At 37.9% G+C, this 288,358-nt stretch overlaps 2 protein-coding genes and 1 non-coding gene across 6 annotated transcripts; 1 reads left to right on the forward strand and 2 right to left on the reverse strand.

The window, feature by feature from the left end:
• Positions 1 to 244: 244 nt before the first annotated feature.
• On the reverse strand, positions 245 to 61,458 carry SH3BGRL2 (SH3 domain binding glutamate rich protein like 2). The gene is made up of 4 exons (XM_044246803.1): positions 61,222 to 61,458; positions 21,957 to 22,142; positions 7,884 to 7,964; positions 245 to 5,095 (listed from the first exon to the last, which is right to left on the reverse strand). The coding sequence occupies exons 1-4, from the start codon at positions 61,264 to 61,266 to the stop codon at positions 5,084 to 5,086; spliced, it is 324 nt and encodes a 107-aa protein (XP_044102738.1). The 5' UTR covers positions 61,267 to 61,458; the 3' UTR covers positions 245 to 5,083.
• Positions 61,459 to 89,610: 28,152 nt separating this feature from the next.
• Positions 89,611 to 217,555, forward strand: LCA5 (lebercilin LCA5). 4 transcript variants are annotated; one of them, XM_044246834.1, is made up of 8 exons: positions 89,611 to 89,632; positions 175,631 to 175,964; positions 180,676 to 181,205; positions 208,573 to 208,710; positions 209,836 to 209,932; positions 210,623 to 210,765; positions 213,048 to 213,180; positions 214,827 to 217,555. In XM_044246834.1, the coding sequence occupies exons 2-8, from the start codon at positions 175,772 to 175,774 to the stop codon at positions 215,687 to 215,689; spliced, it is 2,097 nt and encodes a 698-aa protein (XP_044102769.1). In that variant the 5' UTR covers positions 89,611 to 89,632; positions 175,631 to 175,771; the 3' UTR covers positions 215,690 to 217,555. The 4 variants fall into 4 exon arrangements, with proteins under 4 accessions (XP_044102769.1, XP_044102751.1, XP_044102760.1 ...); XM_044246816.1 differs by lacking the exon at positions 89,611 to 89,632 and adding an exon at positions 158,182 to 158,736; XM_044246825.1 differs by lacking the exon at positions 89,611 to 89,632 and adding an exon at positions 158,231 to 158,253.
• A 37,434-nt stretch (positions 217,556 to 254,989) lies between these two features.
• On the reverse strand, positions 254,990 to 255,100 carry LOC122897571. The gene has a single exon (XR_006382557.1). It is a non-coding gene; the product is annotated as a U6 spliceosomal RNA (small nuclear RNA).
• Between the last annotated feature and the right edge of the window lie 33,258 nt (positions 255,101 to 288,358).

The raw sequence follows: 288,358 nt of genomic DNA on the forward strand, positions 1-288,358 counted from the left end.
GTATCATTTTGGCCTAGTGTAATCTTACATTTTGGTAAACTAAGGAAATGTGCATATATAAAGATTTCCTTTCAATAAAATTTTGTAGCAGAAAACCAAATGATATTAATTTCCTGCCAAATAACTAGAATTGATGAACCTTACGATAAGCTTCAAAGAAAGAACCCGGCTAGAGCACAGAGGGGCTTCTCTGGGCGAATATGCGCACAAGCTGAAAATTAGCACACAATAAAAACACACAATATATGCACTTAACTTTATTTTCTCCAAATAGAAGAAAGCTTCACATGCTTGTCATACTTCTGGTAATTGCTTCAGAAGATTTTTCTACTCTAAATATAATTTCTCTTTAAATAGTTAAATAAGCATTAACTGATAAAAGGTAAGTTGTAAAGAACTTTTACAAATTGATAATTAAAAAACGGAATACCATAGGAAAAAAGGTAGAAGACGCAAAGAAGAATTTCCAAATTCCTACTTAGGAATTACCATAATAAAACACATTCAACCTATTAGTAATCAAATATGTGCAAAATGAAACCGCAATGTTGTATTTTTTGGCTTGGCAAAAACTTGATTCCAATGATCCCGAATGTGGGCAGGATCTAGAGTACTGAAAATTCTAGGATACCAGTGAAGTGTGAGCTGGTACCATGACTTTGGAGAACAATTTGGAGAACATATCTATTGATAATGTGCTTTACTGTACCACACAGCAATTCTATTCAAGGTATACATCCAGTCTTGGCTATGTGCACCAGAAGTCATATAAAAGAAAGTTCATAGCAACACTGCCTTTTTCTGTTTCAAAGGAAGATGCAGTTCAATATCCAGCATCAGAAGAAGGGAAAAACTGTGATACAGTCATACAATGAAGTAGTACCTAGCAGTGAAAAGAAACCAGGATACCTGTTCCAAAATGATAGCGCCCAATTGCAAAGAACGTAAAGTGACAGAAGAATACAGTTCAATGCCATTTATTATTACTTAAAGGTACAGAGGATAAAGGAGGTAAAACGGTAAAGGGGAGAAAGGCTATGATCTGCAGACTTCAGGAGAGGGGCTCCCACTCTCAAACGGGGATGGGAGAGGGCCCGAGAAGAGCACACAGCGCCTCAAAGGAAAGGCACTGAGCTGGTGGCAGGCACACAGGCGCTTGTTCTCTTTATATTTTAGTGTGTGTATGTACGTGTATATATTCCATTGCAAGAAATAATCTTAAAACCTGGAAGGGCTGTAACAAGCGAAGGAGATTACACAGAACATTTCATGACGAACGGAGTGCCAGGAGGTGACCTCGACCCTATTGTTCATCACTCGGCAGTAATGGCCGCCCTTGACTGAGTTCTCCTTCACGGTGGAGACTCCTGCCCTGCTCAGACAGTACCCACTCCAGTCCAGGGGCTCAACACATGCTGACTGAAAGGATGACCCGCACTTCTAGAAGAACTAGGAACACTGAAAATCTGGGGTATAAGTGGGCAGTAATGACCTGGCTTATTTGGCCTCACGATCTGGCACATTTCCTTCAAGCTTAGTCTGTTCTCTTTTCTCTCCTCCTTCACCCTCCTTCTGTCTCGGTGCTTAAGGTCTGAGATAGTTCGGTGATGAGATCAGCTTCAGACTCTGCCTTCAGAAATGTTTTCTCCCGCTTTCAGAGAGGGCTGCCTCAAGGGAGGCCTGGCTGTTTAAGGGTGGCAGCTACACTGTACTTGGTTTTTTGCACCCAATTAAGGGAACAAATCCACCAGCCTGTGGCTTCAGTGAACTCAGGAAAGCACTGTATCTACTGGAACAACCAAGGGAACAAGAGATCTAATGCGTCCTTGGTCCTGGTCACTGAGAGGATTCTGTGATCACTTCCCATCACACATACACATAGGACCACGTCATGTTGGTCTCCTCGAATGGTCAAATGCTCTGTCCACATTTTTACAACAAATCTGCAGCATTCAGGTATGAGATTCAGGAACAGGAGTACAAGTATAACATCCCAATTGAACAGGAAGGTTTCAAACAAACACAGAACTGACATTAGAAAAGGTATAAGAAATGGCAGGGGACAAACACTCCATTTTCAGAATATGTGTTTTCTGGAATTTATTTCTCTTTAATGCTGAATATAAAATCTGAGGTTTTACTAGGGCCCTTAAAGACAAATGCATATACACTGAAATCTAAAAATAATAATTATGCAGATCAAAGAGGGCCCTGACACTTAAGAAATGCTGTTAAATGAAAAGTATTTCTAGATAAAGCAAAACCCTATATAGCAAAATCAAATTAAAAAAAAAAAAAAAAAAACAGAAAGAGGCTTTGGTACCTTTCAATAACAGAAGACAAAAACAAGTTTAGTTCATTTTTAAATTCATGTAATACAAAAACAGCTAGGTATTTAAAGGAATCTATAAAACAGAAACACATCTAAAATATATCAGAATCTGACAGAGAAAAAAAAATTTTCCTTTTCTTCTCTTTGATTTTAACAGAACACTGGAATTTGGAAAAAATCAGTATTTCCCCAACTAAATTTTCTTTTGGTCTGCATATACCTAGCAGGATGGCACTCTGTATTTTATCTAATTTTAAACTGGCATAATTTTATTTTTAGCAGCACATTTCCTTTGTCCCAATGAGCCTACTCCAGGAAATAAAAATTCTGAAATGCCTTTGATATTACATCTACGTCTGCAACTCCCACCTAGTTCTTTCCTAGGGTTTTTAAGCGTGTGAATATTCAAATCTAAAGGCAGCTAGTTAAAGAAGGGAACAGGAAATCATTACATGTTTGGAATTCAGCTGGCAAAACAGTACAAGGAAAGAGACAAGCTTCTCTGAAAACAACCTGGTCCCAGAGGGCAGTGCCCGGCGGAGCCTGGGTATTGTGGCAAAGGCCACGCAGGGTGCTTCCACCTCCCTCAGAACAAGTACAGCACCAGCCAGGGCTGGGCTCTCTTATTTCTATGCTGATTTAAAAATAATCATTATTATTATTAAATAATGAGGTGAGGAGAAGACGATGTGCGACCGGTAGCAATTTAGCAATGCCATCCAACTAGTCTGTGTAGGAGACCCACTCGGGTCCTGCCAAAACCACAGTAAAGCAAAAGTTTTAAGATAAATAGATCTGAGGAGCTGTCTTTGTCTAGCAAGTCTCTTGTTGACCCCACAACCCCAGAATCTAACTTGCAAGGCCTGGATCTTACCAAGTTGGTTCTTGGTCTCATTGGCAAGAACAGACTAAATGAAGTTAGACCACTGTGGCATTAAACTTTTTAAAACTGTTGTTATCTGCAAACGAAATTCTAAGCCTTGTCAGAAGACACACGGACTCAAACACAATACCCAGTTCAAAATAAAAGATTTCTGGATAGTCCCTGGGATTTATCAGATGGAATGTGACCTTCTTTAATGCCACCTAAGCAGTAATACCCATGATTTCACAGCAGCTTTCCTTGGAGAGAAAATTGTAGATCATGTATTTATTCCAGTCAAGTCGGAATCTATGGTCATGCTCGCTCTTCTCCAGGTCGCGGTCCTGGGCTGCAGATCTCGGGCTGGCGTTTCCGCGTCAGCATTCAAGTCCTTTAGAGTGGTCCACATTTAGTTAGTTGGAGGGTGAGAGAACACAGGTGACGGGGCTTTCGTTCTTATGTACTTTGAATTTCTTACATCTTGCTCAGAATCTGAATGACAGGTCCAGCATCACGATGCTGAGGAAAGCAGAATATTTTAGGCAACCCTCTAAGAATTTATCCTATTCGAGACTGTTTATGTTTGGCAACCAATAACTCCAAAGACCATAAACAGGGACAAGGATGGAGAAAAGGAACCTTTGCCTGAAGGAAGCAGACATGTTCAGCATCCATTCCGAAGGCAGTAGAGAGATTCAACATGCCCAGTACAATTCAGAGCTATTCTCTGACAGTCCCTTTCTCTGAAAGCTCACTGGTATCCACACACGGAATGAGAATACGTAACTACATTACCCTGAAAAATCTGGGACTGTACATTGGCCAGAAATAGTAACAGGCAGTTAAAGGTCTGGTGAAAAGCAACCAAGGGAAAAAAAATGAAATTGTACCCCAATATTAGTATCTTTTAGTATGCCTCATTAAGGGCTCACAAAATATATCTAGCCAAGATCCTCCTTTCTCAAAAAAAATATAATCCATTCACAAAATAGAATAAGCAGCTGTTAGTTAGGGAAGCTGCATTTAAAAATATGTTACTTGTGCATAAAGAAGTTGCTAGAGCTGAAAATCCCTTCAGATAGGAGTCAGATCATTTCCCTATAAATTTACTATCTAATTAGGACACCTCCTAAAATACATCTTTTCTAAGCTCTCTTTTACATTTAAATAAAACTTTTCCCTTGCCGGAGATGAAGAAGCCTGTATTTTCCAAAATACCAACTATTTTTATCCCTGTAACTTGGTCCTGATCACACATTGTTGCGACAGTGATTTCTGGAAACATCTGTAGGAGTTTGGAGGACTTATGGAAATAAGAGTGTCCATTACCAAAGGAGGCTAGAACATCTTTATCTAAAGGTGCTATCACGAAGCCCAGGACTAGTGACAGTTGTGACTTTTGCAGCAAAAATCTGCAGCCCTTTGTCAGCCAGCATTGCTTTGTTCCTCTATGATCAAAAGATCTACTAGCTTGGCAAACTAAGTTCAAGGATATGATCCAGGCTGCTTAAAGAGAGGCGGGTCTGAGCAATACTGGCATCAACTACAACCTAGGGCAGATCCAACATCTTCTCTCCAATGGTGCCACCCACTTTATCTTTCAGTCATTAAGGAAGCACACCTCTAACAGGTTAGAGTACCTCCAGGTGAATGAGGCAACTGCAGGCAATTTTGAAAATAAGGGAAAAACCACCACAGTCCTGATTTGGTTCTAAGCACTCATGCAACCCCATTATACCCATGTCTTCTAAAAACACCTTTTCCGTGGCAAGCAAAGTTACTGATGATGCACGTGGCTTTAGTCACAGTGATGCATTAGGTAAGCAGGTGTGTGCTGAGTACCAAGGGGCGCTCCAAAATGCATCTCCGTTTTCTTCCACTTGTCTTCTCTAAGGTTCTGCCTATTTATTTAAAAAAAGAAAAAAAGGTCACTTGTTGCATTGGGTTGATAAGAAAATTCACCCCGGCAATGATTTTTAATGATGTCAGGCATGGAGATGTTGGAAATCATAAGAAATCACCCCCATGTGATTGATGAGAGCAAATCCTAGGTTTCAGGATCAGCATAGATTGCAATCATACCCACCTGACCTGCCAAGTATGAAAGGAGAAAGGAACCCACCTGTTTCCAATGACTGCACTGACTGACGATAATTTACTAGCTGTTACGTATTTTGAGTATCACCTCTGAATGGCAGGGATCCCAAAGCAGAAACTTCTACTCCTGACTCTGCTTTTGGTCTAATTAAACAACAAACCTGATGGTTTTCTACCTGAAAATTATTGGTGAAAAGGCCTCCTTTTCTCTTAGGTAGATACCCAGGATGGGTTGGCTTCTACTGGCTCCAACCAGCCAAAGGGGACGTGGGCTCTCCTAGGGTTTCTGTCCTTTCAATTTTTTGAAAGAAGAGAAGTGAGAAACCTGTATTTTCAATATGAGCAACACATTTAAATTCTTTTCAAAGTTCTGTGTAGGACAGATGCATCCAGACCCAGTGTGTCCTACAGGCCACCATTTTGTGACCTCTCACCTTTCTCTGCCCTGTCCATTTCTAAGAACTTCCCAGAGTCTACCTTACACCTGGGCCTGTTGGGCTTGTGAACGTTCTCTTCCTACCATCTCTCTATTCTCTCCTCATTGTGTAAGAGCAATTACAGATGCTAGTGGTGATTTATATGTTCCTCGACATATAGGTATATAGTACATAGATAGCCCTATTGTTTATGAACATATACTGCAGAGAGGGAGGGAGAGAAAGGAAAGGAGAAAAGGGGGCATCCGTCTTTTAGTACTTTATACCCATGAATGCTCTGTCTAGGCCTTTGAGTGTGGATTGTGGATTGAGTGTGTTTTACTACCACAGTAAAAAAAATATGTGAGTAGAAAGGGGTAAAAGCTGAATTGCTCTTAAACATATTTTCATCTCTCTCCTATGCCAAGTGTGAGTTGCCATTAACCCTTAAGGCCCTGAATGATTCACGAGAGAAGACTGCACAAACACTGCACCATGGACTTGCACTCTGGTTCCATGCGCTCCTGCTCATGTGACCGACTGAGGGGCTGGAATGTGGTGGGTTGAATGGGTGGGGTTGCCCAGGGCCTTTAATGCCTTTGGAATGGTCGACTGAAATCAAGCAGTTGTCAATGACATTGGAAGACCAACTTTAATACTGTGAACACAGGTCATGTGAAAATGCATACTTATAGATTATAGACTTCCTGGGAAATTTATGAAAATAACTATTTTTAAAGAGTAGAAAAGTCAGCCTTCAACGTCTCTAAGGAATCTGCCTCTTCAGGGAAAAATGAGAACAAAGATGGCAGGCACACAGTATTTTTTTTTTTAAGGTTTTTTTTTTGCAGAGATAATGATGTCCACTAGATTTATGCATCCTTTAGATTACTCCCACCCGTGTTTTTTCCAGGTCTTTGAAGATAAATCTGGATTGTTTAATATTTTTGGATGAAATATGTTGTAAAAACACTATAATTTTCCTAACAAGTATTCCAATGTTCCATCTTTATAAAAATAGTTTTAAGAACCTTTAAATATTATATGTGTGGGTTTTGCCACTGTTTAAAACATATGCATGGAAACCACCCACAACCATCTGGGGACTTAGTAATGTAAAAACAAAGCAAGATTTCACATCGGCTATGAACTGCGGGTGTTGGTATAAAATTTATATTATTGATAATTTCTGCTTTCCTCCCATAGGTGTTCCAGAAATGGTACAGATCCTGGGAAGCCTCAAGAGACCTATTGCTTACAGACATCAAAGTACCCAGTAATGCACTTTCATTTCAATTTAGTGTTAAAAATAGATACTTTAGAATTCAGTCTCAATTTGAAATAGAGTCAAAACCTCAACTGGTTTGTATAAAAAGACTGCAAGGAAATATACCCAAAAAAGTTAACATGCTTATCTCTGGGTGGTGGGATAATAGGTGATTTTTATTTTCTACTCTACTCTATACTTTTTTATTTTCTTAAATGAACCTTTCCTAAATGAGGATACTTTCATAATCAGAAGAAAATGGTATTTTTTAAAGGGGGAAATAAAATATTACCTTATTTAATAAAGAAACCCTATTTTTTACTTTGGAAGTGAATCTATATATTTCACAAACTTGTAATAATATATATAACTTCTGGTCTTAATACTAGAAAAACTTGAGCCTTTTATGTTCCTTCAAAGACATATGATGTAATAAAGTAGTTTCAAAAAGCTTTCTGATTTAGTTTAGGAATTTTAGTGTTTTTTTCAAAGTTGACCATTTATTATTACAGACTATCTCCCTTCCAAAGTACAGGAGTTAAATGTGCAAAAAACGTTAAAATATGGCTTTGATTCTGCTATTTCAAAAAAAAGTAAAATAATGTAAACTTGCACTTTAAAATAGAAAGCACTTACTACCTAAATTCTTCTGGGAAGAAGGGGATATAGATTATAAATAAAATAAATGATAGATAAAATTAAACTCTAATATACAACAATTGAAAATTGGAGAGAAAAAAGCTGGACTTCTTTGTGTGTTTTTACACCAGGTATTCCCTGACCGTGCACTTGAACAAGCAAAATTTAAAAATTTAGGAGACTACATATGCATTCCTTTAACACCTTCAATCTCAACCCCTAGAGACAATTCAAAAAAGATAATTTTAAAACAAGAAAGGATTTCCCTACCTTTGATGCCAACCGTGGTTTCAGGCCTAAAAATGAATAGACCGTGTTGCTTTCCTTTGCTTCAAAAAAACTGTCATAATCCTAGAGAAAAGAAAAACAAACAAACAAACAATTATCAGTATTTGGTGCTTCTAAAAAATTCTTTATGGAAACGAAAAAATGCACCATTGCTTCATGCAGGCCAGGGAAGGCCTATATAAATCTACTGGATTGGCTCTGCTTGAGCATAAAAATCTCTCTGAGTATGATGATGGGTGTACCATGTTTTTAATACAAGGCCTGTAACAGGATTAAAATGTAAAACACTGACAAGACAAGTGAAATGAGAACATGTTTCCTCTCCCTCTTGTGCCAAACTAACATTTATTTGTGTGAAATGACTCTGATAAAAGATTCTACTTCGGGTGCTTCCATATGAAAGGCTGACTCCCAATTCCATTCTTAAATTTTGTTATCTAGGGCTTTAAAAGAAAAAAATCGCTGGGTAAACAGAAAGCCATAAAGGTCTCCATGTGTCAGTGCAAGTGCTTCTATTCTGCTTTTGAAGTTTCCACATTCTTTCAGACTGTGTCTTCAGAGAGAATATAAAGATCAAATAAAACTAGAGGAAACTATATCCTCTGTAACATTTATCTTTGCCTCAAACACAGAATCATTTTTTTCTTCCTACTTTCACAGGAGAAACTAAGAAGGAATTTTGGTCAAGGTGTTCATCAATTGTTTCTTTTCAAACGTTTGCATAGATGTTAACTATATGGTTTGTAAGTTCAGGTAAAGCAGTCTCAAAATTCGGTAGTTCCTTGGATAACTTTTTCCGAAGGATCAATGTAAGCAGACAGTGATCAGAATCACTGGAGCCATTTGCTCTGTGCCAGGGACTTTATAATCAGTACTTCATTCAATCCCCACCACAGACCATCAGGTTGGAGACTGGCTCGGAGTCAAGAAATAGTCTGCCCAAGGTTGACAGGCAGTCCGTGAAAGAGCTGAGATTTGGGGCCAATTCTCACGGACATTAAAATCAATGCTTTTTGGACTCTGATGCTTCCTGGCCAAAAGGAAACCAGGTATGGGGCACCCTGTATTTCAGTCACTGAGTCCTAATGAATTCGCTGCTGAGCCGAGCCAATGGCATCACAAGTATTTCTGAAACCCGTCTAGGAATCTGGATGACAGTCCATCACTTGAAGAATGGAGATTTGCTTCCTGCCAAGGATGCCTCAATGATGAAAAAAATCTTTGAATTATTTCACTCTGTATAGAGACTCCCTTGTTCAAATGCTTTAGCAAGTTGAGTGTCATGGGGTTTTGAAGGCAGCTTGATCTGAATTCACGATCCTCTCAGCCTCAGGCCTTCCATTCGCTCTTCCTTCCATAGATCTTCAGGTGGTAGCTCCCCCTGCGAGTTAGGAACAGGCATAATACAGTGCACCGCCGAAGAGAGCCTTCCTTGACCTGACAAGGAGCAATATATCTAAAAAGCGAGGCTCCGCAAAAAACCCTACGTCAAAAGTGGCATTTTAAGGGGCGCCTGGGTGGCTCAGTGGGTTAAGCCTCTGCCTTCGGCTCAGGTCGTGATCCCAGGGTCCTGGGATCGAGCCCGATGTGCCCTCTCCTCGGTGTGGAGCCTGCTTTCCCCTCTCTCTCTCTCTGCCTGCCTCTCTGCCTATTTGCGATCTCTCTGTCAAATACATAAATAAATAAATAAATAAGTGGCATTTTAAGCTGAAATATGAAGGAGGAGAAGAGCTGACCCAGTGAAGGGCTGGGACAGGGAGGAGCATATGCCAGACTGTGCAACACCAAGAAAAAGATTTTGAATTTTATCTTAAGTACAAAAGGAAATCATGTCTGGGTTCTGGGCAAGGAGCAGAATGATTTACTTTCCTTTAAGAAAGTAGCTAAGTTAGGGACCCCTGGGTGGCTCAGTCCATTGAGCACCCGACTCTTGATGTCGGCTCAGGTCATGATCTCAGGGTCCTGGGATCAGCCCCACACTGCACCGTACCCAGTGGGAAGTCTGCTGGAGATTCTCTCTCTTGCCCTCCGGGCCTCTCCCTGCTCACGTGCATACTCTAAATAAATGGAGATGAAATCTTTAAGTCCACTGTGTGGAGAATAGCTCAGAGACAGGCCTACAAGAAGGAAAGCAGGGAGAAAAGTCAAGGGAGTACTGTGGTAATCAGGTAAGAAGGTGGCAGCCTGAACCCAACCCACGATAGTGGAGAGAGAGAAAAGTGAACAGAATGGAGATAGATTTTGGAGGAAGAACTGACCATACTCACCTGTAGAACTGCGGGGGAGGGGGTTAGAGAGAATTAAGACTTAAGGCAGCTCTGACCTTTGTGATTTGACAGAAAAGACCAGAGAAGAAGCAGATGTGAGAGTAAGGCTGAAGTGGTTTCAAAATGTTCAGTTTGAACAACTGTAAGGGACATCCAAGTGAAGAAGGTATCAGCGAGGCAGCTGGAGGTTTCTAGTGACTATCTAGGATATTACAGATTTCGTAGTTTATAAAATTTAGTAATTTTTTATAAGAAAAATGATGTCCCAAATAATACAGGTCTAACAGAACTTAGGCAAAATCCCATGAACTGAAAATACTGTTACAAATATTCTTTGTAACAAAGGTATTTCCAAATAGTTGAAGACCATTTTACTGATCTGGGTTCAGATCATATTCAATGCATACTTTATCTGGCTTTAACATCACTATGGCTAGGGGACTTCTTACCTGAATATTGAATTGGATCCTCCCAATAGCTTAGATATTGTCACTTTAGGTAATTAACTCCTTTCAAAGCGACAAATGTAAGATTTGGTAATTAACTTTAAAAGCAGAATAATTTAAGGGCAGTAATTTTTAAAAGCGTGTGTTAGAATAGTACCTGATACACACCAGGTTACCAATAATTTTTCTAATTAATGACTGATGGGTCATGTTTTAGGAAATCTTATGCTAGTAACATAATTGGACTGAATCCTATCCTACTATGGGTTCTTAAAAATTATGTAAAAAATTTATTTTCTGATATTTAAAAGTCTGATGAATCTCAAAGTGTAAAAGGTTTTCAGCTTTTTTTTTTGTCATATTTAGGCAGATAGGTTGTTGATAATTTAAAATCTAGAATTTCTTACTAGTTAATACCTCCTTTTAGAGATAATAAATTAAACAGTATGACTGAAATAATTTAAGAATAAAATAGTATTAGAAAATTTTAAATCACCTCCTATTAAGATCTAAGTTTTTATGGCCTTAGGCATTCCCCAATAAAAGAGAAAGTGCTGCTTTCTTATCAAATTCATCTCATTTATCAGGCTTCTATTTTTAAAAATGTATTAAGGTTTGTACTGCAAAAGTTAAAAGCACTGTATTTTAAAAACTCACTATAAAGCCTCGAAGTAGACTTGCTGAATTCTATATAGTCAAAGACACTTTCTGAAATGTCTATAAATACACATCTACAAGTTATCTATTTCAGCAAAACCAACCTTCTGGAACTGTACAATATAATGATCAGTTAATATTACCTTTGGAGAAGGGTACAAATATATGAAGCAAATTCAAGATAAAATTGCCCAGTTTCAGAAGCTAGTACATTTTCATTACACATAAGACAAAAGAAGAAAACTCACTTTGTTTCTAGTGCAAGAAAAGAGAAATTTCTGGACTATACAGGTATCCACGTAACTGAGCACTATTACTAATGGAACATTTATCTAAATGCTGCAATTTTAAGAAAAATAAAGAAGGCTAAACAGCTGTTAAGAAGGGCGGGGGAAGCTTCTGTCACCTAAACTTCTGTTTGCATTCAAGTGAACACCAATGTCAGAAGATTTATAAGCTCATGATAAAATCTACAACAGGTAGAGTGCACAAAGCCTCTTTCTTCCACAGAGCTCACTTAAGTACATTACCTGTACACCATGATGAGACTATTAAGGACTAGACAAGCATTTGAGACAAAGACCTTAAAGTTCTTTGCCCTTTTAGTGTTCCCTAGGAGAACAGTGAGGAAAACCCACAGCAGCCACACTGCTAGGCTGTATCGCTTCCCATGCTAACTCAGTGACTGTTAAGTGACAGACCCATATTATTTCCACATGCCAAGGGCATATCCAAACAGGAGGCTGTGCGGAATAAAAACTACATGACTTGTAAGGAAAGGGTGGCAGCAGTCGGTTCTAATTGAACCAAAGCAAATTTGGTTTACCCAAAATAAGAAAAAAAAAAAAATTTAAATGCTAAGACAACCAACGTTACTGCTGCTGCAGCTGAAAATGGGCAGAGGCTCCTTCTTAAAATTTTTCAAGCCTGAGGGTAGCCTCTGAGCAGAATATCTTATTTAGTGGTTAAGGACTATGAATGCTATGTTGTATTTTATAAAATCTTGATATAGAAGGAAAAAATAGTTGACAGTTCCAATCCTGGTAGGGTATGTAAGATGTATTTTGTTTGAAACAGCTTCATTCAGCAATTTCTATGCCAAACACCAAAAATATGGGTAAGCCCAAAGCTGAGGATTTTAAATTCCTAATTCATGTTTAACATGTCTGACCATGCTGGTACAAGATGGCAGAACGAGCAAATATAGCGACCCAAGCACCAATGGAAACTGAATGGAAAAAAAAAATTGTGTGTTAAACATAGGAAAAGGAACCAGCAATAACATTTTAAGAGATACCCAGAGGAGTTAAGTGAAGAGGCAAAAATTAATTAAGAGAATCTCTTGGATATTGACATTTATGTCATTCTCCTTTAAGCCACAGGGATTTCGTAAAACAGAATAATATACCCTCCTCTATGACTGTGGACACAACAGCTCTATAGAGATTAGCACTTATAGGTTCATACCAAAATAAATATTAAATGTTTACATATTCTATTTTAGAATAGTTATTACAGTCAGAGAGGAGAATGTGACGTATAAGCTTTAGCAATGCTGTGCGCGTGCGGGGGGGGGGATCAACGAGGGGGAGAAATGAGAGAAGCTATTTATTAAGAATGCAGATTTCTCTTCATCTTTCAAAGAAAAACGTGCCCTCTAAAGTTTTATATCAAGGAATACAGGCACAGAATGGTAATAACCAAGAAAACTGCAAAGCCGAACCTCACAGGAGAGGCGATCTCATGGGAGTTTGGGGTAGGGGGCACCTTAGAAGCAGGGCAGAGGAAAACTGACTTTTCACTTCTGACCCTCCTTTATTGTCTTCACGTTGATAGTATTAACACGGCCTTAGTGTCTTTAACAGTTTTGTTTTCTTTTCATTAACTCTTAACTGCATGAGGCTCAGAAAGAGAAACATTTTAACCAAAAGAAAACCTCCAACGTGATTCTATTTAAGATACACCGTTAAACATGCAGCTGGGGCAGCCAGAATCTGTCTGGATGAAGGTTTTCAATATTCACGGCATAAGCCATCGTTTTCATGAAAGACACGTCCCAGGGATTCATCACTGCAGAATACTGCAGCAAACATCTCACTGGGTTAAAGTGGGAGATTAAACATTTATACATAGAAGAATAAAAACTACGGTTATATAAGAGAGATAAAACCGCAAAGAATATCTAATTAAATTGTTATGCTTCTAGGCATACAGCTGATCAGCAAGAGATAGAGAGGAATTTCTATCACCCCTTGCCCACCGCCTGCCTTTTTCCTTTTCTAGTATCTGTGAGGATGTCAAATAAGATTATTTACAGTAAAACATCTGAAAATTGTTCTTGATTCAATAAGTCATCTTTAATTTGAATTTAATTCAAATTAAATTTCTTAAGAAAATTCTACCTGTAGGAGAGGCGAGTTTCCAACAGAGGTGATTTTCTAAACAGATTTCATTGTAAAATTTAGAAGATGCCTCAGTGAGCTTCCTCTTGAGACCTGACTGTTATTAATAAAATGGGAATGCGAATGCTCAGAACTTCGACAAGGTGGGACCCAACAGAATAGGTTAGCTACCTGCTCGGCTGAAAACATCTGTGGAGCTATTCACCCATTCACACAACCAATGTTTGGTTAAGTATGTTCTGGGTTCCTAGCATCATGCAGATACTAAGGTATATATGCCACAGAGCCTGCTGAAGTGAACACAAGGAACCTCACGGACTGGCTGAAGGGAACTACATTAAAAAACATTCTGAGATAAAGATCCTAACAGGAATGAGGCACAGGTTTGCTGGGCCTAGGGGAGGGGCAGTGAAAACCAGAGCCCTAGTGAGACAAAGCTCAGTAACAAGGCCAGTTTGAATTGAGTTCTGAGAGAGAAAGAGGGTGGAATTCCATAGGAGATAAAAATTACAGATTTTGGTAATGAAGGGGGATTGAGGTGAGGAACATGAGTCTGGGATAACTTTCAGGGCTTTGCCTTACATACCATGTAGATGATGTAGTCATTAAGCCTACGTAAATAGCATCCATATTTTAAAGACAGAGCACAATCTCCCGTGAATAACGAAAATTTTACTTCAGCTTTCCTTTTTTTACTTTTCCTTATTGACTCCAACAATCAGAGTTACAGTAACACAAAATTACTGTCAGTAATTCAGCCTGGGTCAAAATTCTATCACTACGTTCTACTCCATTCTGCCAGACGATATACTTCATTTTCAGAGGAGAATTGGAAACAGCTAATCTTGTGTTTCTCAAATGTGGCCTCTAAAGAACCCCAGGAGGCAGAAGAAACAACAGACCTTCTAGATGGCCCCTCCTCTGAGCTAAGCATGGTTTGACATTTTTAAATGACTAGAAAATAAGATGAAGAAAACCAAATGAAAAAGAAGATGTAGCAGAGAATTGGTGGTCTGAAAAGACTAATTTATCAGTTGGCCCAACCCTTGATCTAGAACATTGCAGGATATATTTTGAGGCAGCCCCTATAAAAGTGAAATTTCTTTTGAAGCCTTGTTCAATCTTAAAAATCCATGGAAATCAGGCATCCTGCCCCATAATGTATCTGTGTTTCTTTTGCCATTAAAAAATATGTTTTGCAACGTACTCAAAATCTTCAAGCAAAATGCTGTTTTGGGCAGACAGGCAGTCTTTATCCTATGACTTTGGGCACCTCTGAGCCCTGAGAGACTCAACTTGTTTTAACTTTTACTAGTTTTCATTTTGCCAAGTGATTTCTTCTTCACCTCGAACCCAGATTCTAGGGCCACCAATAATAACCTTTCATTTCTTAATAACATTACTTAATAAATCCCAAAATATTTTTGTTATTTGACAGAAGACTCTTGAAGAAAGAAGGAGAAATGACTCTAAGGAAAAGAAAAACAGTAGAATAGCTTGAATGAGAATGTACTTTACAAAATAACATTCAATTTAATGCATTCTTCAAAAGAGCTTGCCAGTTGCAAACTATTATTTCAAGTGACTGGAAACAAACTAAATAGCCCACAGGGAGGGAATGATTAAGTTAATTATAATAATCCACCCAAGGGAGTAAGATGCAACCTCTAAAAACCAAGCTTATAATGACATGAAAACTACTTCTGTTAGAGAACAAAGCAGGGCACAAAACGGTATATACAGTATGATAAAAAAATTTAAATCAACTGGTAAAAAAAGAGAACATGTATAGACCAAATGTTTGCAGTTGTATTTGAAAGGTAGTATTTATTGTTCCCCCTTTCTTATTCTCGCTTTTCAAATATTCTCTACTTCCATATTCATTTTAGTGCTGGGAGAAAAAAGTAACAACAATAATAATGTTGGATAACCAATTCAATACGAAAATCTCTTTAAATATCTCTTTCCAACAACTTCTTATAAGATTTCTGGCTGAAAATCATTTCTTACATTTATGTGTGGAGATATATATTTATATGTTCAAATTCAATATATTCAAATTAAAATATATGATTTTTAAAAAATAAAATCATATGCATGAATCAGGGATTTAAAAATTGATCATTAAGGGAGTTGGTTCTGCATGCTTCAAAAAGATGCCCAAACACACTTAAAATGTAGAAACAATACAACTACATACATTTAGGTGTTCTGTGGTGTGCTTCTAAGCCTCCACCAATAGTTAGAAGACACTAACATATCTCCTCGTCTCCCTTGATGGGAAAGAAAGAATAGGAGAGGAGAGGCCACGAGAAACCACTGCGGGTCATTCAGCCTTTCTGCACCTCCCTGAGATTATTCTAATCCATTTCTAGTCTACTTCTAGGCTCCAATTAAATGGACATAGTTGGAGGACTTGCATTTCCTGATTTCAAAACATATTACAAAGCTACAGTAATCAAAACAGTGTGGTACTGGCATAAAGACAGACACATGGACCACTGTTACTGAACAGAGTCCAAAAAATAAACCCACATTTATATGATCAAATCATCTTCAACAAAGGTGCCCCAAGACCACTCTCAATAGGACAGTTTCTTCAACACACAGTGCTAGGAAAACAAATGCACATGCAAATGAATGAAGTTGAACCCTTATCTTAAACCATATATAAAAATTAACTAAAAAAATGAATTGAAGACTAAATATAAAACCCAAAACTATGGCAAGTAATGATCTTAGGTATGACTCCAAAAGCACAGTCAATGAAAGCAAAAATAGACAAATGGGGACTACATCAAATTTTAAAACTTTGTTCATCAAAGAATACAATCAACAGTATAAAAGACAACCTAAGAATGGGAGAAGATATTTGCAAATCAGGTATGTGGTAAGGGGTTAATATCCAGAATACACCAAGAACTCTTAAGACTCAACAACAAAAAATCCAATAACCTGATTTAAAAATGGGCAATGGACTTGAATAGACATTGCTTCAAAAATGATATATAATTGTACCATTAAGTGTATGGAATGCTCAATGTCACTAATCATCAGAGAAATGCAAATCAAAATTACAATGCAATACCACCTCACATCTATTAGGATGGCTGCTCTCAAAACAAGATGAAACTGAAAAAAGAAAACAACAAGTATTCATGGGGATGTGGAGAAATTGGAATTCTTGGGTACTGCTGATGGGACTGTAAAATGGCACAACCATTATGGAAAACCGTATGATGGTTCTTCATAAAATTAAAAATAGAATTACCATGTGATGCAACAATCCCACTTCTATGTATGTATCTAAAACAACGGAAAGTGGAATCTCAAAGAGATATTTGCAAACCCATGTTCAAAGCAGTACCATTCACAACAGCAAGGAGGTGGAAGCAGCCCAATCTGTCAGTGAATGAATGGATTTAAAAAATGGATATATACACACAACAGAAGCCTTAAAAAGAATTGAAATCTTGTCACCTGCTTCAATGCTATAGGCTAAATGTTTTGTATCCCCTGAAATTCATGCTGAAATCCTGATGCTTAAATGCCTTTAGGAGGTGATCAGGCCATGAGGGTAGAGCCTTCAAGGATAGGATTAAAACCCTTATAAAAGAGGTCCTGTCCCCTTCCACCATGTAAGGACATTTCTAGAAGTTGGAAGTGTACAATCCAGAACAGCATCTTCATCAGAACCCAACTATGCTGTCACCCTGATCTTAGACTTCCAGCTTCCAGAACTGTAAGAAATAAATTTCTGTTGTTTGCAAGATACCCAGTCTGTGGCATTTTGTTACAGCAGTCTTGATGGACTAAGACATACAACAAAATGGATGATCCTTGAGGACATTACGCTAAGTGAAACTAGTCACAAAAGGACAAACATTGTATGATTTCACTTCAGTGAGGTATCTAACATAGTCAAATTCATAGGTGGAAAGCAGAACGACTATTATCAAGGTCTGGGGGGAGAGGACAAAGGGGAGTTGTTTAATGGGTAGAGAGTTTCAGTTCTGCAAGATGAAAAAGCTCCGGGTATCTGTATTATAGCAATGAATATACTTAACACTACTAAACTGTACACTTAAAAGTAAGATAGTAACTTTTACAATGTATGATTTTAATCAAATATTTTTAATATTTATTTAATTTAATTAAAATGTATTTTTAAGAATCCAAATCTTCCCCACCCTCCACCAAATAGGGAAGGAGAAAAAAAATGAAAAGGGAGAAGATACTTTCCTCCAGATGTGTGCATTTTCACTTCTGGTACACTCCACACGTGCCAGTTCCACAAAGAGAGGACAAAGCTTAAACTTTCAACATGAGGACCATGGGCTTTCCAAAATCCAAATCAGACACTGTAAAAGCCATCAGTAAAGTCTAGAAATGGTTTACCTTTAGGTCACCCATTTCCAGAGAAGAAGCTTGCTCATGGTAGGGATACTCCCAGGAAATAGCAAGAACAACCAGTATGTGCAATTTGGGTTCTTGACTACAAACAACTAAAATGGACATTAGCAACTTAACAGGACAGGAAGTTGTGGCAGTAGAGCGGGAAGTTGTGAATCCACATTAAAGCTGGAGAACCAATTTATAAGACGAACTTCTATGTCTGGGTGGCCAAGAACACACCCCGGCCACACCAGGGGTTTGCCCCATTAGGACACCTGCCATGGCTATTCCTGACCCCAAGACTCCCGTCCAACTGCTCCTGTGTTGCTGCCCTATCTCCTCAATGTTCAAAATCGGGGGTGAGAAGAAGTGACTGAACATGCCAATGAGCTCCCATTCAGTGGTGGAATTCTTCCCTACAGGCAGATTATTCAAATACTAAAGGGCAGAGAGAAGGAAATGGTCTACACCGATTACCAAGTAGCTTAGGAGCTGTTTATGTCTCCCATGGATAGCTCACCCAGTTTAAAATAAAGTAGTTAGTTTCCAGCCAATTCTGGGGAACAGAAGAATCTTCACGCTCACTGGATTCTGTCCCTTGCAACGCAGCAGGTTTCCACAAGCTACCCAACCAGGTAAGACTACTCCTAAACTGTCACTAGGTAAAGCAAGGCACACAGGAGCAGGCAGGATGAATGAGACCATGGCTAGTTGCCCTCTAATGCTTTTGCTTCTGTCAAAGTTGAATTGACTTGATGATGATAAGAGCAGACACTGTCTTCCAAACTCTGCCAGCACAAACTATAAAGACAGAGTGTGTACCAGTGCTGCTGTCACCAGCCTCACGGGACTAACACTGCTCCATCAGAGAGGATGCCATTTATCCAGCACAGTTTAATCAGTGGGTAAGCCTCTAGCCAGCTCCCAGACAGTCCATCTGAAAAGAATGTCCATAGACTCTGTAAGCCAAAGATACACAGAAATTTAGAAAGTCATAAAGAAGTGAAAGCAAAGGTAAGGAATTAACTTTCTTTCACATTACATTCTTTTATTCATTCAATACATTCCTGTATTAAAAGGGCTCTGAAAAATAGACTTCTATTTTCATGATGAAAGACCAAGATGTCTCTTCCTCCTTTATCTTGAAAAATCAACCAAACAAGAATTTTTTTTAAAAAAACCAGAAACACCATTTAAAAAAAATAAAACTAGGAGACTGCTATAGCTCTGAACCACCACCTATGCAGGCAGTGAGGAGAGAAATGGTGAGGGGCATGAGAGAGCAGAGGAGATTAAACCTCGGTGTCTGAACAAGCTGTGGGGGCAGCCCCCGAGACGTCAGAAATGGAGGCATTAGCTGTTGTGACGGTGTGGTGAGTGAGTCAAGGCAGAAAACAGGGAGACTGAAAATCTACCCACACAGCAGTTAGATTTCCAGGGTACCTCACTCTCTCCAAAGGAACTAGAAGGTATACTATTAATAAATATGGCTTCTGGGAAGCAATAAACTTACAAACAGCAGCATGGAAGGGTAGGGAGGTGAAAACAGCAATGTGAACGTGAATAGCAGTGAGCAAAACCCTCCAGCTCTCACAGCCTATAGGTGCAGAACTCCAGTAGCCTGGCTGATATCCCCAAAGCAAGAGACCGAAGAGCCATTCTCCAGAAAAATTAAATCATCATCTGAGAAGAGACTTGCAGATTTTATTATCCGTATCTACCACAAGAATATAACAGGCTACCCAGTCAAACTACAGAGAAGTCTGGTAGGAAACAAGCCCCCCCCACATATATATGAGCACATACACAGCTTCTAATTAGCTTTCTAGTGCCTCAACTCTTAAACAAAAGACAAGGATCACCAGATATCTGAGGAGAGAAAAGACCAAAATAAGCACGTGAAAAAAAGGGGAATTAGTAGAATAAGAATAATACTACTAAGAAAAGAAAACCTAAAGAAATCATATTTAACATCTACACTGAGCTAAGATCTTATACTCATCTTACAAAAGCACATTATTAAAAAGGAAAAAATCAAGATGTAAGAAAGGAAAAAAAAAGATGACATAAAAGTTCAATGAAAAAATTCAGAGATTAAGTTAAAGAAATCTTCCACAAAGTAGAACAAAAAGAGGACAGTACAAAAGAAAAGGATAAGAATATTAGAAAATCAGTGTAAGATGTTCACATGTAAATTAATACGTATTCTAGATAAAAAGAACAGGGGGAAAAAGCAGGGAGAAATTTTTCAAAGAAAATAATATAAAAACATATTTAATAATCATGTAATTCTTGGATAATAGGGACCTACTCAACACACAGCACAGTGAACTGTGTAACATAGTATACATATAACATAGATTACATTATGGTAATTCACAAAAAAATTTTAAGATACACTTATGAGTAAGAGACATTAAAAACCTGGAAAGAAGAAACTGGCAAAAACATACAAAAGATCAAGGAAAAGGGCATTAAACTTCTCCATTGCAGCACTAGGCAGCAGATGGTAATGAAGCAAAACCACCAACACTCTTCCCAACCTAGAATTCTATACCCAGCAGAATTATGACTCAACTACAAAACCAGAACAAAGGAATTCGCATACCTGAGAACTCTCAGGGACAGAAAACTGCTAGATTTTTAAGGCTTACAGCACTATTTGACTAAGAGTTTTGCTTTGTTTTGAACTGTACAGTTTATATACAGTTTCAGCTATACCTCATTTCAGTTTGCAGACATGAGAGTCCATTTTCTAGGGTTTGTAATCATGAATGGGCTATACCTTCAGTTATCACATACTTCCCTAATAAAATATGAGATCACAATGTAAAAAATTCCACAATTAAAACAATAAGCTTTATTCTCAAAAAGTACTTTATAGTCACAAAAAAAGTACTTTATAGTAAGACAGATATTATCATCCTTTGCTTAAAGATGAGAAAACTAATACTGTAAGGGAAATGACTTCCCAAAGGTGTCAACACAAACATAAAGTCATACGAGAACTATCTAAATCTAGCGCCATGTTCAGGATTTTAACCTGACATGAATTCAAGAAGTCTGTGCACAATCTTTATGGCTTTACGTTTCAACATCTCTTTCTCTTTTATGCAAGGAAAACTGTTTCCTTTCAAGGTATCTAAAGCATTGTTATACATTTTCTCCACTCCAATATAACCCAGCTACTTATTTCACCTTGAGCACCTCAGTACTAGAGCCCCTTCTCCTTCTCCAGGACACCCTTAAAGAACTGTAGTACAGGTCCTAAAATAAACACTTAATTATACACTAGAGTGTGACAAGGGCAAATCCTAACTACTCATTAGGAAGAAGTTTCTTGGTTTTTTTATTTTTCCTTAACCCAGGTAAAAGTAAAACAGATAATTAGACAAATGTGACTTCATCTTCTCATATGCTACATACAGAAAGAAGGCACCTAATGTATCTCAGGTGTTCATAATGATCCATCTGACTCACTACCATAAAAAAAAAATTTGTAAAAAACAATTCTGGTTTATAATTGGCTATTAGCATATTTTTATAACATAGAGGAGTAAAGATTCAAGAACAACTATCCCTTCCATTCTGCCCCCAAAACGTATTAATCAAAAAATCTGCTTTAAAATTTAGAACACATTAAACACAAACACTCCCCTTCCCTTCCCACCACTTTCCTCAAGCAGAGAGACAGGAGGACTGACAGACAAGTATGCACTCACATTCACACATCATCTGTGTCCCTGGACTCATATACCCTCTTTTACACTGTGAACCTGAATGGCACAGGGTGAAGAGGTCACAGTCCTCCCTGAAAAAATCCAACTTCACTCTAGGTAACTTTTTCAAATCACCCAAATAACAGTGTGGTAACAATCTGCTACTTACTCCACAGTATCGGTCACCATTAAATATCTGAGGTGGCAGAGGGTTGCCCTGAGCAGGCTTCTTTTCTGGGGGGATGTTTTTGTACATCCATTGTCTTTGTTCTTCTGACATCGTGATATCCACCTCCTCAAACTCTATCTTGTTGGCTTCCAGAAATCTAACCACATCCTGCTGCTTCTTCTTTATCTAAAGAGGGAAGACAAACAAATAAGGAGACAGGCTCATCTGAAACAATATGTAAAGATTTCCAATTTGAACTAGATTTGATTTCTTATTGTCAGAGATCACTGATGTAAAAAAAAAAAAAAAAAAGGCAATATCTGTAGGCACCAAGCACCATCCTCTCTCACTGGATATCCAGCAGAAGTCTAGGCAAATCCTGACATGATGATTTCTTCACCTAGACTCTCCAGAACTCTGGGGCACAACCTGGAAGGATCAGATTATGTATGAGGTGAGGGACCTCAGTTCTCAGTAGGCCATAACCATTCTCCCTCCCACTTACAGAAGTTGACATTTACAATCATGAAAGCTCCCTCTGCCAGAACCATTTGAAAACCATGTATAGCCCATCTGAGATGTCAACATTTCACCGATTCCCAGGAGCAGCAACATTTTTATTCCCCTCAGCAGTCTCTTTCAGATATTCCACAGCTGTAGCCACTGTCATAAAAGCATCTTTTCATCAGTTCACAAGAGAAAAATGTTCTCTGCTTCTAAGGTGAAAGTAAACAAGCATCATCTTACTTTGAACTTAACCCTTTTTGTTCCTCTCATCTTCAGTCACCAGGAGTCAGGTATGCTCTTGAAGAGCAGCAAACACATCTGTAGGTTTTCAAAATCTTATCAATCTTCTTATTTAAGGGCACATATGAAATAATTCAGACAGAGTGACAACAGTCAGTATCTTAAACACAGCATGTAGAACATGATTCAAGAGGCTTGCTTTTTCTAAAGTGAATCTGGGAAATGGACATGGAGAAAAAACTGAAATGGTGAAGTAATTTTATAATGGCCATAGAAAAAAATCTTTTTGAGAGATCAAGTCACCAGAAAGACCTCTCATCCAAAAAACAGAATATCTGAAGAACAAACATTCATATACAGATGGTCCCTACCAATTTCCTCCACCTTCCCCCCAAAAGCCTCAATGACATGTGCTTCTGAGATGGAAATCCGCTGTATGCCATGAGCACACAGTTTTTGATCATTGAGTTGAAGCCTATGAATGACTAACAAGATTGCACAGTTAGTATGGACAGAAATACAAAGCTAGCCAAATAGGAATCTTTACACTCGGTGATATCAGAAAACAAGGGAACTACTGTATGGTAGTTTGATGTATTATCTTAGTTTCTTGAATTAAGCTCTTGCTAATTTCTGAAAAAGTTAACTTTTTTCCCTCACTGGTACACAACTTCAGAAATGTAGTTTTATTATTCTGAAACTTTGGCTTGCAAAAGAAAGTATTTTTCATCCTGCTTAATTTCCCTATATAGCCCTAAAGGCTTAATAAGATAAACAAGGCTGATGCTGAGGTCAAAGTGGTCACTTGGGTTTTTTTTTAAGATTTTTATTTATTTATTTGACAGTGATCACAAGTAGGCAGAGAGGCAGACAGAGAGAGAGAGAAGCAGGCCCCCCACCGAGCATAGAGCCGGATGCGGAGCTCAATCCCAGGACTCTAGAATCATGACCTGAGCCGAAGGCAGAGGATTTAACCCACTTAGCCACCTAGGCGCCTCGTGGTCACCTATTTTGATCAAGGTCTTAGTATGTGTTCTTGTTAAGACAATTATGTCATTCTCCTGTTTATTTAGTGGGTCCCCATTGCCCTTGGAAGAACACACGCATTTCTTAGCATAGCACAATGTCCTTCATGATCCAGTTCCTTTGACTATGAAAGCAATGTATTTGCATTTTTATAAGTCTAGAAACTGTAAAACAACCTAACAAGAAGTTACTTGCAATCCACTCAAAATCTAATTGGAGGAAGGGGTTTGGATTTAACGTCCATATGTAGAGCTTTACATATGCAACACATTTCAAATGTTCATGAGAGTGATCAAAAACGTAACTGACACACAGTCACACTTGAGTTTTCCATGTAATGTATATACACATAATATCCATCCCACCTCTACATCTTCCCCAAAATGTGAGTGCCTAAAAACTCATATACTCTCAATACTAGGATATATCAAAGATACATACATAGCTTCTTTAATCCCCAGTTCCCTAGCTCCCCCCACCACATACACACATTTATTAGTGGACTATAATCCCCTATACTGCAACTGGCCATTCCTTTCACAGGATCACCCTCAATAAAAACAGCTGCATCTTGCCCCTTTAACTCAAAAATATACCCTGTGTACTGTCCTGTCATTAAAAATTTTTCAAAAGCATGAAATATGTGCTTAGCAATCCGTCATGTACATGTTTTTTGTTAACTTATATTCAATTATTGGTATTTAGAATACTTGTAACTTCCACCACTGAAAGTACCATATAGTGAACATGTTTATTTAGAAATCTTTGACTGTAACTCTCAACGCTATTTTAGTGACAAAGCCCGATGAATGAAACTCAAATCAAAGGGTAGAGACATTTTTTAGGCTCCTGATGAACACATGCTAAACTGCTTTTCAAAAAGTCCGTGTCAATATACATTCCCATTAGTAATGTGTAAAAGGGTTCACGGCTCAACACCCCTCCGTCCTTACAGCCGATATTTTAAAGATGTATCACACAATATTAAAGTTCAAATGATGTGAGTGATGGATGTGTTAACTATGGTAATCATTTCACAATATATACATATATCAAATCATTGTGTTGTATACCTAACGCTTATGCAATATTATATGTCAGTCGTATTGCAATAAAACTGAGGGAAAGGAACAAACTGGCTGCTGTTTAAAAAAGAAATTCAAACACATCATTACACACTAACAATGCTCATGAAGCAAAGGATAGTTACTAACAAAGGTGATAACTGACAGTAGTACAGGGAGTAAAATGTAAATAATTATATCTCTGGTTTAAAAGAGGAAAGCAGAGAAGGCAGGAGTAGGTTTGTGTTTCAAAGAGATCACTTAATACTGCACAACTGAAAAATAAAAAAGGAGAAGCTCTGTATGTACCATTAACACTGCCATGAAAGATCTCCAGGGTACATTAGTAAGTGTGGGGCGGGGGCTAGAAAAAACAAGGAAGAGAACTGTGCATAGAGTAGGAACACTTTTTAAAAATAGAAAAAATAAAGGAACACATTTGTATTTGCTTTTATTTATGTTAAAAATGAACTCTTGAGTTTATCTTTGTGTATGGTGAGGCAGGAAACCATCAGAATCCTAGAGGAGAACATAGGCAGTAACCTCTGCGATATCAGCCACAGCAACTTCTTTCAAGATATGTCTCCAAAGGCAGAGGAAACAAAAGAGAAAATGAATTTCTGGGACTTCATCAAGATCCAAAGCTTTTGCATAGCAAAGGAAACAGTCAACAAAACAAAGAGGCAACCCACTGAATGGGAGAAGATATTCACAAATGACAGTACAGACAAAAGGCTGATATCCAGATCTATAAAGAACTTCTCAAACTCAACACACACAAAACAGATAATCATGTCAAAAAAAATGGGTGGATGACATGAACAGACACTTCTCCAACAAAGACATACAAATGGCTAACAGACACATGAAAAAATGTTCATCATCACTAGCCATCAGGGAGACTCAAATCAAAACTACATCGAGATACCACCTTACACCAGTTAGAATGGCCACAATTAACAAAACAGGAAACAACATGTGATGGAGAGGATGTGGAGAAAGGGGAACCCTCTTATACTATTGGTGGGAATGCAAGTTGGTGCAGCCACTTTGGAAAACAGTGTGGAGATTCCTCAAGAAATTAAAAATAGAGCTTCCCTATGACCCTGCAATTCCACTACTGGGTATTTACCCCAAAGATACAGATGTAGTCAAAAGAAGGGCCATCTGTACCCCAATGTTCATAGCAGCAATGGCCACGGTCGCCAAACTGTGGAAAGAACCAAGATGCCTTTCAACGGACAAATGGATAAGGAAGATGTGATCCTTATACACTACTAAGTATTTATTCCTCCATCAGAAAGGATGAATACCCAACTTTTGTATCAACATGGACGGGACTGGAAGAGATTATGCTGAATGAAATAAGTCAAGCAGAGAGAGTCAATTATCATATGGTTTCACTTATTTGCGGAGCATAAGAAATAATACGGAGGACATGGGGAGAGGGAAAGTTGGGGGAAATTGGAGGGGGAGACGAACCATGAGAGACTATGAACTCTGAAAAACAATCTCAGGATTTTGAAAGGGCGGGGGGTGGGAGTCTGGGTGAGCCTGGTGGTGGGTATCATGGAGGGCACGTATTGCATGGAGCACCAGAAGTAGTGCATAAACAATGAATTCTGGTACACTGAAAAGAAATTTTAAAAAATAAAAATAAAAAATAAATTAAAAAATGAATTCTTGAGAGAATATAAAAAACTAACAGAAATTGATGTCTAGGGGCTAGGGGAGTGGGAACTGGGCGACAGAACAAAGTAGGAGTGAGAACTTGAAACGTTTTTGAACAGTGTGAATATGTCAATATCCAAAAGATAAAATAGAAGAAAGTTATGTTGAGAAAGAGAGCTTCATATAGAAGGGAACAGTAGTATATAGCCTTATAGATATGGTGTTGTTTTTTTTGTGGGGTTAGGGTTTGTTTTTTTTTTTTTTGAGGTTTTCTTTTTTAAAGATTTTATTTATTTATTTGAGAGAGAGAGAATGAGAGGGCATGGGATGGGAGAGGGTCAGAGGGAGAAACAGACTCCCCAGCAGAGCTGGGAGCCAATGCAGGACTATATCCAGGGCCTCCAGGATCATGACCTGAGCCGAAGGCAGTGGCTTAAACAACTGAGCCATCCAGGCGTCCCAAGATGCGGTGTTTTATATAAATCAGGTTTTCCAACCGGATGTGAAGCCCCAGGAGTCAGAGCATGTTGTTCTCACTGGCCTCCATGTTTACTCAAACTTGTAAGAAAAGCCAGATGATTAAAAAGAAATTTTTTTGGGGTGCACCTGGGTGACTCAGTCGTTAAGTGTCTGCCTTTGGCTGGGGTCATGATCCCAGGGTCCTGCTTCACCCACTGCCACTCCCACTACTTATGTTCCCTCTCTCACTGTGTCTGTCTCTGTCAAATAAATAAATAAAATCTTCAAAAAATAATAAAATAAAAATATTTTTTTCTTAAGAAAGAGCTAAGGCACAGAAAATTAATACTACAGCAAATCATTCAAATAAACAAAGGGCAGAAATTTAACCCAGAGCAGGAAGTTTTGGAGTGGATATCTGTGGCATTAGCATCAGGAAGGAAGATGAGTCACAAGCTGCCACTACTGGCTATTTTTAAGACTTGCTGGGGTGAATGGGGTCTGGAACTGCAGAAGCCCAGGCTTATGTGGCAAGGGGAGGGGACAGGCCAGCTTGGGCAGCGGGGACTTGGGAGAAGAGACGGCTTGCTGGGTGGGGCCCCAGGTAATAGAAAGGATTCCCACATGGCAACAGGAAGCTGCCCACGGCGCTGCACGTGCTGGCATAAACCCAGAATTCAAATAACACCAACATATACCCCCTTGGTACCTCCTTGACCCAAGGAGCTTTATCCTCCCATTTCAGCTATCCTGAAACAAAATGTGCAAAATGTAAATGATATTGATGTAACAATCAATATCAAAAGACACATGAAGTGAGAGTGGAAGAGAAGTAAACTGTGGGGCAACAGTGGGACTACCGTCTCTGTCACGCATGACAATTCAGCTGTGATCAAGGACCTACCTAAGTCAGGGTTTTGTTGTTGTTGTTGTTGTTTTTAAAGATTTTATTTATTTATTTAGCAGAGAAAGATCACAAGCAGGCAGAGAGAGAGAAGGAAGCAGGCTCCCGGCTGAGCAGAGAGCCCCATGCGGGGCTCCATTCCAGGACCCTGGGATCATGACCTGAGCCGAAGGCAGCGGCTTAACCCACTGAGCCACCCAGGCGCCCCGTTGTTTTGTTTTTAACACACTAAGAAGCCTCGGCAGATAATGCTAGTTTTTACCCAGTAGCCCATCTCCCTTCCTCTCTTAGAACCAGAAGCCTGGTTTTGTTTGGAAAAGCAATGCGCTCCACTACAAAATCCTGTTTTACCCAGACTCCTCCAGAACCAGAGGGGTCGTCACATGACACAGTTCTGGCCAATGAGAGAGAAGGCGGACGTTCTCCGGGGGGCTCCACTTTATGAATGAAAACACAAAGTCCATCATGTCCTTCTCCCTCCTCTCTTGAAGGAATACATACGTGGTGCCTGGAGGTGCAGAAACCATTCTGCAACTGTGGAAACAAACACCAGATGCTGAGAATGGCCAAGCAGAAAGACAGGAGCTTGGGTCCTTGATGCTGTGCAGCCAGCTCTAAACCTTTCTGTATCAGACAAATTAACCCTAAATTGCTTAAGCCACTCTGCCCAGTTTTTCTATAGATTTATCTGAAGGAAATTCTTAACTGCTACTTAAAATGTCTTCAGAAATACGAGTATGATGGATTGAAAATAAAAGCTATTACTGCATAGCAGAGCCTAGAAATAAAAGTCGTAAGACATAAATTTAAGTGAAATGAATATGTCACTGAATGAACAGATGAATTTTCATTATTATCACAAAATGACTGCCAAAAAAGAAAAAAAAGGTGAGGGACCCCAAACAGAAAAAGAAAGAAAGGAAAGCATGAGAGTTGGATTTTATTATTCAAATATACACCATTACATATCATCCACAGCAATTAAAAGGCATGGATAATCCAAGATCTCTTAGGCTAGATTATGGAAGGCAAACTATGGCCCACAGGCTAATTTAGCTCATTACAGTTTTTGGATAGCCCATGGTCAAAAATGGGATAATTTTTAATGGGGTCAAAAAAAAAAAATGGTACTTGATGACACATAAAAATCATATGAGATACAAATTCCAGTGTCCATAAATAAAGTTGTATTGAAGGATGACTCCAACCACTCATTTCCACACTGTCTGTGGCAAAGCTGAGGGCTGCAACAGAGGCACAGGGCTCCCAAAACCTGAAGAAAAAGTCTGTCCTTTATAAAGTTTGCCAGCCCTGATAGACCAAAGATCCCCACTTCTGGCTCAAAGTTCAATTTCTTAATGAGGCCTTCCCTGACAACCAGGTTTTACATTTTTCCAGCACCCCAACCCCCAACTCCCTACTTCCTTCAAGGCTCCATTTGTTACCACAGCACTTAGCATCTGACATACTGTACATTCTCCATATTTATTTCCCTATCTCGCCTAATAGAATATCAATTCCACCAGGCCAGGGATTTTAGTCTCCTGTTTTGTTCACTGCTGTATCCCCAGGGCCTCAAAGTGTGTCTGGCATGTGGCAAACACTCACTACATGGTTGTTAACGAACAGACAGGATTTTCACACATGGAAGGGCCAGGGTGACAGAAAGGCTTCATCCTGGCTCTCAGCAGTGTTGGTTCTCTCATCCTTTAGGATGCTCTACCACGGAGAGTCCTCTTTGCTCAAGTTCTATTGTCTAAATTTATTAAAATTTTATTTATTAGCCTCTGTACTTGACTTTAGGCTCACCTCTCTCCACAACGTCAGTTCTGTCAGCACAGACACTGCTGACAAAAAAAAAAAAGCAGGACGCCCTCAGTAAATATTAACTGAACGGATGATTAAAGAATTATCACTCCAGCCCTGAACATCAAAGATTTCCAGGTGATGTTCTAGAGATCAAACAGAGTTGGTAATTTAATTTAGGAACAAATGTAACTGAAGTTTAGCCAAAAAGGAATGTAGATCAAATGTCAATATTTCTCAATTAATGCTAAAGCTGTATGATTTTTAAAAGCAGTGTGTCTAGGACGCTACATGTAACTGTAATTTACCTAAATAATTCAGAATGATCTGTAGACCCTGAATGTGAAAAAGGCTTTGCTTTTAGTATATGTGTTGCCGAAGCGAGCACAAGGCTTTGCTTTTAACATTGACAATGATACTGAAGAAGAACGTTGTAGGTGACTGTATATTTGAATAAATGCTATTGTCAGTTAATTTTAAAAACTGCAAGTGTATAATGTCGTATTTTGTTTGGCCCAAATGTTTTAAATGTTGATATATCTACAGACTGATGGAAATTGAGAAAGAAGCAAATAAATATACCCATATTTCCCTGTCTCCGCTTCCAACAGCTACCATGGGGTTCTCTCACTCCCATCCACTTCCCCCAATATTTCCAAAGCTCTGAACCAAGCTTTTTAAGAGGCCCTGTATCAATAAATGATCTGTATTCCCCTCAAAATTCGTATGTTGAAACCTAACCCCCAAGGTGGTGATCTTAGAAGTTGGGGGCCTATGGAAGGTGATTATTTTATGAGGGCAGAACCCTCATGAACAGGATTAGTGTCCTTAGGAAAGAGACCTAAGAGCATCCCTGTCCCCTTCCACCATGTGAGGACATAGCCAAGAGTCTGCTGTCTGCAAGCAGCAAAGGGCTTTTCCCAGAACCCAACCACGCTGGCACCATGATCTTGAAACGTCCAGCCTTCAGAACTGTATGAAATAAATTTATACTGTTTCTAAGATACCCAGTCAATTTAGTTATCCCAGCCCAAACAAAGACAGAGAATGTTTACCCTTTCAACCCCATACCCTGGCAAGCAAGACCTACCCAAGCCCTGGTGACCCACCCCCACCGGCGCCGGGCGATAAACTGTCTGGGCGGGTGCTGCTGAATGGGCTGACCTGGCATGAACATTCGACGACCCGTGAAAATCACAGTGAAGATGTCTGTAGCTCTTTCACCGGGCAACCTCCTGGCTCCCGGAGTCCCTCGGGATTGGACGAGAGGACCGGCTAAATAAATTACACTGCACTTGAGTCAGATTAACCCCTACTCGGAGGCACTTTTAAGTAAACTTGCACTCCTCCACTCTCTCTTCTCCTCGGATTAGTTCTTTCCCAGAAGGCTGACGGTTACGTTAGGTAATTAAGGAGCCCCTGCTAGAATCCTTCCATAGGCTTCTAGACATGTCTAGTCATGTGCCAACTCCGGGATACACACAGCTGATGCCACTAGCAAATAAAGAGAAATAATCAATTTGAAGAAGATAGTTGTTGTTGTTTTTTTAATAGAGATTTAATGTGCATAACTGTAGCAGAGCAAGTTTAAAGAGAAATGAAGTACAGATGGAAGACAACAAGGAAAACTGCAGGGAGGACAGGGAGTGTGTATTTTTGAGTTAGACTCTCCCGAGTGTAATCCTGGACCTGTCACCTGGGTAGCCTTGGGGCAATTACAAAGCCTCTCTCTCAGCACTGGTTGCCACTTTTGTGTGAAATGGACCCTTTTTTTTTTTTTTTTTCCTCATAGATTCACTGAGAGGATTAAATACAAAAAGAGCTGAGCAATACCAGGGTCTTGCTCAACTGTCTCATTCCTTCAAACGCATGAGTTTTCCTTTCTTTGCCGTAGATGGGACCCTCTGCAAAAATATATACAAAGTGCCTTCTGGGTACTTTCAAAGACTTTAGGTATTTGACGTAACAGTTCTTTATTTCACTTATTTTCACATTTCAAATACATTTTTCATTTTTCTGACTTGAGGTAGATGTAGGACTGATTAAGACCTTTTATATACCTCCCATGGAAAAAGTGAAAGGCAGAGGAAAGAAAACAAAGTATGAATTTTCTAGTAACTTGACAAAACTTATCATGGAGGGGCTGGACTGAACTAAGGAGAAGGAGAGGGCCCTAAGACAACTCCTTTCCACCACAAAGGGAGGAAAGGACCCATGATCTTTCCCTTGTCAAAGGCCCTAGGAACTTTCCAGCAATTGAGCAAAGTATCTCGAAGAAACATAATTTCACAGCAAATTATTTTTTTCTGAAGATTTTGTTTATTTGACAGAGAGAGAACAAGCAAGCAAAAGCTTCTGGCCAAGGGAACTGGGGAAGCAGACTCCCCGCTGAGCAGAGAGCAACATGGGACTTGATCCCAGGACTGGAAAATCATGGCCTGAGCCGAAGTCAGATGCTTAACTGATGGAGCCACCCAGGCACCCCACATGGCAACGTCTTTAACTAATACCTCTCTGGTGGACTCACTAGGCACTATACTGTCAGAAAGAGGATGCAGATGGCAGGAAGTAGTGGCAGACACTAGACTAGTTGCCTCTCTTTCAGTCTGTGAAGACTGGAAAACCAAAGTTCCAGTTTGCCCAGGCACCCTGGCACCTGGGTAGCCCTGTGACCCAGCAGTGGCCCCTGAGGTGTGAGCCCACGTCTGCTGAGCTTCTGAACAAGGCTCTGCTGTCCCGATCAAGCAGAGGGATTCAGATGCCAGGCCCTTCATCCCCACCCTTCCTCCTCCCTCCTGCTTAGAACCTCTATGTGAGGGCGAGAGGTATGGAGGCAACTTGTCCACCCTAAGCCAGTAAACATCAGGAAAAGACCAAGAGAATCCTAGAAACACAGGCCCTGAACAAATCAGCCTGCAGACTTACGGAGAGACCTACACTTCCATTCTTTTAAGCTCGCGTTAGCCAGGTTCCCCCTTAGTGCCAGGAGAACACACTCCTTACTCGGACAATCACCACCAATAAGCTTCATTGCGTGGAAGTAGGGCAGGCTGGAGACTAAACCCCAAGAAGCCATCGGCTGTCAACGTTCTCACACTGTTTAACTAAACATGAGGTCACACACAAGTTCAATGTGTCTGGTGTCTGTTGCACATTATCTTACTAGAAAGCAAATACCAGGTTACCAAGTCAAAGATAACAATGAGAGAGGCTGTCTAGCAAGAGATTGAAACTTGAGTTTTAAGGAATCAGAGTGTCAGATAGAGATGGATTATGAAATACATGACGATTTCTGAGATAGCCAGTATTATATGGTATAAATTAAAGCAATAAAGTTTTAATAATGGAAAAAATTGTGCTTTTTCATCTGTGTTTTATTAGCACAGTCCCTGCTATTTAACAGGCACTCAATATGTTTATGTTAACTACATAAATATTACTCAGTTTGAATAAATACTTTTAATGTTTTCTTTTGAATCAGTCCACATTTTTGGTCCTGTTTTCTTAAACAATTTGCATTGGTTTCTTTTTTCCATTTTTGTAAGTCATCTTCACAATTTAATAATTTTTTATTTTAAATAACTCCCTTGATTTCAGCCTGAAACAAGTTTTTTTTATACTATCTTCCAAGGATACAAGATTTTATACTATCTTCCAAGGATACAAGATTTAGAAACATATTTAATACAGTTGTCATAACATATGCATTTGAGAAGGGATATTTTGGCTGTATCAAAAATGATTTTGTTTTTATAATCTTCAGAGTTATCTTACTGCGTGCATGAATTCTATTAAGTACTAATGTTTAGAACTTTATTCTATCATTAGAAACTTAAGTATGTTCTAAGGATTTTTTTTTTAATTAAAAAAGAAAACTCTTCCAAATGTGCTTTTTCATGATGACGAGTACATTAGCAGTAAGCTACCTAACATACTAACATATATCAGACCCTTTCTCGCACATACAGACACACACCCTCTTCTTTCTCGACTCATCCATTCAAGGTAAATATACTTTATCAAGTAACTATTTTACAGAATGGATTTGAGGAGATGTTTGATATTATTATTTTGATATTATTATTTTGTTACTGAAAACGATGCTTGTCATCTATAAAAACTGTCAGTATGAAAACCTCTGAGTATAACTTTCTAATTTCAAGTGTTTCAAATGGAAAATTTCACAAGAATTTTTAAATTTCTCAGTGTAAAAATATAAAATTCTTCAACTGGTTTTCAGAACTTACTGACATCATAGAAGACAGTATAATTTCAGCTATCAAAATTTAACAGCTTTTGCATGACTAATGAATGGGATCAGAAAAATGATTACCACTGTTCTTTAATTATAATGATGTTCATCCTCCATCTAAATCTACGGATTCTTGGGGAATTACCTTTTCAACAATGACAGCTGTTAAAGCCAACCTTCAAATTGTAGTATTGATTGTTAGCTCACACTATTCTTGCTAAGAAAAACTGTTTTTGATGAGAGAAAATTCTGATCATTAACAAATACAATCAACAATATTGTTTGAACTGCATCCCATGACTTTTACTGCTATTTTTACATCATTTTATGATGCATACCTTTTATTAGTAGGGTAGTATATAGACTGCACTTATTTAAAGCATACACATATTGGAGATATGTGCTCAAGGAATTTTTAAATTATTATTAGGATTAGGGTATGTGATCAAAAAACTCCAGAGATGACTGCACTAAAAATACCATGGGGACCAGAGAAAACACGTGTGTGCATGCACACAAGATTATAAAGTTTAAGTCTTTATAATGCTTGAGTCTAAATAACTTTCAAGTCAGAAGGCATATCTCTACTCTAAACATGAGAAACATTAAATTCTATTAATCGAATTTTTCAGTGCCTTTTTTCTTATACTAGGTTTTAAAAGTTAAGTTTGCAAATTCCTATCCTTCAAAACCAGCAAAAATGGAGGGAACAAAATCCACCATATTTTCTAAAACTATGGCTTAAATATTGACATCCTTTACCTAGAAACATTCTAGCATGCCTGGGAGTGGAAAAGTTACCACAAGACTGATAAAGAGATCCTAAAAATCTCATCTTGCTTCACTGTAAATATAGCAGCATGTTATACTGCTAATATATTTTCTATGGGTTAACATAAATGAGACATAGTACTAAAACTAGAGTCAGAAAAGACAGGAATATTAGCATACACTTACAGCACCTGAATCTGGCAAAATAGAGACATCTTAAGGTCTGGGCAACATTCTTTATAATCTGTTTTCTCTTCTTATTAGTACTTTAGCCCTTGAAGACATAACACCCTTCCACAGCTTCAACTATCACCTCTATGAAAAGATATCTAAAAATCTGCATTTCAAAACTGGCCTTTTACACAGGGTCAATCCCACGGTTCCAAAGCCTTTCTGGAAATTTATGCTTGAATGTCCCAACATCACTTCAAATTTGGCAGCTAAAACAAAACAACAAAAACAATGCTGTCACAAAGTCAATCCACCTGTTTTTATTAACAAAATACAACTTTGTTGATGACCCAGTATGACAAGAGAACCACCTACAAGTCCAAAACTTAACATTTCACAAAGATAACCTACGTAAATGAAAACCAAGCACTTGTGATTCAACTAGATGAAGGGCGGCTCTCGTACTCAGTTTGGTAGCACTAGAAACAGGGGCAGTATAAAGAATAAAGAAGGTAGGGAGGTAAACCTGACCACAGCAAGCCTGGCCTTGAGGTCTCTGCAGGGATCTGGTTCATGTGGCACTTTGCTCATGCTGGCTGGAACACTGTGATAATGAGGCCAAGGGCAATGGCCCGATCCTCATATGGGCCACCTAACTCTTGAGTCATGTTCTAGTCCTGGCCAGTCAGAAAGGGAAGGATCACCCTGGACAAGTTCCTTATTCCATCGAAGCCTCCGTGTCTCCATCTGTGAGAATCTATAGATCGTAATTCAGCTCAGAGGGCAGCGATGAAAATTAAATGACATAATGCTCCCAGAGTTGTACCTGGCCCAATGAAAGAACTCAATACACGTTTACTATTATTATAATTTTGATTTTGTTGTATTTTTTTAAAAGATTTTATTTATTTATTTGACAGAGAGAGAGAGAAAGAGAGCATAAGAGCACAGGGGGAGTGGCAGGCAAGGAAGAGGGAGAAGCAGGCTCCCCACTGAGCAGGGAGCCCAATGTGGGGCTCGATCCCAGGACCCCGGAAACATGACCTGAGCTGAAAGCAGATGCTTAACCGACTAAGCCACCCAGAAACCGCCTTATAATTTTTATTCTAAGGCCAGTAACCTCATGCTCTGTTCTTTTCTTTAGCAAGCGTGTTCTGCTGACCGCTGGGGATACCCGGACCCGGTACAATTCCAGTCACCCGGCTTCTCTTTCTCCATTCACTCCTTGATTCGCTCACTCGTTCATTCCGCCAGGACATTCTGAAGGTCTCGCAGGTGTCAGGCACCGGACCCAGCAGAGGGGTAAACGCTCACCTCTGCCTTACTTCAGCTCACTTCCCAAGTGAGCAGTGAGTTACGGGGAGCCGATATTCAAGCACCGACAGCGCCCAGACTTTACTACTTGACTTAAACGTAGGACCCACTCTTTTTGGGACTGTACATTGTAGTAAGACTGAGTTTCCCTTTAAATACTACCATAACCCTTTCTCACTAGCAGCACATGTTCCCTGAGGGGTTACTCTGCACCCAGGCTCGCGCTCCCACACACGCTCCCGTCCTCCCGGGGCATCGGGCTGAAGCAGCTGGAGAGCGAGCAGAGCTGACGCTGACCTCTGAACCGAGGCTTGTCCAGAGCAGAATGGGGTTGGGCAAACAGACACTAGTCCTTGCTGTGTGTTCACAAGAATAACCTTTCGACTCTCCATTCTCTGCCGCATACAGGAACTGAGAAAAGGAATGCAAAAGTTAAAACTAGAAAGTGGAACAGAGAGAACACGGGATTTCAGTCAAGGAAAAGAGGAAATAACAAATGTCCCCATGCTATGCCCTCGGACTTAAGTCACTACTGGTGTATTTATTTTAACACCCAGAGCCAATGTCGATGTAAACACCTTTGTTATTTGAGTCACAGCGGTCTCTCTTTCGGAAATACAGCTTAAGACCAAGATGGTTTATATGTAATTAGGTCCAGTCAGTTCATTTAGCTCCCTAACTGAAACTCAGGTAGGTGTCTGAGTTTATGGTCTACTGCTCTTGGGCTTAAAGAAATAATTCAGAACCAATCAGAGAGAGGGTGCTACTGCCCCACCACTGGCCTGACAATTCTTCCCATGAACTCAGATCTAACTACCATTAATGAAAATGCTACCTGTTTGTACTTCCTGACTGGGAACAAGTATTTTCAGAGCAGCTTAGTCAACTCCTTTTACATTCCAGATCATAGGTTAGTGAGACATTATTTGTTTCTAATTCTTGGCATAATTTTAAAAGATAACTAAGTGGGACAGTACCAGAACTGAATTAAAATTTAAAAGATGGAGGAATCTCTAAAATCTGCCCCCTCGAGCTTAGTAACTATATTTTTCAAAACCACACTTACATGTTTGATCCCACATGATTCCTTGTTCATGTGAAAACCTAAGGCCAGCATCTCTCCCAGCAGCCCCCTCTCTCCCAACTGCTCCATCAGGGGTTCCAACAGCCAGAGCTTCCTCCAGTTTCCTAGTAACCATGAGGTCATCTCCTCCTTTCTTTCCTTCAGCTGCCAAGTCCTAAAACTGCTACCCCTCCTCTCTTGTCCATTTCTCCCCATTTCTAAAGTCCCTATTGTGCTGCTGGCCATACCTCTCAGAATTTACTGTCCTACCCACTCCCTTCTAAAGGCAGACAAGAATGTTCTTCTCAAGCACACATCACTATCTTTTCAGAATTTTACAACTCCTCGTTGACTCTTCATAAACATCATAGAAAGACAGCTACGCGGTCTCAGGTTCTTAGATTTCCGGAATTGTGGAATCCTGATGTACACCGTCACACACATCGCCATCCAGCCGGAGCACCTCAGCTCACACCCTAGGCCTGTTGAGAACTGAATGAGGCTTAAAATCTCATCTCGCCTCTCAACAGAACACCCCATCATCTCTTTTCTCTAAATTATGCAAATTTACCTTGTTTGGCTAGACTTCTAGACACACCGGAGTTAAACACCTTGGTTACATCTTTATTTACTTATATTCTCTGACATTTTATATTTTTTGTAGAGCTTACACAGTATTAGTACATATTAATGTCACTTAGGGTTCTAGATGTATGTGGCACATATCCCAAGAGAATTTTCCAGATAGTATATACTCACATTGTTGTCTCTGGAGTTTGTCAGAGAAGTACAGATTCTAGGAAGAAGAATGAGTGCTTAAGATTTACTCACACAGGGGCGCCTGGGTGGCTCAGAGTTAGCCTCTGCCTTCGGCTCAGGTCATGATCTCAGGCTCTTGGGATCGAGCCCCACATCGGGCTCTCTGCTCAGCAGGAAGCCTGCTTCCTTCTCCTCTCTCTCTCTGCCTGCCTGTCTGCCTACTTGTGATCTCTGTCTATCAAATAAATAAATTAAAAAAAAAAAGATTTACTCACACATGAGGCCCTTGTGATGTGGGAAACAGAAGCAGAAAAAAATTACTGATTTCCTTGCCCACTGACAAGCCCTTCAAACAGGCAGAGTGACATTCCTCTAGGGACTCAATTACCTCCACCTGGAGGCTTTGCTAAGGGAAAGGGCAATCCTAGCCTGACTGACCCCCTACCCCCAACCAGGATCCTTAAGTCTATTTTAACAATTACTTTGGAAACTCTATCTCTAAACCGTCCAAGATACAGGTTGACAATCATTCCCAAACATATGGCCCACTGATATACATCTCAAGAAAAGGTCTTATTACTGGTAATGAATAATCTTTTTCCCAACAACACATAGCCCCTCAAGGTCCTGGAAACCTTGCTACCAAAATTCCTTAGAGACTTAAGCAATCCCTAACCCCCTCTGCAACCTGCAAGTATATAATGACCACACCTCACAGCCCCGGGCAGCAGCTCTTTCTGCCTACCAGTCCTGTCCCCGTGCTTTAATAAACCACCATTTTGCACCAAAGACGTCTCAAGAATTCTTTCTTGGTCATCGGCTCTGGACCTCACCCCACCGAACCTCACTTATATTCTAAGACTTCATCACTTGGGTGGCTTAGTAGGTTAAGTGTCTGCCCTGCTCAGGTAATGGTCCCAAGATCCTGAGATCCAGCCCCATATGGTATTCCCTGCTCAGCAGGGAGTCTGCTTCTCCCTCCCCCTACCCCTCACCCCCTTGTGCACGTGCACATGCAGTCTTTCTCCCTCTCTAATAAATAAAATCTTTTTTAAAAAATTTTAGTCACATATAAGAAAACGAGAAAATTCATAAGATCTTCGAAATGGTACTACCACCCATTTACTTGCCCAACCCAGAAACCTGGACTTCATCTTTTTGACTCTCCCAGATGGTACAATTAACCAAGTCATGGCCTTTCTGCTTTTCAAATTTTTCTTGAACCCATCCACGTTTCTCCATTTTCACTCCCATTAGCCTTTGCCAAGCCATCGTCTCTCGTCTACAGTTTTTCTGTGTCTTCTTCTAACCAGATACACCCAAACTGCTTTTCACTGAGCAGCTAAAATACTTTTATTAAAGCATAAACCTAATGGCTTCATATGTCTGTTTAAAAACCCCTCTTCCAAAAAAAAAACCAAAAAACAAAAAACCTCTCAGTAACTTCCCAATATTCTTGAGATGAAAGAAAAAAAATCCTTGCCCAGCCTCCTGCCCCTCCCCCACTCACCCTGAAGCAATGGCTCTCCACCCACAGTACAGCCAGATCACCTAGAGGGCTACTCAAAACAGACTTGTAGAAAGGAGGTCAACCTCAAAGTTTCTCACTCAGTAAGGCTTGGGTGGGGCTCAAGAATTTGCATTATATATCCATAGAATTGAGCATTTTCCGGCCATAAATATGAATGAAGTACTGATACAGGCCACAACATGGCCCAACCTTGAAAACACGCTCAGTGAAAGAAGCTAGCCATAAAGGAACATATACTACCTGATTCCCTTTATATAAAATGTCTAGAATGGGCCATTCTATAGACAGAAAGTACAAGTGGGTGCCTACTGGGGACTGAGGTGGGTGGGAGGCACGGGGAAAGGGCTAAGGTGTGTGGGATTGGCATCTGCAATCCCAACTTCCTCCTGCCATCTCCCACCTCTCCTTTGCCTACATTTACTTCCTCCCCACAGCTACTGAACCTGTTTCCCTCACCAGGAATGTGGTCTTGCCTTCTCAACATTTAAGTCCTAAACAAACAAACAAAAAACTCAACAACAACAAAAAACATGTAAGTCCTACTCTTCCTACAAGGCCCAACTTCGAGCCCACCACTCACAGTCCCATTCCACGTCTGGAGTATCTTCCACGTCCTCTGAACTTGCAAAGAACATGCTACTCGAAGTCCTTTTGAACTAGTGGATTTTGCCTAGTCAAGTAGACAAGAATTTTAGACATAATTTTAAATTCTGGGGGGCAGGGAACATATGCTACACCTCTTTGACGTTCAAGGACCTTGCATACTATGTCAGCAAATGATAAAGTTGCAGAAACAATGATGTGAAATTGCCGATGCCTGGACCATGATCCTGGAATCAGTCATTTGTCCTACAATCATTCAATGGCCTGTCAGTCTAGTCTTTTGCAAAACAGTAAAACTGGCCACAGAGAAGTCAGTTAAGTAACTAACCCAAAATGACTCACTATGTAAGTAGCAAAAGTCAGGGCTGGAACCCGGATTTCCCAACGAGCAGCTCACCACCCACTTCTCTATTCTGCTAAATGACTGACATTTAGGATTTGAGACACCAAGAACTCTTGTCTCATTATATCATCCTGAGTGAAATTACAAAACTTTAAGCTCCACATATTATTTCCAGCAATTAGTTTTAACGTATTAGCAAGGATACAGCTAAAATTCAAGAATTAAGCATACCCAAAAAACCACAATACAATCATGAACCCGATTTACAAAAACAAAAGGGAGGGGAAAAAAAAACCCCCACAAACACTTCAGATATTGAAATTATCGGATATAAATTATAAAATAAGTATATGTAGTAAGTCCAATAAAAGAAAAGTTAGTGGCAGATGGGAGTCTCAGCCAACTAACGCTTTCCAAAGCTTCTAGAGAGGACATGAGTCAGCCTACATAACCACACATCAATGCTGTCCAAAGTCCAAATAAGACTCCATATTATAAGGTCACCAACACCAGGACAAAACCACAAAGGGGACAGACCTTTTCCACTCACAGAAAATGCAAAGGGACCATATGTACTCTCCTTCCTTACCTTCAGGTACAGGTATAGGCACTGTTTGATTATCACAAAAGCTACTTTGGGCCAAAGACACCGAAGTGTTTACAAATCCCAAAAGGAAAGGACACCCACAATCTGACACACAAGGTTTAGAATGTACACATTAAATTAAAATTTCAAAGGGGCAATTAACCAATTCAAAATCATGGCTCAAGGGCAAGTAACTAGAAAATGTATCTAACTGGAGATAAACAGGCAACTGAAAGACAAAAAGTACAGAAACAAGCTAAATGACATTAAAACCTCCTTCTGAAGTCGCTCCCATCTCAAAAATATACACTGGACCACCTCTCCTGACTTCCCGGTCCATTCTGCTCTACCTGGAGACTTTCATTCATACAGTGTGAAAAGATTGAGAATGAGGTACAAGATGTGTCAGACTCCCTGAAAGATCTCACAAACCAGTGTGCCTTCATGTTCCATCTGAACCATGCCTAGTCCATCTACTTCCCCACCATGCACACTAAATTCAGTCTGATCACAGCCTTGGTGCTTCTTCAAGCATCAATGGTAAAGGATCACTTTGCTGTTGTTCTCATGTTAATGTTCCATTTCTGTCACAGACTGATACTTGCAGAAAATAAATTTCTAGAGAAACAAATTAACAAAGACATAAAAAGAGAAGGTTAGGGGTGCCTGGCTGCCTCACTCAGTAGAACGTGGGACTCTTGATCTACGGGTCATGAGTTCAAGGCCCAGACTGGGTGCAGAGTTTACTTTAAAAAAAGAAAAAAGAGAGAGAAGCCTAAAATTTTTATTACTATAACATAAAAAAAAACCCAAACTCATAAATTACTGTGTAAACTTACTATAAAAGTTCCTAAATGTTTACCTTCAATTCAGCGCTAATATCAGCAACAAAGTTTGGTCCATAAGTCATACTCTGAGTAGCTCTACTCCCAAGACTGGCATTTGTAGAAACTGACTGGGTCTTTAGGCAAATGCTTCCTCCATTCCCACACTATCCACACTTCCTATATAAGTTCTATTTATTCTTCACAGCCTAGCGCCAAATCCACACTGTACTCAACTATGCCTACCCAGTGGTTCTCAATGGGGAATAACTTTGTCTCCCATCAGGGACATTCATTAATGTCTATAGACATTTTTGGCTCTCACAACCAGGTGGTATTACTGGCATTTAATAGGCAGTGGCCAGAGATGCTGTGAAACATCCTACAATGCACAGAAAGCCATCCACAATAGTCAACAGTATCAAGTCTGAGCAAGCCTGACTTGCACCAACCACTGCCTTCCCAGAGCATCTCCTTCATCAGAGTCCCATCATACTCCTAGTCACTGCCAACCCAGCAAAGAATGACACACAGCCTGGCACGGTTTCGTAACAGCTGCACGTATCTGCGATGTTCCCCAACTCAACCATAATTCCTCTGAAGACTGAAGACCGTGAGAGAGCATCACATCTGCATCCCCAGTGGGATTCGGGAGGGTCTCTTCGGAGGAGCTGCTCATCACATACCTGTCAGCTAATCTGTCTCCTTCCCCACCTGCTTGATGCAATGTAAACAGCTCTAATTTCAGCACCCACACAAGTATTAAACTACTTTCGTCTGCATTTTAAAAAAACTTGTTTGCATTAAAAACAACAACAAAAAAAGAACAGGAGCACCCTATTGCTTCAGCCAATACACATGCCACTCTTAATCTCAGGGTCATGAGTTCAAGCCCCACATTGGGCATAGAGCTTACTTTAAAAATTAATTAACTAATTAATTAATTTAATTTAAAAAACAACAACAACTTGTATTACTTATCAATGTGAGGCCATAATAAAACATTAGCAAATGGAATGAAAGATGTGGTGATTTGATTTTATTGTTTTTACATTTTTTTGTCAGGACTACATGTTTACTTCCTTAAAGAAAAAAGTCAGTCAAGTATAAAATATGAATTTAGGGGCGCCTGGGTGGCTCAGTGGGTTAAGCCGCTGCCTTCGGCTCAGGTCATGATCTCAGGGTCCTGGGATCGAGGCCCGCATCAGGCAATCTGCTCGGCGGGGAGCCTGCTTCCTCCTCTCTCTGCCTGCCTCTTTGCCTGCTTGTGATCTCTCTCTGTCAAATAAATAAATAAAATCTTTAAAAATATATATATATATATATATGAATTTAGGATGCCATGATTTTACAAGACTAGAATTGAAAGTCTTACACAATGGCTTATACAGGTGCCGCCTGTTAATGAGATAATACTCTGCAGAAAAGCTGGTCTAGCAAAACTTGCTGTAATAGTCAAAATCCTCTGCAGGAAGGAGGAAATCCTGCTGAGGACAGTATTTTCCACAGGCAAGAATTACTGGCCTTCATCCAAAGGCCATGCCTTTATCAATGGCTGGAGATGCTACTCTGTACATAGAGTGTTTTTGAATATGTTGTTCCCATTTCTGCATCAGTTAATCCCCAATTGTGTGGAAAGTGATCTTAAGAGATGATCTAGAAACTACTTCTACTTATATTTGAAAAGTAATTTGAGGGACAGCAGATCATTTTCACAATTACATTTTATGAGGCATCATATAATTAGCTCACATTTCCTTTGTAGGCACAAACTGATACTTCTAAGAGAAAGTCTGGATGCTCTTTTATTTTTTTTTTTAGAGATTTCATTCATTCATTCATTCATTCATTCATTTCTGTCAGAGAGAAAGAGAGAGCGCACAAGCAGGGGGAGCGGCAGGCAGAGAGTAAGCAGACTACCTGCAAGGAGCCTGATGTGGGGGCTCAATCCCAGGGTCCGGGGGTCATGACCTGAGCCGAAGGCAAACACGTAACTGACTGAGCTACCCAGGCGCCCCTGAAAGTCTGGATGCCCTTACCAGCATTCTATGGACCCATTCTGCCTTGGACTGGCCACATCCTCAGCTTAATCTTCTGACCTTGGGCTTCTGAGCAAATCTATGTGCCTTGTCTGCTAAAAACTCTCATCCAGCTTCAGCTAGACACTCGGTTCTGTTTGGGTCTCACACAACTGCCAGATAAAATGAAGTCTTGAGGAATACCTCCAACTTCTGGTGCTTCCACCTCAACTCTCTCTGTATCTTTAGCCATATAATTCTCCATCCATCTTGACTCAAGAGAGTTAAGTGGAGAAATTAACAAAGGAGAGAGAGAGAGAGAGAGAGAATACGCTGAGAGCCAGCACAAAGAAAAATTAAAGTCTTCTTTAAAAGGTCAAGAAGTCATTGTTTACTCACAGGTTTTTATGAGACCTTGTGGAGACCTTGCAATGTGCTAGGCTGTCCTAGGAATTACAGAACACAGGTGACAAAACAAGGCCTCTAATTTGATGCCGAGCATAGTCTAACGGGGGGGGGGGGGGGGGGTGGAGACAGGACTTGCCAACCATGAACTTCCGTATGAAACTGGCAGTCACAGAGGGGTGCCTATAAGGCTAGGCAGGACTCTGTGGGGAAGTGTGGGAGGAAGGGGGGCTATGAAGCTCAGGAACGTGTAAGCAAAGAACAAAAGCACAGTGCCAGAAATATAAAAAGAAGGAATATAATAAATCAAACAGCTCTGAGGATAATGGGGGAAAGGCGCCTACAAGTAGGTATTATACCTAAAGGTAGGGAGAAAGAAGATGGAAGGCAAAAGAGGAGTTATAACAAGGGGGACAGAGGTAGGAGCAAGTAAGTTACCTTCTCCTGGAACTGGAGATTGTGGTTTTCTGTATAACTGAAGCACATCCCTTCAAACACAAATTTATTTTTACCTCATTTTAAACTAATTTTAGTTCAGAAATCTTTCTAAAATGCACTCCATGTGTTCCTGCATTGTTCAGCAGAGCACGTCAGAGCAAAACATGCCCAACCTGATTCAATCTGTTCTGGATGAAGAATCATCATTATAATCCATTTTTGTACTTTGATGTGGTGCACTGGCATTCTCAGAGTCACTTATGTGTAAAAATCTGCTGTTTTACCCTATACCAACTACAGCCTGAAACTGGCTTCTGGAAGTCTCTCGTTCTGCCTCCACGAGAAAGCTGGTACTTCTCAGAGCTTCCCTTTGCCCTCAGTGGAGCGAAAGACGGCTGTGGCCGGTTTCACTCAGCTGTCTGAGGTAAGGCTCTGAAGGCCAGCCCCCCGCCCAGCCCCCCAGTATATGGAAAAGCCAAATGCCCCTCAGAGGCCCCTCTGCTTCCTTCCAGGTCTCCAGCGTCATTCCACACAGGCGTTCTAGAATTCTTATATCTGAGCAAGAGAAGGAATAGTATAATACAATCACCTCTCATAATATGCATTCTTCATGCCACTTATTTAAGCAGGAAAATACAGGTATTGTTGCTTTTTCAAAGTTCACAGTATGCCACTTCACTTTTATATAAAAGGTCTACATTAGTACCTATTTTCACTAACTGAAAAAAATCCAAAGAGGATTTTCACCTTGATGTAAACGGAAAAAATAGCATTCTGCATTTGTTTGGCAGCAAGCCTTTATAGAAGTAGAGCGCTCCCCAGCAGCGGGAGTGGCGCCCCCAAGCTCCTTCCCCGGAACTACACTCAGCCGCTCAGCTTCAAGCCTCCGCAGCTTTGAACCGTGTCTCAGAGCATCTGTGCTTTATCTCTATTCATTGTACGCATCTGTTAGCAAGATGAGTCTTCAGGTATCAAAAAAGCCTAAGAGAGGTTATCTTCTTGGGTTTGGGAACACTCAACATTGTTTTCATATAAATGAACGATAATTGCTTCTTTGCTTGATGGCATTTTGGCTTATGAAAAGTTTCATAGGAATGTTCTACTTCTGGGTAGCAGGGGAAACCTATAAATCATGTCCCTCGCAGCCTTTTATGTTTTCCAGGGCAGACTTCCCTGTATGGGCTCCATGCCGGTCCCACTCTGGCAAGGCCCTGAACTCTTGATAAGCTCAATATTTGTGATGTGGAAGCTGTAGAAACAATATCTCTTTTTCATTCATTCAGCAAATGCTACATGCCAAGTTCTTTAAAGGAAATGTGGAGGTATAGAAAGATGAATGCAACAGCTGTGACCTCAAAGAACTTAGAACTTGCAGTTCAAACAACCTGGGTACAAAATAATTAAAACCAAGGGTGGAACGTGTGGAGGCCCCAGGATAGCAGTTCCATTGGCTGCACCATGTTGGCCTGGAGAAGCAGAGTCCTCCCAGTTTGGAGGGAGGAGGAGAAAGGGAGGGCCGTGGGGAAGACTTCACTGGGAAATGGTACAGGCTTCAAAGAAAGGAGGGGAATCTAGTCACAATGCAGGGTGAGCACAGGCAGAGGGGATGTTAGGAGAAAAGGCATAGAAGGCAGAAGGTAAAAAAAGCCTGGTGTATTTATATAGTAGTCAAAGGAACAGAAAGAGAAAACGCTGCAAAGGTAGGTCAGATTCAGATCACAGAGAGCCCCAAATGCCAGGCCAAAAAGTTAGGCCTTGAAGCTGTAAGCGTTGGGAGCCAATGAAATTCTTCTAAGCTCTCTGAACCGAACACACAGACTTAATCTTGTTAAAAGGATGAAGCCCTTTTTTCCCCTTTAATGGAAAAGGAATTCAAAAAGTCAATTATTAATCATCTCCTCCCTGTTAATTATCTCTTAAAAACCAAGCTCGCTATTAAAACGGCCCCATGGAACTAACTAGACAGCCTCCATTTGTCTAGCTCTCACACTATGGGAACTACTTATCCGTAGAAAAGGAGTCATCTAGTCTAAAACAAAGGGCAGCACAGACATACAAAGCAAATTCATTCTTTTGATGAAAAATAACAGGAAGGGGGACATCTATTCCAGGCCACAAGCTCATATAAAATATTTTGTGGAAAAAAATAAACTCTCTTCCACTGGCCACTTGTATTTCAGTGAAATTTTCTAGAACAGCCACCTTCCCAAGAGGATGCTATTTTTCCATCTAGCTCTGGTATGACTTTCTTTGTCCTCATCCAAATAAACACATCTGCCCGGGGCGCCTGGGTGGCTCAGTGGGTTAAGTCGCTGCCTTCGGCTCAGGTCATGATCTCAGGGTCCTGGGATCGAGTCCCGCATCGGGCTCTCTGCTCAGCAGGGAGCCTGCTTCCCTCTCTCTCTGCCTGCCTCTCCATCTACTTGTGATTTCTCTCTGTCAAATAAATACATAAAATCTTTAAAAAAAAAAAAAAACACACACATCTGACCCTGAGACTTACCTACGAGATAGATCATTTTCGCATTACATTCCATGGGACTCGGTATTACCCTCTGTTTTCCATGTTTACCTTTTCTCCTCAGAATAGGAGTTGTGTGGGAGGGGAAAGGATCATGCCATGTACCCAATCTGCATTCTGAATACGACTAAACACTGTGAAATAAAAAGTACTCATAAGCATAGGAAAACAGATTAACCCGATCAATTTCCAAAATAGATATCCCTAAAGACCCAATTCTGTGTTAATCATATTGGTTCACATGTAGACTAGAAGAAAAAACTTAAAAACTCAAAGCTAGAAGAGTTCTTCAAAGGATGGCTCTCAACTGGTTCTTAAAAAGCATCAACATTATTAGTCGTTAGAGAGATGCAAAGCAAAGCCACACGGAAATACCACCTCACACCTACTAAAATGCCTAGAAATGAGAAGACAGACAATAACAAGTGTTGGTGGGGATGTGGAGGAACTGGAACCCTCAAACCTTGCTAACCGGAATATAAAATGGAACAACCACTCAAGAAGACAGCTTGGCAATTCTTTACAAAGTTAGACAGAGAGTTACCATATGAACCACCAATTCTTCTCCTGGTCTATATCCCAGGGAATTGAAAATATGAGCACACTAATGTTCCCAGTAGCATTATTCATAATAGACCCAAAGTCAGCACAATCCAAAAGCCCATCAACTGATGAATGAATGAACAAAATGTGGTATATTGATGCAATGGAATATCATTCAACCATAAAAAGAAATGAAGTACTGATACATACAATAACATACACGAACTCTGAAAACATTATGCTAAATAAAAGAAGTCAGACACGAAAAGCTATATATTGTGGGATTCCGTTTATGTGAGAAGTCCAGAACAGGCAAATCCATAGAGAAAGGAGATCAGTGGTTGCCAGGGGCTCGGGGCAGGAGGGAATGGAGGTGACTGCTAATGGACATAAACTTTTTGAAGTGAGGTAAGGTTCTGGAATTAGATATGGTGATAACAGAGGAAGTATATTAAAACCCAATGAAAGGTACAACCAGAAAGGATGAATTTTATGGTATGTGAATTATATCTCAATTAAAAACAACAATAATAGCCTGAGGAGAAACCTGGAGCCCAGAAAAGCTTAGTTTCTTGTCTAAAAACAGAAAGCTGATTAAACGGCAGCAAAAAGGGTGGGGGGAGAGCACCTGGCTGGCTCAGTCGGTAAAGCATGTGACCCTTCATCTCTGGGTTATGAGTTCAAACCCCATGTCAGGCACAGAACTAACAAAAAAGAAAAAAAAATGCCATCACCAGAACCAGACTGTCTCCCAACTCCCAGTGCAATATTCTAGGTCCACAATGCACTGTTCTAGAAATACAAGGGCAGTCAGTGCAGACCTGAATTTAACAGCTTACACCTCATCAGAAGGGAAAGATGAATCAAATGATCTCTTTAGTTCCTTCCGGTTTTAAGGCAATCTTTGTGAGCATTTCCTCTCTGCTACTATAGATTAGAGCAGGGGTTCCCAACCAGGTGCGATTTTGGCTCCTAAGAGACATCTGGGAATATCTGGAGACATTTTTCATTGCCACAGCTGCGGGCAGGGCATACTACAAACACCCAGTGAGTAGAGACCAGGCACGGTGCTGAGTGTCTACAATGCACAGGACAAGCCCACAATAAAGATTTACCCACACCAAAATGACAACAGTGATGCTGCTGATGCAACCTCACTTAGGGTATGATCAAGTTCATTTTTAAAATTTTCCAGAAAGTTCTGTCCTGGAGTATAATGACTCCAAGCAGCAGGTCAGAGATCAGAGTGACTGAGAGGCCAGCACCAAGCACAGACAGGAAATAGACACTTTTTACTTTCCATAATTATTAGTTTCCACAGGAGTGGAAATGCCCATAGGAGTCAGATTCAAATGCCCGTAAGAGTCAGATAGTTAACATAAATTAATGAAGCCAAAAATCACTGAATAACTATTTAGGACTATTATTTCCACCTTTCCACAAAGAAACTTTCACTGGCTTCCATTCTTCATGAAACACATAGAACCCTCTTAATATAATCTTTTAGTTTCCCACTTTTGATAAACATACATGCGCCAAATACTTTGTACTATAGGAAAAAGAACGGCACAAGCTCAGTAACAAGAAGCTCAGACAGAGTTGGGAAGACAGCGGGAATGGTGGGAGGTATGGAGACCCCCAAGAGCGCATGCCCTGATGAAGGGACCACCACTAATCGACTCTGATGCAGCCAGGCCATGATGGAGTAAGGCACTGGGGTCAAAGAGATCTACAGATGTCTCAAGAAGGCAGGAATTCTAGATTATATGTGTGTGAGAAAAACATTCCCCAGGATTTAAAATCTTTGCTCAAAAACATTTTAAAACACTGTGTTAACTCAAAAGAGAAGGGGTTCTAGCCTCTGCAACTAGACTATGACCTCTAGCCTACACAGACCCTAATAAACACAGATGTGTTCCATTTAACTCGGGACCCATTCTCTGACTAGAAAATAATTTTTTTCCCTTAATTAAATCTGAATAGCTTATTTAGAGTTGAAAATTCACAAAGACCAGAGAACTAGTATAGACTTAAATATAAATGAAATTTATAATACTATTAATGGCTGCCTTGTCATTAAGTTCCAACAACTTTACAAATGGGGATACTAAGATCCAGAGAAGTTCAAAGACTTGCTATGCCATCTTGCCACTGACAACACCGGAGCCACAATTTGAACCCAGGTCATTATACTCCTAAAGTTCACCTTCTTTCCACTTACCATCTTATTTATATCACATAAATGTCTTCTACAAAGCATAGCTACAAGGCTCTCTCGGTAAATCACATGTAAAGAATGTGATCTTAGAGAGAGAGATGGCTGACAATATGGAAAGCACAAAAATTACAAAATTATTAAACGGGTCAGATGAGGTGAATGAATGTCCTCCTACTTCTATGGGTCCTTCCTGCCTTCCTGTGAACGTTGACTGCATCTTTCCCTCGACACACAGTGGAAGTCTGCACTCCTACAGGCCTTCCGTCCCTCCCCAACAACCACTAACAGCCCTGCCTCTGGTCTCCCACTTTCTACCCACTCTTGCACTGAACTCCCACGGTAGGCTGCAATATACTAATAAATTCTTTCCACCCAAAAGGACACATTCTTTACAGGGTAGAAAACAGGGAATGATGAGCCTGTGGAGAAAAATGTCTCCCAAGAACAGGGGATCCCGGATGAAAAGAATGAGAGAACACACTTCTACCACTACCACCACCGTTTGTCCCAGTAGATCTCATGGTGACCCAAAGATCTCAAAGGATTAATTGTCTCTGTCCTGGACCTCATCCCCACCAACCTTCTCCTCTCCTGTATTACCCCATGAGTTTCCCATCCCATCTTGCTCCCTCCAGCTCAACACATCTACTCAGCTCTCCTCTATCACACAAACCAAGACAACTGCATTTAAGGTAAATCATACATCTGGTTTCAGGACATCCAACAAAACATTCAACAGTGTCTTCAAAGACCGTCTCCATTTCTCTCTAACCTCTGACTCCTTCTTCTGGGACATGGCCACTGGGAAAATGGATGACACAGACGTAGTGTCTGTGCCTTCTGGATTCTATGACAAGGCAAGGTATTTGAAATTTCCGAGTTTCATTTTCCTATTTTGCTAGAGAGAGTAAAGGAGGGTGGGAATGAATATGAATGGCTACCAAGCCAAGTTCCTTTAAGGAACACAAAAAACAAACATAAAGCCTTGAGTATGTCCTGCACACGGTGTGAATGAGAGTTGTCGTTTCCATTTACTATCATAATCTTTATGAATTATTAGCTTTCCATTTCAACCCGTATTTCTTATATCTCTTACCAGTCTCTGCAGGAGCAAAGTCATTGCACAAAGTCATTTCACATGCCAAGGACACTGCAGCTACAGTCACCTGCTCCACAGCTGAGTGGGGACCCCTGGAACTGCTCCTCTCTCCTTCACTTGAGCTCACACCCTGTTATCCAAGCCTATTTCTGAGTCTGCAAGACCCAGCTTCTCGCTGGCCTCCAAGCAGGGGCTTTTCTTGTGAGTAACGTGAGATAAAAGTACTGGACACAAAATCTTAAGACAGGGAGGAGTTCAAATCTGGAGTCTTTGAATTGAATGATCCTAGGCATGGTACTTAATCACCCTGTACCTCAATATTCTCATCTGAAAAATGGATATAATAAACAATTTGTAGAGGCATTCTTATGATTAAATAACTTGTAGGAAAAACCCTATAACATTCTGGGCACAGCAAAACACTAACTGTTCATCTGACCTTCCAGGGCTCTAAGGCTCAGCAAGGCTGAGCAAGGCTCAAGGTAGACAGGCTCAGCGGCTCCTCGTTAGTATAGTGGTTAGTATCCCCGCCTGTCAAGGTAGACAGGCTCAAGGCTCAGCAAGGTAGACAGTCATACCTGACAGTCCGCCTATCCCAGTGTCCTTCTCCCCTTCTCTTTCTACCAACTTCTCCCACAAAGCCCCAACCTCTTTTACCACCATCCGCCTGCCCAGCTGCCACCTAGGAAAGCTTCCCACAAATGTTTAGCAAGCGTCTAAACAGTGTTCAGCTTCACAGTCACGATAATCACTTTCTTCACTCACCTTCATTAAACACAGAGATCCTAGCCCTTTTCTACCGCCTTCCCCCTAGATCTGGGATGAGATGTTTGCAGAGGATACTGTCTGCCCATCAATTCAACTTGGTGTCTCCCATTTCTTTCCCCTTTTGCTCCCAGACTCAAAATACCCTATGTTCAGTTAAGCAAATCTGAAAGAGTCTACGACAGGGCTGGCAAATACATGACATAAACCCTGGTCCTCCTTGCTCTGGAGCCAGGTCAGACATCAACAGTCAATCACACTGTTTGTTTCCCAGCTCATCCCAGCCAGAGCTCCAAAACCCCTCTCCCAGCTTCACCATCCATCAGTCAAAATTGTCATCTGGGATGAAATCTACTTGCTAAGCATAGGAAGCCTGAAATCAAACCAGGACTCTAAATTCATGTACTAGGACAGCAAATAGTGACCAATTAACTGCACAGTAGTAAGCATTCTGTACATATGAATAAATATAGCTTAGGGCCTCATGCATGACATGCTGTGTACCTATAAAAGGTTCATAAATTAATTATAATTAATTAATTAATTAGAGTTATAGAGCTCTAACTGATTTATTTGGGGGAATGACCTCAAATTGTAATGCTCTTATTATTTATTCAATTCAAACTTCAAACTTCAGTTAAAAAAAATTCTTTATCCTTAAATTTACTAAAAATTTTAAAATTTGGCTTAGGAAGTACTATATACTATACATAATTTTTTTTTTTACTGTTATTACTACTTGCTGCTATTGATAAGGATATATCAGAAACAACAGGTAATATGCACTGAGTTTTTACTACGTACCTGGCACTCTGCTTAATACCTCCTATGGAAGACCTATTCATTCAGTTCTCAAAGCAGTCACTTACAGAACGTACTGTTCATATCCCATTTTTACAAATGAAGAGTCTCAGGTTACTTGCCTAAGGCCATGTCCTTCAGCAGCGGCAGAGCTAGAATCTGGACAGCCCCGGCCTTAAATGTGAGATTATGCTGCCTTCCAATGAGAGATAATCCACAGATGAGGCCAAAGTAGGTGGGTGCTTGGCTTCAATATAAGCTAACTCCAGAATTAAATAAACCAGCAAATGTTCAACCCAAATACTTTGGCTTCTAAGTAGTTTATTTATCATAAAAGGTCAGCACAACCCAAAACTCCCATCAATAGGGGATCCAGGCTTGTGGAAGTGGCCAATTCCCATTCAAAGAACCATCCTAATGAATGTAATTACTAAAGCAGAGAACTAGTAAGCTTCAAATCAAATGGGAATGTCATGAATGAAGAAGACCATACTCCCACTCCTTTTGTAGCACCAAAAGAAAAGCAAAAGAACTCAAAAGCTTATGTTGGTTGTGTTGCTTTGGGTTTTCTGTTTTGTTTGGTTGTTTTCAACATAGGATTGGTATGCAGTCATAGTTGCTGACTTTAACTATACTTGCATTTACCAAATACCACCCACTGACCTGTCAAGCAAGTCACTTAATTGGGTCTCTCTTCTCAACCTTCTACTCCCAAATCCACTAGGCCCAAGCTGACAAAATGCCAATTCCAAATCCGAGCCATGGCTGGTAGGAAATAGAAAACACATCTTGACGTACCGAAAACCCTTTGCCCTCACTCACAGCCAGCATTTCATTTCCGGCTTCAGGAGCTCCGAAGCCATGTTGGCAGAGAGCCCACGAAGGTCCGGCAAAGAGGCAGACACACCCTGATGCACGCCACACCCTGCCCTTCCACTTTCGGGGGTCAGTTCCAGGAAACACCCTTTGGGGTGTTTCCAGGTACTGAACAGCCCAGAAGAGTTCAATCCCTTCAGGAATAAATAAACTGTCAGTGGTAACAGAGGGAACCAGACCCAGGGGACCAAACACATTGTTCTAGACTCCAGGGGCTGCCCCAGCCTGAAAGGACCTGTGCTTGTTGGTAGGGGGCCGCCTACCTGCCGCATCTAGTTCAGCCATCAGTCCTACTACAAAGCTGCGTCAAGAGCCCAGAAGGCACTTTCCTAGGTTGATTGCTTTTTAGAGTTCAGAAAAAAATAATCAAATGTAAAACAAATAACAACACTTTCAGTTACCAAAGTTCAGTTCCTCAGTAATAAGTCAGTGCTGGCAGATAAACTTAGATAAGCCTATTTTTAAAAGAGGACAGATAAAAGGGAGGCTGCAGGGCCTCAAACAACATTGCTGGGCTGCAGCTGCTTGTTGACTTCTGATCTCCAAACCTACCTCTCCCGGCCCCACAACCACCCCCCATTCCAAGCAATACTGATCACTGATCACTACTGGGCTCAACAATCACTCAACAGAAAGGCTCAATGACTTTCTTTCTTTCTTTCTTTTTTAAGATTTTATTTATTTGACAGAGAGTGAGAGAATCTCAAGTAGATCCTGCAGAACACTGAGAGGAAATCAGTCCCACACTTAACCAGCTGAGCCATTTACGTGCTCCTCAGAGACATGGTTTTAAACAACTAGAAAAAGGACCACCAAAAAAACAATTGTATATAATCCAAAGTGGATCTTGTCCATGAAATAGTAACAAGCATTTGCCATGTCCCTATTTCATAGGAAAAAAAGGCCTTTTCACTAAATTTCTAATTTGGAAAGCTAAGGTCCTTTTTCACATACTGAATTAGACAGTGTAACGAAAGCTAATCACAGAAAAAGAAAGTATATAAGAATGTAATTTGAATCAGAATAACCTGCTGCTAGCTAACTATGCAGCTACTGTAGCCCCCATTAAAGCAATTCCTACTGAAAATTTGCTGAAACCCGAAAGGATCTCCTTTTGAAGTTAGAGTTTAGAGGGTGACTTTTAAAAAAAACTGAATTAGCAATTAAAGTAATAACTTCTTGATCCCATTTTTAAAATCTGCATTTCAAAATAAAGTATTTTAAACTTTCATGTATAATGACCATAATTCACACTAATTTTTATTTTTAAAAGTGAAACATTTTAAAGTAAAACATTACAAATGAAACATTTTAAAAGTGAAACACTCACTAAGAAGCTAGACTTTTTCTCTTCTGTCATCTACTTCTAACTTCACTGAAGAAACAAACAACCAACACAATTCATTTCAGAATTTTTTATAAATTAAACACAAAAGGGCACCTAGGTGGCTCAGTAGGTTAGGGTTGGGGGCCTGCCTCTGGCTCTTGTCCTGGAATAGAGCCCCATGTGGCTCCCTGCTGAGCAAGGAATCTACTGCTCCCTCTCCTTTTTTCCCTCCCCCACTCCTGCGCAATCTCTCTCAAATAAATTAAAATCTTAAATAAATAAATAAATCATGAAAAAAATCTAAAGAAGTATTATTTAATTTGGTATCTCATACTGCTGCATATTAAACTTTTTTTTTCACTATAGTTCTTTTCCTTTTGTTTTGACAAAAAAAATTGAAAAAACACAAAAAAAGAGATTCAACTAGTCTTAAATTCCTGCAATGTGGAAACCACATTATATTCCATATTATAAATACTTATCAAAACTTCATTTTCTCAAATAAACAGAAATATTTACTAAAAGTATCCCAATACAAATGGATAAAAAGCCCCTAGTTTTTTAAGAGTCTATGCCCTTGATTAATATTTTTAAGTTTAAATTATGGTAGAATGAGAAAATATCAAATTTGGGAAATAATAAAATGAACTAGAAAAACTGAGGTCAGGTCTGCAGTTGGGTTAGTGCTAATCTCTCTTCCTAACAATAGAACTTATACATTAACTGCAATTCCATACAATTCTATAACCAAGAGCTAACTCTGAGATTCAGAAAATGTACCTGCAGTCTTCCCAATTAAAGGGGGAAATTCCATTAATTAGTGTTTCTATTTCAACCCTCATATTCCGTATTGTTATGAGTTGAATTGTGCGCCCCCCAAAATGTTGAAATCCTAATCCCCAGTACCTATGAACGTGATGTGACTTTATTTGAAAATAGGATCTTTGCAGATGATCAATCAAGATGAAGTCTTTAGGGCAGGCTCGTTTCAACAGGGCTCTGTCCTTATAAAAAAGGAGAAATCTGTGCACTGTGAGAGACACAGACCCAAGGAGAACACCATGTGAACATAAAGGTAGATGTCAAAAATGATGTATCTACATGGCAAGGAATGTCAAAAGCTTGTCACCAAACCATCAGAAGGTAGGAGGCACAGAACAGTCTCCCTCCCAGCCCTAAGGAGGAAGCAACCCTGCCAACACCCTGATCTAGCTTCCAGAACTATGAGACAAATTCCAGTTAACCCCCCAATTTTGGACCTTTGTTAATGGCAGCCTTAGGAAATTAATGCACTTGCCTTCCCTTACGATCACATCCTTGTTCCTACACCCCCCAACTTACTCTTGCTTCTCCTGGTGATTTCTTATATGCTCTCACCTCCCTAACCTCACTCCACACCCTCACTCGCCAATGCTCTTCAGCATCGTTTCTCATCAAGGGTACCTCCGCCATTCTCATGGGGGACTGTCCAGCACACTACAGGATGTCAAACATCCCTGGTACTCTCATTCCCCCAGGGTATCATGGTGCCCACAGAGGAGAACTGCTCTGGAACCTGCCAGCTGGAGTCTGACTCAGTCTCCCACCAACTACTGTGTCTGATCTCTTCAGGGCAGTTAACTTCAGCTTCTCCATCTGTAAAATGGGAACAAATAACCACCTTGCCCTGTGACTCTGAAGCTTCACTGAGTTAAAGAGGGCTAAGCAGGTGCGCCTAGGTGGCTCATTAAATGCTGGCTTAGGTCATGATCTTGGTGTCCTGGGATGGAGCCCAGGCTATGCTCAGTAGCAAGTCTGCTTGTCCGGCTCCCTTGCCCTCTGCCCCTCCCCTTGGCTCATGCTTGCTGACTCATGCGCATGCCTGTGCACGCTCTCAAACAAATAAAATCTTAATAAATAAATAAACAGGCTGATGACGCAGGCTTACCCTCACCAGCTTCTTCTGGCATTAGAATCACATAGGGAATTACTGCCTATTAGTCCATTCTACATGGTCATATCCTTTAGCTGCCGTGGAACTCCTTGCCAGGGCCTCCTCACACAGCAAAGCATCACTCCCATTCTGTGGAGCTGCAACAGCTTCACTGGTTATTACATGTTTAAAATAGGTACGTCATGCCAACTAGTAGGGTATGCCTTCTACAGCTGCAAAGATCCAGACAACTTTGGGCATAGTCTCTATGAGTTCCACCGGCTACTCTCATCCCCACTTGAAAACAGAGCAGCAGCCCTGGGCAAAGCTCTATGTTTTCCAACTTTGCTTCCAATTTCTTTGTATCTTTTCCTCCCAGTGATGGTCCCTCTCTAATAACCAAGGATATACCACTCATTTCACCGTGCTCCATGTGAACACTGCCCAAGCTCACATCAGCCCTTTATTCTCCTTTTTAAATGGTTTGTGTCCCAGGTCTTTGACCCATAGTTAGCACTGATGTGTTCCATAAGGCCGGCGTTTAAGTCTTTCCCCAGCCCTCACATACACCTACCACCTAATAGCACCTAACACAGAGCCTGGTACTTAGCAGGCTTTCAGTGATGGATGAGCACAAGAGTCAATTAGGGGATGAATGAATGCATTGCTGAATGAACACAGGAATGAATACATTCAGGAGTCAGGAGATCTGGTGTCCATTTAAGCCTTCCTTAGCTCTGCAGTGACTGACATAAATGACCCCAGGGTAGGCCACTTGATCTCTATGCCCAGATTTCCATCTCTGTGATTTTTAGGTGGTTGGATGTCGCGAGAAAACCACTTTAGGTTTTTTTCCAGCTCAACTGAGCCCAGAAACTTTAACAAAGAGTGAGAGATTGTATTTCTTTTTCTGAGACATTTTAGTCAAGGCAAGCACAGGGGTAAGGATTTTTCTAAAATCACATACCAGGGATCCCTCCCTGCCAGAGGAGTCCCTTGTTACTTGGGGACAAAAGGCTCCAGACAGCATACAAGCTACAGATACTCAAGACATCTCTGAGATGCTGAGCACTGCAGAGTTTGTTATCATGGGCTTCTTGCAGGAACTGAAAGTCTACCCTGTCTTCAAATGAGGTCCACAGGGACACTGGTGGCTTGCCCTCTTCTACCCAAAAATCCTCCCTTTCCAGCCTGAACAAGGTGGGCCCTGCACTCCCTTCTGGGCTCCAAATCTAACTCAAGTCCTTTCTCTGCCATCTGCCCAAGGCTCCCACATGCATATTTTATGATTTCTGGCACATTTCCTCCTTATCTAACATCCTGCAATGTATCCCTCTGCCCCTACATTATTGCTATTTCTGATAATGTGTTCTGAAAGAGGCTAGTGTCCTTGAGGTATACTTTATTAGTGGTGGTTTTGGCTTTCCTATCTTATCTCCCCACTCAGTCCTCACCTAAATTTCTTGAGGGCAGAGGCCACATCCTCTATTCTGCTCCAGTTCCCCACAAGAACAAGGACCAAGCTGGGCAAGCAGCAGATCCCTAGAAAATACTTGTTGTGTGAATAAAATAACGAATGAATGAAATAATTGACGGACTTCAATTTTTCAAATTTAAAGTCGTATTAATATACTTCCTGAATAAAGTTACCAGGACACCCCTTTCTGGGTATACAACCAGAATAAATAAAATTTTAAAATGGCACTTTAGAAATGCACTATTTTCTGAGGACTGAAATAAATGTCCTTCACTACAATATGAACGAGAGCAACATTATCAGCTGTGTAAGAAATCTGCTTTTTAGGTATCCATAGCATAATAATGTGGCATTTTACTTCCTAGTAAAAGCAGATTTTACCTGGAGCTGGGGCGGATAACCCCCTGGTGTTAATTATTCCAAATATCACTGTTATGTGCTGAAGCTGGAAAATTCAGGGAAGTCAGACAAGATAGGAGGATTTTTCTCTAAATACATTGTTTAAATCTCCCGCTGATTGGGGCAGAACACCTTTTTGGAAATACCATCGACTCACTTAGCAAAGTCAATTTCTAGTTATGTTCCTTCTTTGTGGTTTAATAAACTTCAGCTAGAACCAAACTGATTTGGAAATCAAATTATTTGTTCTCCCACACACTTTCTAGTCACAGTTGGTCACCAAATAAAACAGCACCAATGGTCAACACAACTCTGCTTAGAGGGAAAACATTACGGCTATGCCATCAAAGCTTAATGTAGCTTAATTCTATAAGCCCCATTCACGTCCCCAGGCCAACATTTAACCTAAACAACTTCATTATCTCTTAGAAAGCATTACTCTTGCATACCACCACATTCTTATCATCACTGAAAATATCAACATTACACTATTACAGAAAAACTATGTATTAAGGTAAGAGATACTTGTAATTGGAGGGACTTACTGACTGAGGATTGAGAACTAAAAAAGTGAGGTCCATTAAAATAGACAATTACTATTTATGGACAGAACAAATTATGTCTTCCAGCTCAAATCAAACCCTGTCAGAACACATACTACCAGGCAGGGCAGTGAGAGAAGCTGAGACATCACAGTAAAACACCAAAGGACAAGAATAAACTCATTTTGAGGCTAATATGAATACACTTAAAGTGGGGGGGGAAGCTGTTACAAGGATTTATCCACATTTACGCAATCAGAACAGGTTAAAGCTAGAATGTAATGCTGAGCTTTACATCATAACCCTTCATTCTACAGAAGAGAAACTCAGGCAGGGATGGAGCCCCTTCTCCAAACTTTGGTCTCTGAAGTCCAGATTCATGTGCAAAACATATAACGGTAAATTTAAAAATTAAAAAAGGTCATAGGCAGACAAGAAACACTTGTTAATGGATTTGAGGAAATAGAGATCCACAATTCCAGAACTATCTTGGTATATTACCTGCTCACAGGATAAGCCAAGTAATTACCTAAAGTTTTGACTTTGACTTGTCCATCATAACCTAGGTTTCTTAATACTACAGATCAGCCCTTCCATAATCAATAAAATGCTATTACAACAATTATTGAAGCATACAAGTTGGTGGTGAAACCAAAAGCTTTGGAGCATTCCTATGAAGAAGTGCATTTGAAAAAAATCTATCCACAAAATACTATGGGTTTCCTGACACATGAAGTGTAGTTCAATGATGGAGAAATCTGTAAAGGACAGGTATGACTAAGCAACCACAAATAACCAGAAATACCAAAACTATCAGGAGTATGGGGACACCACATGCCTGCATATAAAGATAAGGTGGAGTTTCCCATCTATTGTTCCTAATGAAAAAGAGGTCTTTTTTGTACTACAGTGTTGACTTCTTTTTAAATAAAAAGTCTCTTCTTTTTAAATAAAAAGTGGTTTTTAAGGATTTATAAATAATATTTTATTCCATCCTCCATCCCACCTGCTTCAGAAACAAATTTGGTGACAATCTGGTTGTTGCTGGGCAGGCAACTGACCAGATCAAATTTAAACAATCAATATGGCACTTTTGATGTAACTGATTATGTATCTCACCAAGGAACCCCTTAAATCTATAGTTTAACTCTTACTAAGGAAACCAAGTCTTAATAATCATGTAAAACATGTCTTCCTCTGTGGGCTATCAAGTATATTACTGATTTTTTCCTTACAGTCGGACACCTCGCTATTTAACTTCACTTCTTTAAAAAAAAAAAAAAAATCAACAATATCGACTAAGCAAAACAGCTTAAAATAATTAGAGAGACCACAATTTATACATCCTCAAGATGAAATTGACCATGGCACTATAAGGGTAAAGAAATCAAACACACACATTTACATAAAGATGTAAAAATATTCTTAGCATCCAAGGCAGGAGAAAAAAAAAAAAAAAAAGACAAAACAAAATCCTAGCACGACAGGACAAACCCAGTCCACAGTTCTATTTGCGCAGGTATAAAACTAAAGAAACGTACTGGGTGGCGAGGAAGGGAGAGGGGAGAGCAATTACTACTTAAACTTGTTTCATTCAGGAGCTAGGTAGCTAAGCAGCCTAGATAAAAGCTGTTTATACAAAATATAACCAGGCTGAATGTCCCAAATCGGGAAGAACTAACACTAAGGGAAACGGGACCCCCGGGGCTCTCAGACTCCCCCTTCCCCAAATTCCTGAGCCACACTCCAGGAGCTGGGGGCTGCCGGCGGACTCCATTTTCCCGCAACGCTGTCTCCCTCGCAGGGCCAGTGGGTGAGCTGGGGTCCCCCACCCACCTTTGCTCCCCGCCCTTTTCATTGTTGTGCAAGTGTGATGGATCACCTGCCCGGTGCGGGTTCCCGCGTCCGGACGCGCTGCGCACCGAGACGCGCAGGGGAGAGCGGGGCGCGCCTCCCGCAGGACCCGCGCCTGGTGCCCGCGACCCCCGGAGACCCGATCCCGCCCCGCTGCCAGCCCCCGCAGTGCTCACCGCCACGAAACCCGAGGAGGAGGCGATGAACACGCGGATCACCATCCTCTCGCACGCCGGGACAGGCAGTCTGCCCCCGCGGGCTCAGGGCTGGCGGGGACGCGGAGGCAAAACTCAGCTAAGAGCCGCCACCACCGCCGCCGCCGCCGGGCAGAGCGCTCGGGTGGGGGAAGATCGCAGGGACCTGACTCCCTCCCGCGGGTCAGCAGATAAAAGCCCAGAGCCTCCCGGCCGCTGGCCGAGGGAGGAGGGGGAGGGGAGGAGGAGGAGGAGGAGGAGGGAACAGGCTGCGGGGCGTGATGGGAGTTGTAGTTTCGTTCTCTGCCTGCAGTGCCTAGTGGACTGAGCTCTTTCCAGCCCCTCCTTACTGCGTGATAATCGCTTACCCGCGCAGGTGCTTGGAGGGGAGAGGCTAGGCAGACGCTGTGACTAGGGGTAGCGAGGATCCCGGCGAGACCGAGAAAAAGAAAACTAGGCAAGAGGGTTTGGTTCAGAGTCCAACCTTGGGTTGTATGTTGTGGTTTACTGATTTGGAGCATCTCCACCCAGAAACGCCACAGGAGGGATCAAGCCTCCGAGACGCGCGGTCTCGAGGCCGCTAGCGTGCGGGGCAAGCCCGAACCGGCGGCGGGCGGGTGGGGCGGGGTGGGCCTCTCAGCAGGGGGCGGTGGTAGGTACTGTGGGGCTGGGCGCTCCTGTGTGCTCCCAGCGGCTCTGGAGATTGCAGAAAGGTGATTCTTCTAGTTAAATGAGACGTCTCCTTCTTCTGGAAACACTGCAGATTAGAAGCCAGCTGAGAGCACAACCGATATTTTTCTTTGCAAAACTGTAATTGTAGTAGAAAAAATAAATACCAAGCGAAATTAGAATCCTCCTATCAACATTGGGCATCAGGACCCCACCCGCCCCACCCGCTGCTCTACACAATGGCTTCGCCTCTGTGCCCCTTATATTTACAACGGAGCCAGATCTGGGCTTTTTTCAGAACCGATGCACATTCCAAGCGCAATCTCCCAGGAGGATGCTGTTAAATAAAAAGCTTTTATGTAGTTGCTAATAGTTTAGGAATAGTTATTTAGCAAGAGTTTTATGTTTCACAAAAGCCCAAGCCTCTCACAGGTTGGTGGAAATGAACCAGTTTTCTCTGCAGTTACTGTATTTACTTTCTGCGTTTCAGCAGGGGAGTTTAACAGAGTTCTGGGAACAATGTTAATTAATAGTTCTAGAAATAAAGAAATTAGATAATGAAGCCTCTAGCTCTTTGGTTAATTTCTTGCACAGATACTAACCATCTTTGAGCATTTGCTTTTTAGAGCAATTTTTAATATTTCAAGTTTATAACCTGTCCTATTATCTTATGTCATTTCTGTAGTACTCTTTTTTAATTTAGCACGTTAACAGAAGATTCAATCTTCTTATCACTTTATTTCTTCTTATAAACAATAGCTAAATATAACCTTTGCTGTAATTAATATCTCTCTGCATAGGCACGTTAATTTGCCTACCATACATGTGGAAATGAATATAAATTTAAAATAATTTCTTAACAGTAGATACTACGTTTCCTATATAACTGCCACTGTTAAAAGTCAACATTTTCTTCAGTTTGGAATTATTGAGCTGTGAAGATATGGCTAAACTCAACCAATAGAAACTTAGAGCCTATTCTCTGAAAGGTACCAAAGTGGATGAAAAGTTGAATAAGTCATTTCCTCACTCAGCAGAGCACCTATTGTCTGCAAAACAAAAAGACAGGTACAGAAATAGCAACAGTACAAGACACACTGTACCAATAGATTGTTGTGTGGGTACAAAAGGAAAAGGTGGCTTTTTAGAAGAGGCTTTGAAGATGAGTAGAATATCTGCTGGCAGATGGGGGAGAATGCTGGGTGAGACTATGCAGAGTTTATGAGATCAACAAGCAGTTGGTGGTGCTTCAAGAAAGGGTTATGAGGGGACTAATAGGAACAATGTGGAAAATGTAGGTTTGAATGAATGCAGCAGGACACTCTCCCTGGTTGTCTGCCTAGCTCCTCGTTCTTTTGTGAAATCTGTTCCTCAGCTCTGATCTGAGAGGTTGTAGGGGTGGCATACCAAATCTCTGTTCGTACAGCAAGACCCAGAGCTCAGTTAGCCACAGCTAATTTGTCTAGGGGTGAACACCTGACCCAAGCTTGGCCAGGCAACACCCGTACCCTAAAGATTTGGAATTAGCACTGGGAAAGAAATAGAGAGCATAAGCTTTAACTTGTGACATGGAAGCTGGGAACTTTTCAGAAGCCATGTTTCAACATGAGAACCAGAGAAGCTGAAGAACCTAGTCAGTAGGAAGAGAAAAACGAAGCACACAAAAGGAAATTAATTTCAGAGAATCCAGATAATCCTGACATTATCAGGTCCTAAAGCTATGACCTGTGTAGCAAATTGTGTGTTTTATAAATAAAGTTTTATAGGAACACATTAATTTTCATATTGTCTACGGCAGAGTGACAGAAACCATATGGCTTGCAAAACCTAATACATTTATTATTTGGCCCTTTAGAGAAAGTTTGCCAGTCCTTGTTTATGGCTCAAAATGTTCCTACATCCCTACTTTTAAGGCCTACATAACATCCGTGTATCCATATCATAAATACCTCATTTTACTTAAGCAACCTGAAATAGGTTTCTGTTTCACGCAATCACTAAGAAGTTTACAGTGAATTTGTTAAGCTTTCCAAGGAAGAAAAGGTTATGATCGGAGCTATACATTAAGATCATTCTGGCATGGGGTAATTTTTACTCTCCGCTGGTGAAAAAGTTTAACTCTAGAACTTGTATGCAGGACGGAGTGTTAGAAGGCCAGGAACCCACAATAGCACGTGTGGAGTTGAGACCCAGAGTTAATAAACAACATGGAAGAGTGAATGAGAGTAGAAAGCAATCTGGAATATAAACTAGAGGTCCAAGATCAACACCACAGGGTATCATACCATACCCATCTGACAAGTAAAGTCTGCAGATAAGGCAGGCAGCCAAAACTGAAAGAACTCTGAAAATTGAGTAGGTCAATAGGCTTTAGGAAAGCTGCTCTTGTATTACCTAAGACTTAAGCCCCTTCGTAAGTCACGATAGACCATCTGGCTAGCATGGGTTTTTTCTTAACTTTATTGAGATATAATTGTATAAATTACCTATTTCACCCATTTCCCAACCCACCTCCTTTCTGGTAATCATTAATTAGTTCACAGTAGTTAAGGGACTGTTTCTTGGCTTAGCTCTCTCTTTTTTCTTCCCTTGCTCATTTGTTTTGTTTCTTAAATTCCACATATCAGTGGAATCATATGGTATTTGTCTTTCTCTGACTGACTTATTTCACTTGGCGTTATACTCTCTAGCTCCATCTATGCTGTTACAAATGACAAGATTTCACTCTTTTATGGCTGAATAATAATCCATTGTATGTATACACCACATCTTCTTTATCCATTCCTCTATCAGTGGACACGGGCTGCTTCCATAATTTGGGTTAATGTAAATAATACTGCTATAAACATAGGGGTATACACGTCTTTGAATTAGTGTTTTTATATTTTGGGGGTAAATATCCAATAACTCGATTACTAGATCATATGGTAGTTCTACTTTTAACATTCTGAGTAACCTCCAGACTGTTTTCCACAGTGGCTGCACCAGTTTTCATTCTCGCCAACAGAGCAAGATGGTTCCTTTTCCTCCACATCCTTGCCAACACTTGTTATTTCTTGTGTTTTGGATTTTAGCCATCCTGACAGGTGTGAGTGAGCCACTATGATTTTGAAGTATAAAAGGAAAAAAATAAAATTTTAAAATATTTGCAACTGTTGGAAAATATTAAAATACCTATGATTTCTATTGGTAACAAAGTCATAGATGTTTACTGCTATTACAGTGGCTTGTTGCCTGCATTCATAATTGAAGGAATTAGTAAATTTTTTGAAAAGATTTATCTGTTCATTTTAGAGAGAGAGAGAGAGAGAGAGACAAGGCACTTGGGCACGTGAGGGTAGAGGGGGCAGAGGGAGAGAGAGAAAGAATCTCAAGTAGACTCCCCATTGAGTCCAGAGCCCAACACTGGGCTGGATGTCACGACCCTGAGATCATGACCTGAGCCAAAATCAAGAGTCGGATGCCTAACTGACTGAGCCAGCTAGGTGCCTTGGGATTAGTAAATTTCTGTTACAGTTTAATGAAAGTATAAATATGTTAATTTTTTCTCAATTCAAGTTCATGAACTCGGTAACTTCTATCCACAAGTCCCTTGGTTAGAATGGGGGGGCAGTTGTGTCCAAGAACCCCCGTTTAAGAAACCATAGTCTGACAGTATCCAACTGTGTAAAAGCCTAGGAATTTACCTAAAAAGAAAGTACAGAAAGAAACAAGAAGGAGCCATGAAGAATCCCTTGGAGAACTCTTCCATTCAAAAGTTGGAAAGAGAACAAAGAATCAAAAGGAATGGAGGAACTATCAGAAAAAATACAAACAAAAAGACTACAGTGTCACAGAACCCACGAGAGGTGTTCTAAGCTTTAAGAAGTAAATAATAGCAAGAACATTGCTCAGCCTGGAAGTCAGGAAAGATAATAAAAAGGAGGCTTGAAGTCTGTTAGTTGGGTAGGCTGTGCTCACATTCCAGCTTTGCCAGTTAATTTCATGGACGAATTTTGCCACCTCTCTAAGCCTCCGTTTTCACATCGATAAAGTAAGTATAAATAATGACTCTCATTCACAATTGTTATGAGAGTTAATTATGCTTAGGATATTCTCCAAATTATGCCTGAGGGTATCTGTTTGCTCCACCTGGCTACAGATGTTTGGACCAAATCTGTGTATTTCCCTCAGTGGGACCCATTGCAGCTTGAAAGCAATTTATGACAATTATGACTAGGCTTGAAAATACATGCCAGTCCTCTCTCCGGAATTCACAGTTGGAAAATCGAAAGACTAAGGCAATTAGCAGTAGGAGCATAAAGGAGGATGCTGCAAGGGAGGGTAGAGTGGGGTTGAGACGCTTTGAGCCAGCGAAGGAATGAGGAAACAGAAGCAAAGACTAAGAGGAAGTCTGTCTGTGACAGGAGAATGGAGCCCCTGTGGCCTGAAAAGCAGAAACACTAATGAAGAGGCTGGCGGCTGTCCTACATCCAGACTCAGTTTCCACAAATCCAAGCGTGCCACAATTCCTACCTTGGGTTGCTGTTTAAACACCTCCATCTTTATAGGGCGCCTGGGTGGCTCAGTGGGTTAAAGCCTCTGCCTTAGGCTCAGGTCATGATCTCAGGGTTCTGGGATTGAGCCTCGCATTGGGCTCTCTGCTCAGCAGGGAGCTTGCTTCCTCCTCTCTCTCTGCCTACTTGTGATCTCTGTCTGTCAAATAAATAAATAAATCTTTTAAAAAACAAAAAAACACCTCCATCTTTTATCTTGGGCTTGTGTAAGTTGGGGTCTTTTCCTGACACCTCTAAAATCCTGACCAGAACCTCCCGTGACATGTGGGTAGTGAGTCACGTGCCCACAGCAGTCATGAGGAAGGTCCAGGGACACACAGGCTTCACCACGCAGACTATATAGGAAATGGGACCACCCTGCTCAAAAACTTTGGGTTTTTGTCTGAAATATTCTGATATTTCAATGTCGACTCAATTTTTTGAAAAACTAAGTCAACTAAGCCAAAACTTCTGCAAGTCCTGTGCAATTGTGTGGTTCTCCACGTTTCTCCCTCCAGTGTAAGTACAACTCTGAGGCCAGGCTTGGCGCCCACTAAACCCACAAGTAGCACCAGGTGTTAATATAATGATGGTCTGTTATCATTGCTGGCTTTGCGAGGGCACTGCCAGCAGAGGATGGAGGCATTCCCCTGACAGCAGTGGCTTGAGGACGGATGGGGCCCTAGAAACAACTGTTTTAGTCTTTTCTGATTGAAAGTTGGGGAACGATGACAGAAACTTAAAGGGGCATCAGGGAGCATAAACATTCTTCAGGAAGGTTTATCTAACGACTGAATAAAGAGCTCTTTTATTTTATTTTTCTTTAAGATTTTATTTACTTATTTGACAGAGAGAGAAAGATCACAGGTAGGTGGGGAGGGGAGCTGGGGAGAGCAGGCTCCCCGATGAGCAGAGAGCCTGATGCGGGGCTCCATCCTAGGACCTCGAGATCATGACCCGAGCCGAAGGCAGAGGCTTTAACCCACTGAGCCACCCAGGCGCCCCTAAAGAGCCCTTTTAAACAGTCAGGTGACTCAACTGTCCAGATTTTATTTTTAGAATGGAATTGAATCTGATTGATAATTCTTCACTGTCAGGGCTGCCTTCTTTTTAACAGCAGTTAATCCAACACTACCTAGCCCCCCAAGGAGTTCAGTCAAGGCACGTCAGTCACCACACCATGCCCATCACAAATCCCTGCCTGCTCCAGCCAGTTGCTCCTCTGAAAGCTGAGTTGGTACATTTGGCTGTTCGTGGGTGACAGATCTGTGGGAGAGGAGGTTAGAAGCCAGAGGGAAGGGGCAGATCAGAGTGGTAAAGGAACTGGTCTCGGGGCCAGACCTGTCAGAGCTGTATGCATCGTCTTTAGGCAATTTACTTAACTTGGGACACCTCACCTTCCTCGTTGTTGGGGGCTTAACGGAGAAGATGCATGTTAAGTGCTTTATTATATAACGCCTTGGATGTAGTTAGGACTCAGTAAGTATTAGCTATTACTAATCATGTAAAGTAAATCAGAGAATGGCCTTAATTTGCATAAAGAATATAAATTTCATAAATATTTCCTTTTCTTAAGATTTTATTTATCTTAGAGAAAGTGCCAGCGGGGCTGGAGGGTTTGGGTGTTGGCGGGCAGGACTCCAGGGAGAGGGACAAGCAGCCTCTGTGCTGAGCACGAACTTGATAAGGGACTTGATCTCACAACCCGAGATCATGATCTGAGCCAGTAAATCAAGAGTCTGATTCTCAACTGACTGAGCCACCCAGGTGCCCCTAGATTTCATAAATATTTCTGTTTTATGTCTGTGAGTTTAACTATCTAAATAACAAGTTATGGTTTGTATGAGCCTCTTTGTACAGCGCCATGTTCAGTTAAAGTACTTAACAAAATCTTTTTGATGTTAATGAAGTTTAGTGGAAGCTGTACTTAAGATAAAAGGGATATTGGTGAAATGAAGCAGTAATAAAGTCAAAGAACAGGAGCTTGAATTCCAGAAGAGAATTCACCCTCTGCTTTTATGTTGCTTCATCAGGCTCATTCTATTTTCAATAAAATAAATTCTTAGGAATACACTAACCAGTCCCTGAATTGGATGGAATTTTCCACGCTCATGTTTAAGGAATGAAGGAAAATCATAAAGTAAAGAATAAGCCTTGAAACCAACATATTCTTGAATCTGTACATATTCCTCAGAGGGTTCACTATCTTTCTTGTCTTACAGGAGAAAACACATTCATCTCTTCAATGCCTTGATTCCCCTAGAAATTGGAAAAGGTATGGGAAGAAAAGCAAATGGCATAAGTCACCATTTTTTGGAACCGTAACAAGGAGGATTTGAGATCTGCTGGTCACCACAGGAAGAACTAAAAACCTTGTGTGCAGTTGATTTCTTTCAGCTATATTCCTTCAGTCTGTGCCAGATGCTGTGCTAGGTGCTGGCCGGGTCCCTACCCTCATGGAGATTATAGCTAATCCAGAGGATGAAAGATGAACAAGAATGTATCTACTTGAAGGAAATGACAACACAACAATTGTGTTGCTTTTTGTTGTTGTTTCCTTCATCTTGAAGGCCTTTCCTAATCAACTATTTTTGGTGAGAGATATCTATAAAATTCTCTCCACCACCCCAAGATTACATTGCAAGTCAGAAGATGATATCACCATAACAAAATAAAGATTAAAAGTTGATATTAGATAGCTGTAGGCCACGCAAGGTAGGAGAACTTCCAATACTCTACAGTATTTTGGTTGTTAGTTCATTGCCTTTATAAATGATTACCATATTATAATAAACAAAAATTTACATTTCGGTTATTGTTGAATTCTGAAATTACTTTGATTCCTCATGAATATATTGCTAATGAGATTTCAGTTCATTATAATTTCTTATTATGCTAGGCATAAAGGCCGTTTAGAATAATTGCAATAGAGGAAGTATAAGAAAATGTTTATATATAGCTACAATTAAAGAAAATGGAAAAGTGAAGTTAAACAAACATAAAGTGTATTATTGTTGTAGCAATTATTTTTAGTATTTGTTTCCTGTGATTTTTGAAGGGCTTGCTGAATGGAAATTATGAACATTCGCTTTTAGTACATTTTAATACCTTGAGGCATAATGATTTCAAAAAGAACAATGAGGACTTTACCTTTAAATTTCTTGACTCTTTCCTTAAAAGTAAAACCGAAGGGTGAGTATAAAATATATAGAACACTTTAATGTCAGGTTGCCACTTTGTTTCCTCATTTTTTTGCAGCCATCCCTATCTCGGATAGGGATGGTGAAATGAAGCAGTAAAATGAAGTTGTTGTTGTTCCTAAAGGAACAACTTCCATTGTGGATATCACTCTACTTTGGTCTCAACTACTGTAAGAGCCTGTGGGTCTCAATACCATTTTTCCAGAGGGAAGGCATTTTTGCATTAAGCAGAATTCCTTTTAACACTGACGTCAGGGAGCGAGACTTCCCTATGAATTCAACTCATTGTAACTCAGAAGCCATGATCTGGCCAGATATTACTAAGTTTGTGACAAAACGAAGTACTTAATAACGGAATTCTCCTTCCTTGCTTCCTGATTGTAAACCAGACTTATTTGAAAAATTCATTAAATTTTTCTTGCTCTGAGAACAATGTAATGGAAAGTCTTATTTTACTTTAACCACAGTTTACATTTGCCCCAAGCATACAGCTTTTTAAAAGCCCAATCCATTCAGTTCAACTTACTTGTTGAATACCTGCTCTCTGAGTAACTTACTAAACTTCATCTCTTCAGCAATTTGCATTTCTTTAAAATTTAGTAATTATTGATAAATCATCTCTCAAAACCAGAAAATTATTAAAATGTCTCATAATTTCTGAGAAGCTTATAACTGGTAGCTTATAGCTTATAACAGGAGGGGAACTAAGCAATTCTAATTCTATCCATTCCATGACCATTTATCAAGGTCCTAGGCACTAGGCACTAGGCACGGGGCATTAGGCACTACTGGATGCTGAGAATATGAAGATTCATAAAACAGAGAGTGTGTGTTGGGGGTAGGGTGAAATGTTTTTGCCCAAACTGAAGTCCTGGGTAGAAGCACAAACAAAGGTCAGTGAGTGGTTGTGTGAGAACAATGCAGACACATGGAATATGGGTCCTTTGAATGGAATCTTTGTAGTGTGATCTGAAGTTTATTTGCCATGTGTATCACTATTGTTCCTGTTTTAGATAGCAGAGTAATATCTTAGGTAGTTAAAATCTCATCCATGTCTATTTTCCTGTGATTTGCTACATTTTATCTTTGTTCCTGGGGGAAGAGTAACAACTGTATACTGGGAATGCTGGAGAAAACAACTCTGCTGTCCTGAATAGAAGCCTGGGAGCCTAAAACAGAGATGGGCTTCCCATGTCCAAAATCTACTTCTGTTCCCATTTCAGTTGACATACATGCATCTGTATGCTTGGCTAAACCTGAAAAATTTTAGGGAACCGGAGTGACATTTAATTATTTCACTTAACAAGAAGAGTACTGGGAGGTGAACCTAGATTTCTTGTAACAATGTCCTCAAAATCCAGGAGCCTTTCCCCTTTCCATTTCGCCATCCTTAGCACAATGACATCCCTCCTTGGACTTGGGGCTTCGTGTTGCTAGTGGCTGCCACAGCTGCAAGTAGAGAATCTTCACACCATCATCAAGTAGTAAGAAAGAAGGCAACAGAAAATACGCTTTCCTCTTCTCACAGACGAAAAGCTTTCCCAGAAGTCCCCTAGTGGACTTCTCCTTCAGCTTCATTGGTCAGAACTCGGTCACAGAGTCACATGCAAAGGAAGCTAGGAAAATGTGTGTGAGTAAGGAGAAAGCGAGAGCCAAGATGGGCTTATGTCTGTTATCATTCATCCAGCGGGGTAAGATGCAGGGCGGGCATACTAAACGCCAAACTACTGAGATTCTGCTGGCAAGGAAGACAATGGGGGCTGAGCGCAACAGTGACTGCTACAGATATTTGCTTAGTGGGATCTTGAGGAAATTATTGAGCATCCGTGCCTCAGTTTCCACATCACTAAAATGGAGATAATAGTAAGACCTAATTCCTAGCCTTGGGGTGAGGGTTAAATGACATAATCCATGCCAAATGCTTAAATAAGTGCTAGAACATGGTAAGCACTTGCAAATATTGGTTACGAACAAAAAAAGGCACTGTATTTTACAACCAAATTCCTCAAATTTCCTGTAGAGCACCATGTGCAGAAGATATAGATCTGGAGAACATGAACATTTCAACCCTCTAGGGAGAGTTCTTCCCATAAGACCTATGTCTGTGGCATATAGTTTGGACCCTTTCTCTGCTTTCCCTATAATGTCCCTCATTCTTCTTTCTTTCCTTCCCTTCTTTCCCTTTCTGCTCTTTTTCTCACATCTACTCTTCCATCTCCTCTTCCCACACATGCTCCTTTTCTCTCTCATGAACCCCCCCCAACCCCCCGCCATCTTTCAGACCAGGAAATGATCGGGGCTTTACCCTGCTCCTGACTTCAAGGCTAAAAAAAATGCTGACCCTCATGCAGGGCTCTTCTGAGTCTGACACTGTTATCCTCTAACAGGTGATATATTCGGAGCTGGGTTAATTTATTCTGCATATGTAAAGCACAAGTAACTCACAGGCTGGGTGACAGTCATGCATCTGGTGTGGGGTACTCATGCAAACCACACTTTGCTGCATGAGTTTCTTTTTGCCGTATCACACTCCTAAAGGCCAGAAGAAAATCACCTTAGGAAGAGGCAAGACCTTTTTAACTTAACCAAATTGGTCTACTCACCTTTTTCTAAAAGAGTAGGGCAGAAATAGGACAAATAACTTAAGAAGTGAACTTTGAGAAAAAAAGAATTTGCAAAAAGAATTACCCAACAAGAAAAAAAAATGTTTCTCATTTCAAAAACAAAACAAAAACAAAAAACAGAACCCGATTCTATGAGATTGATGAGTGTGATACCGTAGGAATAAAAGAAAACTAAATAAATGTGGGTGTTGTGAGCTTTGGAGACGAGCAGGGGTTGGGGGGAAGCCAGCTTGAAGCTATCTATTTAAAACTACTCTGAAAGCAATTGTTGGGTCACAGGGTAGCTCTATATTTAACTTTTTAAGGAATCTCCACACTGTTTTCCAAAGCGGCTGCGCCAGCTTGCATTCCCACCAATGGTGTAAGAGGGTCCCCTTTTCTCCACATCCTCTCCAACACTTGTTGTTTCCTGTCTTGTTAATTTTGGCCATTCTAACTGGTGTAAGGTGGTATCTCAGTGTCGTTTTGATTTGAATTTCCCTGATGGCTAATAATGTTGAACACCATTTCATGGCTTTTTGCCCCAAAGATAAAGATATGGTCCATATATACTATGGAGTATTATGCCTCTATCCGAAAGAATGAATACCCAACTTTTGTATCAACATGATGGGACTGGAAGAGATTATTCTGAGTGAAGTAAGTCAAGCAGAGAGTCAATTATCATATGGTTTCACTTATTTGTGGAGCATAAGGAATAACATGGAGAACATTAGGAGAAAGAAAGGAAAAGTGAATTGGGGGAAATCGGAGGGGGAGAGGAACCATGAGAGACTGTGGACTCTGAGAAGCAAACAGGGTTTTGGAGGGGAGGGTGGGGAGTTAGGTGAGCCTGGTAGGGGGTATTAAAGGAGGACACTTATTGCATGGAGCACTGGGTGTGGGGTATAAACAATGAATCTTGGAACATTGAAAAAATAAAATTAAACTATTCTGAGAAATCCAAAACATTCATTTTTGAAAATGGAAGTTCCAGCTTCAGTGTGCAATACAATCTTTCTTCAACTGATTAATAGGACTTCTGAATCTTAGTAAAATCCTGTGTTTCTTTATTTTTTAAATTGCCTTTAAATTAGCACAAGAGGGTGATGGTTCCCATTTGTGCCTTCTAGAGAAAGGAGAGGGAATAGATGCAGAAGTTAAAACCAAACTGCTCTAAAGCCACTCCCTTTGCTCACTCATTGCTCCCTAGCTCTCCATCCAAACAGGAAGAAGCCTGTGGCAGGATATGTGGGAAAACCAGCGCTTTGGTTCCTATTTACCCTCCTCTCCAGCAAAGGCAAGTGGACTGAGGGGAGGAATCTTCGGGAGTCTGCTGTACCTGGTGTTCCCTGCCTCCACCCAGCCGGAAAACCATAGCAGAGGTCAAAACCTCAGATGCCAATGAGAACCAGAAGGGTATAAACAAAGGCAAAAAGAGCCACAATTAAGATAATATAAGCTGAACTGCTTGTTTTGGATTACATAGCAACAACAATAGTGTAGGGTTGTTGAATAAGGTATGCAGTAGTCTAAAAAGAATGAGGAAGATATGTATGTACTTCTATGGATTCTCCAGGATGTATGTTAATATCGTGAGGAAAGGAAAAAAACCAAAGTACAGAGCAGTGAATATCATTTACTTTGGGGCTCCTGTGTGGCCTAAAGTCATTGGGTGTCTGCCTTTGGCTCAGGTCATGGTCCCAGGCTCTGGGATTGAGCCCCTCATCTGGCTCCCTGCTCTTCGGGGAGTCAGCTTCTCCCTCTGCTAATCCCCAATCCCCCTGCTTGTGTTCCTTTCTCAGTCTCTCTCTCTATCAAATAAATAAATAATAAATAATCTTTTTTTAAAAAGATTTTAAAAAAAGAGAAGAGGAAATTACAGACACAGACATAAAATATCAAACCAACAAAAATAAAATAATTGGTTACTGAAAGAGGCCAAGAAGTGGGGAGGAAAGGAGGCAGGGTAGAGGGGATATTTGGATGAACATAGCTGATTTCTCTATACTTTTATATAATTTTTAATTTGAGCCACATAAATGCTCAAACATGTTTTTACCGATTCAAAAATAAAATTTAACAACAAAGAAAAATAAAAGCAAACCAAATTTGAAATCAAACTGAAACAAAGTAACTATATATCATATGGGTGACATACACAGAAAATTCATCCAAGTGACTTTGGAACACAACACTTGCTGTCCGTCTTTAACTGAATGTATTCTAAGGACAAATAAGAAATTCCCTCTAAGAAAAATCCAAAATTTGCCACGTAATTTTTTGGTATTTCTACTTTAAATCTACTTTATATATATTGTAGACTATGGCAAGTAAGTAAATAAGTTAGGGTATTAGGAACTGAGATTTTCTATGTAAAAGAAAAGAGGTACAGGTATAAAATCAAAGGAAAATAACAAAAAATATGTAATACTCCCTCTGCCCCTACCCCGACTCATGTTTGTCCTCTCTCTCAAATAAATGAATAAAATAAAAAAAATCAATGAGGGCGCCTGGGTGGCTCAGTGGGTTAAGCCGCTGCCTTCGGCTCAGGTCATGATCTCAGGGTCCTGGGATCGAGTCCCGCATCGGGCTCTCTGCTCAGCAGGGAGCCTGCTTCCTCCTCTCTCTCTCTGCCTGCCTCTCTGCCTACTTGTGATCTCTCTCTGTCAAATAAATAAATAAAATCTTAAAAAAAAAAAAATCAATGATGTTCATGCCTTAAGTACAAGGATGTTGTGGAACAGATTATCCATACCTTGTAAAACAGATTTTTAAGGAATTCCCACACCTTTGCAATTGTAGTGATATAGCAAAGATGTTAGGGTTTGAACCCCACGGCCAAGAGAGAATTCTTAAGAAGTCTTTGGTGCATAAAGGTGGTTTTATTGAAGCATGGGGTCAGGGTCTGTGGACAGAAAGAGCTGCACTGTGGTCATGAGGAATGGCTGATTATATACTTTCAAGCTGAGAGGGGATTATAGATAGCATAGGTCCCTAAGGAATTTTGGAAGCAAGGTTTCCAGGACCTTGAGGGAGCTACTATTGTTGGCAAAAGTCATTTATTACTGTGTAATAAAACCTCAGTCATGAGACCCTTCAGATGTATATCAGTAGGTCATATGCTTAAAGGATGAATTGCCAGCATGTATCCTGAGGGTTACAGATAAGGAAGTTTCCAAAGGAATTATTATATGTTAAAGCAGACTCACAGCATCCTGGGGATTCAGGCTAAGATCGCCTTTTGCCCTCAGCAAAGTATTAACACCGAGGCAGCTGAGTTCCTAGAAGAATGTCATTCTGCCTGTTTTAAGGACTTATGAATGAGCTGTAAGTAGTAGAAAATTTAATTTTTCTTTTGCCTTTGTTTCCCACACCAGAATGACATGTGGATTGTCACTTTAGCCAAGCGATAGTATATGGTATCACTGTTATTGGACAACCTGGTGTTCTGTCTCCTGATTGAATTGATATGAAGTACAAATCACCTATGAAGTACTCAGGCCAAAAATGCTTAACCTAATTCCAATCCAACCTTTAGACCATCTTCTAGTTTACAGGAAAAATGGGGGAGGGTGTTTACATGAATACCACAAGGAAAACAGACAGATCCAGAGTATGGGTTATTCTACCAAACTTTGGTCTGAGCTCCTCTTAAAGTCAATGTCATGAAACAAAACAAATATACCAAAGCTCAAGGGACTCTTTGTTTACCTTGCTTAACCAAATATAATGAGTAAAGCTTGATTGGCTCTTGGTTCCAAAACACCAGTTGCCCCAATGAGCAGCCATATCGCTTGGGCTTTCAGGACAAAGGCTGAGTGCAGGATCATAATGCAAAAAACAAAGAAAACTGTAACAGCTTTTGGAGGGAAGGAAATTTTTATCTGGATTGGCTGTTAAACTCTAGGATATAAATGGGGAACTATTATTAATTTGCTTAGATATGAACATGATTTGTGGTTATGCAAGAAAATGTCCTTATTCTTAGGAGATGCAGGACTAAATAGTTAGGGGTGAAATCTCAAGATGTCCATGACTTAATCTCAAAAATTCAAATAGATGGCATAAAACAGATAGATACAGAGAAAGACATGGAAGTATTAAATATGGTGAAGCTTTAACAGTTGTTGAATCACGGCTTTTGATGTTTTTCATAATCGAAAGTTGGCTGAGGGGTGCTCAGCTGGCACGGTTGGTAGAGAATGTGATTCTTGATCTTGGGATTAGAAGTTCGAGCCATACGTTGGGTATAGAGATTACTTAAAAATAACATCTTTTAAAAAAATGGCTGAGAATTCAAATATGAATTAAATAGAGTAAGACATAATATCTGGCACTTAGTAAATAGGTACTCTGTGCATTTGCAGTGAGCAGAGCTTCCCAACGTGACAGGAACAGCATGAGAGAGGTAGACAGGACCCTGGAGGTCATCTGTGCAACACCCCCCCCCCACTTATGTAATCATAGGAAGAGGAGGTCTGGTCTCTGAACACAGTGGCTGGTGCAGATTCAGGACTAGCCTCCTTGAGGCTATGTGGTTTTTTCCCGTAAGAGAATGTGCTCTGGAATCAGGAAGACATGCACTCAAAGTACCTGTGTGATCTCAGGTAAGTCACTTAACATAGCTGCAATGTATCTTCTCCCTATATCCTCCTAACAGGGTAGTCACTAAGAGGATGTAGCAGAAAAATAGGCAAGAAGAGCCTAGAACAAAAGTGCCACATAGCTCGGAATCCCAGTAAATGCTGGTATTTATTACTTCTGCCTACAGCTCCTCCCCACCCTCCAGTTTTCTGCTGCCCCCAGCTTTTCCTACAGTTGCCCCGTTGAGCAGCCATGTCACTTGGGCTTTCAGGGGAAGGCTGGCTGCAGGATCATAATTCAAAGGGGCTCCTGCTTCTCCTTGGGGGTGTTGCAGCCCAGCCATCTGATGTGAGCTGTGCTGTATCTTCATGCTGAGGGAAGTCCTTCAGAGCAGTTCAGGGCCTTCTGCCTCCCCAGCATGACAAAAGAAGGTGGCTTCAGCCCATGTTCTTTCAGAATGAAACCTGGAAGAAATCAGGGGTGGTTTAAAAAAAGAAGACTTTTTTTTTTTTTAAAGAAGAAATATAAAATATTAATAGAGTTTTAAATCCAGAAATCATTTGACATTGAGATTAGTACAGTTCACTGTATGCTACAAGTCACACACAGGAGGGGCTAGCAGCGCCTGAAAGATAAAGAAGTATGACCATGGAGTGTTCAGTACGATCAGGTGTTGCCTCAGGTACTCAACAGGTGCCGTCACTCTCAGTCCTCAGAGCAGCTCTTTGGAGGAGATATTCTTCCCCTTACAGATGAGGGAGCAAAGCCTCAGGGAGACTAAGCCACCTGTCTATGAAGCAGCAGAGTCACGTTTACAACTGGGTCCCGTTCTAAATTTTTATGACCCTATAAGGTATACCAGGCTGTAGAGTTACCTGCACAGATGTGGCCTCACAGAGGTCACTTGGGAATGTCCATTCAGCTGGACATCAACCAGAAATTAGAGTCAAGGTGTAAACTCATGATATCGCCTGCTGACTGACTGAAACCCAAGCTCTATTTGAACCCCTGGCTTTTATTCCAACAGCGTGTGGTCCCTGCCGTGGAGTTCCCAAACTTCAAGCAATCAGGGGATCTTATGGGCTCCCAAGTAGAAGGATGGTCCCTAACCAGTGCAAGAGGGTCTGAGTGCTGGAGCTTTAGGCCACTGTCCACTGCAGAGGTTAACAGGGAGTCCTCTGGGCTGTCTCTGGCAGTGTCTACCTTCATCAGTCCTTAATGGAAGTAGCCTCTGGGTTGAACCCTGGAGGGGAGCCAGAAGTGGCTTACTTGGAGAAGAATCTCCTACCAAGCTACCTTTGTTCACATCTATGGTTTTTTCTGTTTCTGCTCCCAGAAACCGGTATACCAAATCAGAAAGTGGTTTTCAGCCCTTTTCGTCTTCTGTGCTGTTGTCTGTCCTGGGTTACTGTCCCAGTCCTTCATAAAACTACCCTTTTCCATGGGTCACCTGGGTGGCTCAGTCAGTTAAACATCTGCTTTCTGGTCTGGTCATGACCCCAGCGTGGAGGGATCAGGCTCCTTGCTCAGTGGGGAGCCTGCTTCTCCCTCTGCCCCTCCCCCTGACTGTGCTCTCGTTCACTCTCTCATGCTTTCTCTCTCTCTCAAGTAAATAAATAAAATCTTGAAAAACAAACAAACAAAAAACTACCCTTTTCCTCTCCTGTGGCCACTGACCTCCATGACCCACAAAATGCATACTTTGTTTCCTCCAAAAGACCTGATTCAGGAATAGTCTGTTTGAACAAGAGCAGTTTCTACAATGTGCCAAATCCGTACTCATAAGCTCCCTTGAATACTTCCTGGAACTAGTTGGGTAAGCAAATAAATGTGTGTCTACTATGTGCAAAGCTTTGCTCTAGGGTGAGAGAGGGATGCCTAAATTCCAGCCGAGGGTAAGACAAAGGCAGAGGCGGTTGTGGTATGAGGTCCAAAGCAAATGATAAGAACAATAGCAAAAAAAAAAAAAAAGAAAGAAAGAAAAGAAAAGAAAGCAAGAAAAAAAAAAAAACCACCCAAAATGTTATTTGGGTTTTAAAAATAAGAAGAATAGGGCAACCCTCTTGGGTCCCCGTCCTCTTTGGGAACACTGTACTATCACTTTACTACCATTGCTCAATAAATGTTTTGTTGCCCACCAAAAAGAAAATTAAAAATAAAAAAAAAGAATAAAAGAAGAAGGATAAAGAGGAGGAGGAGAGGGTGAAGAAGAAAAGGAGAGAGGGAAACAAGCCACAAAAGACTATTAAGGATAGAGAACAAATTGAGGGTTGATGGAGGGGGAAAAGGTGGTGGGTGGGCTGGATGGGTGATGGGTATTAAAGAGGGCACTGGTTATGATGAGCACTGGGTAATGCATGTAAGTGATGAATCACTGAATTCTACTCCGGAAACCAATACTACACTGTATGCTAACTAGAATTTAAATTTTAAAAAATTAATTAAAAAATAATAAAATTTTAAAAAGAAGGAGAATCTCTGGTCATCAGGGATAAAGAAAGATTTCAAGGAGGCCATGGCATTTTACAACATTTTTGAGCCCTAAGTATTATATGTCAGGGGGAAAAGACAAATAAAATTCCTCTCCTGCCCATCTTAGCTCTTGCCATCCTACGTAAGCATTCTAGATTCCACCCAGGCTAAATAATTTGTTCTATCCGTAATGTTCTCTACCACTTTTTTACCTTCAACTTGGCTCTTTCTCCCTGAATCACTTCCTTTTAACCCACGGTCTCCAATTGGCTAAATCTAAATCACCTCCCCCAAGACTCATGGCACCGGTCACCTTCCCCAGAATGCTTTCTATGTGGAACACTAATGGACTTTCATAGCAACATGTGTCTCTCTGTCCTTGGTAGTATGGGGTGATTATTAGCAAGGCTTCTAGAGCCAGAATATCTGGCTGTGAATCGTGGCTCTGACATCTATCAGCTAAATTACCTTTACTTGTTAAGAGGACTGAATTCATCCCCACAAAGTACTTAGAATCGTGTCCAGTTATAGAAATCACCAAGAACATTCTACTACTCTTAGTGCCACCAGCAGCGGCATAGCATATGTCATTCTGGTTTGCAATTCTTTGTCTGTTTGATACTATGACAAGATCTTCTTGAGCACAAGGACTGTGTGTTATACAACTTGGTATCTTCTACGCTTCATACATTTCCCAGCACATAATAGCATTTAATACATACTTGCTGGAATTGGGGGTGGGTGGGTAGAAAAGTGAAATAAATGTGGGCAGGTCCACAGGATAAGACCAGAGAATAGCACTTGGCATGGTCTAAGGCATAACCTGGTGTCATGTGACGAAGGTAGAATGGAGGTCATCAGAGGCGAGGAAGCATGGACTGATGCATCCTGATGTCAGAGGGATTATTCAGATGGGTTTTTTGATCAACAAGGCTGATAAAGGAAGTACAGGGATATCCTGGGAAAACAGGAAATCCAGCGATGTGATGCTTGCGTCAGATGGGATGTGATGCTTGCAAGAGTTGGAAGATGTTGTTGCAATGGAGGAGAGGAAGCATGGCATTGAGAAGAGGAGAGATTGCCTCTCTCCTGTTCTCCATTCCCATTACAGTCTTTATATTGAAAACATAAACTTTGTTGGTTAATTGCTTATTCAATATCCTTCCCTGGCTTTCCTAGCTTGTAGTTTGTATGTGTGAGCATGAGTGTATGGGTATGTTAGCACACAGGGAGCTTCATGTTTTGGCCCTACTGATCTCACTTCCTTCTACTCCCTCATCTCTGCCCGTCTCCACTAGATCATACTTCCGTCCTCCTTGCTTTGGAATGCTGATCTGTATCAGTATTTGCTATGTGACCTTGGACAAGTCACCTTTATTTTCTGGGCTTTTGCATTTTCTGATATAACATAGAAAAGTAGAACTGTAATCTCTACAGCAGTATTTTTAAAACTTCAAGTCAAAACTCATTAATGGATCAAGAAACTGATTGAATGAGCCAAACATTAAAATAGGAAATAGAACAAAAAACATACAGTAAAATGAAATAAAATAGAATATGTATTAGATAGAATGTGTACATGTGTGTATGTATATGCTGGGCCCTATGTAAATACATTTCTTACTATGAATGATGGTAAAAAAAGATTGAAAACATTCCTCTTTAGATCCTTCTGGCTTTAAAATTCAAGATGTATAGAATAGTTCCAACTTTTCTTTGCAACTTTGAAGGTGGAAATGAGCGGGGAGAAATATGTGTTTTTAAGGAAAAATTACTCGTGCCAACAACCAACAACTTCAGGTTGTGCGGATGAGGCAGTTATCCTATGTTTCTTTAATTCGAGAAATTATTCATGATAGTGCAGTGACAGGGACCAGATTTCTGCGGTGACAGAGTATCTAGCTCAAATGTTTCTCACTGAGGGGTGGGAGTGGGAGGAAGCCCTCTGGGGCCTTCAGAATTAGGCTTTCCTTTGGCGGCAGTTACAGAATGAACACAATGTATCTGCCAAAAGATGAGAGGGAGAAGTAGGAAGAGCCAAAAGGAGGAGGAAGAGGAAGAGGAAGAGGAGAAGTTCAAGGTCTAGGTCAGCTTTCAACAAATGTTTTTTGAGCACCTATAGATTTAATCTTGTTAAGTCCCATTTTTTTCCCTTTTCTAATGCAAAGGCAATTAATTAGAACTTTTCTGAGTTTCCTTTCATATCCAGGACTCAAGTGAGTGGATCTCACTGTGATGCCTTTATAAACTTTTTACTTTTTTCTCCCAATAACCTTGCAACAGCTATTTTTATTCCCAGTTTTTGGATGTGGTGTGGAGGGTTAAGTGACAGGTCCCAGGTCATGTGACTAGAAGCCAACGATGGTCTCTGCCTCTGAAGCCTTTCATATACTAGTGGTTTTTAAACATTGGTCCTCTCACACCTGCTTGGGGGCAGTGGCCCTTGCCTTACCCAACTTACTGACTCATAGTAAGGTGGATCGCCTCTCAGATGATTCTGGTGAGCCCCAAAGCTTGAGGACCACAGCAATAAACAAAGGTGTAAAAGAGCTTAGGACTCCTCCACCTCCCCCACTGCTCCCCATGCTTGATTCAGGATGAGTTGATGAGATGACTTTCCTGAGTGACCACAGCAGCACCTCATATTCACAGCACACTTTCTAGCAGCCAAGCACTGGGTGAGCTTCCTTCTGTGAACTCGCATTGAATGACAGTCACATTACGAATCGAGTGCTATCCATGCTTAAAAGGGAGATGTCTGAGTTGAGGAGCTTGACCTGGTTATGAAGTTAGTGAGTGGCAGAGCCGTAGACGAGGCAACATGGCTCCACTCTCCCCACCTGGGACAAGGGCACCAACCTGTCTCTCAGGTCAATAAAAGAAACTGATGCAGCACAAGAGAAGAGGGAAGTGGGAAGACTGGACAGAGAGCAGGAAATGAACTGAGGAGGAAGCCTGGAGATGCTGAATACAAATATTCTGTATTTTAGTGTTTTCCATCATTAGCCTTAGTGAGAGAGTGGAGGAACCAGACACATTACATGGGGTCTATTATGAAGCAAAATGAGGAAAATGACACATCTTCCATTTCTTATTTAAAAGTGTGGCTTTGTCATGAAGGAAAGAGGCAGGACTTAAAGTATGAAGATAGGGGCTAGAGTCTGTGTCAACCTGGGAACAGCCCAGACTCTGATGGAGCTCCTGCCATCACAGATAATGAGCTGAACGCCTTCACCTTGACCTCTCTGGGTTTCTTTATCTGCAAAAGGGGTATAACAATACCTACTTGATGGAATTGCTAAAAGTAACAAATGATATTAAATATTTGGCCCTGCCTTCTGAACCACCAACAGTTGACCTATGTCCAGGGACATTATTATCCACATGCAGTTTCTTCATCATCATTAGTTTGCCAAGTACCCGCTGTTCACCCAGCATTGCTTAGACATGGGTAAAAACCCTAATTCGTGGGTAGCACAACCATGGAGATCAAAAGTGGACCAGTCAGAGACTATCAGTACCTTGTTTTGTGCATAGCTCTTGTCAACTCAGTGAGTGCCTTCTCCATATTGCAGATGAAAACTGCAGGTGAAGGAGGTCGAATAAACTCCCTGACCTCAAGAGGCAGAGCAGAAAGCAGGGAAGCAATCCCTTTCTTCCCAGGGTACTGGATCCAGATGAATGTGGCTTTTTATTTTTTTTAATAAAATACAAAAAATAGAGAAGAGTCCCATCTATTATCACTTCTGAACAGTGAATTATCGGAAGGTAGGAATTCCAATGTTCATCCACCGTTGGTAACATTTACACAGAGCCTTATCTCTAAGTACAAATGTCCTCAGGTGTCGAGGAAGACTGTAACTCCTTCTCTACATTATTTTCCCCCAAAGACCCCAGAAACTACAGATTGTAGTACAGTATACTATAAACTGAAATAAAATGTTCAAAAATTAGTCTATTTTACTGGAGTGAATGTTGCGCTTTCCTTCCCTAGGTTACTGATTGTTTTCATTTCTGATTCTGAAAAGGACAGGCTGGTGGATTGCTTTATTAGCCATGGTATAAATAGAGTGCTGTTTGCCTTTGAGGTTAACAGGGCCTCCCAGAGGTATCTCCACACCTGACCCACGGGTAATGAAAGTTCCAGTAGGACTCAGGTGATAATAGTTCCAGTAAGACTGGCCCTCCTCAGGGGGAGCCTGAGGTCCCCTGGACATAGCCACTGACAGCAGGATCAGTGGCGGAATGTCCTTGCTGGCCGTCCCCAGGCCCTTACATGGCCAGGAAGGACACAGATGGATGAGAGAGGGACTGGCCTGTGCCAGCTGAATTCATAGAATCAATGGACGTTTCCAACTTGATGAGTACACAAATTTGGTTCTATGGATTTTGTGGATTGCTAGAGGACTTCTGTCGCAAATATTTAACACTGAGCAAGTTGGGCTTCTCTGAAACCAGGTAGGCTTTGAGATGTCTCTTCCTGCTTTCAGTTGAGGAGAGCTCTGGAAATGGGAATTGATTTTATCCTAGGTAGAACGTAATGAGAGAGGACATTTTGTTTCTGCAACATCCCAAGCTTCATTTCAAAGTCAAATCAAAATTATTTTTGTATTATTCCGTGGTTCAGGTTACTTAGATATTCCAAGCATGTATTTCAGCAGCACTGTAACAGACAGCAGGTTGCAATTTGAAATCAGTTAAATTTTTTCACTCACTTAATAGCAAATCCTTGATAATTGGAGTGCCTGGGTGGCTCAGTGGGTTAAAGCCTCTGCCTTCAGCTCAGGTCATGATCCTGGACCCTGGGATGGAGCCGGGTATGGGCTCTCTGCTCAGCAGGGAGCCTGTGTCCCCACCTTCTCTCTCTCTACCTACTTGTGATCTCTGTCTGTCAAATAAATAAATAAAATCTTAAAAAAAAAATCCTTGGTAATCATCTGGAAATTCCTAGACAAGGTAGGGTTAGGGGAACAAAACAATCATGGGGAATGCTGCCAGAAATTATTATAGGCTGCAACTGGGCAGTGGAATTTGTAACAGACTGCATATACCTGTTCTCTTGCATGGATGGAGAAGTTAAAAAAAACCTGGGTGGCTCAGTGGGTTAAAGCCTCTGCCTTCAGCTCAGGTCATGATTTCAGGGTCCTGGGATCTAGCCCTGCATCAGGCTCTCTGCTTGGCAGGGAGCCTGCTTCCTCTTCTCTCTCTGCCTGCCTCTCTTCCTACTTATGATCTCTCTCTGTCAAATAAATAAATAAAATCTTTAAAAAAAAAACAACCCAGAGCCCAACCTTGTTTAACAACATAGACTTGCTTATAGCTGATATTTTGGGAACAATTCCCATGCCAGATTCTCTCTCTTTTTTTTTTTTTTTTTAAGATTTTATTTATTTATTTGAGAAAGAGAGCGAGTGAACGAGCATGAGCAGGGGGAGGGGTACAGGGAGAGAGATAAGCAGACTCTCCACTGAGTAGGGAGACCCTCTCAGGCTGGATCCCAGAACCCTGGGTTCATGACCTGAGCCAAAGACAGATGCTTAACCGATTGAGCCACCCAGGTGCCCCCCCATGCCAGATTCTTTACAGGCAATGAATCCTCCCAGAAAATCAGCAAAAGAAGCATAATGATTCATATTTTATAGATGAAGAGATTGAAGCTGTGAGTGGTTGAATCACTTGTCTGAGGTTACACAGCTATTAACTGGCTCAGCTATAATTAGAATCTGGATTTGTCCAACACTGGAGTCCATGACTGAATATTTTCAAACTAGAGACTTGAGTTATACACTGTAGTTAATTAAGGCCAATTGATTTAGCAAAGTTCTATTAGCTAAAAAAAGAAAAAGCTGTTATTTGATAATAAAAGCAGCTACCACTATCATTTGTTGGGCACCTTCTTATTTATTTATTTGATTTATTTTTTGTTAGTTTCAGAGGTAGAATTTAGTGTTTCATCAGTTGCATATAACAACCAGTGCTCATTACATTGAAGGCTCTCCTTAATGCCCATTACCCAATTATCCCTTCTCCCCACTTTCCTCCCCTCCACAACCTTCAGTTTGTTTCCTAGAGTTCAGCATCTCTTATGGTTTGCCTCTCTCTCAATTTTCATCTTATTTTATTTTTCCTTCCCTTCCCCTATGTTCATTTATTTTGTTTCTTAAATTCCTTATATGAGTGAAATCATATGATATTTGTCTTTCTCTGACTGACTTATTTCTCTTAGCATAATACCCTCTATTATTTCTGTCCATGTCTTTGTAAATGGAAAGATTTCATTCTTTTTGATGGCCAAGTCATATTCCATTTGTATATTTTATAATGCTTATAGATTATTATTATATATATATCATACATCTATCTTCCATATCTTCTTTATTTGTTCATCACAGAAAACTCAGAAATGGACCATCAACCCTATGGTCAGCTAATCTTTGACAAAGTAAGAAAGAATATTCAATGGAAAAAAGACAGTGTCTTTAACAATTGGCACTGGGAAAACTGGACAGCCACATCCAGAAGGATGAAACCAGACCACCTACTTACACCATACACAAAAATAAATGCAAAATCGATGTTGGTACCGTCTGTGTGTCGGGAATGTTTCCCTGCATCTCATATCCCTTATTTTATTTAAGCCACAAAATAGCCCTAGGATTGTTACCACCTTTGTAGGTGAAGATAATGATAGAGAGGCTACCTGGTTACCTAGCAACCTTTTAAGGATCAGTTCAGGGTCTCTCAGGCTCCATGCAGGAGGATTAGGCTATGGACCCAAGTTGTGAGTAAAGCTAGGATATAAAATTATAAAATCACAGAAACTTGGAGCTGAGAGGGATAGTCAAGGTGGCCTAGTCTAATTCCTTTATTTTGCATGTAAGAAAAGCTAAGTCTAGAAACTTACCAAAAAAAAAAAAATCCATATCATCTAGTTGTAAATCTAAGACTAGGATACAGATTCAATTTAATTAATTAATTTTTATTTGAGTGCCTCCTCTGTGCCTCACATGACCAGGTCTCCTATCTCGAGGATCAAGAGACTTTTTTCTTCAGACTTCATTTAGAAGGCAGAATAAGGCCTGAGATCATGCAGCTCATCCCTAGTTCTGTAGGGGATGAGCCTGGGTCCTGAAGAGTAAAGAAAACAGGTGTGACAGGGCTTGATGACGGAGCTGTATCCATTCCTTTGCTTACTGACCATTCATATGATATACCTCTAGCAAGGGTCTACTTGTGTTCCAGGCACTGCTGTGAAATATGACAGATACGCATGAAATTCCTGGATGCTGTTGGACCTCATGTAGAAGTCAGGATGTGTCAGACCTTGCGTAGAAGGTCATGTGTCTGGGACCTGAGATCTTAGTCATGGGACTGACAACAATTAGTGAGAAAAACTTTCAACCTTCCCTGAAGGCAGAGGGGAGGGATCAGAGCTAGAGCATCAGTCACAACGTGATCCTAAACGTGAATGTCAAAAAAATACTGCTCTGAGTTACTTTCGAAATAACTTGTCTAGCATGAAATAAAAGTCAAGGCTTTTGATTAGATCCTCATCGGATGATTTCTTTTAATACAGTTAATAAGAATTACGGAAAACATCTGTTTCGAAAAAAACAAAAAAAAATCTGTTTTGGTAACAAAGGCCATATTCATCAAGTTCACAACTTGTGAACTGTGAGGGCATTTATGAAGATAAGAGTGGCTCTACTGTGCACAAGGCAACATAGGGCGCAGCTTCCCCATTGGCTTTAAGGGCATGACTCTGTCTCTGTCTCTCTAAGCTGAAAACATGAACTCCTGAAGCACTTTGTTTATGAGACTCTTTTTACTCTAAATATTTACATATAATTTAAGAAATGTATGTTGAGGGGCGCCTGGGTGGCTCAGTGGTTAAGCTGCCGCCTTCGGCTCAGGTCATGATCTCAGGGTCCTGGGATCCAGCCCCGCATCAGGCTCTCTGCTCAGCAGGGAGCCTGCTTCCTCCTCTCTCTCTGCCTGCCTCTCTGCCTGCTTGTGCTCTCTCTGTCAAATAAATAAATAAAATCTTAAAAAAAAAAAAAAAAGAAATGTATGTTGAATAATAAAAATGTGTGACTGAAAAATAAAATAAACAAAATAAATAAATATTTATTTATAAATATAAAATAATAAATATATATTATATGTAATATATAAAAATTTATATAAATAATAAATAAATAAAATAAAATAAACATAAATAAAAAGTGAGCTCCATGAGTTAAGTGACAATCCAAGGTTATATAACTAATTAACATCAATCTTGGACTTGAAGCCTCCATCTAATTTGTATTTCACTCTTCCAATTTGCTTCTTTGGAATCTTTCAACACTATCAAAAAAAAAAAAGAAGAATGGTAATATTGTGCCTTCCTTTGCTCCAGAGTAAGAATGTCAGCAAAATGTCTTGCAATCTTTGAACAAGCAAGTGTAAAGTTAATGTATGGAAAGGCAGACATTATCTCAGGAAGCATATCTCTAAAACCTGTAACAAGTTACATAATGACATTTCTAAAATTCTCTAATTTGACACTGGAAATGTGCCTTCTCCGTGCATAAATGTAATAATAATTCCATTTGCTGGGTTACACAAGAAATGAGACTTGAATAACTTGCCTTCTTTGGTCAGATAAATGGATGAGAAGATTCTAGCCAGTCTCTCTTAATTTTGTGTCCACAGGCATATTTACTCCATTAGTGGATATTAAGACCGTCTTTATAATAAAGGCAGCCAGGCTGAAACATGGCTGATTCAGTGTTTTGGAATCTGTAAACTAATGGAAATATAGCTATGTGACTGACTGCTTGGATCAATGTGGCTATTAGATCAACTGTATAAGAATGAATTCTTAATACTTGCCATAGAAAAAAAGGATTGTGCCAACTCATTTGGCTCTGTTGACTTAATCACATGGTAGGCCTGGGAATGGATAAGCCTGGACGGAAACATGAGGATGAAAGAAAGAGAATTCTCCCGTTGGGAAAGCTGTCAGAGGGAGGAGAGCAGGGGCGGTGTAGGTGGAACCCTGAACCTGGAGGGGCAGGGCACATTCTTGAATCAAAGCCAGTATCAGGTATGGCCATTCCTTCTCAACTAGTCAAACTTGTCTGGATATGTCTAAGCAATGCCCTTGGTAGGCAAATAGATTTTTCAAACAGTACATGCTCTCTGCCCTCTATATACATTTTCCCCTTATAAAACAATGCTACCTCCTTACTATCAGCACACCGACCTCAAATTCATATCCCAAAGTCCAATGTCATGAATGAAAAGGAGCTTATCACACAAGGGGAAATCCTATTGCTTGCCAATGAGAAGGCACCTCTCCTACCAATCATGAATGTATGTTTTGGTGTAAATGATCAACTTGACTCTCCACTCCTCCCTGTTCTAACACTGATAAGAAGCAGATTGCTAGGTCCATGGAGTGCTACACCCTCAGTTTCCCCAGAAATTTTGCGGGGTATGGAAGATTAGTCTCTTAGCACAGGACTCTGCATTTCAACCTTCCCCGGGGGCAGGGCACCCCAACCTTGCTAGGCATCAGACAATCACCTAGGCAACTTAAAATAAATATATGTTTTTCAATTGTTCCCCATATCCAATGAATCAAAATTGAAGGTAAGGCAAGTGGGCGTGGGTTTCAGCAAGGACTCCAGGGAGCTCTGATCTACAGATCCCTGATCTGAGATAGGAAGCCAGTTTCTGAGATTGAATTTGGGGGAGATTTTGCAGGTCATGGACAGAATTTTCCCACTGTATATGCTCAGATATGCTGAGACACTCTTGGAATCTTTACAAAACCATTGTCATAGTGCCCCCGTGTTACTACATTAGTGTCCTCGGCTTGAATTGTAATCTTTTTAGAGGAGGTTCTGAATCCTCTTAAGTCAGAGCTTCTCAAGCAGTTACTATGTGCCAAGACCTTCGGGCAACAAAATAGGTTAAACATATTTCCTATCTACTGGAACCTAACACTGAGTCTAGACTAGGGAGAATAAGCCTGTCATACGTGAAAAATCAGATGAGAATCTGGAGACTAAAAGATTAGGAGGTACTGAAGGGATGAGTCTGATACACCTTGATCCAGGTGATGTTGGTGACTGTCCTCCTAGGAGGCCATGGGAGCCCTCATCCAGTCCCACGTTACTTCTCTTGTGATTGATGAAACACCCACGGTTGCTGTGCATCTGGGCTGAATCCGACTGGACCAGTAGGGGAGGACCAAGCAGTAGAGAAGCACCTCCCAGCCTCAAAGGGAAGAACTCAGGAAAGGCTGGAATATCCAGGAAGGCTGTAGATCTGTGGGGTAAGTACTCAACGGGACTGTGGATTTAAAGAAGGGAGGGAAATGATGATAATGAAGATAAGAAGAGATAAGAAGAGGCAGGAATTCTTCCTTCTGCCAGGTACACTGGGAGGCTAGCAGGTGCTTTTTTGTTTTTTTCCAGCTGTGCATTCTGAGCCTCATATTCCAGTGCTCTGCTCTCCATCTCTGGATTTGTCCGCCAGACTGTGGGCTTTCTCACTTATGCATGCTCTCTTGCAAGGCTAGAGTTCCCCTGTTGTGGTTTGGAAGCTACAGGGAACCAGCTGGGGTAGGAAGCTCCACACTGCAGAAAATTTTCAGACCAGCTAAACCAAACAACATCAACAGAGATCACACTGAGACTGGGAGCAATCAAGGCCTGTGTGTGTATGAGTATGTTGTGAAATGACGTTATTTACGTTCTAAAAAAAGAGTGCTAGGGGAAAAGATGGATGGTTCTGGTAGTAAAGCCAGCCATGAAGTCCCTTTTAAATGTCTCAAGTATTCTAAAAATGTACCGTAGAGGGGTATCTCCTCTACTCTGATAAAGAAGCCAAGTGTGTTTTCCTTTTAAACAACTAGAAAAAAAAAATACTTATGTCTATCTCAAAACTGGAGCCCGAAGTGGAGTTCTGAAAATAATGAACATCCAAAACCAAAATAGTTTTCTTTTAAAAAAAAAATTAAGAAAAAGAAAAATGTGGTTGTATGTAACAGTGGCGTTACTCATACGACGTGTACAACTGGCAGAACTTTCAGATTTAATTGCACAAATAAATGACAAAAATTGTTAATTTATATAAACTCATCTGAATAAGGAAATTATTCTAGTTCTAAACAACAACAACAACAAAAATACGGTATTTAGTAAAAAGAAGGAGGAAGGTGGGTTTCTGATTTCTAAAAAGCCAAATATCCAATTTCCTTGACAAGGTAACCTGTGACATTTTAAACAAAAAGCAAATGGCTTCTGAAGGGTCTGCCAGCCAGCCAGGTACTAAGGGTCAGAGGGTTTTTCTGTGACCTGCCAGTGTCGGTTTGTTGTAACTACGCTCTGTAGTTGTATGCATGTATAATGCGGTGTAACCAGAATCGTGAGAGCGGAAACTTCTGAACTCTTCCAGCAAGGGTAGCTAATGCCGGGCATGAACAAAAGTTTTCAGAGACCTATTAATACAAATATAGCTGTAGATGTGTATATGACTAGAAGGAGTTGGAAAAAACAAAATAGCAGCCCCACCACCTAACACTGAAACATTCTGTGTATAGATCGTCCTGAGACTTCAAGCTGACCCCGTGACATAAACAGACTCTTTTCCTTCAGGAGAAAGGACGCTTTGCAATCCCCACCTGGGATCACTAGGATGCCAGGTGGGTTTGTGAGCTTCCCGCAGCCAGCTGCTCTACCCAACCATCTCTCACCGCTGGAAAGGCCCTTTCTAGCCCTCAGCCTCAGTTTCCCAATTTGCAAAGTTAGGTTTGGAAGACTAATCTAATGGCACTCTAAAGTTTCATTACCTTACTGCTTCTTTTAAATGAGCAGCCTCTGGCTTGTTCCTTTGGGGATTAATATGATTAAGGCGGTAATCTAATATCCAGGAGAATTAACCATAGCAAAAATTTTCCACCACGATTCTATTTCCAGATGAAATTTACTTCCAAGTGACCAACTCTACTATAATGCTTTCAGACACTGTTTTCATTTCCTGATTTGCTCAGCAGGAATGATTTCTCTTTTTGAATGTGTTTAAACAAACTGACTGTAATAACCACACATCTTCCAAGTTTTCTTCACAAAACTTGCATTTTGGCTGCACCGGCAGTTGCTAGATAATAACAATGTTTGTTCAGCTGCTCGAATTCCTGTGCCACACGTTTCATATTCGTACTAACATTTGAACTGAGGTACTCATTGAACTAATTTCCCGCATCTTAAAATTGACTGAATATTGTAGCTTTATACCACAACATCGAACATTCAAGGTGGTTTGTGAAGAAAGTTACGATTGTCATACTTGTCTGAAGAATTCCTCATGCTACTTTAAGGGCAGAGAATGGGAAATTAAACTGTAATAGGAGATTGGAACAAGATTATGAAGGTATTCATTGTATGATTAGTATAGTTCAACAACTTATTTTTCTCTCAAAATTCTGTGGGTCACTTGCCTGACTGTTCGGCTGATCTCTCCTGGCATCTTTTCTGGGGCTGAACCCATGTGGCAGTTGGGCTCGGGGGTGGCGGTGGGGGGGACTCAGAGAGGGGCTGTTGGCCATGGCACATTGGTCTTACATCATGCAGGCTTCCCATAGAACCACCCTGAGCTTTCTTAACAGCACAGTGGTGTCACGGCAGAGTTCTCAGAGGGAGCATCCCCAGAGTGTGAGGAGAGAGTTAGAAAACCTTTTAAATAGAAGCTATAAGACTTGCGTCAACTCTGTCACATTTTATTGGTCAAAACCAGTCATAAAACCAGCCCCGATTCAAGTGGCAAAGCCACGTTACAACAAGCTTGTGGGATGGGACATATGGAGGCAAGCCATTTCTGCAAAACCCTTTACTATACTCCACCTGACTAAATCAATGAGCTAATCACCACCACCCCCATGGCTCAAACCATGATGGCTCCTGCTTCAAGTTTGGGATTTAGTCATCTCCATCAGGTTCAAATGCAGAAGGGTGAGCTCCCTCATGGGCAGCTGTCAGACGTGCTTCTCTCCAACTGAAAACTTGTGAACCAAAAGGCAAGTTTCTGCTCTCCACACACCCAACACCCAATGATGACACAAAGACAGGAAAACTGCCACAGACAAATGATTATATGTAGTGCACCATGGGGAACCTAAAGGAGGCAGAGGTGAGCATGGAAAAAGTGGGAAGTTGCTGACTGCCCTCGGAAAGATGGATGAGGAGCCCTCGCAGTCCTCTGGTGAGAGATAATCATGGAGTCACCATCATTTCCTGAATATTTACTATACCAGACACTGTTCTGAGCATTCTCCACACACTTTCTCATTTAACGATCATCACTAATTTGAGAAGAAAGGAATCCATCTGGCAGTTGAGGAAAACCCGGGCTCGGACACGGTTAGTGAACTAAGTCACCTAATCCCCATGGCTAATGTGGTTGGAGGTGGGAAGACTGAAGGTGGCTTTGAACTTTCTAGCTTGGATATTAACTGGGATAGGCAAGTGGAAAAGCTAAATTAATCTTTGGACATGTGGATTTTGAGGAGCCTGCAAGATACCCGCGGGGAAGAACTAAGGGCCGGAAATACACGCTTAGCAGTGACTGGCCTTCTTTAGAGATGTCTCCACCTCTTATTCAAACTTATTAAAACCTTCAATACAAGTCTGAGTTACGGTGCTTCCAGCATAAATCTGCATTTCTTACTTGTCTCTCCTTTACTTAAATGAGAGGTATGGAGGGGAAAGCAATTTGGGGATGTAGCGGGTGATGACAGCGGTAAAATCCAACACCTGCTCAATGCAAGCTTGTTAGGGCTAAAAGTAGCTTCTGTGTGGCTGGCATTTCTTATAAATCATGCTGTGGGCCATGGGTAGGTGGGATGGCTCAGGGCTGGTTTTTCTACCGGTTGTGATAGAATTCTCACCACAGTTCCCTTGAACTTGCACAAGAAAGCTCTATTTCTAGTGAGAGATGGATTTAGAATATTCATTTCTCTCTCTCCTGGGGAGAATATATTCTTCGCATGCCCCACATTTGAGGAAAATTCGAGCTTTGGTCAATGGAGAGTCTCATTTCCTTGTAGAGGATAGTTCTTGTGTTTTAGTCTACTTCCGGTCTAATTTTAAATCAATTGCAATTGAAAACATATGAATATATCAATTGCTGAGACATTGCCCAATTATAAATTTAATAAGGGGCGCCTGGGTGGCTCTGTTGGTTAAATGTCTGATTCCTGATCTCAGCTCAGGTCTTGATCTCAGGGTTGTGCGTTCAAGCTGGGCACTGGGCTCCACGCGGAGCCTACTTTAAACGAAAAAATTAATAGGAACAATGGTCTCTGAAGGGTTGAAAATCAGAGCCATTGCAATACTTCAGATATTTCTTGTTGCCCTCAAGGGGAATTTTACTAGCATTCTAGAGCGCTTCACATGGGAGTAGACATGAAGAGCAGTTGTGTAATGTTGCAGTTTGATTTAGAATCACCCTCTTAAAAAATGACAAAAATAACTCATGTCACTGTCAGGTCCATTTTAATATTTAGCTGGCTACAAGGTTATATAACCCTTTGGTGTATGGTAGGCAAGAACACAGATGGTCCAGTAACCATAGCAACAACACTTTGGCTTGTTTTCTGCCTGTCAGCCTTTTTCAACATCATATTCCTTTTAAAGCAGAGGCTCTCTCTTACATTTACGCTCACTTCCTCTACTCTTTCTCCTTTTCTCCCCCTCTCCACATTCCTTCCTCCTTTCCCCCTCTTTCCTTGCACTTTCCTCTGACCACTCACTTTTGGCAAACTGAAAAAGAACAAAACAGTTTCATAGACCTTCCTCCTGTTTATTCAATCACTAAATTATTGAACCTCAGATATGAGTTTGAATTACAATGTTTCTATCATAAACTACATTTCTTATTTGTCTCTTTTTTACTTGAATAGGAGATATGGAGGGGAATGCAGGGGCCCCTGGGTGGTTCAGTCTTTAAGTGACTGCCTTCATCAGCTCAGGTCCTGAGCCGGGTCCCATTCCACCTGGCTCCCTGCTTGGTAAGAAGCCTGCTTCTCCTTCTTCCTCTCTCCCTCCTTCTGTTTGCTCTCTCACTGTCTCTCTCTCTGTCAAATAAATAAATAAAATCTTTTTAAAAATCTGCTTAAAAAAAAAAGGAAGGGAATGCAATGATATGGCCACAAGTTAGCATAATAAGGGTGTTTTTAATCCTTGGAGTTTAGGCAAATACTACACCTCAAAAATCAAATCTGTAGGATTATTTCAGGGTTCTGAACTTCCCTGAAACATCTCTGGGCAGAAATTACATCTCCTCTCTTTTTGTTTTTTAAACACCCATCCCCCTCAGGAAGGCTTTCCTGAACTTTTGTTATTTTCCTAGTTCCTGTACACTTCGATTCTGATTTATATTTATTTTCTGGATTAGTTGTTTATTGTCCTTCACAATAGACTCTAAACTCTATAGATCAGAGACCATTTTTGAAATGTTTAACTTTGTATTCCCAGTATGTTATTTAGGATTTGGTTCCTTGGAAGTATTAAGTAAATCATTTTCAAATGAATGAAGGAATCAGTGCTTCCTTTTGGATATACCTTTTAGATCTGGTTGCAGAACAAATCCAAACCCGTTTGTCATATTTGAAGAGCTGGTATATTTTCTGTTTTCCCCTTTACTTTGGCTGCTAGAAAGCCCAGGTTAATGTTCAATCATATTTTTATTTGCTAATGAGCTAAGCATATTTTGTTTCTTTCTTTTGCATGGCATTTATTTTCTACTATTATAGATTTATTATTTTAAAGTTTTTTTTATTATGAGTCACCTCAAATGCTTCCTTCAAAAAAAAAAAATTATTTATTTGAGAGAGAGAGAGCACAAACCAGGAGGGAAATGCGGAGGGAGAAGCAGACTCCCTGCTCGGCAAGGAGCCCCATTGCAGGGCTCAATCCCAGGGCCCTGGGACCATGAGCCAAGCCAAAGGCAGACACTCAGCCAACTGAGACACCCAGGCATCCCCTCAAATACTTCTTGAAAGCAAGAATCATATAATAATAATAGATACAGTAAATGTAATATACTTCATAGTAAAAGGATTTTCCAAGAATCTCCTAGAGAGAATGATGTGTACTATGAATGGTTAACTCTGTTAAATAATGACATGGACAATAACCAACAAAACTTTATATATTTTTTAAAGATTTGTTTATTTTAGAGGGGAGAAGAGGCAGAGGGATAGGTAGAAAGAGAATTTCAAGCAGACTCTGCATAGCACAGAGCCCAACATAGGGCTCAATCTAATGACAGTTAGTCAAAATCAACAGTCGAGGGGCACCTGGGTGGCTCAGTGCGTTAAAGCCTCTGCCTTCAGCTCAGGTCATGATCCCAGAGTCCTAGGATTGAGCCCCGCATCGGGCTCTCTGCTCAGCGGGGAGTCTGCTTTCCCTTCTCTCTCTCTCTGCCTGCCTCTCTGACTACTTGTGATCCTATCTGTCAATTAAATAAATAAAATCTTAAAAAAAAAAAAATCAACAGTCGAAGGCTTAACCGACTGAGCCACCCAGGTGCTCCTAACTAAAGACATTTTAAATAAATAATTGAAAAGGCCTTTTTACTCTTTAGTTATGGTATTAGGTATTAGGTGAAAACAAGCAAACATTATATGTGAATCTTGTCATATTTATCAGCAAAATAGCTGAACTTTTAAAAGGTAAAATCCACTTGAATTGCTGAAACATTGCTGCATTATTTATATATATTGTATTTATATATATTGTATGTATAGACATAAAAAATGTGCTGATACGTATAAGTCCTTGCAGATCCACTTAAAACTCTCCCTCTGGGGCCTGTAAGATTCCCTGCTGCCTATTTCTACAGAAACAAAACCTGTCTAAAAATCATAATGCACAGGTTTTACCACCTTCAGTAAATGGAGTTGACAGATGACCCTGGTTTGCAGATTCCGGGCACGAAATCCTTCAGCTGACACTGAGATTAGCTTACCGATGGTGGAGGGGGAGGAGAGGGAACCTGAGGAGGGACTCCTGAGATGCTTTTAAGAATCTGTAGCCAGAAAAGGAAGCTGTGGTGAGGGAGCAAAGCAATGACATCAGTGTCACCTGGGATGATGGTACGACAAGTGAGGATTTATTAATAGAAAGGACAATGTGGGAAAATGTCATGCTTAGAAAATAGATGATTAGTGAGGATTTATTAACAGAAAGGACAAGTATGGGAAAATGTCACACTCAGAAAGGAAATGATTAGTGGCAAGAGAAGCGGAGAACCCACTTCAGATGAAAGAAAGAAGTACTTTTGCCCAGCAATAAGTATCTACCTTTGTGCGTGAGGGGGTAGGAAGGGAAACAAGGAGCATCAGTTTGATTTTCTCCCTGGCCCCCCGTGAGTGGGTGGAGAGTGGAGGAATGGTTAATGTGGGTAACGCAGCTTTTGAGTCAGCTCAGGAATGGAGGGTCACTGGATTCCTCTGTCCCTGTTCCTGATTCTCTAGGCCAGGGGACAAATGGAGAGTAATTTGCCTTCTGCCTGTTACTTTTCCTCTATTCAGAACTAGAGACAGGGTCTGTCACCCCAAAGTCCCATCTTGGACCTTGGAAAACATTTAGTTGCCCACCCCCCATTTTCTCGACCCTCATTTTGTTTCTTTCTAAGATTCCACACTCACACTGGGCTAACAATAAGGTGCATTGCTTTTCAGGAGTTTCAGGGAGTGTGGTAATCGCACCCATATCCCCTGTGGGTTCTGAACCAATTGTAAAAGGAAAACAAACAAACAAACAAATCCTGGTGTGTAAAGAGTATTTGCTTTGTGAGGGTGATTGTTGTTTTTGGCTATTCACCCTTTGTAATAGCACCCAAATGACATTTACAGAGTATCTTCTCCCCCATTCTTAGTGATTTCTGTGGGCCCACTGATCTAGAGCCTGCTGGGTCCCGGCCAACTGAATCCATCCCAGAGTTGTGTGTCTGGGTTGTACCAGTCTTTTGTTCTCACAACAGAAGCTGCTATGAACATTATTGCTCAGGTCTCCCAATGTTTGTGTGAAAAGAATGGATTTGCTATGTCATAGGGTGTGTACATGTTATTGCCAAAGCATTTTCCAAAGTGGTGCTTCTAGTTCACACCCTTGTAAGCAGCAAATGGCAGTCCTCACTGTTCTCTGGCCATGCTAACGCTTGACACGTTCCAAACTTGTTTTAAATAGAATAATGGATCACTGTGGTTTTAATTTGGATATATCTGATACTGAATGAGATCGAGCACTTTTTAATCTTCTTAACAACATCATTGACAGGTAATTCACATACCTTACAATTCACTCAAAGTGTACATTCAAAACTTTTTAGTTCATATACAGAGTTGTACAACCATCACTGCAAGCAGTTTTAGAACCTTTTCATCATGGCATAAAGAAATTCTGTGTCCACTAACAACCATTTCCTATTTCCCCCACCCAAACCCATCAATAGAGGCAGTGTTTTGCCTCTGTTGATTTACCTACTCTGGACATTTCCTATTAAGTGAAATTATATAGCATCTGATTCTTTGTGAGTAACTTCCTCCACTTAGCGTAAAGATTTTAACTTTCATCCACATCGTAGTGTGTACCATTATCAGTATTTCATTCCTTTTTATTGCCAAATATTATTAGTCCATTGTAGCCATATACATTTTATTTATCCATTCACCCATTGAATGTTGTATAGAAATACAACATATGAGTTGTTTCCATTTTTGAACATTGTTTACACATTTTATGTGGATATATATTTGCATTTCTCTTGGCACATACACCCAGGAGTGGAATTGATGGATCATATGGTTAACTTTATGTCTAACCCTTTGAGTAAATGCTAGTGGCTGCAGTTCCATACTCGCTGCACCATTTTGCATTCCCACCAGTAGTGTATGAGGGTTCCAATTACCCCATATCTTCACCAATATATTATCTATCTTTTGATTATAGTCATCCCAGTAGATGCCAAGTGGTATCTCAGTTTGGTGTTGATCAACATTTCCCTGACAACTAGTAATGTTGAACATCTATTTATTTGCTCTCAGACCATTTGTGTATGCATCTTCTTTGGAGAAATGTTTATTCAGACCATTTGCCTATTTTAAAAATTGGTTTAGCAGTCTTTTTGTTATCGAGTAGTAAGAGGTCATTACATGTTTCATAAATAAGTCCATTATCAGATAGAAAAATAGCAAAAATCTTCAACCAATTTTAGTTGTTGTCTTTTCAACAACGACTTTTGTCTTTTCACTTTCTTCATGGTGTCTCTTGAAACACAAAACTTTTCAATTTTAATGATGTCCATTTTATCATGTTTTTCTAGTTGTTTCTTTTGCTTTTGGTATCATATCTAAAACCATTTGATTGACTAGTTCAAGGTCATAAAGATTTCAATTTCTGTGTTTACTTTTAGAGTTTAGATCTCACATTTAGATTGATCCACTTTGAGTTAAATTTTGTAAATGGTGGAAGGTATGGGTCTAACTTCATAGTTTTGCATTTGACTATCCACTTGTCCTGGCACCATTTCTTGAAAAGACTTTTCTTTCCCCCACTTAATTGTCTTGTTGAAAATCAGATGACCCTAAATGTGAGGGTTAGAAATAAATTCGATTCTATTCTAATGATCTCTATGTCTTTTCTTATGCCAGTACCACATTTTCTTGATTACTGCAGTACCATAGTAAACTTGTATTTGAGAAATATAAACCTTTCAAGTCTGTTCTTTTTTAAGATTGTTTTGGCTATTCTGGATTCCTGGAGTTTCCAGGTGAATTTTAGGTTCATCTTGTTGATTTTTGCAAGGAAGCTAGCTTTGATTTTAATAGGGATTGCATTATTTGTGTAGATCAGTTTGGAAACTATTGCCATCTTTACAGTACTAAGTCATTCGATCTGTGAACACTGAATGTCTTTCCATTTATTTTAGGTCTTCTTTAATTTTCTTTCAACAATATGTTATAATTTTCAGAGTATAAGTTTTGTACTTCTCTTAAGTTAGTCTTTTTAAAAAAAATTTTATTGACATATAATGTATTATTTACCCCAGGGGTGCAGGTCTGTGAATCATCAGGCTTGTACATTTCATAGTACTCACCATAGCACATACCCTCCCCAGTGTCCAAACCCAACCACCCTATCCCTACCCCGCCATACTGCCAGCAATCCTGTTTGTTTTGTGAGAATGAGTCTCTTAAGGTTTGTCTCCCTCCTGATTCCATTTTGTTTCATTTTTCCCTTCCCTACCGCCCACAATCCCCCACCCTGCCTCTCAAATTCCTTATATCAGAGAGATCATGTGATAATTGTCTTTCTCTGCTTGACTTATTTTGCTCAGCATAATATCCTCTAGTTCCATCCACATTATTGCTAATGGCAAGATTTCTTTTCTTTTGATGGCTGCATAGTATTCCATTGTATATATATACAACATCTTCATTATCCATTCATCTGTTGATGGACATCTAGGTTCTTTTCATAGTTTGGCTATTGGGGACATTGCTGCTATAAACATTTGGGTGCATGTGCCCCTTCGGATCACTACATTTGTATCTTTAGGGTAAATACCCAGTAGTGCAATTGCTGGGTTGTAGGGTAGTTCTATTTTCAGCTTTCTGAGGAAACTCCATGCTGCTTTTCAGAGTGCAGCTTGCATTCCCACCAACAGTGTAGGAGTGTTCCCCTTTCTCCGCATCCTCTCCAACATCTATCATTTCCTGATTTGTTAATTTTAGCCATTCTGACCGGTGTGAGGTGGTATCTCATTGTGGTTTTGATTTGTATTTCCCTGATGCCAAGTGATGTGGAGCACTTTTTTTTTTAAATAAAAGTTTTTATTTAATTTCTAGGTGGTTGACATGTAGTGTAATATTGGTTTCAGGACATAATTCATCCCTTACATAGAACACTCAATGCTCATCACAACAGTCCCTCCTTAATATCCATCACCCATTTAGCCCATCCTCTGCCCACCTCCTCTCCAGAAATCTTCGGTGTGTTCTCTACAGTTGAGTCCCTCATGGTTTGCCTCCCTCTTTTTTTCCCTTCCCCTAGTTCATCTGCTTTGTTTCTTAATTCCACATATGAGTGAAATCATATGGTATTTTTCATTGACTGACTTATTTCAGTTAGCATAGTACTTTCTAATTCTATCTTGCAAACAGCAAGATTTCATTTATTCTTTTAGATGGCAGGATAATATTTCATTGTACTAGTATACCACATCTTCCTTATACATTCATTACCTGATGGATGTTGGGGCTCTTTCAATAGTTAGTCTTTCATACTTAATGTTGCTATAAACATTGGGTTCCATGTGCCCCACTGAATCACTATTTTTATATCCTTTGGGTAAATACCTAATAGTACAGTTGGAGCACTTTTTCATGTGTCTGTTGGCCATCTAGATGCCTTCTTTGCAGAAATGTCAGTTCATATCTTCTTCCCATTTCTTGATTGGATTATTTGTTTTTTGGGTATTGAGTTTGGTAAGTTCTTTATAGATTTTGGATACTAGCCATTTATCTGATATGTCGTTTGTGAATATCTTCTCCCATTCTGTCAGTTTTCTTCTGGTTTTGTTGACTGTTTCCTTTGCTGTGCAGAAGCTTTTATCTTCTCCCATTCTGTCAGTTTTCTTCTGGTTTTGTTGACTGTTTCCTTTGCTGTGCAGAAGCTTTTGATCTTGATGAAGTCCCAATAGTTCATTTTTGCCCTTGCTTCCCTTGCCTTTGGTGATGTTTCTAGGAAGAAGTTGCTGCGGCTGAGATTGAAGAAGTTGCTGCTTGTGTTTTCCTCAAGGATTTTGATGCATGCATTCTTTTCTCACATTGAGGTCTTTCATCCATTTTGAGTCCATTTTTGTGTGTGGTATAAGGAAATGGTCCAGTTTCATTCTTCTGCATGTGGCTATCCAATTTTCCCGACACCATTTGTTGAAGAGACAGTCTTTTTTCCATTGGGCATTCTTTCCCGCTTTGCCGAAGATTAGTTGACCATAGAGTTGAAGGTCTATTTCTGGGCTCTCTATTCTGTTCCATTGATCTATGTGTCTGTTTTTGTGCCATTACTGTACTGTCTTAATGATTACAGCTTTGTAATAGAGCTTGAAGTCTGGAATTGTGATATCACCAACTTTGGCTTTCTTTTTCAACATTCCTCTGACTTTTCAGGTCTTTTCTAGTACCATATAAATTTTAGGATTATTTGTTCCTATTTCTTTGAAAAAAATGGATGCAATTTTGATAGAGATTGCATTAAATGTGTAGATTGCTTTAGGTAGCATAGACATTTTCACAATATTTGTTCTTCCAATCCATGAGCATGGAACATTGTTCCATTTCTTTGTGTCTTCCTCAATTTCTTTCAAGAGTACTTTATTTGGACATTGGGGAGGGCATGTGGTATGGTGAGTGCTGTGAAGTGTGTAAACCTGGCGATTCACAGACCTCTGCCCCTGGGGCTAATAATATATTATATGTTTATAAAAAATAAAAAATATATATGTGAAGAAAAGAGTACTATAAAGTACTCTTTATAGAAAACTATAAAGTTTTCTGAGTACAGATTCTTTGCCTCTTTGGTTAGGTTTATTTCTAGGTATCTTATGGTTTTGGGAGCAATTGTAAATGGGATCAACTCCTTAATTTCTCTTTCTTCTATCTTGCTGTTAATGTATAGAAGTGCGACCGATTTCTGTGCATTGATTTTATATCCTGACACTTTACTGAATTCCTATATGAGTTCTAGAAGTTTTTGGAGTGGAGTCTTTTGGGTTTTCCACATAAAGTATCATATCATCTGCGAAGAGTGATAGTTTGACTTCTTTGCCGTTTTCGATGCTTTTTATTTCTTTTTGTTGTCTGATTGCTGAGGCTAGGACTTTTAGTACTATGTTGAATAGCAGTGGTGATAGTGGACATCCCTGCCATATTCCTGACCTTAAGGGAAAAGCACTCAGTTTTGCCCCCTTGAGAATGATATTCGCTGTGGGTTTTTCATAGATGGCTTTGATGGTATTGAGGTATATACCCTTGATCCCTATACTTTAAAGAGTTTTGATCAAGAAAGGATGCTGTATTTGTCAAATGCTTTTTCAGCATCTACTGAGAGACTCATATAGTGCTTGTTCTTTCTTTTATTAATGTATTGTATCACACGGATTGATTTGTGGATGTTGAGCCAACCTTGCAGCCCAGGAATAAATCCCACTTGGTCATGGTGAATAATCCTTTTAATGTACTATTGCTAGTATTTTGGTGAGAATTTTTGCATCCATGTTCATCAAGGATATTGGTTTGTAATTCTCCTTTTTGATAGGGTCTTTTTCTGGCTTTGGAATCAAAGTGATGCTGGCCTCTTAAAATGAGTTTGGAAGGGCACCTGGGTGGCTTAGTGGGTTAAGCCTCTGCCTTAAGCTCAGGTCATGATCTCAGAGTCCTGGGATTGAGTCCCGCATCAGGCTCTCTGCTCAGCAGGAAGCCTTCTTCCCCCCACCCCGCCCTGCCCCTCTGCCTCCTTGTGATCTCTGTCTGTCAAATAAATAAATAAAATCTTAAAAAAAAAAGAGTTTGTAAGTTTTCCTTCCATTTCTATTTTTGGGAACAGTTTCAGAAGAGTAGGTATTAATTCTTCTTTAAATGTTTGGTAGAATTCCTCTGGGAAGCCACCTGGCCTTGGGCTCTTGTTTTGAGAGATTTTTGATGACTGCATCAATTTCCTTACTGGTTATGGATCTGTTCAGGTTTTCTATTTCTTTCCAGTTCAGCTTTGGTAGTTTATATGTCTCTAGGAATGCATCCATTTTTTCCATATTTTCAAATTTGCTGGTGTACAGTTGCTCATAATATGTTCTTATAATTATTTGTATTTCTTTGGTGTTGGTTGTGATTTCTCCTCTTTCAGTCACAATTTTATTAATTTGGGTTCTGTCTCCTTTCTTTGGATAAGTCTGGCCAGGGACTTATCAATCTTATAAATTCTTTCAAAGAACCAGCTCCTAGTTTCATTGATTTGTTCTACTGTTCTTTTAGTTTCTATTTCATTGATTTCTGCTCTGATCTTTATTAATAATTTCTCTTCTTTGATCTTTATTAACAATTTCTCTTCTTCTGCTGGGTTTAGGCTTTCTTTGCTGTTCTTTCTCCAGCTCCTTTAGGTGTAGGGCTAGGTTGTATACTTGAGACCTTTCTTGTTCCTTGAGAAAATCCTGTATTGCTATATACTTTCTTCTCAGGACTGCCTTTGCTGTGTCCCACAAATTTTGAACAGTTGTGTTTTCATGAATTTTTTCAGTTCTTCTTTAATTTCCTGGTTGACCCATTCATTCTTTAGTAGGATGTTCTTTACCCTCCATGTATTTGAGTTCCTTCCAACATTCCTCTTGTGATTGAGTTCTAGCTTCAGAGAATTCTGGTCTGAAAATATGCAGGGAATGATCCCAGTTTTTTGGTACTGGCTGAGACCTGATTTGTGACCCAGGATGTGATCTATTCTGGAGAATGTTTCATGTGCACTGGAGAAGAATATGTATTCTGTTGCTTTGGGATGGGATGTTCTGAATATATCTGTGATGTCCATCTGGTACAGTGTGTCATTTAAAGCGTTTCTTTCCTTGTTGATCCTTTGCTTGGATGATCAGTCCATTTCAGTGAGGGGGGTTTTTAAGTCCCCTACTATTATTGTACTATTGTCAATGTGTTTCTTTGATTTTGTTATTAATTGGTTTATATAATTGGCTGTTCCCATGTTAGAAGCATAGATATTTAAGATTGTTGGATCCTCTTGTTGGACAGACCCTTTGAGTATGATATAGTGTCCTTCCTCATCTCTTATTATAGTCTTTGGCTTAAAATCTAATTTGTCTGATAAAAGGATTGCCACCCCAGCTTTCTTCTGATGTCCATTAGCATGGTAAATTGTTTTCCATCCCTTCACTTTAAATCTGGAGGTGTCTTTATAGACAGTATAACAATGGGTCTTGTTTTTTTTATCCATTTTGATACCTCATGTCTTTTGATTGGGAATTTAGCCCATTTACATTCAGGGTAACTATGGAAAGATATGAATTTAGTACCATTGTATTGCCTGTGAGGTGACTGTTACTGTATATTGTCTGTTCCTTTCTGGTCTATTACTTTTAGGTTCTCTCTTTGCTTAGAGGACCACTTTCAATATTTCCTGTAGGGCGGGTTTGGTGTTTGCAAATTCTTTTAATTTTTGTTTGTCCTAGAAGCTTTTTTTTTTTTTTAAAGATTTTATTTATTTATTTGACAGAGAGAGATCACAAGCAGGCAGAGAGGCAGCAGAGAGAGAGGAGGAAGCAGGCTCCCCGCCGAGCAGAGAGCCCGATGCGGGCCTCGATCCCAGGACCCTGAGATCATGACCTGAGCCGAAGGCAGCAGCTTAACCCACTGAGCCACTCAGGTGCCCTGTCCTAGAAGCTTTTTATCTCTCCTTCTATTTTCAATGACAGCCTAGCTGGATATAGTATTCTTGGCTGCATATTTTTCTCATTTAGTGCTCTGAATATATCATGCCAGTCCTTTCTGGCCTTCCAGGTCTCTGTGGATAAGTCTGCTGCAAATCTAATATTTCTATCATTGTATGTTACAGACTTCTTTTCCCGAGCTGCTTTCAGGATTTTCTCTTTGTCACTAAGACTTCTAAGTTTTACTATTAGATGATGAGGTGTGGGCCTATTTGTATTGATTTTGAAGGGGGCTCTCTGTGCCTCCTGGATTTTGATGCTTGTTCCCTTTGCCATATTAGGGAAATCCTCTACTGTAATTTGCTCCAGTATACCTTCTTCCCCCTTCTCTTTTTCTTTTTCTTCTGGGATCCTAGTTATTCTAATATTGTTTCATCTTCTGGTATCACTTATCTCTTGAATTTTCCCCCTCATTGTCTCTCTTTTGCTCAGCATCTTTATTCTCTGTCATTTACTCTTCTATGTCACTATTTCTCTCTTCTGCCTTATTTATCCTAGCAGTCAGATCCTCCACTCTTGATTGCACCTTATTAATATGTTTTTGATTTCAGCTTGGTTAGATTTTAGTTCTTTTATTTCTCCAGAAAGGGATTTTATTTCTCCATAAATTATTTTTCTAATATCTCCCATGCCTTTTTCAAGCCCAGCTAGCACCTTGATAATCATCATTCTAAATTCTAGTTCTGACCTATTACCAATGTCTATATTGATTAGGTCCATAGCCATCGGTACTGAATATATGTTATCCAAATCAGAAAAGAGCCAAAAACCAAGGGGAGAAGAAAGGGGAAAAGATTAAAACAATAAAAAATGAAAAAAAAATATATATATATTAGACTGGTGAATAAAAACAGAGCCACCCACTTGGTTTTGGGTGTATTCTGGTCTCTTAGAAGAAACTACCTCCCAAAAATTTAAAGGAAGAAAAAAATATATATATGTGTATATATATATATATATATGGGTAAACACAATGAAGGGATGGAATACAACTCTAAAGATGAAAATTTTAAAAGATTCAAAAAAGGAGTTGATAAAGGATGCCTAGGTGGCTCAGTTGGTTAAGTGTCTACATTCAGCTCAGGTCATGATCTCAGGGTCCTGGGATTGAGTCCCGCATCAGGCTCCTTGCTCACCAGGGAGCCTGCTTCTCCCTCTGCTTGCCGCTCTCCCTGCTTGTGCTCTCTCTCTGACAAATAAATAAAATATTTTAAAAAACAAGAGTTGATAAGATAAATTGGTTGGGAAAAGAAAAAAGAAGAGAAGAGAATGTAATCAGGCTGGAGACTATAACAAAGCCATGCACTAGATTTAGAGTATATTTTGATCTATTAGCAGAAATCATTTCCCAAAATTTTAAAGGAAACCAACGTATATGTATATAAAAAATAAGATTAAATAAATAAAGGGATAAAATATGAGATAACAATGAAAGTTTTAAAGGATTTTTTTAAAAAGGTATTGATAAGATAAAATAGTTAAAAATTAAAAGAGGAAAGAGGAAAAGTTAAAAAAACAAGAATAAGAAAAAAATAAATTAAAAAAATTTAACTTTGCGGGGCACCTGGGTGGCTCAGTGGGTTAAAGCCTCTGCCTTCGGCTCAGGTCATGGTCCCAGAGTCCTGGGATCCAGCCCCGAATCGGGCTCTCTGCTCAGCAGGGAGCCTGCTTCCCTTCCTCTCGCTCTGCCTGCCTCTCTGTCTACTTGTGATCTCCGTCTGTCAAATTAATAAATAAAATCTTAAAAAAAAAAATTAACTTTGCAAGACTAAAGGATCATGGAAAAAAAGTCACAAATTCTATGTATTTCTTTCCCCTAGCTCTGGAGTTCCATAGTTCTCATTGATTGGTGAATTGGTCTTGGCTGAAAGTTCTCCCTGATCTTCTGGAGGAGGGGCCTGTTGCAGTGATTCTCAAATGTCTTTGTCCAAGGCAGAATTGCACCATCCTTGCCAGGGGTCAAGCTAAGTAATCTGCTCAGGTTTGGTTTCAGGAGCTTTTGTTCCATGAATGCTTTCTGTAGAGCTTTGGAGAACAGGAATGAAAATGGTGGCCTCCCAATCTCAGGCCCAGAGGAGCAGAGAGCTCAGGGCCCTATTCCTCAGTGTGCCCCCAGAGAAAAGCAGTCAATCCCTCCTATCTCCCTGGTTTCTGGCCACACTCCATGCTCATGCAGCCTGTGACTGAGCATTTCTATCTCTGGTGCACAGCTCGATTTGGAGTCTCCAAACCCAGCTGATTCTTGCCACACACTCCCATGCTGCTCCTGCCAGAGGAGGAAGGGGGGGTTCTCTGGATTTGCCACTTGTGGGGTCCCTGCTTGAAGAGCAGTGGTCTGACAGTGCCTTGGATCACGGGTTAAGGTAACCCCAAGCTGAGAGCTCACTGTTTGGCTTCATCTCTGTAGCTGGCTTCCCTGCTCTAATACCTGGGAGCTTTACCACCCTCAGACACCCCTGGTCTTTCTGTGATCCCATGGGTCCTGAGACCTCACAGTACGCATGAGGGCTCCACCCCTGCTTAGCCTCTGGAGCAATGTCCCTCAGTGGAGCAGACTTCTAAAATTTCTGATTTTGTGCTCTGCTGCTCCACAGCTTCTGGGAACCAGCCCCTACCCCCACGGTCTATCGTCCTGTGGCTTTGGATTCACTTCTCCTCTCATCTTACCTTCCAGAAAGTGGTCAATTTTCTGTTCCTAGAATTGTTACTCTTCTTCTCTTCTATCTCCTATTGAGTTTGTAGGTGTTTAGAATGGTTTGATAACTCTCTAACTGAATTCCTGGAACCTAATGAAATTTCAGTCTCCTACTCCTCTACCTATCTTACGTTAAGTTATTCTTAAGTATTTTATGCTTTTTGATGCTATAGTAAATGAAATTGTTTTCTTAATTTCACTTATGGTTTGTTCACTGCTACTGTATGGAAACACAATTTATTTGCATATATAGGTATTGTGTCCTGCAACTTAGCTGAACTCATTTATTAGTTTGAATAGTTTTTTAATAGAATCCTCAGGATTTTCTATATACAAGAAAGACAATGTTATCTGCAAGTAGAGATAATTCTACTTCTTCTTTTCCAATCACAATGCCTTTTACTTATTTATTTTTCTTGCCCAAATGCCCTGGCTAAAACAGCCAGTGCAACATTGAGTAGAAATGGCAAGAGTGCCATCTTTATCTCATTCCTGATCTTAAGGGAAATGTAAGCAGTGTTTTGTCATTAAGTATGTTGGAAGTTGTGAGTTTTTCATATACACCGTTAATCAGATTGAGGAATTGCCCTTCCAGTTCTAGTTTACTGAGTGCTTTTATCATGAAGGTTGTTGAATCTTGTTAAATGCTTTTTCTTCATCTATTGAGATGATCATATGCTTTTTGTTCTTTATCCTACTGTTACCTACATTACCTTAATTGATTGTGGATGTTAAGTTTGATTATTTTAATGTATGTTTACAGGCCATTTGTATTCTTCTGTTAAACACCGTTCATATCATTTGGCCTTTTCTACTGGATTGCTCATCTTTTTCTCACTGATTTATAATAATTTTTATATAGCCTACATACCTTTATTAGTTATATACATAACAAATGTTTTCTCTATATTTGTGGGGTTTTTTTTCATAAAAATCTCTCATTATGAGGTCTTTTCATGAACACTAATCCTTAACCTCAATGTTATAAAAATTTTAAATCTTTATGGATTATACTTTTGGAGACCTAAGAAATCTTTCTCTTATAGAAAATATATTCTTCTTAATGTCTTGCTATTCACAGTTGGATCTCTATTCCACATGGAATTGACTTTTTTTAAGGTGTGAGGTAGGATCAGATATCTTATTTCCCCATATGAATATCCAATTGTTTTGGACACAATTAATGCAGCTCTTCAATTCACTCTGGTTCACCTTGCCCAGAGTCCTCAGCTCACTCTTGGTGAGCTCCTGACGGCTCTCTAGCTGCTGGAGCGGTTGCCCTGTCTACCACACTGACATTTTTCTCTACCTTCTCCATAGAGAGTGCCAGTGGCAGCACTGCCCCCATCATGTCTATTGCTGTGGGAGTACCAGGCGTTCTGGTACTGGGAGTACCAGGGGATCTGGTACCCAGGCCCAACCCAAATGGACTCATAGAGTCTCTGGCTTCTCCTGACACTGCCCCCCTTTAGATAAAATCCAATGTCACAAGACTTGAGATCTTGGCATGAGTATCCTAGAGGTGACCCTAAGGGACCAAGTGATACAGTCTGGAATTGTGGTGGGGTTAGTGTTTTCTAAGACAAACTTCAACCAGTGAGGAATAGAAGTGAAAACAAGCATATCAATTCTCCTCTTTCCTTCTTCTGAGAGACTGTTGTGCAGTGTGATGCTTCTGAACAGCCTGTCTTAAGATGTTCAGCATGACTGAGCATTGAGCAACCGGCTGTGTCTCTTTGTGAAGCTCAAAAATGTATTTGTTTTGTCTTTCTTCCCAGCCTCATTGTCCTTCATTTTTTCTGCCCTGCAATTATATCTCCCAGTAAAGAAATAGCCTTTAAGCTTTGTTCCAGATTCTAGTTTCTAAAAAAAAAAGACAGTAAGATAGTTATCTTAGTTTTTCCTTTACTCACTTATCTGCAATATATTAAAGATATATATCTGGAATATATTATAGCATAAATGAAGTTTCCTTTAATGTGTCTATTTCAAAATCGTGTATTTTGTTCCACTGATCTGTTTGTGTAGCTTTGCCACCCACTTTTAAAAATTATTATTATAGTTTATCATATATCCTCAAAACTTATTAATCTTCAGGTGATTTGGGATCATAATATTTTGTAAATTTAATACTTACCTGGATTCAGGTCATCATGAGCAGAAGAGTTTGTGTAAAGTTGGAATGACATTTTTTTCAGATGTTTGCTAGAATTTGCCTGAAAACTTTATGGGGCTTGGAATTTTTTTCTGGGAAAATTTTTGAATTACTGTTTCAATTTCTTTAATGGTTAGAGATTATTTCTAATATGCTTATACTTGAGCCATTTTTGGTAAGTTATATTTTTCAGGTTCAATAGCTGTATTTTTCAAGTTTATTGATAAAAATTTCACAACTTCCTTTTATTTTTCTCTTCAGTATCTACAGAATTTGGTATTGTTTTCTTTTTCACCCTTAATTGTGCTTACTTTGAATATTCTCTTTTTTCCTTGATTAAAATTGAAAAAAATTTGTCAATTTCATTACCATTTTCAAAGAACCAAATTTTGACATTCTCACTGCTATTTATTATTTATTTTAATAATATCTTATAATTATTTTCTTGATTCTTTTTTTAGTTGAGGTTTTTGAGTTTATTCTGCAATTTATATTTTAAGCCTCTTAAGTTTGAGTCTTAGCTCATTATTGAGAAATTTTATTCTTTCTCATTTGCAAGCTTATAATGCTATTGATTTCCATCTAAGAAATACCTTTGCTCCTTCTCACAATTTTGATTATATTCTTATTATTTAAATCCAAATTTTTCTAATTTCTATTAAAATATTCAGTTAAGCAGTAACTTTATATATGTATTTATATTTTTTATAAAATATAATTCAGTTGCATCAGAGATTGTTATTTTATGATATCAAGCCTTTGAAACTCATTAAGGCTAGTTTTATGGCTTAACACATAGTCTATTTCCATAAATATACCTCATGTGTTTAAAAAGACTGTACAGCCTTGGGCCAATGAACATATGGAGAACATTGCCACAAACAGTTGCATGTTTATTAGCTCAGGTGTGCAAATTTTGTTCAAATTTCCCATATTTTCATTCATTTTTGCTTGCTTTCTGTGTTATAAGTTTATAATATCATCTCATCCTGGTAAAGTAAGACTTTTATCTTCATGTAATGAATCTTACTTCCTCTAACAGTGATTTTTGCTTTAAAGCATATTTTGTGTGCTATTGCTATAGTTAGACCATTTTTATTTGGTTACTGTTTTCCTGCTGTATTCTTTTCCAATTTGACTTTCAACTTTTCTAGATCCTGATGTTCTAAATATGCATTTTATAAACAAAAACCTAGCTGAATTAAAATCCAGTCTGACAATCTTTGCCTTCTAACTAGAGATGTGAGAACTTTTAAAAATACTTTTGTTTGGAACACCTGGGTGACTCAGTGGTTTAAGTTTCTGCCTTTGGCTCAGGTCGTCGTGATCCCAAGTCCTGGGATTGAGTCCCACAATGGGCTTCTTGCTCAGCAGGGAACCTGTTCCTCCCTGTCTGCTACTCCCCCTACTTGTGCTCTGTCTCTCTCTCTGACAAATAAATAAATAAAATCTTGAAAAAATACTTTTGTTTGATTATTCATTTTTTTACTATTTTATTTCATGTTTACTATTTTTGTTTTTATCTTTTGTTTCCTCTTTCTCTTCTTTTTTCTTCCTTTTGCTTATTCTAATTCCTTCCTAAATATCTATATTTTAAATTATTACTCTTGCCATTTAATGTGCATATTTAAAGTCTAAAATAATCTGTATGTTTATTATTCTTCCTAATAATTTAAGGATATTAGAATGATCTGCCCTCACCCACTTATCATATGCTATATGTTTATTATTTTGGCTTTATTCTGGTTACCTTTCACAAATTAGACATTATTATTATTAACCTACATTTACACTAATGTCTTTGTTTACCATTCCTTCTTTTTTAAAAATTTGTTTATTTATTTTTAATAAACATATAATGTATTTTTAAATTTTTATTAAATTTATTTATTTTTTTAAATAAACATATAATGTATTTTTATCCCCAGGGGTACAGGTCTGTGAATCGCCAGGTTTACACACTTCACTTACCATTCCTTCTTATCTCTGATACAATCCATTTAGGATCACTTTCTGTCTGGATTGATCTTTTAGCATTTCTTATAATGCGAAACTATTGGTGCTCTCAGGTTCACAAGTGCATAACTAATGTCTTTATTTCACTCTCATTCTTGAAGGAAAATTATTAACCTATATTGATATACTCTAAAAGAAACATACTAATACACCATGTGTGTGGATACAAAGAATTAGATCATAAAGATATCAGTTTTCTCCAAATTCAACACAATTCCCAATTCTACCAAGTTTTATGTTGTTTTGTTTTATGGACCTTAACCAGATTATCCTAAAATGAAGGTTTAATTAGAATGCTTCCAATGAAATGGAAGAGTAAAAGGCAAAGAATAGCCAAGTCATTTATGAAGAAAACCTATGAATGGATCCCCTTCCGTGTACAAAGACTTAAGAAGATATAATTTAGATGGGATGGCATTAGCAAAACAACAGAGAAAAAAGAGAACAATGGAAAGAACTGAGTCCAGAAACAGAGCCATGCACGTAAAGTAACCTGATATTTAACATTGGTGGCATTGCAGCTCAATGGGGAAAGTTAAGCCATTCAGTAAAGGCTGATGTGATAATGGATATCTATCTGTGGAAAATGAAACTGGATTCCTACCTCACACCATACCCAAGAATCTGCATCAAGTAAAGACCAAATGTACAAAGCAAAACTTTCAAACTTTTAGAAGAATATATAGGTGAATGCTTTTGTGCTTTCCGGGTTGGGGAAGATTGTGTTATCAAGAAAAAGAAATTCAAGCCTTTAGGGAAAAGATTATGAAACAATTAGACTACATTAACATTTTAAATGTCCACACACCTGAAGACAGTGTTTTAAAAAGTGAGAGAAGATAAGCCTCTATATAGAGGAGATATTTGCAATATATATCATCAACCAAGATTTAATAGAGTATGTGTACTATTTATACGTAAATGTCTACAAATCAATACAAAAAAATAAGAAAAGCAATGGATATGAACAAGCACTTTACAAAATAAAAACACATGACAAATGCTCAATTTTGTTAGTAATAAAGGAATGTAAATTAAATTAGTTAAATGTAAATAAATTGGTAAAATAGTTTGACAATAGAAAAAAAAACTGCGAAGAACTTGAAGCAATGGGAACTTTCATTTATTTGTGAAATTGTATGTGGGTATAACATACATTTACATATGTGTGCATAAGGATATCATATGTATGTACAATCATCAGGTGTACTGATGAAAACTGAAAACAACCTAAACATCTGTCAATATAAGGATGGAGAAATAAATTTTAGTATAATCATACAGTAGGAAAAAAGTGAACAAATACTAAATGCAATGTGGTATCTCAGATTAGACTCTGGAATAGAAAAAAAAAAGGATACTAATGGAAAAACCAGTGATACCCAAATAAAGTCTGAATTTAGTTATTTGCAATGCATCAATGTTAATTTCTTAGTTTGGACAAAAGTACCATTGCTGTGTGGGATATTAAGACCAGGAAAAGTTGGGAGAATGGTATGCAGGAGCTCTCTGTACTATGCAACTTCTCTGTAAGTTTAGAACTGTTTTAAAATGAAAAGTTTGTTTAAAAAAATAGAGCTACTAATACCATTACCGATAAATCTCTCAAGCACAATGTTGAGAAAATAGCAAGTGGCAGAAGACACATGAAGTATATAACCAACTATATAAATTTAGAAGCATTCAATATAATATTGTTTTATTTAGTGATACAAATATATGTAGTATCATTTTAAACATACATATGTGAATGATAAACACCAATTCTGAATATTAATTACTTCTTGGGGGTGAAGGACTGGCAAGTAATCAGGAAGGCTGACAGGATTTAAATTTTATTTGTAGTGTTTGATTTCTTAAGTTGGGTGATGTGTACATATGCAGATTTGGTTATAAAATTCTCCCTTTAAATTATCTAAAATATTTGATTAAAAGAAAAAGAAGCCAATTTCTGTGTTTTTCTAAAAGGAAGAAAGGAAGGGAAAGAAAGAAGGTAGAAAGAAGGGAAGGCAGGAGGGAAGAAAAAAGATGGAAGGGGAAGGCTGTATTAAATATAAGGTTTTAAAAATACTGCTTTCTAAATGATTTGAAAGTCTTACTGTGAACAGGTTTTAACAACCTCTTGTAGTAATCTTCAAGGGTTGGAGTTTGAAGCACATTTAAAACAACAGCCATCTGAATCAGAATCTCAAGGTATCTGGCATAAAAGTTTAATTCCTAGGCCCAAGATCCCAAGAGATTTGAGTTCAAGTAGGACTAGGAACTTGAAATTTCATCAAACTCTGTTTTTTACACCGTTTAAAGTATATCTGTATGGGTAAACTGATTTAGTTTATTTCAGCCACGCATTGATTTTAAACATTTCCTATTTGTGTGTGTGTGTGTGCGTGTATTTTATGTGAGTATGAATATATGTATATATGATTTATATGTTGCCTAAATTAATGAATGGTCTCAGCTCAGAGATAATTTGACCAAGAGATTAGCTGGCTTGGTAGATAACCCATAAACATTTTTAACCATTTTTGTGCTATGACAGTCTGTTTAAGTTGTGGGTCCCTTCCAGAATAGTGCATTGGAATGAATAAAATAAATTGTGTACGATTATATAAGAGGGGGGCCTGGGTGGCTCAGTGGGTTAAAGCCTCTGCCTTCTGCTCGGGTCATGATCCCAGGTCCTGGGATGGAGCCCTGCATCGGGCTCTCTGCTCAGCGGGGAGCCTGCTTCCTCCCTCCCTCTCTGCCTGCCTCTCTGCCTATTTGTAATCTCTGCCTGTCAAATAAATAAATAAAGTCTTTTAAAAAAATTATAAAAGAAACCCCATTATATTGAAATGTAGTTACAAATTTTTTTAAAGATTTTATTTATTTATTTGACAGACAGAGATTACAAGTAGACAGAGAGGCAGGCAGAGAGAGGAAGGGAAGCAGGCTCTTCGCTGAGCAGAGAGCCCGATGTGGGGCTCCATCCCAGGACTCTGGGATCGTGACCTGAGCCAAAGGCAGAGGCTTTAACCCACTGAGCCCCCCAGGCGCCCCTGTAGTTACAAATTATTAAAGTAAATGAATTTGTGGCACATTAGTACCTGTGTCTTTATTAAAGCATTGAATAATAAGATATATGTACCACAGATAAAATAACTCATAATTTGCAAATGGCATCAAAGTCACAAATAATGCTTATACTATTATGGTTTGCTGTCCAAGTTCACAGTTAAAGGAAATGCTAAATTTCAGTTAGATGTTAGTCTACAGATCAAGGTCAAGACTATGATGAGGTGAGTGAACCAATCACATTTAGTGGAGAACTTAACAAGCACCAAATCCCTCAGCTATCAAGATATTTTAAAGCAATATTTTAAAAATTCAAATTAAGGCAAAAAAAATCATGATGAACAAAAATACCAAGCTTGTTAAATAAAGAGAGGTCAGTTAGAGATGCTCTGAATTATATCCACAGACCCAAAAGATTCTACCCAAGAAATCCCTCTGCTCTTTTTCCACTTTTCTACCACTTTTTGATATTTTTGGGTAGACCTATCAAAATCTTCCAAATTTCACTTTAGCATCAATAATCTTTACATGTGATAATAGATACCAATTGGTTTTTTCTGTTTATGTGCTGCTTAAATTCCTTATAATAAAATTAAGTTTCAAAATCTAAAGTCTCTCTTGATTTTTTGGCAATGGTGGCAAAGATAAAAAAAAAACAGGAAAAGTAATTTTGACATCTTATGGTTCCTGTTTTTAATCTAATAAAGGCAAATCATTTAAGAAATAATTCTGATTATTTCGTATAATGTGAGATTTTCTACAATAAAAATCAATAAGTCAGTGGTAGTGCCTTTATAAGGAGGGCAATGAGAAATGGTCAGGAGGGTGTGCTAACAGGTTAAGGACATGTCTCCCTGATCACAACCCCAACAGAGAGAGAACACTGGCTGATGTGCTTTCAGTCTTTATTAGGGAACACGCTCTTTGGAGAGTTATTCTTAAACAGAACACACGTTTCTATATTCAGCTGTTTCTTACGCTAGAAGAACAACAACAGCAACATACACTATAAAATGCTATAATCCTCCCTGGTATTTCTGGAGGGCTTTGGTTTATTAGATTTCCCATTTGCTCATCCATTTGCCGCCACCAGTACTGAGGCTCCACCTAGGGCCCTTTTCTATAATTACATTCACAGTCATTAAAACTAATCTCTCTTATGACGGCAATATGGAAAACAGTTATGCAAATAAGAAAGTGCGGTTGAGTCTTTGTTTTATTCTGGGCATGTGTCTGTACGTACAGATTATATTCGGTCACTCCTAGGAACCGCTCGCTGAGGCAGCGAACCTGCGCGGGCTACTGGCCTGGCAAGGACGTGGTTAACATCTCCTCTCTGGCCTCGGACCGCTGCCCTCCAGGAATGCAGCCGGCTAACCTTTGTAACGGGTGATCCCAGGCCAAGCGGGGACCTTGAAGCCGAGAAACAATAAACTCCTTGTGCGTCACAGGGCAGGCCAGCTAGGAAAGGTGGGAAAGGCTTAAGTCAGAGAAGGCAGAGAAAGATCAATGAATCTGGTTTTTGAAGTTACAAAACAACACCTAAACCCGTCTCCCCCATCTTTTACATTTCCATTAGTTGGGTTTTCAGCATTTTCCTCCTAGTCCAATGGGCGATTTGGTTTTTGATTCCGTCTCTCTCCAGCAGTGAGTAATAGAGAGTGATTTGAGCTAACACCCCAGAGTGTTTCGACTCACACCTGCCATCTGTCTGCTTAGTCACTGTGCAACCATCCCTCCCCCAAGTGATGATTTCTATTTGATATAAGAACTGGCAGGCAACAGTGGTTGTGTTAGGAGATCGCTGGATTCCCAGTTTTCTTTATTCTTGTGATGATAGCAGCATAGCGCATTAATGTTTCAGATATTCATTTGGCTTTTTCTGGGAACTACCATATGTTCCTAAGTTGTAAAAATGGAGGGGGACAGGGAATTATTTTTGAAAATGTTATTTTAAAATTGTAGACATATAGACCATTACCCCCCAAGACAGGACAAAGTAGAAATCTCCCAATTTATTCATATGCAGAGCTAATATAAATACCGCCCTCAATTTCAGCCAAATTACCCCTATTTTCTGCATGTTCCCACTGATAGTATCACTCTGTAGAGTTTGGGTGTAAATTCTCTATGAAGGAATATAGAGCTGTAAAGAAGGAGTTCTGTCTATATACAGTCATTAGAACCATGCATAGGAAGCAGAAATTATGCTTAAAATGACCATTGTAGGTATACATCCAGACTACTTAAACAAATCCACATTAGAATCATAACACAACCAGGAGTCCAGTTATTTAGATGAACACCTGTTACGTGGTAACCAAAGATTCATTTTGAATTATTTTCATATATGCAAAGAATATATGATATACATACATAGGGTATGACTAAGAGAAATTTAATAAATCTGCCCACCACTCAGCGTAACAATGAAAACTGTAACCCTCTCTCTCCCCATATGCACATTTTTTCTCCAATAGTGTATTGATTATTCTTCTTCCTACTTGGCTATTCTTGCTCTTTTGTATAAATTTTGCTATTAGCTTATCAGATTTCACAAAAACAATTCAATAAACTTATTGCAGGTTTACTTTCTTTCCTTATAATGTCTCTATAACATGGGCTGAGTCTGCACAAATTAGTGTTATACCATTTCAAAGGAATGCTGAGAGACTAAGGAATGCGTTAACTCAGTAGCATCAATCCCGAAACATTTAATTAGCGAGATTTCATTTTGTTTAAAAGACATGGAACATCATAGCCTATAGGAAACCAGCCAAGATCAATGAATAGAGATATATACTCTATTTCAGCTAATTCATTTTTGAATCAGGTCTATCTTGGGAGAATCTAAGCTTTTAATAAAATCAGTGAACAAGTATTTATTTATAAGCAATTATAATGTACCCAGCCCTGTTCTAGATACTATAGAAAACATATAAATAGAGTAAAATGTGAGTTAGGTCTTCTAAGGACTTAAAATTTATTGTGGAAACAATAGATAAAAAATAAAATTCCAAACTTTGGTTCTGACTATGAGCTTTAACGGAGTAAGTTCAGAGAAAAGAGTGAACAGTGTGGATTGAAGTAATTGGGATAAATTTCATACTAAATAAGTAGGATTTTTTAAAAATAGGAAAGGAAGGGGCGCCTGGGTGGCTCAGTGGGTTTAAGCCTCTGCCTTCTGCTCAGGTTGTGATCCCAGGGTCCCGGGATCAAGCCCCACATTGAGCCCTGCATCGGGCTCTCTGCTTGGCGGGGAACCTGCTTCCCCCTCTCTCTCTCTGCCTGCCTCTCTGCCTACTTTTGATCTCTGGCTGTCAGATAAATAAATAAATAAATCATAAAAAAAAAAATAGGAAAAAGAGCAGTTTGGGCACAGAATAGACATCCAGTAAATATTTCTCAAATGAGTGACATCACGGATTATTTGGCCAAATTGGTACAGAAGGTATATATGGCACTCCAGGGGAAAGTCCATTTGATAGATTAGAGGGCAGAGTGAACAGAGAAGAAACTGAACTACAAGGTAGTGAATTCATCCAGTTTTAAGGCAATGAAGTTCTGCAAAACACATCCTGGCAAAGTGAGTAGAACATAACTTGACAAATAAAGAAAAATCTATCAAATAATCAATGAAATTAGTGACATATTAGGTCACTAAAAAGGAATTATTATATTAATTAGTATCTAATAAGAAAGGGAAGAGTCAAAGATTACCTCAAATTTTCTCACCTAGGATCCATAAATATGATTAAACTGCTGATTTCCTCTCCCTTCCCTCACAAATTAAGAAGTTAGAAAGACTTTCTAGCAGGTTTGCGAGGGTTGTTAATATTTTTGTTCTGGGTATATTGAGTTTGGAACAATAGAAAAATATAAGCAATTGGAAGCATGAGATGAGAATATAGTTGAGATGTCAGCTAAGGTTTTCAAAACTAAAATTATAGTGGGATCTCTCAACCCAAGACTTTGAATAGGGCTCTGTTTGGATGGGGCACTTCTGAATTACCTAGAGATTGGTAGAGGCTGTGGCTCAATTCCAGAGGTTTGTTGGATGAATTCAATATGATTCCAAGCCCCAAATATTTGGGACCAGCAAGCAGCTTGATATTATTCCCCAGAAGTCCTTCCTGTCATGGAATCCAAAATCTGGTAGGCACTGAGATGCTTTTGGGAAGTAACTCATATAGAGGGAGGAGAGTGTTGAACACAAATTCTGGGATGAAAGGAGAAAGCCCTCAGATTCACTGCTCTTCTATTTTTCTCCTTACCCCAAAACTCACCATGGCCATACCACTCATCTCACTTAATACTTATAGGAATGTCGAGGAAATATGCAATTTTCGAGAAGCAAGTTGTACCAGGATCTATCTGGAAAGAGCTATAGCAGGAAAAATCACCAGCAATGATGAACAGGATGTCATTGCAGAAAATTAAAGCAGGAAGAAGGCAAATAGGTGCTGGCATGTGGGAGTGCAGAAGACTATTTCATGAGAGCAAGAGGACCCCTACAGGTTCCATAATTAGTTGGTAGAAATTTAGAAGGGAGAAGGAGAGAGTTTTGGCTTTATCAAATTTGCCTATACCAATGAATCTCACACAGTTAGGGACAATATCATACCCCCAGAGTATCTGTACATGGGTGTAGGCATTTTTGCTTATCATGATGATTCTGGGCCCCCACAGGCATTTAGTGTGTTGGCACCAGGGTTGGCAAGCCAATGCAATGCTCAGAACAATCTCACACAAGGAATTATTTTTCTGCCCCAAATGCAAATAAATACTGTCTCTATTGAGAAATCATACATTGTAACGATGCCGAATATGATAAGCTATGAGGTTGTATTCTAAATATCTTTGTTCCACAATATTTAAGATACTTTGGTAAATGATGAAACATCAAGTACATTTAATGACCTTTTTTTTTTCTAAAGAGTTGCCAATTTCATTTTGCATTTCAGTGTATTTTATTTTTTTAATTTAATTTAATTTTTTTTCAGCGTTCCAAAATTCATTGTTTATGCACCACACCCAGTGCTCCATGCAATACGTGCCTCCTTAATACCCATCACTGGGCTCACCCAAACCCCAACCCCTCTCTCCTCCAAAACCCTCAGTTTGTTTCTCAGAGTCCGCAGTCTTTCATGGTTTGTCTCCCCCTCTGATTTCCCCCAACTCACTTCTCCTCTCCATTTTCCATTCACTTTTTTAAAATAAAACAACATGGCACAAGTGGTAAAAGATGTAATTTGTGAAATCAAGGAAAATACAAACAAATGTTGAACTTAAAAAAATGTAATATGGAATAAAATACAGTGCAGTTTCATATTCTTAAAGTTTCTTTTGCCACCCATAATGGTCATTGTAGGAGGCCTGATTATTATTGTATTCATGTTTTAAATAGAGAATTTTCTTTTTTCCAAATCCCAAGAGAATGAAGATTATGAGGAAATTGAGCCAATGAGGGCTTAAAGAAATTTATCATCTGTGTTCTCTAATTCCAGGGAAAATAACGTATAAATTGTTCCAAGAATAGAGTTTTCTTCCCTTTGTGGAAGGGAAAAAGAAAGAGCAATTATCTTAACTGAATGTATCCCTCCCTTCCTAAGTAAGTTTCATGTTATATCCTCCTGTTGTTGAAAATCCATTTCTTCCTTGTTCTCCTGCCAAGGAAAATTTCATTTCATTAATCTAAATGGGAATGTTCCAAATAAAAAGGGAGAGAAAGCTTATCCAGAAAAAGAGGACGACGCTAAGCCAGAAGCAGCAGGAGATCCACCAGGAGAGCTTCACGGGTCACATATCAAAGAGAGTCCACCTTCAGCCGGGCACACTGCTGGGGCACCATCATTTCCTCTCTATTATAATTACAAAAGTGGAGAGCATAGTCTAGCCCTTCATACATAATGTATCATTCTATCGCCCATCTTGAATATTAAAAGGATTCACTTCTCTGAAACTTGGGTATTTTTTGAAAATTCTTATAAATGAAAACAGAGTAGACATTTTATTTTAAGTTAAATAACGTACATTGGAACGTTCTCCTTTTGGAAAAAAATTGGAAAATAAGGAGGAAGAAAAGGTGTTCTGAAGAAAGTACGAATTTGGGATCCAGAGAGCTCGAGATCAGATTCCAGCCTTACTACTTGCTGTGCAACTGAGCAAATTTCTCAGCTTGGAGTATCTCATCAGAAGCCTCAGAGATTCACATTTTCTAATAAAACGTCATGGCAAAATTAGTAAAAAATAACCAGAATTTAAAAACTCAAGAAAAGCACAATTAATACTGGATTTAAAAATCTAAAAAACTGAGGGGTACCTGGCTGGTTCAGTCGGAGGGGTGTGTGACTTGGCTTAGGGGTTGTGAGTTCGACCCGAACTTGGGTGTAGAGATTACCTAAAAAAACAATCTTCAAAAAAAAAAAAAAATCTAAAAATTGAATAAAATATAGTACAGTTTTACATTCAAGGTTTCTCCTGCTCAACATTTACTTACCATTGTTCCAACCTTTACTCTGCTCAACGTTTTTCCAGCCTCTGCTAACACTTTTCTTGCTACTATTCCTGTCTTTGCTAACAGCCTTGGTCCACAGCTTTCCCAGCTTCCACTTGCTGCTACTGTCGTACATTTTAGAAATTTGCTCCGGCAACACCCCACTTATAGATACAAATTTTTAGATCAGTTAGTTTTTGCTTATAACAACCCACTCACAAAACAGTCCTTCAATAGCATAATTACTTATTAGCTCACAAGTCGTAGATTAGTAATTTTGGCTGGCTATATCCAGATGTTCATGTCTGGATGGTCTCTCCCAGATTCACTCACGAATCTACATTCACCCAGTGTATCACTGGGATCTGGTTGTTTATGAACGTCCTCACTCACATATATGGTAGGTGAATGGTAGGTCTCCCACATGGTGTGAGACATGCATCGGGCTCTGCTCAGCGGGGAACTTGCTTCTCCCCCTCTCTCTGTCTGCCTACCTCTCTGCTTCCTTGTGAGTTCTCTCTCTGTCAAATAAATAAATAAAATAAAATCTTTAAAAAAAAAAAAGAAGGAAAATTTTATTGAAAGCCACGGAGGAACAAACATCATAACCTTTTCTGAAAATATGTGTTTCTACCCTTTCTTCATTTTGCTACCATTCAACCTTGCATATTTCAAGCTTCAAAAAAAGAACCTAGACAATTTTAATGTAAAACTTGAATTCCCACCCCAAATTTGTTCACCCCCAATAGAAAAAATCTTAAAACTCATGAAGAGAACAGTAAAAAAATGTAATTTGTATTGTTGAGCCAATTTGCCTATCAAACTTCAAACTGTCATTGTTTTCTAAGTATGTTAATATTTCAAGTCAGCTCACTAACAACAATTAATGAGTCATTAATATTTCTTCCATTCAAAGTCAAGTCAGATTGGGAGTGGTGGTGGGCAGGATATGAAAACAATAAGCACACCTGTGGAATTCCTTGAAAAAACCATGCTGTTGGCTGTGATCGATTTTACAACTATAACTAGGTGGAAGGGATGAGTGAGTAAATTTAGTTTATGACTAAGTAAAGTTTATTAGTGATGGTCATTTTTATGCAGAAAATGATTTAACCAGTTTTAATAGTTTACCTTTTGTGTTACATACCCTACTATGTGCTTAAGTGACATTATACAATTCTCCCTATTCTGATGTTCTGATTTGAAAGAAGCATCTGCATGGAGATACATTTCACCTTTAGCTGCAGGAGCCAGAATGTTTTGCTACCAAATCTCTTTTATGCCACTGCCAAAGTGTCTGTTTTTTAACATTTTACCTTTGTGATCTAGATGTTGGAAATTCTTGCTCAGAGCACTTGTAACCCAAATTTATGTCTTGACTCCCTCATGACCTATCTGATATAGTGAGAGATTTCAGATGAATGCCATACATTTGGGAGTCAGTGAATTACTAAGCTTTTACATCTGGAGTCTTGCAAAATTACTAATTTTTTTTGCAAAGGTGTGGGGAAATTAATCTTAAAGCGAAACTGAAGATTGGAAATATGGTTCAACCTTTCATTTTGGCACTGCCCAGAGAACTGAAGGACATTATCCACAGCGCCACAGCCCGTTAATTGCAGAATTGAGAACTTAACCTAGACTACCTTGGTCTTGGTCTAGGGCTCTTGGTCTCTACATCATGCTACCTCTGATCAAAATTAAATTTGTGGTACAAATAAATTATGTTGTATAACTATTTCAAAAAAGTGCTTAACCACTGATGAGACCAACTGACATGTGCTTAAGGTAGAACAGTGAACAAAACAGTACCTGCCATTGTATAGCCTGGTTAAAATAATCACAGAGCTGATGATTATGACATCGTGTAATTGTTTGCTCCTGTATTCATTCATTCAACAAATATTTCATAAGCACCTAATATTATGTCATCATTTTCCCAAGCACTGGGAAAGTGTCAGTGGATGGAAAAAAAAAATTCCTGTTCCTGTGGAACTTACAAGTATTCATTTAAAAATGTATTTCTTTTTATAAATAAATATAAAATATTTTAAGCTAAAATATTAAAATAAATTAAATATAAAATGGAGGGGCACCTGGGTGGTTCAGTGGGTTAAGCCTCTGCCTTCAGCTCAGGTCATGATCTCAGGGTCCTGGGATCAAGCCCTGCATCAGGCTCTCTACTTGGTGGAAGGCTGCTTCCCCTTCTCTCTCTGCCTGCCTCTCTGCCTACTTGTGATCTCTCTCTGTGTCAAATAAATAAATAAAATCTTCAAAAAAAATATAAAATGGAATATGAAATAAACAAAATAAATATTATATAACTAAAATGTATATATAAGTAATATGGCATAGAGCAAAGGAAATTTTCTAGTAATCAGGAGATATGAAATATATATATCTATCTGTATATATATGTGTGTATGTGTATATATATACATATATATATATATATTTTTTTTTTTAATTAGAAAGAGAGAGCATGAGTATGTGGGGTAGGGGCAGAAGGAGAGGGGGAGAGAATCCCACACTGAGCATGGAGCCCAATGCAGGGCTCGATCTCACCATCTGAGATCATGACCTGAGCCGAAATGAAGAGTCCAACACTTAACTGACTGAGCCACCCAGACATCCCAGAAGATGTGAATTTTAATTTTGATTTTTGCTTGTAAATAGTGTGACTTTTAGCAAATTTGAATTACTTTGCTGGGTCCCTGGAAACAAGGGGAATAGATTAATCCCACACTATCTACTATGGTAGCCACATGCCAGACCCTGGAATCTACTAATCCTTTGGGAAGCCCTGGTTCCTTTCAGCAGAGTATGACATTAAAGACCAAGATCTGGGCACTGGGTGTACTTGTGGTTACTGGAAAGTACTGTTTCCAGGCTTTTTCACAGGACAGATCTGCTCCTGTTTCTTTTCCTCCCGTCTTCCTCTGTTTACCTCAGTTATCCTTAACTCTTTTTGCATCTTTCAGCCTAGTTGCCTTACTTTTGCACCTGCAATACACTGTTATTCTACCAATCAACCCTCATTCCTGATTTGCCTTTCTTTTACAGATCCAAATAGATACATGTTGACATTTCTTTTTTTTTTTTTTCTTTCATTCTGTGCCTTGGAAATAGAATCAATCTACCTTTTTGTATGGGTGTAAGAGTATAGTTGGATTGTGATTTTTATTTTACACTTCTTTTTAAAAAGATTTTATTTATTTGAGAAAAAGAGCACAAGCGAAGGGGGGCGGGTTTGGAGCAGGGAAACAGCAGAGGAAGAGGGGGAAGCAGGCCGTCTGCTGAGCAGGGGAGCCTGAAACAGGGCTGGATCCTGGAACCCTGGGATCATGACCTGAGCCTAAGGCAGCTGCTTAACTGACTGAGCTAGCCAGGCATCCCTCGTTTTACACTTCCATTTTAATAGTTCTTCTATCATTGTAAGTACTCACTGTACTCTCAGAGTACAATATTCTTCCAGCATCTTCCTTAGTCCTTTCTCCTGTTACAACTTTCCGGACTAAATCCTTTTATTTCTTTTAATTTGAACTTTGTTCATTAAATTGTTCATTTGTATGTGAGTCGAGACTATGCTTGGTATTCCAGATAATGAGATGAAAGAGTCAGACATCCCCTGCAGTAGTAATTCTCATCAAAGTCTATGCCACCAAAATATTGTTTTTACTCGGTGATAGCTATATGGAGATTCATTATATTAATCTATTTTTTGTAAGATTTTACTTATTTATCTGACAGACAGAGATCACATGTAGGCAGAGAAGCAGGCAGAGAGAGAGGAAGAAGCAGGCTCCCTGCTGAGCAGAGAGCCCGATGCGGGGCTCTATCTCAGGACCCTGTGATCATGACCTGAGCCGAAGGCAGAGGCTTTAACCCACTGAGCCACCCAGGCGCCCCTATATTAATCTATTTTTGCATATGCTTAAACATTTTTACAATAACGAGTTAAATTAAAATACACCCCAAGTGCCAAGAGTGCATGTTACAGGTTCAACTCAGTTTATTATCAGAATCTTTTGCTGAGCAACAACCATCTCACCATCAGTCAGAAGGTCAATTAGGGATATTTCTTATATCATGGAAAACTCATGTGGAGTTTTCATTTTTTAAAGTAAATGTATCACTGTATTTAGTTCATAGATTCTGTGGTTTAAATACCTTCACATAGGGGTGCCTGGGTGGCTCAGTGGGTTAAAGCCTCTGCCTTCCACTCAGGTCATGATCCCAGGGTTCTGGGATCAAGCCCCTCATTGGGCTCTCCGCTCAGCAGGGAGCCTGCTTCCCACTCTCTCTGCCTGCCTTTCTGCCTACTTGTGATCTCTGTCAAATAAATTAAAAAAACCAAAAAAATAAATACCTTCACATAAATTGCTTTCCCCTTTCCAAAGGGACTCTATAAATCAGGTTTATTCTATATATTTATGCAATTATGGAAAGATCTGTCCTGATACCAGGATGTAATCCTATCTTTATGGGAGCAAAATCCTAAACCATTGCCCATTTTACTGCGGTCGACACTTTTGTGTATAGATAACCTGGGCCCAAACTGCCAATTTAGACACTATCCATCTGTGGAGCCAAGCTGCCTGCAGGACCAGCAGCAGCAGGCTCTACGCACACCCTCTCTCCTGTTGTTTGCCTCCCTTGCATGTGTCACTCATTCACGTGAAACTCGTTTGACGCTCATAGCAAGACAACATGTTGATGTCTTTAAATTAGTTTCCTCTCTTAGGAGAGTCTCATTTAAGATATTAATTTGCATCATCAGTGTTTTCTTTCTTGATGATTTCAAGAAATACAAGACCCCAGTTAGATCTGAAAGATCACAAGTCCTAAATCACGGGGGTTCAAAACAATAAACTGTAATATACATAATAGTCTTTCCATTCCAACCTGGTTAATTCCAAATTCCCCACAATCAGGGTAACTTTTCTGGATGCACTTTGGGAAAAGTTTTGCATGCCAAATGAAACACATAGCTGAATAATTATCTCATAAAATATTAAAATTTACTTAGAAAAAAGACATGCTCTGGACATCTAATGTTTGCTGGCTGAAGCAAGGTTGTGTCCTAGCAAGCTTATCTGCTACTAATTATGATGCTCTTTCCTCCAGTGCGTATTTAGTCCAAATGTAAATATTCCAAACATAATTACTCTTGGAAGGCTATTGCATGGTAATGGTTGTGACAATCTGGGAACATTCCCAGTGGAATAGCTCCAGTTTTCTCATTTATCTATTAATAGTTCTACACATTTTTTTAATGTACAGATGTTCTTTGAAAACCTTGCTGGATGTTTTCTGTTGCCAATAATGATTTAAATCTTTAATATTTTGATAACTTGGATAATTCAGTATCTTCTCCTTAGTCACAAATTTTAATTTTTCTTCTCCTGAACCACTAAAATAATCATGACATTAATAGGCAAAAAAAATTACAGGTAGATATTCATTTTAATAAAAATTAAAACATAACCCACAGTTGTAATCTTTATTTCTTCTTCTTTCCCCAATTATCTTATTTATCACCAGTTAGTTTTGAAATGCTCTATAAGGTATTATAAAAAATATTAAGTGCAGATATTCTATATCTGTTGATTAAAACTAAAGAAACTTTCTTTTTTTAAATCAAAGTTTGATAGAATGTATATATCCTTCTACTTAGACACCCAGGAATCTATAATTATGCATGTGGTTAGGGAAGAAAAAAACTGGCAATCATTATTTTGTATATTTCTCACATAGGCAGAAATGTATGAATTATTATATAGTAAACATGCTATTTTCAGTTTTCAAAAGTATCTCTTTCTAATCATAAAAGTTAAACATGTTCATGATAGACATATCAGAACATACATTTAAAAAATAAGTGAAAAAGTTATTGTAGTTCCACTACCCAAAGACAAAGGTATATTTTTGCACATTTATTATACTTCCGTATGGAAGTGTATTTCTTTAGAAAAAATTATTATATTTCTTCTCATCTTTATAAATTTTATAAACATTTTAAATGTTTTCCAAAGTTTAATCGTATACTGTAATATATGTAATCACATTACTATCTATGGTATGTTCAATTTTCTTTTATAAATGAATTTGTGATAATTATATATACATTACAATTGTATTTAGGAATTTCTTTAAGGGAAGTAATTTTAAAAGTAAAATTATTGGGTTAGAAAATACAGTCATTTTAAGACTTTTATATATTACTAACAGAAAGGTTTAAACCAGTTTATACTCTTACCCAGTATGAGTGTGCCTTTTTAAATTATTATTATTCAAGTATAATCAGTGTACAGAGTTCTATTAGTTTCAGGTGTACAATATGATGATTCAACAAGTCTATATATTTCTCAGCGCTCATCAAGATAAGTGTATTCTTAATTCCTTTAGTCTATTTCACTCATTCCCTACCCCCTCCCCTTTAGCAACCACCAGCTTGTTCTATTTAAGAGTCCGTTTTTTAAATTTGTCCCTTTTTTACTTTGTTCATCTGTTTTATTTCTTAAATTCCGCATTTGAGTGAAATCATATGGCATTTGTCTTTCTCTGACTTTTTTCACTTAGTATCATATCCTCTAAGTCCATCTATGTTGTTGCAAATGGCAAGAGTTCATTCTTTTTTTTATAGATTCTATGATGTGAAAAACAACATCTTTACCCATTCATCTATGGATAGACACAGGTTGTTTCCGTATCTTAGCTATTGTAAATAAAGTTGCAATAAACATAAGGGTGCATTTGTCTTTCTGAATTACTATTTTCATTTTCTTTGGGTAAAAACCCTGTAATAGGATTACTGAATCATATGGTAATTCTGTTTTAATTTTTTGAGGAAACTCCATAGTGCCTACAAGACTTTGCATCCCACCGACAGAGCACAAGGGAACATCTAATGTTTGCTGGCTCCAGATCTTTGCCAACATTTCTTGTTTCTTGTGTTTTTGATTTTAGCCATTATGACATGTATAAAGTGATATCTCATTGTGTTTTTAATTTGCATTTCCTTGATGACTAGTGATATTGAGCATCTTTCTATGTATCTGTTGGCCATCTGTATATATTCTTTGGAAGAACGTCTCCTTAAATCCTTTGCCCATTTTTTAATTGGATTTTGTGTGTGTGTGTGTGTGTTGACTTGTACAAGTTCTTGATATACCTTGGATATTAACCTTTTATCAGATACATCATTTGCTCATTTCTTTTCCCATTCAATAGGTTGCCTTGTTGGTTTATTTGTTATTTCCTTCACTGTGCAAAAGCTTTTTATTCTGGTGCAGCCCCAATAGTTTAACTTTGCTTTTGTTTCCCTTGCCAGAGGTGATATATCTAGAAAAATGTTTCTGTGGCCAATGTCAAAAAAAATCGTTGCTTATGTTTTCTTTTGGAATTTCATGGTTTCAGGTTTAACATTTAGGTCTTTAATCAATTTTGAGTTTATTTTTATGGGTGGTATAGATAGTGGTTTAATTTTTTTGTATGCATGCAGCTGTCCAATTCTCCCAACACCGTTTATTGAAAAGACTGTCTTTTTCCCATTGTATATTTTTGCCTCCTTTGTCATCTATTAATTGATCATAGAAGCATGGGTTTATTTCCGGACTCTCTATTCTGTTTCATTGATCTATGTTTCTATTTTTGTGCCAGTACCATACTATTTTAATATAGTAGTGTATCTTGAAATCTGGGATTGTGTATCTTGAAATCTGGGATTGTGATATCTCCAGCTTGCTCTGAGCATGGCTTTTTTGTCATCTTCTTACAAGCATTCAGTATTTTTATTTTTGAAATGTGAAATAAGTGGTGAAATGAAAATGGAATCTACCTGGATCTAATTTTAAAGGCCTCTAATAATGTTAGACTTTTCCACATTTGTTAACATGTATTAATTTCTCTTTAGGCAATTATCTATTCATATCCTTTGTTTTTTTGTGCTTAGTGGAGACTTTCTTTCCCTATTTTTAATCTTAAGAAGTTTCCTCTTTGGAGAAATATGATAAGCATTTACTTTAGTTTTATGCTTGCTTTTTATATTTTGAATTTTAAATTTAATTCTTAAATTCATTGGTATGTGTTTAATGAAATGGTATAAAATTCTGATTAGAAATAAAGATCTCTAAGCCTACAACTTTTCCCAGAATCATTTAATGAATAATTCTTTGTTTTTTTTCTTTGACTTGGGACATTTAGTTTATCATATATTTTAATTTTGTGTTAGTACCATCTTAATATCTGGACATTTTATATCTCTCCTCATAATTATTATTTTTCATTTTTAAAAACTCATTTTGTGTGTTTTTTCATCTAAAAAAATTTAAGGTTATTTTGAATAACTTAAATTGTTTTGAAATGTCAGTGAGTCTATAATTCAGTTTGGGATGATTCAACACCTTTAAATTATTCAGTTTCCTTTTCTAGGGGCATGGTGTATTTTTAGTTTTTTTCCTTATGTAGGTCACAGAATGTGACTACTGTGAATGAAATATCTTGTCTTTTACATTATCTAGCCAGATATTGGCAGATATATAATGACAATATCTGTATTAGTTATATTTGTCTATATAATAATATCTATCTCTTTCATTATCTACCTTGTTATTACCAGGTATATAATAATAATATAATAATACTTACATTCATTAGTCTTGGGCTTTACTAAGCAATTGTCTTATTTAACTTCCAAAACAATCTGAGGAAGCGGGCATCATGTTTTCCATTTTATAGGCAAGGAAAATAAAACAGCGAGTTGAGTAACCTGCCTCCATTTGCATCTTCTGGATGACAAAGTCAAGTCTCTCTGACCTCTGACTTGATCGTCTGTGCTCTTAACTACACCACTTTATAATATGAAAGCTATTAAATTTTATATTTTTCACTTATATTCTGACTGACTGAATTTCAGGATTTAGAGAAAAGTGTATTTGAATAACAAATTTCGAGTCAGCATTCTTTATTCCCTATTGCAGACTCCTCAATAAATCCTCTGTTGAATTTCAAAGAATACTCCAGAAACAAGAACTCTCAAATGACTGTCAGTAGAATGTCAAAAGAAGATTAGAAAGGCTCTATTAATATTTTTGCATATATTATGTCCTAAGCACAAACTTTGCAATTTAAAAATTATGTCTCCCTCCCACCCTGGAATTAAAAGCTTTCTGGACACTTCTAGAAAATCTTACTTAGTTTTTGCATACATTTGAAAACCATTATAATGATATAGTATTAATATAACTACTGTAGGTACAACAGGAAAAATAGAGAGAGAGATAGGTCATTTCCTCTCCAAAGTCCATTGAGGAATTGTAGTTATGAGCTGGAGGTTCTCAGCACAGCTCAAGTGACCACCTAACTAAAATGACCATTAAAAAATGGATGATAACATATCAAATAATAGCTTGTGAACAACAACTATAGTATTTCCTCAGAATGGAAAAAGACAAGACCATATCATTTTCTCAGAAAACTAGGTATTATCAAAGATACTTAGTGGAAGAAGAAAGAAAATGACTCTGTTTTATAAGATTAAGTCACTGGGTGATTTAATCTGGGTTTGAGGTTTTTTTTCTTTTCTTTTCGTTTTTTTTTTTTTAGACATAACAAGGCCTTATCCCTTTTATTAAGGACGTGTTGGAGGCATTCATATGTAAGAAAATACGTATGAATGTTACATTCCTCCTATCTTGAGTCCTTATCAATTGGCTGCAGGTTTCAAAGAAATTCAATTTTGCTTACATTTCCTTCTGCCTCAGCCTCCCTCAATCTAATGGAGGGGAGGGTGATGGTAGGGCTTCAGGAAACTGAGTTATAGGTCTCTGGAAGTTAGGCTATTGACCAGAAAGTTTCTTCCTTATAAATCACTAGGAAATTTGTAAACTGAGGGAGACTCAGGTCTTGCAGGATTGTGATTCCCATTAATTAACTATTTGTTTTTCCTTTAGGGCATCCAGGAGTCCCTGAGGAATGTCGCTTATATCCCATGGTGGGGGTGGTATCAGCTTCTGCTTTGTCCTCAGGTAGCCTCAGTTCCCTCATCTGTTTCTATCCATCATGGCTGCAAACATCACCCTTGTTTTGATACATCATGTTTGCATGCCCATCCAAATGGTAAAACAAAACAAAACAAAACAAAACCACACACACACACACACCAAAACCAAAACACATATGAATTTTTAGGTTCCTTCTATACACTGGAGTCACAGCATGGATTATTTTCATTTAGATGATGAAATTCTTCATGAAATTCATTTGAACATGTGAGTATCTTATCCAAAACTGAGTTTTTGTTGTGATTTTGAAGGGGTTCATCAGAATTCAGACTTGCAAAGTATTTCCATGTGTAAGAAAACATACAAACACCATTTTCTTTCTTTTATATTTTTGCTCAGAGTAGTATCAGGACTGGCTGGTATAAACTCAGAGACAATGCAGATAAGAGGCTGAAATAAGAAATTTGTTCCTTAACTTGCTTCAGCTGTGAACTCTGTCCTTTCTTTCTTCATTTGGTTGTGTAGAACATGTAAATGTTCCTCAAAGGAAAATTCCAACCAATAACTGGAAAGCAGCTTCCATATGAAAAACTCTTTGGGAGTTGGAATCCTCTCTGAGTTAGGCAATCCCAATTAAAGTGGTGTGAATCACCAAGACAATGAAGGGGTTGATTCCATACCACAGGGCATAGCATCCTATGCTTAGAGTAACTGCTATTTGAAATAAATACTGCTGTCATTATGAGAAGCATCCAATCTATCTTAAATATCAAATAATCAGTATAGCATGTTCAGAAGTTAATTGTGAAATTTGTAAGATATAAAGTCTCTGTGTTGACAGCTGTGAATATTCCTAAAACAACCATGAATTTTCCTAACCAGTACCTTTCGAACTTTATTGTGCAGACAAATCACCTGTGATAAAGATTCTTATTCTGTAGGTCTGGTTTGGGACCTGAGATCCTGACTGATTCTCAGCAACGCTGACACTGTTTGTTCAGGGACCCCACTTTGAGATGCAAGATGGAGGCCAAAAAGAGATCCCAGCGAACTTTTGGACATCCTACTGGGAAGACAGCCAGGGCTTCCTTAATAGTTCAATAGCCTCTAACTGCTCCATTATATAGTAAAGAATTAGGGATGAGGCTTTGTAATTCCAAAGAACTTGTACATAGTTTAATCATTACAGCCTGCAATGGAAAAAGCCCACCAGGAGAATCAGTAGAAAAGGTGCTTCAAAAAGTAAAAATCTGGGGTGCCTGGGTGGCTCAGTCTGTTAAGCGGCTGCCTTCACCTCAAGTCATGATCCCAGGGTCCTGTGATAGAGCCCGGCATCCGGCTCCCTGCTCAGTGGAGAGCCTGCTTCTCCCTCTCCCTCTGCCTGCCGCTCTGCCTACTTGTGCTTTCTCTCTCTGATCTCTGTCAGTTAATTAACTAATTAATTCTTTTTAAAAAAGTGAAAATCCTTCAAATTTTGGAAACATTGCACAAAACTCTCAAATGGCCTTTATCAGTGGTCCTTGAAATGTGGCTCACTTGCTTGCTTGCTTGCTTTCTTCCTTCCTTCCTTTCTTTCTTTCTTTTAAGATTGTATTTATATGACAGAGAGCAACCGAGCACAACCAGGGGGAGCAGCAGGCAGAGGAAGAAGCAGGCTTCTCACTGAGGAGGGAGCCCGATGTGGGGTTCCATCCCAGGACCGTGGGATCATGATCTGAACCGAAGGCAGACGCTTAACCAACTAAACCATCCAGGTGTCCTGGAATGTGGATATTTCTGAAGGAACTCTTTTCATGTAGTAGGCTGGCATGCTACCCTTTTGACGTTCCATTAACACTGCATTCTTGACCACTGACTTTTGTAGCAAATCATTGCTGGATGTTGCATAAAAGAATATGCTCTTTGGACGCCTGGGTGGCTCAGTTGGTTAAGCAGCTGCCTTCGGCTCAGGTCATGATCCCAGGGTTCTGGGATCGAGTCCCACATCGGGCTCCTTGCTCGGCAGGGAGCCTGCTTCTCCCTCTGCCTCTGCCTGCCTCTCTGTCTGCCTGTGCTCACTTGCTCTCTCTCCCTCTGTCTCTGACAAATAAATAAATAAAATCTTAAAAAAAAAAAAAAAGAATATGCTCTTTTGAGACATTGGCAGAAAAATTATAAGAAGAAAGGCATAGAGAGGCATGCCATGGTCATGACACTGAAGTACAAGTACCAGAGGTTTGCTGAAGGCACAAGTGTTGTGGCTGCATAAAGACTGCTATGCAGATGTACCTTCCACAGTAACCAGTTTCTCTCTGGTCACACTCTATATTAACCACACCGTATGTGACAAGCTCTTCTTGTGGAAAAACTCAGCAGCATGCATGGCCCTGACTCCTTGACCAAGTAAGAACAGTGTAAGGTCATGTCTGATTTGTAGGGACATGATCAGCAAGTATATGATCAGGAAGCAACAGCTTCAGGTGGAGTATGTCCTAATGGGAAAGGTCTCATTTGTGATCTCTGCAATAGTCGGATTTGTATCTGGTTGTAATAAATAGGAGAGGGAAAATGGATACACATGCTCCTCATCATACAGAAAAATCTAGATAAACAGGATCACAGTGGACAAAAATCCAGGAGTGGCTCCGTAAGCTCCATGGCTGGTCAAACTTTCCATTCTAGTGTACATTCAGAATTTATTCCTTTCTGAAAGTGGTGCCAGCTTCCTCTCTTCAATCCCAACTTTTGCTTCTTCCAATTACCAGTGAATGGAAAGTCAAGCCTTTCTTCTTGGCCTTCTTGATTCTCTTTTATTTAGTAAATATAGTAAATATTGTTTTAAATTCTTTATTTGTATGTATAATACTTTACAGCAAACCCATGGCCATGACATTTAATGATTTTTTTCTACTGTAGAAATAATGAAGTTAGAAAACTTGGAAAATGTACAATTGTAGAATCCACCTGCCACCATTGTCCATAATTCTTATCATTCAAAAATAACCACTATTGGGGCGCCTGGGTGGCTCAGTGGGTTGAGCCACTGCCTTCGGCTCAGGTCATGATCTCAGGGTCCTGGGATCGAGTCCCGCATCGGGCTCTCTGCTCAGCAGGGAGCCTGCTTCCCTCTCTCTCTCTCTCTCTGCCTGCCTCTCCATCTACTTGTGATTTCTCTCTGTCAAATAAATAAATAAAATCTTTAAAAAAAAAATAACCACTATTAACATTTTAAAGTAACACTTTACATTTTCTAATTACTACCATTTAAAAATTAGTTTGTTTTTAATTAAAGCAATATCAAAACTTAGAAGCCTTTTAAAATTATACAAATGTGTCTGATACTCATAGCCCCTCTTCCCACATCTTATGCAAGTCTCATACCCCAGACAAAATTATTTTCATCAACTAATCATGCCCATTGAATATTTTTAAGGGATTTTTGTTTTTTCCTTTGTTTGAGGCAGCTATTCTTTAAAAGAATATATTTTACTTCCATTTCTTGACTTACTGATTTTAGAAGTGTTCATCAACTTGTTATGAAAGATGAGGAAATTAGGATACTTCCACCTCTGTTCTCCCCAACTTTGGTTATACTTCTTAAATTGTTGATGTTTACATTTATATTGTCTTATTGTTTTCATTTTTAAAAATAGCTCTTCTCTGCTATGCTTATAGATTGAGTTCGAAAATGTAAACCTGGGGGAAAGATAGAGAAAGAGAGGGAAAGGGGATCAGGGAGGACCCAATAGTCTCAGCACTTCTTTATTGATTGTTCTGATGAGACCCCCTAACTGAACTGACTTTTGCAAATGATGCCGCTGAACTTGGAATTCCTCTGGACCTCCTTCAGAAAAGAGTTTTGGGGGCTATAGTGTTTCACTCCTCGATGTGTTCCTTTAGTCAGAACCTGTTTATGTTTTTGTTTGTTTATTTGTTTTTTTCCCCATTAAAGCATTTTGAATTCAATTAATTAACATATAATACATTATTCATGTCAGTGACACGTCAATATTATATAATACCCAGTGCTCATTACATCACGAGCCCTCCTTAATATCCATCACCCAGTTACTCCATCACCCCACCCCTCTCCCCTCCAGCAACCCTCAGTTTGTTTCCTATGATTAGGAGTCTCTTATGATTTGTCTCCCTCTCTGGTTTCATCTTGTTTTATTGTTTCCTCTTTTCCCCTATGATCTTCTGTGTTGTTTCTTAAATTCCACAAATCAGTGAGAGCATATGATATTGCCTTTCTCTGACTGACTTATTTTGCTTAACATAATGCCCTCTAGTTCCACCCACGTTGTTGCAAATGGCAAGATTTCATTTTTTTTATGGCTGAGTAACACACACACACACACACACACACAGAAGAATAGGTAAAGATTCCATATATATATGTATATATATATATAGGTAAAGATTCCATATATATATATACATATATAGGTAAAGATTTCATATATATATAAGATTCCATATATATGGAATCTTTACCTATTATTCTATTGATAGATATCTGGGCTCTTTTCATAATTTGGCTATTGTGGACATTGCTACTATAAACATTGGGGTGCAGGTGCCCCTTCTGATCAGTATATTTATATCTTTGGGGTAAATACCCTGTAGTGAAGTTACTGAGCTGAAGGGTAGCTCAATTTTCAACTATTTGAGGAACCTCCATATTGTTTTCCAGAGCGGCTGCACCACACTGGAAAACAGTGTAAGAAAGTTCCCCTTTCTCTGCACCCTCACCAACATTTGTTGTTTCCTAACTTACTAATTTTAGGCATTCAGACAGATGTGAGGTATTATCTCATTGTAGTTTTGATTTGTATTTCCCTGAAGAGAAGTGATATGGAGCATTTTTTCATGTGTCTTTTGGCCATTTGTATGTCTTCTTTATAGAAATATCTGTTCATGTCTTCTGCCCATTTCTTGATTGAATTATTTGTTCTTTGGGTGTTGAGATTGGTAAGTTCTTTATAGATTTTTGGATACTACCCTTTATCTCATAAGACATTTGCAACTATCTTCTCCCATTTTACCAGTTGTCTTTTGGTTTTGTCAACGGTTTCTTTTGCTGTGCAAAAGCTTTTTATCTTGATGAAGTTCCAATAGTTCATTTTTGCCTTTGTTTCCCTTGCCTTTGGAGACATGTCTAGCCAGAAGTTGTTGTGACTGAGGTCTAAGAGGTTACTGCCTGTGTTCTCTTCAAGGATTTTGATGCATGCATTCTTTTTTCACATTTAGGTCTTTCACCTATTTGAGTCTATTTTTGTGTATGGTGTAAGGAAATGGTCCAGTTTCATTCTTCTGGATGTAGCTGTCCAATTTTCCCAACGCCATTTTTGAAGAGAATGTCTTTTTTCCATTAGATATTCTTTCCTGCTTTGTTAAACATTAGTTGGCCATAGCATTGAAGGTCCATTTCTAGGTTCTCTATTCTGTTCCACTGCTCTATGTGTCTGCTTTTGTGCCATTACTATACTGTCTTGATGGTTATAGCCCTGTAATAGAGCTTGAAGTCTGGAATTATGATGCCACCAGCTTTGGTTTTCTTTTTCAACATTCCTTTGGATACTCGGGGTCTTTTCTGATTCCATACAAATTTTAGGATTATTTGGTCAGCTCTGTGAAAAAAGTCGATGGTATTTTGATAGGGATTGGACTGAATGTATAGATTGCTCTAGGTAGCATAGACATTTTCACAATATTTGTTCTTTCAATCCATGAGCAGGAACATTTTTCCATTTCTTTGTGTCTTCCTCAATTCCTTTCCTGGGTGTTCTATGGTTTTCAGAGTACAGACCCTTTTCCTCTTTGGTTAGGTTTATTTAGGTATGTTATGGTTTTTGGTGAAACTGTAAATGGGATTGACTCCATAATTTCTCTTTCTTCTGTTTCATTGTCTGTGTGTAGAAATGTAACTGATTTCGGTATATTCATTTTAGATCCTGTCACTTTACTGAATTCCTGTATGAGTTCTAGCTATTTTAGGGTGGAATCTTTTGGGTTTTCCACATTGAGTATCCTGTAATCTGCAAATAGTGAGAGTTCAACTTCTTTGCTGATTCAGATGTCTTTTATTTCTTTATGTCTGAGTGCTGAAGTTAGGACTTCTAGTACTATGTTCAATAGCAGTGCTGATAGTGGACATCCCTGCCATGTTCCTGACCTTAGGGGAGAAGCTCTCAGTTTTTCCTCACTGAGAATGAGATTCACTGTGGGCTTTTTCATATATGGCTGTTATGATATTGAGGTATATTCCCTCTATTCCTACACGGGGAAGAAAGGATGTTATACTTTGTCAAATGCTTTTTCTGCATCTATTCAGAGGATCAGATGGTTCTTGTATTTTCTTTTATTAATGTAGTGTATCACATTGATTGATTCAAGTATGTTAAATCACGCTTGTAACCCAGGAATAAATACCACTTGGTTGTGGTGAATAATTCTTTTAATGTACTGTCAGATCCTATTGGCTAGTGTTTTAATGGGAAATTTTGCATCCATATTCATCAGTGATGAATATGGTTTGTAATTCTCATTTTTGGTGGGGGTATTTGGTTTTAGGATCAAGGTAATGTTGGCCTCATAGAAAGAGTTTGGAAAATATCCTTCCATTTTTATTTTTTGAAACAGCTTCAGAAGAACAGGTATTAACTCATCTTTAAATGTCTGGTAGAATTCACTGGTGAATCCATTTGGCCCTGGCCTTTTGTTTGTTGTGAGTTTTTTGATTATTGCTTCAATTTCTTGGCTGGTTATGGATCTGTTCATGTTTTCTCTTTCTTCTTATTTCAGTTTGATAGATTTTTTGTCTCCAGGAATGCATCCATTTCTTCCAGATTGCCCAATTTGTTGGTATATATATATAGTTGCTCATAATATGTTTTTATAATTGTATTTCTTCAGTGTTGGTTGTGATCTCTCCTCTTTCATTCATAATTTTATCTATTTGGGACCTTTCTCTTTTCTTTTTGGTAAATCTGGCCAGGGGTTTATCAATCTTATTAATTCTTTCAAAGAGCCAGCTCTTAGTTTCATTGATCTGTTCTACTGTTCTTTTGGTTTCCAGTTCATTGGTTTCTGCTCTAATCTTTATTACTTCTTTTTTCCTGCTGGGTTTAGGCTTTATTTGTTGTTCTTTCTCCAGCTCTTTTAGGTGTAGAGTTAGGTTGTGTATTTGAGAACTTTCTTCCTTTCTTGATCCTTGAGAAAGGTTTGTATTGCTATATACGTCCCTCTTAAATACCACCTTTGCTGCATCCCAAAGGTTTTGAACATTTGTGTTTTCATTTCCATTTATTTCCATGAATTTTTAAAATTCTTCTTTAATTTCCTTGTTGACCCATTCACTCCTTAATAGAATGCTCTTTCGCCTCCTATGTATTTGAATTCTTTCCAAATTTCCTCTTGTGATTGAGTTCTAGGTTCAAAGCATTGTGGTCTAAAAATATGCAGGGAATGATCCCAATCTTTTGGTACCAGATGAGACCCGATTTGTAATCCAAAATATGATCTATTCTAGAGAAGGTTCCATGTGCACTTGAGAAGAATGTGTATTCTGTTGCTATATGATGGAATGTTCTGAATATTTCTGTGAAGTCCATCTGGTCCAATGTGTCATTCAAAGTCCTTGTTTCCTTGTTGATGTTCTGCTTAGATGAACTGTCCATTGCAGCAAGTGGGGTGTTAAAGTCCCCTACTATTATTGTATTATTATCAATGTGTTTTTAATTTTAGTATTAATTGGCTTATATAACTGGCTGTTCCCAGGTTAGGGTCATCAATATTTACAACTGTTAGATCTTCTTGTTGGATAGATCCTTTAATCATGAAATAGTGTCCTCCCTCATCTCTTAATACAGACTTTGGTTTAGAATCTAATTTGCCTGATAAGAGGATTGCCACCCCAGCTTTCTTTTGATGTCCATTACCTTGATAAATGGTTTTCCACCTCCTCGCCTTAAATCTTGAAGTGTCTTTGGGTATAAAGAATCTCTGGTAGAGAGCATATTGATGTGTCCTGTTATTCTATTCAAATCTGATAACTTACATCTTTTGATTGGGGCATTTAGCCCTTTTACATTCAGAATATCTACTGAAAGATATGAATTTAGTGCTGTTGTATTACCTGTAAAGTGACAGTTTCAGTATATATAGTCTCTGTTCCTTTCTGGTCTATGTTACTTTTGGGGTCTCTCTTTGCTAAGAGGATCCCTTTTTAAATTTCTTATAGGGCTGGTTTGGTGATCACAACTTTAAGTTCTATTCATCCTAGAAGCTTTTTATCACTCCTTCTATTCTGAATGACATCCTAGCTGAATAAAGTATTCTTGGCTGCGTATTTTTCTCATTTAGCACCCTGAGTATATCATGCCAGTCTTTTCTGGCCTGCCAGATCTCTTTGGATAGGTCTGCTGCCAATCTAATGTTTCTACTTTTGTTGGTTACAGACCTCTTGTCCCCAGCTGCTTTCAGGATTTCCTCTTTGTCTCTGAGATTTATAAGTTTCACTATTATACGTAGAGATGTTGACCTATTTTTATTGATTTTTGAGAGGGGTTCTCTGTACCTCCTGGACTTGGATGCCTGTTTCTTTCCCCAGATTAAGGAAGCTCTCTGCTATAATTTGCTGCAATATACTTTCTCCCCCTCTTTCTCTTTCCTCTTTTTCTGGGATCCCAATTATTCTAATTTGTTTCACTTTATGGTATCACTTATCTTTTAAATTCTCCCCTCATGATCCAGTAGTTGTTTCTCTCTTTTTCTCAGCTTTTTTATTCTCCATTATTTAGTCTTCTATATCACTAATTCTCTCTTTGCTCATTTATTCTAGCAGTTAGAGCCTCCATTATTTTACTGCATCTCATTAATAACCTTTTTGATTTTGACTTTAGTCAAATTCATTTTAGATGAATTTTAGTTCTTTCATTTCTTTAGAAAGGTTAGATTTTAGTTCTTTCATTTCTTTGGAAAGGGATTCTTTAGTGTCTTCTATGCTTTTTTCAAGCCTGGCTAGTATCTTTATAATTGTTATTCTGCACTCTAATGCTGACATCTTATTATGTCCATAATTATTAGGTCCCTGGAAGTCAGTCTGTCCTCTTGTTCTCTTTTTTGAGGTGAGTTTTTCTGTCTTGTCATTCTGCCCGGAAAAGAAAAGATACAGAAGAGAACAAAATACTAAAATGGCAACAATGATTCCAGAGAAATGTGCATTAAGCCAATCAGAAGAGACTGGAAAGCAAAAATAAATAAATAAATAATAAAAATTGTTAAAAAAAGAAAGAAACAAAAAAGGGAGTATTCAGACAGGTGAACTGAATAGAGCAATACACTAGATCCTGCATGTATTTTGGTCCCTTTGTTAGAAAACTAGATCCCAAAATTGTAAAGTAAGAAAAACATATATGTACAAAAATAAAATTAAATACGGTGAAGGGATAGAATGTAACTGTAAAAGTGAAAATTAAAAGACAAGAAAAAACAGGAGAGAAAAACAACAACAACAACAACAACAAAGAAAGGGATAAAACAGACAGGTGAACAGAACAGAATAATACACTGTATCCTGTGTGTATTTTGGTTGACTTGTTAGAAGAAAGTACATCGCAAATTTGTAAAGAAAGAAAAACTTATATATACAAAAATAAAATACATTGCAATGATAGAATGTAATTGTAGAGGTGAAAATTAAAAAAGACTTTAACAAAACAAAACCAAAAAAAAAGGAAGAAAGAAGAAAAAGCAAATATGATGAAACAGATGAATTGAACAGAACCATATACTAGATTTTGGGTATATTTTCAACTGTTAGAAGAAACTGCATCCCAAAATTATAGAGAAAGAAAATATATATGAGTGTATATTTACACACACACACACACACACACACACACATATATATATATAATTTAGTTTAGTTTTTTATTTAGTTTAGTTTATTTAGTTTATTTAATTTATATACATATAAATTAAATACAATGAAGAGATCGAAAGTTACTGCAAAAATAAAAATTGAAAAACATTTTAAAAATAGTTATAAAATAAGAAATTGGTTGAAAGTAAAGAAAAACACATTAAAAAATTAAAATTGAAAGATTAAAGAATCTTGGTCAAAAAGTCATGGATTCTGTATGTGCTGTGTTACCCACCACTGGACTTATGCAGCTCTCATTGATCAGTAAACTTGGTCTTGGCTTGATGTCCTTGCTGATCTTCTGGGGGAGGGGCTTGTTGCTTTGATTCTCAAGTGTATTTCCCAATGGAATTGTCAGGGAGCCAGGCTACGTAATCTGCTTAGGTTTTCCCTTTGTGATCTTTTTTCCATGAAGGCTTTCCACACAGCTTTAGAGGATGAGAATAAATACAGTGGCCTCTCAATCTCTAGCCCCAGAGTCAAAACCTCAGGGTCCCACTCCTCAGTGTGCCCTCAGAGAAAAGCAGTCTGTCGCTTCTGTCTCCTTGGTCTCTGTCCACACTCAATGCTCACCTGACCTGTGAATTAGAGTTTCTATCACCTGTTTAGACCCTGTTTAGAGTCTCCAAACCCTGCAGACTCCTGTGGTGCACTCGTACACTGCTCCTCCAGGGGGAGATAGGAGAGTCTTGTCGTTCTGCTGCTTGTTGGGTCCTTGCTCAGAGAGCAGTTGCCTGACTGTGCCAAGGTTTGCAGTTTATGGCAACCTCAAGCTAAGGGTCCTCTCCTGGGCTTGCTGATTGGAGCTGGCTTCCCCACTCTGATGAGCTCTGCCACACTCAGGCACCCTTGTCTTCCTGTGATCCCAAGGATCTTGAGACCACATTGTTCAAGCAAGTGTTCTGATCTCACTTAGTCACCTGAGCAATTTCCTCACCAGAGCAGACTTCTAAAAGTTCAGATTGTACTCCCTGCTGCTATATAACTTTCTGGTAGCTGGCTTACAGAGGGTCCCTCCCCCCTGTAGTTTATCTTCCTGTATATCACCTAGGATTCACTTCTTAGATCTCTGGTTGAGTTCACAGTTGTTTGGAATGATTTGATAGCTATCTAGCTGAATGCCTGTGACCAGATGTGACTAAGGTCTCCTACTCTTCCACCATCTTGGACTCCTTCTCCTGTTTAGGTTTTATCTTCCGGGATTTCCTCAAATTTGTGGTCTGTGGCTATGTCTATTCTGTGCCTCCTCCCTTAATGGTATGTTCTTAATCTTTAAAAAAATCTTTTAAAAATGTATTTAATGGCTCTTCCATTATTTTACTGAGACTGAGAGTCCAGGGGTTAGAGAGGTATGTGCAATCCACCACTTAGCAATAGTAGGAATAATTTCTCCCATATATCCATTGCTTGATTTCAACCATCTTATTATGAGCCTGATGTCTTACAGATTGTATTAATCAATTTAAATCTTAATGAAAACAAAGACATAGGATTGCATCAATGTTTACTTAGATGCCAGGGACCCAGAGCTCCCTTTTTCTCTTTGTCCCTATCTTCTGCTATATGCCTTGCATCCTTAATTATTTGTTTTGTATCCATTCTTGCCCTAATCACCTACTTATGTGATTTCCATAAACCCACTCTGCAGAAACCAAAGGGAAATTGAGGAGTAATTATGTCCCACTCCTACTCAAAATTGCTTTCATTTTTTTCTTAAGTTTTTTTTTAGTGCCTACTCTGTTCTGGTCCCTATTCTAGGTGTTAGGCATACAGCAGAGATTGAAACAGAGCTGAACTCCCACCCTTGTGGTGAGTCCATTCTAGAAGGCAGGGATATGTTACATGCTGTAGAATTATAGTCTTGGGCTCCGCACAAACTGGCAAACACTAGCAGGATAAAATGTGTAATGCTGCCAAGTTAAACATATCATCAAAACTCCTGGCTGTCTTCTAACAAATTACTCGTTAATTAGAATTACTTTGGTCTACAGATCAGTGGCTATTTAGTAATGATAATAATAATCACATAAAGGAACAAATAAATATTAAAATTCAATTCTTAGCATTTGAAAACAACATCACTGTCTTAGAGTAATGGTTAAATAAATTATGACATATCTGTAAAGTGGAAATATGAGACTATCATAAGTGATACTAATGAAGACTTTTTAAGATAGATGAAAAAATTGTTACAATTAAGCAAAAAATCATGTTATGAAATTATGTATATAGTTTGACTCTATGTTAATGGGGCAGCCTCAACTCAGTGGGTTATTAATAAAAAATAGTATCACTCCTCCCCATCACTGTTTTCAACTATGTTCTACTGAAGTCCAGATTAACATTTTTGATGAGTTGGACTCCAAGCACATGAAGTGTGCCTCCCTTGGGATAATGCTCAGTTTATCTAGCTCCCTTTAGTTGTGAGGAAGAGAGGGCAAAGTAGACTTCCCTCAGTTTGCCTAGGAGTTCATCCTCTCAGCTTCCTCTCTGGGTTGTACATCTACCACCCAGCATCCTCCTAGGCAGCCCTGTGCTCTTCTGCCTCTCCTCTCACTTGTCAATCCTTTATATGGAATCATGAAACTCGGACATCTTTGCCATGGCCTTTAAGGTCATGAAGAACCAGACTGGGGCCAGGAGCCCTCATTTTCTCAGCTATACTTCATCTTTAAACGTTATTTGCGGTAGTTTTTTTTTGACTCCTATCTTTGGACATTTCTAGAGTAAGAATGGACATTAGCGTCTTAGAGATGCCACCATGAACAATGGAAAACTCTCTTAAGAACTGTTTCAAATGCTTTACTCCAGTGGCAGCACAAAGTTACAAAGAAGCTGCAACAAAGGAGCAGATACAAGTCAGGAATCTGGATGCTAGTCTCTCCTTCTTCATGGCACCTTATGATTCTCTATGAATTCTTCCTTTGGACTTCCTCCCCTCACCCCCACCCACTAGGCCATGCTGTTGGTGAGGTGAAGGTGAAGAGAAGAGTTTTCTAGGGGTGTGTTTGACAATAGGAAGGTTAGTTCTATACTTTTTAGTAAGATTTGGTAGATTTTGAGTCCTAATTACTTATGGCTTTTAAGAGAATCACCTAAGCTTCAGACAGTTTTAGGGCAACAAGAAAAACTCCAAGCAAGATTCCATTTGGCAGGAAGTGGGGTGGGAGAGACTAAAGACACTTTCAAATTTAGCAATTTTTTACTTCATTATTTTTATAATTTAATTTGTATTAACTGAATATCTTAATTCACTCAACTGTTATGATTTTCCTAAATATCTTGGATTGTATCATGTTGTTAGAGTCTACTTGGCTTCTGTTCCCATTTAATTTTGGTGTCATAAACCAGATCAAAACACACAAAATTGCTACCCTGTTCTCCCTACCTTGCACTGATTCCAGAAACCATGACCTTGACCTCACCTCTTTTCCATCATTAAGAGCAGGGAATTGATCACTATGCCCTTGAAGAGAAGAAACAGAGTTTGGTGATATCAAACAGGCCAAGTGGGATCATGCTTCCCATGGTCTGATTTCTTACCCTAGTCTACACAGCCAGGTCCCTTGCTCTTGTGTCAGGATCCAATATAGTGAATCACTAGGTTATTGATACTCAACCACAGCCTAGACTTGTCAAAGATCCCTTGTTGCATCTGAGTTTTCAAAGAGAACATCCTGTGCATCAGCTTCATTAAACTCTAATGGCAGAGTGTGACCTGTTACCCGTCACTAGTTTCTGCCTAGGTCAATTCACTAAGATTTCTTTCAGTAAGAATAACGACAGCTATAAATTGCAATAGTTTAAGCTTGTGGTAAAACACACATAAAAATGCAGAAAAGCTACTGTTTTAACCATTCTTAAGCATGCATTTCAGTGGCATTAAGTATATTCCAAGTATGTATAACCAGCACTACTCTCCATTTCTAGAATTTTTTTTAACATCCCAAACAAAATTTCTGTAACCATTAGATGGTAATTTCCATTCCCTCCTCTCCCCAGCTCCTGGTTACCTCAACTTTCTGTCTCTAGGAGACTGGATATCCTAGATATTTTATATAATATTAATGTTTTTCCCAAGGCTAATCACCTCTGGTTACACTGAACGTTGCGTGTGCAGACTTCTGAAGCAGGAAGATGAGAGGTTATAGCTAACTTAAGAAAAGTGTCTGAATGCACGTTTCCCTTCATCCCTCAGAAAGAGAGGCAGGATCTTGGCTGTTAATACAGCACAACTGTAGACAACTGAATTTCCTTGCTATTTGTTTGTATTGATTGATCATTTTTTAGTAGAAAGGAACTTTATATCACTAGAAAGTCAGTGTTATTTATAAATGGAAGACACTATAAAAATTGTTAGAGTTTAAACATAGTTCTTACATTTCAGCTAGAAACTACTGCATGCAGTTTGCATGCAAAAAGCAGTTCTCATTTTTCATAAAAAAGTGATTAACAAGTATTAGCAAGGTGCTAAAGACTACCAACAGATTGAGATGTTTTCTGAACTTAAAAGAATTCAAAACCTGTTACTTAATAGTGTATCAATAGATCACTAAAGTGATTTCAAGTACCGCTAGTGTTAAGTGATCAACATTTTGGACAACACCACTTAGTAAATGTTTATAGCCTTTTATCTTTCCCTTGTGTTATGTAAGCCTTCTACACTTTACTCAGCCTAATAAAAATTCCTTATAAGTGTGTAGGGAGAAGGAACTTCAAATTATATCTTTTATAATTTCTTTTCCTTTGGAATCATATTTCTAAAATTGTTTTCCTATTGGCTTAATTATCAAGAAAAAATTTTCAGGTGCTGAGATCAAAGAAGATTATTTAAATTTACCAAGGCATAAAAGGTTAAAAAAAAAAAAAAAAGCAAAGAAAGAGAAGGCATGTTAATTCCTCTTTAATAATTCAAGATTTCAGTGATCTGAAAGTATTGGGGGAAAAAAATCACCTGAGTAATAAAGCATGCATCATTTGAATGGATTAAAGTTCAAATCACTGCAAAGCAGCTTATTTTTCATCCATCACCATGGATACGAAAGGACAGCTGAAGTGCAGGCATCTGACATCACAAGCATGCCCAAACAGGCCCAGGAGGAGAGCTGTTGCTTGCAATGCCCGCGCCACAAAGGACAGAAGAAAAGCAGTGAAGGGCAGGGAGAGAAAGACAGAGGGAGAGGGTCATTGTTAAGGCGATGAATCAGAAGTTTAGTTGGGAGGATTAAATGCGGGGAGGTTCAAGGCCATCTGAGAAGCTTGGAGACTGGCAGTTGTTTACACCGACCTTTTAATACCTTCTTAGCCAGAAATAGAACCAGAGGGGACTGAGAGAGAAGGTATATCAGATAATTCGCTACTCAAACGGCAGTTTCGATAATTTCTTTTAGGTTTTTTTTCTGTTATGGATTAATTTAACTAATGTTCTTTGAGCTGCCTGGCTCACTTAATACTAAAAACCAATCCCCAAAGTGACGGAAGACTCCAAATAACAGCTTGAAAGACAATGGAACCCATACCCACAGGACAATAGAAAGTGGTAAATATGGAGAAAAATGGCTATTTTTGGTATTAAGTCCTTTTTTCATAAACAGACACTTTTTTTTAAACTTTATTTTAAATTTTTTATTAACTTAAAATTGTGTTTCCTATCAAAAGACAGTGCATCTATTCCCAGGTTGCTGTTTAGGGTGTAAAGACTTGGGCCCAGGAACCCTGGATACCAGTGTACTGGGAAAAGGCTTTCACAGCAAGTTCTCTGGGGAAAACCCTGATTTGTAGCATTTACTGATGTCTGTGGTGTCAGTATTCTCCCCATGGCTGATTTCCAGCCACCAATATGATGTCAGCTGGCTTACAAAATTTCTGAAGATCTAATAATGGGCCCTTATGAGCCAGTTGCCAGTTAGCTCTAGCATATCAATGACTTGGGTTCTGGGTCAGTTCTGCCAGGAGGTTGGGGTGAGATTTTGAACACTTCCCTGGTGTTTCCCCATCAGATGAAAGGGTTGGAGCTAGGGTTAAACTCTAGCTGTTCAAAGTCTCCATGAGTTTGCCCTGGTGGTTGGAAGGAGGATTCTTGGGGCTTCTTTTGGGAAACGGTATTTGAGCGATGCTCCTCCATTAGGGTCGTACCTCCTCACATCCTCTTCAACTTTGCGGACCCATGCTGACTCTCTTGGAGAGGATTTAAGATTTCTATGTCAGGTACTGTTTGAAGAGAAGCTTCAAAAGCCATTTGAATAATTGATCTCAAAGTGTAGCTTCCATTTATGAAAATCAATACTATGAAACTTAAATCGTGAGTCAAACACCAACATAAGGATGTCTGTGGATAGTACTGGACTGACTTTCTCAGTTAAGTGTTAAACAAAACACTGGTTTAAAGAGTGGAATTCCTGAGTGGAATTATATGCATGGAATCATAGACTTTTTACAATAAGTATCTTAGAGAAGACTTCTTCCAAGCGTTTTCAAATGTGCGCAAAGTGTTCACCAGAACCCCCTCAGAAAAACGCCTCTGTGTGTACACGTGTGTGTGTGTACAAACAGGGATGTGCACTAACATGGTAATCCACTTCCCTCCCCACTACCATGTCCCTTTAGATGGAGAAGCAGCCCTTCCTATACATCCTATGAAATCATGCTTTTTGTTTTTTAAAATACTGGGTTTCCATACAAAGTTTCTTTAGAAGAATCAGTTCTGCTGTAGGGTGAAAGGGGAAATAAAGGCATCGGATTAATGCTGTTTGCTTTGTTTAACAAACCAGAAACCAAGCTTTAAAGAAAACAAATATCTTGTCACTATCCCACAACCAGTAACAGGCAGAGGCATGTCTGGAATTCAGGTCTGTGAATTCAGGTTTCTAGACTGGTCATTCCCTTTTCAGAAGCTGGCTACCTAGGAACGCTACTTCTCATTATATGTCTCTGGGTAAATAATCTAATCGTGTGTTGTCCCAGTAGGGTAGTCACAACCCAAATGTGACTGCTGAGGTACATGAAATGTGGCTCGTCTGCATTGAGATGTGTTGTAACTGCAAAATACATACCAAGTGTCAAATTCTTGGCACAAAACAACAGTGTGAAATAGCTCATTGATAATTTTAAAATATTGATTACATGTTGAAATAATACTTTGGATATATTGTGTTATATATAACATATATGGTAAATTTAATTTCATTTTTTACAACTTATATTAATGTGACTGGCTACTAGACAATTTAAAATGAAATATGTGGTTCACATATTGTGTTTCTAGTAGGCAAATCTGATCTAACCAAAAGGTCAGTTTGCACACTATGTACAGTGGGAAATATCTGCCCTTCCTATTTTTCAGGGTTTTAAAAAAAATTTTATTAAAAAACTTCTATTTTAGTCATCTCTATACCCAGCATAGGGCTCAAACTCACTCCCCTAAGATTAAGAGTCACACACACTTCTGACTGAGCCAGCTAGGCATCCCTCTCAGGGTTGTTTTAAAATCAAATGAAATAATCATTGTGAGTGCTATGCAAAACGCTACTCAAATATGATCACATTCTGAAGCATTTTGAGCATTTAAGTTTGCTTGGTTACCTACTGTGTTAATTGCTCCCTGGCAAGCAAGAAAAGTTTTGTGGAGTTTTTCCTTTGTTGTTTATATGTTTTTGGGGGAAGGAGGTAGATCATAGTGTAGGCTGCAAACATTATAAAGAATCCATTCATTCAGACTTATTTATATGCTGTGTATGTACTGAGCCCATCTACTCATTAGCCTCAGTGCAGAGCCATATAGATTGTAGATGCTACTTACATGCAGTGAGAATCTCAGTTTGAGTGATAGGCCTTAGAATCCTCCCCAAAAAAAGAACTTTTCTAAGAGGAAGAGTCAAGCATGGTTATCTTGATCAAGAGTTATCAAAGAAGGTAGTGTCCGACTATATAGCACAGTGACTTATTCAAAGATATACCAGATCACCTTCCTACTGGTTTGTGTCATAATGCATGCGAAATGAAAGCACTGTTTCACTAACTTACATGAAATGTCTGGGCATAACAAATGTCTTAGTTCAGGCTGCTCTAACAAAGTATGATACTGAAGCCTCGGTGGATTGAACAACAGAAATTTATTCCTCACAGTTCTAGAGGCTGGGAAGTCCAAGATCATGATGCTAGCAGATCTTTTGTGTGGTGAGAACCCAGCTCCTGGGTTGCAGATGGCTGCTGCACCCTTACATGACAGAGAGCAGAGAGCAGAGAGCTAGCTTTCTGGTGTCTTCTTTAAGGGTACTAATCCCATTCATGAGGGCTTCATCCTCATGGTGTCATTACCTCTCAAAGGCCCCATCTCTTAATACTATCTCACTGGGGATCTGATTTCAACATATAAGTTTTTTTGAGGGGGAAAGCACAAACATTTAGTCTGTAATAACAAGTAACACTTTACTGGGATCCATTTAATAGAGAATAATACATAGGAAAGGGGCATTTCACATTCACCTCCAAAACTTGGTTCTAGAACACAGGATCAGTCAGGGTACAGTCAGGAAAAGAGAAACCACACTAGGCTTGAACAGAGGGTATTTAATATAGGGAATTAGAACACAGGTGGTGAAAGGCTAAAAGATCACAAAGGGAACACTGAGATAACCTGGATATCTGTACTTCAGAAAGCAGTTAACTTGTTAAGGGAACAAAATAATTGGGGTTGGGGGTCACTGGAGCCTAGGTACTCAGAGGAGAGGCCCTACAGAGCTGATGTCTACACCCCTAGGGGACAGTTCCAGGTATGTAGACCTAGGAACAGCAAAAGACATGTTAGAATAGAGCCAGCTGCTGGTGTCGTAGTCACACTGATAGAAGCAGGGACATGAAAAAGGAACTTTGCTCTCACCAACTCCCACCTTGCCACCTTTTCCTAATGTGTTCTATCAGCAGAACCTAACATTGAACCAACCAGCAAAGAGTCTACGGGAAATGTAGTTTGTTGAGTCCTCAGCACTGCATAACAGAATATAGAAAGGTAGGTTTGGATCTGAGAAAAATAGGTATACTTCTGGTGTAATTCCGATTCAACTGTGGCCCTGACATGGTGGTGGCAACTCAGAGAGCTAGTGACAGCCACCAGCGGAAACTGCTGGCTTCTGGAAAGAAATGGGATAGACTGTTGCATGATATAGCAGTGGTCCTGATGCCCTTCCTAGGAAGGACTACCAATGAAGGTTGGTGTGTTTGTAGGTGTGAGACACTCTCTGGGAGGTCCCAGAAATTACTGTGGGAAAGTCTTTTGACAATATAAGTATTATAAATCAGAAGGGGTCAAAAGACAACCATATATGGTTGCTATTATCTATATTTACAGCCTACATAATTACATAATTTTTTTTTTAAGATTTATTTATTTGACAGAGAGATCACAAGTAGGCAGAGAGGCAGGCAGAGAGAAGGGGGGAAGCAGGCTCCCCACCAAGCAGAGAGCCCGACACGGGGGTTGATCCCAGGACCCTGAGACCATGACCCGAGCTGAAGGCAGAGGCTCCAACCCACTGAGCCACCCAGGCGCCCCTACATACGTTTTTCTTAAATGAACTTTAAATTAAGTATGCCAGACTGGTTTACAAACCTATTTGAGTAAAATTGTCATTGTCACTTTTGGGGACTTTTTTAAAGTTTTGTCTGGTATTCTTTTTTCTAGTAACAACATTCCAGTTTTCCTTTGGGGAAACATTTCTCTCAGCTCTTGTGGAAGAACATGAAAATTCAGGAGACTTGATCATACCCTTTCTACTTCCCTTACTGCAAGCAACCCCTTGGCTGCAGTAATTAGTTCATGTCCTGGTATGAGGTCAGAGTGAACCAGGATTTCTGTTGGGCCAATCAGAAAAGAGGTGTTCTTTTCTCCATGGGGTTGTTAGGTGAATAGAGTGTAAGTCTGGAGCTTAGGTGTTAATACCTAGCATTTCCTACAGCCCACCTGGTATAAAACAAACACATAGGGAAGTATGTGCAAGATAAAGAGATCATTTTTTAAAAGAGAAAACAATTTTAATGACATTGAATGTATGGATTTAACCATATTTGGAAATTGGTCACCTTCTAGATTTTTCTATTTATATAAGTCAATGTAATTTTTTAATGAAGTCATTGAAAAAGTTGAAATAACACATACAGTGAAAAACACCTATTGTAAGTTTACATTTTGATGAATTTTGATAGAGGAAACAACTCTTTTAACTCCACCTCAGTCAAGATACAACCTGTTTACAACACTCTAAAAAATCTCTCTCATTTTTTTCTAGTCAATTGCTACCCTGTTCCCGTAGTCAAATGTTCTGATTTTCACCGGTGTAAATGAACTCTGCCTGCTTTTGAGCTGATTATTGGTGGTAATATATAGAATATATTCTTTTGTGGTTGACTTCTGCTTAACATACCTTGGAAATTTATCATGTTGATCAGTTAATTTTCTTGATACCGAGCATTACATTGTAAGGATATACATTTTTGTTTTTTTAAAGTTTTTATTTAAATTCCAGTTAGTTAACATACAGTGTAATATTAGTTTCAGGAGTAAAATTTAGTGATTCAACAGTTCCATATAACACCTAAGTGCTCATCACCTATTTCACCCATCCCCCATCCACCTCCCCTCTGGTAATCATCATTTTGTTCTCTATAGCTGAGTCTGTTTCTTGGTTTGCCTCTTTTCCCCTATGATCATTTGTTTTGTTTCTTAAATTCCACATGAGTGAAAAAAATAAACACATTCCTTAACATGACCTAAAGATATAATCACTTATTGTGTATTAAAAAAAAAAGAAAAACCCCAAAGTTAAAATCATGTGTAGTAATCACTGTTCAATATTCAGCCTTACAAATGTTTTAGGTATCAAAAGATTATTCATTAATTAACTTGATGTACTATCAATCCAAGTTCTTAAGTTTCCTAAGGATTTTGAAAATTATATTTAAACTGAACTACTATAAAACATAATTACTGTTATGATTCAATTAGTTGAAATTATGATTCAATTTAGTTGAACACAAAGGGATATACATTTTAAACATTTAATCTCATGTTGATGGATAATTAGGTTTTTTCCTATTTCATAATATTAATAAATCAACACTGTTGATTAAGTATTTTTGGATATCTGATTTTGTTTCTCCTGTTTTACCTTGGAGTAAAATTACTAGGATATGCTTGTCTACGTAAGAAACACCATTGGCATTCTTACTTGGATGTCCTGTAGATATCTCAAACAAATTACTCCTTACTGTCCTTTACCTCTCACTTGCATTCTGTACTCACTGTCTTGGTGAAGGGTGCCACGTGTCTTACTCAGGAATCTGGGCTCAACCTAGCTTCCTTCTTCCCTCTACACCCTCATACATGCAATCAGTCTGGTAACACAGGTAGTACATATCCATTTTCTTTCTCTCTTCATTATGATTGCAATATGGTGATTTTTTTCAAACTTTTTTTTACCTTTGAGATATAGTAAAAAAATACGTATTACATGTATATAAAAGTAACTGAAACAAAAACTTCACGGTACTTATCCTTTCTGTACAAAAAATACTCTATTTTTCTGTTCCACTCTAAATCCATTTAAAAAATGTGATCATAAAGCATAAATTGATTTGATGATTCATAAATAAGTTGCAAACACAGTTTGGAAAAAAAGATGGATGAAAGCTCAGGTCCCAGAGTCAGACAAGGGTTTAAATCCCTACTCCTCTATTTAACTGTAACCTTGGGCCAAGTTCTTAACTGCCACCCCCGCCCCCCAACCATGGCTTCACTTGCAACAACAACAACAAAATAATAAAAATAATATGGTATCATAGAATTGTAACAAGGGTTAAAATGGGTTGTAGCAAGGATAAAGGGAGGTTATAAAACTTTAACCTCAGGTCCAGGAATAGAAGGTGCTCAATTGATACTAGCTGAAGCAGGCCTCCTCATTTCTTGCCTTTATTACTCACCCCTTTCTGAAGTTTTAAAGCCCTTAGCTGACCTTCTGCTTCTGGACTCACCCCGCATGAGGCCACTGAGACAATCTTTCTCCAATGCAGATCAAATCGTATCAGTCCTCTGTTCAAAAGCTCATTAGTCACTACTGGGCTTTTGGTATTAAACATATGCTTCTTAAAAAGGCATTTAAACATTTAGTCTTTGCTCCCTCTCAGGTCATATCTTGGGCCGTTCCCTTTCTAAGTGCTCCTCATCATGTCTTCCTCAGTGATTTGTCCTGCCCCCTAATGCTGTATACTGGTTTGTTTCTATCTTATCAATCTTCCCACCTCCAGTTAGCTTTTATGTAACATAAGCTACAATTCGAGAGTTAGTTTTTCTGGGAAGCATATCTGGGCCACCAATTGAGCTAAGAGTCACTCTTCCAAGTCCCCTTAACACCCTAAACATACCTTTCTAATAGCCCTTATTACACAGTTACTGCAATTCGAGAAACTTATTTTTCTTGTTCATTAGACAGTAAGCAGCTAGAAGACAAGGACTTTATTTTTCTTATCTGTATTCTCTAACAGTGTGTAGTAAGTACTCAATATGTATTTAGTGAATGGATGAAAGTGTTTAACTTAGTTTTCCACTGTGATTCTGCCATTTTCCTGTCTTTACTGGAGAAATAACTGGCTGTTTTACGCTAGAATCCTGAAGTAGTAAAAACACTTTTTCAATAAAAATATTGATTCACCTAACATATCTGTCAATTAAAATTAAAAATCACCTAGCACATTATTACTTAGCAATAATTTAATATTAATTAAAATTATCTAGCATACTTATTGTAAATTAAAAATATAGTCACTGATATTAACAGAATTTCCTATGGATTATTTTCAGTTAAGAACAGGCAATTGCCTACTAAGAAAATTGTACTGACATTCTCCCTTTCAAATCTAACAATGTGAATACAAATAGAATTATGTTTTCCTTCAGTGCTATTTCTACTGCTTTGGAGATAGCACTTAGTCTGTAGGTCAATTTACTTAAAGATGTAGTTGTGGAGTAATGAAACCCAAAAACATGTATTAAAAACTAACTTAACCCAATTTTTGGCTTAACTCTTTTTATGCTAAACAAAAATAAAACATCCTCACGTTCAAATAAATTCCATGAAATTGAGAAACTATCAATGATTTATTCACCAGTTATGAAAGAAGAAAAATACTAGTAAACATCTCAATGGTTTTCTTTCTTTCTCCACTAATAAAATGATAAACTTGTAAATTTCATATAGCAATCAAAAAAGATTTATCCTTTGTTTAAAGCAATTTATCCTATTGTTTAAAGCAACAATCAAAGGGTATCAGCCTTCTGTACTGTAAGGGCAAATAATAATAATCAATTAGACTAAATTTATTTCTGGAAGATCAAATCACCTATGTGTCTCCAATTTCACTATTATTTACACCTGGCTCAAGTTTTCCTAAGCCATTCAATTTCTTTTGAACACCTAGCATATTAGATGCTGTTTAAAAGTTAGTATTATATGCTGACAATCTATTTACCTGTAATTTCTTTTTTTAAGAAGATTTTACTTATTAGAGAGAGAGAGAGCACATGCACATACACCCATGAGCATAACTAGGGTGGGGGGAGGGTGGGCAGAGGGAGAGGGAGAAGCAGACTCCCTGCTAAGCAGGGAGTCCACTAGGCCCTGGATCCTAGGACCCTGAAATGGTGACCTGAGCTGAAGATAGACGCTTAAACCAACTGAACCACACCCAGGAGCCCCAACCTGTAATTTCTTAATAAGTTTAAAATTTTCTAGCAATATGGACACTGGAAGTTTGATTTAAAAGTTTTAAATTTTTTATTTTTTAAGAACATCTTTTATTATTTTTTAAAGATTTCATTTATTTATTCGAGATCGAGAGATAGTGAGAGAGTGCAAGATAGAGCACAAGTGGGAGGGAGGAGCCCCATGTGGGGCTCAATGCCAGGACCCTGGGATCCTGACCTGAGCCAAAGGCAGACACTTAATCGACAGAGTCTCCCGGCCCTCAATTTTTTTATTATCACCTATCTAGGTAAGATATGTAAAATTGTGATAATGCTTCCCCCCCACCCCCGGGGCAAGAATGGTGCTAAATGGACAACTAAACTTTATTTTTTAATTTAATTTTTAAAAACGATTTTATTTATTTATTTGAGAGAAAGAGAGTATGAGAGTGGGGAGGGTCAGAGGGAGAAGAGATTCCCCACTGAACGGGGAACCCTATGTAGGACTTGATCCTGGAACTCCAGGATCATGACATAAGCTAAAGGCAGTTGCCCATCCAACTGAGCCACCCAGGCACAACCAACCTTTAGCTAAGGATGATTATACTGGTGTGCTTTCTGGGATATGATTTTTTTATAGTATGCTCCTTTTAAAATGCAGTCATTGTAATTTCTGGATTGTCTACAGAAGGAAGTCTACCTATTAATTTTATGAAACTTCTGATTTATTGCTCAAACTTCTTAGTTTCTTCACATAGAAAATGGGAATAATTTCATTGGTAAGCACTTCTAGGAAGAGTTTAATTAATGATATCTATCATCACATGGTATTAATCAAGGCAATCAAAATCTTGCAGAAAGAGAACATTCAGTTAGCAAAATGATTAATCTGGAGATATTGCAATACTGTGTAAGGCCAAAATACTAAAAATAAAATTACAATGTTATATGAAAATATATTAAAAATATTTAAAAATATATTTTATATTAAAAATAAAACTCTAATTATACTGATTATAATATATATAGTATAATTCCTTTCATAAATATAATCTTTAAAAATAATAAGAAGGCTTATTCCTATTAAATACAATTTCAAGTGTCATAATATAAAAATATACTTTTGTTGGCTTTCTATTTTTCTGAAAAGCACAATAGAAATTATCTCATGTTTTGGGATACATTTTAAAGAATTAGTTCAATAAGCTGGTTTTTAGTCCTGAAGATTTAGAAATCCTTTGGGTCTTTATTCAAGGTCAAATAAATTGATAGTCACTATTACTCCAAATATGATAGAATGAATAAAAGTGCACATTGTAAACATCTGGAAAATGTGTTATATACAATTAGATAATTTTTTGGAGACGACTAATCTTTTAAGTACCTTCTGGCTTTCTAGCAACTCTATTAACCTGTAGGTGAAACACATTAAAGGCCTTCAATTTGAAGCCTGGAATTTAGCTGACCTAGGCTTGATTCTTGCCCCTACCACTTACTACTTTAGTATTTCCTAGTGGATTCTTTCATTTCTCTGAATCTGTTTCTTCAGGTATAACAATGAATCAGCAATGAAGATGGAATGAGATTACATTGCCTAGCACATTGCTAGTGCAGAATGAATGTTAGTTTCATTCTCAGCTGTCCTTGAGTGCTAGCAACCTTCATTTGACTCCTTGGAGACGTTTGTTCTTTCACCTAAACACAGCATGTTTCTTCACGCTTTATAGCTATTTCCTTTAAAAGTACTCCACCAATGCGCTTATTAAACTACGTAATATTAACTCTAATGGAGTCAGTAATAACCAGTGAGCTACTTTAACGAAGAGTATTAGCAGATTTAAACTGATGAAATGTTACTTAAGTGCACTTAGGTATTACTCATCTATTTCTCACTAACAGACGAATCCTATCTTCTATTTTCTATACAGAAAATTGCATTTAATTACAGTATTGTTTAGGTGGGTTAGTCTGTAACTTGAAGTGAAAGATATTGACAGGATAAAATGAAAGCTTTGAAATAGGGCAAAATTGGGAAAACGAGGTCAGGCCAGAAACAGAATTACCATAATTCATGGTGAGAGGATTGATTACAATGCATTTGCCTTCAAGATTTAGATACTCTGCAGAATGGAGGTAAAGCCCAGTTTTCAAGAAATTACCAATGGCGAAAAAAGCGGGGTGCGGTGTTAAGCCATCTGGGTAATCAGAACCTTTAGAATTGCTTAAAATAACCTTCACCGAAGAGAGCATTTTCTTTTTACTTTCCCTGCCTCCCGCAATTAATGCCGTTTAACGCAGTCAGTTTTTTAAAAGGGAAATGCCATACTGCAATTCTCAATAGGTTACTGACATGCACCACGACATTTACTTTTTTTTTTTTTTAATGTGCAAATCTCTCAAATGTCATTCCGCCTCGAACCCTTTCTAAAACCTTAAAAAACCCACTTTCAAGCCAAACTTGCTGCGCGTTTGTGAATTACAAAGGTCAGGACCTCAAGGAAGGACCTACTTAGTACACTAACTCCACCAACTCCTGAAAACAAGCAATCTCGGTGCTAAGACCGAGAAGTAACTAGCTATTTGTTTATAATTAATTTCTTCCTAATTTAAAATCAATTGATTTCCAAGAAGGATTCAAAACAGTTTTCAACGTTTTCCATCACGCATCTGCCAATTTCTACAACTTATTACACCAACCCTCTTTCCCCTCCGCCCACATGCTCCCCGAACCATCCAAGGCCCTTGAAGCGGTGCGGTAGCGTATCGCCCTGCAACTGCCCACGGAGGCCCGGCGCCCCCGCAGAGCTTGGGCGGGAACCACTTCCCCACTCTGGGCTGCCGCTACAACTGAAGCGGTCAACCAATGGCTGCCTTCTCCCGTACTCATTGTCCCGCCTTCCAGTTCCACTGACCCCAATAGGAATGGTCGTCTCGTGCCGGAGGCCAATGGGAGATTGGGGGCGGGAATCATTGGCTGCAGTCTTGCCGCAGTGCAGTATGGTCCTCCGTCTCCGTTACCCTGGTGCCGAAGTCGGCGCGTCGCCGCCGCCAGGGAACTACGGTCCCCGCCCCTAGCCTGGCCCTGTGTTCAAACTTCCCGCACCCCGGCAACCTTGGCTCCCGCCCCTCAATCTTCGCAGCAACCCGGCACCCACTCTTGGGCGGCTAGACGGGGAGTTTGTTCCGCGGAGAGAAGGCAAGGAGGCGGGACGCCGCGTCGAATCTGAGGAGGGGGGGGGCGGGTTGGGGGTGGGCTTTTGGCGTGGGCGTGGAGACTGGGGAGTTCGGGGTGCGAAGTGAGATTGGGACTGGAGCGTGGGGGGGCTGGCTATTCGTGGATGGAGGTACGAGAGTGGAGCTGTTAAAGCGGGGAGGTTGAGCGGATTAAGGATAGGGAGGGTTTGGGAACGCGGGGAGAGCAGAGTCCTAAGCAAATAAGTGAGGAGCCCGGCAGCCGGGAAAGGACAAGGAGGAGGGGAGGTTGGCTACAGGTGGGGGATTGGGAAGTTAGGAGGAGACGAAGTTATAGAAGTTTAGATTATTTGTTGGAATCGAGAAAAGGAGGAAGGGAGCTCGTTGCAGGAGGATCTAGAGATAGGGTTAGGAATTATTAGGAAACCCTAGAGGACTGTGGAGACTGAAGATGGCAAAGGAGGGACAGAGCCAAGAAGGGGAAGGAGACTGTGAAACTTTCGGTATCTCTGGGTAACTGGAGATTAAAGACAGTTTGGTTAAAGCGGAAAGGCCCATTTTTCCTGGCTGTGAAATTTTTACATGTCCATCAAGGCTGGGATGAGAGGAAAGATGTTTGGCAAAAAATGCGCCAGGTGAGTCGTAGTGCTCTGGTTGGTGTTCTGTGCGGGCAGGACCAAAAGGATACAGTGTTTCGCGGTGGTGAAGACCATGGGCCAGGTTCACCTGAGTTTAAACCCCCTCTCATTCACTTTGTGACTTTGGACAAATTACTAATATCAATTAGTAACAAATTGTTGGCTAGTAACAAGGGACATATATATATTTTTCCATTTGGGGAATGGGAATAGTAGATACTGTTGTGAGGATTAATTTCTTGTGGTGTTCCTACCTATAATGAGATAACTGAAGAAAAAATTGGATGGTTCTGTTAAAGTGGATTTGTTCTTGAAATTTTGTTTGTGTGAGCAGTTCGATGGGCTGCAATTACTGGAGATTTTCTTAATCCTTTTGCTTGTTGGATCCTCCTCCGAAAGTCTGAAGAACGTTTTGGCTCCTCTCCATAGGAAAGTACACTTGGGCACAAACATTTTTATGCTGGTCCTTTACCATCAACTTGGATTAAAAATATCTTTGAGATTAAAAGTCACCATTTAAATGATTTTTATGTATTTATCTTTTTTGGCAGGAGGGGTCTACATGCAGTTTTGAAAAAAGGGTACAGTTCTGGACATTACTATGTTATTTTAATTCATATGTTTTCAAGTTACAGTTCCACATTTGAATTTTATATTACAAATATATACAAATAGAGAATCATTTTAAATATCAAAAAGTAGTTGGTGATTTTTGGAAAAGATTTTTCTTTTTTTTGTCAGCATCACATCTTTCCTATTAAGCATTCATGGAATAGCAGACACAGAAGTCCATTAGAAGATGCTACTTTTGGGATGCCTGGGTGGCTCAGTTGGTTAAGCTTCTGATTTCAGCTCAGGTCATGATCTCCAGGTGGGGAGATCAAGCCCTGCATCATGCTCTGGCCTGGGCATGGAGCCTGCTTGATTCTGTCTCTCCCTCTGCCCACCTCTCCCCCCCCACCCCACCACTCCCCCCCACCCCCCCACCCCCACCCCCCACCCCCAAAGAAGATTCTGCTCTTTCACCTGGTTCTTCTGCCTGTAGTTACTGATCTTCTTTGCTTCTTTGTGGATGCTCCTCCTTCTCTGCTCACCAGTATTGCGTTTCCTCATAATTTAGTCTTCTGCCTTCTCTTCACTCTGTTCTTTTTTTGGCTGAGTTCATCTTCAGGCTTCAGGTCATCTTGGCTTCCACCATCTATATTTTATTAATGCACAATCAGTTTTTGTCTCTGTCCTGGAACTCTTGAATTAGTTCTGAATTTATATAGCTAATTTTTCACGTTTCCACATAGATTTCTTACAGGCATCCTAAACTCGATGTATCTAATATGAAACCATCACCTTTCTCCACCAGACATGTCCTATTGAATGGTACCATATTTACCCAATTTTTTAAGACCAAAACTTTGAAATTCATTTTCTGAATTTGGAAGAATTTTGAATTCTCTGTTCTCATAGTCCACATATAATCTGTCATCAAGTTCAGTTTGTTTTATTTGATAAACATTTCTTAATTCTGTACTCTACATCTCTAGTTACCCTCTGTTAGTTCAAAGCTCTATCACTTGGCACCTGATTTCAAGACCAGCTGTTTTTCTGCCTTCAGCCTTATTGGGCCTCCAGTTCTTGGGCTGGAGAAGGATCTTTGTAAATGTGGATCTGATCATTTTAATCCTACTGAAGATCCTTTTTTTCTAACCAACTTCTTTGTATGATATAAGGATCCTTCTTGTAACAGTCTCTTCCACTTGATCCAGTCTCCTTTATTACTTTAATCACTGCCCTCCAGCCAGTGCAGTCATTCTAAACCAGCATTGTCTAAAAGAAATATAATGTGAATCATATACATAATTTAAAACATTTTTTCAGTAGGCACAGGAAAATACAAACAGGTGAAATTAATTTTAATAGTATATCTTATTTAAACCAGTACATCCAAAATAATATTTTAACGTAATGAATATTTATTTTTATTATTATTTTTTAAAGATTTTATTTATTCACTTGACAGAGATCACAAGTAGGCAGAGAGGCAGGCAGAGAGAGAGGGGGAAGCAGGCTCCCCGCCGAGCAGAGAGCCCAATGCGGGGCTCGATCCCACGACCCCAAGATCATGATCCAAGCTGAAGGCAGAGGCCCAGCCTACTGAGCCACCCAGGCACCCCTAACGTGATGAATATTTAAAAATATATTCAAGTAGATAGTTTATTATTATTATTTTTTTTTATGTACTGAGTTTTCAAAATCCCATGTGTATTTTACACTTAACAGCATATCTCATTTCTCACTAGGTACATTTCACGTTTTCAGTAGCCACTGTTTGAATAGCACAATTGCATACTTTTTGCGGTTTGATTATATGCCTCACCTATCTCATGCCTTTTACTTTTGCACATGCTGCTTTCTTTTCCTGAAATAGACTCTTCTGTCATGAACTGTGTTCTTTTAGTAACCTCATCTTCCATTATCCACCCCCTGCACCAAAAAAAAAAAAAAAAAAAAAAATCAACCCCCAAACACCCATACTTGTGTTAGCCTCAGGTAATACCTAAAGACTTACTTTAGGCATTATTTCCTCTGAAATTCTTTCCGATTTCCCTCTGTCCTCTCAATCTTAGTTTTAAGTGTACTTAGCCTACTTTACTTCTTTTGTCATTAGTACTCATACTCTTGCATTATCTTTTTCTTCCCGCGTTGGAGTTTCTAAATGGTAAGGTGTCAGTTGTGTCTTATTTTTTGTATCTCCATTCATAGTTTAGTGCCTGACATAGTAGGTGTTCAGTAAAGGCCTTATACATGTATGAATGAATATTTTGTGATGTGTTCATTTGACTGACTACACTTTGGGAATGCATATTGTAGTTAAGAGGCTTTAATTTGAACCACTGTTCCAAAATGCCGTTTAAATGAAGCTGATTATGCCTTAAATTTTAAGTCTAGCATATGCTGTGCTCTGCCCTAGAGTTCAGAAAACTATATTTAAAATCTAAACATAGTTTGATTTTAAAGCAGGAGTAGGTGTTGTGTAAATAAAGGTAGAATAAAAAAATGCTTAGGAATATAGTGGAACATATCAGTAGAAGGGTAGAAAAATGACTTGGCTTTATCTGTTTCTAATAATTTTTTCTCCTTTGTAAGAGAGAATAAGTTGCAGTTTTATGCAACAAGATTGTTTTTAATTTTGTCTCATCTTCAGTTATTTATATTCCTTTTTGAGGAGAGAAATCTTATTTATACCTTTCTCTCTTAGTTTATTTTTATTTTACTTATCTCGTTGCTTGTTTTGAGTACTTTTGCTGGCAGCAGAGGTGGCCAGGCAGCAATGTTTTATACAAAGAAGATGAACACAAGATATGAACAGTTCTTTGGTTTCATATAGTTTTTTCCTTAAAACTAAGAACCTTTATTCAAGTTTTGTAAATCAGATAATTATTATGCTATTCCATATATAGTAAGCTTTTTAGCTTAGATCTAGTTTTGATTCATTTGAAACAATATAAAAAGGACATTCTGGTACTGAAGTGGCTTATGGTCATCTTTTTTCTGACCTGTTACATGCGAACTATACTGTTTGGGACTTTTTAGAAGTTTATTTTTGGATGAAAAATGACATGTTAGATTTGCTAGTTTTCTAGCATTGCCATGGTAGCACTCCTGGCTATTTTTAGAAAATAAACAATTCTTGGGACGCCTGGGTGGCTCAGTTGGTTAAGCAGCTGCCTTCGGCTCAGGTCATGATCCCAGTGTCCTGGGATCAAGTCCCATATCGGGCTCCTTGCTCTGCAGGGAGGCTGCTTCTCCCTCTGTCTCTGCCTGCCATTCTGTCTGCCTCTGTCGCTCTTGCTCCCTCTCTCTCTATGACAAATAAATAAAATCTTAAAAAAAAAAAAAAAAAGAAAAGGAAAGAAAATAAACAATTCTTAGGAATTGAAATTGGGCAAGAATTGTAGTTTTTCTTTTTTGCTTTTATATAGTTACCCTCTTACAGATAGGGGTGACAGATGAACCAACTGTTAGTTGATTTACTCCCCATCACAAAGAATTAGCTTAAATTAGCTGGAAAACTGTACATGGAATATAAATCTTCAGTGTTCTGTTAATCTAGATAACTTTTTTCTTTTAAGAGAAAATAATATTTATTCATTTAGTAATATTGTGGCCATATTAGTCAAATGGAAAATATTATTCTAAGTACAGGTGAAATTTATTTTGTCTGAAGCCATATTAGTTCATCTCAGTTATTTAAAATTAACTGAGTTAGAATATTCCAACTTTACTGTGGTAATGGCTCTGAGCAGACCTTTTTGATTTGCTAACTTTTCTCCCTTCTAAGGAATTTTAGAGATTTAAGTAAGTCTTACTTACTTAAAAGTTATTTAAAAGAGGGAAAATTTAACACTTCGTTTGAAACAGGAAGACAAACTTTATAGAATGAAATTATTAATGTTCTATTTGGAATAGCTTTATAGAATAATCATTCAGCCCATAAAAAATTAGTGAGTGGTGTTGTTACCATGGTGAACTAGGCAGACAAGATTTCTGGTCTTACAGGTTTTCTATTTAGTAGGAAGAGAAAGATGAATGTAAGATTATTTCTAATAGTAACAAGGTCTATGAAGAAAATAAAACTAATTAAGATAGAGTGACTGGGCTTACTTTAATAGAAATGTTAGGAGAGCCATCTTTGAGAAGTTGACATTTGTGCTGAGAGCAGGAAGAAAAGAAGGAGCAAAGTTCTAAGAAGGACCTCTTAGGGTTCAAGGGTGAAGCAAGTCCAAAGTCTGTGAGTTGGCAAAAGGTTGGCATGTTGGAGGCAACAAAGAAGGCCACTTTAGCTGAAAAAATATATAAGTGGCATGAGATAAGGATGGAGAAGTAGGCTGAGGGGTTAGATCTTGTATGAGTTTGCAGGTCTGGTTGTGGAATTTGATGGCTGTAAAAAGCCATTGAAGAGTATTAAGCAGGAGGGCAATGCTATCTGCTTCTGTGTCATAGCTTACTCTGTGGAAGCAAGGATAAAAGCAGGTATCACTGGGAGACAATTGCAGAAGTTCAAGTGAAAAAAGATGGTGGCTTGGTCTAGGGCAGTAGCAGTGGGAATGATAAAAAATAATGTGGAATGTATTTTGGGAGATAAAACCATTTGGTTTCACAGATGGCTTGGATGTGGGATGTGAGGTTAAGAAGGAATCCAGGATGATCCTTAGATTTGCGACAGGAGTAATTTAGTAGATGGAAGTGCCATATAGTGAAATTAGAAAAATAGGAAAGAGTGGGGATAGAAGGAGGACAAATTATGATTTTGGCTTTGGACATACAAGTTTGAAATGATTTTTGGATACCCAGATAGAGTTGTCACATATGAAGGTGAATATGTGAATCTGGAAGTCAGAGTAAATGAAGCCTAGATGAGACTGTCTAAGGAGAGAGTGTAGATGAAGAAAAGAGAGCCAATATGTGGTGCCTTGGGTTTTCCAACATTTAGATAAGGAAGAGGAGGCAGATTCAACAAAGTAGAGATAACATTCTAGATTCTAGATTACTCTTCAAAAGAGATTTATTGGAAAATTAGAATAGAGCAACTGGGTCATAGATGTATTAGGACATGGAGTCAAGCAACAGCTTTATTAGAGCCTCTTTGTTGGTAGGAATGATCCTGTGCAGAGTACAGTAGCAGGGGCACAGTCCTGAGATGGAGAGAAGATATGGGAAGGGAGACAGGTGAAAGGTGAAAGGTTTAGCTCTGAAAAGGAACAGAAATGCTTCTTCAGTTTTAGTGGCAGGAAGGCAACAATATTGATAGATGCAAATGGAGATGATTTCAAAGATGAGGTAGTTTTCATCTGATTGTTGATACTGAAATACCTAATGGGATACTCAACCAAGAGAAAACTTGTACAGGGATACCTTGTTTAATTGGACTTTGATTTATTGTGCTTCGCAGAAATTGCATTTTTTTTTTTTTTAACAATTTGAGTGGTGGCAAAGCTGCATTGGGCAAGTCTATTGGCGCCATTTTCGTCCAATAGCATTTGTTCACTTTCTGTGTCACATTTTCTAAATTCTCATAATATTTCAGACTTTTTTGATATGGTATTTCTTATGGTAATCTCTGATTAGTTGGTTATCTTTGATGTTACTGTTGTAATTGTTTTGGGGTGCCATGAACTGCATCCATATAAGACAGTGGACTTAATTGATAAATGTGTGCATTCTGACTCATCCACCAACCAGCCGTTCTCCCTCTCTCTCCTTGTCCTTGAGCCTTTCTATTCCCTAAGAAACAGGATGGAAATTAGGCCAATTAATAACCCTGTGATGGCCTGTAAGTGTTCAAGTGAAAGTCAGACATTTCTCACTTTAAATTAAAAGCTAGAAATGATGTAAGCTTAATAAGGAAAGCATGTTGAAAGCCAAGAAAAGCCAAAAGTAGACCTATGCATCAAACAGCCAAGTTGCAAGTGCAAAGAAAAGTTCTTTAAGGAAATTAAAAGTGCTACTGAAGTGAACACATACAGTAAGATAAGAAAATGAAAACAGCCTTATTGCTGATGTGGATAAAGTTTTGGTGGTCTGGGTAGAAGATCAAACCAGCCCCAACAGTCTCATAAGCCAAAGCCTATTCCAGAATACAGCCCAAGCTCCCTTCAGTTGTATGAAGGCTGAGAGAAGTGAGGAAGCTGCAAAAGAAAACTTTTGCAGCCTTGGAAGCTGCAAGAACTTGGTTTATGAGGTTCAAGGACAGAAACCATCCCAGTGATGTCAAAGTACAAAGTGAAGCAGTAAGTGCTGTTGTAGAAGCTACATCAAGTTATCCAGAAGATCTATCTCAGATAATAAAGATGGTTTCTTCTCCAAACAACAGATTTTCAATGTAGACACAGCAGCCTTCTAGGAAGGCTTCTGTGGAAGCCTTCTATGGAAGAAGACGTCATCTAGGACTTTGATAGCTACAAAGGAGAAGTCAGTGTTTGTCATCAAAGCTTCAAAGGACAGACTGACTCTAGTGTGGGCTAATGTAGCTGGTGACTTTAAGTTGGTGTTCATTTACCATTTCAAAAATTCTAGAGCCATTTGAAGCATTATGCTGAATCTGTTCTGCCTGTACTCTATAAATACAACAACAAAGCCTGGATGACAGCACATGTGTTTACAACATGGTTTACTGAATTTAAATTTTAAGCCCACTGTTGAGGCCTAATGTTCAGGAAGGAGAAAAAAAATCCTTTCAAAATATTACTGCTCATTGACAATGCAACAGATCACCCAAAAGCTGATGGAGATATACAGTGAGATTTATGTTGTTGTCATGCCTGCTTACACAGCATCTATTCTGCAGCTTGTAGATCAAGGAGTGATTTTGACTTTCAAGTTCTCTTATTTAAGAAATACGTAGCTGCCATAGGTAATGATTCCTCTGATGGATCTGGGCAAAGTAAATTGAAAACCTTCTGGAAAAGATTCACCATTCTAGATGCCATTAAGAACATTTGTGATTTGTGGGAAGAGGTGAATATATTCATATTAATGGCAGTTTAGAAGAAGTTGATTCCAACACTCATGGGATGACTTGGAGGGTTTCAAGACTTCAGTGGGAGAGGTAACCATAAATGTGGTGGCAATAGCAAGAGAACTAGAAGTAGAGCCTGAAGATATGACTGCATTACTGTAATCTCATGATCAAACTTGAACAAAAGAGTTGTTGTTTCTTATGGATGCACAGAGAAAGTGGTTTCTTGGGATGGATTCTCCTGGTAAAGATGCTGTGAAGATTGTTGAAGTGACAAGAAAGGATTTAGAATATTATAGAAACTTAGTTGACAAAGCAGTGGCAGGATTTTAGAGGACTGACCCCAATTCTGAAAGTTCTTCTGTGAGTAAGTGCTTTCAAACAGCTTTGCATGCTACACAAAAATTGTTCGTGGAAGGAAAAGTCAATCAATGAGACAAACTTTATTGTCTTATTTTAAGAAATAACCATAGCCACCCAGCTTTCAGCAATCATCACCCTGATCAGTCAGCAGCCATCAACACTGTGGCAAGGCTCCACCAGCAAAAAGAGTACAACTCACTGAGAGCTCAGATGATGATTAACATTTCTTAATTCTTAGCAATGAAGCATTTTTAAATTAAGGTATGTACATTTTTTAAAAACAATGCTCTTGCACAGTTAGTAGACTATCATATGGTATGGTTCAAATATTCATATGCTTTGGGAAACCAAAAAATTCATTTGACTATTTTAATTGTAGTCTGCTTTATTGCAATATTAACTTTATTTTGGTGGTCTGGAACTAAACCTGCAATATCTCTGAGGTGTGCCTGGATCCATTTCAAGGCTTATTAACTTAATTCTGTCACCTTAGGTAAATTGTACTCTTGGGTAAGTCAGTTTGTTTTTCTGGGTATTAGTTTCCTTATTCTATTCAGAGAAAAAAGTGATTCCTCAGGGTTCCTTCCATTGCAAAGTTGGTATGTTAAGCTACAGTACTTATTTTTATTTGCATACACACACACACACATGCACACATATTTTTTAATTGAGGTTCAAATGACACACGTTACATTAGTTTTAAGCATACAGCATAGGGATTTAACTCTATAGGTTATGCTATGCTTATTGTAAGTGAAGCTACTGTTACTACCAATGCACCAGTTTACATTCCTGCCACCAGTGTGTGGTGGTCTGTGCCTCACCCTTGTGAGGCATTCCTTCACATCCTCTCCAGCATTTGTAATTTATTCTTTTTTTTTTTTTTTCTTAAAGATTTTATTTATTTATTTGATAGAGATCACAAATAGTCAGAGAGGCAGGCAGAGAGAGGGGAAGGGAAGCAGGCTCCCCGCCGAGCAGAGAGCCAGATGCAGGACTCAATCCCACGACCCCGGAATCATGACCTGAGCTGAATGCAGAGGCTTTAACCCACTGAGCCACCCAGGTGCCCCAATTTATTCTTTTTTTTTGATACTAACTGTTCTAAATGGTGTGAGTTGATACGTTATCATGGTTTTGATTTGCATTTCCTTGATGATTAGTGATGTTGAGCATCTTTTCTTTTGTCAGTTGGCTATCTGTATATCTTCTTTGGAAAAACGTCTATTAAGGTTTTCTGCTTACTTTTTAATTGGATTGGGGTTTTTTTTTTTTTTGGTGTTGAGTTGGATAAGTTCTTTATATATTTTGGATAGTAACCCTTTAACAAATGTATTAGGTTGCCTTTTTGCTTATGGTTTCTTTTGCTGGGCAAAAATTTTAATTTTGGTGGAATCCCAATAGTTTAGTTTTGCTTTTTTGTTTTCCTAGCCGAGGAGAAATATCTAAAAAACATTCCTAAGGTCTATATCAAAGAGATTACTGCCTATATTCTTTTAGGAGTTTCATGGTTTCAGGTTTCACATTTAGGTCTTTAATTATTATGAGTTTATTTTTTTTGTGTAGTTTAAGAAAGTGGTATAGTTTCATTCTTTTGCATGTTGCTGTTCAGTTTTCCCAGCACCATTTAATGAGAAGGATCTCTTTCCCATTGTATATTCTTATCTTCTTTGTCATAGATTAGTTGACCACGCAAGGGTGGGTTTATTTCTGGGCTCTCTGTACTGTTCCATTGATTTATGTGTCTATTTTTGTACCAGTACTCTCTGGGATTGTGATACGCCCATCTTTTTTCTTCTTAAAATTGCTTTGGCTGTTCTTTGTACTTGTATCTTCTGTCTTTGTACTGCTATACAAATTTTGGGATTACTTGTACTAGTTATGTAAGAAATATTACTGGTATTTTGATAGGGTTTGCATTGAATCTGTAGATTGCTCTGAGTAGTATGGACATTTAAACAATATTGGGGCACTACCCCAACTGGGTAGTTCAGTGGATTAAGACTCTGCTTTTGGCTCAGGTCATGATCCCTGGGTCCTGGGATTGAGCCCCACATTGGGCTCTCTGCTCACCAGGGAGCTTGCTTCCCCCTCTCTGTCTGCCTGCCTCTCTGCCTACCTGTGATCTCTCTCTTTCTCTATCAAATAAATAAATAAAATCTTAAAAAAAAACCCAATATTAATTCTTCTAACCCATGAGCATGGTATATCTTTCCATTTGTTTGTGTCATCTTCAATTTTTTTCCTCAGAGTTTAATAGTTTTGAGAGTAGAGTTCTTTCACGTTCTTGGTTAAGTTTATTCCTAAGCATTTTGTTATTTGTGGAACAATTGTAAATGGAATTTAAAAAAATTTCTCTTTCTGCTGCGCTGTTATTAATGTATAGAAATGCAACAGATTTCTGTGTATTAATTTTGTATCCTGCACCTTTATTGATTTAATGTATTCTAATAGTGTTTTGGTGGAGTCTCTAGGGTTTTCTATATATAGTATCATTATCTACAGTTATTGACTGTTTTACTTTTTCTTTTACCAGTTTGGATGCCTTTTCTTTAATGTTTTTGTCTGATTGAGGTGGCTAGGACTTCCAGTGGCATTTTGAGTAAGAATGGCAAGAGTGGACATCCTTGTCATGTTCCTGATCTTGGAGGAAAAGTTTTCAATTTTTCATCATTGAATATACTGTTAGCTGTGGGTTTGACATATATTGCCTTAATTATGTTGCAGTATGTTTTCTGTCAGCCCACTTTGTTGACAGTTTTGCTCAGTAGATGGATTGAATGGATTCTGAATTTTGTCAGATGTTTTTTCTGCATCTAATGAGACGATCATATGATTTTTATCCCTCTGTTACGTGGTGTGTCATGTTGATGGTTTGTAGTTGTTGAACTGTTCTGGTGTTCCTGCAGTAAATCCCACTTAATGGTACTGAATTATTCTTTTAGTGTATTATTGAATGTAGTTTGCTAATATTTTGTTGACATTTTGCATCTATGTTCATTAGGTATATCGGCTTATAGTTTTCTTTTTTTGGTATTATCTTTGCTTTTAGTATCAACATAAGGCTGACCTTGTAGAATGTATTTGGAAGCTTTCCCTCCTCTTCTATTTTTGAAATAGTTTGAAGAAAACAACTATTCTTTACTTTTGTTTTGTTTTTATTTAAATTCCAGTTAGTTAACATACAGTGTAATATTAGTTTAGTTGTATAGTATAGTGATTCAGCACTTCCATACAACACCTAGTGCTTAATCACAACGGGTACACTTCTTAGTCCCCATCACCTGTTTAACCCATTCCCCCACCCATCTCTCCTCTGGTAACCATTAGTTTGTTCTCTATAGTTAAGAGTTTATTTCCTGGTTTGCCTCTCTTTTTTCCCCCTAAGCTCGTTTGTTTTGTTTCTGAAATTCCACATTTGAGTGAAATCATATGGTATTTGTCTTTATCTGACTTATTTTGTTTAGTATAATACTCTCTTGTTCCAGTCACACCATGGCAAACGCCAAGACTTCTCTTTTATAGCTGAGTAATGTTACATTATACACCCCCTCCCCCCACACATACATCTTTTACCATTCATCAGTCAATGAATATTTGGGCTGTTTCCATAGTTTGGCTATAGTAGATAATGCAGCTATAAATAATCAGGGTAAAAAATAATTAGTTTTTTTTTTTTTTTTTTGTTATTCTTTGGTAAATACCTAGTAGTACAATGGCTGGATCATAAGGTAGATTTTTTTTGTTTTTCATTTTTTGTTTTGAGAGAGAGTGGGGATAGGGAGGAGCAAAGGGAGAGGGGGAGAGAGAATTTTAAGCAGGCTCCAGTGTCTTAACATAGAGCCCAACATAGGGCTCAGCCTCATGACCCTGAGATCATGACCTGTGCCAAAATCAAGAGTTAGACACTTAACTGACTGAGTCATCCAGGTGCCCCAGGTAGTTCTATTTTTAACTTTTTGAGGAATGTCCATAGTGTTTTCCACAGTGGCTGTACCAGTTTGCAGTCCCACTAGTAGAGCAAGAGTGTTCCCTTTTTTCTACAACCTCACCAACACCTGTTGTTTCTTGTGCTTTTGATTTTAGCCATTCTGACAGGTGTGAGGTGACATCTCATTGTAGTTTTGATTTATATTTCTCCTAATGATCAGTGATATTGAGCATCTTTTCACATGTCTGTTGGCCATCTATATGTCTTTGGAAAAATGTTGAGAATAGGTGTTCTTTAAATGTTTGGTAGAATTCACCTGTGAATTTATCTGATCCCAGATTTTTGTTCTTGGGAGTTTCGTGAGTACCAATTCAATTTCTTACTAATAATCAGGTGTTTAGGGTTCTGTCTGTAGATGAGACATCACAGCACATTTCTGAAAGAGGAAAAGAGTAATGATAGATGAAACACATTCAAACAGAGAAAGCTGTGTCTGAAAACATTCAGGAGGAAACTACAGCAATCTCAGAACATCTCAGAATTTGAAAAGTCAGGGAGAAAGGATAATTGAAAATGGGAAGGAAGAATAGTTGAAAAACTGTGTAATAGTTATGCTTCCTTTCCTACCCAGTCCCATATACAGTGACTCAGTGTAATAGTCCCTGCCCTTCACCATTCCCTTTCTTTGCCATCAAAAAATACAGAAGCAATTTCTTAAGAAAATCAAAATAAAGACAACCCTAAAAGAGAAATAGAGTTGCCATGGTGGATATTTGTATCTGAAGATTATCCCTGTAATTCTAGCTTTTTAGGATCCCCCTGGAAAATGGCTGATTCTCTGCTATTCATCCTAAAGCAAAGTGTGCATGTCAGGAAGCCTTATTTATAAATACCTGTTTTCCATTTATTCTTTTTCCTTTTTAAAATATCAATGGACAACCAAAAATTACCTTCAAAAAAATAAAACCATATATAAATAAGAAAAACTATCACCATGTGAGACGGAGGTCCTGGGTCAGGAGATAGTGTTCTCAGAGAAATGAAAATATATTGCATCAGTAAATCAGGAACAGAATAGTTATTTAAAAAACCAGAACGAGAAAGAATTCTTGGGAGTTAAGGTGTTTGCACAAAGTAAATAAAAACACAACAATCCTGGATAGTTAAAAGATAAGTTGAGTGAAAATAGAAATACAGAGAGAACAGTTTGTTATTTAGCCAGTAGAAATCTCAAAAAGAATAAATAGGAAAGCCAGTTATCAGAAAAATAACATAAACATTTCTAGTGCTTAAAGGTACTTGTTTCAATATTAAAAGGAAGAGGGAGGTAAAGGGGCAACACAATCAGTGAAAAAAGACTCGGACCTATGCATGTTGTGGGATTGCAGTATAAGAGGAGGGAAAATCCTAAAAACTCCTAGGAAGGAAAAGAAAAGATAACCTATAAGGGAATGAGAATCAGATGAGCATAACTAGAGTGTAAACTCCGTAATGGCAGGGATTTTTGAGGTTGTTCTTTTCATTACGGTTGCATTGTGAGAGCTTAGAAGAAGTACATGTTGGATAAAAGAGAGAGTATAACATCTTCCAAGAACCTCTGAGGGTTTAGAAGGCAGTGGAGTAGTGTCTTTAAAGTTCTGAGAGAAAATAACTTAGATGGCAGAACTTACAAAAACTACCAGATTGGAGGGCAAAATAAAGACCTTCTCAGGCATACAAAGACTCAGAACATTTTTCTCAACCTATTTACCCTTTTTTGTAATTTAATTTTATTTTTTCAGTGTTCCAAGATTTTTTGTTTATACACCACACCCAGTGCTCCATGCAATACTTGTCCTCCTTAATACCAACCACCAGGCTCACCATCCCGCCACCCCCTCCTCTCCAAAACGCTCAGTTTGTTTCTCAGAGTCCACAGTCTCGCATGTCAGCCTACTTACCCTTTCTGTAGAAGTTACTTGAGAATATAGACAAGAAAAGTGATGATCAAAACTAGTAAAGATGATGTCATGAGCTGTTAGAAATGGTGGATTATCCCAGAAGTACTACAAAAATGATTCCAGAATGACAGTGGTACCACAGGGCTACAGAATAATTGGTTTAAATTAGAATTGGAAATAATTGATCTCCAAGAAAAATGTTTTTAAGAGGAGGAAAGAAGTGGAATTCAGGCTACAGATAGAATGACTACCAAGCTAGGTAAATATTAGTGATATAGGAAGGTTGTTTTTTCTTTTCAATAAGAAAAAAGGACTATTAGGAATCTGAAGGGAAAAAACTTCCAAACAAGTCATTACATGTTGCAGCCATTTAAAAATGAGTCACAAGTTAAATCCTCATCTTACGTAGTCTTAAGTTGCTAATTCAAGAAATAGCATAAGCATAAAAGTATAAGCCACTAAAATAGCTATCCCAGGGAGAGGGACCTGAATAATGGGGCAGTGGATGGTTCCTTTTTTTTTTTTTTTTTAAATAAACTTTATGCATATATTTGAGGCATGGATGGGGAAGGGTGAATGCTGGTGCATAGAAGATGAATGGCAGGTAATGTTTTGTGGGGTATATCTTTTGCAGTGAAAGGTTAGGTGGCACCACTGATTAAGATGGGACAGGTCATAGGGAGCTCCTTCTGCTATAGGCATATAAACAGATAATCCTCATTTATACCATATGATCAGCTTTTAATTATATTGTAATTAAAACTGAGTCTTTGACAAGGAATATCAATCAATTTACTGAGCATCTTGTATGTTTGAATTGTAAATGTAATTGATTTTTAGTGAGTGCTTATGGTGTCATAGTTCTTGAATTAACCTAGTTAACTGTCCCAGCAATTCTCCAAGGGAATTACTATTACTATTCCCTTTAAAAATGAGATCATTGAGATTCAGAGAGCCAAACACCATTATGTATAGCTTTTAAAACTTAAGTTAATAAAATTCAACAAAATTAAAAATTAGTCACATTTGCCACATTTCAGGTGCTCAGGTGCTCATATGTGGCCAATTACCATACCAGATAGCACAGATTATAAACATTTGCTTTTTTTTTTTTTTTACCATGATGCAGTCGAAGTTTATATAAATAAGGACACTATGTGAAGGAAAATACAGAAACCTTGAAATCAGTGCTTATTCTTCTACTTGGGGACAGAGTTTCAGAACACTGGGCTGTAGATCTCGTCATAAGCTGCTTTCATAAAAGTTCTCCTTTGAGTGCAGCAGGCGCTGACGCCCCATGACGCCCCATGACAAAACATTTCCATTCTTGCGAAAGTTTTATTGGGCAGCCTTGCCCTACAGAACCCCTCCCCTTTTTTTTACATTAAGTGTTTAGTTTATCCTTTTACTTTTTAAAAACATGAAACATTGTGTATACAAGTTTGTAATTTTTTTTTTTATAAATGGTAATATACTATACATGCTTTGTCCATATTTTTCCCTTAATATTTTGTGGAGATCGCTCCAGACTGCAGAAAGTAAACAGAGGTAGTGCTCATTCCTTTAGTAGCTTCATAGTACAGTACATCATTATGTGGTTATATTATGTCGCCAGTACCTTATTTATGGTCCTTCTAATTGTTTTAGTCCTCTACCACTATAAGACTGCAGTGAACATTAGTACCTCTGCCTTGTCTGCATATCTTTTTACATATAGTACTAGAACCACTATACTTGAAATATTAATTTTGTCAATGGGACTTTTTCCCCTGAATATTAAATACAATTATTCCAATTAAAAAGGTAATCCAGTTTTATTTTATTATAAAATTAAAATTTATAAAGAGAGGAAAAAATCATCTAAAATTCTTGTGGGCCAGACACTATTTTGGTGTATATGTATCTTGTACTTCACAAATTTTTTTCAGTTTCTGAGGAACGAATACTTAGTATTTTCAGTATTTTCTTTCAATGAATATGTATAGTTGAGACCATATTGTATTCACCAGTTTGGATTTTGTCTTTACTATAAACATTTCCTCAGTAACAAACTTTTTGTGTCTCTAATAATAGCATGATATTATGCTGTATTGATTTTTACAATATTCTTAATTATTCGCAGTTGTTAGACATTTATGTTGCTTCCCTTTTTAAAAAAAATTGTACTGTAGGGGCACCTGGGTAGCACAGTTGGTTGCAAGCTCTCTCTTTCTCAAATAAATAAATCTTTAAAAAAGTTGTACTCTATAACCATTTGTACTAATTTTTCCTCTACTTTCAGGATACTTTTCTTGTTATTTTAGGCATAGAATTATGGGATCAAAGATTAAAAGTGCAATTAAAGTTTTAATATATCTTGCCAACTTTTTTTCCAGAAATCTCGTGGATCTTTTCTTGATAGGCATTCTAGCAGCATTGAGTGTTATATTGAAAAAACTTAGGTAATTGGTAAGTTTAAAAATGGTATCTGAAGTTGAATATTTTTATGTGTCTATCATTTGTATTGCTCACTGTGGGTCTAATATGTAATTACCCATTTAACTTTTGGCCTCTTATTTTTTCATATGGGATGGTATGAATTATTTACATATGTAAAGGATGGTAACCATTTTTTTGACATGTTGCAAATGTTTTTCATTAGGTGTTTTAATTTGATTAATTTTTTTCCCCATACTTTAGTTTTACACTTTTATGTAGGTTGGTTTTTGTTGTTGCTGTTCCTGTTAGGCTTGCCTTAACCACCACTGTCCCCCCAGAAAAAAAAAAAATGGTGATTTGGTCATTATACATCTGTAAAAAATAAGCATTTGTTTTTATTATAAATCTTAAGATTCAGGGGAGTCAAATTCAGTTAACTTTTATTCAAAAAGAGTTATATATTAGGTATTTTACATGGTCTCTGTCTGAGCTCCAACATTCTGTCTGTTCCCCAAATACTATAAATAACGATGTGAAAAATATAGGTAAATCGAATTATAGCTTCTTTGAGAAATTATAAATAGTATACTATTTGCTTTTAGTATCTTTCATTGTAATTAACTATAAAACCTATTTCATGAAATATAATGAGTTTCCTTTCCTCTTCCTTAATTGTAGGGGCAAAAGTGTATCTTCTGTTTGCTAATGTTCTAATCTTTACTACAGATACCTGGAGAAAACAAAGTGCAGACATGAATAGTATCACCAGGATCTGAAGACTCTAAAACTGCTATTCAGGCTGGTCATGGAGTTTTTTGGAGAAAGGAATCTGTGAAATTATGTGAATAGAGACTATTTTACAAAACGATGGGGGAAAGAGAAAGAAGTCCAGATAATGATCGAGAAAGTAAGGCAGGAAAACACCATTACTCTTCATCTGATTTTGAAACTACCCCACAATCTTCTGGCCGGTCTTCGCTGGTCAATTCTTCTTCACCCACAAGTATTAAGGGAAAAAATCCTAAAAGACAAATTTCAGATAGCCAAGTGCATCATCAAGGTAAGCATTCTTTAAGAGTCCGGTGGACCTTGAAGACTCATTTTAAGTGTTTAGGAAAGTTGTATGAATGAAATTTCCATTGCTATATATATTGATATACACATGGAAATGGGCTGATCGTCATTTTGAATAAGATGTATTTTTGTATATAGTTGTTATATATATAGTTGTTGTATATATAGTGTTATATATAGTTGTTGCCTGTGGTGCTGTGTATTATCCTTTGTCATAATTAAAATCATACTATATACAGAAGAAGGAACTATTAATAAACCTTATTTTGTTTTCTTCTTTCTAAATGAATGTCTTGCTGTTTCTGAGGTACTGTAAAGGCAAAAAAAAAAGTCAGCAAATGTTTATTCCTTTTTAAATCTTCACCTCTAAAAAGCAGCAAAAGACATTGCTACAAGGTAGTTAAGGGACATTTTTATAAAACTACTTCCTCTAGGATACACAGTGCTTACTGCAAAAGCTCAAATTAAATCTAGAAATGGAATTTGGGACTTGGGACTACCACTTGGTTTTCTGTAAAATTATGTTATAATGGAAACAAGATTAATTATTCAAAATGATTTGTTTTATTAAAATTTTCCTAGTTTGGATCTACATATTAATACATATTTGACAAGGCAGTGTTCTAGAAATCTCCTCTTCATCTTAATGAATTTTTGGTCAAAAAGCCCCAGATGTACTTAGTAGCAAAATATCTAAGGACCACTGTAGAAAAATACACCATAGAAAATTAAGCTAAGGTAAATGAGGTAATTACAGTATACATTAATGAATGCAGCACTAGGTTAGAATGCTTATATAGAGGTTTTTTAAAAAAGATTTTATTTATTTGACACAGAGAGAGAGAGAGAGAGAGAGAGAAAGAGAGAACACAAGCAGGGGGAGTGAGAGAGGGAGAAGCAGGCTTCCCGCTGAGCAGGGAGCCTGATGTGGGGCTTGATTCCAAGACCCAGGGATCAGGGCCTGAGCCAAAGGCTGACTCTTAATAACTGAGCCACCCAGGCATCCTGCTTATATAGAGTTTAGATTGCAAGGCAGGGAGGGGTAAAATCGGAAGCCGAAAAGGAAAACAGGGGACCTTGAAACCTATAATAATATATTGACTCTCTTTTTCAGGAAATAATTGGCTATTGAACAGATTTAAGCAGAGGTATAACTAAATTTGCCTTTATAAATTTTTACTTTGTAAAGTAATATTTGCTTTAAAAAAATCTGCAAAGAATGTGTTACTTTTGAAAGCAGCCCTCTCGTGGACCCCTCATCTAACTTTCCAGAGATGTCCTCTGTTCTTATAACAGTTGGGTGCTTTTTCTTTTTCTTTCTTTTGCCTATACAGTGCTCAGGGTTTTTGGTCTTTTGCTCCAAATCTGGCTCAGTGAGAGCCTCTTGTTTTGATTTTGTGGTTGAATGCATGATCTGATACTAAACTTTTGCTATCTAATTAAGAAAAAACAGACCATAGGGTTGAACCTTAGAAAATGCTTTCTTGTTCCTAAGAAATAATGTACATATTTGAGGAATTATCAGTATTATTGGTAGGAATACTTTAATTTTTCACCACTTCCCCAGAAGCAGTTTAGGAGGCCACCTAATTAAGGAGTCAGAAATTCTTAAACTTTACATTATTAAGGAAAATAATTGAGAAAAAGCTTTGAAAAACATTTCCAACATCACCCAGAAAATTTCAGTTATTAATCTTCAATCTGACTTGTTTGTTTTGTCTTCTGAATTAAAATCTGTGGTAATTTGTCTACCTTTAGATCTATCAACAGGACCATACCAGCTATAGTTAAACACTTTAGTGTTTTCTTAAACACTGAATTAGTTTCTTGTTAGGCTGGCAACCACCAGTGTACAGTAAACTAAGGACAGAACAAATGTGATTAAAGTAGCATCTTAAACACTTAAGTTTGTGTATTTACATGTTTGATACCATATTCTTCCTTTTTAATTTTTAGCATATTAAATATTTTAAAAATAAAATTGTTGCTTTATCAAAAATTATATGCACAATAAAATTTAAGTTTCATTTATACATGTTTATGTATTACATGTTATGTATTTATTATATTTCATGTTTTGTAGTAGTATAAGCATCTTAAGTCTTTTATAGATGCATAATTCATCTTTACTATGTGTTTTTTAAAGGAGTCATATTTTATTTTTATCACCCGAAGGTAGAAACAAAGCAGTATTTTTTCACCCTCTTTTTCATAGTGACTTAACAAGAAGTAGATGGAGAGTGATACATATGATAGTCAGTCATCTTTTCTCACTCTTACTAGTACTATATTTCATCTTGATAGTTTTAAAAATGAAAATAAAAAAGTAAATGGCAGCTAGGAAATCTTTTTGAGTTCAGGTTAAGTGTACTTTTTATGATCAGTTTGTAGTCACGCTAATAGAATATGCTAAAAATAAGTGTTCAGATTTTTAGGATGTGAAAAATTTGGTTTTGGAAGCCCTTCCTGTCTGACTGAACAATCGAAGTAAGGTATTAGTGGGAAATTCTATCCTGATTCTTATATAGGCTTTAACTTTTCAAATAAAATAAGTTTCTATTTGTATTTTGTAATTTTGTAATTTGTAATTTTGTTTGCTGAGAAATACAATTTTATACATAAAAATCAGAGATTTGGAATAATTAACATTTGTCTTTATGTATAATCATTTGTATGTGTAAAGTTTCTGTCATTCCAAGAATAGAATACATATTCTCTAAAAGTATATGGATACCAAAACTGTTAACTCAGTATGTTGGGAAGGAAAGAAAATTGAAATGATGGATGCCCCAATTTAAAATTGGAGCAGTGCTGTCCAGGGGAAATATAATGCAAGTCACAAACACAAGCCACACATGTAATTTTATATTGTCTGATAACCACGTTAAAAAAAGCAAAATAGGGGCGCCTGGGTGGCTCAGTGGGTTAAGGCCTCTGCCTTCGGCTCAGGTCATGGTCCCAGGGTCCTGGGATCGGGGCTCGCATCAGGCTCTCTGCTCTATAGGGAGCCTGCTTCCCTCTCTCTCTGCCTGCCTCTCTGCCTACTTGTGATCTCTCTCTCTGTCGAATAAATAAATAAAATCTTTAAAAAAAAAAAGAAAAATAGGTATAATTAATTTTAATAGTATATTTTATTTGATCCAAAATATTCAAAATATTATCTTCTTAAAATGTAGTTAATATAAAACACTGTGTTTAAAACATTATGCATTTTTTTGAACAAGTGTTTGAAATTCAGTATGTGTTTCAGTTATGGCATATCTCAGTTTGGATTGTCCACATTTCGAATCTCTCAAGCCACATGTGGCTAGTGACTACTACTATATTGGAAAGTGTAGTTCAAAGTTGTAGGCTTTTCCCCATTTCTTAGTATTACCGCTTCCTTTTGTGTATTCAAACAATTATAGAACTGAAATCCCAAATCAGTACACAGTCAAAACATTCTTTAGAGTTGTCCATTTTTTAAATGAACTTTTGTAATGTAAACTGTAAATATTACATGTTACTCTTTACTTGTTTACATAATGGAATCAAGGTATCCACAGCTGGAGGGAGGATAAGGAAGGGTTGAATTTTCTAGTTTTTCTTTTTTTCCCCCCCTCTGGAATGCATTTCCTTCTTGGAAAAAAAAAGCAGTCACCTTGGAGATTAAAGTTCATTATTCTCAACTGTGGCAGACTTCCAGATGTCTCTCTTTAAAGGGCAGGTGCTTTGTGTATTGGGGCCTAAATTTAATGAACTTTTAGTAAAAATAATGGCATTCCACAGTCTTGTGAAATGTTGTTATTTAATATGTACAATTTAAAGATTTCATATGCCTATATTTTTTAGGGTGTAGGTTTTTGTTTTTATCTTGTTCTCAAATTTCTTCAAATGTTTTTGATTTGAACCTCCCACAAAAAGCCCCTGAGCAAGCATTTGAAATAATACAGTAACATCTGTACTGCTAAAAGCGTTTTTCATTTTCAGTCACTGATAAATGGGATTAGTTCTTATTACTGACAGAGAATATGTGTGGAGAACTTCCTGTTTTACATGCATTCTTTGTTTAATCCTCACACAACCTAGTTACATAGGTGGTGGTATGCTCATTATATGGGTGGGGAAAATAGACCTGGAAAGGTTTAGGTGAATTGCCCAAGGAGTTATTAAGTGGTAAATCAAAGTCCCAAACCCAGATCTTATCGCTGTAGAATGTGGTATTGTCTTGTTTCCTCAAATAAAGAAAAAGAGTTCTAATTAATTTAGAGAAAACATATGTTTCACATTCCAAATTATAATCCCAAATATCTTGACATAAATTACTTGAATATCACAGTATTTTTCCAGTGTTTATTATTACACCCCATGCTAATGTTTGTGCTTGAATTCTGGCTTGCCATCTTATCTATAAGGTTAAAAATGGTAAAGCCTGATGCTGTTATTTTTTAAAGCAATGTAAAAACAATTTCCTATAAACCATTAGGGTATCATTTTGATAAGTCAGAATGTTCCTAACCTTTCTTAAGAAAAAGATTCTGGACCTGTCTTAATAAAAGCATACTGAGACCTCTAAATAAAACCTGATACTTAAATATTGTAGGATCATTTTTTAAGGAAGAAACTAAAGAATGTTATAGATTCATTTATATTAGAATGAATAAGTAATATTACATTAGTACAGCTTTCACTTTACATCATTACTGTTTCTTTTTTAGCCCCTAGGAAGCCAAGCCCTAAGGGTCCACCAAACAGAAAGGGAGTCCGAGTGGGATTTCGCTCCCAGAGCCTCAATAGGGAGCCACTCCAGAAAGATACTGATCTTGTTACAAAACGGGTTCTTTCTGCAAGACTGCTAAAAATCAATGAATTGCAGAATGAAGTAACTGAACTCCAGGTCAAGTTAGCTGAGCTGCTAAAAGAAAATAAGACTTTGAAAAGGCTTCAGTACAGACAGGAGAAAGCCCTGAATAAGTTTGAAGATACAGAAAATGAAATCTCACAACTTATTGCTCGTCATAACAATGAGATTACAGCACTCAAAGAACGCTTAAGAAAATCTCAAGAGAAAGAACGGGCAACTGAAAAAAGGGTGAAAGATACAGAAGGTGAACTATTTAGGACAAAATTTTCCTTACAGAAACTGAAAAAGATCTCTGAAGCTAGACACCTACCTGAGCGAGATGATTTGGCAAAGAAACTAGTTTCAGCAGAGTTAAAATTAGATGACACCGAGAGAAGAATTAAGGTAAAACTAATACAGCCTCTAATTGTACTGTTTTGTGTTGGTTTTTCATTGGGTATTTAATGTGCTCTGTTAAGATTGCTTATTGTAGTTCAGTGTATGCTTGGAAATGAAAACTATTTCTTTTAATATTTGTAAAATTATCTTTGAGTAAGAGATTAGGAAAAAATTAAAATTGTGTACTTAAGAGCAGGATACAAAAAATTTTACACGTTAATGGGCCACCTGTTAATGAATGAGTGTTTAATTCCATGAATCTTAGTCATTTTGGGGAAATACATTATTTGATTATCTGATTGTTTCTCTAAAATTGAAAATGATACACTAATAGCTATAGTTTATAAAACTGACATTTGGGGGCATTGTATAAGAAATGTCACATAAAAAATTCTTTGTTTTTATTTCTTTGAACATTTGTAAAAGACTTTTTGGGGGCAGGGCTTACCCTTATTCCCCCAGATAGAAACTAAGATGAGAGATAGGTATAAGAAGAGTCACTAGTCTGAGAATATAGCAGAGTTTTTAAAAAGATATTTTTCTTGGAACAGGTTGAAAAAAAGAGTACTACCCCATGATATTTGCACAAAGAATTTGTATTAGATGCTACCTTATACTTGTGTGTGTGTGAGTATGTATGTGTATATATATATATATCACATACACGTGGTAAAATTGCATAAAACTAAATACATATACAGTGTATCTATATAAATATATGTGTGTATATATGTATATCAAACAGAAACCCTGAGTCAGTGCTTATGAAAATCAATGAGTAGTTTGGAAAGCAAAGCTGAGGAAAAGTATAGGAATAATGCCTGCTGTGAGAGCTCTCCGAACAAGTGCAAGTCAGAACTACAAATAAATTAACTTTCTGCAATGTATTAATTAGGTGTTTTTAATATATGGTATGTTATAGTGCTTCTTTGTATAGGATACCATGTTTAGTACACCAGTGCTAAGCCCAGGGGTAGTGGCTTACTAATACTGTGTACATCAATGGTTAGAGAAAGTAGCTAACTTACTCTATACGATTAACAATCATTTTTCTGTTTCAGTGCATAGAAGGTACCCTATTGTGTAGGCTTTACCAGTAATCAACCCAAACTGCAGAGCAAGCATATGGAAACTTTTTTTTTTAAAGGGCTACTTACCTTGAGGTGGAGTTGAGGGTAGGATCTGAAAGCAATTATTGTCACAAAAAACAAAACATTTTAATTAATTTTTATTTTTTATTTTTATTTTATTTCTATTTGTTGTTGTTGTTTTTTAAGGATTTCATTTATTTATGACAGAGATAGCGAGAGAGGGAACACAAGCAGAGGGAACAGCAGGCAAAGGGAGAAGCAGGCTTCCTACTGAGCAGGGAGCCTGAGGGATCCTGGGATCATCACCTGAGCCGAAGGCAGATGCTTAATGACTGAGCCACCCAAGCACCCCATTTCAATTATTTTTAAAGGGGAAATAGAAAATGTTCCATACCATGGATTTTTAAAATTGGGAACCACGAGCACAGAATGCTAATAATGATTTTAAAGAAGAAAATACCTCTGTGTATGTATAAAACTAGAGAGAACATGGTGTCGCAATCTACACACACACACATATACTGTGGTTCTCTCTTACAGCCAATTATGAAGGAGGTTTATGAGTGTTGAGGGGAAGAGGAGAAAAGAGAAAGAGAGGAAAAACAGAAGTCTTTGGATTCTGAGTAATAGATGAAGTTGATTATTTAGCTGCTCACTTAGCAAGAAAATCATCTGTAGTAAAGTCTTTGAAGTAGTTGGTAACTGAATAGTGTCCTCAGTTCTTTTTTTTTTTTTTCCTTATTGGGTGTAAAAAAAAAGTGTTTTTAACTTTTTATTTTGAGTTAATTATAGATTCATATGCTGTTGTATGAAAATTATATGTAGAGATCCCCTATATGCTTCATTCAGTTTCTGCAGTGGTAACATCCTGCATAACTGCAATATAATACTGCAACCAGGAAATTGTTTTTGATATAATGATTCAATCCATGAATCTTACTCAGGTTTCACTGGTTTTACAAGCCTTCATTTGTGTTTGCATGTGTGTATGTATTTAGTTCTATGCAGTTTTATCACATGTGTAGAAAAATTTATGTGACCACCACCAGAATCAAGATGCAGAACAGTTCCATCACAAGGATCCCGAGTTACCAGCTTTTATAGGCACAACTACCTTATTGCCTTCTCTCTCACCTGTGACATCCACTAATCTGTTCACTATTTGTATAATTTTGTCATTTTAAGAACGTTATATAAGTGGAATCATGTAGTATTTAACCTTTTGAGATGAATAGATTTAATTTTTTTCCCTTGAGCTCCATCCAAGTTGTATATATCAATAGTGTGTTCCTTTTTAATTCCTGAGTAGTATGCTATGGTATGGATATATCATGGAGTGTTACGGTACATCCCATTGAAGGACATCAGGGTTGTTATCCAGTTTTTAACTATTAACTAATAATGCTGCTATGATCATTCATACACAGTTTTTTGTCTGAACATATATATTCATTTTTTCTGGGATATATGTCTAAAAGTGCTTGATGGGTTGGATGATACATTTTTGTTTTTTTAAGAAACACCATTCTTTTTCTTTCTTTCGTTCTTTTTTAAAGATCTTATTTATTTATTTGACAGAGAGAGAGATCGCAAGTAGGGAGAGAGAGGGGGAAGCAGGCTCCCTGCTGAGCAGAGAACTCCATGTGGGGCTTGATCCCAGGATCCTGAGACTGACCTGAGCTGGAGGCAGAGGCTTAACCCGCTGAACCACCCAGGCGCCCCAGCCGTTCTCTTTCTAGAGTGGCAGTGCTATTTTACATTTCTACTAGCAATGTATAAATTGATACAGTATCTCCACATCCTTGCCAGCTTTTGATGTTACTACTCTTTTATATTGTAGCCATTCTGATAGGTGTTTAGTGCTAGCTCATGGTTTTAATTTGTATCATTCCTAATGGCTAATGATGTATATATCTTTTTGTGTGCTTATTTGCCATCTGTAGATTCTACTCATGTTGTTCCTTTAAAAAAAATTTTTTTTTGGCCCATTTCCTAATTGGCTTGTTGGTGTATTTACTAATTTTTTAAGTTCTTTATGTATTCTAATTACAAATCCTTTGTGAGATATGTGGTTTGCAGATATTTTCTCCCAGTCTGTAGTTGTCTTTTCATCTTCATCACAGGGGCTTTCAGAGGGAAAGTTTTAAATTTTGATGTAATCTAGTTTATCAGATTTTTCTTTTATGGATTGTGCTTTGGATAAAGTCTCAGAATTCTTTGTCTATTTCTATCACCCTTTGCCTATAGCCCCCGAGATTTTCTACTGTACTTTTATCCAAATGTCTTATGGTTTTGTGTTTTACTTTCATGTCCATTTTGAGTTAATTTTGTATCAGATGTGAGATTCAGGTTGAGGTGTTTTTGTTTGGTTGGGTTTTTTTTTGTTTGTTTGTTTGTTCTTGTTTTGTTTTGTTTTCGCCTGTGGTGCCCAGTTACTCCAGTAACCATTTGTTGAAAAGGTATCTTTCTTTTGAATTTGGAACCTTTTTCAAAAATCAGTTGGGCATATTTTTATTGGTCTATTTCTGGATTCTTTAGTCTGTTCTGTTGATCTGTGTGTCTGTCCCTCTGACAATACCACACCTTCATTATAGTCAAAATAATAAGTTTTACATTAGGTAGATTGATTTGTCTCATTATGCTTTATTTTTAAAAGTTTGGCTATTTTAACTAATCTGGGTCCTCTGCCTTTCCATATAAACTTTAGGATAAGCTTGTCTTTGTCTACAAACACTTTCCTGGTATTTTAGTGGGTAATGCATTAAAAATGGATCATTTGTGGGGGCGCCTGGGTGGCTCAGTGGGTTAAGCCGCTGCTTTTGGCTCGGGTCATGATCTCAGGTCCTGGGATCAAGCCCTGCATCGGACTCTCTCTCAGCAGAGAGTCTGCTTTCCCTTCTCTCTCTGCCTACTTGTGATCTCTCGCTCTCTGTAAAATAATAAATAAAATCTTTAAAAAAAAAAAAGGATCATTTGTGGAGAATTGATGTGTTGAACCTTCCTATTCTCGAACACAGTATATTCTTCCATTTATTTAGGTCGTCTTTCATTTCTTCCATCATCAATTTGTCATTCTTAGGATATAGATCCATACAGGTTTTGTTAGATTATACATAAATATTTTATTTTCTTTAGAACAGTTGTAAATAATCTCAGTTCTTTCTGGATGAGAAAATTATGTTTGAACTTGTATTTTCAAATTTCAAAGCTTATTTTTTTGGTAATAATTATTTTCACAAGGGGTTATAAATGTTTTATGTACATGAAGGAGTAACTTTTTTTTAGACGTTTACTCTCAGATTTTAGGAGTGTTGAGTTAAGTAGCTATAAGCCTCAGAGTTTGGTTGGGAGATCTAAACTACTTCATTTCTGTTGTGTTTGAAGTTTTATTAGAATTGACATTTAATATGTTATTACGAACCTCCTTTTCTCAAATCAATCTCATTTCAGCTGTCACACCATATACTAGCTCTCTTCTGAATGGAGGAGCCTTGGCAACCCACCTGAGGGTAATTCTCTACTTTCTAGCTTACCTTTTCATACTTCCTAAAGCCTTTGGCCCATTATGTCTTATTTTATCTTTCATAATCTCAGTAATCAACCCAGAATTTGAAATATTTACCATTGAGTTTCTTAATTCAGTGTGAAATTCAGCTTTTGTTTTTGTGCCTCATTCATTTACTCAATTTTCTTACTTTATCCAACATTAAGTTGATCTTTTTTCTTCAAACTCAGTAGGTTATAGTCACTACCATTTATTAGGCAAAGGAGAAATAAAAAATCTAGAAGCATAATTGCAGTGTTTCATTTTGCACATTAACTAAAAACCAGGACAGTCCCGAGTATCCCTTAAAATTGCAGTGAAATATTAGTAGTGCTTTCTTTTAGTTCTGTGCCACTCTTTCCTAAGAATCGTGTTTTTTCTTTGTTTCATTTGGTGTAGCTTTTTCTTTTGAGTCTGTCCTTAAGCTGAAACCTGGAGCAGCTTTGTTAGTTTACAGATTGCCTCATTCCAGGAAGGATTTCAGGCTACTCTCTACTCCCTTTTTGAATTACCTTTTCTTCTTAGGGGAGGGACAGAAAGCAGTTTTCAAGGTTACCTGTAAATAATTTAGCTGTGAAAAAACTTCCCTCTGAATATTATCCTCTTAAGTTGGGTGCAGGCTTAGTTGGTAGGTTGATGGAACTGAGTGAATGCAGTGTCTCTGTGATTTAAGAGCAGGTAGTTCAGAAATAGATACATGATTACTGAAACAAGCAGCCCAAGTTATGAATGGAGAAGAGCACCCATGACTGCTGTTTTTCTCTTGTGTGATGTGGTCTGCCCATCCTGGACTGGACACCAGGGATGAAGAACTGCTTGATGAGGTTATATTTGTTGAATTCTATACTAGGGGTAGGCAGCTAAATCAGAATACATATTTCTTTACTTATAGTTGTTTTTGTACTGTTATTTTGATTACATCAATATATTTGTTGAATAGAGTTTTGTCATAGTAGCAGCCTCATTTTAATATGTTTATTTAATATTAATAGTTACATGCATTTTAATATTTAAATAAAACTATGACAAAGTATAAAGCTGCAAAAAAATGTAGAGGTGTGCTAACTTTTACAGCAAAAAACATTTTTAGTTCTGTAATTCAGTGATTCCCAAAGTTTGTGGTCTTAAGACCTGTTAAATGTTTAAAAATTATTGCAGCCCCCTCCACCCTGCCTAGGAGCTTTTGTTTATGTGGCTAGGTCTGTTGATATTTACCATTTCAGAAATAAAAACAGAACTTTGAAAAATATTTCTTAATTTACCTAAAAATAATAACTCCTATATGTTATCATGAAATTTTTTCAGGAAAAATATTTTCTAAACCAGAAATAAATTGGGAGAAGAGTGGCATCATTCTATATATTTGCAAATTTCTTTAATATCAGGCTTAATAGAGGACAGATGGGTACTTAGAGGTGTTTCTGCATTCAATCTGTTGCAATATGTTACGACAGTTAATAAATATTTAAAAAATGCAGCCTTACACAGATGTCTATAGGAGTCAGAAATGGAAGAATATTTTAATAGACTTTCCAGATAACTAGATATGCCTCTTTAATACTACATCAAAACTTAGTAAGTGGTATTTCTTTCTTTTTTTTTTTTAAGATTTTATTTATTATTTATTTGACAGAGATCACAAGTAGGCAGAGAGGCAGGCAGTGAGGCAGGCAGGGAGAGAGGGGGAAGCAGGCTCCCCGCGGAGCAGAGAGCCCAATGCAGGGCTCGATCCCAGGACCCTGGGATCATGACCCAAGCCGAAAGCAGAGACTTTAACCCACTGAGCCACCCAGGTGCCCCAGTGGTATTTATTTCTTATTAGGTTTTTTGCAGTGTGCTATCTGAAGCCGTAATCAAGGAACTTTTTGTACTGTGTACGTCACTTTTGTACTTGTTCATTGTGTTAGGCAGATTTTCTGGATGTTGACACTTTTCTTTATATAATATAGTCTTTGGAAAATTCCACTTTATATTCATGACAATGACTGAAAATAGAAATAATACTGCATTGTAAAATGTTCTGAACTTTTAGACTCCTGAAGGTGTGTAAGGGACCTTTAGGTGACCCTTGTACCACCCTTTGAGAATCGCTGATTTAGCCTAAGCAGTTCTGGAGTGCCAGGGTGGCTCAGTCGATTAAGCATCCAGCTCTTGTTTTTGGCTTAGGTCATGATCTCAGGGTTGTGAGATGGAGCCCTACACACTCTGCACTTAGCAGGGAGTCTGCTTGAGATTCTCTCTCTCCCTCTACCTCTATGCCCCCCTGCCTGCTCACGCTTTCTCTCTCAAATAAATAAATACTAAAAAAAAAAAAAAAAAAAAAAAAAAAAAAGCAGTTCTTTATTAGTGGCTTCATTGGTGACTCCCCCAAAATGCAGTTTCTTTCTTTCTTTCTTTTTTTTAAAAGATTTTATTTATTATTTGGGGGAGAGAGAGAGCATAAGTGGGGGGAGCAGCAGAGGGAGAGGGAGAGGGAAAAGTAGGTTCCCCACTGAGCGAGAAGCCTGGATATGGGGCTCCATCCCAGGACCCCAGGATCATGACCTGAGCTGAAGGCAGAAGTTTAACCAACTGAGCCATCCAGGTGCCCCTAAAAATGCAGTTTCTTTTAATGACTGCCAAACTGCACCATTGCTACTAGGCCTGTGACTGGCCTCCAGTAGGGGCTGAAGGCAAAGGCACCAATTCTGTCCAACCCCTCATAAGAAAGACTTAGAGTTAGGGGTTGTATTCCTGATCTAAGGATGCAGTAGCATATTAGTCATAGATAAGACCAATGAAACAAATACCATGAATTGTAACTATCATAAGAATCCTTAATCATTAAATGAGAAATTATCTACTAAGTTTTGGAAAAGATCATATATGTAATACCATATACATATTATTAAAAGGACCAAGGGTACATACTTAATATATTAAAAAATTCCAACTCTATTTTATTTTTTTTTTAAAGATTTTTATTTATTTATGTGACAGATTACAAGCAGGCAGAGAGGCAGGCAGAGAGAGGGGAGGAAGCAGGCTCCCCGCTGAGCAGAGAGCCCGATGCGGGGCTCGATCCCAGGACTCTGAGATCATGACCTGAGCTGAAGGCAGCGGCTTAACCCACTGAGCCACCCAGGCGCCCCAATCCAATTCTATTTTAACGTTGAATTGCCACAGACTGAATTACCATGTTAGAAAAACATAAACTATTAACAAGTCTTTCTCTCTCTTTTTAGAAATTTGTAAAGATTTTGGGGAATTATTTGAATAGCCTGAGTACCATACAGTTGTGAAATAAAGTTTCAAGCCTTTTCTTTTGATAGATTTTCCTGTAAGAGAGTGGCATTCAAATTTCCTTGACCCTAGAGCTGTCCTCAAGTAGCTGTTTCTTGGTAATAAAAACAGTATTGTCCTCCACTGTAAGCCATTTTCAGAAGTAAGAATTGATTCATCATTATCTTCTTTTACCCTTCCTAATTTAATCAGAACTAGAATTGAACTATCTAATATTAGGCCCTTTTCCTACATCTTTCCCTACCATTTTGTACTCTACAGCCAGGTATCTGCTCTAAGTATTTTTCTGCCCTTGAACTCTTCAGAAACTCAAATCCGGAAGGCCTGCCTTTGCCTCACTTACCTGTTCTGTATTATTTCTAAAAAATAAAGCTAATTAGGAGAGATGGAAGTCAAACCAAGAGTTCAGTTTTGTTCTTGTCCTATTCTGACTTTGAGCAGCTCTCTTAACCAACAGGTTTCAGTTGCTTCATTGAGGAATGAAATGGAATGATTCTGAGGCTCCTTCGGTTTCTGAAACCTGATGAGTATAAATCATATTTTATATCTTTTATGTGCCAAAAGTGTTTTTAGCATGGTAAACCATATTCATTCCCCCCCAAATTAAGTCCTTATCATACCTATTATTGAATATTGGGAGAATGGAAGATTTCTAATGTTGAAAAAAAGGAACTACTTATAAAATAAAATAGCACTTGTTGAGGTCCTAATAATTTTTCATCGTATAATAATTCAAGGAATTGGCTAGATTTTATTGTTTATAAATTTTTTTTTTTTTTTACCAGTTTTGGTGGGGGAAGATTTACAATGAAATTATGAGATCTGTGATTGAAGGGTAAAATTTAAAAACATTCCAGAGAATACATTTTATGAAATCCTTTGAAACTACTCATTGAGAAGAATTGTTACAACAATTTTATATTAATATTTAAAATAATTTATCTGTTGGAAAGTAATACAAGCATTACAAAAGGCCTAAAAATTCAAATAATAGAAATATACAGTGAAACATTAGTATCCCTTTTATGCTATCCTTGTAGACTGCTTCCCATGAAATAAGCACTGTTAAAAATCATCTCAACATGTACAAATTCATATATGTATATGCTTTTTTTAATTCTCTAACTTCAAGTGGGAGTGTACCATGCACACTGGTTAGTATGTTTTTTTGTTTTTTTACTGAAACATATTTTGGTACTCTTTATGTATTCTTATATATGTATATGTACTATGTTTATGTATAAACTCACATGTATATAAAATCTGCCTCATTCTTTTTTTAATTTTCCAGATACATTGAGATATAGCTGATGGTAAAGGGTGTACAATCTAACAGTTTGCATTTATCGTGAAATAATTACCACAATAAGTTTTGTAAGCATCTTATATAGACTCAGTAAAAAGAGAAAGAAACTTTATTACCTGTGATTCTCTCAGGATTCAATCTTTTAACAACCTTCATGTATATTATACAGCATGTTAACTGTAGTCACCATGTTATATATTACATATCTAGTACTTATTTACCTTATAACTCTTATGTTTATACTTTTTGACTGTCTTTCTCCAATTCCCTGTTCTCCCCTCCCCATTTCTCTCCTGCTAACCCCAAGTGTGATCTCTTTTTCTGGGATTTTTAAAAAATTATATATTCCACGTGTAAGTGAGAACATACTGAAATTGTCTCTTTGTGACTTATTTTACCTAGCATAATGCCTTCAGGGTCCATTCATACTGTCCCAAATGGAAGGATTTCCTCATTCTTTATAGCTGAATAATATTCCATTGTGTAGGTATGTATACATCACAATAGCTTTATCCAGTCATCCATTGATGGACACTGGGATGTTTTCATGTCTTGGCTATTAGAAATAATGCTGCTATGAACATAGGGGTGCAGATATTCTTTAGAGCTAGTGTATTTGTTTCCTTTGGATATATTCTCAAAAGTGGAATTGCTAGATCCAGGAGTCCATGTAATTTTAGTTTTTTGAGGATCCTCCATACTGTTTTCCATAGCGGCTATCCCAGCATACAGTCTCAGCAATCATGTATAAGGGTTCCCTTTTACATTCACATCCTTACCAATATTTGTAATCTCTTGTCTTTAATGATGGCCATTTAAGGCATGAAGATAATATCTCATTGTGGTTTTGATTTGCATTTCCTTAATGACTGGTGATGTTGAGCATCTTCTTGTTGGCCTTTCATATACCTTTGGAAAATGTCTATTCAGGTCTTTTGACCATTTTAAATTGGATTTTTAATTTATATTTATTTATTTTTTGTTGTTGAGTTGTAGGATTTCCTTATATATTTTGGATATGACACCTTATCTGATACATGACCTGCAAATATTTTTTCCCATTCAGTAGGGTGTCTTCATAATTTGCTGATGGTTTCTTTTGCTGTGCAGAAGCTTTTTAATTTGATGTTGTCCCACTTGTTTATATTTATATTTTATATTTTTGCTTATGCTTTTGTGTCCTATCAAAAAAAATCATCACCAAGACCCATGTCAAGGAGCTTTTTTCCTATGTTCTGGGAGTTTCATCATTTTGCTTCTTACGTGTAAGTCTTTTTTTTTTTTTTTTTAAAGATTTTATTTATTTATTTGACAGAGAGAGATCACAAGTAGGCAGAGAGGCAGGTAGAGAGAGAGAGAGGAGGAAGCAGGCTCCCCGCTGAGCAGAGAGCCCGATGCGGGACTCGATCCCAGGACCCTGAGATCATGACCTGAGCCGAAGGCAGCGGCTTAACCCACTGAGCCACCCAGTGTAAGTCTTTAATCCATTTTGTTAATTTTTGAGAGTGGTGTAAGATAGGGGTCCAGTTTCACTCATTTACATGTGAATCTACAGTTTCTATCGAAAAGACTGCTTTTCTCCATTAAGTATTTTTGGCTCCCTTGACAAATATTAACTGACCGTATATACTTGGATTTATTTCTGGGCTTTCATTAGTGCTCCATTGATCTCTTTGTTTTTATGCCAATACCATACTATTTTGATTACTATAGCTTTTTATAGTACACCTTGAAATAAGGAAGTGTGATGCTTCCTGCATTGTTCTCTTTCTCAGGAGTGCTTTGGCTTATGGCTTTTGGCTATTGTTTTTGTGGTTCCATGTAAATTTTAGGATTTTTTTCTACTCCTTTAAGAAATGCCATTGGAATTTGATAGTGATTCTATTGAATCTATAGATAGTTTTGGGTGATATGGACATTTGAACAAATATTATTAATTCTCCCCCTGTATGAATACAGGTTACTTCTTCCCATTTATTTGTGCCCTCTTTGATTTCTTTTGACAATGTCTTATATTGAGATCTTTCACCTCCTTGGTTAAGCTTATTCCTAAGTAATACCGAGAACAAACTGACAGTTGCCAGAGAAGAGGTGATCAGGGAATGGGTGAAAGAGCAAAGGGAATCAAACGTATTTTTTTTTTTTAAAGATTATTTATTTATTTATTTGATAAATAAATCAGAGAAAGATCACAAGTAGGCAGAGACACGGGCAGAGAGAGGAAGGTAAGCAGGCTTCCTGCTGAGCAGAGAGCCCAATGCAGGGCTTGATCCCAGGACCCTGGGATCATGACCTGAGTGGAAGGCAGAGGCTTTAACCCACTGAGCCACCCAGGTGCCCCGGAATCAAGAGTATTCTTACCTTGATGAGCACTTACCTTGATGAGTAATGTATAGAATTGCTGAATCATTAGATATACCTAAAACTAATATAATCCTGTATGTTAATCATCCTTGAATAAAAATTATTTTTTAAATTAAAAAAAAGATTATTTCAAAATATTTTATTGTGTTGCTGTTATTGTAAATGGGATTATTTCTTAGATAATTCATTGTTAGTGTAGATAATTTTTTTGTATCCTACAACTTTCTTAAATTTGTTTATTCATTCTAAGAGCTTTTTGGTTGAGTCTTTAGGATTTTTTATATAAAATCATGTCATCTCAAATAGAGACAGTTTTGCTTTTTGCTCTCCAATTTTGATGCCTTTTATTTCCTTTTTTTTTTTTTTTTTAACCTGATTGCTCTAGATAGGACTTCTATTAAATAGGAGCGGTGAGAGTGGTCACCCTTGTCTTGTTCCAGATCTTAGAGGAAAAGCTAAAGCTTTCATCCTTTCACTATTGAGTATGGTATTAGCTATGGGATTATATGTGGCCTTTATTATGTTGAGGTACGTTTCTTCTGTATCTAATTTGTTAAGAGTTTTTATTATGAACATATGTTGAATTTTGACAGATGCTTTTTCTGTATCTATTGAGATGATTATATGATTTTTTTCTTTCATTTTATTAATGTGATGTATCACATTGTTGATTTCTGAATGTTGAACTATCCTTGCTTGTATCCCAGGTATAAGTCCCACTTGGTCATGGTAACTGATTCCTTAATGTGCTGCTAAATTTGGTGTGTGAATATTTTATTGAGAATTTTACATCCATTTTCACTGAGATAGTCTCTGTATTTTTTTTTCCCCTGGTAGTATCCTTTTCTGGCTTTGATTTACTGGTTATTCTAAAGTGTTAATGTCCTTGTATCTGTGAATTATCCAGTTTTCCTCTTGTTAATGATTTCGAGTTTCATACCATTGTGCCTAGAGAAAATACCTGGTATGATTTTAATCTCAGATTTGCTAAGGTTTGTTTCGTGGCCTCAAATACAGCTTATCTTAAAAAAATGTTCTATTTTCACTTGAGAAGAAAGTGTATTCTGCTGTTATTGGATATGCGTGTGTTAGGCCTGTTTGGTCTATAGTGTTGTTCAAATCTCTTTCTGTATTTTCTGTCTAGACGATCTGTTCATTGTTGAGAGTTGGGTGTTAAAGTCCCCACTGGGGGTGCCTGGGTGGCTCAGTGGGTTTAAATATACTGATAACAGCATGAAGTGACTGATTAGTACATGTAAGCCCATTAAAGAAACCACTTTCCAACTCACTCTGACTTTGGTAATACTTCAAGGCTTCTCCTGTAAACCCAGACAGACTCTTAGGTCACTGGAGAGAGAGAGGCTCTCCTGGCTGAAGACAGATAACCCTGCTAGCTAACCACAAGTTAGAGAGCTTTATCTACCCTTCACTCCAGAAAAAGTGGTTCTTGCCATCATTTCACAACTACTCCAGCAAGACAAACCAGATATATTTACAAATATTCATAAGCTTACAGCATAATAAATGAATAAAACCTCCAGTGTTTTAAGTGGGTGTTAAAGTCCCCAGCTGGGGAGCCTGGGTGGCTCAGTCAGTTAAGTGCTGCCTTTGGCTCAGGTCATGATCTCAGGGACCTGGGATCGAGTCCTTTATGGGGCTCCTTCCTCAGTGGGGAGCCTGCTTCTCTGTCTCTGCCTGCCTCTGCCTGTTTGTGCTCTCTCTCTCTCTCTCTGACAAATAAATAAATAAAATCTTAGAAAAAAAACCCTCCCCAACTATTATTATTATTATTATTGTATTACTCGTTATTTCTTCTTTTAGTTCTTTTAGTTTTTACTTTACATATTTAGGTAATCTGATCCTGGGTGCATAAATACTTATAATTGTATTTTTTTTTTAAAGATTTTATTTATTTATTTGACAGAGAGAGATCATGAGTAGGCAGAAAGGCAGGCAGAGAGAGAGAGAAGGGGAAGCAGGCTCCCCACTGAGCAGCGAGCCCGATGTGGGGCTCGATCCCAGGACCCTGGGATCACGACCTGAGCCAAAGGCAGAGGCTTTAACCCACTGAGCCACCCAGGCGCCCCAATTGTCTCTTTTTATAATTTTTAATTTAAGGTCTACTTTGTCTGTAGTTACCACTGCTTTTTTTTTGGTTGTCATTTTCTTGAAATGACTTTTTCCATCCCTTCTCTCAATCTGTATGTGTCTTTAAGGCTGTAGTTGGGTCTCTTGTAAGCTGCATATCAGTGGATTTTTTTTTTTTTTAAATGTATTCCACCATCATTTCCATATCTTTTGATTGGTGAACTTGATCCATATACATTTAAAGTAATATTGATAAAAACTTGTGCCATTTTGTTAATTGTTTTCTGGATCTCTTTTTCCTTGTCTCCTATCCTGTTGTCTTTTTGTGTGTTTTGATGTCTTGTGATATCAGTATGCTTTGACTTTTTATCATATCCTTTTGTGTAATTAATACAGATTTTTCCCTTATGGTTATTCATCATGATATTTTATTTATACATAAAAATATCTTTAAACTGGGTTGCCTGGGGTGGCTGAGTCACTTAAGCACCTGCCTTTAGCTCAGGTCATGATCCCAGAGTCCTGGGATTGAGCCCGGCATTGGGCTCCCTGCTCAGCTGAGAGCCTGCTTCTCCCTCTCCCTCTGCCTGCTGTTCTACCTACTTGTGCTTTCTCTTTATTTCTCTGTCAAATAAATAAATAGAATCTTTAAAAAAAAAAAAAACTTTAAACTATAACGCTGTATTTTAAACTAATAACAAGTTAAAAAGTTAACTTCAGTAGAATTCTTAAGCTTTACACTTTCACTTCTCCTTGCCCTCACATTTTAGGTTGATGTTACAACTTAATATTTTTGAATATTGTGTAACTAATAATATTATTGTAGTTATGGTTATTTTTACTGTTTTCTTTTTTAAGATTTTATTTATTTATTTGACAGAGAGCTAGAGAGCACAAGTAGGCAGAGCAGCAGGCAGAGGGAGAAGGGGAAGCAGGCTCTATGCTGAGCAGAGAGCCCAACACAGGGCTCGATTCCAGGACCCTGGGATCATGACCTGAGCCAAAGACAGCCGTGTAACCGACTGAGCCATCCAGGCACCCTTTACTGTGTTTTTATAAACTTCTAATCTAGAGCTGCAATTGAATTATGCATCAAAATCGCCATATTATAGGATTGAACTTTGACTTACTCTACCTTCTTATGTTTTTAGAATATTAATTAGTGTTCTTTTATTTGCAATCAAAGATCCTGCTTCAGTATTTCTTATAAGGCAGGTTTAGTGATGATGAATTCCCTCAGATTTTGTTTGTTGGGCAGAGTCCTTATCCCTCCATTTTTGAAGGACAGCTTTGCCAGGTAGCATTCTTGGTTGACAGTTTTTTCTTTCAGTATTTTGAATATGTCCAGACATCTGAGTGGCATAGTCAGTTAAGCGTCCAACTTGGTTCTCAGGGTCATGAGATCAAGCCCCTTGTGGGGTTCCACACTTAGCATGGAGTCTGCTTGGGATTTTCTCTCCCTCTCCCTCTGCCCCCTGGTCATGCACTTGCACTCTCTCTCCTCTCTCAAATTAATAAATAAATCTTTAAAAAATATTTTGAACATGTCATCCTATTCTTTTCTGTCCTGAAAAGTTTCTGTTGAGAAATCTGCTGATTGTCTTATGGGAGTTCCCTGATGTGTAACTTCTCTTTTCTCTTTATGTTTTTAAAATTCTGTCTTTGACTTTTTACAATTTCATTATAACATCTCTTGATGTAGCCTTATTTGGGTTCAACCTATTTGCAGTCCTTTGGGCTTCTTTTGGGTCTATGTCTGTCCCTAGGGTTGGGAAGTTTTCAGCCAGTATCTCCTTAAATATACTTTGTCTTTTTCTCTTTCTCTTCTTGGAATCCCCATTATGTGTGTATTATTTCTTTTTATTGTGTCCCATAACTCCCATAGGCTTTTTCTTCACCCTTTTCCATTCTTTTTTCTTATGCTTTTCTGACTGGATATTTTTGAAATATCCTACATTCCAGCCTGTTTAGTTCACTAAACTTTAATTAAATTATTCTTTTTTTAGATTTTTTCTATTTAAATTCAGGGGCACCTGGGTGGCTCAGTTGGTTAAGCAAGGTGCCTTTGGCTCAGGTCATGATCTCAGGGACCTGGGGTTGAGCCCCACATCAGACTTCATGCTCAGCAGGGAGCCTGTTTTTCCCTCTCCCTCTGCCTTTCCTCCCTGCTTGTTCTTTCTCTCTCTTTCAGATAAAATAAATTAAATCTTTAAAAAAAATTTTAAATTTAAATTCAATTTAGTTAACATATAGTATATTATTAGTTTCAGGGGTAGAATTTAGTGATTCATCAGTTGCATATAACACCCAGTGCTCATTACATCAAGTGCCCTCCTTAATGCCCATCACGCAGTTATTCCATCCCCCAACACAGTTCCTCTCCAGCAACCCTCAGTTTATTTCTCATAGTTAAGAGTCTTTTATGGTTTGCCTCCCTCTCTTTTTATCTTATTTTTCCTTCCTTTCCCCTGTGTTCACCTCTCTTGTTTTTAAATTACACATATGAGTAAAAACATATGGTATTTGTCTTCCTTTATCTGATTTGTTTCACTTAGCATAATATCCTCCAGTTCTATCCACATTGTTGCAAATGGCAAGACTTCATTCCTTTTGATGGCTGAGAAAAATACTCCATTGTGTGTGTGTGTGTGTGTGTGTGTGTGTACACCACATCCTCTTTATCCGTTCATATGTCAGTGGACATCTGGGCTTTTCCCATATTTTGGCTTTTGTGGATATTGCTGCTATAAACATTGAGGTCCAGGTGCCCCTTTGAATCAATATTTTTGTATCCTTTGGATAAATACCTGGTACTGTAGTTGCTGTGATATAGAGTAGTTCTATTTTTAACTTTTTGAGGAACCTCCACGCTGTTTTCTAGAGTGGTTGTACCAGTTTCCATTCTCACCAACAGTGTAAGAGGGTTCCCCTTTGTCAAGAGGAGTATTCTGAGTCACAGTTTAGAGATCTCCATTTCTTTATGATAAATTATTAGAGCTTTATTCGTTTCCTTCAGTGGTGTCATATTTGATTTCTTGTAATCTTTGATTCTTACATTGGTATTCCACATTTGAGTAAGTAGTCTCTTCTAGACTTTGCTGGTTCACGTTGTCAGAGACAGTTCTTCACCAGTTAGCTTGGCTTGAGTTTCTGCTGGGAATGTCCTTGGGCAGATGGGGCCTGCTAAGAGGGTCTAATTTGGGGAAAGGCAACTGTTTGCTCTCTGAGTCAGGGCTGGTGGGACTGGTGGGACATGCCACTGGCTGAGAACAGCTGCTAGGACTGCTGGCTTGATTCCCTGCCCAAGTGAGGTTGTAGGATGGGCTCTGCTATTGCCTAGACTCTCTGATCAGGCTTCTTAGATAGTGGGGCTTGAGTATTATAGTCCGTATCAGGTGGGGCATCAGGACAGGACCCAGGGCCTGCGCAGCTCATTTTTTGGAGACCCAAATAAAGCAAGAGTATGTATCAGATATCGTGTTCTGGTGAAGCCACTGGGTTTGCTCTGCAGGCAAGGAATGTCCCAGGCTGTTTAGGTACTACTGTAAGCACGGCTGTGGGATGTGTTACACAGCTTCGCATGTGGTCTGGGAAGTTTCCCTGGTCAGGAGGGCTGAAGGCTATATTCAGCAGTAGGGGCAGCTATGAATTATTTCCCTGTCTAGGCACAGCAGGAGAAGCAGCTCCAACGCCACTAATGCTCTTAGTTTAGGGTCATGAGTCAACCTGACCTCCGCCGAAGTCTCCTGGCTGAACAGGGCCATTAGCTTTGTCTACAGGTCATCAGCTCTGCTTACCCACCTCTCACCTTGAGAATTACTTAGTTACTATGCATCCTCCAGCTGTTTTTGCCAACTCTTACTGGCGGATGGGACTATGGACTATGTTCCGCAAGAAGAGGGGTGTGACTAAGGCTTCTACTTGGGCAGGATTAGGAGGGCCCTTTCTAGACAACTGCTAAATTTTCCGATGCAGGCTTTCTGGTCTCAAGAGGCTGGGAGCCACAATCTGCAATAGGGTAGGACTGTGACCAGCTCTGCTGGTCTTGGGAAGACCAAACCCCAGGGCTGGCAAAATTCTTCATTTGGGAATCCAAAGTGGGCAGACCTGCACCCCACTGAGTTTCCTAGTCAGACTCCACCCTAGACTTGATCTACAGATCAAGTACAGATCAAGCTGCTTGGGGTTACTACTTGGGCTGTGCAGATAGGAATTTGGTCTGCCAAGATCTTAGTGCTGGTTGTTAGAAATCTTTCTCCATTTCTCTCACAGTTAGAGTCCCAGTGCTTGAGTCCTGCAGTTTCCTGTGGTCCTTGTGAAGTAAAACCAGAGTAAGGGCTCCCACAAAGCAGCCCACAATTCTGTAGGGCTCTCCCTCTGGGCTCTCTTTTCCCACTGGAGGAACTAGAGGCATAGGGGAAGGGCAGTGGTATCAAAGTGTAGTTGTTCCTCTCACCCTTCTTTTTTTTTTTTTAAAAGATTTTATTTATTTATTTGACAGACAGAGATCACAAGAAGGCAGAGAGAGGGGCAGAGAGAGAGGAGGAAGCAGGATCCCCGCTGAGCAGAGAGCCCGACGTGGGGCTCGATCCCAGGACCCTGGGATCATGACCCGAGCCGAAGGCAGAGGCTTTAACCCACTGAGCCACCCAGGCGCCCCAGTTCCTCTCACCCTTCTAATGCAATCTGTCTTGGTCTCTGGTGTAGGGGTTGCTTCAGCCTCACTCCTGTTCTAGAATTGTCTTAATGGGGTCTTGTCCTTGAGTAGTTGTTAGTTGTTCTTATAAGAGGGAGTGATGTCAGGAATGATGTATGTCATTATTTTGGTAACATCACTTTCTCCTGCCTTATTCTTTTTTTCCCCCCATTTTATTTTATTTCTTTTCTGTGTTCCAAAATTCATTGTTTATGCACCATACCCAGTGCTCCATACAATACATGCCCTCCATAATACCCACCACCAGGCTTACCCATTCCCCCACTTTCATCCCCTCCAGAACTCTCAGTTTGTTTCTTAGAGTCCTCAGTCTCTCATGGTTTGTCTCCCCCTCCACTTTCCCCCATCTCACTTCTCCTCTCCACCTCCCAATGTCCTCCGTATTATTGCTTATGCTCCACAAGTAAGTGAAACCATGTTATACTTCTCTCTCTCTGCTTGACTTATTTCACTCAGCATCATCTCTTCCAGTCCTGTCCATGCTGATATAAAAGTTGGGTATTCGTCCTTTCTGATGGAGGCATAATACTCCATTGTATATATGGACCATATCTTTTTTATCCATTCGTCTGTTGAAGGGCATCTTGGTTCTTCCACAGTTTGGTGGTAACTGTGGCCATTGCTGCTATGAACATTGGGGTACAGATGGCCCTTTTGACTACATCTGTATCTTTGGGGTAAATACCCAGTAGTGCAATTGCAGGGTCATAAGGTAGCTCTATTTTTAATTTTTTGAGGAATTTCCACACTCTTTTCCAAAGTCTGCCTTATTCTTTTTGAAGGTGTTTACTATTCCATTGTGTAGATATATGATAATATGTTGAATCTCTTCCCTTACTAACACATATATTAGGAACTTGTTTTGTTGTAGAATAAATATACATGATGGCAGTGAAGTTACGTCTTTGCATGCATATGTAAATATACTAACGGAAAATTCCTGGAAGTGGAAATCAAAAAGCATTTTCAGATCATTTTTGGTTATTTGGGGATGTAAGGAATCTAAAGAATGCTACTGAATTATAGTTTTTCTTACAGTAATAAAGTTAAAATCTTTTATTTTAAATATTATAATGTTAAATATTATAATATAAAATGTTCTTAAATTCTTTTATCTTAAAGATATTATTCCTTAAACTAAAAGAATTTAACTTTATTACTACAAGAAAAACTGATTAAATTTACTTTCCTTGTGATTAATATCACTCAAGAAGACTTTAAAATACATGCATTTTTGGAATGGCTGGGTGGCTTAGTCGGTTAAGCCGCTGCCTTCGGCTCAGGTCATGATCCCAGGGTTCTGGGACCGAGTCCTGCATCAGGCTCCTTGCTTAGCGGGGAGTCTGCTTCTCTCTCTGCCACTGCCTGCTGCTCTGCCTGTGTTGGCTCTCGCTCTCTCTGACAAGTAAATTAAAATCTTAAAAAAAAAAAAAAACATGCATTTTCATGAATGCATCTTTAATATGGAAGCAGTGATGACTTTTGCTAACTTGTCACAAACTATTGGCTCACAGTTTAAGACCAAATAAAAAAATTACCTAGTTTCTATTTAATTATGCTGTCAACTAATACTGCTTCCCAAGGTGTTGAGTTCCTAATGAAACGGAATTGTATATATGCATACAGATACTCAACCTAGGTTCAATTTCTGGGCTAGCTTTGTGATTTTCAATACCACTTAGATTATCTGAACTCGAGTTTTCAGTCTGTAAAAGCTTGCAGGTGGTGATAAACAGTGTTAGAGAAAAGTTCAGGATGGTTCTAGCTCAGTGCCTGATACTTTTTAGGCACCTGTTATATAACTGAAAAATAAAGTGCACTCAAAGTACATTATTTAAAAGTAAATACATCACAGAATAGAAGTATTTGAGACTTCGAAAGGACCATAAATATTGCTTTTGCATTGGTTTTCACAAAAGCTCAATGTACTTCAAGGATTTTATTGTTTTACAAAAATATTTAAAAACTACCAATTTCATCCATTGGTTTTTTTTTCAAATTTTAGCATTTGTTCACAGGCAGCCAGATAAAGGCTGAACTAGACTGTGTGGTGACTGGTGAGTTAGGTGGCAGAAACTCGGTTGCCCAGCAATCTGATGCAGCCCTGAAACTTCTTGGGAAACTTTCCAGTTCAACTCAAGCATTTAACAGTTGAGGAGGCTAGGACAGAAAGATGTTATCTTTCTTCTCTCAGGCCACATAGAATCACACAGGACACTAGAACCATATGTCTGGAACTAGAACTGCAGTCTGCTGTCTCTCATTCTGTTGCTCTTTTTTTTCTATTACCATTTAGTAAAATCCTTGTAATTTTATCACATTTCTAAAAGCTGAGTAGAATGATATTCTTTCTTGTAATAATATATTTGAGGTTTTTCATAGTTTTATGGTGGCATGAATTAAAATATTAAAATTAACTTTGGCTATTTTATCAGTATCTTCTGATAAGATGGATAAGATGCCCACAATGGAGAAGAAAGAAATTTTTTTTTTCAAAATCTGTCATATCATGCTGATTCTTTATATGCAGTTTATTGAGCAGGAATCACTTCTGAAATGTGTTTTATTTTTGGTACTAGCTGTGCTAAATACTGTGGGGTAAAATCTAGTTACATGTTTGAAGACAAAAACTTGAGAGTGAGCAAAGGCTTGTTGTAAACACTTTAAAACAAAACAGCAGAGTTTTCATTAGAGTAATAAGACCAAAGCCCACTGTTTTTAATGCACAGAGAAAGTATAACTATTAGATTCCAAGTGTGTTATTATCTTGTCCTGCTCAAAGCAGATGAAGAAATAATAAGAGATAGATAACTTATTTAAATGAGCTCAGTCTCTACATTCTAATGAATTATCCCCTAGAGGACTTATGAATGTGATTTCACAGCCTTTGTCAGTGTACACTGGGGAGTTGGGAAAACTAGGGCCGGATAAGAAAAGTGAGAAAAAGGAAGTACCAATGTTTTCAAAAGTAGGCAGAGGTAAATATTAGATACTATTAATCAGTAAACTTAATGCCAATCTCTACCAAATTTTTAAATGTTTTGGAACATATTTCTCAGAACTATGTTTACTCTTTTCCTCATAAGATTACAAGTACAACAAAGTATACTATACCTATTAATTTTTCCTCTGTACAAAGTACAGTTAAAGTATATGCTAGTAGATATATTTTCATGTATAGTAGATATAGTGTATATAGTAGATACGGGAAATCTTTCTTGTTTGTGTGTGTGTGTTTTCTTTTTTTTTTTAGATTTTATTTATTTATTTGACAGACAGAGATCACAAGTGGGCAGAGAGGCAGGTAGAGAGAGAGAGGAGGAAGCAGGCTCCCCGCGGAGCAGAGAACCCGACATGGGGCTCAATCCCAGGACCCTGGGAGCGTTACCTGCGCCAAAGGCAGAGACTTTTTAAGCCACTGAGCCACCCAGGCGCCCCCTTTTTTGTGTTTTTTTTTTTTTTTTAAAGATTTTATTTATTTATTTGATAGGCAGAGATCTCAAGTAGACAGAGAGAGAGAGGAGGAAGCAGGCTCCCTGCTGAGCAGAGAGCCCGACGTGGGGCTCAATTCCAGGTCCCCGAGATCACAACCCGAGCCGAATGCAGAGGCTTTAACCCACTGAGCCTCCCAGGCGCCCCCCTTGTTTGTGTTTTAATGGAGAAATGACTGGTTGAAAATATTAGAAACCTTTACAATTAGATCAGCAACTGAACCCAGAGCGTTCAAATACATAGCTATCAGTTTTGAGAGAACATTTCTAGGTAGGTGCTTTGGGGTGCCATCTTAGGCCCTGGCCCTTTGTCAGCATATTTATCAGTGAATTTGACTGGGCTCCTTTTAGAACAAGTATTGTTTCATTTTGTATTTGTAACATTTGACTATCTGGCTAGAATTAATGTTTTTTTAAAGGAATGAGTGGATAGATGGATCAGTGAAAGAAAGTGGCTTCATGACAGGGTTAGAAATAGGAGGGGCAGCTAATTTCATCGTAACAAGATTAAGATCTCCCCGGGCTCAAAATCTGGCCCAAAACAAGCAAGATAAAATTTAATCTGGTTAACTGTTGAGTCCTCAGTTTTTTCCTATTTTATGGGTACCACACAGGGATACCTGATTTGAAAGTAATTCAATTTTTTAAAAAAGCATAGCGTTTTAGTTGTTGAACCTATGGTCGTATAGCTGCTTAAAAAGTTAACAGAAGGAAAAAAACAGTTAACCAGTTATGCTGCTGCCCAGGCCCTAGGCATTAATAACAACTAATTTTACCAGCCAGATCGCATCTGAAAACAGGCACCATATTTTACATAACAAACTGACATGTAGAGATCAAGCACAGAACCAGGGGGTGAAAAAATAGGAATATAAGAAACAGTGGAAGAACCATGGAGCCATGAATAAGATTCAAATTAAGGGAAAATGTAATATATTTCAGTATTTAAAGAGCTGTTTTGGGGCACCTGGGTGGCTCAGTGGGTTAAGCCTCTACCTTCAGCTCAGGTCATGATCCCACAGTCCTGGGATCGGACCCTCTGCTCGGCAGGGAGCCTGCTTCCCCCTTTCTCTCTGCCTGCCTCTCTGCCTACTTGTGATCTCTGTCTGTCAAATAAATAAATAAAATCTTTGAAAAAAATAAAAGCTATTTTGTTGGAAAAGGAGAAATAGATATGCTCTTGGATGTTCCTGAAGGCAGTACAAAGATAACAGATATTTCTGGGAGCAGGTTTCTGCTTATTCATAAGGAAGACCTTTGAAATAATAGGAATTGTCTATTGACAGTGAAATCAAACCCTTTGAATTACTGAACTTTCTGCCACCAGAACTATTTGTATAGAGGCTATATGATCACCTGCTAGCACTGTTGTAAAAAAAAAAAAAAAAAACAAAAAACCATTACTAGGGACGCCTGGGTGGCTCAGTTGGTTGGACGACTGCCTTCGGCTCAGGGCGTGATCCTGGAGTCCCGGGATCGAGTCCCACATCGGGCTCCCAGCTCCATGGGGAGTCTGCTTCGCTCTCTGACCTTCTCCTTGCTCATGCTCTCTCTCACTGTCTCTCTCTCTCAAATAAATAAATAAAATCTTTAAAAAAAAAAAAAAACTATTACTATAAGTTGGGCTATGGATCTTGTTTACCCAAGTGTCTAAATCTCAAGGATTGAGTTACAATAACTCAGCAGAGATGAAATCAGCTGACATTTATAGACTTTTCTAAACAAATGCAATATTGTTATGTAAATGTATATTGCTTTATTAATTAATAAGCAGTAAGTGGAGGTAAGATTAGTTATCATTTGGGTTTGCTCGCAAAAGTTGCTAAATTATATAAACCTTTATTTCTTTTAGAGTTACAGTTCTGTGATACTTCCTTTTGGTGAAATATCAGTTAAGTATTTAAATTTTTGTTTAAAGACATTTTGAAATTGACAGTAAAGTAGGGAAAGAAATACCTGTAGTCCTTCCAGCAAAAGATAAGCACTATTTATATTTTTTAAGTTCTGTATCTTTAATTTCTTTTTTTAAAAATATTTTATTTGTATCTTTAATTTCTAAAAGCACTTTTAATTTTTTTTCTTATGAAATATATTGAACATACAGAAAAGGGAATATTAAAAAGTCATTAATCTACTTACTATTTTGCTACTTTTCCTATAGATCATGTACTTCAGATGTTACTTTAAGGCTTCCTTGTACACTTTTTTCCAAAATATCTCCTTTTCTGCTTTTCTCTCCTCAGAAGTATTTTTTTTTCTGAAGTTGATAGATATATCTCCTTCCTATTTTATTTTCATCGAGTCATATTTTTAGAAATTGTCTTATTTTTAAATAAGTAGCACATGTGCATTACAAAAAAATGAGGAAAATAACAAAAAAATTTTTTACACTGAGATATCACCAATTTTAGCATTTTGTTATATGCCCTGTATGTTTTCTGTGTGTACATATTATGTATATTATATGTGAAGAAATTTGCTTTCTATTATTAGCTTTTAGGAATGTCATTTTAATTGAATAATAATTTTATTAAATATTCAGATGCTTTTCTTCTATTAAAATGATTTTTTTCTCATTTAACACAGAAAATTACACTTTTACATTATTATTAAACTACTCTTATCCTTTGCTTCCTTGGTATAAATAGTATAGTTGTGATATATTTTTTATACAGTGCTCTATTTCTTTGGCTAATATTTGGGATTTTTACAACATTCACATATAGGAATGGCTTGGGGCGCCTGGGTGGGTCAATGGGTTAAAGCCTCGGGTGGCTCAGAGGGTTAAAGCCTCTGCCTTCGGCCCGGGTCATGGTCTCGGGGTCCTGGGATCGAGTCCCGCGTCGGGCTCTCTGCTCAGCGGGGAGCCTGCTTCCTCCTCTCTCTCTGCCTGCCTCTCTGCCTACTTGTGATTTCTCTCTCTCTCTGTCAAATAAATTAAAAAAAAAAAAAAAATCTTAAAGCCTCTGCCTTCGGCTCAGGTCATGATCCCAGGATCCTGGGCTCGAGCCCCACATCGGGCTCTTTGCTCAGCAGGGAGTCTGCTTCCTCCTCTCTCTCTGCCTGCCTCTCTGCCTACTTGTGATTTCTGTCAAATAAATAAATAAAATCTTGAAAAAAAAATCAGTCAACATGATACACAGCATAAATAAAGTGATAGATAAAAATCATACAATCTGCTCAATAGCTGAGAAAAAGCTTTTGACAAAATTCAACATCCATTCATGATAAAACCTCTCAGCAAAGTAGGTGTAGAGGAAACATAACTCACCATAATAAAGGCCATATGTGACAAACTTAGAGCTAACTCTAATCATACTCAGGGAGGGGGAAAGAGCTTTAAGATTAGTAACAAGACAAGGATGTCTTGTTCTTACCACTTTTATATAACATAGTACTTGAAGACCTAGGCATAACAATCGTACAGGAAATAAATGTCATCCAAATTGGTAAGCAAAAGTTAAATTTGTCACTGTTTGCAGATAACATGTTATCATATGTAGGAAACACTAAAGACTCCACTAGAAATTATTAGAAGTATTAAATGAATTCAGTAAAGTTGCAGAGTACAAAATTAATAGCAGAAGTTAGTTTGTTTCTCTACAGTAATAACAAAGTAGCAGAAAGTGAAATTAAGAAAACAGTTCCATTTACAAATGAACATGGAAAAAAAGAGGGGGCAAACCGTAAAACAGACTCTTAACTATAGAAAACAAATTGAGGGTTGCTTAGGGGGCTGGTTTGGGGGTGGGAGGGGATGGGTTAAATAGGTGATGAGGCCTAGGGAGGGCAGAAAAGATCCATAAGACAGATCAGACTGATGGTTCCCAGAGGGGAGAGTGGTGGTGAGAGTGGAATAAGAGATACAGGCTTCCAGTTATGGAATGGATAAGTCACAGGAGTAAAAGGAACAGCACAGGGAATATAGTCAATGGTATTGTAATAGCGTTGTATGGTGAGATGTTAGTTAGAGTTGTGTTGAGCACAGCGTAAGGTATGGAATTGTGGAATTGCGATGTACACTGGAAACTAACATAACATTATGTGTCAACTATAGTAAAAAATTAAAACTTAAAAAAATGCCACCTTATAGAAAATATTTCTTCATATATACTCTCCTTCACCTCTCTGTATTATTTCAAAGTAGATCTTGAATATCCTATTGTATTATTCATAAATATTTCACTTTTATCTCTCTAAAATAGAAAGACTTTAAAAACAAAATGCCATTAACTGATACCAAGAATAACATCTAATAAATAACAACTTTTTAGTATTTTCAAATATCTAGTTAGCGCTCAAGTTTCCAGTTGTTGTTTGAACTATTTAAAGACCTTAAGGCATCCCTCGGGTCAGAAGGGTCTACATATCTAACAGTCCTGAGACAATCAGGGGGTTCTAAATGAAATGCATATGAGAAAAAAAATTATACAATTAAAAAAAAGCTCTTGGGCTGGATAGAAGAAGTGTGGTGACAGAGTGGAGGGAGGTGTGTGCTTACCACTTAATGCTTTGGCTGTGCCCATTACCCAGTAGGGAATCCTTGGGCTGGGGGATATTTCCTAGAGATTCATCGATGATCTCTTGTCAGACTCCTGGGCATACAGTGGGAAATGGTATTCCTTCAGTTCTCTTTATCTCCTTCTCTTTCCTTTTCCTCCCCTTAGTCACCGTGGTCTCTCCTCAAAGAGAGTGAGGCCCTCCAAGTGCCGCACATGTGGCCGGGCAGGTCCCTGCTTAACATCTTTACCCTCCACCTCTTCTGCCAGAAAGGTCGGATGGGCCTGCCACTACCTCTGCCACCTATACCACCCCTGGCTCCACAGCCTCTGCTGATGTCCAGTCCATCCACTTTCAGGTGCAGAGATGGTTGGTTCTCTCAGGTGTCCTGGTGTGCTGTGCAGAAGTGCTTTTGTTTATAGATGTTTTGTGGCTCTGATTAGTTGTAAATTGAAAGGTGGGGAAAAAAGAATGACTCATGCTACCATGATGTTGATGCACCTGAAAGAAAACATTTTAACCTAAATTTTTTCACAAACTTTATGAAAAACATCTGAATACTGTGGACATGACTGTTATTTTCATCTAGAAATGTTTTACAAAGTAATCTCTGCACCTTGGATAGTGCTGTGTAGTTTTATGCAGCTGTCTTGGTATATATTTGCCTGAATTATGACTCCCAAAAGCCAGTGTTTCTCTTCACATCCTTTGGCTGAATTTGCAACCAACTTAAGTAACTGTTCATATATGCTTCAGGCAAATGCTTAAGAATTTACAAATCATTGTGAAACGCAAAATAAGGAATAATAGGCTAAGTGCCTTACTAAATTGTTGGTAAATCTGTTTTCCAGTTTATGTTCATGAACACAAAGCTCAGCCCGATTTGTAGGTCTTGTACTACTAAAAACATTATTTCAATGCTAAGTGCAGTGTTTTTACTCTTCAGTTATTTTCAAGTATTATTTTTATATGTTTCTATACACATCATAGGAACTATCCAAAAACCTTGAGCTGAGTACTAACAGTTTCCAACGACAGTTGCTTGCTGAAAGGAAAAGGGCATATGAGGCTCATGATGAGAATAAAGTCCTTCAGAAGGAGCTGCAACAACTGTATCACAAATTAAAAGTATGTATTTATTTATTTAATGGATAATAGATATGTGAACTATATCGAACACTCAGCATTTTAAAACACTTACTCATATTTGTAATTTGGAACAATGTAATTTACAAAATTCTATTCTTTTTTGGTACTTTTAAAGAAAAGTTTTGGTAATATAATCACTATGACAAATGCCAAAAGTGAAATATTGAGTCCTAGTAGAATTGATATAACTGAAATAAGTTATGGAATTTTGGAAGGAATTATGGGAACTAGTGTTTTTCTCTGTTGTGTGTTTGAATAATCCAGTGTTCTTCCTCAGATAACCCTAGGATTATTTTAAAAGTTGTTTCAAATTTTTTTTTTTTAAAGATTTTATTTATTTATTTGACAGAGAGAAATCACAAGTAGATGGAGAGGCAGGCAGAGAAAGAGAGGGAGGGAAGCAGGCTCCCTGCTGAGCAGAGAGCCCGATGCGGGACTTGATCCCAGGACCCTGAGATCATGACCTGAGCCGAAGGCAGCGGCTTAACCCACTGAGCCACCCAGGCGCAAAAAGTACCCTTCATTGTCAGTGTTAAGACTTTATTTAATTTTGTTGAAAGTGTTCTTAATTCTATTCAGAGGTCGTTGATGGGGAAATTTTGTGCAAAATTAAATGCTCATGCATTATCTTACATAGGATTTTCATTTTGTTAATCAAATTCTCAGAAAGAATCATTGCCTCAAAATGATAAAGAACACTGTGTTTTTAAAAAGTCTAATTTTTAATGTGTCAGTAACTCAAAAGCCATGTTTGAAAGATACTAATGAAATTATTTTGGCCTCTGTTGCCAAGTTAGAAGACAGTTGAAGACGCAGCTAGCTCTATTAGTTAGGAATGGGTAAAAAATGAATTTTGCCTTATTTACTCTAATTTTTTTGACTGTCAGTACATATTACATTTTTTAGGGAGATTCATTGCTCTAACCTAGATGTCCTAGAGATATTCCTTTCTGTAATTCAGTAGTTAAGAAGGGAAACTGAGCTGGTATATATATTCTAATTTGGTAAGGAAAATACCAGTTGACAAGGTGAGAATTTTTGTTTTATTGTAAAATGCTACTCTACATCCTTAATTGTATTGTTTTTTGTTTGTTTGTTTTTCAGGAAAAGGAGAGAGAACTGGATATAAAAAACATATATTCTAATCGTCTGCCAAAGTCTTCTCCAAAGAAAGAAAAAGAACTTAGGTCACGAAAAAATGGTATAATAGTTACTATTATTGATAAACATTGTAGCTGTCACTAATAATAAAATCAAATAATTCTAAAGTAGAAGGAAGGGGAAAGAACTTCATTGAAGTAAATTTAAATTTCCTTATAGTTAATTTTCAGAAATCCTCTTTCTCAGTTTTTCCCAAGGTTTAAATTTTTTCTTATAATTTATTTTTGAAACTTTGAAGATAAGTAAGAAGACTCCAGACTGGTACTTGATTATATTTTAATGAACCTTTATTTATGCATCACTTAGCTTTAACAGTTACATATTTTACTAATCTTATTGCATCTATTTTTTTCTACTTCTAGAATATTTTTTTTTAAAGAGTATTTTAAAGTTAATCCCAGCTGTCATTTCATTTCACCCATAAATACTTTGGCATTATTATGCATGTCTTTACTTTTTTTAAACAAAAGTATAAATTTTCATCTTATAAATTGCAGAAAGTTAAAATCAAACTTTGTAAAAGCTTAATAGGGTTTACCTGTCTAAATTGTCCTCAAATTATATAATTGCCAGTAAAACCTAGCAATACAAATGGTAATAGTGAGTAGTCATAGAGCTGAGCAAAACGTGCATTATCTCATGTAGATGGTGAACATATACCAGTTAAATTCCATATATCTTAGCACTGTTCAGTATGATTAGAAAAATTCTTCCGTACTTTTCATGGTAGCTGCATGCCAGAGTGATTTTACAGACCAGTGTACAAAAGGAGTACAAACCAGTGAAGACTTCGAGCTGGAAGAATTTCCTGTGACACCACAAACAGTTATGTGTTATGAAAACAAATGGGAAGAACCTGAATGTCTTACTTTGGTGAGTTTAGCAACATGATTGGTTACTAAACTCTAGGTTTGAAGTTATTCCTAAAAACACAATATCGAACATTTTAAAAGTTAGCAATGATGCTAGTACTGTATCTGTGTAAATATGCAAGTAGCCTTCTGAAGAGAGTATTTTATTAAATTCCTTTGGGTTGATTCTTAGTTTTCATTGCATCTTCCAGATACATCAGGAAGGTTAGTTATACCTTCTGGGTTGGAGATAGTAGTTTTTCTTTTTCTTTCATTTTTGTAGAGAGAGAGAGTGGTGGGAGAGGGAGAGAGAGAATCTTATGCAGGCCCCATGCTCAGTGCAGAGCTGGAAGAAGGGCTTGATCTCACAATCTTGAGATCATGACTGTGCTAAAATCAAGAATCAGGTGCTTAACTGACTGAAGCCACCCAGGTGCCCCAAAGATAGAGGTTTCTTACCTTTTATGTACCCAGATAGTCTCTAAAAACCCTCTTTGCTTTTATACATAATAGCAAATTTTACTAGTTTTCAAATAATTTTTTTAAGATTTGTCTTATGTATTTTGGGGCCTCCTATTATGTGAGAATTTTATAGATCAGCTGAATGTTGATCAAAGTATTGCAGTGGACTCTGACTTTATTTAGATCATTCAAATTAGAGTGAAATTCAGGGGAGTCTGTGTTTGGGCCTTCATTTAAAAGGACTTATAAATACAACACCAGATGTTCTTTTCTCTAAGAGGGTTCCATATTTTAAATTCCAAAGAAAACAATATACTGGGGATCAGCATATTTCATATATTCCTGGGTTTTTATGCCTTAGAGTTTTCCCAGTGGCCCTGAGATTTTTTTCTTGTGGGGTATAAAACAGAAAGGATGGGCTGATTTGGTTCCTGGATAGCTGTACCTGCTGAGTGTCTTTCTTCTTATATTTTCACTATCATTGAAACTAAATCATGTTGTCTCTTTGAAAAGGGTAAAGTGTGCAATAGCAAAGTCATTCGTAACTTTAAAAGGATTAAAAAAATGGTCTTTGTAAGATTCAGCATGAGGAGCAGCAACCTTATACAGTGAAAAGAGTAAAAGAGCCTTGGAGTTAGAACCAGAATTTAATTAAAAAGGCAGTGCTAACATTTTAGTTGTGTGACTTTCTGGAGCCTCAGTTTCCTAATCTATAAAACAGGGATTGTTTACCCATCAGCTTGTGGTAGTGACTAATCACAAAGTTTGTAAAGCTCTTCAGACTGATCCTGCCACTGAAGGGTCTTCGCAAAAGGCAACATTGTTCAAGTGCAAGCTAATTTGCTATTGGAAAGAGATCCAGAATTCAGTGGCTCAAGAAATATATGAGTTTTCTTTCTTTTCGAATAGAGTGAAGGTCAGTGGGTAGTCCATTATAGGTAGATAGCTTTGTTCCTTGGTAGTCATCCTCTTACTATTCTTACATCTGAAAGAGTGTAGTCTTCCTCTGTATGGTTGGAATTGGCTCACCACCTTTGTGAGAAGGAGAAACACGGAAGTGGAGGGCAAGCAGCTTTTATTTTTATAAATGTGATCAGAAGTTGCATACATACTTTCACTCAAATCCCTTTGGTCCTGTTTACTGCAAGTGAGACTAGCAGATGTAGTCTCCAGTTGAGCTGCCTTATACCCTGCTAAAACTCAAGGGATTCCTAACTAAAAGGAAGAAGAGGAAAATTGATACTAGGGGACAACACTCTGCTGTACTAATAATAGGTATTTTACTTTTAAATTACCTTATTATACCCACGCATGAAAGGGACCATAAAAAACAAGTAATTTTAAGTTTATATTTTTATTTGATTTGAATATTATAAAATTTACTGGAGGCTTTGGACACAGTCTTAAGTATAAACTCGAAAGATTCAATGCAGTTGTTACTGCCTGTATTATAATTCAGCAGACCTTCCCACGTGGCCTCCATAATTGGCTAATAACCTTTCCTGGTTAACTGAATTAATCAGATTTTGTTGTGAAACATAAAGCAAGGATACTTCCGAAACATGTGTCTTCAGAATTTTTTGTGGGTTATTGGCTTTAATTCCATGATACTGGTTCTGATGTATGTTATACTTCAAAAATTTTTTAAAAAATAATCTTGTGTGCTTCTAAAGCATCTTTCAAAGGGTGTAACTTGTGACTTACTCCTTTATTAAATTAAAATTGGCTTTAATTTCCAGCTTACTTGGTGTCATATTTAATATGAGATGACTCTGATATTTAAATAGCTTTTTCCCCTTTTGACATGTGAACTTGCATTTTTTTAAAAAATATATGTAATAGGACCTGGAATTGCAAGAGAGAGGTGAACATGAAGAAGCAAGGATTCTAACCCCAACTGTGAAAACAGAAGACAAATTTGTTAAAGATCAAGGACTCCATGTTGTAAATCAGGAAGTTGAAAAGCTGGAGAATGGTAAGAGAATTTGTTTAATCAAGTAATGAGTCAGTATCCTTTGGGAAAGAAAGGGTTAGCATCCCCTGATACTTTCCAGCTGAACAGTAAATTGGTTATACAGAATAAAAAAAGGTTGATACAGTGGTAGGACATGGTCTATTAGGAATCACAAACATTTGAATAAAGTTACTAAGAAAAGAAAAATGCAACTGTTAAGTTGCTTTTTGGAGTTAGGGAAAAAGGACAAGTTACATTCAGAAAATTCAGATGAAGTAGAATTCAGATAAAAGGAAATTTTTGTGTGTTTGTTAACTAAAGCTTGATGAAGAGATAACTGAAAGACAATGCACTCCATTGGCTTGACCTTGAGACTCTAATCTGTAGCCCAAACATTAAAATCAGTGAATTGTGAGGACCTGAATATATTCCTGTATGTATTCTTTCATTTTGGTATGAAAGTTTAGTGCACCAACTCACATAGTTTCAGATACTGAAAATGAAGTTCAGGAATAAATTCATTTCCATCTGGATAAAAAGTCTTAAAGGTATGGGCAAGAGGGATCCCTGACTCTAATCCTCTGCACATATTTCATTATAGAAGCTTCTTGCAGAGAAATCCTTTTTTTACCTTTAAATTATGACTTAATTGTTGCTTAAATTAGTGAATGTATATTTGTGTGTGTGTACTTAACACAGTTAAAATAGAAGATTTATTTATATTACTATTGGCTAAGGCACAAAGGGAGATGCTTTCATAGTATTAAAACATAGAATAGAAAGGTATTATGGTCAGTTGGGTTTAAGAAGATTGGCCCCTTCTTTTCATCTCTATTTTTTCCCCCTGGAGTTTATATGAATTAAGGACCTCAAACATCAGTGAGAATGTATGCCATTTACAAAGTTACTCAGAGTAAGTGGTATTTCTCATGCCCATACCTTAAAATACTTGCGTGTGTATTTTTCCAAAATAAGGACATTTTCTTAAATCATTCCAGTATAATTTTCAACTTCAGAAAATTTAACTTTGATACATTTCTCTAATCTGCTGTCCATAGTACAGTTTTATTAGTTGACATAATATTGTCCTTTATAGCATTTTCTTCTCACCAGAATATGATGATGAATTGTATTTAGTTCTCCTGTCTCTTTAGTTTTCTCTAGATATTTTGTGAGGTCAACATTTTTGATGAATAAAGACCTATTTTTTAAAAATAGAATGTTCATTTGAGGTTTATCTGAAGTGTTCTCTTAATTAGACTCAATTTAATTTATCTTTAGTCAGAATACCAAATAAGGGATATTGTATCTTTTTTAGGGTATGACGTGCAGAGGTTCAATTTAAGTTTAAAATAAACTCCCATCTATCCATCACCTTTCATTCAGTGTATAGCACGATATTAAGTATAAAAAATAGAGAACCTTCTTCCTTACCTCTACACTGAAGAACAAAATTTCTTCCATAAATGTGAATTTTAAATTCAATACACATTAAGTACATTCTTTCTGAATTCCAGAATATCAAGTGTAGCAATGAAATTTATGGTGTTCATTCTCACTATACTGATAACTAAATTAGACTGTTTTGTAGAAGATGACAATTGAGTTTTCCTACTTAAAAATATTAACTGCTGTAAAATCCCGTTTTTAAAAATTTGATTTTACAGAGTGGGAAAGAGAAGAACTTGTTAAAAAGCAAAAAGACAAAATATCTTTGTTAGAGAGAGAAGAAAAGCCTGCATTGGAAACTGGAAGATACCAAATGGAAATATGTCAAATTCAAAATATAGATAAATTAGAGGAAGAGGAAGAAGAAAGGCTGAAGAGAGAAATGCTACTTGCTAAACTGAATGAAATCAACAGAGAACTCCAAGATTCTCAGAATATAAAATGTCCTCCTCTGCCATTGCTGCCTGATTCGGAATCAAAACTGCATTCCCCAGAGAGAAGCCCCAAAATATACATGTTCTCAGAATCCTCAGAGAGAGTATTTAATGGGCATCATCTGCAAGACATCAGCGTTTTCACTACAAAAGGAGATGGTCAGAATCCAGGAAATACTAGAAGCCCAGTCTCCCCAAGTGAGCTTGCATTTGGCAGCTATGTGCCTTCGTTTGCAAAAACATCAGCGAAGTCAAATCCATTTAGCCAAAAGAGTGGCCTTTTGGATGTCCAAAGAAACAGTATAGAGAAACTTGGTAAAGACAGTGTAGATTTAATTACAAGAAGAGAGAAAAAAGCTAATCTGATGGAACAGCTATTTGGTGCCAGTGGCAGCAGCACCATCTCCTCTAAAAGCAGTGACCCGAATTCTCTGGCTGCCAGCAAAGGAGACTTTGATCCTCTAAATTTTCTCTCAGGGGATAAGAGCAGCAGGGATAGAGAACATGAGGAAGATGACGACTTTTTCCTCAGTGAAGGAAGAAGTTTTAATCCAAATAGACACCGATTAAAACATGCAAACAGTAAACCAGCAGTAAAAGCAGTGGAGTCTGTAGAAGATGAAATTGAAGAGGTAGCCCTGAGATGACTGACTGCAGTATACCGTTTTCCAATTGTAAATATTAAAATATTTTAATACAATATTTATTATAAACCTTTAGAATTTTTAATATTAAAAAGTCTTATTAAGGAATGATTTTTAGTCGACAAATACAGTGTAAATGAAAAGAAGTAGATCATATCACACCACCTAGCTAGTCTGCAAAGAATGAAGGAGACTCTTGAATGAAACCAAAAAGAGAGATATATCTTACTTGGTTTTGGCTTTTTTATTTACAAATAGGTTTTACCTCTTAATCAGCTCTATAGGAAGTTTTACTCCATTGCAGTTCATATTTATTTCCTATTTTTAATCCCTATTTATTTATTTACTTATTTTTGGTCATGTCCTCACTGAGCTAATTATAGTCTTGTCGAGTGGAAATTAAAAATGGGAGGCTCTGGGTTGGGAAGCGTAGCTCCCAGATGTTGGAGCCTTGTGCTCTGTGGACGGGAAAGGGGTCCCTTATGTAGCATAGTTGAGCTACACGTAAGTGGAACCAGTGACAACAACATAGGGATTTCCCACTTAAGAGAACCTGCTAACACAGGTTGAATTCAAAAGACATTTGTCTGTTTGCATGGATAATTCCCCTTTCATGGCTCCTAGAAGCTTGGGTACAGTATAATCAGTACTTCTTTTCCTCCCCCTCTTACACTCTATATCTCAGTGACTAGGTATGAGATTTCATACCCAAATACAGGAAATTAAATTTCATCCTAATATAAAAAGATTTTTTTCAACACAATTATGTTTCCAGAGTAATCCAACTTGGAAATTTTAATATATATTTTTAAGGTTTGAACTTACTATCAAAACCAATGATAATGATACTGTAATACTATTGGACTTATAGGACTGATTTTAAAGCAACCTTTGGTTACAAATGTTTTAGAGATGGGGCTTCTGCCTTGCTGAGTAGGGTGGTTATTTTTATGTTGAAATGCATGCGTTGGCCTTCTGCTGTTTGTAGCTTACTTCAGCTACAAAGGAGTTGATGACCTTGGATTATGTTGGGTATGATTGATCTTTATGTAAAGTGGTAATATACCACCAACTGAGGAGAAACACTCTTCAAATGAAGAGTGGTGGAAACTGTTTTAGGGAAAGCATAAAAAAATGTAGGTTGACACTTACTCTAAAGTTAGTTCCTGCCCCCTGCCCCAGAAATTAGTATGATTTCTGATGCCAAGCGTATATACTGATGAGGGGACCAAGTTGCTGTTTTGAGTTCTTATGAATGCTTATTATTGAATATAATTTCATAACAATTTGGCAAGACTTACCTGGATAGGTCTCTAATGAAAAGATATGCTATCTGTCATCTTCTAAATTGTGTTACTGTCATTTATTGGGAACTGAATCTCCCCAAAGTGCTAAAGTACATTAAAAAATTGTTTTAGCAAAGAGATTTTTATGTCTGATATAAATAAGCTTTTAGTATGTTGCAAATCATTCTAATATATGTAAACCACAATATTGTAATGCAGTTCTTGATAAAATATTATGTAATGTTAATTTTGTTGATAGCTGCTAACTTTTCTGCCAAAAGTATTCTAATTTTTAGATTGTTTTAAGCGGCTTTTAAAAAGCCTTCTAGTAAAAGCTTTATATTTAGGTCATTTAATTAGTCTCTTGGTTTTTTCCTACATAATGTTTTCTAGTCTCTTTCACCAGATAAAATAAGACAGAAATATTAAAATTCAACCTAAAATTGATATTAAAATGTACAGAACAGGTTTTTCTTTATGAAGAAACCTCAGAGAGTAAATCTTTTTTTTTTTCTTTTGTAAATGTCAAGTTAAATTTGTTATTTGTACTCAGAACTCTTAACTAATAAAAACTAAAAACACACTCTGGCTCTTTGTTTGAGTTATACCTTAGGTCATTTAGGAAATTCATGGTAGAAAGAGGACCTGCATAGTTAATTTTCATTATTTTTTTTTTCCTGCCCAGTATTTTTATTGAAGTAGATGAATTTGCCCTAAATCAGGTTAGACAGTATGCTGGTCTTATCAGATAATTATAGTTTTAATTAATCCTTTCACCCTTAATAGCTATCCTAATGGCATATATTCTCATAATATAAAAAGGTGGGGGTAAGGAGGATTAAATTGAATCATAAAATAAACTTACTTCATGGCTGACTCACTATTTTTCTGATCCTCCTCTCCATCTCCTCTCAGACATACTCACCTGGTAACCCTGGTTGGGTGTTGGATACAGCAGGCAGATCTGCCTGGTGAAAAGGGGAAGGGAAACGTGTGTTACAGTGACAGTGTGGGGTTTTTAGGATTAAAAAAGGAACTATACATTATCAAGGAAAGATCTGCCTTTAAAGCTTTCTCCTTTCTACACGACAAGTGCCCCTTTCAGATTAAAGTTGCCTTTTATATCATTTGAAAGTGCTCTCTTTTTAGCGCGGAGCATATAGTCATTCATTAACTGGGTGCCCTGCATGTAGGAGGTGCCAGGAGAGTAAGCTATGCCCTGTGCTTGCCCTCGGAGTGAATGCAGAGCGCAGGAGGCCAGAGCACACATAGCTCCATCCCTGCCCTCCCACCAGCTCTCTCACTGTCCTTGGGTTTGCTCAGCTGTTACTGCTCTTGTTTAATACTTTTAAGGTAGTTATGAAGGATGAATGAAATACTTAAGTTAATGCTTGGCAGGGTGCCTGGCACATAAGTGTTCAGTAAACATTAGCTGTTCTCATAGCTGATTGACGTTATTTTAGAGTATAATTGAAAAATAGAGCATAGGTATGTACATATATTGATACTATACTTTGCACGAGATAACAAGCAGAAAAACTCTCCAAGTTATCATAAAACATCTATGCTAAATATATTGTGCCCCTTAGGTCTGCACTTGGAACTTTCCTTGCTTTATTCAGCATTAACTGTGCAGTAAGCTTCACAGCAAAAATGAAATACAGAAAACACAGGCCTTTATGATTGCATAAGGTGAAAATTTGTTCCTGAGCTCTCCCACAATGTGTGTATCCTTGGGTGAGCTACAAAACCTCTCTGTATCTCCTTTTCCCCCTCTATAAGATGGGGCTAATAATAGGACCTACCTCATGGTGACTGCATATGTTAAATGAGTTTATATGTGAAGAACAGAAATGTAAAGGCTCAGATTCTTGCTGTTGATGTTTTGGAAAGGTAATGGAGAAACAGGGAAGAGAAGTGATACTTATTGAATGCCAGGCATGGCAGTTGGCGTTTTTATGCATGTGCTCCCCATAAAATTTTTTCTCAAGTAGATACTGTTACTCCCATTTTACAGTTGGGGCTAGTTGACTGTAATAATGAAAGTGATGGATACAGGTGATAGACTATATTCAGTAGTGTCAATTTAAGAAGTCCAAAGAAATAAGATATTTCAGAAAATACTCTTGCAATAGTGGTAAGGGACAGAAACCCAATCAAACCAGCTTAAACAAAACGAAATTATTTTTGGCTTCAATATGGAGAGCTCAGGAAAGTGTGGTTTGATCTGGAGGTTCACAAAATAGTGTTTACTCTGCCCACCTTTTAGCTTGGCTCCCTTTAGCTGGGCACCCGCTTCAAAAAGAAAATCTTCTCTATAGCTCTGGCAAAAGTCTGGTTGGCTAGTTTATATTATATGCCCACCTACAGGGCTGGTGGCATTGTGTAGAAGGAAGAAACTACTATCCCTCTTCATGGAATGATCACAACTTCTATGGATGGGGAGGCATTTTTCCCTGACGAAGAAATTTTAGACATAAAAAAATCCATTTAGTTATTGTGGGCTTGGTTCTAGACCACCACAATGAAGCGCGTCAGATTATTTTTTTAGTTTTCCAGTGCATATAAAACCTAGCTTTACACTATAGTCTATTAAATGTCCAATGGCATGATGCCTAAAAGCAACATACATACTTTAATAAAAGTATTGCTAAGGGGCGCCTGGGTGGTTCAGTCAGGCATCTGCCTTCAGCTCGGGTCATGATCCCAGAGTCCTGGGACTGAGTCCCACATCAGGCTCGCTGCTCAGCAGGGAGCCTGCTCCTCCCTCTCCCTCTGTCTGCTGGCTCTCCCTGTCAAATAAATAAAATATTTTTTAAAATAATAAAAATATTACTAAAAAAGTGCTTACCATCATCTGAGCTTTCAGCAGGTTGTAATTTTTTTGCTGGTAGAGGTCTTGCCTCGATGTTAATTACACTGACTGATGAGGGTGATGGTTATTGAGTGACGGTGGGTGACTGTGTCAGTTTCTTAAAAAGACAACAATGAGGTTTGCCAAATTAACTCTTCCCTTTCATGGTTTCTCTGCAGCATGCAATGCTGTTTGACAGCATTTCACACAGAGTAGAGCTTCTCTCAGAATTAAGAGGCAATCGTTTCAAAACCTGCCACTGTTTTATCAAGTAAGTTTATGTGATCTTCTAAATCCTTTGTTGTCATCTCAACAGTCTTCACACAATCTTTAGGAGTAAATTTCCATCCCAGGAAGACACTCTTTGCTTATCCATAAGCAGCAGCTCCTCATGCATTCAGGTTTGATCACAAGATTGCAGTAATGCAGTCACATCTTCAGGCTCCACTCCTAGTTCTCTTGCTATTTCCACCACATCTTCACTTACTTCCTCTACTGAAGTCTTGAATACCTCCAAGTCATCTGTAGGGGCTGGAATCAGCGTCTTCCAAACTCCTGCTCATGCTGACACTCTGAATTCCTCCCATGAATCACAAGTGCTCTTAAAGGCATCTAGAATGGTCAATCTTTTCCAGAAGGTTTTCAACTTGCTTTGCCCAGCTCCATCAGAGGATTCATGACCTGTGGCAGCTACAACCTTACAAAATGTATTTCTCAAATAAGATCTGAGTGTGAAAATGACTCCTTGATCCATGGCTACAGAATGGATGCTGTGTTAGGCATGAAAACGGCATGAATCTCACTGTACATCAGCAGAGTTCCTGGGTGACCTGATATGTTGTCGAGGAGTAATAATTTGAAAGGAATCTTTTTTCTGAGTACTAGGTGTCAACAGCGGGCTTAAAATATTTAGTAAATGATGTTGTAAGCAGATGTGCCGTCATCCAGGCTTTATTGTTCCACTTATAGAGCACAGGCAGAGTAGATTCAGCACATTCTTAAGGACTCTAGGATTTTCAGAATGGTAAATGAGCATTGGCTTCAACCCCAAGTCACCAGTTTCATTGGCTCCTAATAGAGAGTGTTGGCCTGTCTTTTGAAGCTTTGAGAACAGACACTTTTTAATAGCTATGAATGTTCTAGATGGCGTTTTCCAGTATAATGGTTTCATTTGCATTGAAAATCTGTTCACTGTAGCTTTCATTAATGATCTTAGCTAGATCTCTTGGATAACTTACTGTAGCTTCTACATCAGCACTTGCTGCTTCACCTTGCATTTTTATGTTAAACAGAGATGGCTTCTGTCCTTAGACTTCACGAACCATTATTTGCTAGCTTCAGACTTTTCTTCTGCAGCTTTAACACCTCTCTCAGCCTCCACAGTACTGAAGAGAGTTAGGGCCTTGCTTTGGATTAGGCGTTGGCTAAAGGGAATATTATGGCTGGTCTGATCTTTCCTGAACACTAAAACGTCGAATATCAGCAATAAGGCTGTTTTACTTTCTTTTTTTTTTGCCATTCATGTGTTCAATGTAATTGAATTTTTAATTTCCTTCAAGAACTTTTCCTTCGCATTCACAGCTTGGCTCTTTGGCACAAGAAGCCTTGCTTTTGCTCTATGTCAGTATCCAACATGCCTTTCTCACTAAGCATAATCATTTCTAGCTTTTGATTCAAAGTGAGAGACATGTTTCCTTTCACTTGAACACTTAGAGACTATTATAGGATTATTAATTGGCCTAATTTCAATATTATTGTGTCTTAAGGAATAAGAATGCCCAAGGGGAGGGACAAAGGGAATGACCAATCTTTGACTGCTCCACAGTGAGAACACACAACAGTTACTGATTAAGTTCGTTATCTTATATGGGAGCAGTTTGCGTCCCAAAGCAAATACAATAGTAACATCAAAGATCACAGATTAGATATTTTTGTATGGTTCCAGATGGTAGCTACACTTGCTAGGAGCACAGCAGAATATATTGACTTGTTGAATCACTATGTTGTACACCTGAAATTGGTGTAACATTGTGTGCCAGCTGTAGTTTGATTAAAAAAAAAAAAAAATCACTGATGAAAGATCACCAAATGGGGCGCCTGGGTGGCTCAGTGGGTTAAAGCCTCTGCCTTCAGCTCAGGTCATGATCCCAGTGTTCTGGGATCAAGCCCCGCATCAAGCTCTCTTGTCTGCAGAGAGCCTGCTTCCTCCTCTCTCTCTACCTGCCTCTCTGCCCACTTGTGATCTCTGTCTGTCAAATAAATAAAATCCTAAAAAAAATCACCAAATAAAATGAAAAAGGTTAAAATCTGTTATTAACAAGAATCATTAAAATGTGACACAGAAATGAAGTGAGCAAATACTGTTGGAGAAATAACACGAACTTGTTCAAGGCAGGGTTGCAACAAAACTTCAAATTATAAAGCAATTTTTAAAAAAAATGTAGTATTTGTGAAGTGTGCAACAAAGTGAAGCATAATAAAAGGAGGTATGCCTGTATTTTCCAATTAAAATATTTAAATTAATGGCTCTTAGGGAAAAACATTGAAAGGTTCTTTATGGAACAAGTGTTAGTTAATCACAACACCTTATTCCTAGGAACAAGCTACTTTTGTGATATGATTGTAATCATGGGGTTCTATTACGAAGTTCGCTGTTACTGAGCTGTTTCATCATTATGTAAGATAAATATGCAAGACAATTAAACTACATTTTGGGATTCACAGAAAAGTTCCAGATAAGTATTTTTTCATACTAGATGCTACATTTGTGAAATATATTAATATATAAATGAACATTTTAGCTCAATCTAGAATAAAACAAACATTAGAAATGGGTAGCCAGGATAGGGTTGAAAGAATACTGGCTTTTCAGTCAGGAGTTGAGTTGGAGTTTACCACTTACTAATTACAACCTTGGTCAAATAATCTAATTTTTCTTAAGGTTCCTCAGATGTGAAATGGGGTTGATGATATTTTATAAATGAGGATTAAATGAGATGATGTTTTCTTGAGAGAAGAGAATAGATAATATAAGCATGTCAGTAGAGGGAAAACATTACCTACCTATTAGCATTTTCTTCTGGTTCTGTATCAGCACCCCAAGCTTTTTTTTTTTTTTAAACAACAGAATCTTGTCCTATAATCTGGCATCTTTGAAATCATCCTATCTTTATGGACCCATGCAGAAATTGCAGTCCCCCACAGAAGGCACATTGCTGCTGCCATGAACAGGCAGCCTGTGGGAGAAGCAGTTTTACACACATAGTTTTGCTTCTCCAGCTGTTTCCATGGGGAGTAACAGAAATCAGGAGCCCATACTCTGGTCTGAAGGCAGAGTATTAGAATTCAGGAAGAAACCTCCCTGCTAGCATAGCGGGGGAATGCCATGAATAGCATGGCCAAAGGCGCCTGCCTTTTTTCTCTGTTTAACTGACTTGAATATCAAATTTCAGAATTTTTGTCCCAGTTAATATGGATTCTGGTAAGGCCTACCTTTTAGGCACTATCTATAATAGCACATCACAGACTTCAGTTTTTTCATCCTGGCAAAAAGAATCTGAGAATTACCATACACAGACAATAATGGATACTGAAAATTTCTGGGTACACCTATAAACAAGGGTTTATTGCAGCTTTTTTTCCTTCTACAAGAACTTCCCTCCAAATCTTAAATTTAGCTTCAATGTTTGTTTCTAATATCAGTGACATCCATAAAGTTTATTCTCCTAAGTATTTACAGAAGAGCTCATTCAAATAATCACAAATCTCTTATGTTCCATATCCAAAATATTTTTCAGTAGAGAAATAGTAGAATCAAAGAATATATGCTAGGAAAATCTGTTAATGTTAACATCTCAAACATTATCACTGGGGTCCAGAGTCAATGGGACACATAACTCTGAAGTCTAGTTTTAAATAAATTTGCTTTATATTTTAGGCAGTAGTTCTCAAAAGTTGTATCTTAACCCCAGCCCCTAAGCCTCACCAGTGTCCCTTGGGAGCTTGTTAGAAATGCCAGTTTTCAGGACCCATCCCAGACCTCCTAAATCAGAAACTCTGGAGGCAAGGCAGTCTGTATCTGTACAAGTCTTCCAGTGATTCTGTTGCAACTCAAGTTTGAAAACCAGTGCTCTGGTAGTTGGGGGCATTCCTATTTAGAGTGGCTATCTGCAGGGTTTTGCAAATTGAAATTTAGCACAGCTTGGGATCACAGTGTGTATGTACAGTATATGAATTCACCTTTGCCCCCTCACACTGTACTTTCTGGACTAGAAACAAACCACTGTCTTTTTTATGGCTACAACAGTTATGGCCTGTAACTGTCAGTTCTCTGTGGTTAATATATCAGAAGAGTTCAACTAGTCAGGAAAGAGGAATGCCTTTGGAACAACCAGGACCAAAAAGATTGGGTGATTCGTATGTCAGTTCTCTATTATAGTCTATAATCCCCAAGCTTCCTGAAAAACCTTCAAAATGTCCTACAGCATTCCCTGAATTTCACATTCTTTGTAGAACATACATTTTGGTATAGCAACAAAGCCTATTAAATTTAAAAGTTTAGCTTTTTCAATGTTTAAGTGTGTGTGTGTGTGTGTGTGTGTGTGTACTTAATGGTTCATGCAAGTACTTTCTGTGCTGAGGTTTGATAAATATTAAAATTACCTAAATGAAATTAGCCTAAAAACAGGGAATATATTAAATAAAAGAAAAGTTAGAACGAAGTATTCAAATTTCTCATGTGTCCACTTTTTGCATCTGTGAAGATAGATGTATATAAATAAGAATTTCTATATACATCCCAGTGGTAGTGTTTACTTATAGATGAAGTAGGTCATGTTTTCATGAGTTTAGATTTTATATGCTATATAAAGTCTCCATCTGTCTTTCTCTGCCTTCCTTGATTTAGATAGCTATTACCAAAAAACCCCCACCTCATCAAGGACAGACCTGTTGCTATAAAATCTGCTATCAACATATAGATATAAACAGATAAAGTTGGTGCCAAGTATTGGACCACATAAAATAGTGTTGGTAGTAGTGGTGATAAGGTAGGAGGAGGGGTGGTTGGAGGAAATGGTGGCAATGAAATTAGCTATATTCCCAAATACGTACTCAGGAGAAACATTTTTCCAGGGTTTAGTTCCCATAAATCGCATTGCCACTGGAAAATGTAGTGGGGTTGCAAGTTTTCAATATATTCTTAAAGCTGTGATTATCCCAATGTAATTTTGGTCCTGGACTAGCAATCTCATAGAGTAATCAATATGGTTCTGACACCCCCATAGCAATCGTAACCTTACCAATTTGTAAAATCACAATTTTACCAATTTCATTTCTACTCTATTGATAAACATGTTCCAAGCAAAGAGTTCTCCTTTAGTTATGAAATTCATCCCTTATGCTCCTTCACCAGTTCTCATTTTCAGCTGTGACTTAATTTCTGTTTCTGTTTTTAAGTATTTTTTTGATTAACTGCAAAGTTTGATAGAGCCAGCAGCATAATTAAATCGGTGTATATTGTCAGTTGGGTCTTTCCTGAGCTGCTGAAAGGTTGCTAGGATACACTCTTAAAGATACAATTCTCTTGATTAATTGCAAAACCTGTATTACCCAAGTAACATTTTTATTAATTCATAAAAATACAGGTCAGGATTGCATTTAAATTTATAGCAAGATGAGTGCTATATATCTCTGGATGCTTTTAGCTTTACAGAAATGTGTTTAGGTACACTTACAAAGAACGTGTTTTGAATAACAATTTAGTGGATGAGAATTAGTCACTTTTATTTAAGAGAGAGTATTCCTTTGTGTTGCACAATATATATGCATTTGGAGCTGAAAGAATTGTGAATTTTAAAGTGCCACTAGGAAATACATCTCCATGGTATCTGTAATACTGCAGAAATGCTATTGTAGTTATTAGGTTTATTATTATTGACATATTCAATTCCAAAACTTCATATAAATTATGATCATTGTTTCTGGTTGATTTAATAAAATCGAGAAACTTACAAAGAAAAACAAGTTCATTTACAATAGTTTGATGTGATATGGCAGTTGTTTCAAAGGTTAAGAATCAGCAAATGTCTTTAAATGGTTGGCATTCTTCCAACAATTGTTTTATAGCTAATAAGTCTGAATATAACTGACTGAACCTCCTCAACTGTCAATCATCGAGTTTATTCATTCATTTTAAAACAGTTTATGGAGCTTCTATTGTAGACAATGCACTTTACTAGAAGTCAAAGTAGATTTTTAGATGACATGAGGTTTTCATTTTGGAAGAGCAACTTCTATACAAATACGGGAGATAGATTGCACCATTCAAGAATTGCAGATAAGAAATAGGAGAGAATGTAAATAACCAGAAAACAATGAACAAAATGCCAGTTAGTACATGCCTATTAATAATTACTAAGTGTGAGGTCTAAATGCTCCACTCTAAAGATAGAATGGAGGAATGGATAAAAAACGACTCAACTATGCTGCTTATAAGAGACTCACTTTAGACCTAAAGACACATACAGACTAAAAGTGAAAGAGATGGAAAAAGATATTCCACACAAACGGAAGCAAAAACAAAAACCAGGATAGCAATACTTAGACAATAGAATTTAAAACAAAGACTATAGAGGGCACAGCTTGCATGGAGCACTGGGTGTGGTGAAAAAATAATGAATACTGTTTTTCTGAAAATAAATAAATTGGGAAAAAAAAATTAAAAAAAAATTTTAAAAAATTAAAAAAAAACAAAGACTATAATAAAAGACAAATAAGGGCATTACATAGTGATAAAATAAATCAATCCAATAGGATATAACAGCTGTAGATATTTATGTACCCTAAACTGGAGTATCTAAATACATAAATGGCATAGAGAAAAAGTGACAGCAATACAATAATAGGAGGGGACTTTAACTCCCCACTTACATCAGTGGATAGATCATCTAAGCAGAAAATAAAATGTCTTTGAAAGACACATTAGACCAGATGGACATAAAAGAGATAGAATATTCCATCAAAAACATCAGAATACACATTCTTTTCTAGTGCACATGGAACATTCTCCAGGACAGAGCCCATGTTAGGCCACAAAACAAGACTCCATAACCTTAAGAAGATTGAAATATCATACATCTTTTCCAACTACAAGAGTATGAAACTAGAAATCAGTTACAAGAAAACAAAACAAAACAAAATCCCCGCAAACAAGTGGAGGCTACACAACATGCTAGTTAACAGCCAATGGAGAAATCAAGGAGGAAATTAAAAAATACATGGAAACAAATGAAAACAAAGCCACAATGTTTCAAAATCTGTGGGATGCAGTAAGAGCAGTTCTAAGATGGAAACATTTAGCAATAAAGGCCTACCTCAAGCAAGAAAAATCTCAGAGAAACAATCTAACCTTACACCTAAAGGAACTAGAAAAAAGAACAAAGCCTAGAGCTAATAGAGGAAAGGATATTAAGAAAGATCAGAGCAGAAATAAATGAAATGAGACTAAAAAAATAGGAAAAAAGTCAAGGAAAACAAGAATTTGTTTTTTTAAAAGATAAAATTGATAAACCTTTAGCTAGATTCATCAAAAAAATAAGAGAGGACCCAAATAAATAAATCAGAAATGAAAGAAGAGAAGTAACAACTGATACCACAGAAATACAAAGAATTATAAGAGACTATGACAAAAAAATTATATGCCAGCAAACTGGACAGGTTAAAAGAAATAGATAAATCCCTGGAAACACAATCTTCCAAAACCGAACCAGGAAGAAATAGAAAATCTGAACAGACCAATTACAAATAACAAAATTGAATCAATAATTTTAAAACTCCCAAGGAACAAAACCTAGGACCAGATTGATTCATAGGTGAATTATACCAAACATTCTCCTTAAACTAATCCAAAAAAAAAAAAAAAAAGAGGAAAGAAAGCTTCCAAATACATCAATGAATCCTCAATAATCCTTAATAAAATATTAGCAAACCTAATTTAATAATACATTAAAAGGGCCATTCATCACCAGTGGAATTTATTCCAGGAATATAAAGATGGTTTAATATTCACAAATCAACCAATGTGGTACATTGCATCATGAACAAGACTAGGATGTCCATGCACCACCATTATTCAACATAACACTGGAAATCCTTGCCACACCACATCAATCAGACGACCAAAAGAAATAAAAGGCATCCTTGTTGCTAAGGAAGAAGTCACTATTTGCAGATGACATGATAACCATACGTAGAAAACTCTAAAGACTCTACCAAAAAACTATTGGAAGTTATAAATGAAATTAGTAAAGTTGTAGAATATAAAATTAATACCCAGAAATAAGTAGTGAAAGATTTACACCCTGAAAACTATAAAACATTGGTGAAAGAAATTGATGATGACCCAAATGGAAAGATATTCCATCCTCATGTATTGAAACAATATTGTTAAAATGTCCATACTACCTACAGCAATCTAAAGATTCAATGCAATCCCTATCAAAATACCAACAGTATTTTGCACAGAACTAGAAGAATCCTAAAATTTCTAGGGAACCACAGCAGACTCCAAGCAGCCATAGCAATCTTGAGAAAGAAGAACAAAACAATTCTAGATTTCGAGATTTATTTTAAAGCTGTAGTAATCAAAATAGTACGGTACTGGCACAAAAATAAATACATAGACCAATAGAAGGCCCAGAAATAAACCCACATGTATATGGTTGATTAATCTATGACAAAGGGGGAAGAATATACAATGAGGATAAGATAGTCTCTTTAATAAATGGTGCTAAGAAAATTGGACAGTTACATGCAAGAGAATGAAACTGGACCACTTTTTACACCACACACAAAAGGACTGGAGACCTGAAACCATAAAACTCCTAAAAGAGAACACAGGCAGTAATTTCTTTGACACTGGCCATAGCAGTACATTTTTTTAGAGGTATCTCCGTAGGCAAGGAAAACAAAAGCAAAAATAAATTATTGGGACAGCACCAAAATGAAAAGTTCTGCACTTTCATGAAGTGAAGAAAACTATCAACAAAACTAAAAGGCAGCCTACTGAATGGAAGAAGATATTTACAAGTGATATATTTGCTAAGGAGTTAATACCCAAAATACATAAATAAGGCACATAACTGAACACCAAGAAAAGCAAATAATCTGATTAAATTTTTTTCCATTAATGGTTGGAGAAATACCAATCAAAACCACCATGAGATATCATCTTATACCTCTTAGAATGGTAAAATCAAAAAGATAAGAAATACAAGTGTTGGCAAAAATCTTGAAAAAAAGGACCCCTCATGCACTGTGGTGGGAATGTAAATTGGCACAGCCACTGTGAAAAACAGTATGGAAGTTTCTCAAAATTTTTAGAATAGAAATACCATATGATCCAGTAATTGGGTAAACAAAAAACAATTAGATAAAATATATGCAACCCTATGTTCATTGCAGCATCATTTATAGTAGGTAAGATGTGGAAACAACCCAAGTGTCCATCAACAGATAAATGGATAAAGAAGATGTGAGATATATAAATAAACCAATAGTGGACTATTAACTATAAAAAAGAATGAAATCCTGTCATTTGTGACAACACAAATGGACCTAGACTATTTTATACTAAGTGAAATGTCAGAGAAAGACAAATACCATAGGATTTCATTTATATGTGGAACCTAAAAAACCAATAAAAAAAACCAAAAGCGGAAACAGATATGTTAAAAACAGATAACTAGTGGTTGCCAGAGGGAAGGGGGTGGGGAATCTGCAAAATGGGTGAAGGGGAGTGGGAGTATAGGCTTCCAGTTACGGAATGAGTAAGTCCCAGGGATGGAAGGTACAGCTTAGGGAATAGAGTCAACGGTATTTTAACAGTCTTGTGTGGTGACAGGTGGTGAGCACAGCAAAGCCTATAAACTTGTTGAATCATGATGTACACCTGAAACTACCTAACGGGGTCAAATATACTTCAATGAAAAAGTGATGTTACCAAATGGTAATTTAGCTTCCTCCTGACTTTGCTCCTTCTCATAAGAACAAGGAACAGCTACTCATGGACAGAACAGCATTGAGATGATCCTAGAACACAAGAGTGAGCCTGAAGCACCGCCCCCTCCCCACTGCTCCCTAGAAACCAAGACAGACTGCATTAGAAAAGTAAGAGGAATGGCCACTCTTCTTCCAGGCAACCACAGCACCATGCTTAGAGTTCCTCCAGTGGGAAGAGAGCCCAGTAAGTACACCCAGGACCCCCAGCATCATGGATCCATTTTGTGGAAGCCCCTATGCTGGTTTCGCCCCATGGAGACTGCAGGGTCATGTGCTAGGCTTAACAGCTGAGAATTTAATTGTGATGAAGTAGTGTTGAGGGGCTTCCTTTTTTTTTTTTTTTTTTTTTGAGGGGTTTTTAATAACCACCACTCGAGATCTTGACAGAGTTCCTACCAGCACAGCCCATCCAGTAATCCTGACTGGCAGTTCTGCTTGTCTGCAGACCAAGTCAGGGGAGTAGGGGAGCAGTCAGGCCAGGGAACACAGTGGGGTGCAAGTCTGCCTAACTTGGGTCCACAAACAAGGATTTTTGCCAGCCCTGTAGGCTGGTCTTCCCACATGTAGCAGAGGTACTGACTCATAGCCGTACCTGCCATGGATTTGGCTCCGAGTTCTCCCTATCAGAAAGCCTCTTTGGGAAAATTTAGGAGTTGCTGGAGTCCTAGTCCTCCCAGTTAAGGAGGTATTATAAAACCCCACTTGCTGTGCCTGGACAGGGAACCAATTCATAGCTGCCCCTACTGCTGAATATAGCCTTCAGCCCTCCTGACCAGGGAAACTTCCCAGACCACATGCGAAGCTGTGTAACACATCCCACAGCCGTGCTTACAGTAGTACCTAAACAGCCTGGGACCTTCCTTGCCTGCAGAGCAAACCCAGTGGCTTCACCAGAACAGGATATCTGATACACACTCTTGCTTTATTTGGGTCCCCAAACAATGAGCTGCGCAGGCCCTGGGTCCTGTCCTGATGCCCCACCTGATACGGACTATAATACTCAACCCCACTATCTAAGAAGCCTGATCAGAGAGTCTAGGCTATAGCAGAGCCCATCCTACAACCTCACTTGGGCAGGGCATCAAGCCAGCAGTCCTAGCAGCTGTTCTCAGCCAGTGGCATGTCCCACCAGCCCTGACTCAAGGCAAACAGTTGCCTTGCCCCAAATTAGACCCTCTTAGCAGGCCCCATCTGCCCAAGGACATTCCCAGCAGAAACTCAAGCCAAGCTAACTGGTGAAGAACTGTCTCTGACAACGTGAACCTATAAAGTCTGGAAAAGGAGGCCACTTACCCAAATGCACAACTACCAGCATAGGAATCAAGGATCATGAAATATCAAGCAAATATATCACCACAAAAGGAAACCTATAAAATTCTAATAACTGATCCTAATGAAGTGGAGATCCATGGACTACAACAAAGAATTCAGAATAATCCTCTTAAAGAAGTAGAGTGTACTCCAAGAGCACACAGAAAACAACATAAATTAGGAAAACAATGCATAAATAATGAGAGGTTTAAAAAAGAAATAAAAAACATTACAAAAACCCCAGAATTCCTAGAGTTATAAAATACAATAGTTGAACTAGAAAATTAAGAAAGTAAATCCTAAGAGTTCTTATTATGAGAAAAACATTTTTTTCTTTTTCTTCCTAACATATCTTTATAAGAAAATGGATGTTCACTAAACTTACTGCAGTAATTAATTTATAATATGTGTAAGTTAATAGTTATGCTCTATGCCTTAATTTATACAGTGATGTATGTCAATTAAAAATCGCAAAAAATGAAAGAGTCAGTGAAAATACACTATAGATGAATTGTAGAGGTATTCAGGAGAGGGAATTAGTAAGTGGTCGGAACCAAATATATGTGGGAGAACGGGAAGCAAGAAGAGGCTGAGAAGGTGCCGGTGATACAGACCTTTATGAACAGAGCAGATTTGAGAGGTAGGAGATGAGATGAGTAGCTCCTTGGTAAGCCTATTGAGTTTGTTGTGGGACATCCCTTAGGACATGTTGAGCCAACAAAAAGGAAGATCTGCACCAGAGATACTGACTTAGGACTCGGTCACATATGTATGGAATTTGTAGCCATGGGTCTAAACAGGATTACTCAGTGTGTTAAAAAAAAAAAAAAGTGTCAACGGAAATAAATCAATAATAGCAGAGGATGATCATGTCAGTTTCCCTAAAGATCATGCCTCACTTATAATTCTGAGATTCATAAATACCTGAAATATCCCTGAGATTCCTGAAATACACATACCTGAAATTCTTTCTCCTTTCTTTCTTCCCTCCAAATCCTTCAAGATAAGAAATGTATCTTTAAAAAAAAATGAGAGGCTTCAGTTTTTAAACATTTTAAAGAGGAAGAAATAAGCTCCCCGAGGAAATAGACAATACAGATAAGCAAAAGAATACAAAATTAACCTCTAGTTCTACCGCTCATTTGAAAAAAACAATTTTAGTGGGTGTGCCTATTCTGAGACTTTGTCTTGTTCTAATAATCAGCCTTTTCCCACACCAGAACCTACTGTTACATCTTTAAAAAAAAATTAAACATTTTGCCTATGTAGTACATTTCATGGTTCAAATACCAAATAACAGTAAAAGGTATTCAATAAATTTTTGTTCCTTTCCTTGTCCGCAACCAGATACACATGCACACATGAGAATCCTTCCAGAATTCATGCCAATTTATGCCATTGCAAGCAATATCAATTCTTACTCATCCTCTTTGGTAAATGAAAGGTATACACTATTTTGTACCTTGACTTATTTTACATTCAATACCTACCTTGGCAATTATGATGGTTAGTTTTACATGTGAACTTGGTTACCTATGACACCCAGTTACTTAACTGAACACCATTAAAGAGGAGAACACCACATGGAGATGGAGATACATACTGGAGTGAAGGCTGCAAGTTAAGGAATGGGAAGCATTGCTGGAAGCCATGAGAAGCTAGGAGAAAAGAATGGAGCAGATCATTTCTAGGGCCTTCAGAGGAAACGTGGTGCTGCCAACACCTTGATTTGAGACTTCCCTCTCCAGAATGGTGAAGAATAAATTTCTGTTGTTTTGAAGCTGCCCACTTTGTGGTGATTTGTTATAGTGCCCTGAAAAACTAATACGACGATCTTTTCATATCACATAGAAAGTATCCTCACTTAAAAAATAGCCTCATGTTATCCAAAATTAATTCGCCAGTCCTCTATTGATGGACATTTGGATTGCTTCCAGTCTTTGCTATTACAAACAATGCTTTGTTGAATGACTTTGTATATCAATTTTACATATATCTAAGTACATCTGTAGGACAAATTCCCAGCAGTGGAACTGATGGGCCAGAGGTATAGCATTTGTTATTTTGACAGATACTACAATATTATCCTCCATGGTTTTAACCAATTTATACACACATAAGCAATACAAGTGCATGTTTTGCCCTTCTGAGAGATATCTCAATATAGTTTTCATTTATGATTTCTTTACTAAGTATGGGATTGTGTTTAAAAGCTATTTACATTTCTGAGCTGCCTGTTCATATTCTTTTCTCATTTTTCTGTTAGGTTATTAATCTTTATTTCTAGGATTTATTTCTACATTGGAGAGATTAGCCCTTTATCTATTATATGACTTGGAAATAATTCCCTTCAATTTGTCACTGTCTTTTGATTTTGCTTATTTTGCGTGTGTGTGTGTGTGTGTGTGTGTGTTTGCTTATTGTGTTTCTTTTCACCATGAATAATTTATTTTTATGAAAAATTTATTAGTTTTTTTTTAATCATTACAGGGTTGTGAAAGAATTCTCCTTTATTTTAATGTAACATTCTTTTAGTTTCATTTTCTGTAGAATTTATACTTGTATATACTGTGAGATAATTTTAACCATTTTTCCAAATGGTTATCCAATAGTCTTGACACTATTTTTTAAGAGTCCATCTTTAAACTTTGATTTGAAATTCCATCTTTACCACATATAAAATTATGTGTTACACATATGCAAATTATATACATTTGGTTCCACTACCAAAATTTCTATTATGTTCCTTCGGTTGTCTATTTATGTCTATTACACTGCTTTAACTTTTGAAATTATAAAATAAACATATCTAGTGGCATATCTAGTGGCACTAGACCTTTTACTTCTTCACTCATCTCACATTTCCCAGAGTTTTTCTTGTTTTGCCTTATAAACTTCAGAATCATTTTGTCTAGTTTTTTTTTTTTTAAGTTTTGGTTTTTTGTTTTTTTTTAAGATTTTATTTATTTGAGAGAGAGAGCACACGTGAGTGAGCACAAGCAGGAGGAGCAGGAGAGAGAGAAGCAGGTTCCACACTGAGCAGGGAGCCTGAGGCAGGGCTTGATCCCAGGACTCCGGATCATGACCTGACCAGAAAGGTGATACTTAACCCATTGAGCCCCCCCAGGTGCCCCAAAGTTTTGGTGTTTTAAAATAATATTTGGCTGATCTATTTCTGGGCTCTCTATTCTGTTCCATTGATCTATGTGTCTGTTTTTGTGCCAATACCATGCTGTCTTGATGATGACAGCTTTGTAATAGAGCTTGAAGTCCTGAATTGTGATGCCACCAACTTTGGCTTTCTTTTTCAATATTCCTTTGGCTATTCGAGGTCTTTTCTGGTTCCATATAAATTTTAGGATTAGGTATGTGCTTTTGGGTAAATTGGAAGGGGTGATGAACCATGAGAGACTATGGACTCTGAAAAACAATCTGAGGGGTTTGAAGTGGCGGGGGGGGGTGGGAGGTTGGGGTGCCAGGTGGTGGGTATTATAGAGGGCACAGCTTGCATGGAGCACTGGGTGTGGTGAAAAAATAATGAATACTGTTTTTCTGAAAATAAATAAATTGGAAAAAAAATTAAATTAAATTAAAAAAAATTAGGATTATTTGTTCCATTTCTTTGAAAAAGATGGATGGTACTTTGATAGGAATTGCATTAAATGTGTAGATTGCTTTAGGTAGCATAGACATTTTCACAATATTTATTCTTCCAATCCAGGAGCATGGAACATTTTTCCATTTCTTTGTGTCTTCCTCAATTTCTTTCATGAGTACTTTATAGTTTTCTGAGTATAGATTCTTAGTCTCTTTGGTTAGGTTTATTCCTAGGTATCTTATGGTTTGGGGTGCAATTGTAAATGGGATTGACTCCTTAATTTCTCTTTCTTCTGTCTTGTTGTTGGTGTAGAGAAATGCAACTGATTTCTGTGCATTGATTTTATATCCTGACACTTTACTGAATTCCTGTACAAGTTCTAGCAGTTTTGGAGTGGTCTTTTGGGTTTTCCACATAGAGTATCATATCATCTGCGAAGAGTGATAGTTTGACTTCTTCTTTGCCGATTTGGATGCCTTTAATTTCCTTTTGTTGTCTGATTGCTGAGGCTAGGACTTCTAGTACTATGTTGAATAGCAGTGGTGATAATGGACATCCCTGCCGTGTTCCTGACCTTAGCGGAAAAGCTTTCAGTTTTTCTCCATTGAGAATGATATTTGCGGTGGGTTTTTCATAGATGGCTTTGATGATATTGAGGTATGTGCCCTCTATCCCTACACTTTGAAGAGTTTTGATCAGGAAGGGATGCTGTACTTTGTCAAATAGACCCTCAACTCTATGGTCAACTAATATTCGACAAAGCAGGAAAGAATGTCCAATGGAAAAAAGACAGCCTCTTCAATAAATGGTGCTGGGAAAATTGGACAGCCACATGCAGAAAAATGAAATTGGAGCATTTCCTTACACCACACACAAAAGTAGACTCAAAATGGATGAAGGACCTCAATGTGAGAAAGGAATCCATCAAAATCCTTGAGGAGAACACAGGCAGCAACCTCTTTGACCTCAGCTGCAGCAACATCTTCCTAGGAACATCGCCAAAGGCAAGGGAAGCAAGGGCAAAAATGAACTATTGGGATTTCATCAAGATCAAAAGCTTTTGCACAGCAAAGGAAACAGTTAACAAAATCAAAAGACAACTGACAGAATGGGAGAAGATATTTGCAAACGACATATCAGATAAAGGACTAGTGTCCAAAATCTATAAAGAACTTAGCAAACTCAACACCCAAAAAACAAATAACCCAATCAAGAAATGGGCAGAGGACACGAACAGACGTTTCTGCAAAGAAGACATCCAGATGGCCAACAGACACATGAAAAAGTGCTCCATATCACTCGGCATCAGGGAAATACAAATCAAAACCACAATGAGATATCACCTCACACCAGTCAGAATGGCTAAAATCAACAAGTCAGGAAATGACAGATGCTGGCGAGGATGCGGAGAAAGGGGAACCCTCCTACACTGTTGGTGGGAATGCAAGCTGGTGCAACCACTCTGGAAAACAGCATGGAGGTTCCTCAAAATGTTGAAAATAGAACTGCCCTATGACCCAGCAATTGCACTACTGGGTATTTACCCTAAAGATACAAACGTAGTGATCCAAAGGGGCACGTGCACCCGAATGTTTATAGCAGCAATGTCCACAATAGCCAAACTATGGAAAGAACCTAGATGTCCATCAACAGATGAATGGATCAAGAAGATGTGGTATATATACACAATGGAATACTATGCATCCATCAAAAGAAATGAAATCTTGCCATTTGCGACAACATGGATGGAACTAGAGCGTATCATGCTTAGCGAAATAAGAGGAGAAAGACAACTATCATATGATCTCCCTGATATGAGGAAGTGGGGATGCAACATGGGGGCTTAAGTGGGTAGGAGAAGAATCAATGAAACAAGATGGGATTGGGAGGGAGACAAACCATAAGTGACTCTTAATCTCACAAAACAAACTGAGGGTTGTTGGGGGGAGGGGGTTTGGGAGAAGGGGGGTGGGGTTATGGACATTGGGGAGGGTATGTGCTTTGGTGAGTGCTGTGACCTGTGTAAACCTGGCAATTCACAGACCTGTACCCCTGGAGATAAAAATACTTTTATAAAGAATAAAAAAATAAATAAATAAAATAATAATATTTGACTGAAATCTAAGAATGTGTTTCCTTTGGTTCTGTATCCTTCAGTAATGTTCTAAAGTGTTTTTGTTTCTGTATAGTCTTACCAATTCTTGTTAAATTCATCCTTAGGTTTTTAAGCTTTTTGTTGTTATTATAAATACCAACTTTACGTTCATATTTTTTTTCTGATTACCTTTGTATATGTGAAGCTATTTTTTTCAATTTCCATTGGATAGTTTTAGCTGTTCATTTCCATTTCTCCTGTCTCTACTTTTTTCTCTTGGTTGATAGCATTGGCTCTTTCCTCTAGTACAGTATAATATATAATAGTAGTGACAGCAGTCATAATTGTTTTACATATAGTTTTTGGAGGAGATGCTTCTATTGTTTTCTCTTTTAAGCATGATGCTGATTTTCGGCTGAGACAAATTTATCATATGAAGTAATCATCTCTTCCAATTTTAATTATTTATAATCAAGAGTGGATATCTAGTTGTTTTCCAAATGTTTTTGTGATAATAGGATTATATAATTGTCTTTTTAGGTCTAATAATGTGATAGAATATGTTTTTGTTTCTCCTTACAGGTTCAGTAAGTTTTGCTTTATAAAATTTGCAGAAGCATTATTTGGGACGTGAAAGATTCATAATTATTTACTCGCTGTGAATTTTGGCCATCAGGTTTAAGAAAGTTCTCATTTTTATGCATAGTTTATTGCTCTTTGGTCTTACTTCCACCTTTTTTTTATATTTAGATCATGAACCTATTTTTATTTGGCAGGTGTTTGCCTTGTATTTATTTTTAAAACTTTCTGGTTTTTTTGTTTGTTTGTTTTGTTTTAGATATGTCTTTTGTATACAGCTTAAAATGTATATTGTGATCCAGTCTGTAAATCTTTCAATATATACATTTATTTTATTGATATTCAGATAAGCTTTATTTTGTGATCCAGTCTGTAAATCTTTCAATATATACATTTATTTTATTGATATTCAGATAAGCTTGATCTTTGTTCCATTGTTTTGGTAGTTTATAGGTTTCCGGGAATGCATCCATTTCTTCCAGGTTACTTACTTTATTGGCATAGAGTTGTAGATAATAATTTCTAATAATTGTTTCTCTTTCCTTGGTGTTAGTCATGATCTCTCCCCTTTCATTCATAGTTTTATTAATTTGTGTCCTTTCTCTTTTCTTTTGGATAAGTCTGGCCAGTGGTTTATTGATCTTATTAATTCTTTCAAAGAACCAGCTTCTATTTTTGTTGATCTGCTCTACTGTATTTCTGGTTTCTAATTCATTCATCTCTGCTCCATTCTTAATTATTTCTCTTCTTATGCATGGCTTCAACCTTATTTGTTGTTCTTTCTCCAGTTCTTTAAGGTGCAAAGTTAATTTGTGTATTCATAATTTTTCTATTTTTTTGAGTGAGGCTTGGATGGTTATGTATTTCCCCCTTAAGACCACTTTTGCAGTATCCCATAGGTTTTTGAATCAATGTGTTTTCATTCTCATTGGTTTCTGTGATGTATTTAAGTTCTTCCTTGATTTCCTGGTTGACCTAAACATTCTTAAGCAGGATGGTCTTTAACTTTTAAGTGTTTGAATTTCTTCCAAATTTTTTCTTGTGATTGAGTCCCAGTTTTATCTATTTGACAGACAGAGATCACAAGTAGGCAGAGAGGCAGGCAGAGACAGGGGGAAGCAGGTTCCGTGCTGAGCAGAGAGCCCGACATGGGGCTCAATCCCAGAACCCTGGGATCATGACCTGAACTGAAGGCAGAGGCTTTAACCCACTGAGCCACCCAGGTGACCCTCCAATAAGATTTTTGTTGATAATATTACTTCTTACTCTTTATATTGTTAAATACCATTACATTTCTCCTTCTTGGATTGTCAGCTTTAAATGATATGTTTTAACTCTAAAGTATTACAGATGAAGCAATTAATATACTTACCATAGGTCCTATTTCTTTTTCCTTTTTCTTCCCAAGTTTTATTGGTTTTATAATTCTCATAATATCAGGACATAAAACATTTTTACTCTGTTCTGAGACCCTATTATGCATTTACTTTATTCTTAATTCTGTAGTTAAATGTATTTAGCACGCATAAGCATCCTTTTGGGTGACGTTTCTAATAATCTCTCAGTTACCTGTCTCACATTGAGGTCTTTCTGTCTAAATGCTCCCATAAAATGGCACAGGGTTGCAGATTGGATTAAAAGACAAGATCCATCCATATGCTATCTACAAGAGATTCATTTTGAACCTAAAGATATATTCAGACTGAAAGTGAAAGGATGGAGAACCATTTTTCATGCCAATGGACCTCAAAAGAAAGCTGGGAAAACAATTCTCATAACAAACGAATTAGACTTTAAGCTAAAGACTGTAGTTGGAAATACAGAAGGATAGTATATCATGCTTAAAGGGTCTGCCCAACAAGAGGATCTAACAATTGCAAATATCTATGCTCCCAACATAGGAGTAGACAACTACATAATTTAACTGTTAACCCAACCAAAGAGACATATTGATAATAATACACTAATAGTAGACCTCAACATGCCACTCTCCGCAATAGACAGATCATCTAAGCAGAAAATCAACAAAGAAACAAGAGCTTTGAATGACACATCGGACCACATGGACCTCATAGATATATACAGAACATTCCACCCTAAAACAACAGAAGATTCATTCTTGAATGCACGAGGAACTTTCTACAGAATAGACCAGATACTGGGTCACAAATCAGGTCTCAACTGATACCAAAAGATTGAGACTATTCCCTACATATTTTCAGATCATAATGCTTTAAAACTGGAACGGGAACATATTTTGTGCATATAGCAGTATATCTCAAGGGTGAGGCATACTTAGCATTCATGGATTCTTTATCAGGAAATAGGGGAAGTTAAGGCCGTCAACCAATGGAGATGGAAATCAATGGAGAAATACTTCTTCCTTTGTCCTTTAAGGAGAAAATGCTATAATACATTTAGTATAGTCTTCAGAATATCCTTATGGTATCAAAGACCACTCTCCCATGAAGAGTCATCAACCCAATAATGTATCTATGAATTGGATTTCCCTCCTTTCCCTGTTTTAGTCTCCCTGGTCTCTCATTCCCTCTTCCTGTTATCACTTCTCAAATAAATTCCTTGAATGTAAGCTCTTATCTTACAGGAAAACAAGGTAAGTCAAGCATGGTCCTGGAAAGCCCACCTTGGGATGGTATCTGGAACCCAATTCACCAATCAGATGACAATGAGAATCCCACTGTGGTGAAATAAACTTCAGGTAACTGAGAGATGATTAGAAACGTCACCCAAAAGGATGCTTATGCGTGCTAAATACATTTAACTACAGAATTAAGAATAAAGTAAACGCATAATAGGGTCTCAGACAGAGTAAAAAATCCTAGAGGAGAATGTAACTTCTTCCACATCAGCCATGGCAACTTCATTCAAAACATGATTCCAAAGGCAAGGAAAACAAAAGAAAAAAATGAAGTCCTGGGACTTTATCAAGATAAAAAACTACTGCACAACCAAGGAGAAAGTCAACAAAACACAGAGACAGGGGCGCCTGGGTGGCTTAGTCAGTTAAGCATCAGCTTCGGCTCAGGTCATGATCCCAGGGTCCTGGGATTAAGTCCCACATCGGACTCCCTGCTTGGTGGGAAGCCTGCTTCTCCCTCTCCCACTCCCTCTACTTGTGTTCCCTCTCTCACTATATCTCTCTCTGTCAAATAAATAAATAAAATCTTAGAACAACAAACAAACAAACACAGCAACAACCCATGGAATGGGAAAAGGTATTTCCAAATGATACCACAGATTAAGGGCTAGTACCAAGATCCATAAAGAACTTCTCAAACTCAACACCCAAAAAACAAATAATCAAGTTTAAAAATGGGCAGAAGACAGGAACAGACACTTCCCCAAAGAAGACATACTAATGGCTAAGAGAGGAAAAAATGTTCAACGTCATTAGCCATCAGGGAGATTCAAATATGTTGAAACCTATGTGGAAATATACTTTAACTTCCTGAAACTGATTTTATCTCTTTGACTAGAAGGTTAGCATTATTTAATATTTTTAATCTATTTTAAATTTTATTTTATTGTTGCTTTGTATTGTTAATTTCCAGTTTTATTTTTATAGCCAGAGACTATGGCAGGTAGAACTCTCACTTTTTTATTATAATTTTTTAAATTATGTTATGTTAGTCACCATACAGTATATCATTAGTTTTTGATGTAGTGTTCCATGATTCATTGTTTGTATATAAAGTGCTCCATGCAATACATGCCCTTCTTGATACCCAGCATGGGGCTCACCCCCACCCTCCCAAAACCCTCAGTTTGATTCCCAGAGTCCATAGTTTCTCATGGTTCATCTCCTCTGATTCCTCCCTTCATTTTCCCCTTCCTTCTCCCAATGTCTTCCATGCTATTCCTTATGTTCCACAAATAAGTGAAGCCATATGATAATTGTCTTTCTCTGTTTGACTTATTTCACTCAGCATAATCTCCTCCAGTTCCTTCCATGTTGATGCAAAAGTTGGGTATTCATCCTTTCTGATGGCTGAGTAATATTCTATTGTATATATGAACCATATCTTCTTTATCCATTTGTCTGTTGAAGGGCATCTCTGCTCTTTCCACAGTTTGGCTGTTGTGGACATTGCTGCTATGAACACTGGAATACACATGGCCCTTCATTTCACTACATCTGTATCTTTGGGGGTAAAAACCCAGTAGTGCAATTGCCAGGTCATAGGGTAGTTTTATTTTTAACTTTTTGAGGAATTTCCTCACTGTTTTCCAAAGTGGCTGTACCAACTTGCATTCCCTCCAACAGTGTAAGAGGGTTCCTCTTTCTTCACAACCTCCCCGACGTTTCTTGTTTCTTGTCTTGTCAATTTTTGCCATTCTAACTGGTGTAAGGTGGTATCTCTTTGTAGTTTTGATTTTTAGGCCATTCACGTTAAGAGTGATTATTGAAAGATACGATTTTACGGTCATCATGTTGCTTGTGAAGTCCTTGTTTCTATAGATTGTATCTGTAAGTTTCTGTTCTATATCACTCTTGGGGGCTTCTTTTATAGAACCCCCCTTCATATTTCTTGCAGGTCCAGCTTGGTGATCACATATTCTTTCAATTTTGCCAGTCTTGGAAGCTCTTTATCTCTCCAGCCATTCTGAATGACAGCCTTCATGGATAATGTACTCTAGGCTGCATGTTCTTCTCATTAAGTACCCTGAATAAGTCTTACCAGCCCTTTCTGGCTTGCCAGGTCTCTGTGGACAGGTCTGACATTATTGTGATGCTCCTCCCTCTGTACATAAGAAATCCCTTCCCTCTTGCCACTTTGGAGATTGTTTCCTTGGATCTAAGATTTGCAAATTGTACTATTATGTGTCCTGATGTTTCTCTGTTCTTCACTGATCTTGGGAGGGGTCCTCTCTGCCCTTTGGACACAAATGCTTGTTTCCTTCTCCAGATTAGGAACATTCTTAGCTACAATTTGCTCAAATATATCTTCTAGATCTCTCTCTTTCTCCACCCCCTCAGAGATCCCAATAATTCTGATACTGGAACATTTCATCCTATCACTAGCCTTTCTCAGTTTGAGTCCTTGGATTTTAATTTGTTTTTCCCATGCCACCTTTATTTCCATCTTTTCTATCATTTTATTCTCTATCTCACTAATTCATTTTTCTGCCTCATTTACCCTGGTGGTCAGCATATCCAGCTTTGACTGTATTTTTCTTTTCTTTTTTAAAAAATATTTTATTGATTTATTTGACAGAGATCACAAGTAGGCAGAGAGGCAGGCAGAGAGAGGAGGGAAGCAGGCTTCCCGCTGAGCAGAGAGCCCGATTCCAGCCTTGATCCCAGGACTCTGGGATCATGACCTGAGCTGAAGGCAGGTCATGAGCCACCCAGTTGCCCCTAGACTGCATTTCGTTCATAGCATTTTTAAGTTCAGCATGATTAGATCTCATTTCTTCCCTTAGAGATTCTATATTTTTGTTAATATTTTTCTCAAGCCTAGATATCACCTTGATAATTGCTATTATGAAGTCAATTTCTGACGTCTTGGTTATATCTATATCCAGTAGTTCTGTGGCAGAGGCCACATTTTCTGGTTCTTCCTTTGTTGGGGGTTCCTCCTCTTAATCATTCTGTTGAGGGGTGGTTGAGGGAATCCAAGCAAGATGCACCTGTTTTATAGGGAATGTAGGGTTGTCGGCTTCTTGTTCTTCCAGCTGTCTTCTGAGGGTGGGGCTCGATATGCTGTTACTTAAGCAACTCTGTCTGGGCAGAGTTGCTCTACCCCCTGTTGCGGGGGGGAAGGGCTCAGTGAAAATTTTTTTGGGGGGGGCTTTTGTTCTCTGGTGGCTTTCCCTGGTGGCTTTCTGCATCTCTTCTGAGAGTCAGAGTAGAAGTGACTGTATCCAAACCTCTGTCTCAGAAAAGAGAGATTGCAGTCTGATTGTCACTGAGCTCTCCAAGCCACGCTGTCTCTCTTTCTGTCTGTGTTGTTAAAAACTGCAGCGTCCTAAGTTGTGTGCCCCACACCACTCCCATCCCTTGCTTCCAGTTCCAGGCCTGTCTCTGCCCTTTGTGCTTCTAAAACTGCCAGCTGTTCCCGGTTCACATGCTTCACATATGTGGCCCCATAGCTCCAGATTTCGGTCTGGGGGGCTGCCCTAAAGCCCTTCCCTGCTGCTACAGGTCTGTGAGCCTGTGCCTGGCGTCCAGTACAGGAGGCTTTTGCACTCCTAGTTATTTTGCCTTCCTGGTGCCAGTACTTATGGTGGCTCCCTCTCCCTTCTGTTTATCTTCTGATAGCTGCCCACAGAATCAGGGCTCCCAACTTCATACCTTGAGACCAACTGCTTGAGATATTCTGTTTGTAGAGATCCGGATAGATCTTCTTACTTCTCAGGCTGATTTCATGGGTGTTCAGAATGGTCTGGTAAGATATCTAGCTCAATTCAGGGGACTGGTTGAAATAGGGTCCCCTACTCCAACATCTTTGTCCTCCTCCTTCCAAACTGTCGCTTTTGCAAGCAAGGGCAAGCAGGGGAGGGGTTGAAGGAGGGGATAGAGAGAATTCCAAGCAGGTTCCACACCCAGTGTGGAGCCTGATATGGGGTTCAATCTCATGAAACTGAAAACATGACCTGAGCTGAAATCTAGAGTTGGCCATCTGAGCCATCCAGGCACCCCAGAATTGTCACTTTATTTTGTTGAGATTCTATTTGAGACAATATATGATCAAATTTTGTGGATTTTTTCAAGAATATGTGAAAAGAAGGCCTAGTCTCTCTGTAGAACACAAATTTCAGTATATCTTTTCATTAAAGCTCTTATTATTTGTTCAAATTCTCTATCTTCTATTCTAGTCTTTGTCCTTCTGTTCAGTTAAGAATTGAAAGAGAATGTTTAAGTGTCCCTTTGGAATGTGATTTTGTCAATTTCTTCTTATATATTCCTTTAATGTATTTTCATTAAAGTTAATGGCCTCCAGTTTGGAGGTTTGGAAGGTGTCATTACCCACAGCTCTCTCCTTTCCAGTTTATAAACTATTGAGAAAGATACTCAGAAATCAGATTGGGATGAAATATGAGCTTCATTGCATGTCAAATTGCACTGGAAGGTTAAGCTTGGATTTCTAGCCAAAATTGACTTTCTATAACTTAATGTAGTTATAAAGGGGGTAGCTAGGATGGGAAAAGGCAGTAGCTCCAAACTTTCTAAGTGGTAGGGGGGCTAGGGACAACAATGAGGTTGGAAGGGCATCCTAGGGATGTCTGAATAGCAAGCACACTGTTCTACTGTCCATTCTAGTGGCTTGAGTAGGGAGGATTGAATTTCTCTGAAGTCACACATTAATGGTATCATTCTATGTTCCATGGAGCTTTCCACCTAGAACTCACTTTAAGTAGGTGGCTCTAAGAGAGCTTGTAAAAGAGAGGAGTCCATGAATGCACAATGATCCTTTTCTGATTTCACTGATCGCATAAGTCATCCCTGTGGAAGGAACATAGGAAAGCTACAGGGGATGTACTTCTGGAGGCCTGGGACTTGATTCTGAGAGGTGGGAGAGTTTCTATTTCAAGGGAGACAGGCACTCAGAGAAGGGGAAAATGGTTTCTCTCCCCTTTGACATTAATGTGTGATTTTTGGCATTATTAAAATCTTTATCTCTAACTTCTTTTAATTTAAATTTTATTTGGTTATTGATATCAAGTCTCCCTACTTTGGTTTGAATTTCTCATTACATATTTGTCTATCCCTTGGTTTATTTTATGTTTTCCACATAATGCTTTTCATAGATTATTTATAAAGAACCTATAGTTTAGGGGCACCTGGGTGGCTCACTGAGTTGAGCCTCTGCCTTTGGCTCAGGTCATGATCTCGGGATCCTGGGATCGAGCCCCAAATCGGGCTCTCTGCTCAGCAGGAAGCCTGCTTCCCCCCTCTCTCTGCCTGTTGCTTTACCTACTTGTGATCTTTCTCTCTCTCTCTCTGTGTCAAATAAGTAAAATCTTAAAAAAAAAAAAAAAAGCATACAGTTTGGAATTTTTAAAAAGTCAATATAGTGTTTTAGCTTTTAACACTTATAGTTGTCACTACTGGGTTTTGTTTTATATTTGTCATCTAATAATAGGATTTCTTGATTTTTTTTCTTTATCAGGTTTTTGTCTTTCTCTGTTAATGTGAAAGCTACTAATCTTAATACTTTCATGTTACCCTAAAATTAAATATGTATGTATGTATTCATTTGTTCATTTATTTTCTAAATTTTTCTATCAGTTGTCAAGAATAAATCTAAATCTGTTGACTTCCCTCAATGTAGAATAGAAAAATTAGCATACTTTTTCATTCTTCCTTTTCCACTTCTTAGTTTTTTGTTAAAACATTATAGGCTTTTAAATTAATTGCTACTATTTTACTTTATCTTCCTTTTCAAGACTTTTGCCTAATATGAATATTAAGTTTAGTAACCAAAAATAACAATTACTTAGATGTTAATAATTTCATTGGTTTTACTGCTTGCTGACATTTCTTATATATCCTGCCTTTGCTTTTCAAATTTTGATATCTCAAATATCAAATAGGAAATATCAAATATCCTGTAGGAACTTACTAAAGCATATTTGAGATATCAAAATTTGAAAAGCAAAGGCAGGATATATAAGAAATGTCAGCAAGCAGTAAAACCAATGAAATTATTAACATCTAAGTAATTGTTATTTTTGGTTACTAAACTTAATATTCATATTAGGCATACTTTAAGAATAGTTACTAGGACTGTATTTCCCCCCTCAAATTGAAGTAAACTAGCATTCCCCAAATAATGACTATCTTTCCGAGTCTGGGAAATATGAGCGTGAACAAAATTAAGCATGCTTTCTTATTGCTAGCTTCTCAGAATCTGTAGTACACAATTACATATTATGAATCTTTAAGAGAAGTAGGCATCAATTTCCTAAACTTGATATCACTCTAATTCTTTTGGTATTCAATGTTATAGAGAAGAACTATTATTCTAATTCAAAGGTCCTCCCCTTGGTAATTGTTTGTCCAGATTTTACTTTACTACTGAAATGAAACATCAACAGGATGTGTTTACTGTACTTACTATGGGTCTTTTATTTTCTTTAATCTTTTGTGGTACTCTATATCAGACAAGAGTTCAGTGTATAAAACAGAAACTATTCTAGGTATTTTGAACAGAAAGGATTTAATATCAGGAACAAAGTGCTTAAGAAATCAGAACTGGAGGAGTAGTCTCTAGATGGGGCTTCTGCCACTGACTTCCAGAACACTCCTGACTGGCCCACTCAGGGCACCACTTCCTCTGCAGTAATCAGGAGGTCACCTGACTTCAAGGACGCCTAAATGCAGCTCCAGGTCAGAGAATTAAAAGCCAGGATCAGAAAGCTATCACCACCTCAACTGCTGGGACTGGAGTCCAGAGTCTGGTTCCTGCTCTCCCTGCAGCCACTAGAGACTGTATACTCCAAAGTCTTGGTTGCTAGCAGAAAAAAAAATGCCCCAAGTTGAAGGATGAAAGCCTTCACCCCATTGCGTCTAGAACCCTGAGTATGAGCTGGTATGGGGAATGTCGTTTTTAGCTTTCTAGTTTGGGAGCCCAGAAAAATAATGGTTTCCTGATTGGTGGAATCTTGGACTGCTGGCTGGACTAGTCTGATGGAGATCAAATGTCTCCAGTGACTGACATTGTAATAGGACTTCAGAAATAGTCCTCAGGATTTATTTTCTTTCTCTTTATCAGAAGACCAGTAAGCAATTCAACTGGTGATGAACATTCTGGACCAATGCTCACTTAGGTAAACAATCCCACTGACTCCTGCCAGTTCTTCTTTCCTTGTCCTATCTCACAGCACTTTAAACAGGCTCCCAAAACTGCTCCTGTTGTTCTGGTCACCTGAACAATGCTCAAATCCAGGGAAAACAGAAACGAAATTTGCAAGAATAATTGTCCCTCTGTATAAAAGAAACATCCCAAATGATTCTACAATCAAATGACTATTATGTTCTGGCAGAGAGTTTTCACACATACCGGTCAAGTTCCTTTACCTAACAGATATAGTACCCAAGCTCTGTCTCCCAGTACCCCTGAACTGGCACAAAGCAGAATCCTATTATCTTTTTTTAAATTTTTTATTTCTTTTCAGCGTAACAGTATTCATCGTTTTTGCACTGCACCCAGTGTTCCATGCAATCCGTGCCCTCTCTAATACCCCCTGGTCAGAATCCTATTATCTTGACCTTTTTTTTTTTTTTTTTTTTGAATAACCAAAAGATTCATGGGTGTGCTCCCACACATCCTATATGAGACCCATCAAAAGAATCAAAAGATACACATTAACTCATAGCTTTCATCACCCCAAAGCCATGAGAAAATTCTGTCCTTTCTACCCAAAAAATTCTTATCAAGTCAGTGAACATTTTAAGACATTATTTCCAGAAAGATCTTAGATGAGAGAGACCAAGAGGAAATACCTCTGATCTCCTACTGGTGTTAGTTATTTTATCAGATTGCCTTTTTGACATATGGTACAGGACCAAAGGGAGAATGGATAAATGATACAAAGCAAAGAGCATTGGGTTACAGGGAGGGAGCCAAGGGTTGTTAGCTAGCAGAGTACAGTCAAGCCCAAGCACTTAATTTCTCCCTAGCAGCAAGAGGGGGTTAATAATACTCATCCTGCCTACTGTGTGGGGTTGCTGTACATGCTAAGTGTTTCTATGTCCAAGTACTAACATCCATACAGAGCAACATAATAATTACCAGGATAAATGGAGCTGGTTTGTGAAAGTGAGAAGACTCAGTGGTTATGGGTCATTAGGAACTCAACAGCACCCTCCGCAGGGCCACAGGCAGAGTTTAGCTCATGATGCAGAAACCACCATTTCTGTTCAGCGACCAAGACTCTGAGGGTAGATGCTTCTGACCTTCAGTTGTACCCAGGCTGTATCTGTCCTGCCCAGGCTCAAACTTTCTTATTCCACTATCCAGAAGCTCCTATGAGCAGCGAACTCTTCAAGGGCCATTTTCCCCAAAGAGGGGCCTTGGTTCCGGAGAGAATTCTGAAACACAGAACATTTCCCATCCCAGGCTGAGACAGGGCAGTCACACACGAGTGTTATGATTCATGCCCAGCCGGTTCCTGGGCCATGCTGAGGTGCTGATTAACCGCTGAGAAGTACCTCTTGGGTGCCTACTTTGAAATAGCTTCTTAGCTAAATCGAAAAAGTCAGAGGAGGAGACTTTCTTTGTATGTGTTAACGTCCTGCCCTAGAGATTTAAAAGAATCTATACTTTCCTGGATCTTTTTCCAAGAACCATTCAGAAGGGAAATCTAAATGAACATTTAAATCCTTTTAACTCTACGGGCGCCTGGGTGGCTCAGTGGGTTAAAGCCTCTGCCTTCAGCTCAGGTCATGATCTTGGGGTCCTGGGGTCGAGTCCCACGTTGGGCTCTCTGCTCGGCAGAGAGCCTACTTTCCCCTCTCTCTGCCTGCCTTTCTGCCTATGTGTGATCTCTCTCTGTCAAATAAATAAATAAAATCTTAAAAAAAAAACAAAAACAAAACCCTTTTAACTCTAGCCTGTGAAACTCAAAATGCATCCTAGGAGGCCCACGAGTCGATGTGTTAGTACAAATGAGCCAAGTGTTTCCACAAGCTTCTGCTCACCTGCTGCTCTGCTGATGTACCTTCAGCTTTGGTGGTGGTTTGAGGAACCTGCTAAGGATGACTCTAAGTGACATAAGTCTCCGATTTCTTCAGACTGATGTGTCCCATTTAGTTAAGCTATTGTCACCTTGCTGTGCTAACCGCAGTTGTCTCTGCTGAAAAGTGCCAGTTGACCTGGATTTTCCCAAAAGGTGGGGACCAGCTTTGCTATGGCTGATGTACCATCTTAGTCGATTTTTATTTCCATTAATATTTAACCTAATATCTCTTCCAGTGTTTTAATATTCCAATCAGTAGAAAAAAAAAGATATTTGAAAATTGATTTTCCTCCATAACCCTACCCAAGTTCCATGAAGTTTTTTTTTTTCCTTGCTCTATTACAATAATTGCCCTGTGACCTCACAAGGTTGATGTGAGGCTCAAGAGAAGTATGAGGCTTGAACATGCAGAGTAAGCTGGCAGGCAAGCCATGGGTGTATGTGTTAAGTGCTGATCGGTATCACCTGACAAAGCTGGACCTGACTCTGAAGGAAGAGTCTTAAAAGCATATGTGGTGCTCTATATGTACAGCTTTGGTAGCAGAACAACATATTTTAAACTTCATCCTCAACTATCTCATTATGACCGTAACTCTGCTGCATTACCTTATATCTGGGATTAACATTCATCTGTACTTACTGACTTTTTGTGCCTGTAAGGCAGATATTAGTCTTTACAACTCAACTCACATCTAATAATAGTAATAATAATGCAATACTAGTAATGCCCAGTATTTCTTGTAACATCATCAAGGAATTTGTGATTAGTTCTCTGCATATCATGCAAAATGGATAGAGAAAAGAAATGTGAGAATAAACCACAAAATTGGACTCCAAATAAAAATCCACAAGTGTTCCATAGCACCTTTCTCTTTTAACTTTCATGTGTTTCAGCCAAGCTACACTGAATCTAAATCAGCTGATGTAGCTGTTTTGCCAACATATAGGTTTTCCTAGCTGGCCCTGGACAAAGAGCTGATGAGGACTTTTCAGCACTCAATTCTACACAAGTTTCCCCCAGTGTAGCATATTTTCCCAAGACAGCTATCTGGATCCCTTTCTCAATTTCCCATCTCTCAGAATCCAGGATGTCCAGTCCTCAATTCAGAAACCATTGCCTTTCAAGCTTTCCACAGGGATGGTGACCTTAGTTCACAGCGAGCAGATCAACTGCGGCTCAAGGATGATCTGTTTGCTCTACCAGTCTAAAATTTATGTGGGACGCTACCTATGATACTTATGAGGAGGGCCAGCCCACACTTTTTATAATCTTGAATCCATTTTGTGAATTACAATTAAGTAACACTTGGGCAAAATGCATGCTGAATTAAACCTTGATATTGAATGTACCTCCCATGGACTTCCTTTAGAGGGCACTATTGATTCTCTGAAACCATGGAAACCTTTCTTCATGTTTCCTTGGTAAAGATGGCCAATTTTGAAGTCATATTGGGTTTCAAATCTACTCATGTAGGATATTAGGACCATACTCATTATCAAATCTATTTTTTTAATATATTGTCGAAGTATAGAGTAATTCAGAAGCTAAACCACAATGCTGGTTGTTAGGACAGGTCATCAGTATGACACATGTAGTTCTATATTTGGAAACTTCAACTGGTTTATTTGCTTTTGAAAATTCTTTAAGTGGGAATTCCCATTTGTAAATTAAACAATTCAGTCTTTTGTTTAGAAAGACAAGTTAGCATCTTTTTGGAAATTAATGCTCCATTCTAGAATTAGATAATTATTTACATATTTTTGGGAGAAACCATTACTTTCATTCAGACCTATCCATTAAGGTCTGGGGATAATTCTGCTAAAATTTCTTCTTTATGTTTCTTATGTTTCATAGACTCTGCCAATTCAAAGAATTTTGATCAAGTCCCTAGGAGAGAACTTTCTCTTTTCAGTCTCTAAAGTTAACAGAAATAACATTTTATAAGCTGGCTCACTGCAGTTTTTAATCTAATTTCAAAATAATGGCAAACCTGAACTATTTCTTTCTTTTTTTTTTTTTTTTGTTGTGAAAAGTATTTATTTAAGCCTGAACTATTTCAAAGCTCAGGAACATAATTTTTCAGATATAAGTACTTTCATGCCATCATCTATCAGGGTTTGCTTAGCTTTCATATCATAAGATATTATTTCAACACATGTGCCTTGTATAATAACTTCTTAATTACCAAACCAATATTCCAGGATGGTAGCGGATAGTAGTCCCACAAAAATACAGTATCTTATAAACCAACAAATGAAGAAGCCATGTATGTACAAAGATAAGAGAAAAATCTGATGGCTTTCATCATTTAATGAAATTAAGTATAAATGATCATACCAGCCTTTAAGACTCTCACAGAATGGCCCCAGTTTATCTTCCTAACCTCGGCTTCCTCTACCAGTAACCTAAGTCCCCAGCAAATGGCACCACGCACTATTGTCTGGACATCTGTGCTTCCCCTTTACTCATCCAGAGTCTTCCACTTGGAATGCATTTTTCCTCCCCAACTGTCCTCTCCAAACTTTATATATGTCCCGCCCACCCTTCAAGTGGCATTTTGAATACTGCTAACTCAACTGAGTCCTCTGCAGAAGGGATCTACCATTCTGTGAATTTCCATGGCTAGTTAGGCATAATATCTTTGTGGAATTTTTCAATTTTGCTTTGTATTTAAGTGGCTTAGGTGTTTATTTCATCACTCCTTCTGAACTACAAATTTTTTAGTTTGTTTTGGGATCTGTATCAAGTCTAGTGCCCAGTATGTGGTAACAGCTCTCTACATATTCTTTCACTTGGGTTAAACTGAGACATTATTGCCATTTGCTTGGTGAGGGGGCATGGAAGACAGAATTTGGACAGTGTGGGATTGGAGGGTAAGGATAAATGCCAGAGACATTAATGGTGAGGCAAAAGGCCTTACCAACTGATTGAATATAGAACACACTCTGTCACTCTAATGTTCTGTATCCTATTTTACTTTAAGTTATTACACTTTTCTGATATAATACAATATGTATTCCTTCACTAAATAAAGCTCTATTTGGGCTAAACTTTGTTTAGGTCATCCACTATATCTGCATGGAGGAGTCCAAGATACATTTTAGGTGCTCAATATTTGATGGGTGAATAGACTAATAAGGACACCAAGGTGACAGCAAACTGTCCTACTAGAAGGATAGCAGCAGCCATCAACAGATTAGGAAAAAGAGAAGTAATAAGTTTAGAGAGAATATGATGATTTCAATTTAGTTAGAGATTTATACATGGACATCCCAGGAGAGATGCTGAGGAAGCAACTGAAAATTGGTGTTGGAATTTGAGAAGAAAGTCAGACTCAGATATGTAGATTTGGGGTTTATAACATAGCTGCAATTGTTGAAACCTATGAGATTACATGGTGTTGTGAAGAGGAAAATGTAGGGAGGTCTGCTCTGATTCTATTACTGGGAAGCACCTCAAATAAGAAATCCAGGGATATACAGAATGCCCTTTTCTTGACTAACCTCTCTGCTATATTTGACATCACTGAATTTTTCTTCCTAGTTAGTTTTGTCATTCTTTACCATTCCATCCTTCCTACCCCATGCTAAATGGTATAGATTTTTATCTTTTGAATTTATTCTACCTTCTTTTCTTTTCACCAACCATTATAATTGTAGTTCGGAAACATCAGCATTCTTGAGCACCCTTCTTAACAGTCCACCAGCTTCTGGGCACCTGCCTGCCTATTCCATCCTCCATTGTCACACAGAAATGATTTAGCAATGGCTCACTTTTTTGTGGCTACCTATGATCCATGTCACTTTGTCAAAACTCTTGAAATGGCTTCTGCCTTCTTGAACAACTTCCCCTCTTGCCCTTCCCCTATATTCTCTACCATCCCCCAACCATACCAAGCCCACTGTAGTTCTCTGATTGTACCATGATATTCCCTGTCTCTTACACATTTTCCAATGGATAAACTCCTTAATTTTTCCTAAAAACAGTCCAAGAATTATCTCTTTCTGAAACTCCATTAACTCCTTGACTTAGATGCTTACTCCTCTACTCCTCTCACATGCCTCCACTATGGCTTTTGGCTGTTGTTTCATGGACTGTCTTCCCACTAGTCTTTATTAGTCTCCTTGAAGGGAAGGACTAAATTGTTTAATGTTTATATTCTCAGTATTTATCCCAGTGTGTGGTATGTGGCAGGTACATGATAAATTTTGATCAAATAAATTGACAAAAAGGAGGAGAAAATTTCAAAGAGGAAGGATGTGGTGATCACAGAAGTTAGAGTCCATCAATGGCATTTGGATTCATTTACAGAGAAATGGTTCAGAGAGTATATTTAGGAATATGGTTAAAGCAGAAGCAAGATGACCAAGTTGGACAATGAAGATAGATTGTGTTTTCAATAACACAAACAGCTTGACAGAGTAGCAGGTTTGGGGAAGCTGATTTTTAAATTTTAATTTAACTTTTTGTTTATTATTTTGGATAAAAAAATGAGCATAAGTGACCCAATAAAAAGGGAGCTGTTGATAATTCAAAAAAAGGATAAAGTAACAGGAAAAATTTCCATAGGAAGAACTCAAAGGCACATGGTGAAGTAGACTTTGTGATGATATAACCAATATCTAGTAAGCTTCCTTGCAGTCACTATCCTTAAGTTCAACCACCTCTTTCTAAATCCAAGCCCACCAGATGACTAACTCCAGGAAGCTCTAGTCCCACTGTATTTTACGTGAAAGCCACAGAACAGAAAGCCACAGAACACAGTTCCAGATGAGAAATCCATATGAATCACGCAATGAGACCATGCTGCCGGAGTACTCTGACTTCTGTGTGCATTGGAGAGAAATTCAAATCCACCCTGTTTCTAGAAGCAGAGTTATGGGGTTCAAGCTTAAAATAACATGAACTTATCACCTGACCTTAGTTATGGGTTTAGGGAAGGCATTTCATCCACTTTAGACCAGTGAAATATGAGAGGGTTTTTTTTTTTTTTCTCTCTCCAGACTTTTGAAAATGAAGCTTCTCTGCTCTTCCAAGTAAAGTTTTAGAACCAATTTTTGTTCTCTGCTTGAATGTGCAAAATGAAGCATGTGGCTCTGGAACAGCTGCAGCCATCGTGTGATCCTAAGGAGCCCTAACCTTGAGGTGAAGCTGATATCAGCAAGGGCAGAGAAGAGAGCACAGAATGCAGTTCCTCGTGGCACGCTGAGAGGCTGAAGTCCATCCTCCTCTAGACTTTGCGACAAGAATGTGTAATTCCTCTTGTTTTAAGCCGGTAGAAATACAAAAGGAGCTAGGATAGCCTAAGAAAAAGAATACAGACTCCTCTTCCTCTGAGACCAGAGGGTTAAGATACAGAGAAATGATAAAGTAGAGAAATGTGAAGTGTTTTTTGGTGGACGTCTATTTGTGTTTTCTATGAACTAGACAATGCATTTAAGACTCTATACTCTTGATTCCACATATCCTCCCAACAGTTTTATAAGAACCATCATCCTTTTATTTTTATTTATTTTTTTATTTTGTTGCCATCAATAAGAAATTTACTTGTTTTTAAAAAAATCCAAATGCATTGTCCAGAAAATTTTAATAAGCTTATTTATAATTGTTATAAAAATATGGAATGCTGGGTGGGTTAAACCTCTGTGGTTTAAACCTTCAGTGGCTTAAACCTCTGCCTTTGGCTCAGGTCATGATCTCAGGGTCCTGGGATCAAGCCCCGCATTGGGCTCTTTGCTCAGCAGGGAGCCTACTTCCCCCTGCCTCCCTACCTACTTGTGATCTCTCTCTCTGTCTAATAAATAAAATCCTAAAAAAAATATGGAATGCTTCATGAATTTGAGTGTCATCCTTGCACAGGGGCCATGCTAATCTTCTCTGTATTGTTCCAATTTTAGTATATGTGCATCATCATTTTATATGAACAAGCTGAGACTATAAGAAATTAGGTGATTGAATGTGTCGCTTGGCAATAAGTAGCAGAATTCACAGTTGAGTAACATGTGAGTCTAGGTAGAGAGGCTTCCAGATCCCCTAGCCCTAAGTTTGGGTTGCAGCAATTTTCCCAGGAAAGCAGGGAGCATGCAGAGGCAGAAAGTATGTTGAGTCGGGGTATAGCAGTGCCTGAGGAGTGTAGGAAAAAAGCAGGGAGTCAGTTTGAGATAAATGAAAAAACTACCGAGGAAGAGAGACGCTCTGGAAATATCAAATCTATGTGTCATGAGTTATGCTGAACTGCATCGCAAGGAAGAACTGTAAACTGCCTCTTGGTGGTACATTAATTTATCTTTGTATCAAAAACGTTGAACAGAGGAGGACTTTAGTGTCATCAGGTAGTTAACTTTCTTCACCTTGTAGGTATGGCGTCTGAAGTCCAGGGAGGACACTATGTTATAATAATAGTAACTAGAGTCTCTGAAATTCACAGCTGACCAATTCTCCCAGGAATTTGACTCCCCTATCCATGATTTTTCTGGAAGCCACATTCAAAATAAATGAGCCAGACATGGGTGATCTTTACAGGGATAAACAGAAGAGATTCATTCCATTACTCTATTTATAGACCCTGAACTTGTCAATGATAGGTAAACACTAACTGATACTAGCTACTTCATTCTTTTACTACATTTTCTTCCTTTCAGGAAAACCCCCTCTTTAGTTTTTGCCTCCACTTTTTACCTTTGTATTCTTTTTACTGAGCCTGATGGTGAGAAGTACACTAAAACTCTGGGGTAGAAAATGCAGGGTTGAATCCTCCTCAGCCACTGACTACGCTTGTAGGTAGGATGCCTGTCTTACTTATCTGAGTTGGGGTAAATGAGTGGTGGGGTGGTGACCAATGAAATGCCATGCCATACAGTCCTCTGTGAAAAAGCAGATATGGGACTCTAGAGATGGTAAAGCAACTTCTAGTCCTGGCTCTCTAGGATGGTTTTCAGAGATGAGTAAAGATAGAGAAGTCTTGCTTATCAAAAAGGGAAGGGAAAAAAAAAACCCTGAATATACGTAATATATTGCTGGACAGATTCAAGATTCAAAATGAGTTTGACAGACTTGGATATAGAGTAAAACAAATGAGATAAGGCTTAAAAAAATTAATAAGGATTAATAGAAAGGCTGGAAGCTGAATCAGAGACTGTTATAGCTGTAGAGACGCTGCTTTGGATTCAAAGCATTAATAGAATGAATTCAAATTGGGGAAGATGGACTCTATAATTGTTCATGTTAGAAATTCTCTGAAAAAGTTTTAGTTGACTTCATGTTCATACAAACTATGGCCTTTGCTGGATAGACATTGAAGGAGCAAACAAGTCCATTGGATGCTGGTGGCCTGATCACACTTGGAACATGGGTGCACTCCGGATGACCTATCTTAAGAGGGAAGCCAACAACTCAAGACAGGGAGGAATCAGGAAATCACAAAGAAAGGTTAAAAAAACTCGGCATGTTATATGGAAGAAAAGAGAATTGAGGAAGAAGGGAGGACAGTCTTTAAAAATAGCCAAGGAATGAATTATCTAGTGAATTAATGCGTGACTGAATTAAATGATCTCAAAGACACTTCAGCTCTACAGTTTAAAGATTTATGATCTTTCAAACCATGTGTAGTTCATGCAGAGAGAACCACTACTAATCTGTCTAAATAGCCTTTCAGTGTTTTCTATGCATATTTACATATATTATTTATTCATATTCTATGTATTTTTCTTAATCAAATAAGTACTTCTGTGTATACTGATTATAACTGATTTTTTTCATTTAACATTTAAATGAAATTTCATTTCATTTCTATGTTGTTTTATGACCAACTTTTAGAGATTATGCAGTGTTTCTGTTCCATAATCGTGCAACCAATCCCCTATTTTTAGACATTTGCCTTATCTTCAATTATTTAATAATTATAAATGACCATGGAATAAACCTTCAAACCTTCTCTTCAGCAAAACCAGACTCATTTTTAAGGAGAAATGGTTTCATGACTACATCAAACAAACCAAAAATCAAGCCAAATAAGAGAAAATAACTTACTCTTGACATTCTAAGAACATCTAATTTTCCTTATAATTTTACTTTGCCTGGAAACATTTTGAAGAAGGAATTCTGGCTTTTAAATGTTCTAGGCAGCAGGGAACACACTATTCATTTGATTTTTTTTTCCCCCATTTATAAAATTGTCCCCTTCATGTTAAAATTGCCCCAGATACAAGTACAAAATATAAAACATTTAATTAAAATATATAAAGCAGAACACTAGTATGATAGCATACTCAATGTTAATGACAATATGAAAATATAATAGTCACTTTTGAAGATGCAGGAGAAAACTCTAGGTTACTTTTTAAAATATACAATATGAAGTATTTCAAATTACAGTTCAACATAATAAGAGTACCACACATGACCACATTAGATACAAATTGCATTATTTTAAAATAATGCTGTTTACTTTCCCTATTTATTTCATTTCACAATTCTGAGATAAGTGCACTGGAAGGAAAACACTTAATTCTAGAGAGTTTTTGGCCTCAAGATCAAAAAGCAGAGTGGGTAGGTATGGGCACATTTGAAAAGGTTTCCCTTTGCAAATAATGATTGTTTTTGTGAATTCAAGCCCTTTTATTTTTGTGCTATATGATTTAGTTAGAGAAGTGCTTGTGGAAATTATTTTATTTTCAAATAAAGCCCTTTACCACAGAACACACTTTGTAGGCATAAGCCCAAAATTGGACCCAATCTTCTTTTTCCAAAAAATTTTTTAAAATTTTAAGATAGGAATTCCTTATAAAAATCTCTAAAGATGATTAATGTGACCTATGACTCAAGATGGCAAAAACCTCCAGGAATAAAACCTCCTCATTATTTGAGGAGCCTTCGTTGGCTAAGTTTTCACTGAAGGAAACAGGTTGGCAAGGAAAGGAATCTCAAGTAAAACAAAAAGCCACCTGAGAGAGCTTTAAAGGCTTTGAGGCAGCTTTACCTAAATCACATAGTCACTTCCTTTGGGGTAATTTAATCTTTGTCAAAAACTGCATTGTTTGAAACTATGTGGCTCAGAATAAGTCTTCAACATGCTCTGTCCCTAGTGGAGAGGGGCAGTCCCTATGTCACCATGGAAATCAGACTTTTAGTCCTTGGCCTCTGAGAGGACTTATATTTGTTGCAATTTCCCAAGTGAGAAGCTATCCTTGCAAATAACATTCTCCAGGGAATTGGCACCGTGAAATTTGCCCAGAGACTTCTGTGGAGTTTGTTAAGCTGAGGATGAAGACATGACACTGACCTTGTTCTCATTTTTTTAGAGCCTAGTCACTATGTTAGCCTGAATTGGCAGTGGCTAAGAAGAGGGTGTTGGGGACATAGATTGTTTTGTAGCTTATAAGATTTTGACAAAGAAAGAAGAGACAGAAATGAGAGGGAGAATTTTTAAAATGGCAAAACTGTGTCACCTCAGTGCCTAGTAAAGAATTAACCTTACCCAAGGAGGGATTGGGCTTTTACCCTTAGTCCCTGGGAGGTGATCTCTAAACCCTTGAAATTTTGTCTCTGATAGGAGTATCTGAGAACTTTGGGCCACACCAATAGCCTATTATTGTGGTGCAGGGTAGAGACTTTGGGTCATGTGTCATCAAGGAGACTTCCAGAGGGGCTGGATGTGGAGGTCAGCAATGTGGATGACCAATCAGGTCTATGTAACTGAACCCCAATGAAAACTCTGCCTTAGAACAGTTCCCTTTAAAGCTCTCTTTTTAGGTGAAGTTGCAAAATACAAAATCAGTGTACAGAAATCTGTCGCATTTCTATTACTAATAATGAAGCAGCAGAAAGAGAATTTTTAAATAAATTCCATTTATATTTATGCCAGAAATAATAAAATAAACTTAACCAAAGAGGTGAAAGACCTGTACTCTGAAACTATAAAACAAAAACAAAAACAAAAAACCAAACGAACTATAAAACACTGATGAAAAAAAATTAAGATGACCCAAAGAATTGGAATTCCTTCTCGTGGATTGGAAGAAAAAGTATTGTTAAAATGTCTATGCCAACCAAAGCAATCTATATAGATTTAATGCAACCATATCAAAATACCAACAGAATTTTTGACAGAGCTAGAACAAACAATCCTAAAATTTGTATGGAGTCACAAAAGACCCCAATAGCCAAAGCAATCTTGAAAAAGGAAAACAAAATTAGAAGTCTCAAATTCCAGACTTCAAGTTATATGTTATATTACAAAATGGCAGAAATCAAAATAGTATGGTACTGACTATAAAAATAGATACATAGATCAATGGAACAGAACAGAAAACCTGAAACTAAACCCACAATTCTATGATCAATTAATTTTTGAAAAGGAGGCAAGACTATGCAATGGGAAAAAGACAATTTCTTCAACAAATGGTGTTGGGAACACTGGACAGCTACATGTGAAAAAACGAAACAAGACCACATTCTTATACGACACGAAAACAAGCTCAAAATGGATTAAGGACTTAAATGTGAGACTTGAAGCCATAAAAATCCTAGAAAAGAGCACATGCAGTATTTCTCTGACATCAGCTGTAACAACATTTTTCTAGATATGTCTCCTGAGTCAAGGAAAACAAAAGCAAAAATAAACTATTGGGACATCAAAATAAAAAACTTCTTCTCAGTGAAGGAAACAATCAACAAAACTAAAACACAACCTATGGAATGGGAGTAGATATTTGAAAATGACATATCTGATATAGGGCTCATATCTAAAATATATAAAGAACTTGTACAACTCAACACCAAAAAACCCAAATAATTCAATTAAAGAATGGGCAGAAGACATGAACAGATATTTCTCCAAAGAAAACATTGAGACAGTCAAAAGACATGAAAACATGGTCAGCATCATCGTCAGGGAAAGGCAAATCAAAATCACCATGAGATGTCACCTCACACTTTTCAGAATGGCTAAAGTAAAAAACACTAGAAACAAGTGTTGGCAAGGATCTGGAGAAAAAGAAAACTTTATGTACTGCTAGTGGGAATGTAAACTGGTGCAGTCACTGAGGGAAACAATATGGATGTTTCTCAAAAAGTTAAAAAGAAGTATGTTATGATCCAGCAATTGTATTACTGGGTATTTACACAAAGAATGCAAAAAAAACACTAATGCAAAGGGATACATGCACCCCAATGTTTATTGCAGCATTGTTTATAAAGTTGCCATATTATGGAAGTAGCGTCCATGTCTATTGATAGATGAATGGATAAAGAAGAGGTGGGGTGTGTGTTTTATTTACTATTCATGTTTTATTTATTATCATACTATTAAATATAATAATAATTTATTATTCTGCCATAAAAACATTTTTCATAAAAATATTTGGCCATAAAAAAATGACATCTTGCCTGTTGCAAGGACGTGGATAGAGCTAGAGTATAATGCTAAAGCCAAATAAGTCAATCAGGGAGAGAAATACTATATGATGTAACTCATGCGGAATTTAAGAAATAAAACAAATGAGCAAAGGTTAAAAGAAAACGAGAAAAAGAGACAAACGAAGTCAAGCAGATTCTTGACTATAGAGAACAAACTGGTGGTTCCCAGAGGGGAGATGGGGGAAACAGGTGATGGGGATTAAAGAGTACACTTACCATGAGGAGCACTGAGTACTGTACAGAATTGTCGAATCACTATACTGTACAACCGAAACTAGCGTCACACTGTATGTTAAATGTTCTGGAATTAAAATTAAAAACTTAATAAAATACTTTTAAAAAGAGAGGGAAAAAATTCAATCTTAGAAATTTTATTTGAAATAAATTCAAGGCCAATTGTAAACTGGTAGGATCCAGGGAGAGATAAAAGTCTATCGTGAAGTGTTCGGCTATTTTTCAGAATGGGCAAAATTTGCTGATATTTTATACCACTAGGGATTCTCATTATCCAAATGACAAATATTATGATTAGTCTTATTCTCACAAACATTGTTTTCCTCATACCTAGATAGCTGGATAGCAGTAACAGAATGTTTGTGACTTCATCTCTTCTAGGTTAATGATATTTCTGGACTTGAGGTCTCTTTGATTACAAAAGGGCAAATTGATTGGAACATAATTTGTCTCACTCTCAATATCCTGAATATATTCTTTGTTTTTTTTTTCTTTTTTTGGTAAGGTTTTAAAGAATAAAATAAAAATACAGTTACGGCTCAATAATGGCCAAACATAAAAATATACCAACTACCTAGAACCATCATAGCTTTTGAGCTGCTGATGGAACCATGGTATTTTTTGGCCATAATATGCACAGCCCTATTCCTAGGGCACAGGTGGGGCTGGTGACCTCAGATTGGTCACTTGTAGTCCAGGGGATACATCATCACTCTGAGCTACACACTACTGCAAACCATCCTATAATGGTTTCACAATCTATATATAAATAATAAAATAATTTATTTAATAATTCAATGAGAGAGTTACAAAATGGATAGTGTCTTAAAGACTCCTTTGAAGCAATTTCATGTCAGGTTTGCTTCCCGTGTCCTAATTCTTTAATACGTCATCTTGTACCATATTCGTACTTGTTTATTCATAAACAAAGAATGTTTATCATGTTTTTAAAGGTCCTATTCTCACCTCTGTAGTGCAAGTTCTTAAAATGCCATTTCCTGACCTTAGTCAAATGTTTACAGATTTTCCTTGCTGCCCATGCTTCTCAGTATAGACAAGAGATACCTTAAAAAAATGTATCTTACCTCAGATTGGTAGCCCACCCCCATATTTACTTCCATATTTAGGAAAATCTCAGTTCTTTATCACTGGGGAAGATGCTTTAACACAGCATACAGCTTTTCTATCTCTTTTCACTTCAGAGCTGCTCCAAAGTTCACATGTCCTTAGGCAACTGTCAGGTTTATCAGATAATGTATGAACAGCTGTCAGGTTTTTGCTAAGCTTACCACTGCCTCAAATACAGTTCAACTCCTACTCTCTCTCAAGGGGCTCTTTCTATCATATTTCTTTTTCCTCCATCAGCATCAGCTTCCCTCTTCATTTCTCTGCACCTGCTCAGCCTCTTCCATACTCTGACATGTTTTTCCCACCCAGAATGATGCCTTTCTCCTGCCCCGTCTCCAAAATCTAGCAGTTCTTCAAAGCAAGCCCCAGTAACTGCCTCCATTAGGAAGGCCCCTCTGAGAAAACTCCTGATTTTAATTTCTCACCTCTCTGGCCTCCGAATGAACTTATGTTTATTTATTTATTTATTTATTTATTTATCTTTAATAAAATTGTATTTATTTTAAATATGATAATATAAAATGTTAGAGTTTCTTAAAGGTATGACAGGTCAATTTGCCTTCACCATAGTGAACTTATATTTATATACTCATAAAATGTTTAGTCAGAAGGGACTTTGGAGACCTTTCAATTCAACTCTCTTCAAATGCAGTAATTTGTCTCAGCCCATCACTGAATTAAGAAGGGAACCAGGCTGCTCTTCCAAACTGCAGGTCTGACTTTGGACAGATGTCTGGTTAGGAGTTCTCTTTTATAGTGAGCTGCACTGTGCTACTTATAACCTTGACTTGTCCTTTCTAGCAAATACAGTGAAGTCACAATTTATTCAGGGTTTCTTTCTTTCTTTCTTTTTTTAAATAAGTAGACAAGATGAGTTCAGTATTACCCTTGGAAATCCCAGTCATCATCCAGAAATTATAGTAAATATGGTTTTATGTATATAGTCTCTTCTTTTAGAACATCCATCATGACCAATTTTTTCCCTCCATTTTTGGAAAGATTTCTATTTCTTTTGCTGATCTGCAGATGTAGTTGCTGACTTGCAGTTAAAGGCCATTTATATATAAAACACTTTTTTTTTTAACTCTACGATCATATTAACATAGAGAGATGTTTGCAAGATAAGCATCGGGGAACGGAGACCAGTTGAGATAATGTAGGTATATATTCTCTTCAGGATACATCCATTCCCTCTCATAAATGATAGGGTACACAGATTTAATAGTAATTCACAGCTCTCCCCAATTACTTGTGTTACTTTTGTCATTTTGATGGATGATTTCCATTGCCTCCTACTGTTTCTCAGTGGTTTTGTTCCTTTACCAGTCAATTCTGATGTTGATGTTGCACACTTTCTGGGTTTTCTAGGTATGCTGAGTTGAGCTGAGAGTGGGACAACCAAGCAGAGACAGCCCAGGAGTCAGGCAGACAACTAAAGTAGTACTGAAGTTTGGGCAAGAAATCAGAACTGAAAATTTTGGAGTCACTTTCAGGAAGGTGACACTCTTGGCCTCACAATTAGATTATATTCATTCTAGGGGCAGGGGCTGCTCCATATATTTCCCTGGAGCCTCATATCATGAAAGCAGCTCAACAAGAACTAAACAAATATTTGTTGAATTACAATTGATTCCAGGTTCTCGTGAGCACAGAATAAAAAAGCAATTAACGGGAAAATAAGGCAGAGAGGTGTTTGAGTATGTTAAATTTTTATGAACAACAGAATCACCTTCCACTTCATCCTACCTCTAAATAGGCATGCATGACGACATGCTGCTCACACAACCCTTGAAAATGAGGCTATGCAGAAGTCCTCAGGTGAAGGGAGAGAATTGGTAAGTGAGGGACAAATAAAGAGGGCTTCCGGCTCCCCACTTAATCTCTAGCAGAGCAACTCTGTTTTAAATATATTAATTATATTGAGTCTCCTAAAGACTTTCTCTGACAAAAGGATTTGGAAGAAGATGGAGAATAAGAAGAACAAAGAGAAGGAAGGGGAAGAGTCACAACCACTGCTTTAGCCCACAAGAGGAGAGCCGAATGAAAACGATATCTGGGCACAAGAGGTCACAAGGCTGGGGCCACCCAGACCATCATTCTCAAGGTTAATAGTTAAGGACACCCAATCTACTTCTTGCTCCCACTACCATCACTGACAAACTTTTTTCCCCCCTTTTTAATTTTTTTTACTATTTATTGTTGAACTGATAACATGCACTGGGGGCACCACTGCAAAAGAGAAAGAAAGCAGCAGGATAGCTCTGTCAAGCCTAGTTTTTGTACTCGGGAATAATGAAATGTGATTTTTCTGTTTCCCAGGGTCTTTAATGGCAGAGAAGTCCTGATGGTCTTCAGAATGCACCTAACCAATGGCTCCTGTTCAGTGAAAATTCCAAAAAGCTCCTTTGCAGGGGAGAATATATACATGGGAGCTGGGGTAGGTGGTAAGAAGCAAAACTAGAAGTTTGAGCTCAGATGAGTGGAGGCAGGACCTGGGTCATGGCTGAAGGATGGCCAGAGGACCCATCCAGCAGGAGTAGAGAGTATAAGGTAAAGCTGAAAGGTAGGTGGGCAGTAGATGGGGAACTTCTGAATGCCCAGTGAAACAATTTGGACTTTATTCTCTGGGCAATGAGAAGTATTGTGTTTTTCTTTCTAAAAGAGTAATCAGAACAGAGCATTTAGAAGATTAATCTTGATGGAGGTGGAGGGATGAATAGACTTAGCTCATGAGGTGTTTCTGGTTTTCCTATCTCTACAATAGGATAATACCAATGTAGGTATGTAGCAAGAGCTAATGTAAAGCTCTTGTTGCCTTTACTGCTCTAGAAACTGAATGGATGAAAGGGATGTGTATAGTTTCTGGCCTTAGATGGTCTGAGTTCAAATCCAGCTCTACTTGTAAACTCTGTGACCTCAGGCAAGTTAATGTACAATTAGGGATGATAAGACAAGAACCTATCTCATAGGGCTGTTTTGAGTATTAAGGTTAATAAACATAAAGTGCTTTGTAAGTAGGTACAAGGAAGAGGCATAATTTGCTATTGTACAAGGAAGAGGCATAATTTGGATATTGCCAGAGGGAATGGAAAGAAACAATTAAATGTGAGCTGGTTATTTAGCTAGAATATGATGACAATTGTTTGTACGTGACAGATAAGGGAGAATAAGGATGGCAGGGACAAATCCTTTCTTAATGACCTAGAAGAAGTAGTGCCATTAACAGGATTAGAGACAGCAGGAGGATCAGCAGACCTAGAGGACAATTCAGGGGTTTGTTCTGGGGCGTACTGAGTGTGCTGACAAGATATCCCTATGAAGCTACCTAGCAGGTAGTCGTTGTTCCAAGACTAGAAATGAACTTCAGGGCAAGGGCTGGATACACACGATGGAGTTATCTATGTGAAGTTATGACACTGACTAAGATTACTAAGAGGGTGAAGAAAAGAAGATGACAGAAGATAGAAATTTGGGAAGCCTCGAAAAATTCCTTTTATGGCTAGTTTTTAATGTATAAAATGTTGTCTTCCCAATATATTACAAGAATGCGGAGGAAGCTATGTCTTATGGTATTTAGGAACTTTTCAAGTCACAAAATACTGGCTCATTTTAAATAATTCATAAATACAGGAAAGTGCAAGAGTTGGGATAGTAATCATCCCAAGCCCATTATTAACATTTAGGTATATTTCCTTCCAAATAACTGTATATTCTATCTCAATAAGAATTATGGTTTTTTAAAAATTTTATATCCTATTTTTTTGTTATAGAAATTATATGATCCTCCCATGAGAATTTTCTAATGCCATTAAATTTTCTTAAAAGTATTATAATGAATGCCTGCATAGTTCTTATATACACATTCCTTAAAACTGAATAACCAAACCTGCGGTCAAAGGGCCATAAACATTTCTATTTGAATTTCAGAGGGAAGAGTAATAGCTAGAACTTCCTATTACTCCTCCCATCTCTCAAGGCTAGGCTACAACTCCCTCATTTCTAAGAAAATATAACCAATGTAGGAAACATTAAAACTGGAATTAACAAGAAGAGCTGTCAACAAAACCGAGTGTGTTTATCACTCACTCTGAGTAATTACCAGTATTCTAGAAACAAGTATAATCCCAGTACTATTTGAAAGCCACATTAAAAACTCTGAGAAATGTGCAGTCTTGCTCTTTGTCCAGAAGGACTCGACCATATTCCACATTTGTAGGAAATCCTTAATCTCAATAGGTGTTGTCAGCCTGGTCAGGTACATAAGATAACTTCACACACAATTTTTAGCAGTACTGTATGGAAAAAAGTTAGTGTTGATTTTATTTATGTGAATTTTGCAAGCTAAACGGACTATTTGAGAAGAAGAAATTGGTAAACTGTTCCCTGAGCTCATAAATTGAGTTATCTGCAAAAGTATAATATATCAAGTTTTCCCATTAAGTCTCTTTATCAAAATGATTTTCCTTTGTTTATTCACCAGAAAGCAGAAAGTGAAATTAAAACTTTGTTTTAATTCTGATAATAAAACATAAAGGCCAAACTATAGACAGATATGTAAATTCCTTTTGAATTTTGTCTCACCTGCTCAGCACAAGGTAAATCTTTTAGCTAACACATAAAATGTATATTTCAAATTATTTGTCTTCAGTAGGTGCTATGATGAAATTACTCAGATAGTACACAAGGCAGGCTTATCTAAAGAAGGAAAGAGAAAATTCTATTCAAAACATATTCAAATGCAAGGAAAATCTGTCTTCTTTTTAAATCCATGCTGTCCAGGATGCATGTAGCTTGTTTGGTGGAGTAGAAAAGTGGACTGTTTCTAAGAATGGGTATACCAATGGTTGTGGTGGAAGCATGAATTTCGTTCACAATCAAGGAATTTTTTTTTGTTCGTGTTCTTCCTTTTTGCCATGGGAAGAACATGGTTAGGTTAGCTTTCGGCTCAAGGAAGATGAGAAACTTTGGAGCACATATGGGCCCAACCCTAAATCAACCCATAGAGTGTGCAGTGAGAAATTAATGCTTATTGTTTTATGCAATTGAGATTTTATGCTTGCCTGTTATGCAATGTTATTGTGATAATAAGGGATTGATAAACACATATTTACATACTATTATTTTAAGCTCTTTACATTCATACAGTTACTTAATACTCAAAACAACCTTATAAGTCAAGTACTAGTATCATCACAATTTTATAGTTCAGGAAGCTGAGAAAGACACTTGGTCCCAGAGTCCGAGCTCTTATACACTGCCTCTTGTTGCAAACTGCTTATGCTTCCATTCACCTACTTTGAAAATTCTCACTCACCGAAATTTAACTTTCCCCCTAACTTAGCAGGTGCTAAACTTACCTATTTTTCAGATCCTTTACATCAGTGGTTTTCAAACTCACTATATATGTACCTTCTAAAAGAATTTATAAACTATTAAATTGATTCATATGAAACTGTTATTTTTTAGGTGAAAATGGTGAAACATTTGCAATCTTATCAGATTTAACCTACAACTTCACCCATTTTTAAACATCTAATTTTGTTCATTCTAGTTTAAATTGTTACAAAGATACTAACTTTAACAAGACTGAAAATATTGAATTTTATTTAATTTTTTATTTTTAAAAGATTTATTTATTTATTTATTTGAGGGAGAGAGACAGTGTGTGTGTGTGAATAGGTGGAGACGCAGTTGGAGAGGGAGACAAACAGACCTTCTCTGGGTGGGGAGCCTGTGCAAGACTCAACCCTAGGATCCTGAAATAATGACCTAAGCTGAAATCAACAGTCAATCAACAATTGCTCAAACAACTGAGCCACCCAGGCACCCCTGAATATTGAGTTTTAAAATAAAAATGTATCACAGTGTTAATGCAACAAATGGAATTTGAATAGCATAGTAATTTTTTTTATTGACATCAAATTCACATAACATTTAAACCATTTAAAACTGTACAGTTCTGGGGTACCTAGGTGGCTCAGTCAGGCATCTGTCTTCAGCTCAGGTCATGATCCCAGGGTCCTGGGATTGAGCCCCACATTGGACTCCCTGCTCAGTGGAAGCCTGCTTCTCCCTCTCCCACTCCCTCTGCTTGTGCTCTCAGTCTCTCTCTGTCAAGTTAATAAATAAAATATTAAAAAAATAGACTGTACAGCTCTATGAACAGTTATACACCAACAAACTGGATGACCTATAGGAAATGAAAAAATTCTTGGAAACATACAACCTACCAATACTGAATGAAGAAGAAATAGAACATCTGAATAGATTGATTACTAGTAAGAAGATTGAACCAGTAATAATAAATTTGTCAACAAAGTAAAGTCTAGGGACACATGTCTTCACCTGTGAGTTTTATTAACATTTAAAGAATTAAAATGAATTCTTCTCAAACTCTTTCAAAAAACTGAAGAGGGGGAAACACCCCCAAACTCATTTTATGAGTCCAGCATTACCCTGATACTAAAGCCAGATAAAGATATTACCAAGAAAGAAAACTATAGGCCCATATTCTTGATTAATATGGATGCAAAAATATTCAACAAAACACTAGCGAACTGAATTCAGCAGCATATGAAAAGGATCATTCGCCATGATCAAATTGGATTTATCCTTGGGCTGCAGGAGTGGCTTAACATAAACAAATCAATCAATGTGATTGTAATAAAATGAAAGAAAAATAATCACATGATCATCTCAACGAGACAGAAAAAGCATTTGACAAATCAACAGTTATTTATGATAAAAAACTTAAATTAAACATAGGGAAAACATATCTCAACATAATAAAGGTCATATATGGAAATACCACAGCTAATATCAAACTCAATGGTAAAGGGTTGAAAACGTTTTTTCTAAGATCAGGAAAAACACAAGGGTGTCCACTCTTACCACTCTTATTCAACATAGTATTGGAAGTCCTAGCTGGATAAGTCAGATAAGAAAAAGAAATACAAGCCATCAAAATTGGAAAGGAAAATGTAAAATTATCTTTATTTGCAGATGACATGATTTTATATGTACTTATGGTGGAGTCCTAAAGACTCCACCAAAGAACAGTTAGAATGAATAAGAAAATTCACTAATGTCACAAGATATAAAGTTAACATATAAAAATAAACAGCATATGCTAAATTTTCTGAAAAAGAAATTGATCACATTTATAATAGCATCAAAAATAATAAAATAATTAGGAATAAATGTAACCAAGGAGATAAAAAATCTCTACTTTGAAAACTACAAAACACTGTGTAGACACTGTGTAGAAAGAAGACACAAGTAAATGGAAAGCTATCCCATGTTTATGGATTGGAAGAATTAATATTGTTAAAGTGGCCATACTACCCAAAGCCATCTGTTGATTTAATACCAATCTTAATATCAAGATTCCAACCGAATTTTTTACAAAAGTAGAAAAAAAAATCTTAAAATTTTATGGAGGGATCCCTGGGTGGCTCAGTTGGTTAAGCTGCTGCCTTCAGCTCAGGTCATGATCCTAGGGTTCTAGGATCGAGTCCCACATTGGGCTCCTTGCTTTGCAGGGAGCCTGCTTCTCTCTTTGCCTCTGCCTGCCACTCTGCCTGCTTGTGTGTGCTCTCTCACTCACTCTGACAAATAGATAAAATCTATAAATAAAATCTTTTTTTTTCCCAATTTATTTATTTTCAGAAAAACAGTATTCATTATTTTTTCACCACACCCAGTGCTCCATGCAAGCTGTGCCCTCTATAATACCCACCACCTGGTACCCCAACCTCCCACCCCCCCGCCACTTCAAACCCCTCAGACTGTTTTTCAGAGTCCATAGTCTCTCATGGTTCACCTCCCCTTCCAATTTACCCAAATTCCTTACTCCTCTCTTTTAAAAAATTTATATGGAATTGCAAAAGACCTTGAATAGCAAAAGCATTCTTTGGGAAAAAAGAACAAATCATGAGACATCATATTTCCTGATTTCCAGCTATAGTAACCAAAACAGTATAGAGAAGATAACTAGATCAATGGTGCAGAACTGAGGGCCCAGAAATAAACCCACACATAAACAGTCAACTAATATTTGATAACGGAGCCAAGAATACTCACTGGAGAAAAGGTAGTCCCCTCAATAAATAGTGCTGGGAAAACTGGATATTGTTATGTGAAATAATGAAACTTGATCCCTCTCTTATATCACTCATGGAAATGAACTCAAAATGGCTTCAAGACTTAAATGCAAGACCTGAAACCATAAAACTCAGGAAAACACAGGAAATTCAGGAAAACAAAACACAGGAAAAAGACTTCTTGATATGGATCTTGGTAATGTTTTTTTGGAAATCACACCTAAAACATGAGTAACATAATAAAAAAACAAGTGGGACTACGTCAAACTAAAAGAAACCATTAATGAACTGAAAAGATAGTCTATAGAATGGGAAAAAATATTTGTAAACTACATATCTGATAAAGGATTAATATATAAAATATATAAAGAACTCACAACCCAATAGCAAAAAAGCAAATAATCCAATTAAAAATGGACAAGGGACTGGAATAGATATTTTTCTAAGAAGTTATATGAATAGCGAACAGGTAGATGAAAAGATGCTTGACTTCATCAAGATAAAAAGTTTTGCACAGCAAAGGAAAGAGTAAAAAACAAAAAACAAAAGACAACTGACAGAAATGGATGCAACATGGGGGCTTAAGTGGGTAGGAGAAGAATCCATGAAACAAGATGGGATAGGGAGGGAGACAAACCATAAGTGACTCTCAATCTCACGAAACAAACTGTGGGTTGCTGGGGGGAGGGGGGTTGGGAGAAGGGGGGTAGGGTTATGGACATTGGGGAGGGTATGTGCTTTTGGGTAAATTGGAAGGGGAGGTGAACCATGAGAGACTATGGACTCTGAAAAACAATCTGAGGGGTTTGAAGTGGCAGGGGGGTGGGAGGTTGGGGTACCAGGTGGTGGGTATTAGAGAGGGCACGGCTTGCATGGAGCACTGGGTGTGGTGAAAAAATAATGAATACTGTTTTTCTGAAAATAAATAAATTGGAAAAAAAAAAGACAACTGACAGAAATGGAGAAAATATTTGCAAATGACATATCAGATAAAGGGCTAATATCCAAAATCTATAAAGAACTTAACAAATTCAACATCCATGGAACAAATAACCTAATCAAGAAATGGGCAGAAAACATGCGCAGACATTTCTGCAAAGAAGGCATCCAAATAGCCAACAGACACATGAAAAAGTGCTCAACATCACCCAGCATCAGAGAAATACAGATCAAAACCACAATGAGATACTACCTCATACCAGTCAGAATGGGTAAAATTAACAAGTCAGGAAATGACAGATGCTGGTGAGGATGAGGAGAAAGGGGAATCCCCTACACTGTTGGTGAGAATGGAAACTGGAACAGCCACTCTAGAAAATAGTATGGAGGTTCCTCAAGAAGTTAAAAATAGAGCTACCCTATGACCAAGCAAGTGCACTACTGGATATTTACCCCAAAGATACAAATGTAGTGATCCAAGGGGGCACGTGCATCCCAGTTTTTATAGCAGCAATGTCCACAATAGCCAAACTATGGAAAGAACCTTGATGTCCATCAACAGATGAATGGATAAAGTAGACTATATATATATATATATATATATATATATATATACACACACACATATACATATATATATACACACACACACAATAAAATACATACAATATATAACATACATGCAGGTAAAATGGAATATTATGCAGCCATAAAAAATGAAATCCTGCCATTTGCCATGATGTGGATAGAACTAGAGGGTATTATACTATGTGAAATAAGTCAGTCAGAGAAAGACAATTATCATATAATCTCACTGATATGAGGAATTTGAGAAATAAGACAGGATCATAGGGGAAGGGAGGGAAAAATAAAATAAGATGAAATCAGAGAGGGAAACAAATTATAAGAGACTCTTAATCTCAGGAAACAAATTGAGTGTTCCTGGAGTGGAGGGTGTGGGAGGGATGGGGTGTCTGTGTGATGGACATTGGGGAGGATATATGCTATGGTAAGTGCTGTGAATTGTGTAAGACTGATGAATCACAGACCTGTACTCCTGAAACAAATAATACATTATGTTAATTTAAAAAATGCTCAACAGCTCAACATCACTAGTCATAGGGAAATGCAAAAAAAAAATGCAATGAGATATCACCTTATGCCTGTTAGAATTACCATTATCAAAAAGACAAGGGATAATAAATGTTGGTATGGAAGTGTAGAAGAGAGAACACTTGTGCACTGTTGGTGGGATTATAAATTAGTATAGCCACTATGGAAAACAGTCTGTAAATTCCTCAAAAAATTTAAACTACAATATGGCCCAGCAATTCTGCTTCTGGTAACATATCAAAGGAAAGAAAAACAACACTAACGCAAAACAAATCTGCACTCCCATATTCATAGCAGCATTATCTACAATAGCCAAGACACGAAACAACCTAAGGATGGATAAAGAAGTTGAGACAGACAAACAGATACACACTGGAATATTATTCAGTCATAAAAAAATTAGGAAATGCTACCATTTATGACAAAGTGGTTGGATCTCACAAGCATTATGCTAGGTTAACTAAGTCAGAGAAACACTGTACGATTTCACTTATATGTGGAATCTTAAAACAATAACAATAACCTCATACAGAAAGGGACAAGATTTGTGGTTACCAGAGGCAGCGGTATGAGTAGGGAGAATTGGAGAAAGAGGGTCAAAAGGTACAAACTTTTAGTTATACAATAAGTTCTAGGGATGGAATATATAACATGATGACTATAGCTAACATTATGTATAAGGTGTTAAGAGAATAAATCCCAACAGCTCTCATCACAAGGAGAATTTTTTTTTCTTTTCTTTTTATTGTGTCTCTACGAGATAATGGATGTTAACTAAAGCTATTGTGGTAATAATTTCACAAGATATGTAAACCAGGCCATCATGCTATACACCTTAAAATTATATGGTGATGTATGTAAATTATTAAAAAAAAAAACCTGGGAGATAAGTGTACATACAGTTCATCAGCTTTTTTTGTTTTAAAGATTTTATTTATTTGACAGAGAGAGAGAAATCACAGGTAGGCAGAGAGGCAAGCAGAGAGGCAAGCAGAGAGAGAGAGAGAGGGGAAGAAGCAGGCTCTCCGCAGAGCAGAGAGCCCCATGCGGGGCTCGATCCCAGGACTCTGGGATCGTGACCTGAGTCGATGGCAGAGGCTTTAACTCACTGAGCCACCCAGGCGCCCCAGTTCATCAGCTTTAATTCCTTCATGATGTTATCATCCATCACCTCTATCTAATTCCAGAACATGTTCTTTTTTTAATGAGATTTTATTTATTTATTCATTTGTCAGAGGCAGAGAGAGAGAGAGAGAGCAGAGAGAGAGCATACAAGCAAGCAGAGAGGCAGGTAGAGGCAGAGAGAGAAGCAGGCTCCCTGCCGAACAAGGAACCCAATGCGGGACTCAATCCCAGGATCCTGGGATCATGACCTGAGCTGAAGGCAGGGGTTTAACCCACTGAGCCACCCAGGTGTCCCTCCAGAACATTTTCATAGCACCCAAAAGAAACCTGGGAGCGGTCTTGCTATGAGTTGCTATTCTCTTGCTGCTTTCAAAATTCTCTTTGCTATTGAGTTTTGCCAATTTGATTGTAATGTTTCTTGGTGAAGTCTACTTTATGTTCATGCTAGTTATAGTTTTTTTGACTTCATGGATCTTGATACTCATTTTCCTGTCCAGATTTAGGAAGATGTCAGTATTTCTGCTTAAAAGGTTTTCAGTAATTAATAGGAATAACCTCTCTCTGAATAAATATGCAATCGACCTTTGAACAACACAGGTTTAAACTCTGTGGATCCACTTATATGTGGAGTTCTTTTTAATACAGTACAGTTCTATAAATATATTTTCTCTTCCTTATGATTAACATGTTTTTCTCTTACTTTATTATAAGAATACAATATGTAATACATATAACATACAAAATATTTGTTAATCAACTATTTATGTTATTAGTAAGACTTCTAGTCAATAGCAGGCTACTTTGTTTTAGAGGTGGTGGTAAAAGACTATAGATTTTTGACTGCACAAGTGGTATGTGCCCCTAACCACCACACTGTTCAAGGGTCAACTGTACATTAAGTCAAATAATTGACTATATATTCTTGCTATTGAAAAATTTCTTTAGGATTAAATTATAACTCATCATTGATTTTTCTAAATAAAGAGGGGGTTCAAGATGGCAGCAGAGGAAGATCCTGAACTCATCTCCTACCAGGGACATAACAAATTTTCAACTATATCTGGAATAATTTTCTCTAAAAAACACCTGGAAATTGGATGAACACAACCTCCATACCAACTGATAGAAGAGTAACATCAAAACAGACAGCAAAGGCACAAACAAAACAAAACAAACCCAAAACCTGCTCGAGGTGCAGCAGATCCACAATTGGGAGTGATCTAAAAATTACAGCAATTTCCCCTGAGAAGTAAGGGGTCTGTGCTCCATATTAGCCACCTTAACCCCAAAATCCTACATGGGAGAGATGAGACCCCAAATTCCTTGCTTTGAAAACCAGTGAGATTATATCCAGGAAAATCACAGAACTGTAAGGAATGGAAAATCTGTTTTTAAAGAGTTTGCACATAGATTCATTTGCCCTGGAACCCAGCACAAAAACACCAGTTTGAAAATCACCTAGACCATAGGGGAAGAATACCCTCTTAGTAATCTTTTTTTTTTTTTAATTTTTAAATTTTATTTTTCAGTGTTCCAAAATTCATTGTTTATGCACCACACCCAGTGCTCCATGCAGTACATGCCCCCCACAATACCCACCACCAGGCTCATTAATCCCCCCACCTCTCCTCCAAAACCCTCAGTTTGTTTCTCAGAGTCCACAGTCTCTCATGGTTTGTCTCCCCCTCCGATTTCCCCCAACTCACTTCTCTGCTCCATCTCCCAATGTCCTCCATGTTATTCCTTATGTTCCACAAGTAAGTGAAACCATATGATAGCTGACTCTCTCTGCTTGACTTATTTCACTCAGCATAATCTCTTCCAGTCCCACCCATGTTGATACAAAAGTTGGGTATTCATCCTTTCTGATGGAGGCATAATACTCCATTGTATATATGGACCATATCTTTTTTATCCATTCATCCATTGAAGGGCATCTTGGTTCTTTCCATAGTTTGGTGATTGTGGTCATTGTTGCTATAAACATTGGGATACAGGTAGTCCTTCTTTTCACTACATCTCTCTCCTACATTGTTGGTGAGAATGCAAGTTGGTACAGCCGCTTTGGAAAACAACATGAAGATTCCTTAAGAAATTAAAAATAGAGCTACCCTATGACTCTGCAATTGCACTACTAGGTATTTACCCTCTTAGTAATCTTAAAGCATCTGTTGCTAAAGAGGCAGGAACTTGTTGGGACTCTTCCTGGGAACAGAGACTGGTGATTACCAGTTTTCTGATCTCATTTTAACTTGCTAATGCTACTGCTGGTGGGCACCATTTCAGAATTCTCTAGCTTTTTAACACCAGAGGGTACACCTCACTGGGGACCCTGACTATCCCAGTGCTCCAGCAGGTGGATGTGTGCAGCTCACACAGAGGATGCCCCTTGAGTGCCTGCTCTGAGGGCCAGGAGGGAAAGAATTAATGAGTTCCTTGAGACATCTTCTATAGAAGGCTACTTCTTCAACACTGGGACAAATAGCTGATTTGTCATATAGCTGTTTAACACAGAGAAACAAACACAGAGTCAGGCAAAATGAGAAGACAGAAGAATATGCTTCAAATAAAGGAACAAGATAAAGACCTTAATGAAATAGAGATAATCAATCTACCTAATAAAGAGTTCACAGTGAATTCATAAGGATGCTCACTGACCTAGAAGAATAAATGAACACAGCAAGAATTTTAATAAGAAGGTGGAAAATATGAGAAAGTACCAACCAGAAGTTACAAAGTTGAAGAGTACAGTAACTGAACTGGGGAAAAAACCCAAAACACTATAGGGGTTCAACAGCAGACTGAATGAATCAGTAGAATGGATCAGGGAGCTAGATGACAAAACAGTAGAATTCATCCAGAGCAGCAAAAGAAAAAAAAAAAAAAACAAGTTAAAAAGTGAAGATACTTAAATGACCTTTCAAGCAACAAGTGGAATAATGTTCACATTGTAGAGGTCTCAAAATGAGAAGAAAGGGGAAAAAGGGGCCTCAAAACTTAATTAAAGTAATAATGACCAAAAAATTTCTCAATATGGTGAAGGAAATGGGACTCAGGTCCATACCAAGATCCATACCAAGAGACATTACAATTAACATGGTAAAAATTCAAGAGAATCTTAAAAGCAGCAAGAAAACAACAACTTGTTATGTACAAGGGAAAGCTGATTCTTCATCAGAAACTTTGCAGGCCAGAAGAAAGTGGCATGACACATTCAAAGACCTGAAGAGAAAATGCCAACCAAGAATTCTCTACATGGCAAGGTTATTATTGAGAATTGAAAAGATTAACTGCCTTCTGGATAAGAAAAACTAAAGGACTTCATCACCACTAAACTAGACTTACAAGAAATATTAAAAGAACTTCTTTAAGCTGAAAAGAAATGGAATTAATTAATAACAAATATTCATATGAGGAAAGGGGTAAGGTGATGTAACAGGAAGATCCTAAATTTGCTTCATCCTACAAACACACTGAGGCAACACAATATCTATTAAAATAACCCTAAAAACAACCTGAAGACTGGCAGAACAGATATTCCACAGCTAGTCATAGAGAGAAGGCCACATCAAAAAGACCACAAATGGGAAGTACATCCCAAGCACAGAGGAGTGAGGGGATCACACTCCACACTGGGTACCCCAGACCTTGGGGAGTCACATTGGGAAGATGACTCCCCATAACATCTGGCTTTGAACATCAATCAGTTCTGGGGGAGACCACAGAATAATAGGAACTCAGTCCTGACCAAGAGCCAGCATGCCAAATAATTTAGCCCAAAACAGCACAGAACTAGCAGTTTGAAAAGAGCTTGGGGTATATGTGAAGGACATTTACTTATTAATCTTAGAATATGTGTTGGAGGGGCAGGTATCTGCAGATTTCTTCAGGAATAAAAGTGCTGGCAAGTAACATTTTTTCTGTCCTTTCATAGTCTAGATAGTCAGATGCTTGCACAAACCTGTCCTAACACACTCCATTTACTTCACTACCACTGTGTGCTCCACACTGGCATAGCCTTGCAGAACCACACCACCCAACCTGCCTACCTTCACAGGCATCACTTCTAAGCAATTTCTGCCTCACCACAACAGCCAGGTAGTACAGACAGGACTGGTACCACTCCAAAGTGACTCCTGCCTTGCAGAGTGGAGGAGATAACTCCACAAAATAGATATACCCACATGTCCAGCAGCCAGGCCTCTTATCTGGCTATGTAGGGAGCAAGCCCTGCCCATTAGTGCACCTGCATCTATGGCACAAGCTAATTGTAGACAGGCAGATTGAGTTCTAGACCTACTCAATAGTGAGCCCAACAGATGAAGGTGGGTCTCTTCATACCATGGGAAGCACACTCTGTCCAGTGCACCCAAAGCAGGCAAAGCAGGTCATTGCAACAAGCTGTGCTGAAAAGCTAACTTCATCCACCAGTGTGCGCATAGCAAATATGACTCAGCCATAACAGAAGGGTACACACAGCCCACACTGGGGACACTCCTGAGGCACCTGGTTCTGGTGATGGGGGGAGGGAATTATGCCATAGGCACCATAGGACCTCTTCTACATAATGCCACTACTTTCAAGACCAGGAGATGTAGCTGATATACCCAAGACATAGAAACAAACACAAAGACAGAGAATTGGATAAAACGAGGAGACAAAGGAGTATGTCCCAAATGAAAGAATAAGACAAAATCACAGAAAAAGAGCTAAATGAAATGCAGATAAACAATATGCCTGATAAATAGTTCAGAGTAATGATCATAAAGATACTTACTGGGCCTGAGAAAAGAGTGGATAAATTCAGTAAGAACTTCAACAAGGAGTTAGAAAATATAAAAAAGAACCAGTTAAAGCTGAAGACTACAGTAATTAAAATGAGAACTACAACGGAGGGAATCAACAGCAGATTAGAGATTGCAGAACGAATCAGTGATCTATAAGGCAGAGTGATAGGAAGAAACCAGGATGAAGAATAAAAAGAAAAAAAGAATAATAAAGAGAATAAGTTAAGGGGACTTTGTGACATTATCAAGGGCAAGAACATTTGTGTTATAGGGATCACAGAAGGAAAAGAGAGAGAAAAGGAGACAGAAAACTTATTTGAAGAACTAATAGCTAAAAACTTTCCTAATCTGGGAATGGAAACAGATATCCAGGTTTAGGACACACAGAGATTTCCAAACAAAATGAACCCAAAGAGATCCATACCAAGACACAAAATAACTAAAATGACAAAATTAATGACAGAATCCTAAAAACATCAAGAGAAAAAGAAAATAGTTACATACAAGGAAAACCCCATAAAGCTGTCAGTTGATTTTTTTAGCAGAAACTTTGAAGGCCAGAGGGAGAGGCAAAATATAGTCAAAGTGCAGAAAGGAAAAAAATCTACAAACAAGAATACTCTACCCAGCAAGTTTATCATGAAGGACTGAAAGAAAGGTAAAGAATTTTCCCAGACAAAAGTTAAAGGAGCTCTTCATCACTAAACCAGCCTTATAAGAAATGTTGAAGAAAATTCTGTAAGTGCAAAGATCATAACTAGAAGAAAATTATAAAAGGAAAAAATTTTATAGGTAAAAGCAAACATATAGCAAAGGTAGATTACTCACTTATAAAGCCAGTATGGAATTTAAGCACAAAAGTAGTAAAATCAATTATATCTACAAAAATTAGTCAAGAAATACAGAAAATAAAAAGATGTAAAATATATAAAATGTGGAGAGTAAAAAATTTAGTGGTTTTAGGATGCATTTGAAATTAAGCAACCATCAACTTAATATAGACTGCTTTAAACATAGATTATATTTGAATATAACGGTAACCACAAATCAAAAACCTATAATAGATCACACACACACACACACACACACACACAGAAAGGAATCCAAACATAACACTAAAAAAAGCCTTCAAAGTACAAGGGGAAAGAGCAAGAGAAGAAAAAAGAAACAGAGAAGAACTACAAAAACACCCCCAAAACAATTTTTAAAATGTCAATAAATACATACCTATCAATAATTACTTTAAATGTAAATGATCTAAATACTCCAATCAAAAGTCATAGGGTGACTGAATGGATGAAAAAACAAGCCCCATCCATATGCTGTTAACAAGAGACTCACATTAGGCCTAAAGAAAACTATACAATGAAAGTGAAAAGATGCAAAAAAAATTCCACATAAAGGGAAGCAAGCAACAACAACAAAGAACTGGGGTAGCAATATTTAAACAGAATAGACATTACAACAAAGACTGTAAAGAGACAAAGAAGGGCACTGCATAATGATAAAGGGATTAATCCAACACGAGGATATAATAACTGTAAATATCTATGCACCCAACATAGGAACACCTAAATACATAAAAAATATTTACAGACATAAAAGGAGAAAATGACAGTAGTAAAATGTAGTGGATAGTAGTGGATTTTAACACCCCCACTTACATCAATCGATAGATCATGAAGATGAAAATTCATCAAGGAAAAGTTCTTTGAATAACACATTAGACCAGATGAATCTAGTTATATACAGAATATTCCATCCCAAAATAGCAGAATATACATTCAAGTGCATATAAACATTCTTGAGGATAGATCATGTATTAGGTCACAAAACAAGTCTCAATAAATTTAAGATAACTGAAATCATATCAATCTTCTCTTCCAATCACAATGGTATGAAACCAGAAATCAATTATAAGAAAAAAAAACTGGAAAAATTACAAATTCATGGAGATAAACAACATGTTACTAAACAGCTACTGAGTCATAAGAGAAATCACAGGAGAAATCAAAATAATCCTAGAGACAAAGGAAAACAGAAATGTAAAATATCAAAATCTATGAGATGCAGCAAAAGTGATTCTAAGAGGGAAGTTCACAGCAATACAGGCTTACCTCAAGAAACAAGAGAAATTTCAAATAAACCATTTAACTTTACATCTAAAAGGAACTAGAAAAAGAAGAAATGAAGCCCATAATTAGTAGAAAGAAAGAAAGAATTAAAATTAGAGTGGAAATAATTAAAATGGAAACTAAAAAGATAACAGAAAAGATCAATGAAACTAAGAGCTGATTTTTCAAGAAGATAAAATTGACAAACTTTTAGCTAGTCTCACCAAGAAAAAAAGAGAATGGCTCAAATAAATAAAATGAGAAATGAAAGAGGGGACATTACAACTGATACTACAGAAATACAAAGGATCATAAATAATATTATGAAAAATTATATACCAACAAATTGGAAACAAAGAATAAATGGATAAACTCCTACAGACTTACAATCTTCCAAAGCTAAATAGGCAGAAATAGAAAATCTGAATTGATCAATTATGGGTAGGTTGCTTCTAGATTAGTAGGAGATTGAATCAGTCAGTAATCAAAAGTCTCCCAACAAATAAAAGTCTATGAGATTATGCTGAGTGAAATAAGTCAAGCAGAGAGAGTCAAGTATCATATGGTTTCACTTATTTGTGGAGCATAACAAATAGCATGGAGGACAAGGGGCGTTAGAGAGGAGAAAGGAGTTTGGGTAAATTGGAAGGGGAGGTGAACCATGAGAGACTATGGACTCTGAAAAACAATCTGAGGGGTCTGAAGTGGCGGGGGGGTGGGAGGTTGGGGTACCAGGTGGTGGTTATTATAGAGGGCATGGCTTGCATGGAGCACTGAGTGTGGTGAAAAAATAATAAATACTGTTTTTCTGAAAATAAATAAATTGGAAAAAAAAAAGTCTATGACCAGACAGTTTCACAGTGAACTGTACCAAACATTCAAATTCAATACTCTTCCTTTTCAAATTCATCCAAATAATTCAGGAGGAGGGAGCACTCCAAACTAATTTTATGAGGTCAGTATTACTCTGATACCAAAATCAGATGGGACAGGATGGTCGGGCAGGAAAAGGAGGTGGCAAGAGGGAGGGTAGAGGAAAGGAAGGGAGGGGACATTACAAGCCAATATATGAAAAAAAAATGCAAAAATACTCAACAAAATATGAGAAAACTGAATTAAAGAAAACATTAAAAGGCTCATGCACCATAACCAAATGGAATTTATTCCAGGGATGAAAGGATGATTCAACATCTTATGCAAATTATACAATGTGATACATGACATTAACAAAATGAAGAATAAAAATTATGTGATTATCTCAATAGATGCAGAAAAAGAATTTGACAAGAAATTCAACATCTATTTATTATAAAACATGTCAACAAAATGAGTCTAGAGGAAATGTACCATGGAATTATAAAGGCCACATACAACAAATGCAGTTAACATCATACTCAATGTGAAAACAATAAAAACTTTTCCTCTAAGATAAGGAATGAGACAAGGATGCCCACACTCACTACTTTATTGAACATAGTATTGGCAATCCTGGACATAGTAATAAGAAAAAGAAATAAGTAGCACCCAAATCAGAAAGGAGAAAATAAAAGTGTCACATTTGCAAATGACATGATATTATATATAGAAAACCTAAAGTCTCCACCAAAAACCTGTTAGAATTAATAAATGAATTCATTGAAGTTGCAGGATTACAAAATCAATATACAGAACTTTGTGCTTTTCTACATACTAATATCAAATTATCTTAAAAAGAAATTAACAATCCCATTTACAGCTACATTAGACAGAATAAATTACTTATGCTACTTATGCATATATTTAACCAAAGTGGTTAAGAGACCTTCATTCTAAAAATTTTAAGAAACCGATAAAAGGAACTGAAGACACAAATGAATGGAAAGAAATTTCATGCTCATTAATTGGAAAAATTATTACTGTTAAAATGACTATACTGCCCAAAGCAATCTACAGATTAAATGAAATCCCTATCAAAATTTCAATGCTATTTTTCATAGAACTAGAACAAATAATTCTAAAATTTGTGAAGAACCACAGAAGACCCCAAATAATCAAAACAATTCTGAGAAAGAAGAAACCTGGAGATATCACACTCCCAGATTTCAAACTATTCTACAGAGCTATAGCAAACAAAATAGTTTGGTATTGGCATCAAATAGACACACAGACCAATGGAACAGAATGTAGAGCCCAGAAATAAAACCACATATATACAGACAATATATAACAAAGGAGCCAATAATATACAATGGAGAAAGAACAGTCTTTTCAATAAGTGTTGGTGGGAAAACTGGACAGCTACATGCAAAAGAGTAAAAGTAGACTACTATCTTACAGCATACACAAAAATTAATGAAAAATAAAGACTTGAATGTAAGACTTGAAACTACTAAATTCCTAGAGGAAAACACAGATGGTAAGTTCCTTGAGATTGACCTTGGTAATATATTTGTGGGTCTGACCCCAAAGCCAGAAAAAACAAAAGAATAGTTTTAAAAATAGGACTATATCAAACTTAAAAACTTCTGCATAGCAAAGGAAGCTATCATCACTATAAAAACACAGTATGCTGAATAGGACAAGATATTTACAAATCCTGTGTCTGATAAGTGGTTAATATCTAAAATATGTAAAGAACTCATACAGCTCAACAATAAAATAACAAAGCATATGATTCAGAGGATCTGAATGGACATTTTTTCCGAAGAAGACAGAGAGGTGACCAACAGACACATAAAAAGATGTGCAACATCACTATTAGGGAAATGCAAATCAAAACCACAAAAATGTATCACCTCACAACCATGGCTTTTATTTCAAAAAGCCCAAGAAATAAGGGGTTTCTGGCTGGCTCAGTTGGGAGAGCATGTGACTATTGACCTTAGGGTTGTAAGTTTGAGCCCATGTTGGGTGTAGAGATTACTTAAAAATAAAATCTTAAAAAAACCACACACACACAAGAGATAAGAAGTGTTGGAGAGAATGGGGAGAAAAGGGAACCCTCATACACCATTGATGGCAATGTAACTTGGTACTGCCACTATGGAAAACAGTATGGAGATTCCTTAAAAAAATTAAGAATAGATCTTCCATATAATGCAGCCACTCCACCATTGGGTATTTATCTGAAGAATACAAAAACACTATTTTGAAAAGATATATGCACCCCTTTGTTCATTGCAGCATTATTTACAATAACTAAAATATGGGTACTACCTAAGTGCTCATTGATGGGTGAATCAACAAAGAGGATGTGGTGTGTACATACACACACACACACACACACACACACATGCACACACAGAGGAATACTATTCAGCCACAGAGAAGAGTGAGATCTTGCCATTTGTGACAACACGGATGAATCTTAAGGGTATAGTGTGAAATAAAATAAGCCATATAGGGAAAGAAAAATACTGTATGATTTCATTCATATGTGGAATCTAAAAAAAAAGAGAGAGAGAGAGAGAGATGAGCAAATCAAAGAGTACAAAAACAAACTCATAGGTACAGAAAAAGATGACTGTTACCAGCAGGAAGTGGTTGGGGTTTAGTGAAACAGGTGAAAGAAACCATTGTACAGCAAAGAATGGTAACTACAATTTTGGTGATGATGACTTTGTAATATATACAGATATGGAATTATAATGGTGTATACCTGAAACTTTAAAAATGTTATATACCTATTTTTATCCCCATAAAAATAAATACCTAAATATATTAAACTTTTGATCATTATAATCATATTTTGGAAAACACATCTGAGATACATGGCATTTGCCTTTCTATTCAGTACGTTTGGATAACTCACTTATTGCTCAGATGAGATAGTGCTCAGACTGATAAAATCTTCATCATATAAATAAATAAACAGAATATAAAGAATCTAATTATAGCAATGTTACTCAATTTTTAAAATTCCATCTGAGTTGGATGCCAAAAATGCATAGTAATACAGCATCATTTTATTTAAAATTTTAATAATTGGTATCTTCTACTTACTGGATACCATCTCCTCCACTCTACTTTCTGTAAGTAGGATAACCTGTATAGGTTACATCAACATGTTTTCTCACTTCTAGTTAAATTTGACCAATGAAGATCCCTTCACGAAAGATGATAGGAAGAAAAGAATATTTATTCTACTAGTGCCTTCCTTGCAAAGTTATACCTCCTTTCAAGGTGACCTTTTCTACATTAATTGTTTCCTTCTGGGTTATGGCAAACTTTCCCTCTTTTTATCCCTTCAGGCCCAAAGATGGTAACAACCTTCCTATTACTATCCCTAGGTTATTGCCCTATCATTGGGGATTCCCTAAATCTTGATCACATGTATAAATAGTCCATTTATTAAACCTTTCTTGAAATATTTTCCTAACATACATATGTTTCTTTCCATGTGATTATGGGTGGTTGCCATGACTCATTCAGTCCTTAAGTGAGAAATACAATTATGTTCTCCTTAGGTTTATTGACAGATAAAAATTATATACCACCTAACTTTTTTCCTAAAGACTTATTTTAGAGAGAGAGAGAGAGAGATGGCATGCCTGTGTATGAGCAAGGAAGAGACAGAGGGAGAAAATCTCAAGCAGACTCTGTACTGAGTGTAGAGCCACACTGGGGGCTCAATCTCACGACTCTGAGATCATGATATGAACCAAAGCCAAGAGTTGGCCACTCAATTCACTGAGCCACCCAGGTACCCATATGCCACCTAAATTTCAAAAGGATTTGTTAGACCTGTACTGTCCCATATAGTAGCCACTAGTCACATTTGGCTAAATTTAAGTTAATTGAAATTAAATAAAACTTAAAATGCAATTCCTCAGTAACATAAACCATATTTCAATGCTCAACATTCAGATGTTGCTAGCTGGTTCAGCACTGAACAGTGTAGATAGAGAACATTTCCATCATTGCAGAAAGCAATGTATTAGGCAATTGTTGAATGGGGACAATGAAATTAAAAACCTATACTGGGATGGCATTTATAGTTTTAAAAAATATTCCCTTATTAACTGAAAATTGTTTTTCTTGTATTTACTGGCTTATAAAATCATTCAATTCAAAAACCGTTTTCTTTCTTTCTTTTTTTTGAGAGAGAGAGTCTGTGCAAGTGGGGTGGGGGTGGGGCAGAAGGAGACAATCTTAAGCAGGCTCCATGCCCGCCACAGACGCCATTGTGGGGCTCAATCTCACAACCCTAAGATCATGATCTGAGACAAAATCAAGAGTTGGATGCTCAACTGATTGAGCACCCAGGCACCCCCCAAAATTATCTTTAAAAATAAAACTTAAAAAAATATATATATATCAATGTGGACCAAGAAATACTGGGCATAGAATCCAATATTAGAATTGGATGAGACTTTGGGAGTTTCTTGGAGGAGTTCGCATGTAGAAGTCATATAAGCTCTTGTGGCCTGAACAGACTGGTAGATTTTTCTGAAGCTAGGGCCTATAACAGTTTCTCTCATCCCTGTATGCAGGGACTATCTTCCCATACCTTGAATCTACAATGAACTTGTGATTTGTTTTCGACAAATTGAACGCAACAGAAGTGATAGTCTGGGATTTCTACGCTGAGGCCTTCAAAGGTTGTGCAGCTTCTGTGTTCAATCACAGGGAAAGCCAGAGGCCATCTAAAAAGAGGCTGTGTGGAGGGGAAAAAAGACTCTCAAGTATGAGAGTCTATGAAGGGAGAGAGGGAGAGTGAGAGAGAGAAAGAGACAGAGAGACAGAGAGACGCCCAGCTAGCCCCCAGCCATTTCAGTCAAGCAGCTTAGAAACCAGACATGTGAGTGAAGCTGTTACAGTTTCTCTAACCAATAAGACAGGTTGCAGAACTGAGTTTTCCCTTCTGAGTACTATTTGAATTTCTGAACAACAGAATTAAATGACTGCTTTAAGTCACTAAGTATTGGAGTGGCTTCTTATGCTGGACTGTTTCTTCTCTGTTTTTTGCCTGTGAGCCAAAACCACGAGTTGCCTGCTCAGTTGACTGAGCCACCAAGGTGCCTGCATGCCACCTATCTTTCAAAGGGACTTGGACCTGTACTGTCCCATATAGTAGCCACTATTTAACCTAACTGTCATTTCCCATGTTTTATGTATGGAATGTTTATGTCCCCCAAAGTTCATATGTTGAAGCCCTAACTCCTCAGCATTGCTATATTTGAATACAGGGTCTCTAAGGAAGTCATGAAGGTTGAATGGGGTCCTAATCCAACAGGGATATTGTCCCTATAAGAAGAAACACCCAAGAACTCTCTTCCCATGTGAACACAAAAGAAAGGCTATGTGAGGATGAAACAAGAAGGTGGTCATATGCAAGTCTGGAAGAGATTCTTCACGAGGAACTAAATCAGTCAGAGTCTTGATCTTGAACTTCCTAGGCCGCAGGCTGTGAGAAATAAATTTTAAGCTATCCAGTCTATGGTACTTTGTTATGGCAGCCCACGCAGACTAAGACATCACATTTGCCCGTGACTTTGGTGACTACTGCTAGGCTTCACACATTCTCCAGGCCATGGAACAGATTATAGAACAACTTACTGGAGAATCAAAATGTTAGTTAGCGATAGAAGCATCAACGACTTCTCCTATCACCTGAGACAACTCAGGAGTTAGCTGGCCCTATACCTCTTGTGTCCTAGAACACTTTGCTTTATCAGGATACGTACGTTGTATACTGTCTTTGATAGGCAAATGTTAGTTGTGTTGAGTCTGAAAAGGGTAAGGGAGAGAATGGATTATCGCTGGCCATCTTTCAAACTTAACCCCATGTTGGAATGACAGCTCTCTTCACTGCACGTGCCTTTCAGAAGTGGGAAGTAGAAAGTGGAAGTTTACCAAAATCATTCAAGGTGACTTTAATTCAACTACTGATCATAATATTTGGGTAAAATATGAAGACACCTAGGAAAAATGCTAAACTGGATAGTCTGCTGAGACTATAGTCCAATATTTTACCAGGCAAACAGACTTTCAATTTCTTGATTTCTGGTAAATATACCTTGAAGCTGTATTGAGACTTAAACAATTGATAGTTACACCTGTTATACTTTTTTTTTTTTTTAGAGTCATCTTGTTTATGGAGCCAGATTTGGAAAAAAAAAAAAAAAACTGGCAAAAACAACCTTGTAAAACCAGAGATTCCCCCAATTTTTTCCTTCCTCCATGAACAAAGATCTATTTTAAACCAATTTCAATATTGTAGGTTGACTTAGAGTGCTTTAAAAAGGTGTGACAGATGGCTTTAAAGACAGACGCTTGGAAATTATTAAATATGGATTGCTTAGTAATTTCATTTCATGGTTGAAAATTATGAAGTTTATGATTACACATTTGACACTATTAAAATATCAACATCTGAGTAGAAGAAATTAATTTTAACTAAATAGAGATTAAAGATTATTTTTTTCAAGTTCAGGGTGTTACATCCTAGATTGCATTTTGAGAATATTTTGTCATATACTCATACCAAAGTAAAATGTTCTACTTTAGAAAGTACAGTTTACTCTATGGGGAATTAACAACAAAGAAAAGAAAAGCATTGAGTCCCTAGTAACTGCAGAATTATGGAAAGTGAATTAATCATTGCTGTTAAGCACATTATCCAGTTTACATAAATAAACAGAATGACTGATAAGTGACAGCAGATTTGTGTCCATATTAAAAAAAAAACACAGATTTCTGCTATACAATCATCTTTTGGAGAGAGTTGATGATGCAAAAAAACATGCACATTTTAATTTTTTTTCTTGAAACCATGCAAAATATGCAACTGGAGACACAGGCCAAGATGCAGGTTACTAGCATAAATTACCAAGCTCATTCTCACTATTGAGAATCATAAGGATGCAGAGAGAACATGTTCTTAGCTGATTGGAACTTCCCAGCATGCTTTTCACAGTTAAATATTCTAATTCCAAGGAAAATAGATGAAAAGTTTTAATGAAAAAATCATTTCACAAGTTTGTCAGGTGGATGAAATAAGGCATATAGGCCTTTAATATTTCTTACTGATTACCTTTTTCTTTCTCTCTGGCAATGTTTTATAGGTCAAATGATCTTTTTGGTTTGAGGAGAGGTTGTGCACTGAGAGGTTGCAACATGAATGGGTTGAAAAAGAGGTGAAGATTCTTTGACAAAGTAGGGGAAAGATAGTGTAAGAAGTAGGAAAGGAGCACCTGCAAGGGGGGGGGAGGGGCACTCATAGGCAGATGGTGGGGGAGGATCTGG

Source organism: Neovison vison, chromosome 1, assembly GCF_020171115.1.
Source record: "Neovison vison isolate M4711 chromosome 1, ASM_NN_V1, whole genome shotgun sequence".
Classification (NCBI taxonomy): domain Eukaryota; kingdom Metazoa; phylum Chordata; class Mammalia; order Carnivora; family Mustelidae; genus Neogale; species Neogale vison.

Coding starts and splice junctions, on each gene's coding strand:
- SH3BGRL2 (XM_044246803.1), bottom strand. CDS start 61,266: ATGGTGATCCGCGTGTTCATCGCCTCCTCCTCGGGTTTCGTGGCG. Junction 22,143..61,221: donor CCTCCTCGGGTTTCGTGGCG/GTGAGCACTGCG, acceptor TTCCCTCTTTAG/ATAAAGAAGAAGCAGCAGGA. Junction 7,965..21,956: donor ATGGTGACCGATACTGTGGA/GTAAGTAGCAGA, acceptor TCTTTTCTCTAG/GATTATGACAGTTTTTTTGA.
- LCA5 (XM_044246834.1), top strand. CDS start 175,772: ATGGGGGAAAGAGAAAGAAGTCCAGATAATGATCGAGAAAGTAAGGCA. Junction 181,206..208,572: donor ACACCGAGAGAAGAATTAAG/GTAAAACTAATA, acceptor TACACATCATAG/GAACTATCCAAAAACCTTGA. Junction 209,933..210,622: donor ACTTAGGTCACGAAAAAATG/GTATAATAGTTA, acceptor TTTTCATGGTAG/CTGCATGCCAGAGTGATTTT.